The sequence below is a fragment of the Gymnoscopelus microlampas genome (assembly GCF_963454915.1).
Source record: "Gymnoscopelus microlampas genome assembly, chromosome: 8".
Taxonomy (NCBI): Eukaryota; Metazoa; Chordata; class Actinopteri; order Myctophiformes; family Myctophidae; genus Gymnoscopelus; species Gymnoscopelus microlampas.
Window position 1 is genome coordinate 31,110,553 of NC_139945.1, and position 275,972 is coordinate 31,386,524.

The 275,972-nt window shown below is 41.4% G+C and overlaps 5 protein-coding genes across 13 annotated transcripts in view; 1 reads left to right on the plus strand and 4 right to left on the minus strand.

The window, feature by feature from the left end:
- Positions 1 to 38,288: 38,288 nt before the first annotated feature.
- slc36a4 (solute carrier family 36 member 4) lies at positions 38,289 to 221,731 on the minus strand. 5 transcript variants are annotated; one of them, XM_084064902.1, is made up of 11 exons: positions 220,942 to 221,731; positions 217,104 to 217,230; positions 216,111 to 216,201; positions 211,711 to 211,799; positions 203,028 to 203,123; positions 200,529 to 200,613; positions 187,956 to 188,237; positions 181,193 to 181,291; positions 169,230 to 169,399; positions 159,756 to 159,925; positions 38,289 to 38,339 (listed from the first exon to the last, which is right to left on the minus strand). In XM_084064902.1, coding segments are annotated over exons 1-11 (1,233 nt in total). In that variant the 5' UTR covers positions 220,964 to 221,731; the 3' UTR covers positions 38,289 to 38,337. The 5 variants fall into 5 exon arrangements, with proteins under 5 accessions (XP_083921028.1, XP_083921024.1, XP_083921025.1 ...); XM_084064898.1 differs by lacking the exon at positions 38,289 to 38,339 and adding an exon at positions 43,830 to 47,185; XM_084064900.1 differs by lacking the exon at positions 38,289 to 38,339 and adding an exon at positions 78,738 to 78,852.
- LOC311050043 (nuclear factor 7, ovary-like) lies at positions 81,977 to 83,041 on the plus strand (the record flags this gene model as incomplete). Its single annotated transcript, XM_084064009.1, has 1 exon — positions 81,977 to 83,041. The coding sequence occupies one exon, from the start codon at positions 81,977 to 81,979 to the stop codon at positions 83,039 to 83,041; it is 1,065 nt and encodes a 354-aa protein (XP_083920135.1).
- A 13,563-nt stretch (positions 221,732 to 235,294) lies between the features above and the next one.
- Positions 235,295 to 243,567, minus strand: smco4 (single-pass membrane protein with coiled-coil domains 4). Its single transcript, XM_084064959.1, has 2 exons — positions 243,494 to 243,567; positions 235,295 to 236,518 (listed from the first exon to the last, which is right to left on the minus strand). Exon 2 carries the CDS (start codon positions 236,415 to 236,417, stop codon positions 236,238 to 236,240), a length of 180 nt encoding a protein of 59 aa, XP_083921085.1. The 5' UTR covers positions 236,418 to 236,518; positions 243,494 to 243,567; the 3' UTR covers positions 235,295 to 236,237.
- A 1,280-nt stretch (positions 243,568 to 244,847) lies between these two features.
- Positions 244,848 to 261,061, minus strand: LOC311050149 (von Willebrand factor A domain-containing protein 5A-like). 3 transcript variants are annotated; one of them, XM_084064121.1, is made up of 20 exons: positions 261,004 to 261,061; positions 258,937 to 259,017; positions 256,775 to 256,977; positions 254,798 to 255,020; positions 253,802 to 253,983; positions 253,112 to 253,226; positions 252,644 to 252,819; positions 252,128 to 252,216; positions 251,593 to 251,737; positions 251,243 to 251,322; positions 250,814 to 250,928; positions 250,219 to 250,377; positions 249,887 to 249,990; positions 249,569 to 249,789; positions 248,384 to 248,470; positions 247,873 to 247,914; positions 247,442 to 247,489; positions 246,350 to 246,519; positions 246,068 to 246,191; positions 244,848 to 245,377 (listed from the first exon to the last, which is right to left on the minus strand). In XM_084064121.1, exons 2-20 carry the CDS (start codon positions 258,992 to 258,994, stop codon positions 245,298 to 245,300), a joined length of 2,421 nt encoding a protein of 806 aa, XP_083920247.1. In that variant the 5' UTR covers positions 258,995 to 259,017; positions 261,004 to 261,061; the 3' UTR covers positions 244,848 to 245,297. The 3 variants fall into 3 exon arrangements, with proteins under 3 accessions (XP_083920247.1, XP_083920248.1, XP_083920246.1); XM_084064122.1 differs by lacking the exon at positions 261,004 to 261,061 and adding an exon at positions 260,812 to 260,955 and having other exon boundaries at positions 246,350 to 246,507; XM_084064120.1 differs by lacking the exon at positions 261,004 to 261,061 and adding an exon at positions 260,812 to 260,955.
- Positions 261,062 to 265,753: 4,692 nt separating this feature from the next.
- Positions 265,754 to 275,972, minus strand: part of LOC311050148 (von Willebrand factor A domain-containing protein 5A-like) — an 18,962-nt gene continuing 8,743 nt past the window's right edge. For 2 of the 3 annotated variants that reach the window (XM_084064118.1, XM_084064117.1), the window contains exons 13-21: positions 275,580 to 275,683; positions 274,414 to 274,634; positions 273,461 to 273,520; positions 273,218 to 273,280; positions 272,065 to 272,100; positions 270,200 to 270,277; positions 269,367 to 269,557; positions 267,571 to 267,694; positions 265,754 to 266,822 (exon numbers count right to left, since the gene is read on the minus strand). In XM_084064118.1, the coding sequence (XP_083920244.1) occupies positions 266,743 to 266,822; positions 267,571 to 267,694; positions 269,367 to 269,557; positions 270,200 to 270,277; positions 272,065 to 272,100; positions 273,218 to 273,280; positions 273,461 to 273,520; positions 274,414 to 274,634; positions 275,580 to 275,683 (957 nt within the window). In that variant the 3' untranslated portion in view covers positions 265,754 to 266,742. The remainder of the gene's footprint in view (positions 266,823 to 267,570; positions 267,695 to 269,366; positions 269,558 to 270,199; positions 270,278 to 272,064; positions 272,101 to 273,217; positions 273,281 to 273,460; positions 273,521 to 274,413; positions 274,635 to 275,579; positions 275,684 to 275,972) is intronic. The other variant, XM_084064119.1, reaches the window with a different exon arrangement.

Genomic DNA, 275,972 nt, shown 5'->3' on the forward strand with positions numbered 1-275,972 from the left:
CTATTTCTGCGCTCTCTTTTCTGGCAGAGAATGGTGAAGTAATTCTAGTGATCTGGACGTCTCATTTATAGAAACTAGACCGGTGCCTGGGTTAACGCTACCTGGAAATGATGCAAGTTGGGAACGATGCAAATTGAAAAAGGATGCCGTACAGACGTACAGAGATTTCCAGCATTTATTGTTGTATGTGTGACTTCACATCTTGATTTCAACAAACAATCTATTCATACTGTATATCGCTTCAATAATTAACCATCTTTGGAAAAGGGATTTGATGTAGAGTGAAAAAAAAGCGTACCAAGTACTGTTGCAACTATGGTCCGTTTTACTAAGAATAGAGGGTTTAAGTGGTTAAGGGACAGGGCACTGAGAGGACGAAGTCAGTCATACAGTCACACCACGCAGGTTCTTAGCCACTTAAAACCTATACTTCATTGACCAGAGCCCCCCAGGGGTCTATACCAGGCCCCCTTCTTTTTTTCCCCTAGTCAACACCAAATCTCTTCATCTTCAAGCTCACAAGGTGACGCAATGTGGCTCGTAGATCTGCTATTTCCACCACCACCACATTTCTTCCTCCACAGTAAATCATCTTTAAAAGTGTGAAGACTGGAATCAAAGCCAAAAGTGTAGTGATTGCAACAAGTCATAAATTACTTGGGACAGGTACTGAGCCTAAACCCCTACTGTGTAAATGTTTTTTTGTCCACTCCCCACCACCAGGGACTAAATTCGGTGGGTGCTGTCACATTGCATCCAGTTGATGCTTGAAAAGCCACCCTTTGATATGCAACAATGGGGTTGTGAAGCAGAAACCTAACAACAAATCTAACAACAGCTGCTAAGTAATGACCTATTAATAACCTATTGTAGGGTAGAGTGGGAAAAGCCTAGGCAGCTGGACTGCATTTAGCTCTAACACAGCTTATAGGGCCAGAGGACAGATCTTTTATTAAGAGGGGGGGAGTACTAAAATATGGGAAGTACATGTAGGAAGTATGAAAATTGCATGCATTTGTGATTTGGTGATTGGTTACATGTACAGCACATCTGAGAACAGTATATTATATTTTTTTTATTTAATACTATACAAACAAATTCAAGGCCTGCAATGTCACCATTTTACGGGCTAGGCCACTTGGTCTTTGATGTTATCTGTTTTTTGAGGGCACAAATGCCAGGGCAGCAAGGCCATCAGACAGAATTTAAAAAAAGGGTTGAAGGTGATTTAATTTTGAATACATAAATAGTAGAACTATTAGTAAAAAAAGAGAATGCGGTAAGACTTTATATTAAGGCCGGTCTATAATGTGTTATAACCACGTCTGGTGACGCGAGGTTACTATAGTATAGGTACAGTACTTCAGTAAATGTACTTTAGTTACTTTACACCAGGGGTCTTCAACGTTTTCAGGCCAAGGACCCCCTAGCTGAGAGAGAGCTGAAGCAGGGACCCCCACTATATTGTATAAAATTGTGTTTCAGATTCAACTTTTTTTGTTCACGGGGTCTGCTCTTTTTTCCCTCTACACCTATAACTCTTTGCCAAAAATAGCCGATCTACAAGCTCTATATAATGCTTTATAATGCACTTATAATGCATTTTTGGTGGGGAGCGGTTTGCAGTGCTTGTATAAGTGTTGTAACTCTTCCTCTCCAAACTCCTCCAAGAGTTTCTACAGGGAATCAAACATCTCAGTGGCTTAACACATTGGCTGCCAGAGTTTTCTCTTTTTTTTCTACAGTAGACTGGCAGACTTTTTCAATGAAAAAAAGAAAGTACTCAGGAGCCGAGATACAGAATTTTTAAGTTTTAAGTTAACAAGGAAGTGGATGGGAGTCTAAATCTTCGAAAAATCATATCTCCTTGGTCTTTGGGTCAAATTATTTTTATTTTTATTTTTTTCTTCAAAATAAAACGCAGATCTGCGTCTTTGGCAGCCTGCGTTCTAAGGGGCTCAATAGAAAGCAGATCTGCGTTTTTGGCAGCCTGCGTTCTAAGGGGCTCAATAGAACGCAGATCTGCGTCTTTGGCAGCCTGCGTTCTAAGGGGCTCAATAGAACGCAGATCTGCGTTTTTGGCAGCCAATGTAACACCGGGCTCCAGTACAGGATGGTCAAGGCGGGCACCCCATAGCCCATCCCAATCAACTAGAACACTTTATCCGGTCACATTACATATTCAAGAAGTATGTCTGTATGTAAGTTTGTATTTTGAAGCATGCACCTTTTAAATGACCAGCAATATTTATAGGAAAGGAGAGAAAATAGCAACATACATACATTCACAATTAACAAGTCAAATTAAGATATGGGCTACTTGACAGCGCACCACAACAGCAGATTAAAAACATTGTAGGTAATGCCACACCACACAACACAACACAACACAACACAACACAACACAACACATCACATGAAAAACCTTATAGGTGACAGGGCATCACACAACAGATGAAAAAACATTACAGGTGACAGGGCACCACACAACAGATGAAAAACATTATAGATGATTGTGCAGAATGTGCACCAAACAAAAAACATTATTGGTACACTCACCGGCCACTTTACGTCACTTACACCATCATAGGTGCACTTTCTGGGCTTTTGGCTGTGCAAAATCTTCAATCTGATCCTTAAGCTCCAGCTGGCGCGCAAAAGCACTCTTGATCGATAGTATGGCAAGTCCAGAGAGATGGCTCATAGCCCATTGAGCTCTTCAGATAACTTTTAATCAGCTTCATCAATTTAGAAAAGGAACGTTTGGCAGACGTCAACGTTACTGGGATTGTTAAGAAAAGCGTTTTAACTGTGCAGACTGAAACTTGCAATAGTTCTCAGCAATCAGCATCTTTGATAGCTCTTGGACTGTAGATTATGTCATCTTTGTAGATATCCACCTGTCGATTTGTTGCAGTACGTTTATTGTCTGTTGCAGTACAAACAGAATGAAGGTAACTTTAAAGGACCCGATTATAATGTTAAAGGAGAATTTTGGACTACATTTTTCTTGCAGTAGAAAAATTACATAAATCCATCCTGAGTCCACAGCAGCTAAAAACCAGAGCTGAAGGTCCATGCTCTAGATCGCGTATTTTTATCGCGATGTTACATACTTTTTTTTGTTCATATCTGACTTTCCTAATGACAGAAAACTGTCCAGTGTTTTTGTCCCAAATGGGCCACGGTAGTGTTCGATCAGTTATCGAGGGCAAAATCTCGGCTTGCGAGACTTCCGGAGGGGCTCATCTCACACATCTTGCCTGACAGAAACAATTTTTTGCCTGACAGTCACAAGCGCGCTCCCGTGTAGATCATCTACGCCCCATTTAACACCATAAAAGGCAACCGGGAACTAACGTCAGACCATAACGTCATCACGCTTCAAAATGGACAGATATACAAGCTCACAACGCGCCAGTACGCACCCACTTGACAACTTGTAGATTAGCGCAAGCGAGTCCCTCACGCTGAGCGCTAATGAAGTAAATACTAAATAGCCTACTCTCCTGTGTAATGACGAGAATAAGAAGTTAGTTTACAAAGTTTAACCTCACGACCAAAGGCTAATAAAACTTGGCAAGGATATTATGTTAGCCCTTTCTACTGAACAATTGCTAACTCACCTTTGCCGAGGTAAAAAGATGATTATGGAATCTGCAGATATCCGCAAATTTGTATCAGAGCTTTATAGATTACTGCAGGGGAATCTGTCCTTTGGACGAACCCTCCACTGTATTGGAAATGGAGTAGGCTAATGGACACGACAAGATTTCCCCCATACTGTATCCTCATCAAGGTAAGACTGCATGCGTTCATGTGATCACTGATGTGGTCAATATTATAAATTAATAGTGCGATGGAGTTGGCATTAAACTTAAAGCCCAATAGCGAAACTGTGGCCACAGTTGCAGAAACGGCAAACACGCAGAGGGAACTAATAATTCAGCTCTAAATGCGTCAACTGAAAAGAAATAAAAAGCGGTTGAATTTGCATCATGTCATGTCTGTAATAGGCCTAGTATGCATAGAAGCACCAGATCGTTGACATATTTTTTATGTGTTGACAAATGCTGGGCACATACATATTTTATTTGAGGTTTGGCACTATTGTAATTGATTTTGCATGAAGAATAAAGCATTCTAAAGACATACGCAAGCTTTCATCCCACTCCCTCAATAGCCCTGCAGTTCCCTGGCCATCTACTCATCTGTTCTCACTTCCCTAACATGACAATTTGACAGAGATTGAATGGAAGAGTCCAGTCGTTACTCCTTCCATTCAATCTCTGTCAGATTGTCAAGTTATGTCAGAGTGTTCAACTTCTGTATTGCTGTTTCATATAGTGTTTAATAACCAACCACCTCAGATTCTGTTCAGCCTGCTCCTGTGTGTTTCACCTTGTACAGTACCTGTCTTGTACCTGTCACCTGGGATCTGGGGAAAGCCCGCTCCCTTGCTCTACAGTAAACGCATTGTACTTGAGCCTGCTCTGCCCCGGGCTGTTCCGCACTTGGATCCTATTCTCCTGACGCAACATAATTAGTTCATTTTGTGGGAGAACTATAGCCCTCCACCACCACTATACAGTTGCTTGCAAATTAAATTATTGCAGAAGGCCACAAGAGAAAAATCTGAGACAAAAACACTTGCGATATCTTAGCTGGAATTTCAGAAGAGGCATGTTTGAATATTTAAAGTAAATTGGCTGTACAACAGACTTGGTCACTCCTCAAGTCACAATGTCAACTAATGTTTATTTTGCATTTTATCATGATTTTCATGAATTGAGGCATTTTGTTCAAAACGGACTTATCCTGCAAACTTTGGAAGCCAATCTTTGCCAATCAGGATGGAATATCAAAAATCGGACAGATCCGTCTTGATCACATGACTATAGAGATACTGTGTACCGATGTACGTGATGTTTGGACAAAATCTGTAGGAGTAATATCAAATTAGTTTAGCAAAATCAGCCTCCTGGTGGCGCTATAACAGGCCAATCTGAAAATTTGGCATCCAGAGAGTGTGTGTGCATAGTTTCGCTGCGTGCCGGAGATTAACTGCTCGCAGACAGACGGACACACGGACAGACAGACAGGGTGCAAAACATAGTTTCGCCCATGCCTTCAGCCTGGTGGAGACAATAAGTAGCCTTGGATAAGTAAATCCATGCACCCTGCTTGCCAGCAGAGGAAAACATTAAATGTGTTGCCGCAAAACAACAAAAAAAAACATTTAAACAGTTTTGCAGAAACAGCAATGTGAGCACGCTTCCAATGCTATCAATGCACTAAATGGGACATTATCACATTTTAATGGTCTAAGTAGGCGAGATAGTCCAGTAGGTGCCAGTGTTTTGAGCGGGGATGCATCCATGAGGTCCTGTTGCGCTTGGGAAGACCAAAGACTGAGTTGGTGATCAATAGCTCATGTGCCGCACAGGTCTCCAGCAGCAGGGTGCCATTGCTGTTACAGCTGCCCATGCCGTTTTTGCCGAGGACTCCTTCCCATGACTTGTGATCAGTGCCAACCCTGGCATTGAAATCACCAAGGATGATGAGCTTGTCTGCCCTGGGCACTGCCGTGATGGTAGCGGTCAGGTCCTCATAGAACCTCTCCTTCACATCGTCTGGGTTCGTCATCGTAGGGGCATAGGCACTGATGAGTGTGGCAAAGTGTTTGCCTGGAAGAGGCAGGCGCAGCGTCATCAGGCGGTCATTGACACCTTTTGGAGGTGCAGCCAGCTTTCTGACCAAGTTGAATTTAATGGCAAAGCCGACTCCTGCCTCACGTCGCTCTATCTCAGTGCGGCTTATCCAGAAGAATGTATAGCCAGCACCAACCTCTGACAGCTGTCCCTCTCCTGCTAGACGGGTCTCGCTAAGGGCAGCAATCTGAATGCCGTACCTGTCCAGCTCTCTAGCGATCAGGGCAGTTCTCCTCTCAGGTCTTGATAGGTCGCCAGCCCTATCAAGAAGTGTGCGCACATTCCATGCGCCAAGGGTGATCGGTGTCACCTTTATCCTTTTTCCTTGTTTCTTACCGCTGGTAGTGGGACTCCTGCCAGCCGCGGCTAGCTGGCCAGGAAGGGGGTGAGGCAGGCAATTTTTGGGGCACCTTTTCTAGCCCGTTCCTCATGCCACGGAGGTAGGCAGTGCATTCCTAAAGAGGGCTGCCTAGTCACTCGGGGGGCTGCCGAAGTCCAGTACTGCCTCAGTCACTGGACAGCGACCCTATGGCCCGAGCCGCCTACGTGCAGGTTTGTGACTACGGCTTCCAGTGAAATCCACACCTGCCACTTCGCCACTCGCCCGACGCCGCAGGACTTGGAAGGAGGGGGGTTGTGGGGGTTGTGTGTGTGTGTGTGTGTGTGAAGTCATGACTTGCGCAATGGTTTGGATTTAAGTGAGGGTGGGTTGCGCAGCGCCGACCTCACTCTCTCGCCCGAGTCCACCTGTATCCAGTGGCAAGACAGAGTCGAGACGGCTGGAGATGGAGCCGGGTGCAGTGGATGACCTGGATACATTAAATCTTAACACATCCAGCCCGTAGCGCTCCACAAAGCTTGCTGGTATCGCCGTTCTGCCCGTTGAACCGCTGAGGGTTTCCTCCGCGCAGTCTACCGAAAACCAGTCTTCTATCCCAGTGTGTTGGCTAGGCTTGGCACCACGGGAAGTACCATACAGGCATGTAGGAGGACCAGGTCTATCAGTAGGGATATTTTCCTTAGCCAGAGGACCCTTGCTGAGGTAAGGTACTACCTCTCTGCAGCCTGCGGATGCAGTTTAACGTCTTGCCCAGGACACAAGCAGTTCAGCACATTAAAGCACACAAAGTCCAGCCCAGTGGGAGAATAGCATAGGGTATGGGGGTAGTTAGATGACTCTACTAGGCTATACAGGGCTGGGTCCGGCTGGAATAGGCTAAACTAGGGTGTTCTAGACCTTACTAGACTCTAATAGGCTCTATTAGGCTGTAATAGGCTCTTGACAGCCCTGTAGCCCCTTTGCACTTGAGATTAACCACTGTGTCCACGGGCAATAGTTTTACATGAGTTTGTGTCCAACGGCAATAGTTTTACATTAACATTTCTAGGCTATAGTGCAATACTGCCCTGTAAAACCATGAGCCCAGCACAGAGCCCAGCACAGCCAACCAGAGCCCAATACAGCCCACCAGAGCCCAGCAGTTCAGCACATTCCAGCACACCCAAGTCCAGCCCAGTGGGAGAATAGCATAGGGTATGTGGGTAGTTAGTTGGCTGTACTAGGCTATACAGGGCTGGGTCCGGCTGGAATAGGCTAGACTAGAATGCACTAGGCCTTACTAGACTCTAATAGGCTCTATTAGGCTGTACTAGGCTCTTGTCAGCCCTGTAGCCCCTTTGCACTTGAGATTAACCACTGTGTCCACGGGCAATAGTTTTACATGGGTTTGTGTCCACCGGCAATAGTTTTACATGAATATTTCTAGGCTATAGTATAGTACTGCCCCGTACAACCTAACAGAGCCCAGCACAGCCCACCAAAGCCCATTATAGCCCATTATAGCCCACCAGAGCCCAGCAGTCCGGCATATTCCAGCACACAAAGTCCAGCCCACTGGGAGAATAGCCTAGGGTATGGAGGTAGTTAAATGACTGTAATAGGCTATACAGGGCTGGGTCCAGCTGGAATAGGCTAGACTAGAATATTCTAGGCCTTACTAGGCTCTAATAGGCTCTATTAGGCTGTACTAGGCTCTTGTCAGCCCTTTAGCCCCTTTGCACTTGAGATTAACCACTGTGTCCACGGGCAATAGTTTTACATGAGTTTGTGTCCACCGGCAATAGTTTTACATTAACATTTCTAGGCTATAGTGCAATACTGCCCTGTAAAACCAGGAGCCCAGCACAGAGCCCAGCACAGCCAACCAGAGCCCAATACAGCCCACCAGAGCCCAGCAGTTCAGCACATTCCAGCACACCCAAGTCCAGCCCAGTGGGAGAATATCATAGGGTATGTGGGTAGTTAGTTGGCTGTACTAGGCTATACAGGGCTGGGTCCGGCTGGAATAGGCTAGACTAGAATGTATTAGGCCTTACTAGACTCTAATAGGCTCTATTAGGCTGTACTAGGCTCTTGTCAGCCCTGTAGCCCCTTTGCACTTGAGATTAACCACTGTGTCCACGGGCAATAGTTTTACATGGGTTTGTGTCCACCGGCAATAGTTTTACATGAACATTTCTAGGCTATAGTATAGTACTAACCCGTACAACCTAACTGTTAGGCTGTACGGGGCAGTACTTCAGGCCCTAACAGAGCCCAGCACACTGCAGCACAGCCCACCAGAGCCCAGCAGCCCAGCACACCCAAGTCCAGCCCAGTGGGAGAATAGCCTATAGGGTATGTGGGTAGTTAGTTGGCTTTACTAGGCTATATGGGGCTGGGTCCGGTTGGAATAGGCTAGACTAAGGTGTTCTATGCTGTACTAGACTCTAATAGGCTCTATTAGGCTGTACTAGGCTCTTTTCAGCCCTGTAGCCCCTTTGCACTTGAGATTTACCACTGTGTACACGGGCAATAGTTTTACATGAGTTTGTGTCCACAGCCAATAGTTTTACATTAACATTTCTACGCTATAGTGCAGTACTGCCCCGTACAGCCCAACAGAGCCTTACACCTATTACACTATTATACTTATGGCGAACCAGCCATGGACCCCCTAGAAGTCCCGGTGGTCCCCAAACCACACTTTCGGAGCCAACCATGGACCCCCTTGGAAACCCCTCAGGGACCCCCAGAGGTCCCCAAACTACATTTTGGGAACCAGCCATGGCTGCTCTAGGTTGTTGCGAACTAGCCATGGATCCCCTGGAAACCCCGGGGGTCCCCAAACCACACTTTGGGAACCAGCCATGGACCCCTTGGAAACCCCTCAGGGACCCCCAGAGGTCCCTGAACCACACTTTAGGAACCAACCATGGTAGTACAAGGCTGTTTGAAGCTCAACCAGGCTGTAGTAGGCGAGACCATGGCTCTCTGCTGCCCCCCATTGAGAAAATGTAGTCGGCACAGAGACTAGGCTTCGTGGACACTAAGAGTGTCCACGCTCCATAGCCACTATGGGAAATGAACCGTGCCGAGTCCACCGGCAGTATATTGTCCACGGGCCATAGGATTTTCTATTGGGACTCCCTGAAATGGACACCACTTTTATTGTTGTTATTATTATTACTAGACCATACCCGGTGAAGGGCGCCCTTCACCATACCCGGTGAAGGGCGCGCGTCCCCTCGTATATATATAAATATTTGCTATATAAAAGAGCAAAATAGGCTTGCTATTTTCTGTTGCCCTGCAGCAGGCTTGAGTATATTTTTGATGGCATTTTACACCACTAACAACATTAATCAGAGAATCACACGTCTTTGTCACAACTCGTGTTTTGTCTTTTTTAACCAACACAGTACAAAGTACTGGACACACAGATGACACACAGGTCATAGATGACTCAGGTCATAAACCTGGAAATACAGGAAAATAAACGTTGTATTACCATATATTCATAGCATATATGATTCAACAGCAGGTAATGTAGCACAGTCTATCACAGTAGAACCGAAATAGCAGAAAATGACTACAATACCTGTAGTGGCTATTTGTCAACAACAATAAAAACTCCAAAAGGCCACTGAGGCACCAGGTAAAAGTGGATCTTACGCAGATCAGGCGTTTGTAAATGAGTCCATTGTCCAGACAAGGCAGCGACGTTTTTGTGGCATTTATTATCTTCACCAAGTTCACCATGACAAGGACAATACAGCAAGATGGTCAAAAGTTTGCTAGACTCTGGCCCTGATACTGGTAAAAAACCATAGACCTTCCCGGTGCCCACTGACTGCTGCTGTGCCCTGATTGACTTAAGTAAACCCAGCTGTGTGCCCAAATTGACCCATAACCTTCAAAATAAAAGCATTTTAGCTGGAACACAAATTAACTTAAATATTATGTCTGTAAATGAATTAATTCTACAAAACAAATCAAGTAAATAAATACATTCAATAAATGTGAAAAATACTGAATAGCTTCCACATTCCGGCCCCTAATTGTGAGAATCACAATTACTCTTATGTAAAACATATAAGGGAGCTATTCTCTCTATCCATGAGCCATAGTGTCTTCTTTGTCTCCTTCTCTGTAGACACTGCAAGATAAACAGATGGTAAGAAGACAGGATAGAAAGAGAAAATAGATAGAAGAATTGTCCGTGGTCTTATTCTGTGGCCTCCACCAGCAGGCAGATCTTCGTCACAGGTCTCTCCAAGACGCTGGTTTTGGTTTGAATGCACACAGAGCGGACCAATCCTTTGGAGTCAGACTTGATACTCACAACTCGACCCATCTTCCAGGATCCTCTTGGAGCTGTAGCATCGGCAATGATGACAATATCTCCTGGGGAGAAGTTTCTTCTTGGGGCTGCCCATCTCTGTCTTTCTTGCATCACAAGTAAGTATTCAGATGTCCATCTTTTCCAAAACAGCTCTGCGATATACTGTACTTGCTTCCATTTCCTTCTGATGTACAGGTCACTCTTTTCAAAGAGTCCAGGGGGAAAGATGGGTTTTCCCTTCAGCAGAAGAACATGGTTTGGGGTGAGGGCCTCGAGGTCATTAGGGTCATCAGACACTTTTGTGAGGGGTCTGTCATTTAATATCGCCTCTACTTCACAAAGCAGTGTCTGCAGGCCTTCATCATCCAAAACCTGTTGTCCAAGAACAGAGGTCAGTATACTCCTTACTGATCGAATGAGACGCTCCCAAACGCCACCTTGGTGTGAGGCTGTTGGCGTATTAAAGCTCCACTTAATTCCATCCTGAATTAGAGCATCCTGGATCTTTGCATTATTCAAAGCGGCAAGACTTTGCTTCAACTCCTTGTTTGCTCCAATAAAATTTGTGCCGTTGTCAGATCTTAAACTTGACACAGGGCCTCTTCTGCAAATGAATCTCCTCAAGGCATTAATGCAAGAGTCTGTATCAAGGGAATGTGCCACCTCCAGGTGTACTGCACGGCTGGTCAGACAAGTGAAAATCACTCCATACCTTTTTAGAAGGCTTCTTCCTCTTTTCACTTCTATGGGGCCAAAATAATCAACTCCCACTTTAGTAAAAGGAGCCTTGTCTGGCACAACTCTCTCTTCAGGCAGGTCTGCCATCTTCTGTTCCCCAAGTTTTCCTCTGTGCCGTCTACACACCATGCATTCTGTAATAGTCTTTCTTGCAGCTGAATTGGCATTAATTATCCAATACCTCTGTCTTAGTCTGTACAACATATGGTTCCTCCCAGCGTGTCCTAGTTGTTGATGGATATGACGTAAAATGAGCTGGGAGACATGCAGGTCTTTGGAAAGAATAACAGGATGCTTTGTTTCTGATGGTAATGCAGACTTGTTCAAACGACCACCAACTCTGAGAATGTCATCCTCCAGTATGGGGTCTAGCTTGTACAGTGGACTGTCCTTGGAGACGATATTTGAGCCTTGTTTGAGGGAGGCAATTTCACTTTTGAACCTGTGTTTCTGAACAAAATGAATGATTGCCTTCTCTGCTTCATCACAATCTTCTGGTGTCAAATGTTTTCCACCGAGTGTGGTTTTGAAGCTCTTAAGTTTCTGTTCAACTGTACTTTTAACTCCTGCATCCTTGTCACTTTCAGTAGCTTTAAGTTCCTTTTTCTTTTGACTCAGAAGCAACAGAAGTCTTTTAAGTTCAAGGAACCAGGCAACAGACGTTTTAAGCTTCTTCCAAGATGAGAAGTAGTTGATGAGATGGTCTGTTGGATTTTCTGAATCCTTAACAATGGCATTCACTGCTGCTTCTTTTTTGACCTCCGGGTCATCCATGGGAATCACTGAATCCATTTCCAGTGTAGGCCACTCACTCTCAGGCAAATACAGGAATTCTGGGCCTTTAATCCATTTTCCATGTGTGAGAAATTCTTCGGCTCTCAATCCACGTGATGCTTCGTCAGCAGGATTGGCCTTGGTGCCCACATACTTCCACTGGTCAACATCTGTAGCTTCTCTGATCACAGTGACTCTGTTGGCAACAAATGTATGAAAACGTCTGGTTTCATTGGAGATGTATTTGATGACAGTCGTGCTATCGGTCCAAAACACTGACTTCTCCAGTTGCCATTGTAGTTCCCTTTGAAGCATTACATCCATTCTGACAGCGAGGACTGCTGCTGTGAGCTCCAAACGAGGAATAGTGATGTGCTTCAGAGGTGCAACTCTGGCCTTTCCAGCAAGAAATGAAACATGCACCTTATCGCCATCTTCCAGTCTCAGGTACGACACTGTACCATAACCAGCTTCACTGGCATCAGAAAAATTATGAATTTGTGCTTTCAAACATGTTTCAAAGTTCAGGGTTTTGATACAGCGTTCCACCTTGAATACACTCATCTTTTGGAGGTCGCTCAGCCAATCAGACCACTGTTTGGAGAAGGAGGGGGAAATTTGTTCATCCCACTTCAGGTTTTGCCGGCAAAGCTCCTGCAACAGTAACTTGGCTGGCATTGTAAAAGGAGCCAAAAATCCTATAGGGTCATACAGAGAGCTGACCACCGACAAGATACCTCTCCTGGTCTGTGGGCGTGGCTGTAATGAAGTCCTAAAGCTGAACTGGTCGGACTCCACGCACCATTGCAGTCCAAGTGCTCTTTCCATAGGCAGGCGATCTGTGTCCAAATCCAGCTCTTTCATCTCTGTTGCTCTGATGTCACCTGGGATTGATGTCAAGACACAACGGCTGGTTGTCACCCATTTTTGGAGGTTGAATCCTCCCTGACTACAGAGCAGAGTCAAATCCTTTACAAGCTTAATGGCATCTCCTTCCGAGGCTGTAGACTTCAGGCAGTCGTCTACATAAAAGTTGTGATTGACTGTTTTGATCACTTCAGGAGGGAAGTGAGCTGCATTGTCCTCTGCAGTTCGCCTCAAGGCGTAATTGGCGCAGCTGGGGGACGAAACAGCTCCAAACAAGTGTACCCTCATTCGATATTCTGCTGGTTCCTGGCCAGTGTTGCCCTGAGGCCACCATAGAAAGCGAAGAAAGTTCACATGTTTATCAGGCACCCGCACCTGATGAAACATGGCCTGGATGTCAGCCATGACTGCGACAGGCTCTTTTCTGAAGCGAATGAGGACCCCCATAAGAGTGTTGGTGAGATCGGGGCCCTGTAAGAGCTGACAATTCAGAGATGTTCCTTTGTATGAGGCTCCACAGTCATATACAACCCTCAGCTTTCCTTTGGTGGGGTGATGTACTCCATGGTGGGGAATGTACCACACTTTTCCCTCATCTTGTTCCAGCTGTTCAATGGGTACAACCTCAGCATAACCTTGAACCAGCATATCATTGATGAATGAGGTGTACTCCTCTTTAAACTTGATGTTCTTTTCAAATTTCCTCTTCAGGCCTTGAAGTCGCTGCTCTGCAACACAGCGGTTATTTGGCAAGACCGGTTCCTCTTCTCTGAAAGGTAAGTCAATGTAATAATGTCCATTTTTCAGTTCTGTAGTACTTCTCATTATATTCATGAATTTAATGTCCTCTCTTGACATTGCCAATTGCCCCTCTGTTGTTTTTTCATTAAAATCATGGTTGTATTGCTTAATGAGCATCTCTTCCAGATGTTCCACAGATATGCGGTTTGTTGTGACAACAGAGCAGCCAGTCTTAACTCTGCCGTTACTTCCACTCCTAAGTGGTCCATTAATGACCCAGCCGACTCTTGTTCTGACTGCGTATGGGCCTTCATCTTGGCTGTTGATCAGCTCCCATGGTTCCATCACTTTTGCTGCATCGGTTCCGATGAGCAAATCCACATCTGCATTCAAGTCGTGCAGCTTTATGTTACTCAAGTAAGGCCATTTTTCCACATCATCCTGTCGTGGAATGTTCACACGTGACACTGGCATAACTCTTTGGGTTAAGACATTGGGCAATTCAATAAAATCATCTGTATCCATGCAAGACACTTCCAAGTGAGACAATACATTGGTACTCACAATTTTCTTTTGCCCCATTGTTTGCAATAGAATACTGGCTGGCTTGCCACTTAGCCCCAATCTCTTTGCAAGGCTATAAGTGCAAAAGGTACCGGAACTCCCCGGGTCCAAAAATGCATAGGTCTGCACAACTCTGTCACTCATTTGGCTTTTCACTTGAACTGCAACAATCGAAAACACAGCATTGCACTCATCTCCGGCCCCTATATGGCCACATGTCTGAGACTGACCAGATGTTACACTCAGAGGGCTCACAGGTTCTTGTGCTTCATTACAAGGTGTACTCATACCCTTCTGCTCAATGTGAAGGACTGATGGATGCTTTTGCTGACACACACTGCAATCCAATCGACTCCTGCAGTCTTTGCTCATGTGTCCCCGTTTCAAGCAACCAAAACAAATTCCATGCTCCTTTATGAAATGTATCTTGTCCTTTTGTGTCTTTAACTTAAACTGTGAGCATTTTTCAAGTGAGTGGCTGTTTTGTTGGCAGAATAAGCAGCATTTGTTGTAACTTTGGGCAGAAAAGGACTTGATCTTATTATCCATGTAGCCTTTGTTTCCATCTTTCATTGCAGTGACACCGGTGGCAAAGGTGCCCTGTTTCCTATGCCTTGGTTCACTGACAGTGGGGGGTTTGTTGCAGCTGGTAAATTTTGAGTCCTGAATATTTCCAAACAGTGGGTCAGAGGCAATTCTAACTTGTTTTTCAACAAAGTTCACAAGGTCAATGAATAGTGCTCTGCAACCGCGTCTCTCCTGCAAATCACATGCATGGCTCCTCCACTTCTCCCTCACCTTATAAGGAAGCTTCATCATGATGTTTCTGAGGTTTGATGGCATGTCCAACTCATTCATGTGCATGATTCGTTGTGTTAAATTTGAGCATTCCCGTAAGAACAGAGAAAAGGATTTCAGTGATTTGACATCTTCTGCTTTAACCAGAGGCCAGCTGTCAATTTTGTCCATATAAGCAGAAGCAATTTTATATTCATTTCCAAAATGTTCAGCAAGCAGGGATTTGGCTCTTTGGTATCCTTGAACAGAGGGGAGGTGCTGACAACTTTTCACCAGGTCTCTTGGTTGCCCCCTGGTGAACTGCTCCAAGAAATGTAAACAATCACTTGCATTATCAGTTTTAACCTCAACACAATTTTCAAAGGATCTGATGAAAGAATGATACTGAAGAGGATCACCATCAAATGGGGGTATATTTCTCACTGGTAGGGAGGATGCTAAATTTTGCTGGACTAACATTGTAGTGATGTCAGTTTGGCGTTGCATGATATTCACAATGTCATTTTGGGTTTCATTATTGCATGTCATATTCAAAGAGGATGCTTGTCCTGTCTGTTGAGCATCATGAATCACTTGTGCTGGTGCTTGAGTGTATAGTGGTCTGAGGTCCGTCTGTAACACTGCCATTTGTTTAGACCTGACAGTTTGTGATGTGTCTTTAAACCTGATGGTTTCCTTTGGTCTTACAGTGACAGCCTGGGCATTAGGGTAAAAGTCATTTTGCATGTTATTTTTGTCATTTCTCTGTGGGACAAATTGATTAGCCTGAGGATTGAGTTGTCTTGTACTCTGAGCCTTGTTCCTTTCCAGATAAGAGTTCATTCCATCCCTTTTGGAGCTGCATTTTGAGTTAGTTTCCAGAACATTGATTTTTGCATTAGTTGCAGCTAGCTCAGTCTCCAGAGCAAACTGTTCCTTTTCTTTTCTTAGCTCCTCCTCCTTTGCTTCCAACTGATGTTTCCTTTGTAAAGCCTTCATGCGCTCCACAAGTGCTGCTTTGTCAGCCTCTGCTTTTAACATGGCAGATGCGGTGGATGATGCTTTAGACACATTTGAGTATGTTTTGTGTTGCCTTTCCTTTGGACCTGAAATGTTAGAGGCACTGTCCTCTGGATTGATATCATCAATAACAGCATTTTGTTTAGTCTCAACATCATTTTCATCAACATCAACATTGCCAACATCATTGTCATTATTTTCCCCTTCATTGTCAACATTGTCATTATTTTCAACTTCATTATTTTCAACTTCATTTGATTCCACATAAGGGTGCCCAGCAGCAGACAACCAATCCTTTACAGACTCAGTGAAATTACAAAATTTCATCATTGTTGCATTGAAATATGTATTTTGCCTTTTGACCTCCTCCTCGGGCAAATCCATATTTATGAACGATTCATGCATGTCCTTAGCGTCCTCATAACACTTGATGAAGTTGCACAAATGAGCTCGCACAGACTTCACATTGTCAGTAGATTTCATCCAGACACGTATTGGTTCAATGTATTTCTTGGCCTGTTTGATTTTTGCGGATCTCTTTTCTTGGCACGTTTGTATGTAAAACGCCAAACCTTTTGGGGTAAACTTGAAGCCCCGTTTAACAGAGGGATCGGGCAGAGCAACATTCTCCTCCACACTTGAAACATTTGAATCAACCAGCTGCTCCATATTGTCTGATTTAGTTCACACAGGCAATTATATTGACACTTCCACGTCGGAGATTTATGAATAAATGTATTTTCAAGTCGAACAACTCCCAATATTCATCAACATGTAGCGAAAGGGTAATTCAGTCACTCCAAATAAGTTTGCCTTTTTCCAATAAAGCTGACAGATTATCCTTCACATACCAGTGTTATGCTGTTGTGGAGTAGGTTTATGCGGCGTCCATTTAAGCCGTGGGTGGTCCTCCGTTCTCCGATCGTGTCTTTAACAGCTTGATCCAAGTCAATTCAAAGTTTCACAAAAAGTCATTGAGCATTGTCTTTGATCTCCAGATCAAACGCTGGTGCGCCGACGTGTTCCTTTGTCCTCTGATTAGGGTGATCATCTGTTTGAGCGTGGTGGCTTCCAGTCCAAACGTCCATGCAGTGCAAAAAATCCAAAACAACAATAAAAGTGTCCGCTTCAATAAGGAAGGTTTTTTACTTTATGTAGTGGCTATTTGTCAACAACAATAAAAACTCCAAAAGGCCACTGAGGCACCAGGTAAAAGTGGATCTTACGCAGATCAGGCGTTTGTAAATGAGTCCATTGTCCAGACAAGGCAGCGACGTTTTTGTGGCATTTATTATCTTCACCAAGTTCACCATGACAAGGACAATACAGCAAGATGGTCAAAAGTTTGCTAGACTCTGGCCCTGATACTGGTAAAAAACCATAGACCTTCCCGGTGCCCACTGACTGCTGCTGTGCCCTGATTGACTTAAGTAAACCCAGCTGTGTGCCCAAATTGACCCATAACCTTCAAAATAAAAGCATTTTAGCTGGAACACAAATTAACTTAAATATTATGTCTGTAAATGAATTAATTCTACAAAACAAATCAAGTAAATAAATACATTCAATAAATGTGAAAAATACTGAATAGCTTCCACAATACCCATGAGGCATTCTGAACCATGAGCCAACAACGCGTCGCCCCAGCTACCATTAAGTTACAGTGTCCAAGTTACAATACACAAAATACACCAAAATAATACTTTTCAATGGACTACTTGGGTAGCACTGATAATATTAACCACAGTAAGGTTCATAAAGTGTGTTGATGAAACGTTTACATTGTTGATTAAGTCACGATGACGACGTTAGCATTAGCGTTAGCCGCATGCTAGCGCCAAACGTCCGTTAGCTTAGCATCACGCTAACGGCTCATAGTAACTTGGTTTGGCTAATAAACATTAATCCCAACTAACGCCAACACAGTAATGGATGTAAACATACACAGACATGCTTTGGACATTATTATCAGGTTGCATGTTGGTGGTATGGGGTTCGTTTGGTTTGGCCTCGTTTTCATAGACCTCGTTGCTTGTTTCTCTCGCGAAACCTGTGGCCATGTTTCCCATTGAACCCGGAAAAAAAACCTACGTCCGCTGCCACTACTGCTCCCGGTTTGGCTACAATGGGAAACATGGCCACAGGCTGACTAAATAAGCGATTTAAACGGGTAGTTTCGCTGGCGACCTAAAATATTATGCAGCCGACCAAACCTTAAACATCCGTGCGGTTTAGAATCTACCATTAGTTTTGGGATACGATGTATACAAAAGGGTAAACAGCGGAGCCTTGGCGGACGTTCGCCCGATCCTGGAAGAGAACGACATAGAACCGTTCTTTATGGAGCTAATGTGCATCGTGTGTGGGGAAACAAATCTGGAGTGTTTACTTTCCACAGCAGAGAGTGGGCGGGGTCTATGGTGTAGCGTCGGCGTCGGTGTTGCCATGTCCGCCGATTGTAATCGCTTTAGGGCCAATGTTGGTGTTATAGGGTTCGTTTGGTTTGGCCTCGTTTTCATAGACCTCGCTGCTTGTTTCTCTCGCGAAACCTGGCACACAACGACGCATGCGCAGTTTGATCAAGAGTCCACCCTACCACCAACCACCACCCACCAACCACCACCGTGAGCTTACTAGAATTATAATAGGATTATTATTATTACTTCAGACAAAACATGGCTGTTCCTCTTCTACATCATCACCATCACCACATCATCACAGTTTGAAGCCCAATTTACCTCCCTATCATGAGCTCCTCGGCCCTGCTTGGGCTAGTTCCATCTGTCTAGTGCAAGGAAGGTGTTATAGCAGACGTCTCTTCTTCATTGAAGTGTGACCCTGTGAACGTTCACAGGCTCTTCAATTAACCTGAGCTCTTACTGTGACTGAGACAGACTATGACAGGCAGGAGACACTCCTAGGATGACTTTACACAGGACAAAATAAAATGGCTATCCTTTTGTTGATCTGATAGCATTTCTATGCTGATGTTTTTATGGGCATTCCTATAGACTTTGTGCATAGTTCTAAGCAGGTCAGTGCATTTATTAGGTGGTTTCAGAGTTACTAGTTTGTGTAAGTGTATAGTGAAAACAATACAGCAATGAGTTGATATTAAATCTAAATGTATTTTTGAATGGTTGTCTATTTACAAAAGCAAGTATCAGTATTTGAACTCAAGTGAAGAAAAAACTAAACAAACTTTAACTCAAGTAATGGGGTTGCGTACTTTGTCAGAAAAGAGAGAGTGAAAGAGGGATTGATTAGGACAGTGATTCTCAACCTGTGGGCCGTGGCTGGAGATATTAGCTGGAGGGATAATCGCAGTGCTTGGCTGCCAGTACAGCCCCAGGCGGTTGCTGAAATGAGTGTGCATGGAAGCGTATAGGCATGACATCGCAATTTACTGTATCATGATTATGGGATTATGCACGTACAGCTAAGTGTATGAGAGTAAATTAAATTACCACTCAGGATTCTACTGTGTGTGTACCCTTATCTAGAAAGAGAACGTGACGTCACCCCATTGAAAGTAATAGCGAAAGCCTCTCAGGATGGCGCCACCTGTCCATTGAACTCCATTGAACGGTTCCTCAAGTATATAGCGTACATAGCTTTTATCTTTTTTTTCCTTTCTTTTTACCAGCTTGCAAGCTGGTCTAGGAAGAGACTGACCTACTAGTCATCCATTTGTTCGACATATTCTCGACATGTTTTCAATCATTGGCTGTCCTTTAAGCTAATGGGGATACTTTCCCATACTCTGAACGGGCGGTCTCGTCCTCCCAAGCTATGGTACTAGACACGCCTCTCGCCTCTGCCTACAGTATGCCTACTATACACGCCTGCCTTCGGTTCAAATCTCCGTGACACAGAGTAATATATAGGACAAGATTTAAGTACTGTACAGTACTTGAGTAAATGTACTTAGTTACTTTACACCCCTGCATACGAGCAACGTAGCGTCTGTTCTGGCCTAGCAGTGTTGCCAGATTCTGCGAGAGAAATAAGCTACAGGTCTAGGAAAACAAGCTGCGCTACACGGCACATACACGGCAAACACACACACACACACACAGAGAGAAAAAAGAAAGCAAGCTGGTATACATGACTGAGTCATGTCTTGTTTTTCTGCAGATCTTCTTGTGTATGAACTCTCATACCTGAATACACATTTGGATGTCTGTACTGTACACGTGAGTGTTTAGCTGAATTCAGGTGTATGCATGCTTGTATACGTGTACTTAATAGTACTATGTTGACACTATACAGTGGGCTACATTCCTTTTATGCACTGACTTCCATGCCTAAATTATTTGTGTGTGTGTGTGTGTGTGTGTGTGTGTGTGTGTGTGTGTGTGTGTGTGCGTGCGTGCGTGCGTGCGTGCGTGCGTGCGTGCGTGCGTGCGTGCGTGCGTGCGCGTGCATGTGGGTATGCAAACATATTAAAAAGATACAAATAAACCGGGACTGAGAAATGACAGGCCAGCCACCAAAGTCAAAGCAACCATCTGTTCTCTCCAGTGGCCCAAGTCCACACAGACTAACAGTTACAGGTCTCCCAATGCCAGTCCACTCACTATCCGTCTTCAGTTCCAGCGGGCAGGGGACGGATCAGCAAGGAGGCCTGCCAGAGTTCCCTGATTACAAAGGAGTATGCACGAGCATATACAAATGCTCCTCAGCACTGCTGGTCTCCCTCAGCTGCCTCTGAGCTCATTTGAAAGTGGGATGCTTTGATGTTAGAGGGTGAAAGAGAAAATATGTATGTGTGTGTGTGGGGGGTGTGTGGGTGGGGGGGGGGGGGTGCACGTGTTGTTGCATGTTGTGTACAGCAGTTCTGGAACATGAATGAAAAGCTGTGGCTGCTGAATGGAATGTTTCTGTGTCATGTCTGTCATTCATAAAAAGATAGGGAGAGGAGGCATGCTTTGTTTTCCTTTGCTTCTCTTCATGATTAAACCTTCCTTTATTAATGGTCTGGAAATATATAGTTGATTTACTCACAATTTGAATTGTATTATTATCATTTTATTAATGTTATATCTGTCAAATAAAATCTGTGCTGGAATTTTCTTTTTTCTCTCATGTAATGGAACTAAAAGAAATCTTCAATACTTTAGGTGGGTAACGGTGGGTATGAATATGACTTCATCTGACAGAGATAATCAAGCAGTAGCCACCTTTAGCATAACTAAGTATTATATAACAACGTGCGTGCGTGCGTGCGTGCGTGGGGATGAGGTTTGTGACATTGCTCAGAATTATGGCCAAAACTGCTGACTTAACCTCAGGGGAAGTGAGCCTTTTAAGGACACTGTTAAGGAGAACAAAAGGCCATCATCATTGATTCCTCCCACCTACTGTAGTGTCAGCACCCGTTCAGCTCAATCCAAATCAGAACATGGAGGAGGAGGAAGAGCAAGCCTTTGTTACTGTTAAATACGATACCCCCCTCTCTCTCTCTCTGTTGATGGCACATTGTTGTACGGGAGACAGATCTGTCCATAGGATGCAACCGGAGGAGCCACCTTCAGAAACTAACAAGACACAAGACTCTTCATTATTTAGTTTATCTCAGTGAGCGTCCAGTTTGCTTTCACAGGTATACAGGCGTATGCAAGTTGCTGAAATGAACTGTCATACAAGTCTCACATTAACATTTACAATTTCAAGAAAGACAGAAAGAATAGAGAGAGAATGAAGAAACAAGGAAAACAGGTCATACTAAGTCATACAGATATCCTAATATAATAGCAATATAGTACGGAAGTCCTGATGTGACCCCCTGGGAAGATATTTTCCCATTCAAAATCCCATAGATGTTTTTTTATATATATAATATAAGAAATAATAGAAGATCATATTTGATGAAACAACTGAGAACTCATCTCCCCTACATCCTACTATCAATGTGTGAAATCTCTGTCCGTTATTTGCTGTTGTTGGTGCATGATTGTAGCCTATACTTGTAGATTTTTTCAAAGCACTTTCACTTTGTTGTTGTTTATTGTAGGTGAGCATTTGCTTTCTATATATTTATAGGGATGTAGAAAAATAAAGTGCTCGCTTTGAAAAAATGAAGGCCCCCCTGCTGATTATTGCCTAGAGCCGTTACTGCAAATATCACTGATGGTTACAGAAACATTCTACACCAGATTAGGTAAGGCAAGGCATCATATTTGGCATAATATTTGTATAGCACATTTCAACAGCAAGGCAATTCAATGTGCTTTATACAGAACATCAAGCAAAGGAAACACAATGGCCTGACTTGGCGAAGATATAACCTGTTTTTCTGTGCTTTGCAGCCTGTGACTTAAATAAAAAAGGCTCAAATCGTCCGAGTTTCTCCAGCTCCTCCTTTATTCAGTTATACCTGTCCGCTCCTGAGACTCACTGGTTCAGCCTGATTTCGGCTCGGTGGAATATACCCTTCAATCTATACTCTCATGTACTTGTATATAGAAGATGTAACATTAAAAAAATCTTTAATCTTGGAATTTGTGTTGATCAGGGGTGAAAGTGGCTGACATTTGTTGCCGGAACTGACACATGCACACGCGCGATGTGTCGTGCGTGTGCGCGAAGTTTCGGTTTCGGTTATTTGGCGGATATTGGTACTTTATTTTCATTTTTTTGTTACTTTATTTCGGGGTTAGGGTTAGGTTATTTAATTCTTATTTTTGCCTGATTTTACCGACTTATTATCAAAAAAAATTAAACAAATTAAAATATTGTATTTTTGCAAAATCGATTGGGTGCACCAGGCCCACCCATGGCTGCACCCCTGATACACTTGATGAAAACAGAGCTATATTGTCCAACTTGACCATCTTATAATACAATCCGCAGATCTTGCCCATGCGCGGACATGATTTGTTTGTAAAGTTTGTCAAAAAAACTGCGCACTGCGCATGCGTGGACGTAGCAAAACCGACACTTAGCTGCTTTTGTAATCTCCCCAAAACAATAACACACGCGACGCGACCACTTCGCTTCAACCCCCGCCGTTGCTTTCACTTTGCTCATGTCTCTCTATCACACCACACTCACGCTAATATGTCATGTACATCCCACACAAAACATTAAAACACGCCAGTGCCTCAACGCAGCCGCTAACAACAACACCGAGTCGGCATCTGGGTTGCCACGTTGGGGGGGCAGACAAGCAGACAAGTCAGTGTTGCCAGATGTGCGCCAGAAACAAGCAACCACCTTCATGAAGAAAAAAAAAACAGCCGAAGGGGTCCGCAATGTTTCACGGGGGTCTGCGATGTTTTGCGGGGGTCCCAAGACTCCCAGGGGGTCCCCCATGTATTTTTTTTAAATTTGTTTTATTTGAAAAAAATGTAAACTTTTTTGGGGGATTTTTTTATCCCACGATTTTGGAACCCCAAAATAAGCGAGCCCTCGCTAGAGCCCCGTGCGCGGCTAGTACAGTGCAATACCAAGTACTCTAAAACCAGTTCACCCGTGATGCAAGCTTGTACATCTGCTATTTTTGTGCAGTGTTTGAACATTGTTTTTATACTTTTTTAAGACAAATGTTCTCTTCTGGGGGTCCCTGGCACAAAACATTTTCAGATGGGGGTCCATGGCTAAAATCAAATGTATTAAAATATTTTGAAAATAGCAGATCTACAAGCTCACAACGCGTCATCGCTTGTGAGCTTGTCGATCGGCTATTTTCAAAAAGCCAAAGTTTAAATGGGGCTGAAGCGGTTTATGTATTGTTATAATAATTAAAATCTACAAAGTAACTAGCAGTAACTAAAGTTTTCAAATAATTGTAGTGGAGTAAAAGTATAATATTTGCCTCTGAGATGTATTGGAATAGAAGTAAAAATATTGCAAATTGGAAATACTCCAGTCAACACACTTTTGTTCCATAGGCCCACATTGTCTTGGTTTCAGAGAGCATGGTGGTAAATATGAACTTTTGCCCCAAAGTCTTTATTTTCCATAATGTCCCACGACCCACGTCCGTGTTATTTACTTTTTAGCCGCATGCTGAAAGCAGCGCAGCTCTATAAACAGCACTAGTCCTAGTCGACACCCGAGTGACATTTAGTGACACCAAAGTGTCATTGGCTGTCCTGGCTGTCCTTCACACTTCCCCCCTTTTAAGGCCCCCTTTTAAGCCAATGGGGAGACGAAAATGTAATGGACACGTTAGTCAACGAATTAGACGAGACGATAATGTTAGGGCGGGACGAATGGAGAAGAGATCCAATCAGAATTACTCTTTTTGTGGGACTAGTTGGGAAGGGATCCAATCAGAACGATCCTCATTGTTAGTTAGGTTGATCCACCCGGAAGCAGACCATATTAGGGGCCAACACAAATCACAACAAGCCAACTCACGGAGTTACACGTCAGGCCGGAGGGTTAGCCTAAATGCTAACGTGCTTCATTAGACCTAGTTTGGATATTAAGTTATTATTATTTGGCCATGTTCACACTGACTTCTATCTTAGCTATTGTTGGGAAGACCCGTGTGGTGCCACAAAATGTTGCCACCACTTATATAAAAAACATTAGAGCGTTAATCTGCGACGCTAAATGTTGCCAGGTTTGGCGAGAGAAACAAGCAATCCAAAAAACAAGTAATCAGGTCTATGAAAAGATTGGGGCACAAAAGCCTGCCGCATGCGGCTTTATTATGACTTTGGTCATTCTTGTTTACTCAAGCTAAGCATGGAATTTGAGAACGTATCGGCTTGACGACGCACGTTAGTCAAGTGGCCCCCAGAAATCTGGTTTCCTTTCAAAACGATGTGCATTTCAAAATAAGAGGTTTTTTAATCTATCCTTGTAATGTTACAATTCAACACACGTTTTATTTTGAAATCATACTACTGGAAGTAGAAGTACCCAGGTAGCCTAGTTGAAACTACTTCACGCTATTGGAATAAAAGCAGCAGCTTATATGGAACGGGGGGAGAAAAAAATAAAGTCAGACAAACAGTGGGGGGAAATCACGGATCTGTGAGAGTGAGGGTGTCCCGTCGTACGCACAATGAATGGTCGTGATGCCCTGTATGTTAATCTGACGTTAGTAGATTATGTTTTATTCTTGAACATGGCCATGGGTCTGTGGCAGGTTATTTAATATGGGATTTTCACAGCTGCCTTTGACTTTTTCTTAACGGAACGGTGTTCCGGCACCAAATCTTTTATCGGACAGTGCCGGCCCACTTTCACCACTGGTGTTGATCAATCAGACAACTGCACATGCACCAGGGTGGTTTGGCCACGAATACTGTGGATAGGTGTTGGGAGTGTGCCATGATGTAGTCCCTTGCAGAGCTGCCAACAGAGCTGTTAAATTAAAACTTTTTTTTAATGCAGGAGTGAAAACTCCTCTGGCAATCAACCGGGCTTTGAAATCTATAACAAAAAAATGTGAAGTGGTAAAGGCAGCATGACTTGGAGGGATGCATACTTTTCGCACCATCTCCCACACCACAGTGATGAAGAAGATCCAGTATAATGAGATGTTTCCAATGCTGGCAAAATAACCTCCCCAGATGCCACTCTCAACCTCTGTTTACAGCATCTCACCCGGTTGCAAAACTATATAGGGCATAGCAGTGGCGGCCATTTTCTGGTTCCACTTCAAAATAGTCAATGCATTTTTCCCATTGACATTTCCAAAAATATTTATATCAATTCATTTAAGCCTAGAATCAAGCCATCCAGGGTCCTGGTGAATCATGACCATAAATAACCAAAATATATATATATATTTTTTTTATATTTAATTATATGATATACTATATTTAATAAATACCCGTTGTTTTGCCGTTTTCAAAAACGTTTTTTCACAGAATCAAATGTTTTATGGTCATGATGCCCTATAGAGACACACGGGCGGAAACGGAAGGCCTACAAATTCACGCCCACTTTTGAGACAGCGCTGCTACTCGGGGTCCGTTAGAAAGATGAACTGCAGCTCTCAATGCAATCTTTATGAGAGGCATTGTAAAATACCGTAATTTCATTGGTTAACTACTGAGGCTGTAGCTACTTTTTTTGGTGTTCTAATAAAGTGTCCCATTTGTTTGATTTGTCCTTTTTAATGTCCCATATCTGTCATCTCGATATACTACCCACAATATACTATAATATACTCCATCAGTATGTCAAAACCGCTAGCATCGGAGATCTAGACTTTAAGTGGTCGCATGGTACAGTATATACGTCACGGACGCATCCCTTGAGGTTTTCAATACCCAGAAAACTGGTGAAAGTGGACGTTTTCAATATGTTTTGGTCATTATCTCTGGAACAGAAGGTCCAATCTGCTCAGTTCAAAGCTTGTTGGGTGCGTGACTTTGAGGACATTAAGCACGCAATGACACATTTTCGGGTTATTTGTTTTTTTTTAGGGGAGGCGAGATCTTAGTTGGGCAGGCGACCGCCTGTCCTGCCTCTACAGTGTGGGTACACCACTGGTCGGCGCTCGGAGCTCGTAAAGACAGTGATGTCACTGAAATGCGACAACTTGTCTGTCTGCCGTCTACCCTCTGCTGTGTTAACATTATGGGTAACTCGTCAAAGTGGCAAATTAAATGTGAAACAAATCAACTATTAAGAAAACAAGAAGATATGTTTACAAAGACACTCCATACATTTGGAAACATGTTTTTATTTAAATCAATATCGTCTCCAGTTAATGCAGGATAATTTTAAAAGTAGGCTAATTCTCATATCCTCTCATAGGGAATGCATTGAGAGCTGCAGTTCGTCGTTCTAACGGACCTCGAGTAGCGGCGCTATCTCAAAAGTGGGCGTGAATTTGTAGGCCTTCCGTTTCCGCCCGTGTGTCTCTATAACAGAGAGAAAACAGAGCTCTGTCTACAACATGTAGTTAGTTCCACCACAGGTGAGGTCAAGACACCCACTCGCATACTGACATTGGGCTGTCTAGAGCCATAATGCTGTGGGACATTTCAATAAAAAAAAGGCAAGTGGAATTAAAAGTCTGCTTTGCTCGGGACCATCCTCAACCGTGGAACGATGAATGGAGCGGGGGTCAGGTGGCAAACCTCAAGTACAGTCTGTTCTTTTTACACTTTTCTAAAGGCTAGTGGACAGAACTGGAAGAAGTAGAGAGAAAAAGGCCTTTAAAGTCTCACTGCCTGCACATTGTTACTGCCTGGTGTATTGGGTGCATATACTGTTACGTGAACATAATTGTAAGTCAATAAAATACAAATAATGACCAGCTTCTTCAGAAGCCGTATGTACTCCCCAGTGGAGAGAAACAGTAGATGATTAAAATAAATGAGACATCATCAGACATCAGTCGCGTACTGCTTAAATTTCTTAATTGAGCTTTACAAACAAATGGTATTTAGCATTTGACTTGTTTGTGCATCATATGCTGATACATTTGTTTCCTTTTTAATAAATTATAGAATGTTTTTATTCAAACAGGAAATATTTGGATGGCTTGTGAAATGAAGCATGCCGTGAAAACCCAGGCATTTCTCATCTCTTCGCGATTCACTTGATTGCCTTGCTATTGTGAAGGTTGTTTCTGTGCCGTATGTGATTTTGCGCTGTACAGTATGTGTAATGTGCCTTTTAGCATGCTTTTATGGAAGCAAATAAGCAATCCACTATAGCAGGGGTTCTCAACCTTTTCAGGCCGCGACCCCCAAAATAATGATATTGTTTCGGTGCGGTCCCGTTCGCGCGTGCGAGCGGTCCTGTTCGCGCACGGGAAGGTTATTTAATTATAATAGGTTATTTGATAATTGTTTATTATCAAAACATTTTTGCAAAAAGTGGGTAAATTGAGTAAATTAACTGATAAAACATGAATTAATGATAACATAAAAAAATATTTTGTAAAAAAAAAAAAAAACCAAAAAATCTGGCGACCCCCCCAAATTATTTGGCGACCCCCCTGGGGGTCGCGACCCCCAGGTTGAGAACCACTGCACTATAGGGCTTGGAAGATTCATCTTAATGTTCCTGGTAGTAGGAGGAAATGCAGCATGCTACAAGAATATGTTTGGATGACTTAATTTGCAAGACTATTAAAAGGACAGAATGACACTTCAACCAAATCAGGGTGGATTCTAGGTCCCGGGTGCGCACCCGGGACCATAGTGGCAGTGGCCACTTGGCAGATGTTGATACCAGATGATGGCAGATGAAAGATACCAAGGATTAGTCCGTGACGTCACTGCTAAAATACTAAGGATGCGTCAGTGACGCCACTGTCATATGATAATTACAGACAACGTTACATTTCGAGATTTCAAAGACCAGCGCACACACTGCTCTGGTTGTGTATTGTTGTTCTGTTATTATTATAACTCAAGACAACGTCAGGAACACCAAACAAAATCATTCACCACCCCCACATGGAAAAAAAATAGCTACAACATCAACGGTGTAATTACATGTTCTGCTGCTAATATCATATAGCCTACTTAAATGCCCATGTGGACTGGTATACATTCCTAAGACCACAAGACTTGCAAAAACATGAATCGCTGAACACCACAGTTGTCTCAGAAACAATGTAGGCTAACATCTAGTTCTGTTGTTGTACCATTTACCAAGGTGAAACAGAACACGTCCACTCTCACTCTGCTTAAGCAGTTAAAACATGCTCTGCCTTATTGTCTCTGCAAGCCGACGTCGTGGCCGAGACTATGTTTTGCCCCCTGTCCATCCGTCCGTCCGTCCGTCCGTCCGTCTGAGCAGAAGCTCTGCCCCAAAATGTCCAAATGTCCATGTTGGCCTATTATAGCACCACCAGGAGACCGTTCTTTGCAACACAAATGTTTTGATATTACTCCTACACATTTTGTCCAAACATCACACAAATCGGTACACAGTATCTCTATAGTCATGTGATCAAGATGGATTTGTCAGATTTTTCAAAGTCCATCTTGATTGGCTAAGATTGGCTTCCAAAGTTTGCAGGAGTGGTCCGTTTGGAACAAACCGATCGGCGTGAAACTGTGCACACACACTCCCTAGAGGCCAAGGAAATACCTCTGCCCTGCATTTTTCATATCTGCCTTTTATAGCGCCACCAGGAGGCCAATTTTTGCTAAACACATTTTTTTACATTACTCCTACAGATGTTGTCCAAACTTCAAGCAAATCGGTACACACTATCTCTATAGTCATGTGCTCAACACGAAATGAAATGGACTGTAGGCTACTATTGATTGCAGCCATGGAACTGGTTGCTTGGCTTAATTCTGGGACCTATTGCTTTACAAAATGAGTGTATAATATTTAAAAAAAGAATATGTTCGATTTTTCATATTCCATCCCAATTGGCGAATTCCAAACATTGCTGGCCCACAATAACCTACCTGACTTGGCGGAGACCTATACTGACACTATTCATCTTCAGATCAATTCTAATATAAATGAATAGGATTGGGCCCTGGATATGTTTCATACCACTCACACTTCAGTAGAGACAGTTCTGTCAGTCTTGTCTGGGCACACGCCTCGGAGACCAGACATTGGAAATGAACCCTATGTCTTTGTTCTTAAGTGTTACAGCTTACAATAAGGAGTCAGCGAAGTGAATATAAAATGCAATGAGTTCTATTGCTGCTTCTTTTTGAGCCATCCTCACAGGTTTTGATGGACCATACTCGTCAACAGCCTGCTTTTCCCTGTCAAGAGGTGAAATCCTGTCTCATAAATCCAAGGTGTCAGAGGTTTCAAAGGAACACCCAATTGCCTGATGGCAGTGTTCAGCTTGAAAAGGCCCAGGACTTTTAAATGATAAAACATGACCTCAATGGGAAGGTGGGGGCATGCTTTGTACCAGTGTTTAACCAAGCCTGGGTCCTGGGTATCCATTACTGTTTAGAGGGAGACAGCAGGCCTTGGCAGCAATCTGTCATATTGTGAAAGATGAATGTGACAACACTGACTAATAAAAAGTTATCTACCGTCTGACTTTCTGTGAAGTACCTATAGGGACAGTGGATGCCATTCTGCTTTTCTGCGATAAATGTAATGACTCAGGCCCCGTTTACACAACAACAGTCTCTACAGAAAACGACAAAATAAAGTATCAGATGTGCCGTCCGTTTAGACGGCAAGGGTGTTATCAGGGGTTGAAAACGCAATAAATTGAATCTTGCATCTCCATGTAAACGGGCAAGACGGTGTTAACCAGTGTAGCCAGATTGTGCGAGAGAAATAAGCAACCAGGTCTATGAAAACTCAAAAGAAGCGACTAGGCTACGCTATTTGAAAATAGCCGATCTACAAGCTCACAACGCGTCGCGACGCGATGCGCCGCGTTGTGAGCTTGTAGATCTGCTATTTCCAAAAAATAAAAAGTAATCTTGAGAAAAGAAAAAGAGTAATTTTGGAACATTTTTGAAACATTTTAACAACACTAATCTTGTATGGTCTCTGGCACAAAATATTTGTGTTTGTATATATAGATAGGGGTGGCTTCAGCGGGACACAGGAAGTGCTGACTTTTCTCAATTGCATAGATGCATTAAAATCTTAAATGGCCGAGCTTGTAGATCGGCTATCTTTAAATGGCCGAAATATATCTAGGGCTGAAGTGGTTTTGTACTAATAATCAAAATCTACAAACTAACAAGTAACTAAAGTTTTCAAATAATTGCAGTGGAGTAAAAGTACAACATTTGCCTCTGAGATGTAGTGGAGTAGAAGTAAAATTATTGGAAATGGGAAACACTCAAGTAAAGTACAAATACCCCAAAATTGTACTTAAGTACAGTACTTAAGTAAATGTAAATGTACTTAGTTACTTTCCACCACCACCAACTTCTGGAGGAACTCTACCCGACTCATCTAGCCAGTCTGAGTATAGTTTTCTTGTATTACCACGTAGCTTTAGTAGCTGTACTTTGCTTGCTTAAAGTATTAGTGCTATATTGTTACTTTGCTTAAAAGCAGTTTGTTAGTTTTCTTAAAAGTATTAGTGCTGTAGTGTTAGTTGTCAGCTGAACAAGTAGACTGACGTTTCGGTCTTTCGACCTTCCTCAGAGTCATGACTCTGAGGAAGGTCGAAAGACCGAAACGTCAGTCTACTTGTTACCTGCACCGTATTAAATAAAAGGCCTAAACTGTCCGCGTTGCTCCAGCGTTCTTCTCTTCTGCCATTATTATCCCTACACTTGTGACGCACCGGACTGGCCGTTTAAGGCTGAGGCGCAACGGTAGAATCCCTTTGTTCTGATGTAGTATTCCTTTTCTCCTCAGGTAGTTTTAACATCAATGAGTGCATCACGTCGACACAAAGTAGCACACTGTGAAATTGATTCTACAGCTTCTTTGTGGATGATAATGATAATCGCTATGTTTGCTTGAAAATTGCATTTCCAGTTATGAGCCATTGCTTCTGTTAATCAGCAAATAAAAATGCTGCATTAATGTTGCAGACCACCCAGATCACCCTATTCTCTCATAGGGTTGGAGACAAAGATTGTCACAGAAAGTTGTACACAGGAAATCCTTTCCACCAAACCATAAAATATATATCTGTGGCAAAACATATACACATAGTATGAACCTCTTTCTCTGGAAAAAAAAAAGTTCAAGTTTATCTGGTGTCTAGATTTTATCTTGTGGGACTGTGTATAATAATTGTAACATTCAAAATATGGACATATGGATTCTCAAGATAATCAAAGATTTCACAGTAAAGTGTGCATTCATAGCCCATTTCTGCAGCTCAATTCTATTCCCAGGACATGTATTTCTCTTAAAGATAACAATTTTCCTCCAAAGCTTACTGTGTGCTATAGGCTAAACATAATATTATCAGTAAAATGTTTTGTAGGAGTGACCTATTTGGCAGCCCTGTGGTGTTTTTTAAGGCTCAGAGGCACTAGCTTTGACAATAAACAAGTTACTGCAGTGGAGGGATAATTACCAATGAGGGAAACAATCTTGCTCCGTTATCAACAGTTGCATGCCATTTCAGAAAACAGCTGCGGCCAAACTGTAGACAGTGAAGTTCTTGTACTTAAAGCAGTACAAATACAACGTCCAGTCGTCAGTCACGCTCATGTCACCATGACTCGACCATAACCATAAAAGGAGTTTCGAATGCAGCTACGCTAAAATATGGAGTGTGGTGTCTAACCACAATGTGTCGTCATGGCATCAGGCGCAAACAAATCAGTCAGCTCCATATCTGGGCACAAAAGGGGGCATGCCCATATGTGGGCATATAGTGAAGACATCAGCGATCTCCATATATAAGCATAAAAGGGACATGGACTGACAGATACAGAGATCTCCATATATGGGCATATTGCTCGGCTCGCCGGTGCAACGTAGGTGTGAGGACCACGTAGCCCTCACACCTACCATTCATTAATGAATGAGAGTAAAATAAGTATCTATCTACAGTACTGTATTGTACACACAATTTTCAGCTTTGTCCCAGAGCTTGGCTGGAGCCAGCAGCCTGTCTCAAGTTTTTTCTTCTTTTTTTTTTAAGCTGCTCTGGTCTAAATTTAGCAGTCACAAATCTATTTATAGCCTCACGTTGCAGACAGACCCTCCCTGCTCTCCTCCCTCTCTCCCTCTCTCTCTCTCTCTCTCTCTCTCTCTCCCCCATTTTCTCTCTCATATCTCTATTCCCCTTTTCACTTAGAAGCTTAGCCCCCCCCCCCCTCTCTGAGTTTCCCTATTCTTCCTCTGTCTTTCATCCCCACCCTTCTCGTTCTCTCACTCTTGCTCACGTGCCAGTTGTTGGCTGTGCCACAGAGTGGACTGGGCATGATAAGCATGCAAACAAGTCTACAGAAATTACGCAATGTCTAACTACATATGAAAGATAATACATGAGAGTCAATGCCAGCATGCTAAGAATGTTTATTGCCCTGCTTGTGTTGACAACTGCAATGCTTCTCCACTCCTCCCCTGCACTCACACACATGCACGTACGATTGCACGTGAGACACACATGCACACATACCCACAGACAGAACTGATATCTATGAATACTAAGTGATAAAGAGAACTCGTGCTCACAATACTGTAGGTTTGCAGGTGCATTATTTTTTGGACTGATGACTATCTTTGCACTTTTGCAAAATATGCTCATAGATTTTCCGACTACAAAGGTTATAACTACTCACCATTCAGGTGATTATGTCACAACCCTCCAACATGATCATTTCCATAGATTAATTATCCCTGGTGTGACCATCGCTCCTCCTGGCGACTGGCATCACATCAAAAGTGTCCTTGAGCAGCACACTTAACCCCCAATTGCCCCCGATGAGTAGGTTGGCTTTGCATGGCAGCTGGACTCCTCCATGTAAACGCATTTTTTTAAACCGCAAAAATGCATTTAACCGCATTTTTTGCGGTTAAAATGCGGTTATTAAGGGAAATTAATAGGGTTTTTTTTTCGGTTAAAAACGTCTCTGCACGGCGGCAGATAGGCTAATATAAGGCATGTTTTACCTATAACTTAAATATTTTTTAAAAATCGGTTAAATTGCAGTTATTAAGGGAAATTATTAGGGTTTTTTCGGTTAAAAACGTCTCTGCACGATGACAGATAGGCTAATATAATGCATGTTTTAACTATAACTCAAACAACAATAAAACCAGCAATCTGGGGACAACAGTATCAACACACTCTTCCAGCCTGTCAACTGACTGTCACAGTATTTCCACTACACAGGATCTACAGGCTATTAAAGCCAACAGCACACATTTAACCAAATTCACCCACAAATACGTTTAAGCCACTTCTATTAACAACATAATAAAAGGCAGTGCACAGTTTTAAAAAAAAGCCATGTCTTACCTTGTGCCAAGCGTTGCCTTATATTCCTTTGTGTTGCTAATGACACTAGATGTACTCTAATCTAGCCGTTTTTAATTAACAGTTTAATTTGGTTATTTAGAAGCCTGTATCAGTTATCCTGTTTTTCAAGCCACCGCGGTGTTTTCAATAACTTCCTTGGTTTACGCGTCACAAAGTCGCTTTGATTGGTTGAGATGCGCAGAGAGGGTTTCAGAGCAGGAAGCCATGCCCATATATGTCATGGCCATGCTTGTGGTTCTCAACCTGTGGGTCAGGACCCGGACCCGACATGATTTTGGGGAGTTCCCCAGATCACAGTGAAGCGACAATTTAAGGACTTTTAAGACCTTATTAATACCTAAATAAAAGGGGGAAAAGACCATTACTGAATCACACAAGTATCTAACCAACTAAAAAACGATCAAACATTGGCCAAATCATCAAATACCATAAGAAGCAAAAATTGTGAACTTAGCAGATCTACAAGCTTACAATGCCTTGCAACGTGAGGCGTGGTGAGCTTGTAGATCTGCTATTTTCACAACATTTATGTGTGGAACCGAGTCAAACAAAATGTAATGCCTCAACTCCTACATTCCAAGTGCTTGTCAGGTGGGTGGGGGGTCCCCAGTTCAAAATTATGATTATTTTGGGGGGTCAAAAGGTTGAAAACCACTGCTTCAAAGCGTCAACTATATATATATATATATATATATATATATATATATATATATATATATGTGTGTGTGTGTGTACATAAGGGCTTTGCAGGGGCCCCTGCAAAGTTAATAACAGTGATGGTCATGCGGATTGATTGATTGAATATTTCATTATATGTATGTATGTATATATATGTATATGTATATGTATGTATATATATATATATATATATATATATATATATATATATATATATATATATATATATATATGTGTGTACATATATATATATATGTGTACATAAGGGCTTTGCAGGGGCCCCTGCAAAGTTAATAACAGTGATGGTCATGCGGATTGATTGATTGAATATCTTATTAGGCAGAAATGTAAAAAACAGCACAAGTACAGTTGTTTCCATTGAGGTCCTTGGTATTCAATTCATAAAAATGTAGTAGCACCAAACAGTTCGATATCTTTTTTTTATTTATTTTTTTACATAAAAAAATAAAAAATAAAAAGTTTTAATAATAAAAAATAATAATAAAAAGCTCAAGCTGTGCCTGGGCCCAGTCGGCCCGTTGGGTAATCCTCCCCTGCGTAGCGAGACCTGACAGAATGGGTTTGACGCTTGCGCAGTGTGGCGCTTGCAACCAGTGTGACATCGTATGTTAAGGGGTCTATAAGTCAGGGGTAGGCAACCTGCTGCTCTAGAGCCGCATGTGGCTCTTAAGGCCCTCTCCCGTGGCTACCAGTTGCTTGGGCAAAAAGTATGTAAAGCAATAAGTTTTTCTTTTCTTTTTCTTTTTTTTTTACATTGTAATCATAATTTATTTTTGTAGTTATTCTTACATTCTCCTATTGTAAAGACGAAAGTGTCGCCCATACACCAGATCAAAATAAGAAACAAATTATTGAAGGAATATAAAGAATGTATTAAAGCTTGACCTTTGTTTGCTTTTACCACCTTTTACCACTGGCTTACTTACTGGTATACTTGATCTGCTTTGAGAAATTAGCAAACAATATAAAGTAATATTGAAAAAAAACAGAAAAAGCAAGGAGAATAAATAAATAAAGTAAACATATTTTGCGGCTCCAGACATATTTTGAATACATTTTTGGGCCCAAAATGACTCTTTTGATAACAAAGGTTGCCTACCACTGGTATTCGGTTCTTAAGTCTGACGTAATTTTGTAGTCCGACGTCACGTCCGGGTCCAAAAGGCACCAGCGCCGTCCACTCTTCATTGTAAACAACATGTTGGAACCCGTAAATCTTTTTACAATAACCTCCTTTTTCAGAAATGAACCATTGAGGGTTAATAAGGGTCTTAATGCTAATATCATAGAAGTACTAAGTATTTATTTATTATTATGATTTAACATTATTATTATTAACATTAAAACACTTGGACCCGGAAGTTATTCTAGCGGGGCGCAACGTCACGTCTTAACAATCGAATACTGTAAGTCAATAATTAGAGGGAAAATTGGGTGGGTTCTGGAAAGATGTACAAGCTCACAACGTGTCGCAGAAGCGTTGTGAGCTTGTAGATCGGCTATTTTCGGCAAAGACGCTTGGTTATACAGGGTAAAAAGAGCAGACCAAGTACCAAGCCAGAGGTCAAGTTTACAAGTATTGAGGGTTTAAGTGGTTAAATGATTGAAAACACACATTTAACATGAATCCGATATGTAGAGGCTGCTTCTCTCTCATCTCTCTCTCAGCTAAGGGGTCCTTGGCCTGAAAAACGTTGAAGACCCCTGCTAGTGCAAGTGCTATGCACATAAAATAGCTATTTATTTTGTTTTTAAAGCAGACACTTATTTTATCTTGGCCTCAGTGAACAAATGGCACAGGAGGCCTCAGTGTACAGTGCTTTGTGCAAGTTCACAAAACAGTCTTACTCAAAACTTGATATCACATACAGTACCCCTGCAGTACTGTATGTGCATGCAAAGGCATCCATGTGTCTCACATGCACATGTGCATGCTATTATCAGCGGTGGAAAGTAAGTACATTTACTCAAGTACTGTACTCAAGTACAATTTTGAGGTACTTTTACTTTACTGGAGTATTTCCGATTTTCAATACTTTTACTTCTGCTCCATTACATCTCAGAGGCAAATATGGTACTTTTTACTCCACTTCAATTATTTGAAAACTTTTGTTATTTTGTAGATTTGAGTTATTATTACAAAACATACATTAACCACTTCAGCCCTATTTAAACTTTGGCTATTTGAGAATAGCCGATATGATACCTTGTCAAACTGCATAATGAGTACTTTTACTTTTGGTACTTTAAGTATATTTTTAAAAATACGTAAGTAAAATTTGATTGCCGGACTTTTACTTGTAACTTGTTTCTACATTGCAGTGTTGATACTTTTACCTAAGTAAAGAAATTAAGTACTTTTCCCACCACTGGCTATTATCATGTTAAGAATTATATATAATAAAATAAAAGAGCCTTGTTTGTACTACCTGGTGCAAATTAATAACTAATAACTAACACCAACGGAGGAAACCATGCAAGACATGAACCTGCTGATCGGGAGCAGTTAAGGCTGCAGCATAATTCAACCAATTATGAACTTTGTTCGGCTAGGCTAGCCAATATGAACACAATCATGACATTAAGTACGTACTTCGGCACTTTCAGAACTTTATTCGGTTCTAACAGAACATTGTGTGTGATTGGTAAGAAATGATACGCTCGTGATTTATAGTGTTTTCTTTATGCGTGCGGTGTACTGTTTGATAATCCCTCTCTGTGCGACTACAAATGTAATGTAGGCCTTAAAAGTCACTCTTTATTGTAACGTTGCCTAAACCAGTGAATAAATTGTGTAATTTAGTCTTTGTTGTCTTCATGTGATAGACAACAATCTTGAACTCACTGTTACAATTACATTTGAAGTAATGTGACACTGCCAACACTGGCAAGTACTTAAATTCACCATTGCTCTGAGACCTGGGCTCATGAAAACACTGTTATTAATCTCTTCATGCAGTAACCCACTAGGGCACCATTTTGAGCCCAGATTATTGGTCTAACCTGATGTCTACTTAGCTAAAACTCTTGAACTCTCTTCCATTCTCATTTTCCAGCTCAGGACCCAGGCTTCTCTCAAATATGTTTATCTTACTCCTGGTGCGAAATGTACTATAGGAGGTAATTTTATGCTGGCTGGTGCCTCCAAATCTTACCACCAACCTCCCTAAATCACCTTCCTCTTTAAGAGTAAACCTCACACAACAAGCAGAAGAGCACGCACACTGATACATGCACACATGCACCTGGAGAAAATCCACACGGGCACACACACCTCGTTTGCTTCCCAGAGGAATCCTTATCCATCCAACTGTATACATTTTAATGGCTGGTCATTGGCCCACCTGCCTCGCATTACCCCCAACAGCGCAGGGGTCAATCGATAAAAGGGATATTGTGCTGTGCCCTGGCTAACATGACATGTTACAGCAGCAAGAGCACTGGCTCCTGGGACGCTAATATAGTCTCATGATATGGAAATGGAGCCCTGCTGTGCAGGCCGCCCGCTGCCAGTTTACAGTGTCAGCTCTGCTGCCGTGCATGGTTAATAAAAAAACATCCCTCCCCAGGTGTGTGGAGTGTGGCATGTCAATGCTTTGCTTGCCGCCAAGTCAAGCATATTGAAAGTGCAGAAAATAACATAGGTGACTTCGGACAAAACGGAGCGTTTATGCAATTCTCAGAATTCATTAAAGTGACTACGGTAGATTAATCTAAATTAATCAGTGAGGCTAGTCCAGTGACCATTTGCATTTAATTAAATTAACATTTCATTTGAATTAAAAAGCATGAGTCAATCGCACATTAGGGGCAGATACGATCAGCACAGGATATTAATATTTAAGTACAGCATATGAGGAACAATAGACGTCAACCCAAGGATATTGAGTAGGGAAGGCTGGCGGGAACAGGATTAAGATTCTGCCAAGCCCAGCAACAATATCAGCTTTCCTGAAAACCAAGGTTTTGAAACACAATTAATCAGAATAAAGTGTCCCCAGAATGAAAACTAATTGCACATAACATTTCCTCCATCGGTCAGAGGGTCCACCGTCAAAGCGGCTTCAGCCTGTAGAAAATGTCACTTGGTCTATTTGTGGTACAGTGAGGGTTCCATTGTAATGGGGAGAGCTGTGGAGTGGCAGTTATTGCCTGGTGTCCATCATCTTCGACTACCACACCTGGGGAAATGGTGTGACAAGCTTTAGTGGCCTCAAGGACATCCATGCTTCCGTGCACAGAGCCAATGAAATGCCAAAACCGCTGTCGGATTCCCGCGACAGAGGTCACAGTTGGTTTCTGCTTGAGGCTCAGACACCCCGTAGAGAAGAAAACAAACTAATCTTGGGAGACGAAGAAACCTTCACCTTATTAAGATGTTCTTCTGAGAAAGGGAATTTTATTTGTCTGAAAAAGAAAAATCAGTTCCATTTTATTTTACACTATAGGCTAATAATCAGGCTTGATGGGAGAGACAACCAGTTTAAAATAACAGTAACTCTGTGGTGAGATGAGGGGAGAGTCTATTATGGGCTTATACAGGACAACCGTACTTGAGCAGATTTTCTACTATAGGGGACTATAAAGCAGAAGTTCACTAATATCCACAGGGCTGTACTGGGGCACATGAATGGTATATTTGAATCCATAAAATCAGTGGTCGACCCCTTTAACCTCAGCATCCTATCAAACCCAGATGCCCACTGTCATTAGACTGTGGTCTGAACATTTTCAGTGGATCTTTATTGACCCAGAATGCATGTTAACCAGCTGGCTGGCTCTGATATACTGAACAGTCCATGGCTGGTCTCTATCGCCTAGGGGCCACAGTGGGACCAGCTTGTGACAGTACATTACGAGAAAAAGGTGGGGTGGGTTATGCTCCTACACTCCTGCCCTCCCCTGCTTATAATGGAGTATGTAATGGCTGACTTCCCTCCACTTACAGTTCTCTCCATGCAAGGCAGCAGCAGCTATCAAGAGGATTCGATTATCCTGGCACAGGTGAAAACTTTTAACCCTGCCCTTGGCCCCAGGGCACAGGGTCAGCCACAGAAGCACAGTCCCTTGGGCATAATAGACGCTAATAATCATATAACATTAGCTAGCGCTCTGCATCTCTGTGACCTTCTAAATGTCGCTATGTATTCCTCCTTCGTTATTTTATTAAAGGAATAGTCTTATACCGGTGTGGCTTTCATACCCATCCACTGTTTTGTTTCTTCTTCAAGTCTGTTTTTCTCATATCAGGCTGCAACTCCCATTTTCTGAATCAGGGGCTTCTGTGCTGCGAGGGCATGGGCATCCATATGAATGAGCTGACATAATGATGCCAGGGCAGGGTGAAAACAATGCTGATAATACAATATAACGGAAGGCATTTTTGCACATCTCAAACTCACTTTCACTTTATGTTTGGCTGGTCAAAGAAAAGGAAGGGTGGTTAACCATTTATGTGAGCTGAGGCGATCAAAGTTTCAGTACAATAAACACACCAAGGACATTTAAGATCAAGTGAAGAGGAACAGTCGATCCAGGCATTGACAAAGTAATTGTGGTCGCCAGTGAACCAGTACCATAATCAATGGTGTGATCAGTTCACATTAGCATAGTCGGGTCTATTGAGACCTGATGTCACTAATCATTCGAAGGGAAAGAAAGAGACTTCCTGATACAGATATGATTAATGCGTGTTGTCAGTCAATGACTCATGACCTTTCAGTGGAATCTGCCTGACACCCATGTATAGAGCTTAAAGTGCAACAATCAGTCACTGACAGTGTGAGTCAGGTGTTAGTGTATAGGCCAACAACAGGTGGAAATTAAGGTGAAGGTACACTATAACAGCTTGGGGGCTGCTTCCAGTGACACTACCTCATATCCTGACACGTACAGTACTTCAAAGCAGAAAAATCCACTGACTGATCTTTGGTAATCGCCCAAAGCTACGACAGGATATAGGTAGGATGGATTTAATAAGAGGATCAGTTTCATGACCGCCAGCTGCTGTCGCATAACAGAATGATTGGATGCATAGGATGAGTGACAAACTGGGATAGACTGTGGTGGGACACTGTATGGACATTAACTAAATAGATATTTAGTAACATTATGATAGGAGAGGGGAGTTGTAGGTTTGCAGTATATTCCCTCTGACCAGTGAAAAATCTATGGGAATAACGGCAACTGCTAACGTGTCTGTAGGGGAGAGTGGTGTTAAAATGAACCACTTTTCACTTAAGCTGTACTTGAACCTGCATCTGTGTCATTTTAGATTTCTTTGGCTTTTCAAAAATAGCAGATATACAAGCTCATATCGTGAACATTTGTGTTGTTGTTTTAAAGCGAACATTTGTAACTCAAATCTTTGCTTCTGGGGGGTCCCTGGGAAAAATATTTTGAGGTATTTTCTATTACATTTTTCTATATTTTTTTCAAAATGCTGTGACATTACGCCCCGTCAGAACAACTTCCGGGACCAAGTGTGTATTTTGCCAATATTTGCAGTGCTGTGTCCCTCGCTGTTTTAACAGATCTGAGACTAAAATAACAACTAAAGTGTCATTCTACCGCTTTCCTGGCAACGACAAAGAGAAGAGGAAATCGTTATTTTATATATATATAAATATCTATATGAATAAATATAAAAAATAAATATTATAATGTTAATAATAATAATAAATAAATATGTATATAAATATATATATAAGCCTACTTTTTACTGTCTGTGATATTAGCATTAAGACCCTTTTTAACCCTCAATGGTTCATTTCTGACAAAGGAGGGTATTGTAAAAAGATTTACGGGTTCCGACATGTTTACAATGAAGAGTGGACGGCGCTGGTGCCTTTTGGACCCGGAAGTGACGTTGGACTACAAAATGACGTCAGACTTAAAAACCGAATACCGCCGATCAGGTGAGTATCTCCCAAGGGCCCAGCTTCCTTTTTTGAAATTGACTCGAATAAGGAAGAGAGTTCAAGTGACAGTTCATATGAATGGCCTGTAGTTTCGCTGCTTTACCCCTGCTGGTGTCAGAAAGAATTTACAGTATCTCAACGTAAGCGGATAGGTTTTTGACGAACTTTAGACTTGATTTTCTTACCTTAATAAACATAAATAAATGAATACTTATATGCTTCCAGTCACTAGTTTAAAGTCTCCTTTCAATCATCATGATACGCGTTTTGGTAAATTATGGTCAAATTTATGATAATAATCGTCATAAAAGTTACGATAAAGTAGGCTATGCTCTGGAATTGCTGGATACAAGATATCTCATAATCTCACAGTCAGATTGCAGGATGCAACGTGCTGTTTTGGGTGAGACTTTCTTCTAGTGCCAACCTTTGGCTAAAATTGTAGCATTTCATTTATGTATTACTCTTACAGTGAAAATACAATACAAGCTCCACTAGTGAGATAGTGGAGCAACAGGATAAAAGCAAAAGGATTGCAACATCAGTTAGTTCAAACCACTTTGATCATGTTGGATGTAAGAAGCAGCCCAGCCTCTGGGGGCTCTTAAGTCTTGTTTTCCTGTTTAACGTCTTACAATTTGCACACTCAAACATCTGATGTGAGCACAGACTGGAATGGGTACGCATGGGAAAGAGTTTCAAAGAGATTCAAGCAAATGAGTTTGTTGAGCAAAGAGTTGAGTAGCAATTTAAAGGGGAAAATAATGCTGTGAACCTGGTACTGTTGGACAGGCTGGAGGTGAGAGGAGTGGATGCTGTGTTCTGACAGGGAGAGTGATTTCCCTTGTGGTCAGGCCTCTTGAATAATATTACAGCCGTCTTTTGTGGGAAGCCTCCAAGGTGTGTGCTTACACTGCAGCATGCTGGGAAAATAGACAGTAGCTGACCTGCCAAGATAAGTGGCTCTGAACAAGGCCTATATGCTTTTGACGGCGTAAGTGCTATTCCATACATGCCGACTACTCTGTGTCTCTCACACACACACACACACACACACACACACACACACACACACACACACACACACACACACACACACACACACACACACACACACACACACACACACACACACACACACACACACACACACACACACACACACACGACGCTTCAAAACTGGACATGCATTAAAGCTTAGAAATGCATAGCTCACTGCATACTGCCCCAGTGGACAGTACTCTGGGCAGGGGTGAAAGTAAGCCGGTCCGGTCTGATAATCCGTACTTCCGTTCCGGCACACAGCACTGGAAAGAGGGCTGCCAAAACCCACATACAACCGGTCGCAGTTCAAGAAAACTCATCAAAGTTATGTCAATATAACCAACAGTTTTCTTATAAATTGCTACAAAATTGTGTGTTTGTGCCCAGCACAAACCTGTGGGTCTTTATCAGTGCAATGCCGCTGCGGCACTGCCTTTCCAAAACGGTTTAGTTACTGGCAGTGGTGGAAAGTAACAAGTAAATTTGCTCAAGTACTGTAGTTAGTACAATTTTGAGGTACTTTGACTTTATACTTTTACTCAAAGGTTTGTGGCATTTTGTGCAAATCGGACCATTCCTACAAACTTGGAAGCCAATCGTCTTGATCACATGACTACAGAGATACAGTAATGTGTACCGATTTGAGTGAGGTTTAGACAAAATCTGTAGGAGTAGTAGTAGCAATATTGGTCTGTTAAAATAAATCGGGCGGTTACAGAGTAGCAGCACCAAGAGGCCGATTTGAAAAAAATGGCATGGAGATTCTTCCTTGGCCTACTCGGAGTGTGTGCGCAACATTTCATGCCATCGGTCCAGCGGTGCCCGAAGTTAGCTGCTCACAGACGGGTGGACGGACAGACGGAGGGAGAAACAGATTCACAGGACTCATTGTTTGATTTGATTCATTGTACCTGTATTTTATCATAGCCAGGTCTCTCTTGTAAACCCGATTTCTATTTTGTTTTTTAAAGCCATTTCACAATAAGGGGGCTGTTTGGGGTTCTTGGCATGGAAACATTAGGGAACCCCTGTACTAGCAAACAGCATATGAGGCATAAGCCTACATGTTCGGGACATCATTATGACAAAGTGATATTCAGTGCTGTTTAGCCACTTAGACCCTCTATACTTAGTCAAACTGTACTTAGTGCACTGTTGTTGTTTTTAAATCTACACCACATCTCTTTGCCGAAAATCTACAAGCTCACAATGGCTTGTAGACTTGCTATTTGTGGCGAATGTTCTCCACAGAATAGAGATGCTGGGGTTCAAGTGGTTAAAAACTGTTAAAAATGTATGCGTGCCAATGTTCCCTCAGCCTTATGGTCCCTCAAAACTATCACTAACCTTTACCCTAACCTCTAAACTAACCCTAAACTGAGGGAACACAGGCTGAGGGAACATAGCATGACTCCACCCAAACATTAGCTACTATGACAATAGGGAAATGAATCACATGGAAAAAAAATATGTTGTACTCTCAGTAATAGATATTTATTAATTTACTTATTTATATTAATCAACTTAAATTCCTCATGACAATTTGCTCCACAGAATGAATTCACATCAGCAGTAGGTCATGTGACTTTGTTTACATGACAGCGCAGTACTGGGTTTGAAATGAATCAGTACTTGCACCTGAAACTGAACTTGGAGCAAAACTTCTCAAGCTACTTTTTGAATGCCGTTTTCTATTCATCTGTTGGTTTTCTTGTCGATCAGTACTACTGTGATACTGTACATGCTGTCTTCCAAAACTTTCTCCAAAAGGAGAGATCTGTATACTGTAGCATCGCCCCGCTAATAGAACTACTTTGCTCAGACTATAAAGCTTCCTCTGTAAACATGTAAACATGGGAAAGTAGCTATCTTTAAGGCACGACAAAGCAAACTGTTTGAGGAGAAAAAACGGAATGAGGAAATTGTCCAACACGAAAAAATCCTAATTAAAGAAATAGGACTCTTTGTAGAGGTTTTGTTGTGTTGTGTAGTTAGGGTGTCATAATGTAACGAGTGCAATTGCCGAGATATATCACTGTTGTAAAATTAGAAATTATTAATCCAAAAATCGACTTCCATTGTACGACGAAACACCTCTCAAAGTTACTATTTTAGCACATATTGTAAACAAACGCAAACAAAGCCGATTCTGACATTATATAACATCCCAAAATGGCACTTGTTTTAAAGAAAATTGTAAACTTGATTTTACTATTCTGAAGATCCCTATCCGCAGATCCAGTCCAGGTCTTCTTCCTTCCTTCTTCTACAGAACATGTCTAAATCAAAATGAGTTTTTTTTTTTTTTATTAAAAGCAAATGCCTAATTACTGGGTTTTGTGATGTTATATAATGTGAGAAGAAGAGTTTTAGTGCTAAAAGAGTGACTTTGATTGCTGTTTCACCGTACAATGCAAGTCAATGAGGAGCGATTTTTGAATTATTCATTTCTAATCAACAGAGCAACAGAGCAATATGTATCTCACCAATTGGACTTGTTAAATCATGACAAGGTAACGACACAACCCAAGCCTCTACCAAAGTGTCCTATTGCTTTAAGTCATTGATGTGCAAAACAAATCATTAATACAAAATTGACATAGCGCCAATCTAAGTCCTGTTAAAAGCTTGGTTAGACATTACATTAACTTAAAATTAGCATTCGCTCATACTCATCGTCACCCATTAGGTAGCTAAGTTGAGCTTGTGCAAGTCAGTGATGACGCTGAAGCACTGACGCAACACAACGCTTGGGTATAGATTCAGCGCAAATAAACGAAGATGTTAACATTGAGCGCATTCGACTGCAGTGTCACACAAAGGTCAATGAACCCTGTGATGGCAATAATAGGATCTGAATGTGATTTATTGCTAGACTAATACACGCTTTATTGCACTATAAATTCACTAGTGTGCATATGCTGTAGCATGGCCTGCGTTTAGCCGTCAACGAAAACGATGGCACATTATTACCATTACCACTGATGGCCTTTGGGACAAATTGAACGCACTTAAAGTTATGGTATGATATCCATTATGTAGAAGGCTCTATAGAAGGGTGGTATAATGCATGGACCATGAAAATACCATTACTTTATCCCCTTTATGGCATACGTTGAAATGGTACATGTAAATACCCTTGAAGATGACACTGCTGATTGTTTCTTTGCTACTGACCCTAGATGAGCAATGAACAATGTTACAAACATAGAAAATACAGAGTGTACCGTGCTCATTCACTGAAGTGTATCTTGATCTGCCAACCAATTAGTTGAGGAGAAAGGTCCCAAATCAGTTCCATTAGTTGAACAAATCAAAGTTGTTCTTGTCAATGTTCAATACACACCGACTTTGCTGAAATGCTGACTCCTTAATGAACAATTTGTGGAGCTACAGCTTTGAGCCCTGGTGTTCTTGTTAGTCTTTTAGATTTGTGCATCGGTGTGAATCATTAGAAGGTTCGGCCTCAGGGCTCGGGAATGTCTTTGAGGATGGAATCTTGGTTTACTTCGGCTCAAAGAAGGAAAAGCAGCCTGTTTAACAGTCATCAGGTACATTTGGCTTGTTCATGGTCCGACTTTGACGGCACCTGTTCCCACACCTGTTTCTGGTCCCTCTTTATAAATATGCAAACAGTGGGAATCAGTAGTGCTGCTGTCAAAAACCCATTTTGTTTCTGTACCTGATGCCTATCTATGGTTTTATCCACATGCTTCTAAACACTATCATGTTGGTGTATGTGTCTAGCAGTGTATATTATGTGGTAGTGGCCCTAGTGGGAGTGGATCCCCAACACCACCACTCCCACCCCCTACATATGTAGGGGGTGGTCTGCCTTTTGTTGAGAACATATCTAGTGGAATAATGAACCTGAAAGGGAACGTGGTAAGTCCCAAAGGGCAATACTACAGTATGTAAGCAGTTATACAGGTGCAGAAAACAATAGCAGGAATAAAATGACGGGGGAAAAAAGCTTGAAATAATAGGTTTCCCCCATCATCTCATACATTCTTGGATTTGATTGGATAGCCCCTCTTATAGGGAGTTTTATAGTGTGTCTTATAGTTTTGGGAAAATGTCACACCAGGGCATACATGCATAATGCTGACCCAAATGTTCAGGCTCTAACAGTAGTTTGTCTTATAGTTATGTGTCTAATAATACTTTAATAATGTGCAGTATGTAGTGTTCCTATAGCTCTGTAGTTAATTCGATGTATTTGGTCCTATATACTTCTGTCTCAGCTATCCCCAGCTGTTTGTTCCCATGTCCCCACTCTGTCCATTGCGAGCCTTCTACTACCGGCTTCAAGTGAAACGGCAGCATGTGGCCCAGACGAGGAATGCCTGGTCATTTGTGCAGTAGGTTACCTGCAGGAATAACTTCCTGCCTTCCTACTGTATGTGTACTGCGCGCACGCGCGTGTGTGTGTGCGTGTGTGTGTGTACGTGTGTGCATGTGTGCGTGTGTTTGTGGTGGGGTGTGGGGCTGGCGGAGGTCAACCCGAAGACAGAGAAGGTGCCGTAGTCCAGTTTTCGGTGAAGGCCCCAGAGCCCACTACGGGGGTACCGCTGGGGGCCAGAGTGGTGGGTAATTCCTGCTCGGCAGGGTTAAAGACCTCGGCCAGCGTGACGTATGTGCCCGCCAGGAAGCCGATGAAGCCCACCACTGCGATGAGGAGATCCTTCACCAGCATGGCCGGTCTCAGCTGCCGATCAGAGTAGGTGATGAGCTCCACCAGAGGAGGGAAGATGAGGGCCAGGGCGCTGCTGCTCACCGCCCCCACCAGTGAGATGACCAGGTCCAGGCGAGGGATCAACACCGCCCCGGAAACTGTGAGCGAAGGAAGCGGACAGGAGGTTGAAAAAAGGTAAGAGAGAAGAGAAGAAAATGGAGGGTGAAGGATGAATTTGAACGGAAATGAAGGGTGATATATACGTGTGTGTGTGTGTGTGTGTGTGTGTGTGTGTGTGTGTGTGTGTGTGTGTGTGTGTGTGTGTGTGTGTGTGTGTGTGTATGTATGTATGTATGTATGTATGTATGTATGTATATATATATATATATATATATATATATATATATATATATATATATATATATACAAAAAGGAGATAAGAAAGGAGGGAAGGAGGCGTTAAGAGGGGAGAAGTAGTGCAGAGGATTTAATAGGGGGATGTGGAGACGAGTAGAAAGAGGGAAAGATGAAAAATAGCATGGACAGGGTGGGGGATGTTGGTGGGGGGTGGGGGGGTTGGGGGGGAGAGGAAAAAAAGGTAGAGAAAGAGCGTAGGTCATCAACCCAGGCATGGGAAACAGCTGTCTTATGAGACACATACCAATCCATCTTCCATACTCCAGGCTCACGCACACCATTTAGCATACAACACACCATTGTGTCGTTTGCTGAGGAAACCTTGCATCTCCACATTTCTACATTTAGTTTTTTCGCAAATTAATGCTCTACTTCATCACACGAGAATGTTGCGCGAAAGTATTGCAACACGTTGTGAGCTTGTAGCTCTGCTATTTTCACTATTTTAAATGTTTTTAAGATAATAACGAAAAAGGAACGGTTTTGGACATACAAGGTTTCCACCTGACAACTACGATGTGCAGCATGCAGTACATGAACACCCCCCCCCATCGAAAGTCCCCATCCCCCGTCCCGTCCCTATTTCCCACCCTCATTCTTTTTCATTCCTACATTTACATTGTGCTGTGCCTGGGAAAAAAACCCTGCTATCGCCTGCAGAAAACAATTGGATCACATGGAACATGAAAGGTGCAGCGGTTGAGGCCTCGGGTACCACAGGGCCACCCTGTAACAACAGATGAGTCACAGTTGGGTGGGAGTGCAGACTATAGAGGGAACTGCCAATAAGCACTGTAAGCTTCCAGTTTTAAGTTGGCCTTCTAATTACAGTTAGAAGAGAAGGGTGGAGGAAGTGTGGGGAGGGAGCTGCTGTACAGTTGTACAGCAGCTGACATTCTGACAGTAATGTTGCTTGAGTCACAGGTCCCCTACCATGGCTGCCTTAAAGGAGTAGTTCATCCAAAATAATTACTTGTTTTCTATTAATTACACACCCCATGAAGCATTGAATCCATGGAGATTTGTTTTCGTTTTTGTCGCATTCCTAGGCCAATCATTTGATTACCGGCGGAAAGACGCTAATGTATCAGGTAAGAGACTCAAAGGAGACTCTTTGAGTCTCCTACCGGAGAGACCGCCGGTCATCAAATTATTGGCCCGTGGACTTTGACTTCACAGTCCATTAATCCTGCCCCCTCTCCTCCCCTCTCCTTCTCCCCCCTGGGGGTGTGGGAGCTCAACTCTGGGAGCTGTGGGATCTGGGAACCAAGACTTCATGTCCCAAGTTTAAATTAGTCCCTGATAAAACAGAACAAACTAACGAAAATCGGCAGTCCTCAGAAAGAATATTGACTATGTGGGATCAAATAATCCAACATGATGTGAGAGATGCATTCAATCCATTGTAATAAACCTGTTTCGAAAATTCCTGCATTCTGCTGGTGATCAAAGACCAGAACAGACTAGCAGTTCAACAATCTCCCAGAGATCCTTTTTTCTTTTTTTTACACTATACATTAAAAATGCATGGAATAATAAAGATTGGCAGAAAAAAGAATAGCAATATCGAGCCCATTCAACGAAGGAGCTGCCAATAAATCAGGAATGAGAGCAGATAAGAGCAGATAAAAAAAAAAAAAACCTCAACTTTATCACTTAAGTTTATCACTGGACATAATGCGATCACCTAAATAAATTGAATAAAATGTATATGTGAAGCATAACATTATTTGTACAGTGTTTGTTAAATGTATGCCTATCACTGTGCTATTACCATACCACATATTCAGTCCGAAGTAGGGACATGCTAATTTAGCAAATACTAGACACACATGATTCACACATACTGTTCCTGTGATTATTTGTAATAAATCAGTTCACATTTTAATAAATGTCTGTATATTATGTGTCTATGCACAAGGTCAGATATTTAGTTTTAACCATGTTTATTTTCATGTAATTTGTGAATCATATTAAACTATATCTGCAGTATATATATCTGTTGTACATTGTTTGTATTGCGTGCGTGCATGGCAGTGTGTGCGTGTGTAAGGAGGTTCATGAGCGTAAATGTGCATGGTATTTGTTATATGAGACAATGGGATTCCCCGTTTAACAGTGCAAGGTGAGTCTGTAGAGAATAATGATCTTCACTATCTATGATAGTAGCATAGATACTGTAATGCTGAACAAACACTCCTTACTGCTGGGCCCCGACGTGGTTGTATCTCTGCTTTGTTTTACCACCGGCCCTCCCCTCAGAAGAGACATTGCTATTGATCACATCAAACCAAGACTCTGCAGGCATCCACTAGCCGTATGAGTGTGTGGTGGGCTGTCGAACACCTTGGGTAATGTTACATGTAGGAGAACGCTGGTGGCTAGGAGAACGGGTTCTCCTGTCCAACCCGTAGCCCAAACACACAAACTCCCCAAAGACCATGGAGCTCCAGTGTGTCTCAGCTCCATTGACTAACTGTCTGCATTGCCATTCCTCCTCCTGTACATCGGTACCTCAGGCCAGTGTGTGCAGATTAGTATGAAAATAATTGCCAGCACTGCGAAGTACTTCTGGTACTTTTTAAATTAAGGCACGGGCATACACGGACGTGTTTTGGCGTCAAGCCTTCCGCATGTGTGTGCATTGCCATTGTGTAGGGTTCAATAAAAAAAATAGCATATTTTCCATCTATACATCCAGGACTCTAGCTGTGTGTCTTTGTCCACTTTTTGCCCATACCTGTATATGGAGATCCTCCGAACTCTCCCATGTTGGAGTCATTAACAGACTTCCATCCAAAGTACCCTGGTAACCGGTAATGCACTACTGCTCTAAGCACTCTGAAAATATATATGTATATAAATTAATATAATATGATATAATAATTATATACGTTGCTATTGAAAATATAGTGATGTGTAATTGTTAATTATGCAATTATTTAAAGTATATAGAAATATTATCAATGATTTATGCAATTAATGTTCTGTTTTATATAGCATAGAAATATATATATATATATATATATATATATATATATATATATATATATATATATATATATATATATATATATTTATATAGCATATATTTTTCAATGATTGAGTATTATACAATTGATTTTCTGTTTTGAATAGCTTATTTAATGCAAGAAGGGTAGGCACTATAAGCTAAAAGCTTCAGCCTACGCCTTTTCGGTCAAGCAGTTTTGTGCTGCTTTGTTTTAGTTTTTAATTGTTTTGTCTTTTATTGTACAAAATGCCATATGTCTGTATGGGTTGACCGAAATAAACTTTAACTAACTAACTAACTAAAACTGCACAAAGTATGACAAAAGTAAATACAACAAACGAAAAAGTTGTCACACGCTGCAGCAGTATGTGTGTGTGTGTGTGTGTGTGTGTGTGTGTGTGTGTGTGTGTGTGTGTGTGTGTGGGGGGGGGGGGGGGGGGCGGGGGGGGGAAGCAGAAAACATTCTGGTTATTTGAAGTAGAACTGAGGTTAGAATTGCAATTTGTATGCGCTGTGCTAGATGTCTGATATTGACACATTGACCCATGAGCAGCTGGGCTCCCGGTCCAATTACAGGACAAGATCTTCTCGAGCTCCGACAACACCAGGAGGGAAGATGTTTTTGAACTCTCTATCTTTTCTTTTCATAAACTACTTCCTCTCCTCTCCTCCTTCATGCTGCTAACAAGGACATCAAAACAAATCCTCCTAGGAGACAACCTTGGGAGAGAGCTCTGTCTGAGTTTATCATTTGTTTCTCCATCAACTTTGCCGATCATGCCGCAGCATGCCACGTCTTCAATCAGACAACATTTACACATTTCCCCCCTTTCCGTTCGCTCCACAACACTGATATTGACCTACAAGGCATGACACCCACATAGTATACCATAACTAATTAACTGCCAGAAAAAAACATTGTCTATGCTGCCCTTGCCATTTCCGAGTGTTTTCACTAAACTTCATAGAATATTATTCTTCCACCTGCCGATCGCTTTAAAAGACGTAGAGTGGTCTCGTAGACTCATAGAAAACAGTATCTCGTAGAAAAAAACGTAGAAAACAATCTATAGATATGGCCAGTTGAATGTGGGGTGGTTTTGGCCCCAAAACAATAGAAAGCAGAGAAAAAGCCCTTTTCTTTTCTTTTTTTACAAGGAAGTGAACGGGCAGTTTTTTTGCGATCCTGTTATGTGCTGCTGCTTTGCTTCCCTAGGAGTCAAATGGTGACTCCCAGGTTAGCGAAGAGCGCCGTCTAGTGGAAAAACACTGAAAACACCAAAACACGACAAACCGATCAATGGCAGAGAATGAGTTAAAGCCCTGATCCAACCCCTCCAACTCACTTAGATCAGCTAACACAGGAATGCTAATCGAGCCCTGGACACCCTGGACAACACTACACACGTCCTAAACTCTTCTCCCTCCTGGCTCCCAAACTGTGGAATAAACTCCCCATTGCAGTCAGAACTGCAGATACCACTCCCAATCTTCCACCGCAATCTGAAGACTCACCTCTTCAAACTCCACCTCACCCCCTAGCACTTCACTCTCCCTGTACCACTCCTTTACCACCTTCTCTTTGGATTGATGCTAGTGGCTGACCTCGTTCTCATGTCTTTTGTTTCTTTATTTGTTTTTCTCAAGCAAAAAATGTTAAGAATGTGATTTAGATAGCATCTTAAGAATGCAATTGATATAGCATGTTATTCAGTCAAATGCTAGGTTCACTGTTTTAGCCGGTATCTTCAATCAATCGTTGTACTACAGTATGTATTTATTATGTATTTAGATACAGTAGCTTGTTGCTTACACAAACAGATGCTAGGTTCATTGTTTACCTGGTGTCGTAGTTTCTTGAGGGACTACAGTACACGGTTCTCTCTGCATTCCATTTATGTGATTAATTACCTTGTTTATTGTAAGTCACCCTGGATAAGAGTCTGCTAAATGCCTAAATTGTAAATTGTATGTCAGATCTTATTCTAACCCGAAGAAGATCCGAGAGGATCAAAAGGTTTTGTTTTGTTTTGTGAGCGAAAAAGTGAGTTGCGAGCCTTCCTTTTCAATTGTTTCACTGTTTTGATATTTGTCTCAGCACCAACGTGGGATGATGTGCGTGCATTTGGTCACAAATGAGAGGTCAAAGAAGTAAAAGAGGTTTGGGAGCTCCAGTGCCATACAACCCTGCCCCCTTCGCTGTGACTGACTGAGATGCGTACAGCTCCTGTTTCTCTATGAATACGTCACAATACAGCAGTGTTGATTTCGTCGACTAAAACAATGACGAAAAATGTTCGTCGACTACTTTTTTCAATAACGAAAACTAAATAAAAACGAAATAAAAACTAAGCTATGACTAAAACTAAGACTGAATAAATTGACAATTTCATCAAAAAATAAAAACTAGACTAAAATGTTAGGGAGGGACTAGTAGAACCAGTAGAACTAAGACAAGTAATTTTGTGTTTGGTTGCGCGCGGGTGTTGTGCTCTGAAAATAGCAGAACTACAAGCTCACAACGCGCTGCGCTGCGACACGTTGTGAGCTTGTAGATCAGCTATTTTAAGCATGGAACCAAATGTAAAATCCACTATTACAACGCCATCAAGGCCTGTCAAAATACATTTTAGTCGACTATATGATTAAATAATAAATGAAGAAACCTTACTTAACCACTTTCAACTAGCATCCAACCATGTCATTATAGGCGATTCTTTTTAAAACAGCATATTTACAAGCTGATACAGCATGTTGAGAGTAGATTGGCTATTTTCACTATCCACACGATGAATTATATAGCCGTTATGGTTGTTAACGTACACTGCAAAAAAAATCACATTACTCTTCTCCACTATACACTATCACTGCATTACCACACTTTGGCCTCTCTTCTCAAGCCTTCAATCTCAATCTCCAAGTGCTCTGTTTCTCCTCTCCTGTCAAGTCTGTTCCTTTTATTTATTTATCTCTCCTACTCCCCATTTTCAACTGAATTTCCCAAATCGTTACCACCTATCATTTCTCATCTACATCATGGAACACTGCAAGATTCTTGAATGCCTTTCTTCCCCTCAATTTGCTGTCCATGAACCCCTTGCAACCCCACCCCATCATTGCCAGTGGTCTTCTCTAGCCACCATGTAATTTATTGTCCCCTCAAAGGCTCCCCATCATTCCCTCGTTCTTTCCATCTCTGATGCATTCCCTGACTTCCATCTCCCAGTTCAATTCTCTAGTTCTCAGTCCATCTTTTTTTCCTCATTTAAGTCCCCCCCCACCCCCCACCCCGCCGATCCCCTTCTGCCTTGCGTTCACGCTTAAATCGCTCTCTCTAAAATGAAATACTCTAAAGAGATGACAGCATGACATTTCTTCCTTGGCCTAGTGGGAATGTGTGTGCAAAGTTTCACAGTAATCGCACACTGCGTTCATGATTTGAGGCATTTTGTTCAAAACTGACCACTTTGGAAGCCAATCTTAGCCAGGACGGAATATGAAAAATCGGTCAGATCAGTCTTCATCACATGACTATAGAGACACTGTGTACCGATTTGCGTGATGTTTGGACAAAATTGGTAGGTGCCTCAGTGAGACAGATAGATACAGTTCCTCAATGCAATCCCTGTAGCCAGCACACCTGCTCGGCTCCACACTGCTGCTGTGCACAGCATTATATTACAATCAAAATATTATTGATTAATGATAGTTCAGCACTAAAGGAACAGAGAAGAGAGACGACTGTGATCCAATAAATAAAACAATAACAAAGCCACTATATTTGTCACTCAATTTCATTTGATTATAATAGCTGTGAGAGCCCCCCAAAAAAAAGAACCGCGCGCGGTTCCTTTTTTTTTTGGCGAGTTTATTTATTTTCGGTTTTTGGTTACTTTTAGGGTTAGGGCTATGTTATTTAATTGTTATTTTTGCCTGATTTTACTGATTTATTATCAAAAAAATAATCATTTTAACATTTATTTTTATTATTCTAAATTACTTAGGGGGGTCCAATCTGAAGCTTGGGGGGGACGAAACCCCCCCACCCCCCCGGTATTTGCGCGCCTGCTCATAGTGATGCACTAGTGCTTCCTGTAAAGGTCATAGTAAATTCAGATTATTCACTTCCAGTTTCCAGAGTTTCAGAATGAATTTGTAATTATTCATGAAACATGCTGTGTGATCCATTCTACCACAAATCTACTGCTAATACTACACGCCTTTGTTGTTCACATTAACATTATGACATTTTTAGAAGGCTTTACTCATGCTACAAAAATTAAAATGTCAGATCAACCATGCAGGGTTTCTGGCACATCCTTGTGAAGGAGATGGCAAATGGGACCATGTTTTATTAATGAGACTGTGGAATGTCACCAGGCATGAGTATTTGACAACATGAATTTTTGGACCCCACAACCGCCTCTTCTGGGGTTGCTCCAACACAACTCTTAAATTTTAATCACACATCCTGTTCACTTGATCTGATGTGACAGCCCTGGGGTTCAGGGGTCCACTGATTGCATCCAAGATAAGGATCTCAGTACAAACAGCAGGAGTTCAAGTTCAGCCGTAAACACAAGAGTTCTCGCTTAGGACAGCAATCTCAAGAAAGAAAAATGTCAAGAAATACAGCCACAACGCAAAAAAAAGGTACATTGTGTACTTGCATAATTGTATTGTCTCCGCCAGGCTGTAGGCATGAGGAGACTATGTTTTGCACCCTGTCCGTCCGTGTGTCCATGTGTGTGTCCGTCTGTGTACAGCTAATCTCCGGCACCGTTGGCTAGATCGAAGCGAAACTGTGCACACACACACTCCCTGGATACCAGAGCAGAACCTCTGCCCCAAATTTTTCACATGGGCCTGTCATAGCGCCACCAGGAGGCTGTCTTTTGTAAAACACATTTTTTGACAGTACTCTGTCAGATTTTGTCCAAACATCACGCAAATTGGTACACAGTATCTCTATAGGCATTAAACGAAACGTGTCTTTCAGATTTTTCATATTCCATCCTGATAGGCTAAGATTGGCTTCCAAAGTTTGCACGAGTGCTCCGTTTTGAACAAAATGCCTCAAATCATGAACACAGCATGCGTCTGCCCTGCATTTTTCACATCTGCCTTTTATAGCCCCACCAGGAGGCCGACTTATGTAAAGCACATTTTTTCATATTACTCCTTTAGATTTTATCAAATGATACACATGATCTCTATAGTCATGTGATCAAGATGGCTCTGTTAGATTTTTCATATTAGATCCTGATTGGCTAAGATTGACATCTAAAGTTTGCAGGAGGCCCGTTTGGAACTAAATGCCGCAAATCATGAATGCAGCATCCGATTGCGGTGAAACTTTGCACGCAGATTCGCACTACATTGAGGAACAAATGCCACACGTAACATTGCCCTATTATAGCGCCACCAGGAGGCCACTTTTTGCACTATTGTTTTTATATTGCTCTTATACAAATTGTGTTCAAACATCACGCAAATCGGTACACATTATCTAGTCAAGTGATCAAGACGGATGCGTCCGATTTTTCATATTCCATCCTTATTGGCGAATTCCGAACATTGCTGGCCCACAATAACCCACACTTTTTCTGGTTAAACATTTTATTTAAGCTTTAGTGAATTTCGGAATCAATTTGATCACCGTTTGTAATGCATTCAGGCTATATTTAACACAAACAGAAAAGAATGCACTGAACATGGTAGAATAAATAACAGCGCAACTCACTTCAAGGACAAGGCACACTCAACAAAGGACAGATTCTTGATAATAGATAAAGGAAATCCTGTATTTACCAAATAACAAACTTTTCAAATGCGAGCAGACAAAGTTTATGTTATTTGGTAATTACAGGGTAAACACACGGGTGCAGATAGAAATGGATGGGGCTACTATTGAACGGGTGCACCGAAACAAATTCCTAGGGAGGACAAAGCTGGAAACCACATATTACACACGTAAAGTACAAAGTAGCTAGAAGTATAGCAGTCATAAATAAAGCAAAGCAGGTTGTGGATCATACGTCACTCCACACTCTCTGCTCTTTAGTCTTGCCATATTTACATTATTGTGCTGAGGTTTGGGGTAATAACTATAAAAAATAATTGCAGTCGCTAATAATTCTTCAAAAGAGAGCAATAAGGACCATTCACAAGGTCGGCCACCTGGAACATACTAATCCACCATTTTTACAGTCAGAATTATTAAAATGTACAGAGTGTCATATCAAACATCAATAATAATGAACAAGGCTAATAGCATCATCTACCAGTAAATATTCAGAGTGTGTTTTTTGGAATCGAGAATTTAACTTTAAAACATTAAGCAGACACACCACCTTGAAGGTTTTTTTGTGTATCTGGTGTGAAACTATGGAACAGTTTGAGTGATGAACAAAAGCAATGTCCAACCATCAATCATTTTAAACTAAGTAATGTACAAAAGTATGACGTTCACAAGGTACAGGGAGGAGGGGAATGGATAATACATGGGTGTTCCACTGAGTCTACATGGGGTAGCAGTGTTATTCACCGTAATTATATGATATAATATTATGGTGCGATGCCAAATGAACAGACGGCCTTTCCTCAGTGTTACTGACGTCTTTTCGTTTGGTTGACTGTTGCTGCGGATCATCAACATTATTAAAACAGACTCCTAAGACTTCTACAGGGAGTGCGGATTGTTTCTTCCTTTTAAGAATGCATAACAGTACATGCAAATGTGTCAAGCCATGAAAGTGAGGACAGCAGTATATTATTCTCATTACATCACTGATTGCTTTCGTGAAGGGAGAATTTCATATGGGAATAAAATGCAATGTGTTGAAGGGCGTTTGGGCCTGTTAACAGGAGTGGCTAGGGAAAGAAAGAGCATTCTCTGGTGGTTGCATCATCCTCACTTGAGCATGTCCTCTACCTCAGGATGGCCAGACACCATGATTTCCATCTCACTCAGACCTGAAAGTAGAGTGAACTAACGCATTTGATTAACCCATTCAATCCGGGGAACGCATCTCGTGTAATTTTAGATTTCTTTGGCCATTCAAAAAATAGCACATCTACAAGCTACAGAGTGCCCCGCTATGAGCTTGTAGATCTGCTATTTTTTTCTGCTAAAATCTGAAAATGTGTGCAAATCTTTAAATATATATTTTTTAAAGGAACATTTGTAAAATATGTTGTTCCAGGGACCCCCAGAAGCAAAGATTTGAGTTTATGTTCGCTTTAAAAATATATATATTCAAAGATTTTCACACATTTTCACGATTTTTGAATAGCCCAAAGAAATCTAAAAATGGCAGAGATGCGTCCCCGGACCGAATGGGTTAATCCACACCCCACTGCCTCAGAAAGGTGGGCGGTTCCTCTGAGGCCACTGACTGCCACTTTTTTGCTCATTTAATGTTGAACTATGTTGCGTCACTATGAGTCACGATCTCCCAAAAGACTTCACTTTTCCAATTTGATGACGACAAAGAGTGTAACAGTTCCATTCATGCAAGTAAATGAAAAAATGAAAAAAAAACAGAAAAAAAAAAAGTATTCATGCAACTTGAAATCTCTCAATTCCATTGTTGGTACTGGACACTTCTGTATATTGATTGTTTCTGCACGGCCATCAAGGCCCAGCAAGTATTGTTCACTTGCTTTTGTTCAACTAATAACCCACTGTTCACAAAATATCTGCAACATCCACATTCAACCACAACTAAATCAATCAAAGGGATCTCAAGCATCTCACTCCACTGGAGAAGCCTTTAACAATTCTATACTTTGGGACAACTGCCAATTCAATTCTGCCATTGAGACCCTTAGAAGCCTAATTAAAATAATAACACAGGAAGGGACATAACTGCATATTTGCAACTCAAGTCACTGACCATTAATGCTGAGTGCACTATAGAGAAGGATGAAAGGATGTGAACATTTTTAATTTAGGTGCCAGTTGATACTCAATTATCCACCGTTCTGTTCTGATTACTGATGGACTGTTCATCAACTACCATGAACGTTTGAGGCTAAGCAGTTCCTTCTTACCCCCAGAGGCATACTTCCCAATCCCATCAAGGGCTTCTTATGCAGGCATGATGTATACTGGGTACTAGTACCAGGTTGAAATCATTTCTTGAAATCATTGGCTGGGCATACAGTACTTCAAACAGAATCATTGTTTTTTTTTTGTCCTCCTTGCAAGTCTTTACAGAGTCGCTATTGATAAGAGCATCTGCTAAAAGCCTAAACTGTAAATTGAGGGAATAAAAAGCTTTGATTGATTTGCTTCATTGGTCGAAGTTTAGGTCACGTCCAGGCCTCATCATCCCAGTCAATATTTAGACTAGCAATATGGGAATCTAAAAGAGGCATCCATTCCTGACACCATAATAAAATGATCATGGGGGTCAGAGATAATATTCTTTGGGGTGAATTTAAATTTGCTTTTGTGGATTAGAATGGTAAAACTCCATGCCTTCAAATGAAAGCCAGAATGAAAAATGTGTCCCGCCAAAGATTTCTCTCAGGAAAGCAATCTCAGTTTTAAGAATCAAGAGGTTTTATTAGTCACTACTCAAGTCGCAGTGAAATGCTAGTGTGACAAGTTCCGCAATACTTTTCTAACAGTAACACACCACAACAATAGAAAGTAAAAAAAGAAAAATAAGATTAGATATTTTGTTTTATACGGATACATTTGTATATATGCTCAGCATACCTACCCTGGGTAAAAAATATATAAATAAATGTATATTGTGCAGCATGACTTTCCTAAACTGTCTGAGGTGGCAGACACTGGTAGGTACCATCAATGGCTTCTTGTCCAGGAATGATGTACCTAGCTGGCTTCACTCATGGGAGACACAAGATCAGTATTTGAAATGCCTGTCTTGAAATGATTGGCTTGGCCTACTTTTAACAGAACAGTGTTTTTGCCCTCCCTGTAAGTCTTTACAGAGGATGAGCAATGGCCTTTAGATGCAGTTAAAAAATAGCCCTTGGAAATCATTCACATAAAGAATTTGGGTAAAGTATCTCACGTGTTGAGAAGGTGCGCGTGCCTTAGTACTCCTTTAAGAACCGTTTGTGTCTCAGTAATTTCCCTTTTAATCTCTGTCTTCCTCGATTAGCCTCCAGCTAACCCAGACCACAGCCCCATGAGGCAGGAGGAAGAAAGAGATTTCCACAAATGAGACACACTTTTGCCCTATTTCAGACTCTATTAATACTGTCATTGGAAAAGGCTTCAGAGGAGGGCACCACACGTGTGCCCTTTCAATTTGTGGGTAATTAGCAACCATCCCGCTAATTGGCAGCAGTTTAACGAAGCACACTAACCTGGCGGGATTCTTATCGACAGGCTGTGAGATTACAGTACCTTCACCAGTCCCTTCAGTGAAATAGAGAGAACAAGCACCCCATAGCTCACAATCCAATTAAAATGGTTTCAAGTCACGAGATGGCATTGTACAGATACTGTAGATGTGAGCTTTCTTCAGATTGGGCATTCCGTATTAACACAAGGTCTAATAACGGTGTGGCTTCCTTATAGAACTAGGATTTCATGTGCCCAGTGTATGATGTCAGTCATCTACATGTAGGACGTCAGTTCTATTACGTCAGTCATCTCCATATTTTGCCTGAAAATTTAGGCCCAGCCCTAACTGGGCCCTACTGGGCCGGACCATACTTTTAGGGCCGAAAACCAGACCAACCCGAAAAGGTGTCATGTTATGCTTAACAAGACACGCATCCAACAAGCTTTGAACTGAGCAGATTGGACCTTCCGTTCCAGAGATAATGGCCAAAACATCTTGAAAAGAGCGACTTTCGCCGATGTTCGATCGCCGATTTTCGATTGAGTTTTGGCCATTGTTGCACGTTTTTCTTTAATAACACGGGCTGGGAAGGCAACAAACTGGATACCTGAGTAAAGTTCACTTTGAGCTGCATCCAACACATCTACTGCCATTTCCATCGCTAGGGGCAGTTGAAATTTCTTTTTTTGGGGTAATAGACTGGCCGGCTCGACTAATTAGCATAGATAGAAAAACCTCGGGTCGGGTAGGGTCGGGTTCAGGCAGAATTTGTGTGTGTGTGTGTGTGTGTGTGTGTGTGTGTGTGTGTGTGTGTGTGTGTGTGTGTGTGTGTGTGTGTGTGTGTGTGTGTGTGTGTGTGTGCGTGTGCGTGTGCAGGGGGGATTGTGTTTTTTTTTGTTTTTTTCGGTCTGATTCTGTGTACAGTTTGATGGACTTTTTTGTTTTGTTTTCTGTTCAACTTTATTTTTCTTTTAATTGGATTTGGTTTCTTTTACTTTAACCACTTGTCAATTCAACCCTGGTTCAGTTCAGGCCACAGTATGATTAATTCAACAATTGGTGGTGTGGGTGGGCAGGGAAGGCAAAAGGTGTATTTGCAGAAATACTAACGGAATGAACGGGCATCTTAAAACTGTGATTACTTTCCTGAAAGAAACGCATCTGGTATTGCAAGATAAAGAAATCTTGGGTGTGCCACATTTTTCATTTTGGCTTTAATTCGAAGCCATTTTAATCCACACACAATTTCTATTAATCCCAAGGGATATAATCTCTGAGCCCCACCGTCATTGTATTATAGTGACAGGATACCTCCTTAAGATTCCCTCATTACTAATACATATTGACGCTCATTAGCTTTTCTTCCCTCTATTTACGATTTAGGCATTTAGCAGATGCTCTTGTCCAGAGCGACTTATGAGTGTTAGATCAGAGTAAATTGACAATTTTAAGTGCTGCTGTACAAAGTACAGTTATCTTAAGAGAAAATATATGATAAAGTGTGACCGGGAGGACAAAATGTAGGGGGTCAAATTGTTTAGGCTGAATGATTCACCATAAACCTTTCATCCTTTTGGTTCAAGCTGTGATTAATTAAACAAAATGGTGGTGTGTCAGTGGGCAGGGAAGGCCTCGGGTTTACTTGTTGAAATACTAAGAGAATGAACGGGCCAGTCAAAAGGGGGTGTATGTACTGTATATTCTGAACCGAAGCATCTTAAATGCGGCCAAGATGGTGCGGCCAAGGCTGGACACCATCGCAAGGTATATGTAAAGAAGGTAGGGTCATCTACGTCATTTTCGCTATCATGCAATTCCAGCCGGCAGATTCGTCGCACCATGGGAGCCAGACTGCAGCCGTGAGTTCAGTGGAATGCATTGGATTAATGAGAGCCCGGTGGATCAGCTCATGAACAAAATATATTTCTGAATGACTGAGACCTTTGTAAAGTAATTGCTTCTGGAAAATAAAAGAAGACATATCACACATTGTTTTCTGCTTTTCGATGTGTCCACTGTATAAGTTTATTGAACTATCTAAAGAGCACAAAGTACGCGATACTGCCGAGCCAGAAACCAGTGTTGCCATGTCCACTTATTATAAGCGACTTTGGGCTTATTTTTCAGTGAAGTTGCTTGTAAATATTGGTAGTTGCGGGTTGCGTTTTTTTGGGCTTTTTTCTAAAGTGTAGTTGATTATTTGGATTTTAAAGTTATTTTAACCAGTGGTTCTCAATTATGTTTATGTCATGGACCCTCAAATTAATGTGTTTGTCCCTAACCCCCATCTGAAAATGTTTTGTGCCAGGGAGCCCCGTACCAGATTTGTGGTGTTTGTTAGTGTTTCAAAAATCCTCAATATTTCACATTTTACTTCAAGATTTTTTTTAAAATAGCAGATCTACAAGCTCACAACGCACTGTGAGCTTGTAGATCGGCTATTTTCAATGTATACAGTAAAGGTTTAAAGTGCTCATTATGGCCTAGTGCAAGTCTTCAACAGGAGTCCGCGACCCCTAGGGGTTCCGCGAGGTACTGCAGGGGGTCCGTGAAATTGAATATACCGGTATATATATATATATATATATATATATATATATATATACAAATATTTTTTATATATCTTTTATTTTTTCAAAAATGTCCATTTGTTTTCATATATTTTTTAAACATTTTCCACATTTATGTATTAAATAAATGATGATATCTATACATGATTGTCCATTTTGAATAGCTTGTATACATGATTATTGTGCAATTGACAGATTTTGTTCTCAGTTAATAAGGTATGTTTATAAATGGCAGTGCGGCCACCCTACTCACTGTACCCTGTACATGTATGTTTAAAATAAAAGCATGAATATATTTATCTGTCTAGTATTTTTAATAGCTTAGTATTGATGCACAATAACATGTATGTTTATGAAACACAATTGTATACATACAATATATGTTGCCCCCCCCCCCCCCACCCCACCCTACGAGGTAGGGGGTCGAGGTAGGGTAGGGGGTCCCTGCTCCATCTCCCCATTAGTTTGGGAAAATGTTGAAGACCCCTGGCCCCCGGTGCTTTTCCTTGCACCATCGTGGGTGGTACCGTGCTTCTATTTAATTATTGTATTGCATAAACTGGATTTCTTTAGCCTTACAGCATTGGCAGCAATTACGTATGACAGCAGTGTACTTCTGGACATTGGATTTCATCAATCTTAAAGAAGTAAGTAAGTAATACAAAAGAACAGATGATCTGGGCACTCAAAAGTTTAAAGGAGAAAACTAGCTTTATCGTTAAAACATGTTGACATTTTAACAATAAAGCTTGTTTTAAACATTTGAGTGCCTGGATCATCCGTTTTGTTTTTCGTATGATTGCATCCTGCTTGATTTAGGAGCACTGCTGATACTTTTAATACCACTTTTTTCTCAGTGAGCACCTGGTTATTCTGTTTTCTTTGTCTTCAAGTAAGTAAGCTGAGATTCTCAGGAAGAACAATGCCAATAGAAATGATCATGGCATTGGGAGCAGCAACAAAAGAAACATGACTGTAGCGCCTCTCCCAAGAGAAAACACCTAGGCAAAAGATAGGGCAGGCGATAACGGCTTAACGGCTTAAATCCAAGCCACGTCATCACCCCTAAGTATTATGTTTGCAAATGTTCAATAAATCCAAAATAGGCTAATTTGGATGTCGCTGCTACATAATAAAATATTTTATATAAGATTACAAAATAAGCACCCAAATGCCTTTTGGGGATTCTGATCAAGCCACTCTATTACTTACTCCGGTGCACAAACAAATGCTTAGATAAGCAATAACGTGGGAAGTCAGATGCCTCTAACCCAGGTGGTGTCAACTGATTTTGACACAGGGACCACTATCCTGGGGACCACCACTATTGTGCGTGGTGGGTCCATCATAGACCCACCCCACACAATAGTGGTGGGGGGTTCATGCACCACAGGGAGCTGGAGAAAATAGCTATAATATCAATATAATATCTAATAAAATACAGTGATTTTGTTTGAATATGATGGATATGATTAAGAATGACTGTGATTATGGTAAGCTCACATTTCATATCACACATAGAATACAGTAAGAACTCCTGTAACTTATTAACACATCGGGTGCCAGCATTTTTTCATAACAACTTACGTTGGGTGCCAGCATTCTCCCCATTGACTGCGCTTTGCTGTTTAAAGCTCTAGACTCCACGACAAGCAAATCCACGTCAAAAAAATAATCCATTCATGTTGAGCGAGGACCCTGGCTACCGCCTGGAACCATAACATTTTCCTCACGAGTTACAACGGGGGGGGGATCGGGCATCGCGCATGACCGGTTTTCACCACAGGAAACGGATTCGGAGATATAGGCGTTTTAAAGAAAGAAATAAACAGGAAGTGGACGGAAGCCATGTTTTTGTTTCCGGTGATCTATCTGGCCCTTCCTTCTCAAGATCACAATGGGTACTCCCAGAGCTACTCTAGCCCCGCCCGCACGGAGAAGTGAGCTTCCATCACTGTGATGACCACTGTTGTTTTTAAATAGCACCGCTCACTTCACACTGGGTGTGATTTTTTAATTTCATCATGCGTCTCGCTAGCCAATCACAGCGCGTCTGCGAAGTTTGAAGTTAATTTCATCATGTGTGTCGCTAGCCAATCACCACACGTCCTGCAAAGCTTAGCCTATGGGTGTGTTTTCCACAGCATGGCGTCACAGCAAAAGACAAAAATCACATTTTTTGACAGTACTCCTACCTATTTTGTCCAAGCGTCACGCAAATCGGTACACAGTATCTCTATAGTCAAGCCAACGGTGCCGGAGATTAGGTGTTGACAGTACTCCTACAGATTTTGTCAAATCGTCATGCAAATCGGTACACAGTATCTCTATGGTCAAGCCAATGGTGCCGGAGATTAGGTGTTCACAGACGGATGGACACACACACGGACACACGGACGGACGGACGGACGGAGGGTAAAACATACTCTCCGCCAGGCCGAAAATGATTTATTTAATTTAATTCTTAATGAATAAACTACATTTAAAAAATTAAAAAAAACAGACAAAAAGCTAAGCCTATCAACCAGGCAATCGTCATTGCCCTCAGGCAACAGCAAATGCCCAGCTAATATTCCATGTACACCTTAGTATCAGCATATTTTCAAACGTGACTAGGGTTTTGAATTATCATGATATTGTGATGGAAGTATGAGTAACAGCGGGTGAGAAAAAGCTTATGGTATGCCATTATCATCACTAAGCGCTAAAATATTTCCAAATTTTCTGATGACATTCAACATGGAATACACAGAATACTCAGGAAAAACCTGAATAAATGAGCAGGGAAACATGCAGTGCATATGCTTCCTACTGTACTGTGTGTGACACATGATCTGTGGCATGTGTCGAAAGGCTGAGCAGGCCCAGTAAACCTTGATGTTGGATCACGATAGCAAGAGGAAAAGATCTACGACTATGAAACACTGAAACAGGGTTCAGAATCATTACTGGGCCAGCAAGGAGCTTCAGTCACAAAGACTGCCAGTGTTTCAATGAGAATATCTCCATCTCCATCTATGGGACACAAACATCAGCAAACATATTAATCCTATTTTAACGTCCCTACACTGGTTGTCTGTTTTAGGGTTGCTTTTATGATTTTACTGATTAGCCTACTTTTAAGGCAGGTTGTGCACAGGCTCGTTAGGGGTTAATAACAAAAATGTAATTTACGGGATGGCCTGGCCCATGATTACCCTTTGCGCCCAGCCATTACAAGGCTGGGCGCAACGTAAGCCCCTCGGGCGGGAACCTGCTGGTTGTTCCTGAGTTGAGGCTGAAGACAAAGGGTGACCGTGCCTTTGCTGTCAGAGCTCTTCAACTCTCGAACAACCTGCCCGAGGAACTCAGGCTAAATCAGTGACTTCTTTTAAATCGCTTTCTTGAAACATACTTTTAATCGACAGGCCTTTCCATAATTTGAAAGTTTGATTCGCTTTATGTTTTATTTCTCAATGCACATTTAAACATGTTTTAATGCCAAAAGTTTTATATAGTACAGTCACTTTACCAGCATGGACACGAACAGTTTTGTTCTTTTGTTTGTTTTGCATTTAAAATGTTCCCACTCTGTATTTATTGCACACCTGTCCACCATTGAAGGGGGTCCAAGAATCAAGAGGGTTTATTTGTCACTCCTCATACAGGTACAAGCAGCGAAATAAAAGTGTGTTAAGGTCCACAATACAGTGCAAACAGCAACATAACAACAGGGTCCCCTCCCCTCCAGGATCCGTCCCAATGTTCCTCCCTTTTTTCCCCCCAATCAAGGGTACTTTGTTCTTGGGTTTATTTTTTTTCTTTGTTAATATCTTCTTATAACTTAATTTTATCAAAAGGCCTTTCTATAATGGACGACAATGCCCCATCCACAGGGCACGAGGGGTCACTGCTATGGCCTTTGCAGTTTCCAGATCTCAACCTTTTGAAGACCTAAGATTTTGGGCCGATTTTATGTTATGTTATGTTTCTTGTATTTGACATGGACAAACCAGTTGCATTGTTTAAGTGTTATAGCACGAGTGCTAATTTTCAACACCTGTCTACAGGTGCTTTTCTAAATAGAAAAAACTAATCTAAAACACAATCAAGTACAATGTTTTTACATCATGTGTTGGACAGCACCAGATAACACCATTATCAAAATACCAAAGGGAATCTCTTTTGTTAGAACTAGAGTTCCAGAGATTTGTAGCATCTATGCCAAAGTGCAAGATTGTTCTGGTGGCTCGTGGTGGCCCAGCAGCTTACTAAGACACTTTATGTTGGTTAGTTACTTATCAAACCTACCGTCAGTGCCTGGACCTCGTTTTTTTTATTCTGTTTGTCATAATATATTATTCCCTTCCATGAGCACCAATGGTTTGAGGTAGCGTGCCTGTAACGTCTTTCTATAGAATAGATATACATTTTTTTAAATGAATGATATTTCATTCCCACGCGGGAACGATGCAAATAGGGAATGCATGCCCCACCTTGTTATGCAATACTCGTTATAACGTCAGAGTCAGAGGACCCGTTGTAACCTTTTGTGCCCATATGGAAAAGTCCTTGTGCAGTGGTAAACGTCTGTGGAGAATGTGTGGAAAATGTCTGAAGAGTGCAAACTGAATGTGAAAAGTGGACTGACTAATCAAATGGCAGGTGTGGGGAATTTGAGAGTGTGGGGAATTTGCCAAATCAAGCTTAGGCTGGGGTTGCCATGGCAATGAATTGGCTCATTTGGGCCACTGCCTGAGCCTTTTGTACAATGGGCGTATCAGTCGGATCAGCAGTACTGGACAACCACCTATCCTTCCGACTCGACGGTGTGCACCGCAGTCCCTCAGGGCGACACTTGTGCCAAATTTGAAGTTGGTCGGTCGAACGGTTCTCAAGATACGTGAACTACAGACGTACAGAGATTCCGTTGATTTAATCTACGATATTCGATAGAATCCTCAATGTGCATCCTTGACTATTAAAGTTTTTATCAGTCATAATGATTTTACATCTCCATGTCTCTGTTAACAAGGCCAGACTCACATGGGAGCCTAATCTATCACGTTTAAAAAAAGGCAAATTATTAATAAGCCAGTATTTAGGAACCTCGGTCTTTGAACAAGAATCAATAGCCTGATTTGAAAAATATTGAGTTTAGAGAACATTTAGCTTGGTTAGTAGAAAAATAAACTGAAAGCACAAGGGGGAACATATTAGAACGATCCATAACACTTCAAATAAACTGTCAAACTGCCCTAAAAGGTGTTTAGAACTTTTTCTAACAACAGCAATATTGATGCAACCACCCTGAAACAAAGTTTCACTGGCACACATTTGCTATAAAAAAATGTATTGAGTCTATCACTCCCTGGCAAAAACACTGAAAAACTCACAAAGGAATAATTACCAGAGACCAAGCCAGATCATACCTAGACAGATTATTCATACAATCTACAATCAATCTACTAATTACTTTACAAAACAGGAGTAAGGTAACTGAATCGGGGAGAGGGATTGTTAACGTATACAAGAGGTTACATTTACAGTACACATTTACAGTACAAAGGTTTTCTCTAACAGCCTGTCACCATTAAAGTTTGTAAAAAAAAGAACACTGTATTGTAACACAGAGACATTCTATAGGGCTACAACCATCAATTCATTTGTTAGTGATTATTCTATTGATTACTTTTTTGATTAGGCAAATAACCTTGAACCATGTTTTTTTAAGCGGTGGCCACTTCTACAAGTGACTTTGTCTGTTTGTATGTGTGTATGTGTGTGTGTGTGTGTGTGTGTGTGTGTGTGTGTGTGTGTGTGTGTGTGTGTGTCAGTGTGTGTCTGGCCGAGTACAGCATTAACAGCTGCAGCTGACTGCAACAAAAACCTTCAACTAATTATACAAATTAAACACAGACAGACAGGAGGCATAAAGTCATTCACACATGCGCCACTGTAATGTTGTGTTGTGTGCATAAGTGTGCATACACTTATGCCCACACAAAAAAACACAGGGGCCCCACACAGGGGCTTATGGGATGATATTACGGGATGTTTTAAGATTGATATTATGGGATGTTTTTACATTGAGATTACTCAATGTAATACCAGCACACACTCAAATAGAGTAGTACCGTACCGCCTGAATACCGGCACACATTCCAGCACACACTCAAGTAGAGTGGCACTGTCTGAATACCAGCACACGCTCAAATAGAGTAGTGCAGTTACTCATCAATGCACCGCTTACTTCACAATGGGTGTGATTTATTTTCTATATCAACGAATCGACAAAACAATTCTAATAGATTTTTTATAATTTACTAATTCAATTATTCTGATTAACCACTTAAGCCCCATTTCATACTTCGTCGTACAACAGTATATTGCGAAAACTACAAGATACTATTGTTTCCCCCAAAATTGATTACTTGAATAAAATTGGTAATTTTTTATAATGGAACTCATTATGGCCCTTATGTCTAAAGACAAACCTACAAGCTCGCGACGCGATCTAAGCTCCAGGAGAAGCCACTGAAGGAGGAAACAGAGTCCGAATTCCCTCACCAGGACAAGCCATAAATCAAGGGCTGTACAGTACGAGTTGATCCTCCGCTCACCTTTATTGAGACTGATGGGCATGTCAGTGTGGGAGGAAGTCAACCACTCCAGATCATCACAAGGAGAGGTGGCAAAGGGTAGCTGGTGTCAAGGGCTGCTTGCCGGTGACTTCATGGATTTAACAATAATAATTTAGCTGTATTTTAAATGTATAAAACAACAGATGGGGTTTCTGGCACAACTTCACCTACTTCCAAGTAAAAGGTAAAAACTCCAGCAACACTTACAGTATTATCATAGAGAACAACTTGATAGGTAACCTGATGAAGGTCATTGTCAGGTCAAAACATGTTGATTTAACAATAAAACGGTTCCATGTACTGTAAGTATTGCTTGAACCTCTTTAAATATATAAAACTTGACAGAATGCAGGCAGATCGAGGGTTTATGGATTTATGATTTATCCAGTGAAGTAGGTTCTACAGTATAGAGCCTATATCACCTGGCTGATGCTGAACCATTTTAATATTAACATTGACGTGAGGTTTCAGCTATTTCCATAACACATGCCAACACTGTTCAGAAAGCTTGTATACTCTGGACTGTGAACACATCAAATGATCAAAGCAATATTGGAGACAAGCTATAGACAGAGCAAGTGAAAATGAAACTTGGCACTTGGCGAATAACATCAAAATTGCATTCCTGAGAGAAAACAATAAAGCTATTTAACGGCAGAATTTTTATGGCCCTTGAAATCAATACAGCACCACAGAACAACTATAGCCACTCGTCTTGCAGCCAAACAACTTTCAGAGTTGTGTCATGATTGAGTGCACATTTGATGCAGTGTCATACAGTAGTTAAGTTACTGAAATGGATTTAAGTGGGCTGTGTTTCTAGCCTATCGTCGCTGTTGGGGGGAAACCTTGTATGTCCAAAGAACCTGTGTTCCAATGGATCCAATGTAGCTATTATTTATACATTATGTATTGTTAATACATTTCATTGGTTCAATTATTAAACCCACAGAAACGTAACCACTTTCACTCGTTCTTTTTTTTAAATAGAGAAAATAGTAGATCTGCAAGCCCACAATGCATCGTGAATGCATTGAAATGTGAGCTTGTAGATCGACTATTTTCGTAAAGTTTGTGCGACACAGAATAAAGTATGGCATTCGTTTACAGAAAAACAGAAAACGTTGAAATATGGTATATGGAGATACAAGGTTTCTGCCCGACAGCAACGTTAAATAGCCTATGAGGAAAGGTTAATACTGTATGACTAGTTAATACTGTATAACACTTGTAATGACACAATGTGTTGATGTGCTAATCACAAGTAAAGCTGAATACATCAATGATCAAATTGAAGATTGACAAAGAAGAATTATATCAAATCAGATTTCTACAGTGAATTATATTTCTCACAATGTTCCTCAACACAACCGATGGGTTCGCAACAGCGGAATCGGTACAGCTGCCACTAAAGGACAAAAAAAGATGGGCCTAATCATAGTTGAAATTGATCTCCAAATAAAGGGGTAGAGGGATGTAATATTTGTTTGCTGGATATGGCTGTGATAGGTGGAAAACATAAGTATTTATTGTGCCAGTTTACCGCCCTCAAGCTAGAGGCCAAAGTTTGTTAACCACATGTATACTGGCATCCCTGTACCAATCGCGTCTCCGGGATACTTGTATCCCGGAGACGTAATTGTAGGCAAAAATTCTCAAAAAGACTAGGCTTATTTGTTTCATTGATAGTCCGTGCAAGAAAAAAATCTGTTTTTATTAACATTCGAAATAAACATGACTAAACTAAACTAAATTATTGACAATGACTCAGTAGATTGAACCCTAACACTAACATACTGAAATTGAGTATGTGAAATGAGTGTGTGAATTCTGTGACTTTTATGTACAATCTCAGAACAGCCAGTAAACATGATATCCACTGGTTAAATGCATGTACCCATAGTTTACCATGTATCCCTCTTTTCATCCAGTATCTGACTTTACAGTCATAAGTTGCTGTAGGCTGTACACACATTAATGCTGACCATGGAATATTCACCTCTTTGCCACAAGAATTGTGCAACGACTTTTTGCTAACAAAAAAATGCAGCTGGTATCGTACAGTATGTAGGCTGCACCAGCCCTCCTGTTTTCGTACCTAGAGGGGCGGGTTTAACATCTCCGGCGAGAGAATGCGTGTGATCCCATTGGTTCACCGATCTGTCCGTCAGCCCCCGCCCCGTCAACACAACATTACGAGCGACGCCCACTGCACTCTGGTTGGTTGGGGAAATGAAACACTTCCTATATCGGGTACACCGGGTCCAGGCTTTTATTTTTGAGCAAAACTAAACAATGAAAGCCTGGAGATCGAGGCTATACAGTATGTAGCCTCGGGAACCCATGCATTTTTTGTTTGTTTCATACAGTATGTAACAACTGTTTACAAATGATGTTCAAGAGTTAAATATTTACAATTGTCTGTATATAATTTCCCAGTTTCTTCTTTATCTCTGCAGAAAGACAGTCGTGTGTGTGTGTGTGTGTGTGTGTGTGTGTGTGTGTGTGTGTGTGTGTGTGTGTGTGTGTGTGTGTGTGTGTGTGTGTGTGTGTGTGTGTGTGTGTGTGTGCGCGCGCGTGTGCGTGTGTGTGTATGTGTAGCTATGCCAGAGAGGATCTCTATTTCCTACAGCCCTCTAATTAGCCAATTCATCAGGCTAATTACTTCTCTTAATTGGACCCCACAACCTCATGTCTCATAAGCCTGGAAATGATTAAATGACTTCCCTCTAGAGAAGGAATGTAAGGTGTAGAAATGTGGACTGTGGACAAAATAACAAAAACTTGAACTGTATTTTGTGTTATTACAGGGCCAGGATTCAAGCCAGGCTCCGTTTTGATATTGGCATTATTCTGTTTCTTCCGTTTTTGACAGTTCTGGCTTAACCGTGCATACGCTGTTTACGAAACTCGGCCATATAGTAGATGGTCATGAAAAACGATCAAGAAATAATTCTCACACTCATTCGTCAAAGGGTGGCGCTGTAGCACTCAATTGAAAATGCCAACTTAGAACAGGTACAACTCATGCCCTGTTTGACCTACAGCCATGAAACTTGGATACACATATGAGTCTCCTCACGCTGAACAACTTTCACACTCTTTGACTTTTGACCTCTGACCTTTAGATCTCCCACCATTTTGAATTATATGAAAAACAGTCATTGGCTCTTAAAAGCTTCATTCTTTCACTTATGGAAAATCCGCGACTAAAGTTTTGTCGGCAGAGGTCCAAAGTTCATGTGTAAAAGGTTTCGTGCAGATTACTCACAGGAGGATATAGATTTTAACTATTGCAGTTTTATGGAAATTATTCATCTGCCACTAACACATACATGCAGACTGACATTTATTTTGAAACTTTGCAGAAATATAGAGGGTCATTCCAAATATCACTGAAACCAATCTTACTCCATTTGGCCAAAGGGGGGCGCTATAGCAATTTTTGGAAAAGGCAAACTTTAAACAGGCATAAGTCATGCCTCGTTTGGCCGAAAGTCGTGAAACTTGCTTACACTTGTGCCTTGACTCACGAGGAACACATGTATCACTTTGACCAGTAAGCTCCGCCCTTAGATTTTCCGCAATTTTGAGCAGTTTGAAAAACACTTAAACCCAGGATTTTTTAGCTATTTGCGTGAAACGGAATCATCTGTGTGAGCTCCTTTTTCACTAGATTAGGTCTGTTGGTCAAATGGCTTCTCACCAAAGTGTCTGCCTTACAACCTCAAGGTCTACAGTTCAAGCCCCACTTCATGCAGACTTCATTTGAGTTGCATGGCACACTACATAATTGTGTCAATTAATACATGTGCAATTGTTAAAGATAACCTGAAATGCTTATTTGAGAGTATGTTTTTTCAATGTATGACATACTTCATTCTGAAAATAGCCGATATACAATCTCACAACTTTTCAGATAGTAACATGTTTCTGAGCTTGTAGATCGGCTACTTTCACTAGTTTCGGTTCCGAGGATGGTTTGTGAACGAGTGATCTTAGTGTTAGTGAAACAGGGGCTTGGTTCATGACAAAAGGCAAAAGTTGATCATCTTCAACAGACAACTTCAGCCTGGACGAAGCTATAGCACTACAGGTAGTGTCTCAGCCTGTGAATCCGAAGGTCGAGAGTTCGATTCCTGTCAATGGCAATAGGTTGACGTGTCCATGAGTGAGGTTCTTAACCCGGGATTGCCCCCCTGCGTCCTATGTATGACCACCTCAGCTGAGTTAAGCTGAAAAGTAGTTTCACCTGTTGGAATCATTTGCTTTGTCTCAATTTCAATCTATTCCGTTTCTATGTCTTATTGTGCTATTATTGCACTTTGCTTTTTGCGCTTAGTTCTTGGCCCTGCTTGTCGCCGTCTGTCTGTCTCTATCACTCTGTCTGTCTGTCTGTCTCTCTCTATCACTCTGTCTGTCTGTCTGTCTATCACTCTGTCTGTCTGTCTCTCTCTATCACTCTGTCTGTCTGTCTGTCTCTCTCTATCACTCTGTCTGTCTGTCTGTCTGTCTGTCTATCACTCTGTCTGTCTGTCTGTCTGTCTGTCTGTCTGTCTGTCTCTATCACTCTGTCTGTCTGTCTCTCTCTATCACTTTGTCTGTCTGTCTCTATCTATCACTCTGTCTGTCTGTCTGTCTGTCTGTCTGTCTGTCTGTCTGTCTCTATCACTCTGTCTGTCTGTCTGTCTGTCTGTCTGTCTGTCTCTCTCTATCACTCTATCTGTCTCTCTATCACTATGTCTGTCTGTCTATCTCTCTATCACTCTGTCTGTCTGTCTCTCTGTCTCTCTGTCACTCTGTCTGTCTGTCTGTCTTGTAGATCGACTACTTTCACTAGTTTCTGTTCCGAGGAGACATACAAATCGATAGATGGTTAGGGAACCAGTGATCGAGAGTAGTTAGCAAAACAGAGGCTTGGTTCATCAGGGACGGAAAGACATATATATCAACAGACACTGCCAAGGCTACCATATCTCTAGCTCAATGAGAAGAAAGGCAGCCTATGAGTCCGGAGGTCACTGGTTCGATCCCTGTCCCCGACGATGTGTTGAGGTGATCATGATTTGGCATTCTTAGGCTTACGCATAGTATTTCTTGAGGTTAGGGGTTGGCATAGTTTTACTGAGGTTAGGGTTAGTGAGGGTTTAAAATGCTCATGTTAATTGCATGGTTTTCTTCCTCTCAAGTTCAGTCTTCTATGTTTCTATGCCTTATTGTGCATATTACTTATCATTGCTTCTTTCTTTTTTCTTTCTGCATTCACTGGCTCAGTATTATTGCTGCTTGCAGCTATATTTTTTGATTGTTTTACAAAAAATAACAAAAATCAAGTCCTTAGTTTTAGTCTGTGTCAGTATTTCATACCACTAGAGGTTCGGGCCACACATCTAGAGTTCAGGCCGCTACGCGGCTGTCCTCCGTTATCCGGATCCGACCGATATGTCTGAGTCATAGTGTCGGGGGCTTTGTCAGAGTACCCGAAGAACCCGTTTGTCTGTGTTCTTTTTGTGTCCATATATGGAGATCTCTGTATCTGTCTGTCAACCTGTGTCCTTTTTATGCTGGACAACCACATACCCGAACAACACGTCGGTGGGCATCACACTCCCTTGAGTCCTGTCAGATGTGCGCACCAAGTTTGAAGTCGGTCGGTTCAATATATGCACATGACCATATATGTGCATAGCGTTCGGATCTGTGGCTCTGGACAACCGGATCTCCATATATGCTTATATATGGGCATATCTGGTTTGTTTATGGTAATGTCTGAGTCATATAGTGACATGCCTATTGTATATGGCGTACCGGGTTTGTTAATGGCTATGTCTGAGTCAGAGTGACGTCAGAGGTCCGCCGGCCATAAGCCAATTTTAATATAGGACAGGATGAGCCAAATATTTTGGGTGGATATAAAATCTTGTCTTCCAATATTTTTTGCTATGGCAGTTTTTAGCCCTGTTGTCAAAAATCTTCAAAAATAGTGAAAATACCTATCTACAAGCTCACAACACGTCGCAATGCGACACTAAAACTAACTAGAAAAAGTGCTCCTCGGAGCACAACTCTCCGCTGTTGGGAATGTTGGGAATGTTCTATCTGTATAAGTGTCCTATCCGTCCTGTCTGTATAAGTGTCCTATCCCTCCTGTCTGTATAAGTGTCCTATCCGTCCTGTCTATGTAAGTGTCCTATCCGTCCTGTCTGTGTAAGTGTCCTATCCGTCCTGTCTGTGTAAGTGTCCTATCCAATTGTTACAGTATCCGCCATTTCTCAACCATTTCGTGATTGTTCCTGTCTTACCTCACTCTTACCAGACTTGTGTTGGGAATGTTGGGAATGTTCTAATTCTTATGTTCTAACTGTCCTATCCATCCTGTCTGTATAAGTGTCCGATCCGTCCTGTCTGTATAAGTGTCCTATCCGTCTGTATAAGTGTCCCATCCGTCTTGTCTGTATAAGTGTCCTATCCGTCCTGTCTATGTAAGTGTCCTATCCCTCCTGTCTGTGTAAGTGTCCTATCCCTCCTGTCTGTATAAGTGTCCTATCCGTCCTGTCTGTATACTGTAAGTGTCCTATCCGTCCTGTCTGTATACTGTAAGTGTCCTATCCGTCCTGTCTGTGTAAGTGTCATATCCCTCCTGTCTATGTAAGTGTCCTATCCGTCCTGTCTGTGTAAGTGTTCTATCCGTCCTGTCTGTATAAGTGTCCTATCCGTCCTATCCGTCCTGTCTGTATAAGTGTCCTATCCGTCCTGTCTGTGTACTGTAAGTGTCCTATCCGTCTGTGTAAGTGTCATATCCCTCCTGTCTATATAAGTGTCCTATCTGTCCTATCTGCCAATTATGTATCAGCCATGCAGCCATTTCGTGATGGTTCCTGTCTTACCTCACTTTGACAGTGGCAAAGACACTGTCAAAGTGACGCCATGTATTTATACAGTATTTCACCGTATTGTCACGTGTCACGTGAGGCTTGACCAAACGGTGTGTCATATTTAGAAAGTGAAAACAATACTCTCCTGCGGAGAGTAATAAAAATACTAAAGAGAAATGACCTTGGACTGAAGCGGTGGGTGGGGTGATCAAATAGAGTCGTTGTATAAGTGAATTTCCAAGATTCATTACGCTTGTGCCATTACACCTGTCCACACATAATATTGAAAACAATGTCTTCTTGGAAAGGTTGTTTAAAGTTAGCAGCATACAGCATAAAGCAGAACTCTGGAGGCTGTACAAAAGCTAGCTACTGTGATACCTTGAAGATTGAGATAATATATTGTTGAAAACTAATAAAAAAATACAACCCTGAGGCTGACCTCAAAGCTGACTCTCACTAAAGCCTACATCTATTTACATCTCCTGGCTTTGATATATTGTACTTTTACATAATATTCAGTATGATAGAGCCTTTTCAATCTATCTTCAAGTCTAGTGCTACTTTCCACTCTCTAAGAGGGATTTGGCAGGAGTGTGAAGGTATTGTGTGAAGCTCTACTTTACAAACTGACTGCACGGCCCCGTTAAAACATCTCAATATCAATATACAGATAAAGAAAGAAAAAGAGAGCGCAAGACCTGTGGTAATGTACCTGTGGTAATGTTTTAGTTTTTTTGCCCATCACAACTCCGGACTACCTGGTGATAACTCCCTGGTGGTTCAACGTTGCACAGCTCCATGGCCTTTTGTTGGGGACTGAAATGCGATCATGTTTGACACAAGGCCAGAAGGAGTGCACACACTGAGAGGAGAGGTCGCCATCAGCTGGGGTTTGAACTGAGCAGATGAGGCAGAGGAAACTGCATGTCTGCTAAAATCTCTGGCATACATAGACGGGAGAGGAGGGGGGGATAGGTGAGCTAAAATAGCCTTCGCTGCTGCTGGCTCTGACTCTGTTGTTACTGAGTCCTTTTAACTTTTTATGTATTTTTTCCCCCTGTAAACGAATGCCTTAATTGAGCGTATTCAATTGTCCCCAAAAATAGCCCATCTAAAAGCCCAAAACACTTGGGTTGTAGATCTTTTTTCAAGTTTTGGACATACAGTAAGTATGCGGTTTCCACCCGACAGCAATGATATACAGTACGTGGCTTACAGAGGGGCGCTTGAGAGGTTAGGTATGCCAAATCAAAGATGTGCACGTAAAATAACTTGAAGTATGCAGAGGGTGAGCTTGTCTCTTAGGGCCAACGGAGCGAGAGTATTCATGCGAGCTCATCAGCATGGAGATTACGTTTGCTTTAGGCTGGGCAAGCTTAGCAACAGTGGAGAGAATGCAGAAATGAGATATCAGGAACATACATTCTAGTGGTTATACAGCCCTAACAAAACTATATCTAGATAGAGCATAGAGTGACTGAAGTCACTCAAATGTACTAATTATTATAGTAATTCCCTAACAAAGTCAACCTCTCATCACTTCCATCCCTTAACTCTTTGGAATATTCTCTGTGACCTCCATCCTCACAGACATCGCCTCATTACACGCACAGGATTGTCGTAGTAGAGGGGGGGAAAAAATCTGCACAGGGTAATCCATTGCACAGCAGCGGCAGTTTGAAAGCAGCTTGTTTTTGCCTTAAAGCAAGAGGAACAGAGATTTCCCCATAGGAAATAAACAGGAAGTAAATTAGCTTTTATTTTTTTTAAATGACTTCAATTCCGGGTCTGTCGTCATCAGGCAGTGAAAGCATCATTCATACGGTTGATAACACATCTGGTGGAAAACCACTGAAAACACAAAATCTTGTCTTTCTCGTCGACGGTGGGCAGAATCCGACGAGATGTCGGTGGCAGGCAAAGAGTTAAGATATTCGATGCCAGATAAAAATGCCAGATTTCGCTACTATTTCCCATGCAAACTGCTAGCCTAGCTACTTAGCTACTCTGCCAAGACTCCTCTGATCAGCACAGCCCCTCTACCTGTGCTCGTTTGAGCACAGGTAGAGGGGCTGTGCTGAGGCTGTGCTTGAGTTACAAATGTCCGCCAAAGAAAAGAAAACAATTAAAATATTTGCACAACTTTTCATGATTTTTCAAAAATAGCAGATCTACAAGCTCATAGCGCGGCACTCGGTGCCGCGCTATGAGCTTGTATATCTGAAATCTAAAAATGACACACAGATGTGTTCCCGGTCTTAAAGAGTTAATGTTATATTATCAATAACGTCTTGGTATACGACCAATTATTTGAGGGTCCTCTTGCAATATCCCACCAGTGGGTCTAGGCCCACAGGTTGGGAATCGCTGCACTAAACTGAACAGTATGATATTTAAATATTGTTAAATTAAAAGTCAGATGCTCAATCCCGCCGCTCCACCAAATCACTGATACATATTTGGATGTCGACATGATATCACATTGATGATGTCATTGTTGTTGCCATGCAGATGCCAGCGCAACTGAATTTACATCACTGCAACATCCTCGCCTCCATATTAACACAGAAAGCAAAACAGTTACAACTTAAATGCAACGAGACGGGAGGTGGAAGTAAACTCCAATGAGCATTCTTAAGGAGTTAAATAAACTTTTTTGTTACCACCACGCTCTGACTTCACTTGCGATATCCATCGTGGTAACACTGACTCGTGTTACCACGACTGACTTTCCTGTCTTGAGTGGCTTGCTTGTAGCTTCATTCAGAGACCAAATGGTTCATTATTTGTATTTTACCGAAGAGGATTTCTCCTGTCCTGTGTGTCATGACATATTTAAAGAACCTGTTCTCCTGTCATGTTGCCACAGCTTCTGTAAAGCTTGTCTGCAGGAATGGCTGGAAAGGAAGGAAATAAAGCGGTGTCCAGTTTGTAGTAAAACAGCTTCAATGGATGATCCTCCCTGTGTTCTGGTCCTGAAGAACCTGTGTGAGACCTTTTTAGAGGAGAAACACAGGAAAATAGATCACGAGGAGGAAGTCCCTGAATCACTGAAGCTCTTACAGGGGAAACTGAAGATCTTTAACAGAGTTAAAACAAACTGTGACCAAGCAACACAACACATTAAGATCCAGGCCCAGAACACAGAGAGGCAGATGAAGGAACAGTTTAAGAAGCTTCACCAGTTTCTACAACAGGAAGAGGAGGCTAAGATCACTGCACTGAGGGAAGAAGAGCAGCAGAAGAGTCAGTTGATGAAGGAGAAGATTGAGGGTCTGAACAGAGATATATCAACTCTTTCAAACACAATCAGAGCCATAGAGGAGGAGCTGGGAGCTGAACACATCTTATCTCTGCAGAACTACAAGGCCAAAGTGGAAAGAGTTCAGCTCACACTGCAGGACCCACAGATGGACTCAGCAGCACTGATAGATGAAGTCAAACACCTGGGCAACCTGACCTTCAGAGTCTGGGACAAGATGAGGGACATTGTCTCTTACACTCCTGTGATTCTGGACCCCAACACTGCTCATCCCGGACTGTTCCTGTCTGATGATCTGACCAGTGTGAGATGCGGAGAGGAACAGAAGCTTCCGAACAACCCAGAGAGGTTTGACTACTGGTTATCTGTCTTTGGTTCTGAGGGCTTTAACTCAGGGACTCACAGCTGGGATGTTGAGGTTGGAGAAAATAGACGCTGGTGTGTAGGTGTGGCGGCAGGTTCTATTCAGAGGAAGGGAGACAGTAGGGGAAACAGTACGGGTCAATACTGGGCACTAAACTCACATGATGGTGAATACTCAGCAGTCTCCAGAACAGAGAATAATATCCTTGTTCTCTCAGGGAAGCAGAAACCCTGGAGTATCAGAGTCCAACTGGACTGGGACAGAGGAAAGCTGTCCTTCTCTGATCCTGATACTAACACACACCTACACACCTTCACACACACTTTCACTGACACACTCATTCCATTTGTTTATAATGTTGATGATAGTGTCCCTCTGAATATGTTACCAAGGAAGATCAGTGTTAACTAGAAAAAGTGCTCGTCAGAGCACAGGGCTCCGCCAGGTCAGTTAGGTTATTGTGTCCTCCTGGCGGCGCTATAATAGGCCAATGTGAAAAGGGTGGCATTTCGTCTTAGGCCTTTAACAGTGTGAGGGCCGAGCCTCTAGAAAAAAAACTTTTAAGCAATATTATACGGCTCGGCCTCGTTCCTGACTGTCGTGCCAATAATTACGTTAACGCACACCCTCTTATGTAATATTGTGATTATATAACAGTTACCATCACAATAAAACATACAAATGTTTTCATATTGTGGGGTGTTTCGCTATAACAACCTTTATCCAAGTGTTATCTCTGTTATCCTAGAAATACATGGGGGCTGACAGAGACAGAGTCCCTGTTTACTCAGCCAGTCCAGTCAGTGCTCGAAAACTTTCCCCAAACTGAACGCATAGAGAAACAAAACTTAACTGTTAGCTCAATCTCATTGTAATTAACATTTTCGACAGGGAATAAAATGCCAAATTTAGCTACTATGTCTGCAAACTTCCCATGCAAACTGCTAGCCGGCTCTGCTCTGCCAAGACTCCGTCTGATCAGCACAGCCGATTTTTATATTTTGATTAGTTTAATTTGAGAGCGGCTAGGTGTGCTGTCATGCTCGTTTGAGCACAGGTAGAGAGCCTATTTCAACCAATCAGATTCCTTTGTCAGAACTACCTGTTGTATAAGTGTCATTTCACCACGTATAAGATTGTATTTATTAATATCACGTTGATGTTTTAATATTAATGTTATATTATCAACATCTTAGTATATGACCAATTATTTGGTCCCACAGGTTGGGAATCGCCAGCCTGGTAAACCCTCCCTCCGGAAATCTCATTTGTAATTTATTTCAGGAGTGAAATTTTGGCTGTGGGCTGGAGTTGGGCGGGAGTAATACCGTTGACTGACAAGCCCTTCAGCCAATCAGCAGTGTTCCCCTTCAGCCAGTGCATTTTTACCACCTCCAGACTAATGTGACGCAACAGGACTTTTGAGGCGGCCATGCCCAAAATAGGTTGCCTTATTCGGATACATGCCCGCCCCTGCCGGTTCTCTGAATTTGTATTTTTAAATAGGCTCTGTCATGATTAATTGACCACATATATGAAGTTAAAGAACTAAATTCTATCCAAACGATATCTTAAAAGTAAATTCCGTGCCTCAAAATAGAAGTTTGAGAGCGTTTTGAAGTTTAAAAGAGAGTAGAAAACACTGTGGTCAAAAAAGATGGCTGGCGTTCGTTTTTGGTCGGCTGCATTCAGGCTGCACTCGGTTCCATTCGGGCTCACTCGAACTCGCCATCTGATTGGCCAACTTTCGCTGTCAATCACAGAACTATGAGCGACGACACCGATAGGCTCGTCCTTTTGGAGAACGGGCTAGAAACGCCCAGACAAGCCTTCAGGCCAGACTCCTTCCTGAAATCAAATGGAAATTAGATTTTCCGGAGGGGGGGGTCTTTACCAGGCTAGGGAATCGCTGCACTAAACTGAAAAGTATGATTTTCATTTTTTTTGTATTGATAAAGTGAGATGCTCAATCCCGCCGCTTCGCCAAATCACTGATACATATTTGGATGTCAATATGATATCATATTGATGATGTCAGAATTGCCATGCAGATGCCAGCGCAACTGAATTTACATCACTGCAACATCATCGCCTCCATATTAACAGAGCACAAAACAGTTACAACTTAAATGCAACGAGACCCAGGCAGATGTAAGCTCCAGGGAGGATTCTTGAGGAGGCAGTGTTAAATAAACTTTTTTGTTCCCACCACGCTCTGACTTCACTTGCGATATCCAGGACGAGTCAGTGTACCACGCCTGACTTTCCTGTCTTGAGTGGCTTGTAGCTTCATTCAGAGACTAAATGGCTTTATATTTGTATTTTACCGAAGAGGATTTCTCCTGTCCTGTGTGTCATGACATATTTAAAGAACCTGTTCTCCTGTCATGTAGCCACAGCTTCTGTAAAGCCTGTCTACAGGAATGGCTGGAAAGGAAGGAGCAGGAATGGCTGGAAAGGAAGGAAATAAAGAAGTGTCCAGTTTGTAGTAAAATGGCTTCAATGGATGATCCACCCTGTGTTCTGGTGCTGAAGAACCTGTGTGAGACCTTTTTAGAGGAGAAACACAGGAAAATAGATCACAAGGAGAAAGTCTCTGAATCAGTGAATGTCTTACAGGGGAAACTGAAGATCTTTAATAGAGTTAAAATAAACTGTGACCAAGCAGCACAACACATTAAGATCCAGGCCCAGAACACAGAGAGGCAGATGAAGGAACAGTTTAAGAAGCTTCATCAGTTTCTACAACAGGAAGAGGAGGCTAGGATTACTGCACTGAGGGAAGAAGAGCAGCAGAAGAGTCAGTTGATGAAAGAGAAGATTGAAGGTCTGAACAGAGATATAACAACTCTGGAGCTGATCTCATTCTCATCTCTGCAGAACTACAAGGCCAAAGTGGAAAGAGTTAAGCTGACACTGCAGGACCCACAGATGGACTTGGCAGCACTGATAGATGAAGTCAAACACCTGGGCAACCTGACCTTCAGAGTCTGGGACAAGATGAAGGACATTGTCTCTTACACTCCTGTGATTCTGGACCCCAACACTGCTCGTCCTGGACTGATCCTGTCTGATGATCTGACAAGTGTGAGATGCGGAGAGGAACAGAAGCTTCCGAACAACCCAGAGAGGTTCGACTACTACTACACTGTCCTGGGTTCTGAGGGTTTTAACTCAGGGACTCACAGCTGGGATGTTGAGGTTGGAGAAAGTAGACGCTGGTGTGTAGGTGGGGCGGCAGGTTCTATTCAGAGGAAGGGAGACAGTAGGGGAAACTGTACGGGTCAATACTGGGCACTAAACTCACATGATGGTGAATACTCAGCAGTCTCCAGAACAGAGAATAATATCCTTGTTCTCTCAGGGAAGCAGAAACCCTGGAGGATCAGAGTCCAACTGGACTGGGACAGAGGAAAGCTGTCCTTCTCTGATCCTGATACTAACACACACCTACACACCTTCACACACACTTTCACTGACACACTCTTTCCATGTGTTTATAATGTTGATGATAATGTCCCTCTGAAGATGTTACCAAGGAAGATCAGTGTTAACTAGAAAAAGTGCTCCTCAGAGCACAGGTCTCCGCCAGGTCAGGTAGGTTACTGTGGCCTCCTGGCGGCGCTATAATAGGCCAATGTGAAAACGGTGCCATTTCTTCTTAGGCCTTTAACGATGTGAGGGCCACGTAGCAGCCCAAACTCTAGATGTGAGGGCCACGTAACGGCCCGAACCTCTATAAAAACACATTTAAAATGCCGGTTGAGCTCTCAGACCTTCACAGGGGTTGACACGAAATGCCTGCCCGTTCGGGTTCCCCGGGCAGGTGCGCATTTTGAGTGGGGATCCAACGAGATATCTGTCTTTAGACATTTGAACGTGGCCAGAGCGCTCCGTCTCCCTCTCTCCAAAGTCCCTCGCACATTTTAACCATTTATTTGTGCCCACATAAAGGAGAATACATAAAACCATTTATTTGTCCACATAAAGGAGAATACATAACACACACACACACACACACACTGAACCTGTGAAGTGAGCTCCGACGGAAACACCTAATCTACAAGCTCACAACGGCTGCATGCATCCCACAGCAATATGACACATGTGCTGCGGTTCCCTACTTGTCCCTAACCGACGTGTGGAAATACAAGAATGCAGCAAGCAGCTTGTAAAGCCTTCCTTATGTCAGTATCAGATCAAAACAGTAGTGCCAGCCCAGTACTTCCGTTTGTTTATTGAACGGTCAAAGCTTAGTTTAGCTTAGTAATATACTAGAAGTTTGGGCCGCTGTGCGGCCCGAACGTCTAGTGTGACGCGTCGTCCACTTCGCATCGCAGATCCACCTTACAGCCACCTCACAGTGTGAGAGAGAGTAGTGTGTGAAAGTAGGGCAAAGTCGCTTATGATTTTCAGACATGGCAACGCTGTGGTGAAAAGTAAGGAAAATGTGCGTATAATCAGAGGACATGGCAACGCTGAGTGTCCTGTGCTCCCCTCTGTCCGCGGACCCCCTTGGAGTCTTGGGACACCCGGGAAACATCGTGGAGCCCCTCGGACCCCAGCAAAACATAGCGGACCCCTTGGGGGTCCCGCGAGACCCTTGGGGGTCCCTGGAGACCTACAGACACGGCTAAGGAAAACGGAAAACTGTAAAGCCACAGCCACGCATGCAAGAGGTTGCACATGAACTCTGCAGCCGCACTGAGGCGCTCCAACACAAACACTCTGACCCTCCCCTAAATCCACTCCAGGGTTTGAAAATACCCACTTCACAAACGGGTGACGTGCATCACCGTTCCAATGACCAAAACTCCACTTCGGGACTTTGCAAAGACCCACAAAAGCGTCGTGGGATACAAATTTCCGAAAACAACGTTTTTTTATTTATTTTAATTTTTTTAAATACATGGGTGACCCCCTGGGAGTGTTGGGACCCCCGTGGAACATCACGGACCCTTTTGGACCCCCGCGAAACATTGCACCCATGCATGCAAGTGGTTGCACATGAACTCTGCAGCCGCGCTGAGGCACTCCAACACAAACACTCTGACGCTCCCCTAAATCCACTCCAGGGTTTGGAAATACCCACTTCACAAACGGGTGACGTGCATCACCGTGTTAGTGATATGGTGTTGTTGTGTTTAGTGCGAAACAATGACACGGGAAAATGATGACGTGACTTATCTCTAATGTAATATAGAGCACCATTGGCCTATAATGTGCTGTTTTCACTGTTGCTACACTTAAAATAAAAAGCGTGAACTGTGAACCCATAGTCATATTCATAGCTATTTACTAGATATTTGGCATAAATATTGAGGTATGACATTTTTTATCGTGCAGCCCCAGAATTCGTAAGTAGAAAGTAAAAAATAAAATCACACCCAGTGTGAAGTGGGCGGTGTGGTCACAGTGGTAACTAACTTAGTAACTAACGTAACTAACTTTAAAAAAAACATGAATGTGTTTTTTAAGTGCATAGTCCTATTTATAGGGCTATGCACATGTGTCATGTGTTTCACTAGCCAATCACAGTCCTGAATAAAGTCAGCCAATCATATTACAACTAGTGGTCATCACAGTGATGGAAGCTCACTTAAAGAAAAGTATAGATTTGCATTGAATGTGTAGGGGTTAGGGGTGTACAATGGTGGCCAATCACGGTGCAGGGTTAGGGGGGTACAATGGTGGCCAATCACAGTGCAGCGAATGTCGATGTCCAAACCTCACATATAGGGCGGTTACACCGCCCAAAAATAAGTGTTAAATTGAACGGTTATACAAATTCTGCTTAGCATTTTATAATGGATGATTTACTTTTCGGGAGAGTGGACAAGACCTGTGGGCAAGTAGAACATGACCTGTACTTGCCCGACGGGCATGTGCCTCTGAGACCTTAGTGTCAACCCCTGCTTCATATCTATTTATGTGTTCTATCAATATGAGCTCTATTGAAACATTGTAATTCAATTTGTTCATTCAAAGTCATCAAATTGAAATGATCATTGTGCCAATTTATATTACATTTAGTGTCACTGCATGCAAGAATGATTCTAGAAGTTAGTACTGCACCAAATAAAGTTGCCTTATTATTTGGAGGAGAGTTGTGTACATCTGCACCAAATAATGTTCATCAACATTTCAAAGATAATTTTTTCCTCTCCGACCATTTGTTCTGCTGGAGTGCCTCAATAATTATAGAGTAAGAGGGACACGTTTTAAATTAAACATGAGGGGGCTGTTTCTGTGGTGTGATTATCTGTGATTAACAACTTGTTTCCAAAAGACAAGAATGTCAAAACCTTTTTTGCAATGAGAACAGCGGGTGGACGGGCTCCAGGGCAGACTGGACATCTTAAGTGTTTTGATGGCCTTCTTGCTTTTAGGTTAAAGACTTCAACATCAAGATTGAATAGATGACCAGGACAAAATTACATGGCTCAAGATGGTAATTACCGACATGCCATGTAAATGCAGTTTGTCTCTTTGCTCTGGTCTTAACCCCACCCCTCACCCTGTCCCCACACCCTAAATTGGAACATGTAGCTGTGGCTTCTTCAGTGGTGATAAGCAACACACCATTAACCAATGAGAATCATTTTCACCCACTATGTTCCCTTTCAAAGCTCACAAATGCAGGGTATTCCATTTACTTAAGTCTTTCCCTAATGTGGAATGAATTGTGAATTGCTGTGTGAAGATCTAGCCACACACGTACACAAACCTCCTCACATTTGAGTATCACAGGACGTTGTGCAACTACTGCAAGAATGGAGGACGGGACCAATTCTCACATACTGTAGCACAATAAACTGAGATTCTACATTCTCCACTTTTTATGGTTGCTCTTTCTTTATCCTCCTGTCCCTGCTCCCCACTGTGACTGTGTATATTTTGGTCTTTTTTTAATGGAGAATGATGGAAATGGAAGGGATGTGGAATATAGGTACTCCCTATAGGGGGATGGGGGGTTCCAAGTGGTGCGGTTAGCCATCTCAGGCAGAGAGATATTGATGAATCCCCGGACAAGGGCACTTTAGATTTCTCCACCAGTAAGCCTGCCTGTGCAGCGATGCGCTGACCTGTCATTGGTTTGCAGCAAGCCTGTCATCGTGTGGCCTATCATGGTGGGACACGCTTCTCTTCCCAGACCTCGGCTAGACTATAGGTGGGCTCCACCGGAGTTTCTGCTGTCAGGGCAAAGGCTCGGGGGAAAGCTAAATCAATATGTCAGATAGCATAATCTGCTGTGCACCTGAGGGTGGCGTGTGGGAAGAAATGAAATAAAACTATACAGTAAGTGTGAAAAATTCTGCAAAATTCCACCACTAGAATATTAGAACAAGGGAGAGAAGTGCTGGAGGTACAGAATTTTACCTCTTACTCTCCCCCCTATTTGGTGCAAATAGGGGGGAGCCAGTGCCAGAAAATCAACAGGTCATAGTCCTTCCAAATATCCATTTCAGTCAGGAAAGTCAGTAAAAATAATTCCAGTATTGATAGTATTCATATTTAGCACCAAGATTTACACAAAAGGCATTTGTTTTTTTCTATGCAAAATGCTGTCCTCTTCCACCACTGTTAAGATCCTTACACACGCGTGCATTGCCCGGAAATATATTTTCCGGGCAAACTACTGTTTGTGTCATGAGTACATTCACATAGAATAAGTTGTCGATAAAGCAACATTTTTATTCAGAACGATTTTTTTTTACCACAAATAAAAGGCTGTATGAATGAGGCATCATCTACTGTATATGAATCGTTTTCAGATAATTTATTCATCACACACGAGTGTAAAGACCTTCACAGACAAAAAGATAATTTAAAGGGCCCTGCTTACTATTCTGATGGCTTCTTGGATGAATAATTTACTTGAATACCTCTTAATCTGTCAAAAGAAATAAAATGGTAATGACCCTCGAAGACAAGCATGGATGGGTTGTTATAAACTGCTACTGTCAGAAACCATGACGAGCTACACTCGATAGGCTTTGGGGCACTGTGGGTATCTTGTCAAATCTTTAAAAGCATGAATGTTCAAATCTTATTCCACTTTTAGAGTACATTAGGTTATGTGATTCTGGGAGCCAGCTGAGGCAATGATCCTTTAATCTCTGCATTCTGGCTAGTCACTCGCTAAGTGCAAGGTGAGCTAGCCTTTGAATGACTGACTTGACAGCCTGTCACTGATTGACTTTAGGAAACCGAGTGCTCTGCAGCTAAATGAACAAACAGGAATGCTAACTGGTGATCTCACCGTCTCTGGTTCTCTGACACAGGAAGACTCATTTCAGTTATTGTGACAAGCTCAGCTTCTCTCTCCTTGCCTCAGAAGCTGACCTGGATCTGTCTGGATGCACAGACGCAGACAAATAGCGAAAATGGAAAACATAGAAGCTGTTTCTTTGCCTCTCTTCTTCCTGTCTCTTCCTCATTTTCTGTTTGAAGAGCTTTTTGTTTTTTTACATTTTATTATTTATTTCCAGAATGCTGGTGTAAAATATTTTCCAACACTCTGCTCATTCAAAGGACGCAAGGGGACGGAGATGGAAATACGAATAACTAGAAAAGTGCGCTTGTTGGAGCGCAGATCCCGGCCCGGCCGCGATGCCTACCCAGGGCTGTGTCAGTCGTGGGGTGCAGCTGTCAGGACACGAGGACGCTTGTTACATCAGGGCAGGGTACCTACTGTACACAACGCCAACCACTGCCAAAGTGTCATTTTGCTTCAACCTATTAAGTCCTGCGGCCGATTCTACAAATACCTTATAAATCAGTAGTTTAATCGTTTACAGATTAAAGCAAACAAGTACCTCCTCCAATAGAATAGTTTATTGTAGAAAAAGCACTCTCATTTAGATTTAGTACTTACTTTTTTACAATTGAGACTTGACTTTTGTCAATGACTGGGTCAGGGTTAAGCATACCAGTAATTTAGAAGGGTCACTAAAAGTTGCTGAGAAGATTGAAATAAAATGTCTTGATTAGCTTGAATTAGCTATTTACACAAGACAATACATGGGGACAATACGACAATATGTTAGTGAACTTAGGACATGGAGAATAACCCTTGAAAACATACTCATTGAAAAGAAAAATCCAGCTCTCATCACACAAGGAAAGCACACGAGGCAAGGAGGTTGTTGGTCATAAAGACTGTATTAATGAACTAGATAACTAACATAATTTTCTCATAGCCTCTAAATGGCATTCTGGTCTTTCACTTGCTTCTGAAACTGTCTTTATGATCTAACATGTGCTATTGATGCTGAGTGAACCAATGCAGCCTGGTAGCTTTTACCACCTTTTAAATGACCACCATGTTAATATGGTGTTTTATCTGCTGCATGGACTTTTTGAACTATAGCAGTGTCAGCCCACTTCAGCCCTTTCTAATTGATGAAACCATTCCGTTTCAGAGTTGCTGAGTGGGTTTCTTGAAGTCAGTAGAGTCGACCCAACATCTTATTGACAATGAGAATAAAAAGGCTTTGAGAATAGCTAGTCTGATGTACTGGTACTGTAATGTTTAAACACTGTAATGTTATACTAAGTCACAGGGGGTGTCACAGGCTTCCATTAGCGAAGCACCATTGATGGTCGATGTACACCGGATGACCCTAAACACAGACAACAACTCAAAGTTTTTACGCAAACATCTAAAGCTCATCAAATATCAAGTAAGCACTCCTAAATTATACCTCACATAATTCTCCAAAGTAGCCCAAGAAGAAAAATGTGTTTTCCTTTTTCAAGCAATTTTCCCCCAACCCCAACAGTTTGTCTGTGTATTCATGACCCACCCACACAGTCTGGCTTTAGACTATAACACTTCTCTCTTCACTGAGTGTTTTCTCTCAGCCACAAGCCTACAACTCTGAATGCTCGTCTTCAGTTCTAGCAGATTTGTGCAAAATAAGACTTGGGGTTTCCTACAGCGATGTGAATTGCCAGAAAGCTAATTTGAATACTCCCTAAAGGGTAAGAAAACAAACGAACCAAAGTAAAGAATGAAGGAGAAAGCAAAACCGAGTGAAGGAGATGCTGACTTTACGGCTAAGCTTGGGAGAAAAAAAAAACATGCCTCATAGGCTTTAATAGATCTCAATCATTACTTCGTAATGAGCCCATGTCAGACCATGCTCAGCAGGACATATTCCCATCAGATGAGAGAGTCATGCAGAGTTTAGGCTTTCATTTATGATGAAGATGTACTGGTATACAGTGCCATTGTGTGGAACACATAGCTTGATTCCAGTTCCAGGTCCACACTTGTCCTCTAATTTTATAATGGTGAAAGTTGGATTTCACAGTCATTATTTGTATTACTATTGCTTTATATTTGAGAGAGAGAGAACAAAAAATGAACTTTTTGTGACAATTTCAACACTTCACTGGCTACACCTACTGTGTGTTTTTTGTGGGAAGGAAACTTAACTATCCAATCTTTTATCCTTCCCCAAGGCCTCTCAAATAGTTCCAGTAACATTTCTTTCCCTTGCATACAGCTCGACAGAGTTTCAATACAGATAGCCTTTCACCCGATGGATGTTGTTTACCGTTAGGTGATAAGCATTAGTTAAGCCTATGGAGCGGAAATAAATTACCAAAACTGCACACTGGTAGTCAGGCCATGGGCTCATCTTTGATATACTATACATAATGTGCCTCATGGGCATTATATGTCCACCTTTCACTGTGCAATACGGGGCGGGGATTCCCCAAAATAATACCATGTCCCAAGATATCCCTGATTCAGACATGCAACTTGAAGTGGGATATCTGCAGTTTAGTGTTTTGAAGAAAAACATTCCACGTAAAACAATCGCTAGGATCCAAGTTCGAATCGGACTCCTGTCATGTCTCACATTTCCCTCCTTTCTCTGCCCTTGGTTTCCTGTCTCTCCCATCTTAATTGACCCATTAAAACCGGCAAAGCATGTGTCATTTTATATTTTAGCGTTGGATATTGAAAAATAGCAGATCTACAAGCTCACAGCGTGTCACTTCATGCCGCGCTGCGAGCTTGTACATCTGCTATTTCTTTTACATTTTGGAAAAATCTTGAAAGTGTTTTTAAAATGTTGGATACTTTTGAATTTTTTTAACTCAAATCTTCTCTTCTGGGGGTCCCTGACACAAAACATTTTCAAATGGGGGTCCGCGGGCAAATACATATCAATTTGGGGTCCTTTGAAGGGGGTCCGTTGAAGACCTGCCCTAGTGTGACTATTCTCATAGCAGACCTCGGAACAGTGTTTGGCCATTTAAATACATAGGAGCTCGTAATTTTACATTTTCTTTTTGACTTTTCGCCTTTAATGACATGCCAATGACAATGACAATCACTTGGAGGGCATTGGAAGACTACTTTAACACACCTCAGATCGCCTTTCTCTGTTCTTAATCAATAACATGGTTATATTGTTGTTATTAACCAACATTGTTATTATTAATTGATTGATTGATTGATTGATTGATCGATTGGATTGATTGGTCTGATTCAGGATAATAAACAGTAGCAAAATGATGACGATTGAACGGTCTGTGAATATTGTTGCATTGGTAGTTGCAACTACAAAACAGGCAAAACGACTTGTGATTTCCTTACTACTTTTAAAATGCCCAAAGGTTGCTGTGCACAGTGTAGTACCACAAACAAATGGAAAGTGTTGGGGAAGCTACTTTGAAAGCAGTAGTAGTAAAGTAGTTCACCATGGCAGTAGCATGATTAAGCTACATTTCTACCCCTGGAGGAATGTAGCTTGTAAAGCTACAGCTACATAGAAAAAGTAGCTTAGCTACCCAGCGTTAAATTGAGAATGTATATGAAACAAAATATAATATCGTACAAAAAAGTCACTTGCCAGCAGAAATATGCCTCTCAACTGAGTTTTATTTAAAAAAAGGTTGACATTTTCTTTAGCAAACATCTGTGTTCCTAAAGCAGGGGTCATTAAGACCTGGGCTTGTGATGGACATTTTCCTCAAACTATATTTTTGCTAGCTAAGGACATACAAAAAGTGGTCAATAATACTACCATAAATAAAATACTAATGCATACTAGTCTAGTAGACATGATGGAGAACACATGCTGTGTTTTTAAAGAGGGAGAGTTGTTAGTCCTCATCCCTTTGAACTTTATTTTATTTTAATAATATAGTAAGTAGGAAAGCTGAGAGGGAAGGTGTAGATGGAGCAATTTATAACTCATTTTCCAAAATTGCTTTAAAAGTCAAGTGCATTATTGTTATTATTTCCATCCACTCTTGTCTACTTTCTACTTCACTTTCTCCACTTACTTTGAACTTTTCAAAGCATTTAAGACAATCAGAGACGGTGAGAAGAATTGTCATGTTGACATCATCCACCGGTCATTACTCATAGGCTTAAAAAACTTGTATCCGGCACTGTTTGGTACCTGGTTTAACTAGGTTTGAATACCTGTCTGTCTTTATTAGAGTGTTAACTCTTTGACTGCCATCGACGCGTTTTCGAGTCAATTTGTTCAATTTCAGTATTCGTTCGATTCGGTTTCATTTGTTCGTTTTGACAGGTTGCATGGGTTTGGTTCGGTGTGGTTTGGTTCGGTGTGGTTCGGTTCGGTCTGGTGAGTAGGCTTTGTTCCATTTTGTTTTTTTGGATGGCAGGTTAAGTAGAGTATTTGGTTCGTTGTCATGTCTTTTGAGGATACAGATGAGGTTGTATTTTCCTTCCCGAATTCTCCCACTGTTGAGAAATTAGAGAAATGCAATAAAACTGAGTTAAATCTGATCGCTGAGGTCTTAGAAATTTCTGTCCCATCAGGTGCCAACCAGGCTGAATTAAGGTTGTATATAGAGGAGAAACTTACTGAGAAAGGGCTCATGGCAGAGAGTACAACTGCGAGCGGGTGAGAATGTGGAGGCGACTGCTGCCACAGGCTCCCCGGCGCTCAGCGAGCATGGGGACGGAGAGGCCGCCGCCTCGCCTCATGGATCATGTACAGAGCCGTTAATAGCTTGTATCATTGCTGGGGGGGACTCACAGAGTCTAGAGCTGGCCCTCCGCCTCCGAGAGGTGGAACTCAAAACAAAAACCAAGGAGGTTGAGCTGATGCAACTCTGCATCAGGGCCGCAAAGCTTGACAGGTCGCCTACCTCTCAGCCCAGAACAGGTGGTTCTGGACGTTCTCCGGAAACATTCGATATCAGTAAGCACATTTTGTTGGTACCACATTTCAAAAAGACAGAAATTGATTCGTATTTTGATGCTTGTTTCGTGTGGTGACTTTGACTTAGATTTTGTCTTAGTCCTTTTGTTCAGTATTTTTGCTCGCTTCTGTCATCTGTGCTTGGGAGGGCACACATGACAGAAGAAACCTTGTGCCCCTTACCCACACGACAGAAGAAACTTTGTGCCCCTTACCCACTCGTTTTCTCTTTGTATCCCTTGATTACCCACTCAGTGATCGTGTATTCGATTTTTCCCACTCGAGAACTTCATTTGTACCCCCTTTCCTCCCCTTTGTGTGTTTTTGGATTGTGTCTTCGTTCGTTTGTAAATATGCAAAAAACAATATTGTGAATTTGGAAAAACCCTGCCATTGGTTTTCGTTTTGTCTGGTGCACTTGCACTTTGTTCCCCAAAAAAAAGCAATGGCTTAAATTTGTGTTGTTGTTTTTTTAAAGAAAAAAAAGACAGCCTTCTTTGGGGGAACATGCACAACATGCACAACACATTTCGTAGCAACTTCTGTGTTCGGTCATTTTGTTAAAAGGTTATTGGCAGACCCCTTTTAACACTCTCATACATTTGTAGTCCTGTTTTTATTATTTCCGATGGTGTTTTATGCGTTTGTGCCACTCGGGCTTTGTAATACACCCTCCACGTTACAGAAAATGGCGAGGTGTACCTCATGTGTTTTGCAGTAAATTCCAATCAAGCCTTTCGAGGTTGAGGGACCTCATTTTGAAACTTAGGATGGTGAGTTCGGCTGTGCATTATGTGTCTCTCGTTTAGCCCCTTCTGGAGATGGGGGGAAGTTTTCTTTAGGGAGGGGGGTGTTACGACCAGCCGTTTTTGTATTTATTATTATATATTTGTCCAGCCCTATGGTCCAGCATCTGGCCCTGTCCCCTGCTCTCATTCGTCGCTCCTGTCCACACCCTAGCCGTGATTGGCTGTGGCTTTGGCTCCAACTATTCAAAAATACGAGCATTTTCGCCGGATATGGTGGCTGCAACTGCAACTGCAACTGCAAAACTACTTCACACAGCCATACGATGGATTATAATGGATATAAAACTTCTGTGACCGGTTGAAAAGGTTATAAAACACGAAAATCGCTGGCACTGGGTGAGTATATTATGAAAATACTCTGGCAGTCAAAGAGTTAATGTCAAAGGGCATTTGGGAAACCCAGCTCTTATTCTGTTAAGTCAAAATCAGGTCATTCATTAATTGGCATGGCAAGAAAATAAGTAATTGTTTGGGTGAACTACTCCTTTAAGCACCCATGCAGCCTAATGTTAGGGCTGCAGCTATCAATATGGTTTATTACCTTTTCAAATAACTGAATAATCAAGAAGCACATCTTTTAAAATAATATCGTTTAAAATATTTCCTTTTGGGCGGTGTAACCGTCCCTATATGTGAGGTTTGGACATCGACATTCGCTGCACCGTGATTGGCCACCATTGTACCCCCCTAACCCTGCACCGTGATTGGCCACCATTGTACACCCCTAACCCCTACACATTCAATGCAAATCTATACTTTTCTTTAAGTGAGCTTCCATCACTGTGATGACCACTAGCTGCAATGTGATTGGCTGACTCTATTAAGGACTGTGATTGGCTAGCAAAACACATGACACATGTGCATAGCCCTGTAAATAGGACTATGCACTTAAAAAAAACACATTTATAAATGTGTTTTTTTTAAAAACACATTTATCTGGCCCTTTGAGATCAAAGGATATGTCAGAAAAGCTTAAAGACAGAATTGTGACAAAGCACAGATCTGGCCAAGGTTACAAAAGAATTTCAGCTGAACTTAAGATTTCTAAGAACACAGTGGCCAACATAATCCGTAAATGGAAGACGTTTGAGACAAGCAGGAGTCTTCCTAAAAGTGGCCCCTTATGCCAAACCTTGGTGGTGATGACCACTGTGATGACCACACACCGCCCACTTCACACTGGGTGTGATTTTTGGGGCGGTGTAACCGCCCCCTATAAGTGAGGTTTGGACACTGACCAATCCTGCACCGTGATTGGCCAATAGTCTACAACGCAGTCTACAACGCTAACCCTTCCACAGTCAATGCAAATCTATACTTTTGCAAAGTCAGCCAATCACATTACAGCTAGTGTCATCACCACTAGCTGTAATGTGATTGGCTGACTTTGCAAATCCAGGACTGTGATTGGCTAGCGAAACACATGACACATGTGCAGCCCTATGAATAGCAGTATGGACTTTAAAAAAAACACTTTTATGAATCACTTCCATTACTGTGATGACCACTGTGACCACACCGCCCACTTCACACTGGGTGTGATTTTTTTATATATATCAACTAAATTGATTAACCTTTCTTTTCACTATTCTTTTTTTATCTTTGAAAAACAAATGACTAAAAAGTCAGGAGATTGTACAGTCAGATGTGTGCACAAACACAAGAAAAGTCATCCGGATAGAACATGAAACTAACATTGAATACATATACCTACTGTATGGACGCACGCACGCACGCACGCACGCACGCACGCACGCACGCACGCACGCACGCACGCACGCACGCACGCACGCACACACAGGTTTGTGTAAGTACATTTGTGAGGACGTCGACATTTTATGAATGTCATTTATAACAAAATATGCCATTTCTAATAATAAGACAGAAGCCAAAAGCATTCTACAAGCCCACTACATCAGCAATTTTCCAGTGCACGACACCAGCGCTCAACTACGTGAACATCAGGCAAAACTCTAACTCTAATCCCTAAACATAACCTGAAACTTGTCCTAATTGTAAACCCCCTAAAAAAAATTGTAACCATAAAACAACCGCATTTCTTGTGAGGACCAGTAAAAAGGACTACTATAGTAGGGACATTTGGCCCTCACAAGTTTAGTAATACACGCACGCACGCACGCACTCACGCACGCACGCACACACCCACACACACACGCACACACCCACACACACACACACACACACACGTGCACACACACACGCACGCACGCACACACGTGGTATGTATCGTTCTGTTTGGTATGGCATGTTTGGCATCCATCCAAGATAAATGAAGGTGAAAGAGAGAAGTCAGACCTAAGGAAGCCTGCTGCAGGAAGCAAAGCTTTGTTTTTCTTTTGGTGTGGGAAAATATTAATGAAGCTTGGGGGTTTGCAATACATCGCTAGCATATTCTTTTTGTTGCTCTAGACTTCCTACATCAAATACAAACGAGAAGGCATACGCACATCCAATCCAACCAAGCTCAGTGGCAGAACTAAAACAGATAATTCCAAAAGATAATAAAGTTTGCACGCCAAGAAACTTTCGACAGTAACGGGATTGTTTATTTCACCTTATGTGACGGAGTATATCTCATCTTCAGACATAAACATTCCAGGCCATATTTTAATCTCAATGAGTACCTTCTCACCAATATTGAACCCATTATAGACAAAGTACATCAGGGTACTCACACCTCCCACTCGGCACAACACTCCCTGGGGTCCTTGGCGATACGTAGGTTGAGTGTGAAGTCGATTGGTCGGGCGGTTCTTGACATACGATAGTGACACACACTCAATCAGAGATTTTGTGCATGTATAGAAGGATTTTGGTAAAAATAATATAAAGTCACGTGACAAATAATTCACTTTTGACGGAAATCTAATTGTAAAACGGATATCTGTCGCCCATGTTCGAAATCATCTGACAGAGTATCTACAGGCAGATAAAACACATACTGTAGTACAAATCTGTGTATAAGACATGACAAATAATAAGCAAACACAATGATCACAAGTACTCTATATATGGACCGTAAATGGAGAAAGTGCAAACACCAGGCTGATGTTGATCCACGACTGTAACAGGACTTTTCATGTACCGCAGGGTAAGACTGCAGTAGCAGTTAATAAATAGACGAACAAAGGAATAAATATACTTTAACGTGCAGAATCCAAAGCAGGCAGCGCTGTGATTCTGAATTTTGTTACGATTACAGTGATTAGTAGCCTATTATTGACACCATCTGGTCGTGTAACTTTCCTGACGTTAAGCTGTGTTTGTGTTCAACAACACAGCCATTCAGCCTTGCAGTTCAGGTGCAGATTTCAGCTTGGGAAAAGCAGCCTCCAACGGGCTTGGGTACGTGGTTCATAGTCACCAATGCCATTGCGTTATCGTGGTATTCCTATTCTTGCTATGTTGCAAATGATTGTGTGTGTGCGGGTGAAATAACATTGACAGCTATGGCAGGTGACGAAAGCTTGCCAGACCTATGCCAGGCTAACAACGGTTGCTAAGCTGGCATTGGACAATCGCTTTTGAGGTGGGGTTTAGCAAAGGGTCCATTACACACCCCATGGAGACTATTTTTTGTCGCATTCCTAAGCCGATCATTTGATGACCAGTAGGAGAAGACTCAACCATTTCACTTTGTCTGTGACCCACACTACTCCTTCTACCAAACCTTTCCTGTTGCCACTTGTTACAATAGATTAAGTCTTAAGTCTTTACCGTAAGAGTATACAGACAGAAACAATTACATGGACAAAAAGGAGTCTCCCCATCTCCCAGTTCAATCATATACAGCAGATCTGTAGCTCTGACGAGGACTTAATACAACAAGATGTGATCATGGAGAAATGTTCACAACAAATGAAGTACAAAACAATGGATCACACAAACATCACATCAAAAACCCTCAATAGAACTAAACCAAGGACACAAGACTGTGTCCCTGTCAGTAAAACCCATGCGACAAAGTACAGCTGGGACACACATGTATATAGATATTGATTTTGTGATACGACATTAGATATCGTCTTGGATTTTGGATCGTAATATAGTGTAAGATTTAGTCTAATTTACAGTCCATATTACAGTAAAATGATGCTGAACCTATTGTTGGTTCTAGCCAAGTGGAATGAAAAATGAATGCCTTTGGAAGTTTGGATGCTTGTGGTCATCATAACCATATTAATTACCACTGTTTCCTAAAGGAATTTGAGGACATTTCTGTGCCCCTTCGTGTCCAATTGTGGCATATGTAGTTCAATATTTGAACTGACTTGTAACAGTATACATGTATATTTCTTAGTTTGTGTGGTACTATGCATGTTAGACTTTCTGTATACAGTGTATGAGACAGATGTGTTTTACCAATAGGGATATGAACCGAAGGTCTTTCAACCTGATGCTTTGTTTCATGTCCACCCAGGTCACTTCTTTGTACAATATATTTTATCTATATATTATACTTTGGCTTCATATTTGTCATGCCTTATGCATAGATTTGTATTACAGTAAGTGTGTTTATGGTGTTGTAGACACACTGTCAGATGACCTAGAACGGGTTCACTATTGGTGAGAAAGTAACCAATCAGATAACATACAGTATAGTTTAACTGAGATACAAATAGGGATGGGACTGTAGGTTTGCTCAAAGTCTGAAAGTCGAAACATCACGTAAGGTGAAGTAAATACTAACCGAGTTTGTCAGTGAAATGTTGTTTTCTTTTTTTTGGGGCTTTTGCAGTGCAGTAGACTGACAGGAAATGAGGAGAGAGAGATGGTGAGTGACACGCAGCAAAGGTCGTCGGGAACGGGACTCGAACAATAGCAGCCTAGGTGCCCGGACCGCTACGCCAGCTGTCCGGGCCGAAGTGTATCTTTTTTAACACATCAGGTGCCAGCGTTTTTTCATAACAACTTACCGTGGGTGCCAGCATTCTCCCATTGACTGCGCTTTGCTGTTTGTTGTTTCCGCGTGCGTTACAAGCAAATCCACGCAAAAAAAAGCATCGATTCATGTTCTGCCATGAGCCTGGCTACAGGCTGGAACCATAACATCCCCTCGCGGGTTACAACGGGGGGGGGGAATCGCACATCGCGCATGACCGTTTTTCCCCACAGGAAACAGATTCGGAGATATAGGCGTTTCAAAGTAGGAAATAGACAGGAACCGGATGGGGGAAAAAAAAGTTTCCGGTGAGCGATCTGGCACTTCCTTCGCAGGATTACAATGGGTGCTCCCAGAGCTGCTCTAGCCCCGCCCGCGCGGAGAAAAACGAAAAAAACAAAAAGACTGAAATCACGGTTCAGACCGTGTTCGGCACCGAAGCTTCGGAACCGCCACTAAGTAAACACACGGTTCAGACCGTGTTTGGCACCCGATGTGTTAATAGACTTCCTAAAGAAAAAAAAATTCTAGATTTGCATTCAGTCACCAATTAGACTACACAATAAAATCCTCAGTGTTAATTTACACCCATTTTGTAACTGTGTGAGTGTAACTGTGTGAGTGTTCAAATACTTTTCTACACTCCCAGACTGAGTTAAGATTAACACTGAGGATTTTACTACGAAGGATAGGGCTGGCCAATTCACCAAAAATCTAAACCGAAATTTAGAACCTATTAATCAATTTTTTTATATTATTGTTTTACATTTGTTATATCAAGGAATGGACACAAAAAAAAATATTTTTTATGATTAGTCTGATTAACCACTTAAACCTATATTGTAACACCTCGCATAGTGGTATACAAAGAGAAAATAGTTTTTTTCTCTTTTCTTTTTTTCATTTATCGTAATCGCGGTAAAAGTCTGAAATAATCGTTGTCATATCGCCCAGCCCTAACGTAGGCTAACTTCATATTTAAGAAAAGGGAACAGACTTACCTGTGGAGGTATGCATCACACCGTGGAGGCCCAGGTCCAATGCCATCAACCAGAAGGAGAAGCGGTAGATGAAGGGATGAGATCAAGGACAGGAGATCAAGGAAAGGAAGAACAAAGATAAGAGAGGAGAAAGAGGTAATGAAAGAGGGAGGGGGGAGAAGAAATAGGAGACGCTGGTTAGAAACATCAAAGCAGACTACAGATTACAGACTCTATACACATTATTACACTTGTGTGGCTGAATCCGATTACATTTGTACTGCTTCAAAGAGGCCCAGCGGGTTGCTGAGTTTATCTTGCATATTGAAAAGCATATACACCCGCAATCAACTATCACTGGGAGTTGGATGTGATGTGGTGTAATTGTCAGAAAAACTACTCCAATTCTGGAAAGTTTCAGGTTTCACGCCTCTCCATGATCAGTGGAAAACCACGTGCGTCATGTGCCGCCATGTGTAGATCAACCTACAGTAGTTGATCAACATAGTTGATCTCCATGCGACGGTGCAACTGTTTGACTCCTCCCTCAGCATGCGTTGGCCATGCCATCACTCACCCCTGGCTATCTTTCTTTTTTTATACAGATAGAAGATCTCGTTTGCGAGGGGGCCCTCTTCAGCGTAGCAGCAGTACAAAACGTTACAACATTTACATAAAAAAAGATACTGAACATTAAAGGAGCATTTCACCGCTGGAAGAAACTGCAATCACTCAATGGTAATAGTATTTGTAGTAGATAACAGTAGCACAATTTAAAATTTGCACCCTATGGCCATAAAAATAATGAAATCTGTGTGTTTGACTAGGTTTTGACTGGACTGCTTATTACTACAATGACCATAATGCTTTTGGTTTACTGCCCCTCCTTGTGGCAGGGGAGATTCTGTGTGGGTGTGATCTCCAACAACGACGTTGAAACAGCATGGTAGTGTTGCCATGTCTGCTTATTATAAGCGGCTTCTTTCTAAAATGTAGTTGATATTTGGGCTTGTTTCCAAATGTTTTGATTGTTGTTTAAACCAGTGGTTCTCAAACATGTTCATGTATTTTTCCACAGTCCCCCATCTGAAATTATAATTTGTGCCAGGGAGCCCCTAACAGATATTTGTCAAAAATATTCCACATTTTGCACTTTTTCCCCCTCAAGATGTTTTTGTAAATAGCAGATCTACAAGCTCACAATGGGCAGCGAAGCGTTGTGAGCTTGTAGATCGGCAATTTTCAAATATATAATATCCCATGTACATGTCTAGGTAAAGTTGGCCTAGTTATCCTCTTTTGGGTTTGTTTTCTTAGACCTGGTTGCTTATTTCTCTCACAATATCTGGCAACACTGACTGAAGAACGTCAACCTAGCACATGTTCATCTAGTTACATATATGTCCAAGGATTCGTTAGTGATGTCATATCACTGTCAAATCCTTGCTATCTTCATGCAGTTCTACTTCCGTGTCGCATAGTAGTGACATCACTGTCGAATCCTTGGTATTTTTATCCTAGCCTTTCGCGACGGTTTGTTTACCAGCTGCCTCTCCACGCTGTCTTTTTTTTTTCACGCTTGAGTTTATGAAACACTACACAGGATTATTATTTCATGTCAACATTCAAGTACAACTATCAGAAGATAACTCAGGTAAAGTAAAGTCTCACTCTGCAACGGGGGGCGCAGCTAATGGGAGTGACTGTGTGGGGACACCCCATTGGGGCGGTCTTTGGAGCTGGTCTGTGTGAGACGCGTCGAGACAACATGTAGTGCGGAAAAGGAATGACATAACATTTCGTGACGTAAATAACGTCACGAGAAGGTAGAAGATTACTAGATATCTCAAAACACAGATCATACACAAAAATAATAATAATTGAGTCCTAAACTTCATTACCATTGGGTCATTTTCTTCCAGGGGTGAAATGTCCCTTTAAAGTAGAGTGCAAGAGTATCATAAGGCAAAATATAGTAGCACCTATAGAAGCATACAGTAATAAAACCATTAGCTAGGGAAGCATTTGCACTGTCCAATGGAGTCTGCCATCAAATCAGACAGTAAACTTTTACAAGGCCTAAGCGAGATCAGTTGCTTAAGCTACAGATCTGTCTTCAAGTTATTCCAAGCCGCAGGCTTGTTTGCCAAGTTCAGTTCGCACTTTAGGGAGAGTGAAACCATGGAAGGATTTATAACTAACTAAGTACCAGTAAGTGAGGCCACTGGTGTCTTGTCTAGCCTGTGACTGTACTCTTATGAGAGATATCTATTCCAATGCTAAAAGCACTGTAAAGGAACTGGTGCCAAAGCTTTACTCAGGAGACATCACTGGTAAAGTACATCAATCAGCCATTTATTACACACACAAACATACAGTACACACAAACACTCACACGCAAGCACACCATCCTTGATTAAAGTCTGTGTGTCCTAATAAAGTGGAAAGGGTAAAAGCTTATTTCTAAACAAAGATGGCCATATTGTGGCAATTAGCTAATGTGTCAAAGATGATGAATGGCATGTAATTGTTTTGTGCTATGTTGGGTACCCTTCATCCAACAAAGGACAATTATCCATGGGTAATTGCTGTACTGTACTTTGCATATCGTTTGATCCACTGGTGGGGTCAGAAAAATAACTAGGGTGCTGCTAAATGGTCAAATGGCATGCATTAGTTGGATTAATTATCCCCACCAAGTTTTGACTGAATGCCCTTACATGCTAATGTAGATAATCACTCAACCATATTACTAATGTTGCACCCACTTGTACTATATTCTATGTGCAACTTGCTAATGATCACATCGACAGAGCGACTGAATGCCAACACAGAAGAATATTTTTAGTGTACATGGTACCAAATACCCTGCCTCTCTCACAGACAGACAGACAGACAGACAGACAGACAGACAGCTATAATTATTTTTGTATTTATAATTGTCATTGTCATGGTTTAGAAGTTACTTTACAGTAGGACGTTTCTTGGCCATGTGCTGTGAACTCATGTTACAGTTTAGAGTCATTGCAAACACAATGCCATACAGAACATTATGCACATATACAAGAGCAGCCTCATTACAATAGTTTGATTTGCGGCTCAACTAATAACGTAATAATCATCATAATCATCAAGTGCAATGCACTATTTTGTCACGCAGCCTATTAACACAACCAGTCTTGGTGACTTCCATTTCATATGCACACTCAGCACCATGGTCAGGATAAGGATCAGAGATCTCTGGAGTAGTGGTTCCCATGGTCTGCAGAGGCACACTGGTGTGCTGTGAAACAAATCTAGTTGTGCCTGAAATTGAATTAATTATTTGGTATGATCAAAACGGGCATGTGTTTTGAATATGTCCAGTAAGCATGTAGGTAAGCATTACATTGACAAAACACCATTTTAACAAGTGGAGTAGAGAGTGCACTAGTTTGGTCACTTAAGCTGTAGATGGGATTTCCTGGTTAAAGAAAAGTAAAGGGTTCAGGAAAGCACAATAATGGTAGTTTGAAAGATAACCGGAACGCTCGACCCAAAACACTCGTCCCGCATCCTACTTATAATAAAGGCAAAGGCAAATATATTGAAAGAAACAGATATCAGAGAGAGAGGAATATATGGCTGACATGTTCAATTCCTTATGCACACAAGCTTTCGGATGAAACAAGAATGACATTTCTCATTCCCACAATCCTCTCTGTATCCAATCTCCAACAGTTATCAACCACTTTAAGCTCTGGCCTATCTACTGTATGTAGGAAAAGCTCTCATCACAGTGTTCCTTTATTAAACAGAGCCAGTCTGACAGATAAACACAGTACACAGTCACACCAGAGTGGCTGAGACGTCACTAAAGCAAATTATTGGTAGTGGATACGCTGACAAGTCTGCACTTCGCTCCTGTCTCCACCACTTCTGATTCCGAGAAACTAAACTGAAATGACAAGTTGAGCTGAGGTCGGTAGTCTTGAATGTTCTCACTTCAGCTCAACACACTCTCCGTCCAAAGTTCAGACCCTGCCAAAAAGAAAAAAATCAACACACAGCAAGACATTTACACTCTTTCCAAACTGTTCAGCCAAGCTGCTCAGTTTGTTACTTAAGGGCAAGGATTTACTGTATTGTAGGTGGAACAAATTAAGCCCAAGTGAGTTCTGGCTCAAATGTTTTATTCTGAGGTGAGGGGTGAAGTGAGGAGAAGATGTCAACAAACTGCAAACTGGAGGGAACTTCATACCCTGCTGTCCTGTGGTCAGGTTTCTCTGCCATGCTTCTCCAGAACATGATGCCTTTGGCCTCTTTTTACATTTTCTGTTAAAAAGTGTTAAAAAATGGAATCTGAATCCAATGCTGCCTGCGGTGACTGAATAAGTTGAGAAATACATGTATATGCTATACATGTTTTTTTTTTTAAATAAGAGCAGGACCTGGCCTGAACAGACCCAAATGTCTGAAAATCAGGCGAAAATGTTTTAACCGGACCCGCTAGCACTGGGCCTTCAAGGCTTTAGCCCAAATGCTTTCTGACTACTGTAGTTCTAATCTATTTTGACAGACAAAACACCCTCAGCACTTGCTAATGCAATGTGCCCCCCTGTGTGGAGAGGAGTGTGCTTGCACTTGATCAGCTTAAATAAACATACTGTAACCTCAAAGTCAAAACCAACATTTCCTATGGAGGGAGTGTGCGTGACTGCGTAGCACATGCATAAAGTCAGCTTAATTGGTTTGAACTTTGACCATTTTTGTTGTGCATCCACAGTTTATAGAGCTGCAAAAAATAAATCTTAAGATTTGTTTCGTGGAGCCAGATAAGTAGGGATAGTTTGTTTACTACTCCTCACAAGGCTCTAATGTTGGAATAAGTGTCCTCAGTGTTTTATACAACTTTTTTTAATTACTTGAGAGGGCTTTTAAATTACATGATGCAATAATTTGGAAAACATTGTAATCTTCCAAATAGTTTCAAAAACAAAGATGCACATTCTCAAACTATTCCTGAAATGACTATATACAGCACAATATTAAACATTTAAATACATTGCTTGTAGTGTTAGGGGAACAATATAATTGTGTGATGTACTGTACGCATAGATAACATAATTTAAAGGATGTAGGATAGGCCTACTTGGGGAGTTGGTAACCGTTTGTAGAAGTGAGATGCACATATTTGGATAAGAAATTAGAATGTTGGCCAGTTGACTGTGAAAAAGAGACAGAGATAAATCTGTAAAACAAATGTGATTTAGTCATGTATGTTGATGATTGCTAATACACATTTAATAACATTCAAGTTAACTAGCTAACTATGATCCTGCTTTTGGGAAAATTTAAATTCAATGTAATGTTTCTAGTAGTTGTATACGGTTGAAAATGTAAGACATCTATCTATCTATCTACATCTATCTGTGTGTATGAGAAAGATGAGGAAAATTAAGGAAGGTGAGGGAAATACTTCCTCACTTTTAATGGATATGTTAGGTTTAGCGTAGTGGTTCTCAAAATCACACAAAACAAAAATACTAAGTTTTTCAATGTGTTATCATTAAACATGAATATACCGTATCTTTCCATAATCCACTCTCTCATGTATAGCACCCCCTATAGTAGCCATTCCATAATTTTAGCCTGTTTACTGTACGTTAACCTGCTACCAGCTAGATAGCAAAGTACATAAAAAATGCAAAGTTAATCCTCATTCTTCCACAGGAATACTGATCTGAGTAAGATATGTGTGTGAAATTCATACGCGCACATGTCAATACACATGCACACCCATACATACATACATACATACATGCGCACAAAAATGATGAATGCTCCACTTCCTGTCCACTGAAGCACACCAAGGCGACCTTTTTTTTCTCCAGCACATTTTCCCTGTGAGATATTTGCAAATTTCATTAACTTCCACGCTATGTGTATATACGGACACATTACATCTACTTGACTAGCACTGACTGGGGAGATGCATCTCCTGCAGCTAAGCCGCATTACCATGATACTGTAATTCAGCTACGTTTGGTCTCTGCTTCCATATTTTCTCTTCTGCCCTTGGTCTTATTGTGGGATTGCATTATTTTCACCACACTTCACACATTCATCTCTGATGGGTTTCATGCTTTAAAGCCTGGTTCAGAAAAGAGTCACATACAGTACATACATAAGAGTCTACAAGCCATTTCTGTCAAATAAGATGGCCTTTTAGTCAAATGAACTGTGACCCATGTATAAAAGGACAGACACTTCTTACTTCTTTATCCAACTAGCCTGGTGGTGAGGGGTAAAAAACACGTACTGTACAAATTACTCACTCTTCATGTTTCTTCCCTTCACTATTACTGTACCTATTACTATTACCTTGTAACCTTGACGGGCCTCTATTTACTCTCTCTGCCAGTACACACCGTGCACTCTTGTGTGTGCGTGCGTGCGTGGGTGCGTGCGTGCGTGCGTGCTACGATAGCTCTCATTACTAAATGATGTCTGTATGTTTTTTGTGAGTTTTTGTAGTTCGCTATTACTTTAAATAAATAAAAACATCACTAAAACAGTTGATGTGACCCCCTTGTAGTCAGATAACAACATGTTTGACATACCGCCACTCTTATAAAGTCCTGCTCTGAAGATGGTTTCCTCTGGTTAAAAAAGGCAATGCAGTCTTTTATCAGATACTGTCAGAGACCTGATAAGACAAAAGTGTATCAATGTGATTTATGATATGAAGGGATGTGAGGGAGAGAGAGAGAGAGAGAGAGAGAGAGAGAGAGAGAGAGAGAGAGAGAGAGAGAGAGAGAGAGAGAGAGAGAGAGAGAGAGAGCAGTAGGCTTCGGGAAGTCATCCACATGCTCTTCTCCTCCTCAGTGACTGCTATCGCTGCCATCTCTATTTCGGCAGCCTCGGGACTGAGCCAAGCCTGGACCATTAGTGATGCAGTATCACAGACTGCCCAGCACTACATTCTAATCTAGGTACTAAATGCTAATGCATGCTGGTTTAATTAGTACACTAGGTTAATCCATTAAGACCGGGAACGCATCTGTGTCATTTTAAGAATTCATTGGCTATTAAATAAAGAGCAGATATAATGACTTCTAAATCCTAACCGTTTAAAAAAAAGCGGCACAGCACGGCACTCTGAGCTTGTATATCTGCTTTTTTTTAATAGCCAAGGAAATCCAAAATGACACAGATGCGTTACCGGATTGAATGGGTTAATTACTAAAAGCTGGGCAAGGTAGTTAGGCAAGTAGTTAGGCAATGTATAAACAGACAGGTTAGATAGATAGATAGATAGACTGACTTAGCAAGATACTGTATAGGCATGGGCGCAGTCAATGAGCATATAGCAACATAATAGTCTCAGCCCCATTCAATTAAATGTAATGGGGCAGAATGTGAAACTGTCACATCACATAAAAAGCAACAGAACAGTGCTACATTGCAAGTTCACTGATAAATGAAAGGGCCCATTGCACTTAACAACTGTTTATGTGACAGCATAATTAGTTAGGCTTAAATACTTTGTAATGTCCCAGGGGACATAAATCCGTGTGTTATTTAAGCCATGAGCAAGAGCCAACAAAAGTTATAAGTTATCTGGGACTAGCGTCAACAGCATTGTTAAGCCTGAGGTGCTGCGGACTGGCAAGGCTAAAGGGAGATACTGTTCAACAAGCCACACATTGATACGGTTACTGTTTCACAACACTATTTACAATCCCTGATGCTTTAATTTTACATAAACAAAGCAGAAACTCCGCTGTCACTGCCACCCGTCTGGCAGCGCACCAGACCCCACCGGTTTCCGAACGTGGGTGGTGGGCCTAGGTGGGAGATGATATATGCCCGCGTCACCTCTTCAGGCTAAGGCACTCGCTGTCGAGCCCTTCCTCCAGGCCTGGCTCCAGAGGAGGGCCCCGGGCTTCCACCGGGCCGGGTCGCATCTTTTCTTCTTCGAAAGTCCATTGGGTGTTGATGATGAACCATTCTTTGTCTGTGAGCGGAGGACTGAGTGGGAGATCAGCTGAGCCAGAAGGCAAAGCGTTCGATATATCTAAAGATCCTAATTATCTGGCAACCAGTTTTTTTGTGTGCCGGGTTTTACTAAGACTGCAAAATCAAGCAAAAAAAAAAAAACTATTGGACTTTTACATGCACTTTATTTCATTTTCCCACATACTTTGTGGTTCTTGCGAAAAGTCCCAGGGGAAAAGGATACAGGACTTATGCCCTTTCTTGCACTGAGAAAAATGCAACTACAGGCCTTCTAAAGCCATGACTACAACGTTAGCTTTATAAGACAACAAATCCGAATTCCATTTGTACAAGACAATGTGCCACCATTTATTGCGATTAGAAATGTATAACATCTGACGATGCTTTTTATACAAACTAAGGGGGTCAACGACAACAAGGTGCAGAATGGCCTCATTACCTGATATGGCGCAAAGCCACACACGCACACAAATAGATTCCAATTAGGCTGTTGGCCCGTGGAGCAGGGAGAGCTCGGAGGTCAGAGGTCCCAATGTAAAAAGTCGACCCTTTTTAATTAAACAATCCCACTGCGGCTCCCATTTAGTAGAGCCTCACACGCTCTCTCTCATACAGTCTTTCTCTGTGACAAAACACACACACACACACACACACACACACTAAAGCATTATTTCTCTGTATCACCCTTTTCTCTTTCACATTTTAGTTTTTTGCTCAGTCTCTCTTACAGTCTCTGCTTCTACTCGGGTAACATTATCATCTTTCACTCTCTACACTGTCTCTCTCTCATTCCTGTCTCTCTTTGTCAGTCTTTGCCAGGGCCGTGCTCTCCCTGTCACACAGTAGAATTCCTCATAGAGTGGACCCGTTGGTTCAGAGTAAGACACTTTTCAACCTGATGTCCCTATTTTGGGCATGTCTTTTAGGTGTACAACAAAGTATATAGTATAGGTTAATCTAACGGGGCATTTTATCTCTCTCTCTCTCTCTCTCTCTCTCTCTCTCTCTCTCTCTCTCTCTCTCTCTCTCTCTCTCTCTCTCTCTCTCTCTCTCTCTCTCTCTCTCTCTCTCTCTCTCTCTCTCTCTCTCTCTCTCTCTCTCTCTCTCTCTCTCTCTCTCTCTCTCTCTCTCTCTCTCTCTCTCTCTCTGATGGGAGGTGATGGCAGGGAATGTCAGCACCACACTGACCTGTGAAAACAAGACCAGCGGAAAAAGTGAGAGTCACAGGCTAAGGATGATAATCTACTGCAGGCTGACAGACAAGCGGCAACACAGTGAATGAGGAAAACAAATCAATTCCGACGCATCAGAACATAGGGGTGACATTGGGATACTGCAGGGTGACTGAAGTGGTTCGACTGGTCAGGGAGCTATTGTTTACTTAACATCAGCAGACTGGTGTGTGTGTGTGTGTGTGTGGGGGGGGGGGGCTGAATTTGTTTTTACTGCTATCGAAGTTGTGTGGCTCCTCAAGTATTTTTCTCCTCTGATCTCCCCCAGCTCAGACGTTCAGAAAACCTCTCTTGATGCTCCCACTGTATATCTGGGATAGGTACTTAAAGCTATTAAGGGGTTACCATCTGGGAAGGCACCGGAACCAGATGGGCTCAGTAGTGAGTTCTATAAGGAGTTCTGTTAATATGTTTAAATATTCCTTTGATGTCTCTGAGAGAAGCAAACAACCTGAGGACTTTGACTCATAGAGGCTCGACTCCTTGTTAAAACATTTCACTAAAAGACTTGCAACATGATTGGAAGGCTTGTTCCCTCAAAGCTAAGGAGGCCCCAACTCGTTTTATTGAAGGCTGGGATGCAATTCATGTAACAACATTGCACAGTCTACTGAGTCTACAATCCAGTATTTCCAACAGCAGTCAAGGGAGGGTTTAGTTCTTTCTCGGGATGCTGAGAAGGCATCTTAACATACAGTACTGAATGGCCTTATCGGTTCCATACACTGCATGAATTTGGTTTAGCTGAAAAATATATTAGATGGATTAAGTTACTCTATAATAACCACGTCTCTGCATTATACTTACATTAATAATGGGTTGTGTTCTCCCAATTTCTATAAACTGTAGCATGGAGAGAAACAACTTAGACAGGGATGCCCACTTTCAAGTTCATTGTTCGCGCTAACCATTGTCATCCAATTCAACAGGTAACATCCATGACTTAAAGTTAAGCACTTTATATTTACTTTATATTTAATTTGTACATATTTGGAGAACTAGGAGTGTCCAGTGGATATTGGAGGTGGTCACAAAACACAAATGTCAGTCTCGTCCGAGACTAGAAATACATATATGTACACATTTTCTACTCTATTTGAATGCATTGGCCTGGGATTTACATAGATGGAAAACCCTTCAAATGTATTGCTTCGCGTCACAATTTTAAAAATGAACATTCTACAGAGGCTGGTATACCCAATTCAAATTATTCCAGTTATTTCCCGACATAAGTAAAACAATCTGATATGGCTTTAGTGCTAGAGACAAAGCACGTCTTGAAAGAGCTACATTATGTCTCTCATCCTCAGAAACTGTCAACTTTAGTTTATTAGTGCTCACCTACACGGTATAGCTGACTGGGTGCATAATAAGCCTACTGTATATCCACATTGCTTGCTACAGAAAGCTTCATGTCAAAATTCCCCTGAACAGTTATTATTTATTAAAAACTTGAATCTCATGAAATCTTCCTGAAACAATCCGATTACAGTCTGCACTAGTAAAGCATGGCAGACTATTAGAACAAGATTATTAGAGTCTTCACTGCAATATGTGAACCACGAATAATGGACAATGGTTTTCAGGTTTGGACAACTAAAGGGCTCCCTAATCTGTATGACCTATTAGAAGGACACACTCTATTGTCTTACACACACACACACACACACACACACACACACACACACACACACACACACACACACACACACACACACACACACACACACACACACACACACACACACACACACACACACACACACACACACACACACACACACACACACACACAGAAGGAGCCAGACCAAACAAAACAAAACAAAACAAAAGGAGCGCTTGGTCCCTGTGATCAGCCCACACTGGCTATGTGAGTAAATGGTGGATGAATTGAGAAAAACAAAGACTGCGTGGGTGTTTTCAAGTGTGGGTGTTTTCAAGTGTGTGTGTGTGTGTGTGTGTGTGTGTGTGTGTGTGTGTGTGTGTGTGTGTGTGTGTGTGTGTGTGTGTGTGTGTGTTTGCCTGTGCATGTACGTGCGAGACCACACGGAGAATCATCAAGGATATTAGCATGCGCACAACTCACTGTTCTTCCATCTCCCCCATGCACCGCAACTGATGAAGGACACAAAGAGACACAAACGGACACCCATACTGATTGGTTTGCTGTAGGTGTCTCACTACACTTGAATGCAGGTGGCATTTGAAGGAGTGTGAGACGCACGTCGGAGGAGAGGCTGGCTCGATGCCGGTAAAAGCAAAAAGGTCACCAAACCTGTGGCGGGAATGGGATGACTCACCCTCTCACTCCTGTCGGCACAGTAAAATCCTCAGCATTTAACACTTTAACCCTGGTATGCCTATTTTGACATGTCGGTGTTGGGAAAAAAAATTAGATTATTTTCCCCCCCTTTTTTTCCCAAATAAATGATATAGGGCTTAAAGGAGAAGTTCACCCGAAAAATAACTCATTTCCTATCAATTACACACCCCATAAAGCCTTGAATTCATGGAGATATTTGGGGGTTTTGTTGCATTCATGAGCCAATAATTTGATGACCGGCGGAGTCTCCGATCCTACCGAGTCTCCTACTGACTGATGACCTGATCATCAAATAATTGGCTCAGGAATGCGACAAAAACAAAAAAATATCCATGAATTCAAGGCTTCATGGGGTGTGTAATTGATAGGGGAAAAAATGGGTGAACTACTTTTTTAACCCATTATAACCGGGAACACATCTGTGTAACCACTTAGACCATTATTTCATACTTTGGCTATTCAGATGATTACATAGCGCGGCACCGAGTGCCACGCTATGAGCTTGTAGATCTGCTATTTTTGCAAAATCTTGAACATGTTTGCAAAATCTTGAACATTTTTGCAAATCTTTGAATATACAAGTGGTTAACACTGAGAGTGTAAATATTTGGGTCAATGTTTCGACTGGCAGAGTAGAATGAACACAATGGTTTTACAGTGTACTTGTGTGGTTGTGGTCACTCCGGGAGTGAGCGATAATGTGCGGGAAATTAATGTGTGTGTGTTCACTGAAAGCCACAACCGCCAAGAAACAAAGAATGTGCTTTGGATAGCACACACTAGCTGAGGATGATCTCTCAAGCGAACATGGTTGTGCCGCGATATAACTTGACGAAAGAAGCTCAAGATTTCATTCAAAATCCCTGGAAAGAAAATAAATAAATAAATGCAGTACACGTACTGTACACGTACGTCATTTGGGGTCCCAGGGGATGGCAATTGCCACCCCCTCACATTCAATTCTTTTATGTATATTTTCTCCACCCTCATTAGCCACTTCGAAGAGAGTGGTTAAAGTGGTAATTGTTTTGCCACCCCAGTTCTTTTTCTGAAATAACGCCTCTGCACGCACACACACACGAAAGGGGTGAGCTGAGGTAGCGTTATATCAAATCAGCTCTTCCCACTGTCTCCCCACAGCTATAGAGCTGTTGTGCATCTTTGTAAGCCCATAGGGCGATGACGTAATAACTCGTCTCTCTCACATACACATACACACATGTTTGTCTGCACACATGCACGTGTGGGGGGCTGCGGAAAAGCTGTGCTAATGAAAAGGATGTTACAAAGATGCAAAAGATGTTTAATGGCTTTGTATGTTTGTCTATATATGCTTTGATGTGTGTGTCGCAAAAAAAAAAAGACTCACAGATATATTAGAGAATAACCAGATTCTTAAAAAATGTAATTGTTAAATAATTTCACATTACATTTTAACAGGCAATTGCATGTTTGATGACTAGCTTAACTGAAATGAGTCAAAATTGGCAAATTGAATTTCGACCTAATTTCAATAATGTCAGTGTACAATAATTGTATCCAAATGTTGACTGAAATGTGATCAACTGATTTTAATTGTCACTTTTAGGAAGGAAGGAATTTGTCACTCACGTTTGAATGACTTCGGACAAAATGTTAACAAACATAAAACAACCATGACCTCTAAAAATGAAGGAAGCATCTAATGTGAAAATGGTTTATTCTCTCTCTCTCTCTCTCTCTCTCTCTCTCTCTCTCTCTCTCTCTCTCTCTCTCTCTCTCTCTCTCTCTCTCTCTCTCTCTCTCTCTCTCTCTCTCTCTCTCTCTCTCTCTCTCTCTCTCTCTCTCTCTCTCTCTCTCTCTCTCTCTCTCTCTCTCTCTCTCTCTCTCTCTCTCTCTCTCTCTCTCTCTCTCTCTCTCTCTCTCTCTCTCTCTGCTACATCTTCTCAGCACCAGGCATATTAGTTTATTTGGATATGTTTCAATTTTGTAGAGACAAGGCAATTTAGTGCTCTAGTACAGTCAAATTGACCTGAATGAAAACCAATCAATAGAGATAACCAGTATCATTGGTCAAGTAAAGACAGTGTGCTTGTTGTATGTCTAGATGTGTGTGTGTGTGTGTGTGTGTGTGTGTGTGTGTGTGTGTGTGTGTGTGTGTGTGTGTGTGTGTGTGTGTGTGTGTGTGTGTGTGTGTGTGTGTGTGTGTGTGTGCGCGTGCGCGTGTACGTGTACGTGCGTGCGATATTACATTGTAGATGTGTGTGATGAGGGAGTGTGTGTGTGTGTTTGTGTAATCTTAACTTGCAAGTACATATTGACGTGGGGGTAAAGCTTGGGTAAATATGGCCTTTGGGACCCCCCAGCTCTGTGAGTCAGCTAAAGATTTTACAGCTGTCAATCAAAGTGCTAGCACCCATGCTGAGGTGCCAGTTAACACCATCTGATCTCCAATCTGGTAGGTCATGCTCTCTACATAGGCATGCTAACGGACACACACACACACACACACACACACACACACACACACACACACACACACACACACACACAGTAACCCAAGATGAAAACCATTGCCAGGGTTATGAAATTATTAACTATATTATCAAGGCCTTTGCATCTCTTATCCTCTGTGCTTATATGCACACAGAAAGGATGTGCAACATAATGAGTGCAAAGAGGGCTTTCATTTCAAGCCCTGCAATTTTCCCCTCAAAGAAACACAAGTGGTTGATTGGTTTCTGTGCCCATTGCCAAGCAGCTGGTTAATGGCAGACAGTGACACGATTAGTTTGTTTGCTAATGTATGGCATTACTTGATAATATTATGATAATGCCTCAATACTGTCAGACAATGTGTGGCTGCCTCTAAGACAAAACGTCACATGATTAATTGTTATTAGTGATGACTGATTAAAGTGATGAATCCCATTTAGGCACTGGTGTAAAGTAACTAAGTACATCTAGTTACTTTGTAGATTAGGATTATTATTACAAAACATACATTAACCACTTCAGCCCTGTATGCAGCTCTAAGCGCAAATTCAATAAAGAAGATCTAACGCTCCACGTTCGTAGCGCCTCCCATAATCTACGTCACTCCCGTTCCCACGCTGTCAAAGACCTTTCCATTCACAATTCTAACCTGCATCTAGACTCCATGGGGGCTTTCTCTCCTATTCCTAATCCTGCTCGATTAAATGCAAATGGAGTCTAATCGCAAAAACTTGTACTCTTTATATAATAAATGTTGCATTGTATCAAAGTAGCGTGATCTCTCTTTTATTGAAATACATTTCAGCTATTTTCAAATTATTTTTATACATATTGAAAACTGAAATGGGACTTTCTGCATAATGAGTACATTTTGACACCAATACTTTTGTACTTTTTGAATTCCAGACTTTTACTTGTAACAGAGTATTTCTACATTGCAGTATTGATACTTTTACTTAAGTAAAAAAATGTGAATACTTTTTTCACCACTGCATTTAGGTATTATGATCATAAACTGGTAACACTTGTACACATTCATAAACGGGTAATACTCGTAACATAATCTGTGAATAGGAGTGCAGTGCAGGTTTGTCAGTATGGCTCCTATGCATACTTATGTGTCTTGCTGTGATGTTCGTGCCACCTCACTGTTTAGATTTATTTGAGGTGGATACGCATTTGCTCTGACCAGCTGTTTAACAGGATGCTGTTTGGATCTGATGAAGGCATGGCTTCCCATGTTTCATACTGATTTAACAGGAGGAGTTCTGGTAGCCCCCCTGTACAGCTGTGATGAGGCCCTGCTCCAGTAATCATTCACATCTTACACCCAAGGGAGAGAGAGAGAGAGAGAGATAGTGTGTGTGTGTGTGTGTGTGTGTGTGTGTGTGTGTGTGTGTGTGTGTGTGTGTGTGTGTGTGTGTGTGTGTGTGTGTGTGTGTGTGTGTGTGTGTGTGTGTGTGTGTGTGTGTGTGTGTGTGTGTGTGCGCGCGCTTTCAAATTCAGTTCCGCCTTGATGGGAGCTAGTTTAACATCAGACGCCTACAGGCCAAGACTAAGACCCTGGTCAGCAACATCCACGAGCTACAATATGCAGATGATTGTGCTCTCCTGGCTCTGGCAACTCCGATTGCGATGGGTCGGCCACGTCATCCGGATGTCTGGCTGCCGTTTGCCCCGGCAGGTGCTTTATGGACAGATCTCGTCAGCCAGTAGGAAGCCCGGTGGTCCAAAGCTACGGTATAAAGACCAGCTGAAACAGACTCTAAAGAGGTGCAACATCAAGCCCAACGCGTTCTTTATGCCACGAAGGGGAGACACCTTGAGGAGAAACGCACCCAGCAAAGGATGGTGCAGCACCAGCAAAGACACCACCATGCTGACCCAATCTCAGCCTCCTGATCCAGGCCTTGCATGTCCTATCTGTGGCAGGATATGTGGTTCCAGAATCGGGCGTCATAGTCATCTACAGTGGCATCTCCGCCAGCAGAGATAACCACTGACAAACCCATCACAGCACAAGGAAGCTACGTCATCTTCGACTACGATGGACTGCCAAGGAGGTGTGTGTGTGTGTGTGTGTGTGTGTGTGTGTGTGTGTGTGTGTGTGTGTGTGTGTGTGTGTGTGTGTGTGTGTGTGTGTGTGTGTGTGTGTGTGTGTGTGTGTGTGTGTGTGAGAGTGTGTATGTGTGACAATGGTCTGTCTTAAAGGCACTTTGTAGCTGGCTGTGTTCCTATTGTTTGACTGCACTGGCAATGTTTATGTCCTTTGGGCATTCTTGTACTTCTGTTTATGTGAACATAAATAAAGATTTCAAATGTGTGTGCGTGTACACCTACATGCAAGCATATGTACAATATTGTGTACATGACAGAAGTAGAGAAACACACACACACACACACACACACACACACACACACACACACACACACACACACACACACACACACACACACACACACACACACACAGAATAATATAGGGAAATAGATTATAGGTACATACATACTTGTACTAACAAATAACACAACAGGCTCTCTCTCTCTCTCTCTCTCTCTCACACACACACACGTACAGTAGGTGACGGAATAAAATAAATAGTTACTTTTGCACACTTAAACAGCATCATCCATATGCATAGTGACAACATCCACAATCTGCACTCCCTTCAAGGTGTATGCAACAAATGATGGCCTACAAAACATAGAGGGAAATCACATACACTTGCAGGCCGTACTGTATGTTCCATCATATATCATTGTGTAATTATCATCATTACACACAGTCACAACAATGGCAGGGGGGAGGGAGAGAGAGAGAGAGAGAGAGAGAGAGAGAGAGAGAGAGAGAGAGAGAGAAAGAGAGAGAGAGAGAGAGAGTGTGTGTGTGTAATGCTAGCCTCAGGTGATCTGAGGTAATGGCTGTCTGGAAGAACCAGCGTCATGCACCAAGCATACAGTGCTATTGCTCTACCTAGACAAAGATTCCCATCCGACATGACTGACATGCATAAACAAAGACTACTGAACACTGTAAGCCTGGTTACAGTCAATCTAAACATACATTTTCATTCATTTGTATGCACACACAGTACAAGTAGGTGTAGTGATTCAAACCCCTATTTGACACCCTTCTCCTCCTTATGAATCACTGCTTGCCACCTTTTCTTAATAAAAAAGGAAAGAAATAATCTGCTTGGGGAGAGCGGAAACATTCTGTGATTCCATTGAAACTTGCTGCGGCCTTCGAGACAAGCCGTCTCAGGCTTGCTTTTGGCGGCAAGCCTGATGTTGGGTGAGAAGAAAAATAACTGTCCCTCTCTCCTTCAGCTATTCTCCTGGCACTCCTCTGTCCCCACTTTTCAACTACAAAGGAGAGACAAAGTACCAAATATATTGGACTGGAGGATTCTCCCATGGGAGCCGGGACGAGGCTTACAGTTTCACCAATGCGTTCAGAAGCTGGGAGGAGGCTGCTGCTGCCATTGAGATGAGAGAATAAAAGAATGTAGCTGCCACTGCCCTCAAACACCATTCTGAGAATAAAGAATGTAGCTGTCACTGCCCTCAAACATTATTCTTGCTCACATACTGATAAATGCACAAGCAAACATACAGTACATCCCAAAACTGTTTGCAACAGGAAAGAACCACTACTAATACTAATACTGTAGACACAGATAATAAACATTTCAATTGACAGGGATTTTTAGGCACAATTCCATGTACCAAAAGTCAAGACAGTGCATAGTGACACATGCACACACAGGAGCCCTGACTTATTCCTACATACTGCACCTGGCTGTAAAAAGTTAGAAAACAAAACATGCTGTTGGGCAGAAACATAGTTGCATCCATATTTCATCATTTCTTTGTTCAAATAAATTTATGTCATATTGTATACTCTATTGTATGACCGTGTCATGCAAAAGTAGTGAAAAAGGCCAATCATGGGTTCCCACAAATTTCCATAACTTTTCCACAATAGTTCACCCCAATTTCCACGACTTTCTGAGAACACATTTTTCATGTTTTCTACAATGTGCTCTAGGAACTCCTAGCCTACATATCACAGTTTTTACACCCCCATCCCAAATCTGTACGTGCAGGTCCATCTGTATGAGTTGGAGAGCTTTGTTAGGCTTTCGTCGAACATCATTGTGTAACCAGCCTGCCTGGACACCTCTCTGACAACAAGCGATTTTACGTAAGGTGCTATTCCAAATGTGGAGTTATTCACATTTTGTTTACCCACAGCACATTTGGCCACTATTCTGCTGTTGGGAAACATAACTCTGAACAGCTGTCCTGTGTTAGCACAGGACTTGCACACATAATGTGGGTCATTGATCTCAGTGCCCACATCACTTCAGCTGATTTGTGTAAAAATTAGGCCACACTCATGCAGCCCGTAATGCAGCACTACATTTCATTAGTAATACAAGTTACATATTTTGTGTAATGTTAGATACTTTTTTTAAATTAATATAATCAATAGTCAAAAACAATGTACAGTATTCAAACTTTTCAAAAACATACTCTTAATTTCAAACCCTTTCCAGGCTTAGAAAACAGTTTTTCTAATTTCAAAATGTTTCAAGGAATTTCATTAACATGGGAACCTTTTTGAAACTTTCCAAAAATGTTTGCCTAAATTGACGTGCCCAAAACAGGGATGCCATGTTGAAAGTGGTTAAATTTGCCAGTAGGTTTTCTAAATATTTAACCAATGAAAATTATTAACAAGAGCTTCTGACTAAATACTGTAATAACTACATTGGATCCATTGATCCATTTTTCTTTGTGTGTGTGTATGTGTGTGTGCGTGCCATGGGTGTGTCTTGAGTGTCCTACATGCGTGCGTGAGTGCGTGCGTGCGTGCTTGCGGTTAGCGTTCAGAGTGCTGGTGGCTCAGGTGCGAGTTGATTCTGCTATGTCTGCACTTTGATGGGATTAAAAGAGACGGACAGCTCCGCAGATCCATGTTGATGGCTGTCGCTGTGTGCCTGAGAGCTTCTGCTCCCTCTACTTGTTACACTCCACTTTAAAAGACTGCACGGAACTCCAGAAGTGCAAGCCTTGTGCTTCCTGACAGCTCCACTCTTATTAGACCTGAGCCTGAGAAGCTGCCTGCTCCCTCCCATGTCCATTGGATCTGAAGTTGGTTCTGAAGTCCACTAAATCGTCTGATCCTTTAAAGTTACTGGAATGTCCAATTACATGGACTTCATGTTTGCATCTTTGACATGGTATAATCACCTTGACATATAAATTAAGTAAATCAGTCAAGAGGGATGTCTATCATATGCCTCCAATAATATTATCAATTTTAAACAGCAACCACTTGGGTGATGCAATAATGATGAAAGTGCCAGGGACAACAATGCATAAAACATATTGTTCTTTTTAACATGTCTAGGCAGCCCTGCAATCATTAAAATATGAGCTACAGTATTTTACTTCAAAAGGTTGTGTGGGCATTCAATTAGTTTTTCCCTGGATTCCTTGGATCATGACACTCTCTATATAAGCCACGTCTATTTCTGCCATTTTGCATTTTCTTTCTAAACACAGTTTTTGCTAAAAAAAACAAAAACAAATCGCTAAACATTATCTGACAGTATTTCCCAATAATATTCGGATGTATTTGTTGTTGTTGCATTTGCTTTCCTAAAAAGGCTCAGTGCTGACTTTGGAAAGGAGTCCCTGCAGGGTATGGATGTATATGGCCAGCCTGTGCCTGTGAAGTCAATCATCTGACGTCGATGACGTATGACTTCAAAATTGGGCACGGTTTCAGCCTGATCTGAGACAAATCTTCTTCTATTATGGAATTAACTTAAACTAGGACAGTACTAGATTTGGTCAATTATAGTATAGGTATTTAAACAATGTGGGAAAAGTGTGTCCAATAGATTTGGCACTGACCACCGACCCTCTTAGACATAAACACCTGGCCTCGCTCCTGCAAAGCCATGCTGTAAAAATGGTGCGGTAGCGCACAAAGAACTTTAAGAACTAGTTACGATACACATATTGATACCAGGGGCCGGATAAAACACAGTGGTGGAAGAAGTACTGAAATGTTTTACTTAAGTAAAAGTATCAATAGAGGCTACCCCGAAGTTATGCAGGAACGTCTACTGAGTGGCAAAAAACTACTTTCTGGCCTTGACAGCCCATACATCCAAACAGAAAAGTCCTATCTGATTGTATGAAACAACTTTAAACTCACCAACATGGCATTTGCAGAATGTCCCATTCCACAAGTTTCCAATGTATAAAAATGCTTTGAAAATAGCAGATCTACAAGCTTTTGTGAGCTTGTAGATCTGCTATTTTCAAATAGCCGAAATATATATAGAGCTTAAGTGGTTAACGTATGTTTAGTAATAAAGATCAAATCTAAAAAGTAACTAATTGTAGTGGAGTAAAAGTACAATATTTTCCTCAGAGATGTATAGTGGAGTAGAAGTAAAAGTATTGAAAATTGGAAATACTCCACTAAAGTAAAAATAGAGTACAAAATTGTACTCAAGTACAGTACTTGAGTAAATGTACTTACTTACTTTACACCACTGATAATACAGTATTCTTGTTCCTTCTCCGTATATAATTGACACAAAAATATTTGAAATATTATCAATTCATGTGGAAGACATGAATAAATAGAGAGTAATTCAGACCATGTCTGGCAAATAGGAAATCAAAAACACTCATTTACACTGCGAAATGCAATTTGCTAAACTGATTTCACAGCAGAATGTTTATCACAAAGAACGAATGAGGACCTGTCTTTATATTGACTTCAAAAGATGTCGATTCACGGTTGGTGCTGAATAATGGCTACTAATCGTGGGCCACAGGGTCAAAGAAATCCCTAAAAAAAGCTGGACATGCACATCCCAAGGTGAGCGAACATCAGTACAAGATAGAAGAAAAAAGAAATCAGACTGAATGAGTCTGATGAAGAGCGTTTAGCTCGAAACGTCACAGTAGCAGTTAATGCAATAAAGCTGTTACATTGGAGCCCTACAGTGTGCAAGTGTTTATTTTCCTTTTATCAAAACAATCCCTACTCACTACTCCATTTTGCTCCTACCCCAAGCTAAACTTAAGCACAAGTTCAATTAAGGTAACCTGTTTTCACAGTGATTCAGGAGTTGGGAAACAAGGTGAGCTATAGAATAAATGTTGGCATCAAGATGCAGGGTCACATGAGCCGTGCTAATAACTCAGGCTTCATACTGTAGGTTCTTCAATGCTTAAAGAGAGGGAGTGGTGCTTGGGCACAAAAAAGGTCTAATTCAAAATGAGGTCAAATAAAAAGGGCTTTGAAGTGAACATTGCCATAATGTCATGGCATGACACACTGCCTTTTCATCCAAGCCTGAGCTCCAACTCAGCTGTTCACATAGCCCGAAAAAAAAAAAAACTTCTGGAGCGCCACCCAGTATTTGTTCTCTTAAAAAACATGAACCCTTAGAGTACATCCCTATTCTGGGCATGTCAAACCAGGCTAACATGCGGTGAAAGTGGCTGATCGACAATCTCACAATTTTACATAAATGTACACTAAAGTATATACTAACTAGATAAAGTGCTCCTCGGAGCACAGGTCTCCGCCAGGTCAGATACGTTATTGTGGCCTCCTGGTGGCGCTATAATAGGCCAATGTGAAAAGGGTGCCATTTATTCTTAGGTCGTTCACGGCAATCGGACACTGCATTCATGATTTGAAGCATTTTGTTCCAAAAATGTGTTTTGCTAAATTAGACCTGCTGGTGGCGCTATAACAGGCCAATGTGAAAAGGGTGGCATTTCTTCCTCGGCCTAGTGGGAATGTGCGTGTGAAATTTCACGGAAATCGCACGCTGCGGTTTGAGGCAGTTTGTTCAAAACGGACCAATCCTGCAAACTTTGGATGGCAACCTTAAAGGGGCTACACCATGAATTTATTTTTATTTTTTTGTTTTTTTGTATTTTTTGGGCTCCCCAGTGTCTCTTGTACCCCAAAAAATATATTTTTTTAACATTCAGTCATTCATGCTCATTTCATGGATTTCCTGAATGGGCGTGTCTGAACAGGCCATTTCAGAATGGCTGTGCAAGTGATGTCACTTGCACTGATTTTGCATTGACGATGGCCAGACAGAATTGCTCAGTAGCTCCCCCTTGCCCAATAGGACGTTTTGGTATTGCAGCTGAAAAAGCTTGGAATGACAGACAGTCAGATTGTGAGAAAAATATCTGGATGTTTTTTAGGCTTACAACCTGTTTAAAACGTATTAGGGGGCAATATTTATATATAATATATTTTTTTTTAATTCATGGTGTAGCCCCTTTAACCAATAAGGATGGAATATGGGAAATCGGACAGATCAGGGTTGATCACATGACTATAGAGATACTGTGTACCGATTTGCATGACGTTTGGTTAAAAACTGTAGGAATAATGTGAAAAAAATGGGTTTTGCACAAATCGGCCTCCTGGTGGCGCTATAACAGGCCCATGTGAAAAATTTGAGGCAGAGGTTCTGAATTGGCATCCAGGGAGTGTGTGTGCACAGTTTCGCAGCGACCGGGCCAACGGTGCCGGAGATTTGGTGGTAACACACGGACACACGGACACACGGACACACGGACGGACACACGGACGGACACACGGACGGGGGATTTGGTGGTAACACACGGACACACGGACGGACACACGGACGGACACACGGACGGAGGGTAAAACATACTCTCTCGCCATGCCTTACGGCCTGGCGGAGACAATAATAGGGTTTAAATGGTTAAAGGGGAATGACGCACTGCGATGCAGCCTGCCATATTTTGTGCTTGGCGGCAATTAGTTGTCCTTTTGAAATCAATACAAATGTGGCCATAGTCTACAAACGAACAGGTATGGTTTTAACTGCCTTCTTCAGCTTTGTTGTTGGTGGTTGAAGTTTACACCGTTTAAAAACTGTGACAGTTATTGTTCTGTCGGGACGAGCGGTTAGGAATATAATTTGAATGCTTGTTTAGTGCCATGTTAATTAACCCCAACAGATCAGTTGACCTGGGGGGGGGGGGGGGGGGGGGTAATACAGCTGGCCTTGACTCTGAAACATTGCTTGTGTGTTGTGCCCAAGGGCAGTTCCACATTATTACCTCATCTACCCTAGTTGATGTGGCCAGGCTGACCTTTAATCCCATAAAATGGCAGTGACGTATAACTCCAGGCGTTGTGATGTGGGTGTAATGTTTGATTACCTCTTCTGTGATCAAAGGATCGCCTCCTGGATAGACCCAGGGATGAGTCATTGTGAGGAATTTGCATGCCAGCAGAGGGTGGGTAGATGATTATGAAATGGAAACAACACCCACAACCACTAGCCTACTTCATGAAGCACTTAATTGCATCCTGTTCGTTCCGCAATTACTATGCCTGTTTCCAAGCAAGACAATGGATGCTTCTCTAAAAGTACTGTAGCAACAACAACAACAACAATAATAATAATATGCAGGCATTTATTATGCAAGATTCTCTGTATTAGTTTTTAGAGGGGACTAAAACTGACTTAAAGGGGAAACACAGATTTGCATCATGTAAGAAAGTGTAATGTGTGTAATTGTGTCTACAAAATATCTTCATTCTCACTCTGATATTTTCCGTGGTGTGGGGGGGGCAACTTGACAATTTGGGGAGAGATATAAAGCTTTGTGTTCATTTGTGAACGAGTGCTTGCAGGCTGTAGTATTGGCTGGGATTAGCTATGTCGTCAGTTCACTGGGAGGGGAGGATTACTGACCGTGACTGAGATGAGGGGTGTGTGAAGAGTGCGGGAGCTGCTGTAGCCGCACCCCCATATGCCATTCCAAACTCCAAAGATCAAGGAGGATTGATTGAAAAAAGGAATACTTGTGACACAAATACAGGGGACCAAACCTCACTTTTGTATAGTGTTGTGCGTTCTAGTTTAAAGTCATTTGGGAAATCGTGCAATGAAAGGGGAAGACAAATCAGAGCTTCAACTGCTGCCAATTTGGCTGAGAAAGTTCCACGAGCCCTTTTCCAGAGGGTGCATGGCACAGCTGGCTGGTGGGTTCACCGACAAATTCACCACCTCCCATTCCCTGTGTGTAGTGCCCTCCTGCATCATCATCACAAGTCATCCACCGTTGTTCGGGTGCTGAAAGAAAGCATGGTAACATGCTAAATGACTGGTATCCTGTTGCTCTCACTCCCATAGTGAGCGATGTTATGAGAAGCATGTTAAGAGCCTCATCGTTGCATCATGTGGCCTGCATGTTAGCACACCGTGTTACTGAGCCCGCTCCTCTACTCCCGCGACTACATGGACACACGGTTTGCCAACGACACGACAGTGATAAGCATAGTCAGTCCCTACTTCCTGATGCTCAGCGTTCCTCTTGCTAAGACAGAGCCTGGCAAGGCAGCATTCTCTGTCAGTGCTCCATCTGTTTGGAATGAGCTTCAGAAGTCTATAAAACTCAATTCACTTCCTTCTTTGGATCAGTTCAGGGCAATGAACACTTTTGTTCAAGATTGTAATTGCTTTATTTAGTTTTTTGGTTCAGCTGTTTTAGATTTGTTTGAGTATTTTCTGTCTTCTGATTCATGTGTATTTTAATTATTGTTGTATGTGAATGTCTCTATCTGTTGATTCTGTATTGTTACCTCTACATTGAAAATGAGGGCCTGTCCCTCAACTGTACTCCGAGTTTAAATAAAGGTGAAGATGATGATGATGATGAAGCCTAATCACTGACAATGATGAGACGACCTGACACAGTGGTGCGAAGAGAACAACCTGGCTCTCTCAATGTCGACAAGACCAAGGAGCTGAATGTGGACTACAGGAAGAGAGAGAAGCCGGACCCCATCGCTATCAACCTGTCTGCTGTAGAGAAAGTCAGCAACTTGGAAGTTTCTTGGCGTTCATATAACTCCAGGGGGTTAAAAAGATTGGCAATTTGGCATGGGCCCAAGATCCTACTGGCCTTCTACAGAGGCACAACCAAGGACACCCTAACTGTATGCGTCATCGCCTGGCATGGGAATTGCGCTGCCCTCAACCGGAGAGCGATGGCTTATGAACAATGGATACTAATGACCTGTTGGACCATCTGCCTGTTACACACAGACACAGATGTAGCTGTGTATACAGAAACACACACAACTACATACACATATGCACATTTATTAAGGCAGGACCTGCACACACACACCTTACATACACTACACATTATTTTTATTTAAACAAATCCCACAGACACGGACCTCAGATAAATCGTAAATATATCTACACATAAACACATACAGATCTACATACTTATACAGTGTGTGTGTGTGTGTGTGTGTGTGTGTGTGTGTGTGTGTGTGTGTGTGTGTGTGTGTGTGTGTGTGTGAGCGCGCACGTGCGTGTTTATGGATGTGCGCGTGGCACATAAACATTGTGCAATATGGTTGTACAATATTTTCTGTCCTATTTTAACTAACATTTCTATTATTTCATTGATGTTTTTCTTCATTTTTGTCATGAACTCTGCTCTCTTACACTAGGATTTAAGAATATTGAATCTGTTGAAATTCCTTCTTTTGGTTATAAATGACCTGCCATATAACACTAAGACAATTCCTTCATCATCCAGATGGCAGCGCACAGACAGCTCCTGAAACAGAGTGCCATTTGGGACCTTTCTTTCTAGAGTGGTCATTTTTCAAATCCCGCAAAAAAGGCCTGAAGTAATATATACATGAATTTAGTCTCCGGTCTCGGGGGAGAATTTCATTCCAAACAAATATATGAAATGGAATTGATATTTCTGAAGCATTAAAGCTCTCACTGGGTACGTGTACTGTACATACTGAAGGAGAGAGAGGGTGTGTTTTTGTCTACAGTATGTGCGTGTCTGACAAACATCTGGTGCAAACCATATGGAACTGCCTCATACTGGCACCGGGCCCACTGATGAGCCTCTGTGAGCTGGAGTCCAGCACAAAAGAGTCTGTCTCGCTGTATGAAGCTGCTCTGTATTATATAAAACATGAATACAGACACTATTCAAATAGTATTTTAGCTGAGCATTTCATCCCCCTATGAAATAGAAACAACTTATCCTACTCAATCAGCTGTTGCCCAGCTGTTGTTACACAACCAACGAGCAATAGTCCCTCCAGGTTATGGGATATGAAATGCCGATGGGACCTTCCCGACATATTTGTATATGTTACCAAAAGTATTATTCTATCTAGGGTATGGTTGAGATCCTTTAGAATTTTAACGATTCAGGTCGAATCCCTAACGCTCTGATTCCTTAAATGTTCCCTTTAACGGTTCCTAAAGTTCCAAATGAAACCTTACGGGACTGTAACTCTGAGAGAGTGCAAATGGAACCACACAGGTCCATTTGGTTCCATGTGTACACTCTCAGAGTTATAGTGGTCCTTAAAATAAGTTTGAGAACAACTGGTATAGTAATTGTATAGCAGACGTGAAGTTCACATACTACCAGCTCTGACAGTGTGATAAAAACGTGTGGAAAAAATGTGATGGAACTGATTCCGGTTCCTCAATGTTGGATCCGGTTCCCCCGGTTCCAGATCTCAACCCTATTCTCGGGTATTGTCCATGTTGCTGATCATGGGTGCCATGATCATCAAGCCCCCAGAACCACAGTAGATCAGTGAAGCTGCCTTCGCCTGGTGGTCAAATCTGGGATAGCAACACTTCCACATTTAAAATGCTACTGCACGTGCGTCTACCGTTAAAACCTACTAATGTCCCTTCAGAGGCTCCGTAGAAACCCTAGTGCGCCTGCTCAGGACCCAATATCGACCCAATATATGGTACTTTCGGGTGCTTCTAACGGCACTGAGCAACTTTCATAGGAATGCATAGCTGGGGGCTATGCATCCGCCCTCTAGATATATTATAACTCTATGTTGCCTGTGAAAAGGCTCAAGGCTCAACGGCCAAGGCTCCAAAGACAGTCAGAGACGCATTTTAGTTTTTTTTTTATTTCGCCCAACTCCTCCATCGAACTCCAGTGCAAGAATATATACATTTAGCAACAATAATACTGGCCTAAAAGTCAAAAATAGAGCAATGAGAACAATAAATAAGCACTTAAGGCAAACACGTATACACAAGACCCAACAGGATAAGAGCTCTCTTCAGGCTAACCCTTGATCACACAAGGCCCTGTAGCTCTTCCTCAGGGATGTTAACTGTGTTTCTGCCCATATCTAACTAACTCCATATCTCCATATCTGTCCCTGCAGCCTCCCTTAAATAGGGAGTGGATCCTACCACAGGACACAGAACCAATTAGCAACAATTCCAAATACTTCCATAAATACTCCCAGAGCTTCCCCCGTGCCACAGTATGAAAGTAACCTAAACATTCCTAATGATGCGTTACAATTAAACAATATAACTTGGGGTAAAGACTCAATGATAGTTTAAATAAACACAATACTCCTAAAGCATATGAAACACCCCTCCTCCACAGCACTTGGCACCTTCCCAAGTAAGGGGATTGCCACCAGCAGTGTAGGAGAGACAACCAGCAAACAATCAGTCAACATTTCATTATCAATACACAAATTTAAAACCATTAGTCCTTGCATAACTTTCAATGCAGTCAGATGTGTGTATGTGTATATAGGGAACGGGTTGCCCCGTGACAGTGCCAATCACTCAGAGAACATATTGAAGCTCTGACATTTGCCATTTGGGAACTCAGTGCCTTCTGGCTTTTGAAAGGCAACCCTGTGGGTTACAGGGATTAAAGGGATATTTCACTTTCAAAAAAACCTTTGGTCATTTTATCATCTACTCAGGCTTTTGTGATCCCCCAGACAGTTTTTAAGTTGCTTGATTCAGTATTTAAATATTTGATATTCATTTTTTGAGACACGCCCCCTTCCCATACAAACCCATTATAACTTCAAACTCAATTTCTAACATGTTAGATCCGTGAAAAACACCCGTCCTTCGTTCTGGTGACTCATCCTGCCCTCCTAATACGTGAGGGGCCGTGGTTTTTCGATAACTTTTTAAATGTATTTAAAATATGTTGTGTGTGTGTGTCACACACAACATAAATGCAGAGAAACCTTGTTCTAGACGGTGTGGTCCATGACCATAAACGTATTCGATGGGGAGGAAAAAAAACACCATATTACATAAAATACATAATTACTAAGACTAAAGGCTGAACAAAATGGAACTCTGGAATGAACTAATTTGGTCCGATTTGTTTTCCCAACAGTGCCAGTAAATGTTTAAATAGCCCCCCTTTCCTACTCTATTCCCTCCATAAACCATTATTATTTCACCAATATACTTAGGGCATAAGCATGATTCTCAAGCGAGTGATTTCGTGATATTTTACAGTGAACAGCTATCTTTACTACTGTACGTTACATTAATGCTTAAAATATGAATACAGAAAATGCATACATTTTTTAATTCACATTTAAAGGAGAATTTTGGACTAAGTTTTTCTTACCTTGTCTATGATGTTATGATATCTTAGGATGAATGGTACAGTAGAAAATGTTCATAACTCCATCCTGGGTCCACCACAGCTTAAAATGTGCGCGGATAGGCCTTGCGTTAGATCACATATTTGAATAGCTTTTTTTTTTTTTTTTTTTTGAGATCTGACATTCATAGTAACAGAACACTATGCTAAACCTAAGTCTCACCAGACGTAATTGAAATCTCGAGATTTCAATCTCGTCTAGCGAGACTTTTTTTTTTTTTTTTTACAGTGTTCTGTCACTGAATGTCAGATCTCACAAAAAAAAAAAAAAAAAAAAGCTATTAAAATATGTGATCTAACGCAAGGCCTATCCGCGCACCTTTTAAGCTGTGGTGAACCCAGGATGAAGTTACAGTATGAAAATGAAAATGTTGAAAATGTTCTACTGTACCATTCATCCTAAGATATCATAACATCATAGAAAGGTAAGAAAAACTTGGTCCAAAATTCTCCTTTAAGCCCTGCTGCCATCTCCACCTCCAGTAAAGAGGCGGTAAAAGAAAACTATGATGTAGCAATTAAACACATGTGTGTGTGCACAATACCCCAACCCAGTGGTTCTCAAACTTTTTCATGTCAAGGACACCCAAACTGATATGTATTTGGTTGCGGACCCCCCACACCTGAAAAATATTTTGTGCCAGGGATTTTTCAAAAATAGCAGATCTACAAGCTCCTAGCACAGCATGAAGTGATGCGCTATGAGCTTTAATATCTGCTATTTTTGAATTGCCAAAGTATAAAATATGGTTAAAGTGGTTAAAATGATTGTGACGCTATATTAACTAATTTTGCTGGGGACCCCCTGTTACCCCCTCAAGGACCCCTGGGGGTCCCCAGACCCCACTTTGAGAACCAATGCCCCAACCCATGCAACTTGCAATACGTCTCAATTGGTTGTGTAATAGTTCCTGTTGTTCTACAGCAGGCTTGCCAAGTTTGACCTTCTAACATTACTGTTCCACCCACTTGGATTCCTGTTTATATTTTATTGCCCTCCCTCACACATGCACTAATTAGGCAAAACCACCCCATGATTTTATCATTAACTGTATAAATTGTCTCTCAACACATCTAACAAGTCACGTCAACAACATGTTTGCAGTTCATTAACTTTTTGCCACTGTGTAGGCTGTATGGTGTGAAACATATGGTGTGAGCAATCACACCATATGTTTCCTAAATTAATTGGAAAACTATTTGGTAAATATATTCTCTGACAGTATATGAGCACTCATTATGAGCAAATGGGATCGACTGATTTCCCAGTGAATGCTCCAAGAAGAGTACTGGTGTCAGCTGCCTTCTATAGAAATAGATTATATTCTGAAACCTGGGGGAGTACATCTCACAAATCAAAATTGATATTTAAAAGAACAACTTACTGTAACTGCTGCAGTAATCTAAGGGCTAGGTCTAGACACCATGAATACAGTTTAGTTAGATGCATATCCTATAGTAAAATTGCCTAATGGGTGGACGGTGGACGTCACAAACGTAACATGCGGACTGTTTGCTCCGTCGCTCCGATCCGCACCAACACTGGTCAACATTCTGCCATCAGAATAGCCACACCAGGAGCCATGAGTGGCCCCCCAGGGGTCTGCCATGACAATAGTCACACCAGGGGGCCATGTTAGGGCCCCCCAGGGGCCAGAGGCACACTGTTGCACCAATCCACACCAAAGTTGCCACAAACACTGTTCAGGGGTCTGCCATGACAATAGTCACACCAAAAAAAAACTAAATTGCACACATATGGGGCACTACAGCAGTGTTACAGCAGTGTTTAATACCTCAAATGGCCATAACTCTGTGACCATTGGTCTGATCAGTGCAAGATACACAGGGGTGCACATAACTGGTGCGCAGGTGCGCATGCGTCGTCAAAATGCATGCTGCGCGGCACATCAGACCACCGGCTTCGAATGCTATCAATGCATTGAATGGGAGATTATCACGTTTTATCAGACCATTGAATGGGCGAAGTAGGCGAGCTACCGTCTACCCCGCGATTTGTCAGACCATTCATTGGGCGTAATCAGGAGCTACTGACCTACCGACGGAGGCGGAGCAGTCCCCACAACAATATTTACGATTCTGTCCATATCGGTACATAACTCGAACGGCGCTGAGTAGGCACAGGCGAGGGTCGCACCGCTCCGGACGGCAACTCAGTCGCCTTAGCTCCTTCGGTGGCCCGTCGCGGGGCTCCACCTCGCCTGAGACTGCGCGCCTCCGTCATGGTCCGAAACCGAAACAACCAAAACCAAAACCGAAACTAAAGTATTTAAGTCATCTCCGTCGGTAGGTCAGTAGCTCCTGATTACGCCCACTGAATGGTCTGATAAATCGCGGGGTAGACGGTAGGTCGCCTACTTCGCCCATTCAATGGTCTGATAGAACGTGATAATCTCCCATTCTATGCATTGATAGCATCCGAATCAGGTGATCAGACGAAGGGAAGCACATTTGCGTACCAACAGCTGGGGCCGCTGGGACAGGAATGTACTTCCTGAAGCCACACTCACACAATCACGTTAAAGCAAGCGTCGGCCCCATACACAGCCATTAGGCGGAGGGGGAGGGGACGCATGCGGCACGTGATTGTGGGCCTCGAACACAGACAGAACACAGATCTGGCGGATAAATGCAGAGCAGCACAGGGCACCAACCTTGGGGGGGGCACCAAAAGGCGTGAAGGGAAAAAAAAACGGCAAATTTCCTTTTTTCTCGTGCAGCACACCCCCCCCCGCCCCCTTTGACAAAACGGTCACGGGGGGGCACAGAACCCCGACCCCCCCCCCCACCGTTGACAAAACGGCGCCGGACCTTTTATTTACCATCTATTTGGTGAGCACCAAGTAACAAAGTAACATCTCCAGGTGCTCTTCTGAGTACTACACCAAAAAAGTTATAAGCACCCCTGAATATACAGTAGGACTCGACTGGCCTGAAAGTCTAGTAATTTAAAAGTGCATAATTTAACGCAAGTGAGACACTCATTGAGAAACAAGGAGTGTGTTGATATGAATACCACTCCTCCAAGTGACAAGCTGAAACGTTTTCCTTGCTCAAAGAGATTTGGGTCATAATTCTCTGGGCCACATAATCTATTATTGATACAAAACCACTGCACAATTAATCAATGCCTTCCATGCTGAGATGCGGAGAACCTCACATCCTCACGAGCACTCTCATAGACTACCTTAAGTCATAGACTACCTACCTCTCCTTTTCTATCAACCGCAAACAGAAAGTAATACTATTACTATTTTGCTGTTACAGTTATGTACTGTAACCTTATAGAACACAGCAAATGTTATAATCATATCTTAATATACTTGTATGTCCTAAAGCTGCCTATCTCTGATTAGATACGTACAGTATGTTCCATTTAGGAAAACACATTCAACAGCAGACCTGGCCAGGCTACAGTAGCTGTATGCCTAAAGTGTCAATGTGCTTTGGCATAGCAACTGCTACACACTGACTCTGGACTTTTGGAAAAACTTTGTATTCTTTGACACAGATCCCAAATTTGTTTTACGAAGAGACAGCGCGTCAGTTAATGCCTCACATTACTGTTGCCAACCTTAAGACTGTAATAAGACTCATATTATTTTTGACCTCCATCTAGTTAGGGTCTCTTTCAGCCAGCTAGGGTTTCTTAATCTAGCCCGAAGGGAGCGGGGAATACCCAGCTTTATATTGTTTTAAATCAAATGAGGGAATGAGATAATTTGATTTAGCATAATAAAGCTGGATCCAGGAGCCAGACAGCAGTATGTTCAGCACTGCAGACAAAACTTGAGCTGTTTGGAGAGGGGAGGCCAAGGGATATGAGGAACCCTATAACTTACCTGTAATGGAAATGTACTCTCTTGAACTCCTGAATCATCCACATTTTGCTACATTTGCTCTTTCCTAAAGGTACATTTTCAGTCACACACCTTTCCCATGTCATTCATTCTCATTCAGCTGACCTGTCAGATCCCAGGACACGTGACTGATGGCAAGGTCTATAGGTGGTCTGGAGACAGGTGGGAACGTGCCACAACAGCCACACTGACAGCCGACTCATCTGACAGGCACAAGAGATGCCTTGACTGTAACTCAGGATTCATACTTAGTTGCTAGCTAGTGTCACTCAATGAAAATAGCAGATCTACAATCTCGAAACCGCATTGTCAGGTTGTAGTATATCAAACCCTTAACTGACATTTGACCAAACTGGCAACAATGATGGTCTGCTGTGACTCCCCCACCCCATCAATCCAGAGGTTGTAAGAGAGGGCCATGCAGGGTTCGAGGTTCAAGGTTGTTTCTTCATTGTTACATCTTGTGTACAGGTACATAAGAGCAAAACTTATTTTTTGTTTGGCTTGACAAGGATTCGGGGCTAAATCCTTGAAGGAACTGGAATTAATAAGATGTATACTGTAACTGGGTCTCTGTCTGCCCAACTGTCACTTTTTGTGCCCATCTTCACCTCAATCTTTTTTCTTATTTTATTACACATTTTCCCTCAGCCAGCTTGCCTCAGTTTGCTAGTCTTCACATTTTTCTGATTGCATGTCTCCCTCTCACCTTCCAATGCTCCGTGCAATCCTCTCTGCCTCTTACGGGACTCTCCTCCTCGTAAACAAAAGCTTTCGGGGGAGCCTTTTAAAATACTGGATTGGGATGCGACCGTGTGATCATAACCCCTCAGTCTAAGGAAGGCCAAATATGATCCCAAGGGGAATGCCCAGCACAATTTATCCATGCTCAGAATTTCTCTCTCACCGTTACCCATTTGAAGTGCTTGTTTTCATGGAGGGGATTTCAAAATGTATATGCCTTGTTTGCTATATTGACTTCAAGCATCCAGAAGGTGCAAAAGTGTCAAACTGCAGAAAAGTTTTAAGGGGCTGCGTCCACAGAAAGTATTTTTTGAGCAGCAGAGAGCTTTGGCTATCACGTCAGAGCGCTTCTGACAAAGTGAAAAGAGCACAGAGAGCGTTTATTGACATTGATGATAAAACATTCGAATGTACTGTAGCAACCATTGTTTTGCTCAAACATTGTGTCATCTGCTTTACCAGCTCTGTGCATACAGTAACTGCAGTCCCGTTTCTTGTTCCGGTTCATTTTCCCATAGCTTCATTTCATTGGCTATTTTGATTGGCCCGTTTGATTGCTTCTGAATCAATCAAACAAAGCTATGTGAAAATGAACTGGGACTGGAAATGGCACAGAGCCTATTAGCACGATTTAGCCTAGGCAAAGGTAAACCTGGACTTGTTGTGGTAATGCTTCAAAGTCAGGTCGTAAATGACCAGGTGGTCAGTCACCTCCAGGATCAAGATCTCATGTTTGTTGATCTTCTGCATAGAAGGAGGACAGTTTTAAACTCCCCCCCTTGATACACAGAGCGCACACACAGAGCGCTCTGCCAGAAAAACACTAGGCGCAGAGAGTGCTGAATAGCAAGGAGTGGTGCTGGGAAATGCATGGCAGACAGGCGCTGGCACTGGCAGCTCAAAATCGCCTTCTGTGGTCATGGTTCCTGAAGTGTGTCTATGACTCAAATAAATCAGATGTTTGTACAAGTAACTGGTCGATAGGAACACAATATATAATCACACACACTGCACAGAATCATCATTCATCACTGACTTAATGAGAAGCCTTTAATAAGGCCTTATCACATCTTATCCCCAATGATACTTTGTTTCAAGGTTATAAATGTCAAAGAACAAGGAACATTTCAAGATTGTAGCCTCATTAGCAATGTCAAAGGGCATTGCCAAAGGGCATTGCACAAAATTAAGTAATGGGGAAAAGTAACTTCTGGACAGGAAAAAAAATGGCGGAGAAAAAGACTAGCAAAAGAAAATCCTGGGTAAGAAGTTGGGCCATACTGTGGTTGTCGGATCCAGGCTGGCAGGCAATAACTCACAGGCTTTGTGAGGCGACTGAGGCGTCCTCAGATCTTAAATGGATTACTAGGCGACTGAAGCCATTGTTCCCCTCCTCCTGAGCCTTGTCTAATTCATCATGCTGCTGACCCCTCAGTGACTGCACAGCCCCGAGTTCAGAGGGTCCAGAATACTGGGTTGAAAGCCCCACAAGAGGAACAGCGGAGAAAAGAAGGGGGCTTAAGAGAGGAAACTACAGAGAAACACGGAAAATATAGGTGAGGGTTTAAGAATAGAAGACGTGAACAGGAACAGGTTGACAGTGAAATAAAACAAAGAAGCAATAGCGGAGATGATGGACAGCAGCTGTGAGGAAGTGGGGCCCACTAGGCCTGAGCTCAAGAGAGAAAATGCCAAGGGAGAGGATGAAAAAGAAAGTCTCGTACAACAAGATAATAGTTGACAGTAGCATCCTCTTCTATTTGGTTAGTGTGTTAAAAACCACAACAGTGGGAAAGATATTGTGGAAATATGGGAACAGTGTGAGAGAGATAGGGGTGTGTGAGAACGATAAGCCATCCTGCCTATAGTGCCTAACAACACGGAGGAAGCAAGGAAAGAGAAGTCATACTAAAACACACACAAAAAAGTAATAAGAAGAAAAAATTGGGAACGTGTGAAGAGACAATGCTTATCAGGGCACTGAAAGGGCTAACATAATGTGCCTACTGAGGTGAACAGAAAGAACACAATGCAGTAAAAAGGACAGCTAAACCTTCAGGCCAATACAAATTATCATTGGATTTTGCATATCCTGTTGCTTTTTAACCACTGCACAAACAAAGGTCCGAAAACAAAATAAAGTAGTTTGAAGATAGAGAATGTGACCTTTTTGGTCCAGTAAAAAGACATAAAAGCACACCAACTCTTAAAGGAGAAATCCGGTCATTTTAAGTGTTATGTTTGATGTGTGTCAAATCACTTACCAACGTATAAATGAAAATCGCGTAAATCCACAGAGCCCCCTATCGACCCCCACCGTTGTCATTGTAGGAGGATATAGAATAGCCCAAATTCGCCTATTTTAACCAATGCAAAGTCTGTTTTTTTGCTTCTAGTACTCATTGTTGAGTCCCATGATAATGTAACAGGCGCTAAAACTCCCGACAAGCTAACGGCTAATAACAGAACGAGCTAATGCTGGTTGCTGGTTTCTCTCCCGACCTGGCAACCTGGGGCTGCCATTCAGAGAGATAAGCAGCCCCAGCGTTAGCTCGTTTGTTATTAGCCGTTAGCTTGTCGGGAGTTTTAGCGCCTGTTACATTATCATGGGACTCAACAATGAGTACTAGAAGCAAAAAAACAGACTTTGCATTGGTTAAAATAGGCGAATTTGGGCTATTCTATATCCTCCTACAATGACAACGGTGGGGGTCGATAGGGGGCTCTGTGGATTTACGCGATTTTCATTTATACGTTGGTAAGTGATTTGACACACATCAAACATAACACTTAAAATGACCGGATTTCTCCTTTAATGCATAATGCATGTTGGATGCGTGGAAAAAAAATTAACCACTGCTGTACAAATGAAAAACAATGCAAAAGTGCTGCTTTTTGAACAGGGGAGCTGTCTTTTGTTCATGGATGATTAGAGTTCAGCTGTCAATCAATAAACTAGATTAGCAGAGTTAAACAGGAGTTCAAGTACATTAGAGTCAATTAGTCAGTTGAGCATATTCTCTGTTTAACAAAACATGGCATGGCACAATATCCAAGAGAAACAAAGCATTCAAATGCATCTGGAAAATGTTCTTAATACATACATGTCTATTAACAGCCAACATTAATACATGCATGCCATGAAGACTTGACATCTGCTGCATGTAAACGTATGGTGCAGCTTGTGAATGCCAAAACATAATCAGCATGCACGTGGCCTTCACTTTTTCACTGCCAACAGCCGTTTGACTTCTACTCTACCACTAAACGTATCCATGCATGGTGCCATTTTACATTTAAACCCTTACCCATCGATAGCTTCATGCTTATACTAAATTCTATCAAAGAGCAGCACCATTGGTATTATCAGCTGCATATTTTATATTTATTTGCCGATGCTCTTGCAGGCCTGCATTAGTGTCAGCCACTATCAGGAGGTCACTGTTCCACCTCAGACTCCAGCTTGGAGATAATGGGCATACAGTATTCATTAGTCAGCTGGTAATTATCCCCACAACCACACTTTACTATATGTGAATGTGTTAATATGCACATATACACATGCATGCAAACAGACACACACACGCACGCATGCACGCTCACACAGGGAAAAAAACACAGCAATTGGTATGCATTCCAATGGGAAGTATCCATTTGGCGGCAAATGGCTCCCCTGGGGCTAGGACACCAGACGATAAACACACCTTTCTGGCAGAGAGAGGAGAAACTCCCACACAATGGAAATGCACACTCCATTTTTAAATGCCATGCTAAATAATGCACGGGAATTAAAGAAAATCAAAATGGGTGCGTAGACAATATCAGGCCCAGTCTACTGGTCTCTCACTATCTCTCCCTTTTCTAGCTTTGAAGTCACTTCTTCTTGGTGTTTCGCTTTGGTCGTATCTGTGAACGGATGCCATTGCAGTTACAGTATGCCTGTAATTTGCTTCATTGGTTCCCACACTGGCTCAGGTGTTGGCGGGCCCCGGAAGGGTTTTTCAATCTGTCTCTGTGCTGTCGACAAAAAGCCTTCACAACATCCAAGAGCAGGCCAGGTTGTCACCCTGTCAGCACGGTGGGAATGCAATCCAATTTCAAAGCAACCTCAGGCTTTACTCTCAATTCTAAAATGTTATGCAAACACAGCCCACTCAAGCCTGTGGACTGTACAGTGCTTCAGGCCTCCTTTGTAAAAATCACTAGATTCACCTGTATGTAAACAGAATTAGCACAATAAAAGCCTACAGGTATATGGCGTGACTAATGATTATGATGATTATTACAGCATGATGCCACTCATTGGTCTATCTAATTAAAATCATCCCTATGTGTTCTGGTCTATCTGTATTCCATTGGTTTGAAATGGCACCTCTTCCTCATATCAGCACATGTAAAAAAAGGCAGTCACAAGGACTGAGCTGTTTTCCTGTAGCCAAGCATATTTTGCTCATAATATTAAACTACCTCAGACAGATGCACAGTATAAACCCTTTAACGGTAGAGAGATTGAACGGGAAACCAAAGTATGTGGGACCAATTATATTTATCACAGAAACGGCTGACTTACGATTAATATCTTTTGTTCAGGGTAGGCAGTAGTCCTGCTGACAGACCATATTTGCAGATGGGACCAGGTTGTCGGTGCAAACGCCCATATCTATCTGCATATCAGGCCCTGATCTCAGTCCTTCTATCAATGTTTTTTTCTCAGGCTAAATAATGCCAGGTGCATGGGATTGGGGCACACACACGACTATTTGATACAGCTGACTGGCTTGAACTCTTCAGCCCAACCTGTAATGAAAGCACATGGTTGAAGATACTGCTGCGCGCGTGTGTGTGTGTGTGTGTGTGTGTGTGTGTGTGTGTGTGTGTGTGTGTGTGTGTGTGTGTGTGTGTGTGTGTGTGTGTGTGTGTGTGTGTGTGTGTGTGTGTGTGTGTGTGTGTCAGTGTCAAGGAGAGAGCCTGGGGCAGCTGTGAGAAACTGCTGAACAGCTGTGAGTGAGCTGCTGGTGATGACCCACAAAGTGCACTCTGATCAATGGGCTAGTAGCAAATATCATTCATCTGCAGTCTCATCTCTCATGAGGATTCTATCTATGCTTGACCTTTCCGTGGCACGTTGATGTTCAGCTCTTTCCCATATACGCGAGCTCACGTTTTTTTGGTCTCACCTGCTTTGCGGGCTTGCCTCCACTTCGTTACCTCTAATGTTATACGTTATATTGTGCTGTTGAAGAGATTCGCTGGCCGTGTCTATAAACAAACAGGACAATCTATACTGTGTGTTGTAGATCAGAAAGCATTCAGCGATCACTTTCCCTAATGAACAAGATTAAGAAAGGCTGATGAAGCACAACCGCCAGAGTAATGATGTTAGCACAGACAGGTCCTAAGGGAATCTGCTTTGCATACCTGGTGCATAAAAAGAGCGCATAAGTGTGCACGCATACTGCACGCACACACACACACACACACACACACACACACACACACACACACACACACACACACACACACACACACACACACACACACACACACACACACACACACACACACACACACACACACACACACACACACACACACCCCTGGGAGTCCCCCATATAAACAAACAAATGTGTGTATGAACGCTGTGAAGGAATTCCTCGGACAATAGTGCGCCTTATCAACCTCATTTATCAGCGTCTATTAGAGAGGTATTCCAGTAACCTACAGCTTTACTGAGCTGCCAGATTACCGTTTCATTGTGTGGTCTCCAATAAGCAAAAACAAACCTCTCCCATAAATAGGAGAAAGATTGTCAAAGACTTTGGGGTTTGTAGAGGAGATATTGCCTAAAGGTTATTGTAGGGTCTTAAAAACACAATCTGGAATGCTCTGCTTGCTGAGTCAATGGCTTTTCTTTTCCTTATATTTTTTGTCATTAGATCTCGTATTTTGCTGTCGCCCTGATTTGACTGAGCTATTGACCAACCCTACAAGCAGTATGCAAAACCTTGAAGAGCCACTATGTAACTTTTTTTATGAATACAATGAATGTAATTGTGTCCAATCGGTAAGGTATCTGTATGTAAATCTTTGCTTCTGTAATTTTTAAACACATCATCACAATGTATTACCACTGCAAGTAAGTGAAAAGTTACAACTTGTACAACTTGAAAAGTTACAACCAATCAATGGTTGGTGTGGTCTACAGCATTGGTTCTCAAAGTGGGGTCCGGCGACCCGCAGGGGTCCTTGAGGGGGTTCCTGGGGGTCCCCAGCAAAAATAGTTAATGCAGCATCACAATCATTTTAACCACTTTATCCATTTATATGTTGGCTATATTAAAAAATAGCAGGTCTACAGGCTCACAGAACGTCACTTCGTGCCACGCTGTGAGCTGGTACATCTGCTATTTTTTTAAATGTTTCTGGGGGTACCTGACACAAAACATTTTCAGATGGGGGTCCACAAAAAACGTTTGAGAACTATTGGTCGCAGTGTAGGAAAAACACTTTAGTTCCATATGAATGAGGTCATTTCTGCTGCCAAAATGTGTCTCTCATAACCTTTTCTCGGTGGCAGTCCAGGCAAAAAGACGGCCTCCATCTGAAAGCCCCAGCATGGCAATAGCAAGATCGGTCTAGATTAGAAGCCACGCTGACATTTTCCATTTCAATGCTTCAATATTTCTAGACGGCGTTCCTTTCCTGCTACACCGTTATCTTGGAGGTAATCAACACAAATGAAAGTATTGTGTGGAAAATAAAGAGAGCCGTAGATAAAACATATGTTTACATGGGCACTGTGTGGAAGCCACATGATTTAGGAATGGAATCCTTAAGATTCTATTTAGACCAAGGGAAGAACTGACACCTCCAACAAACTTTTTGGTGGAAATGACATCCATGATTGATTTTACAGAAAAACTATTTCCCGTTTGAAAACGTTTTTTTACCTACAACTGCAGGGGGTACCAATGGACAGTATTTAGTCCAGATTATGCAGACATTGCCATGGGCATTCTAGAAAACAGTTCAGTGTGGCACAATAATCCATTTACCCACAACATGTTGTTATTCAAGAGATATATTGATGATATTTTTTACATCTGGAAGGGAACTGAGAAAGAGCTACATAGATTTGTGTCCTACCTAAATAAGCTGATCCCTACTATCAAATTCAACATGGAGTTTAACAAAAGTGAAATCCCGTTTCTAGACACCCATGTACTTTTTCCAGGAAGGCAAATTGTCCACCACACAAGACAAGCCTGTTACATGCCACCAGTGCACACCCCCCTGCTTTGAAGAAAGGCCTACCATATTCTCAATTCCTTAGACTAAAACAAATTTGTAGCAGTCAATCAGATTTTGAGAAAGAGAGAGATATCATGTTGAGAGGTTACCCTAGAAAGTGGCTTGACTCTGCTTTAACTAAATTGAACAAACAGAATTCCAATCAGGTTTTGCAGACCAAAAAGAAACGTGCCTGCATCACTACCATAGTGAAACATTGGCATGTTTTGTCAGCTGATCCTGAAGGTGCAAAACTGTTCACTGACCCTCCTCTTTTCTCCCATTATAGATCTCGAAGCATCAGAGACTATATGGTGAAAGCAGACTGCTACATACCCCCCCCCCCAGCAACTCACTTGATGGAGTCACCGGCTTCAACCCCTCTACACTGTGTAGCTTGTAAAAACTCCAAGAAAATGAACACATTTAAAAGTGCAGTCACCAACAAACAATACACCATCAGACAATTTGTCAATTGTAGTTCTTCCAATGTAGTCTACATGATTTTGTGTAAATGTAAATAATCTCCTGTAGGCAAAACACCCAGACCAGTCCGTACAAGTATTATAGAACACATGAGTGCCATCAGACACAAGGACATTAAATCTCCTATTGCCAGACACTTTATGGAAGCCGGTCACTCCATAGCAGATCTGTCATTTATAGTTATAGAACAATTTAAGAAATCCAGAAGAGGTGGTGATTTAGACACCAAACTCCTTCAAACTGAATCCAGATGGATTTTCCATTTACAGTCTGTTAACCCGGGTAGTATGAGACCTCTCCCTCCAGTGCTTCCTATAGGAACCCTTTATTGAATAGCCTATGTTCTGTGATGTAATGTTTTTTTTAATGTAGGTATTAAAGAAATGCTAACATGTATATGTGAAATGGTCTGTACAATGTACATTATGATTTCATGTGTAATGCTGTGTAACCTTAGGTCCTTTTTGTTCTGTAATGTCCACGCCCCACCATTGCCATGGTGATGTCCTTGAGTAGTGATCCTCAGCACCTGAGCTGATCTAGAGCCCTATAATAGCAACTTGTCTGTCTGCGTTCCACTCATATAGCACTGACGAAGGTCCTAGGACCGAAACGCTTGCAACTTTTTTGCACCCATCACTTTGAGCACAGAGCACTTTATGAGCATGTTAAAATAAAATACTATTTCTTAGTCTCTGTCTAAGGAGTCTTCCTTCATAGTTTATGCAGAGAGCGAGTCTTTTTCTGCCAGTTTTCCTTTACTTTTTTGAGACCACCGCACCTGCAGTCAACCCTGAACAAAGGACAAGAACAGTTTACCCTGTACTTTAATGATTTCTCTTGGGCCATTACTTGAAGTGATGGACTTGTGGCGGTGCCATCCAGAAACCAATGTTGAAACCCTATAAGCCGAGAATGACAATGAGAAATAAATTAGATATGCCTTTCAAATGGGGAGAAACACACTGGGGTTCAATGCATTATGTTCCGGGAGTGAGGAATAGATTGAGTTGGGATAGTAGAGCATCACACTAAGTCATTTGAAAACAGAGCAGTACCGGAGAGAGAGAGGAAAAATAAGGGGTGTGAGAAGGCAGGTGAGGGACAGAGAGAGAGACGGAGAGATAGAGAGAATCATTTCGGTATGAGCATATTATCGCTAATACAGATGTGCCACTTCAAAACTTCACATGTCCTGCCATCGCCAAGACAGTAAATTTTCAGGGGATTCCCAGGGCAATAAGAGGGACAAAAAAGGGCATTTAAAATGCTGAATTATTTTGGTGATCACTGCTTTTATGATGCTAATTAATTTGAGCAACTGGTCAAATCACCTTTCGCCTCATAATGAGTCTGACACCTTCTTCAACACATTCTTTTGTTCTCATGTATATGGATGTCTGTTGAAGGGAAAAACGGGGGTGTGTAGTGACAACTTCTTTTCAGGGGCAAAACAGTGCATTTTAAGGGCAGAAAAGGGAGGAAAAACATGCCTTTTCAGGGCACTTTCAGGGAAAGAACAGTAATGTGTGAAGTTTTGAAGTGGCACATCTGTAGGTGGAAATCTTGAATGTCCAAAACGGTTACTTTTCAGGAATGGAAAAATTAACCAATGGATCCAGTTTATTTAGCCACAAGCTCTTATTGATATTTTTATTTTTTAAATATCTATAAAACCCACAGACGTAACCACTTTCAACCTGGCATTCCTATTTTGCATGTCCTTATCGTCATTATATTATTTGAAAATTGTTGCACCTATTTTCAGTACTTTTGTGTGATGCTGTGTGTAACATAGTGTAACATAGGGAATTTATTTATGAAATAACACAACAAGGATGAACTATGGAGATGGTTTCTGCCCAACATCAATGTCAATAACAATGTATAGGCTGTGGTGGTGTAAACAATGCACATGCCTCACCTTTCACTTTCAATCCCCTGTAATCAAAGCTGCATGTTTTATTTAGTGCATCAGCCTCCCCTTTTATGAGGCAGTAGACCTCTGTGTGAATAAAATCTAACAGGAAAGAAAATGCTGATGCAAAACATAGTTTCATTCTCTGACCTAGGAAGAAGCCGGAGCGGGACTGACAAAAGAGCATTGACTGTCACCGTGCATCTGGTGTAACAACCCTTTAAAAAGTGCTCACATACATCTTTTATGACACTATTATGTTAAGCAGCCCTGTTGTCTTCTAAGCGCTGTCATCACTTTTGTTATGAGCAGTCCTTTTGAGTCCAACAAATGCTGGCCGCAAGGGTTTAAACCTGCATGTGCTTGACGCTCCACTAGCCATTGAAAGGTGATTAAACATTGTGTCTGTGTGCCGAGAGAGCTAAGCTCTCCATTTTACACCATACTCGATGCTGACCTGATGGGGTCCTGATTGCAGACATTATCATCGCACACTCCTGTGTTCCATAGCGGAATGCAAATTTTGTTCATCCTCAGTCCCCCACTCATCTCGAGATGTTCCCTTTTATCGCTGGTCCTCCCTCACAACCTCCCCTATTTTCTAACATCATCTATGTGCCTGCGGTGTCCCTAAACAGGTCGCCAGCTCCCTCGTCTAGCCTTGCATCTTTATCTCTTCCCCAATAACCAGCCATCCCTAACATGCACAGTACCATCCACTCTCCTTTTCCGGCCCCACTACAGCACAGGCCTGTAATAGCCTGCAGCACCATGGACAGCTCTGACTGTTCAGTGGAACACTCCAGTCACTCTGCCCGTTCTTTCAGAACCATGGACAGCTCTGACTGTTCAGTGGAACACTCCAGTCACTCTGCCCGTTCTTTCAGAACCATGGACAGCTCTGACTGTTCAGTGGAACACTCCAGTCACTCTGCCCGTTCTTTCAGAACCATGGCCAGCTCTGACTGTTCAGTGGAACACTCCAGTCACTCTGCCCGTTCTTTCAGAACCATGGCCAGCTCTGACTGTTCAGTGGGGCGTGATTTGGGAACTTACGGGACCGGTTGGCAAATCCCGCCCCCGGCTGAATCACGCCTGCTTGAAAGGTACATAGGTGGCTTGCTGTGTGTTAGTTAGTGACAGGACACTGTTAATAAAAAAACGCAATATAAAAGACAGCTTTTGTGCATTTGTGCAGTAGGAGAGGCGTTCTCACATGCCCTAACTTCCTGTACAGTTTGCAGTAGGTACCGTTCAAATTTTTGCTACTCACGTGAGATATATGTGACCAAATTTGACTGGGAGACAGTCATCTAGCATTTTTTCATTTTCATTTTTTCATGTCATATGAAAGCAGGAGATCATAGCAAAATAATGATATATTGGTTAATAAGATTGAGTGAATAGTTTTGTAAAACTACAGCTTATAGAACTGAAGTCAAGTTAAATCAAGTTAAAACTCTTAAGTAGAGAAAACACCACTTCAATGGCTCTCATTCAGAGTAGCACTGCTGGGCTTTCAATCCCATCATGCATAGCGGGGGATGCAATTATTTTGTTTCCAAGGGTCTCTTTGTTCTGTATGCTCTCTGAGACAGGATTTGCCACTGCCCCCTGCTGGAACCGCTGGAACCAGTGGCCCAGGAGGACAAACAGAGATACATTTTCACAACAGTTTTAACAAAATATGATTGTTAATACATCTTTATTTGAAATTTACATTAGACACAAGCCAACAGACTAGTGATACCTTTCAAAACAATCGAGTAGAAATAGCGGATTTTACCGTGATTTCGCGATGTTTGGATGGAAACTGAGGATTTGTTTAGCAATGCTAGCAAATGCTAACTCTAACCTTATATTTTACTACATGTTTATGCATTTATTTCATATTTACATGTCGATTTAAGCTCTGAAATTTCTGTCAGACATACTCTAGTACGTGAAGAGTCTAACTGGGCTATAAACTCATTTTGGATAAAACAAAAAAAATGTGCAAAAAAAAAAGTTTTTCTGCTTTCCTGAAGAATGGGCACCAACAGCGAAATGACTGTCCTCCAGTCAAAAAGGGTCACATATGACAGTACAGACTACTGGGACTAGGCATTTGGTGATGAGAATTATTAATATTAGCATCCATGATCCATTCATCTGCAGGGTGGCTGACGGCTGTTACTTAATCCATTGAAATAAAGAACAAGAACGGATGGTTTTCTGCTGAGGAAACAGCAATGAAAGCAACCAATTCCAGAATAATCATTACCTCAATATATTCTATTCTATATATCACCTATATTCTATATCATTATCACAGGGATGTGGGGGTTAACAGAGCTGCTGCAGTCTAAAATCTCCGTATTCCACTGGGGGGGGGGGGGGTTCCCGTATGTCCCGTACGTTCCCAAATCACGCTTCAGTGGGACACTCCAGTCACTCTGCCAGTTCATTCCATGGAGAGAGCTCTCCAGAACCATGGAGAGAGCTCTCCAGAACCATGGAGAGCTCCGACTGCACAGTGGGACACTCTGCAGTCACTCTGCTATTTATTTCAGCACCACAGACAGCTTTAACTGTCAAATCAAAAATGCGTAATTCAGGAAGATACGCCATCTCACGCTTTGCCACTAAGTGCGCAGTGGTACACAATTGGTCTCCTAATTGGTGCCATCTGATGTCAGATCTGGCGAACGTGCTATGATTCCTGTTGCTATATCTCACGAAAGTGTGTTGCAGGGACAGGGAAAGGTACATGATAACAAAGTTTATTTTCTCCTGATTTATCTCCCTGAGAAAGGGCCATTTTAGTGTCAGAATGCTCTGAAGATGTGTGGCTTGTGAAGAATGGGTCCAATGTTTAGTTTAGTGACCATGAGGCTGCAGAATCGGTCAGAAGCTGTGTTCACGTTCACTTCTCCAATTGCAATTAATAAACTCACATCCTATTTCTGGTCTCCTAAACAGCCAGCCAGCTACGTCACACAGATACGGGAAGTAAAGCGGAGTTGGCGTATCCTGCTTTTTTTATTGTTTGTTCGGGTGGAATTCTCCAGTCACTCCTTAGTGATAACCACTTAAGCCCTATTTAAAATATAGTGAAAATAGCCGATCTATGTGAGATGTGTATGTGTGTGGAGGGGAACACTGGAGAACTGCGAACTGAGAACTGCGTGTGTGTGTGTGTGTGTGTGTGTGTGTGTGTGTGTGTGTGTGTGTGTGTGTGTGTGTGTGTGTGTGTGTGTGTGTGTGTGTGTGTGTGTGTGTGTGTGTGTGTGTGTGTGCACGCGTGCGTGCGTGCGTGTGTGTGTTATAAATAATAATAATAATAATGGATTTTATTTATAATGCACTTTACATTCATAAAAATCTCAAAGTGCTACAAGCATTTGCATTAAAAAAAGAATCATCACACCACTATAAAAGATCTAAGAAACTAAAACAAAACATTTAAAACATGAGGGCATAAAGCCTAGAGGTAAAACCAGTGTGGCAAAAAAAAAGCTTTGTTAAAAAGGTAGGTCTTTAGTACTCTCTTAACTCATTCACTGCCAAGGACGACTTTGACAATTATTTTTTTTTGGGCGTTTCCACTAGATGCCATTTCATCCCTAGATGCACACAGAACCAGGAGATCACGTGACCCCAATATTTACTGCTCCATTCACTTCCTGGTTAACGTATTTGGGATATTGCCTGTATCTCGCCTCCTGTGTTTTACTATGTATTTTGGCGAGACATGCTATTTTCAACGGCCTATGACAAGCGAACGGGGGGGTCACGATGACATCGGTTGTCTTTTTTTTTTGCGGTAGCACAGTGAAACCCCCCATGATTAGCAACAATGATCAGGGGACGGCACAGTTCGGGGGCGGCCGATACCCACCTTCTTCTTCCTTTACGGAAGAATCCTTATTCTTTCTTCTATATTTAAAGAAAGAAGGAGACCGTGCTGGAGAACTGGTGATTTAATAACAAAAATGTATTCAATAAATCCACATGAACAGCCAGGCTTCTAACTTCTGTGTCACGCGTAGTAACAACAAATATTCCACACTTCCACTGTTTTAAACAAATATTTCACACTTCCACTGTTTTAGCGCGACCGCTTTCCCTCTACACCAGAACAGAAAGTAAACAAGAGTGTGTGTGTGTGTGTGTGTGTGTGTGTGTGTGTGTGTGTGTGTGTGTGTGTGTGTGTGTGTGTGTGTGTGTGTGTGTGTGTGTGTGTGTGTGTGTGTGTGTGTGTGTGTGTGCGCGTGCCCATGAAAGTGGTTTATTGCCGTAATCTGTGCTTGGGGCCTTTAACAATACAGTTGGAGATCAGAGCAGACACAATCGATACAAGGAGGCGTTGATTGAAGTTCTTGCCAGGTATGGAACTTGTTCCATCGTTAACAGGCATTCAGAATTTAACAGCTTACAAAAGTCATTACACTGGTCAAGGGGGATGATGTTTGTAAGCTGTTACATTCTGAATTCGATTTAGATGATGATTAAAAAGGCAGCTGTGCACACACAAATGTACACAGACACTCAAACAGACAGTTACATAAAAACCCACATGAATAAATTGCTCAGTCCAAATCTCAAAAGCCATGATACTGGAGAGCAAGAAGCAACACGTTGCAGCCTGCAGCCATGATCAATCTCAGGAGAGTTAGAATAATATCAATATATACTATGCATGTTGCGGTTTCCCTGGAGAGGTGGGCCTTCTACCACACCTTCTCCGACTCATCTGGCAGCCTCCCTCCCTAGCTCCTCACAATGGGGTGGATGGAGAGGGAGAGAGTGTATTGGCATACATACAGTATTGTTCTTCTTAGTCAAACAGGCGTGTACAGTAAAGTGTTGGCTGGTGGCCATTTGCTGTGTGAGTAATGTGTAAGTGAACAGAAAGGGGCTTTGTAGAAAGCATAAAAGAAAAGGTACATGGAGAAAAACTAATCTGGGAGTATGCACATGAACATAGATACAAGCACCCGCATACACACAGATCTTCCTCCTTAAGGTTTGTACAGAATGTGGCAAGAAAAGGAGACATTCATTGTCAATGTTTGCCAGAGGAGCAAAGTCTTGAAAGGAAAGTTAAACGCTTCGTTTTAAGCGTTCCCTGGTCAGGAAACTGTCATACTGTGTGTTCGTTGATGAAAGCAAAGTTGGCAGAATCTGAAATCAATGTATATCTGTCATTGTCCCGTTTTCCCATTTTTCTTCAAGATCGTCTTCAGCCATTCGCCAGTATCCCTTTCACAGCTCACAAGGTGCTTAATGTGCACATTTCAAGTAAGTCTCCATGTCTGCAGTTCAAAAAACTATTCTTCCTCACCACTTCCCTTGCCCGATTTTGTGTGTGTGTGTGTGTGTGTGTGTGTGTGTGTGTGTGTGTGTGTGTGTGTGTGTGTGTGTGTGTGTGTGTGTGTGTGTGTGTGTGTGTGTGTGTGTGTGTGTGTGTGTGTGTGTGGGGGGGGGGGGGTCAGGTGTGCAGGACACCGAGATTAAAACGCATGCAGCCGTGCCACAGGAGAAAGAGAAGCAACATCCCCTGAATACATGAGCCAGCAGATGAGTCGGCGCTGAGCACTGCTGGGACTGTGAGCTGGGAAGCAGAAAACAATGAGCATTGAATGCAGGAGGGGGCGGGCCGCGTCTGTCTTCCAAAAAAAGACGAGACGCAGCTTGATTACCAACGCCTCTGTGGCTCATTAACAAACAATGCTACAAAATGACGACCCAATTGGTATTGTTGCACTGCCGCTGAGGTGCCCACTCACTGTGTGTGGTTGGTGGGAAAGTGCAAAATGTGTGTATGGGTGCATAAGGTGGTGGGGGAGGGTGGTGGTCGGTTGGGAGTTGTTGACGTAGGTACCGTAGGAGTGAATTTAGCAAGGAAATCAAGGAAGACGGTTAAGTGAACAAGTTTCAATACTTAGTTGATGACTGAGGCCCAAGTGTGCATGTTAATGTCTGTGCAATGTCTGTGCACGGTCGGGTGGTCTGCAGCTTCAATCCTTTTTCTTTTTTTTAGCTCTGTTTTTCAAACCCAACCACTCCAAAAATGATCTCTTCAGCTAAATGTCTCCTTGCGTACACATCAGTAATGAACATCTAAACAACACAGAACATTGAGAAGGCCATCTCATTGACAATTATTCAAAACTTCACATAACAAAATGGATGGCTTTAAAGTGTGTTCTTTTGTCTTTGTTGTTTATTTCTGCAATTAACGGGTGTGGTCCAACATGAATTCCATGCTTTCCTGTAACTACCCAAACTCTTTTTAATAAAATCACTTTATGTAATACTGCTAATCTTTTTTTCCCCCCCTGTTTTCTTCCTGTGCAAACATGTGAGAGAGAGAATGAAAAGGGAGTTGAAGGGTATGCAAACATTCTCAGCATGAAGGAGGAATGGACTGAAATGCATGTTGAGTGTAACAACACAGCACCAGTTCCGTTCACACGGCTCCAGCAAATATCACGATACTGTAAATGAATGTACAGCAAATGAATCATTAAAATGTTTCCCCATTTTTGTCCTAATTTAGTCGTAATGAAAATGTTCTATAGTCCATGTCACTGCTGACCCCTACAAAGAGTAGGGGTCGGCTGTGACATGGACTATGGGAAATTTTCATTAAGGCTAAATTAGGACAGAAATTATGACTGACTAATAAAAATGCTCTCTCTCACGCCCAGCAGCAGATGCAGGAAAAGACCAGCACCATTGCAGCTAACTCAGCTAGCCTTGGTCCTAACATCCACAGAGGAAGAACAAAGTCTTGAGAGTCAACTCTGCCAGCACTTCATCCATCATTCATGCTGGAAGGCGAAGCACTGGAGGAGGTTGATGAGTTCTTACCTCCGTAGCTTACCTCCAACTAAAAAACATCTGGAGTGCGGATCTTTAACACCAATGTGAAGTCAGTTCTAATCTATGGTGCTGAGACATGGAGGACCACTGTAAACACCACAAACAAAATCCAGTCATCAATACCTGTCTGCGACGATTCCTCCAGATCCGCTGGCCTAACCCCATCAGCAACAAAGAACTGTGGCAACGCAGCAACCAAAAAACAGCAGAGGAAGAGATCCTCAAACAACGTTGGAGATGGATAGGCCATACTTTCCGTAAACCAGCCTCAAACACCACAAGACAGCCCGTCAAGTGGAACCCCCAAGGGAAAAGAAAGAGAGGTTGGCCACAAAACACCTGGCGCAGAGACTTGGCAAGAAAATGGGCCACACTTGTGGACAGCTGGAGGTGTTGGCTCAGGCCCGAGATGCTTGGAGAACTCTGGTAGACGGCCTAAGCCCCAGAAGGAGTAATAGGCCTAAGTAAGTAACATACATGCATATGCGTCAAAAGGACAGAACACAAAAAAGCTAGAGGGAGTATTTCCATTGTGGTGCTTTACTGTTTTGTCTTGGAGAGGGTGTGGACAGCTGCATGTCTCAGCTGCATGATACACTAGACATCGTCAACCGTTAAATAGTAAGGCGTTTCACCAGAAAGGCATAACACATGCAGAGGTACACGCTATACAGTACTTCCCAGTTCCCCTGCCTGCTGAACAGGCGCCCTGACCAATCTGCTTCAGTCGCTAGTGCTACTGCCGTCCTAACAGGCTTTCCACTCTCGAACACAGCCAACACAGTGTTTCTGGGAGCGCCCGGCTAAGCCAGACAAACTAAGGAGGAACCCCATGATGAGCAGGAGGGCCCATGGTTGGCATTGACTTCACATCTGCACCACCCGGATGCCAAAAGTGGAGTGGTTTAACAACAAACCACTGACCCTATACTGATCTGAATTTGGCCTGATATGAGATTAAAAACAAACATAAAAATAACGGCCAAAATGTTAAGAATTCATCAAAACGGCTCATTTGCAATATTTTCTCCAGGGACAATTTCCTTCAAAATAAATTAAAACACATTGTTAACAAACTTTGCAGTACAATTATATTTAGTGTGTTTGATTACCTATCTCAAGCAAGTCTCTGCAATTTGGTTTTCATACCATATAGTGAAATGAACACAATCCAATGTCTTTCACGAAAAACTAAACAGACCATGGTAGCCTATGCTTTGAAAAATGGTCAGCATTGAAGTCAAGCATACAGTGAAGGTAAAAATGAGAAAATGACGTAATTCAGAACTCCGGGATGGCCTGACCCTCCCGAAGTTCGGCTGTTCTGTGCCTCCGAGATGTTCTGGCTAGCCGAAGTAGTTTGGCTGCAGTGACTGGTCAGAAGTTAGTCAGACTGTCAAGGTGGGCATGAAATATTTAGTTTTGTTTCCGCAATCAGCCAGCAGTGAAAGCAGCGATAGTTTTGAAGAGACGACCTCTGAAATCCCTCTCTAGTGACCACACATGGATTGATTGATTACTTTATTAATATGTTTGATAACAGTATGGCGGTACAGTCAAAAAAGCTCTGCTTAAAGGTTGACACGAAAAGCCTTGAGGGGCTTGTTTCCATCGTGGTCTATATCCGCACAAACTTGAAATTAATCTGCATGAAATTCAATTGAATCCACTGGTTCCAGCCCTGGCCAATATCAACCAATACTAATTCTCCAACACCAAAAGGCTGAGAAAACATACACAGACATCATGTGCTCTACAGATATGTCACTGTGAATGACTGTGTGTATGACTGTACTGCTTCATGAGAGAGATTATGCACATCACCTGTTTATCTGTCTCACACAAACACAGAAAAAAAATAAAAAATGGGCATAAAAGCATACACACGCACCAAAACAAATTGGGTCTTCTCAGTTCTCACACAGTGTGACGTGGTGAGGTGTGCCTTTGGATTTGTTGACAACCACAAGCAATATATACACGCAATATATATACTATACTATACAAAAACGTATGAATAATAACTAATGTTAATAATATTTTGGTCATGTCAATATTGGTGGCAATTTTTAAAGTATGTATTTATATATGTACAATGTTTAAAATATAGCAGATTATTTTCTTTCCTTAATAGTTTTTTTGTATTTGAAAAATGTATAACATCTCTTGCAATGTGATACAAATTGCCTGTCAATGAATATGAATGGCAATAAAAAAAAAGCAGAATTTAGATTGGCTATTTTCGCTATGAATACAATTGTACCCTGATATATTCAAGCTTGGCAGGGTTGGGTTTATTAAGGAGAGGGGACAAAAGCATATCCTCTCTAGAGGTTTGCCTCACAGTAGTACACGACAAAGGAGGTAGCAAATGCATGCAACTCAATGAATTCCTATTTCACCAGCCTGACTTGGGCGCAGAGGCGTATTTGACGTAGAGGCAAGGGTGGCCGCCGCCACCCTAAGTGCGATCTTGCCTCCCTTAGAAAAACACTTGCACTTGCTACAAGTGACAAAGTCACAAGTTGACACGGAAACAGTAGATTATTAACACAGTATTATGGTGCTAGTAAAGGCTGGGAGAGCGTGTTGTTACTGTTGTTTTATGGTTGTTTGAATTATAGATTATATTTGGGAATCAACGGGGCCGCCGTGACATTGCGACACCTGTCAATCTCAAAGCCACCTGACTTACTATTTTGAGGAAATTGAAGGAAAAAATAAGAATTCATGAATTTATTTATTTTTTTTAAATTGTGCGCGCAGTGTGGCCCACTCAGCATCGGCCAAGCCCAGTCAGGCCCAGTTTCGCCTCCCTAAAATGTAATTCCTGGATACGCCACTGCATGGGCGGCGTACCTAGGAGTGTGTTAATGCGATTACAGCCGTAGATTGAGTGAGCGTTAGAGTTCTCAACGGGCCTGAAAATTAAGGCCCGGCCCTAACTGGGCCGGCCTGAACAAGGCCCGGCCCAAACAATAACCATAATGTTAGGCCCAAAAACCTGAAAAAACAGAATTTAAAAAATATAAATATACTAGTCCATACCCGGTGATGTGTGCAGTCACGCATTTGCAGACTTGGGGCGCCCGCTGGCCTAGCGGTCAGGCGCATACCACATACGCTGGTGATCCAGCTTTACAGCGCGTCGCGGGTTCGACTCCACACCTTTGCTGTGTGTCACCCCCCATCTCTCTACCCGTTTCCTGTCAGCCTACTGTCCTGTCAAATAAAGTCATAAAATAAAAGCCCCCCAAAAAAAACTTGGGAGACCAAGTTTGTTGCAGTCTTGCATGTTAAAAGGGTCCCTGGCCGCGCATATACGGCCGCGGACCCGAGCGAACAGACAGACACACACACGTCTGCAGATGATTGTCGTGTTGCCATGTCCACTTATTATAAGCGACTTGGGCTCTCTTAGTTTGGGCTTGTTTTCATAGATCTGGTTGCTTGTTTCTCTCCCGAAACCTGGCAACCCTGTAAACATTCATTCATCCCATAGGTTAGGGGCTGTAACCATGACGACAGTCCCATCGCCAAACTCAGAATGTCCGTTGTTTACAGCAAAACGCAAATAAACACGTTAAATTCTGGCGAAGAGAAAAAGGGGCTCCCTCACGGTGTGCATATGCTAATGATCAATGGCCATGTGCAAGTACAGGGCAATTCCTTAAGCCACTGAAGAGAACCAAGCAAGACTGACTGCTGACTGAATGACATTCCTAAAAGGATATGTAGGATATATATACAGTATATATATACTTTTTTTTCATGGAACCCTATGGCTCGGCCCAGCCCAACTAATTAGCATACATTACTAATACATACAGCGTGTGTGAGATGGCGAGGAACCCTACAATGTGCACTGAAGGTCTGAGTGAATAAAGACATGCAGGCACAGACAGGTGTAGATCACCATACATAGATGCACTAACAAGTCTCAGTGACATAGAGACACACCCCTACAGAGTAATAAGAGCTAACTTAAAGCCCTTCTCCACAGCATGTTTTATGAGTCTCACGTCTCATGTCTCATTTATGGCTCCTTGACTGGGAGTAACCTCTGGGTGTTGTTGGTGTGGTACACATTTGTACAATCCCTGAGTTACAAATTAAATGGATGCATCAACACTGACAACACTGAATACACAGGACCCCAATGGAAACAAGCCATAGTGCTTTCTTGGGTTTCATTCTTTTAGCATTAGAACTGTACATTCTGTGCTTTTTTTGCAAAATGTTAATACAGTAATCAATCAATCAATCAAAAGACAGTTTCACATAATAGTATACTGTACATACAGTGAAATCCTAAAACAAACTATTTTAGCTGGAATCTGTGACAAAATCAACATATTGGTACTTTAACATCATGTGTGGTACAAGCCCCACCAATGTGAGACTGTGTTGTATAAAGGGTGTCTAACCGTCTATAATATACTGTAAAGATACTACATAAAATATTGCAGGCAGTAGATTTACAAATACATGCCAAAAAAAAGGGTTCAGCATAATATTGCTGCTCTTGCAGGCTTAGATAACCCTTTAAAAATCACATTTGATGGGGTGTCCGATAAATCTAAATAGATCAATAGTATGCCTATGAGATGGTAAACCGAAAGAAGTACCTTGCTGCCCTCAAACTGTTTTTGAACATGGTCAAATAATGTAATGATATTTTGGCAAGATAAGACATATTGAAATGCATGTGGAATGCTCACTGTCATTGATGGCAGTTGTAAATAGGCACTTGACTTTATTTTGCCAAGAGCATAATTCATAGGGTTAAAACCTTGAATTTGGATTATGTTTACAACAAACAACAGTAATGAAAAATGGGCAATATTCCAACTGAAATATCCATGCTTCGACATGGGGTCATGGTGTTACATTTAATGTGAAACTTAACTTTGGCTATTTTTCTGACCTCATGAAACAAACTTTTAAAGTTCACCCTGCCTTCCATCATGATGCCCAGATATAAATGTATTATGATAGGATATACACACTCAATACTATGACACCTAATGGACCCAATGTTTCCTAGAGCGTGAAATGCTTTTTACTGTACAAAGGTAACATTATTAAAACAACGCAGAAATAAGTGCATGTGAGAAAGGAAACCCATATACTGTACTGTAGGGCTTATACAAGGTTCTCACCTAAAATAATAAACAAGTAGTAAACATAGTAATCAAACATAAGACACAACAAACAACAAGTACCTTGAGTGCAGTTGAATGTGGTGGGTGTGTGTGAGTGTGCACGTGTCTGCACATGTATGTCTGTGTGTGTGTGTGTGTGTGTGTGTGTGTGTGTGTGTGTGTGTGTGTGTGTGTGTGTGTGTGTGTGTGTGTGTGTGTGTGTGTGTGTGTGTGTGTGTGTGTGTGTGTGTGTGTGTGTGTGTGTGCAGAAGTAGTGATACATTATGGTAGAAGCAAGTGGAGAGACTTGATTCATCAGGCTGGCCCTCAGTCAGTTTTGATTTAGGATTGCTTGTCCTCTTTGACTTGAGGGTTGAGATGTGCTACCTTTTTTCATATATTTAGCTATTTTTTTCTTTTCTTTCTGAATATTGAAAATTAGTTCATTAGTCATGAGAACAAAATTCTGATACTGTACACCTTGCACCTTATCAAATGTTATCTCAATGTTTGGTGAACATTCCCCATATACAGGCTAATCTGATAAAGACAAGTTAAGGCCCATACTGGGCCCTATTTTGACGGGCGTCACTTGCGCCATGGCGCATGGCCTTACTAACTTGTGCCGTGGGGGTGTGTCCAGCGCTATGGTCCCATCTACAGGATGCTAAAATGCCTGTAGCACTGGGCTCTATCCGTTGCGCTCGGTGCTACGGGCACTGAATTATTCATGGTTCTGGGCGTTACATAAATAAAACCAATCAGAGTGTCGACTGTCGAGTGCCATCACCTTTAAGAACTAGGTGTTGCCCTGCATGAGGCGCAGTCCTAAGTGGCGGAGAGAATGCTTTTCTACAGTAACGACGAAACCAAGTGAAAACACATGAGCTTAAGCAGCATCAATCTGGGAACGCATTTTAGATTTATTTGGCTATTCAAAAATAGCAGATATACAAGCTCATAGCACGGCACCGAGTGCCGCGCTATGAGCTTGTAGATCTACTATTTTTGAGGAAAACAATTGTGGAAAATGTGTGCAAATCTTTGAAAAAAAATATATATATATTTATATACACACACACACACAGACAGACACACACACACACACACACACACACACACACACACACACACACACACACACACACACACACACACACACACACACACACACACACACACACACACACACACACACACACACACACACACACACACACACACAGACAGACAGACAGACAGACAGACAGACAGACAGACAGACAGACACACACACACACACACACACACACACACACACACACACACTCTTCTGGGGGTCCCTGGAACAAAATAGTTTGAGATGGGGGTCCGTGGCTAACACGTGGTTGCACGCTACTACGATGTGATCTACAAGCTCACAGCGCATCGAGCACGACACGCTGTGAACTTGTAGATCAGATATTTTCGGTGCTTGCAGATCAGATATTTTCAGTGTGCAAGGAATGCAAATACTGTAAAAGAGGCGCTCCATTTCTTTCCATAACCCAAGTGGCTACTCCACCTTCTGAAAAAGAAGAAGGAAGTCCGCACACTGTTCTCAAGCTCCAAGAAACTCACTTTTTATTTTTGCAACGTTTCGACCTTCTAGGTCTTCATCAGGCAAATATAATATTGGGCAATATTTGCCTGATGAAGACCTAGAAGGTCGAAACGTTGCAAAAATAAAAAGTGAGTTTCTTAGAGCTTGAGAACAGTGTGCGGACTTCCTTCTTCTTTTTCTTGATTCTTTCTTGATGTCCAGCACCTGGCCTAAATACAGGCGTGGGATGTGCACACAACCTTCTCTTTGTACTCTACCTTCCGAACCACTGCCTCCCGTTAAATATTATTCAGGTAAAAAGCATAAACAGACTAACCCTGGATCCCTCCACCTCAGAAGATCAACGTCTTCTAATGGAAAAAATACATTAGTGTCTCAGCAAATATTTTGTAGATTAGGCACACAGGTATAGTAGACATTGCATGTATTAACTGAGGACGACACCATAGTACTTGCAAAATGAGCAGTAAGCAACATATCTTAGAGTGAACATCATACATACAGTAGCAGTAGCTGATAATAGCAGAGACAGTTAAACTTAAATCTAAAAGCAGAGACATATTTCTGGCAAAGCTATTACACAGCTTTGGATGGAGCATGAGGATTCAGTGTTGGAATCACCATCGAAAGATCTGAGAAATACATTCACCGGCACAAATTCCATTATGGGAAACTAAGGATTTTTTTTTTATCGCAACCTTAAGAGTCATTTTGCAATGCAATTTGGCTCATAGCAGACAGATTTGCTATGCCACCACGCAGAATATTTCTACTCCTTACCGAAGATCTGATAGGCAGAATGGCAGAAGGATTGATGGGAAGATACATAAATAAATGGACAGGCAGTTGAGCAGCGCAATGACTAGATGTAGAGTGCTCAGTCATCACGCCCACCTCCATGAATCTCATAAATAACGATGCACATGAGCAACACGGGTAAACTAATATTTATTTTCATATATATCAGTTTCTGGGTGGCTCCATGGTTCAGTGACTGATTCAATTTATCCAAAAGATTGGAATTTAAACAGACCAAAAAAAAAAAGTAATCACACAAGACCCTGCTTTTCTACAAGCATTTGTCAACACAAATCTATCCATCACCTCTCTAAGCCATGCATTCTTTCCTACATCTTAACCCATTCAAAACCGGGAGAGCATCTGTGTCATTTTAGATTTTAGCTATATATTGATGTACATATGAAGCAATCATGAACAAACATTCATGAACAAAGATCCTGCACTATGCTCTTGCTCAGCAGCATCAGTTGTATTCAAATTGACATGACGTTTCAGTACCTATATTATATATATAGCAATATATGTTTTTCAAAAACAATTAGAACAGTGTTTTTTTTTTACATTTTTGAAAGATCTTGAAAGTGTTTGAAAAAATAGAATAATTTAGTTTATTTGAACACAAATCTTCTGGGGGGGTGGGGTCCCTGGCACAAAACCTTTTGAGATGGGGGGGTCTGCGGCCAAATACGTATATACATAAATACGTATTCTTGGCACAAAAAAAGTTTGAGAACTACTGATTTAGAAAGCATTTGTAGGATCGGCCTCAGGTCTTAATGGGTTAAATGCAAGCTTATGTGGTTACATTCGCAGTTGATTCTGCATTATGTTGAGCTCCAGCAACAGGGATGTTCAGAAGGTAAGTTATTATTTTGTAGTGGTGGCACAGGTTTTAACAGATTAGCTTTAAAAGTTGCTTTAAAAAGATGTTGGGACTGCGGTGGAAAAGCAACTGCAAAAACCTGCATTCAGAATGTCAGACAAAGGCTTAAATGAAAGCCCAAGGAGTCTTTAAAAGCAGAGTGAGGTGGGTGGTGTTAAGACAAAAGAGTTGAGTCGAGCGAAGAGGACAGGGGTGGAAGAAGTACTTTTTTAAAGTAAATATGGAAATACTCAAGTATAGTATAACAAAACAATACACTTAAGTAAAGTACATGTAATTAGTTACTTTCCACCAAAGGAAGAGGAGTTTGCTGAATTACACTGGGAAGGCTAAAACACACACCTCGCTATTCCCTGAAGCTGTCATTCTGCTGTTTCCTGGCACACAGTGTACGGGCTCTCTCCAAATTCCTTCAAAAACGTTTGCAAATTATGTATGGGGGGGGATAAAAATATGGTACGAGGAATTTTGCAAATCACGGAGGTTGCCAGCAGATTTAATGGATGTACGACTCGCATATGTTCACAGAGATATGTGGAAACGAGGCGTAAAGGTCATTACACACCGGCGATTATGCGAATATACGCAATATTCAGACTTGTTCCGAATAATTAAAAGATGCTTTTTCGCTTCGCTTTTTCGCTTTTTCACTCCGCGGAAACTTGCATTGACTTTATAAGGTTTAAAAAAAAAACGCATTATTCGCATGAAAAAAATCGCCCCCAGTGTGTAAGGAGCTTAACGCTGGGTGTTGGGGGGGGTCATAATGCTCTTGCTGGGTCCCCAAATAATTGCGATCAGGTGCTATAATCATCATTGTGACAGCCCTACCGCTAGCCCGGTCATTTTCTGTGACGTCTGCTCTCCCACATACCCCCCTAAGGAGCTCCTTCAACACACTCGACTGCAGCGCCCAGAGAAAGCCCCGCAATGCTCTAATGTGCTTTTCCCTTTGTATGCAGTCATGCTATACATTAACTCTCCTTCCATTAGCCAACACTAACTTCATCCAATTAAACATTTCCATCACTGCAGTATGACGAGGGGGATAGAACAAATGAAAGAATATGCAAAGAGGAGGTAGTGATGTCCATGTTTACAGACGAATGAAGACTAAAAAAACATTGGTGTCTTAGCAAATATTTTGTAGATTAGGCACATGGGTATGTATAGTAGACATTGCATGTATTGGCACACATTTGTATGGTAGGCTTGCTTTCAAACACCCTGATCAATCAACTGATTCTTCCATTAGCCAACACTAAGAAGAGAAGGTAGTGATGTCCATGTTTACAGATGAATGAAGACTAGGCTTTAAAGTGCTGTCTGGCGGTGTGCTTTACAAAAAATACTCCATCTCACCAAGTGCCTTTGAAAGATATGAGTTTTACACAGTGAGATGATTAAGGGAACAGCGACAGACACCACTCCACAGTTTGTTCCTTCAGGCAACGAGCGCCGAGTCTACATCAAAAAACGTACACAGAGAATTTGTCGACTCACTTCACATGACTGAAGGGACAGATAGCTGGGTGCAAAACAGAAACTCACAGCCAATGAACTTGTTCACCAGCCAGACTAGCTGTGTAATCCTCATTGGCTTTGATATCACGGTTCATCATGGTCATCACTCTCACTCACAGTAGTGAGTAATTGATGCAGTGACGCAAAAACATTTTCTACATTCTAGAGTGCTGCCCACCCCTACATCTGAATGACCCATGAACAAACTGTTAAAAGTGGAAGATTGATGAAATAGACAGCTGACTGCCTCTTCATGAGAATGAAGAATGAGAGTGCGGGAGGGAGAGAGAGAGAGAGAGACGGACAAAAAAATACTTGGATAATTAGACAGACACAAAGTCAGAGAGAAATCCAGACAGACAGTACAGCCCGGGCAGTTGTATCGGTCTGGCTGTTTTGAATAATGGTGTTTAAATAAAATGAATTCTGGTTAAATGTTCTCAAATAGAAACTTTGAATATAAGTTTGTCAAATTGATTCGAAAATTTTGCACTTTTTGACAAAATATTGGTTAAAATCGGTAATCAGTGGTCTAGAACCAGAATCAGGATAAAAATTGTGGCATTGGTTGGGGTGTAATAGACACACATTGAGATGGAGGACCAGGAAGTACTGGTCGGGCTCTAATAGACACACATTGATATGGCGAACCAGGAAGTACTCACAAGTCACGCAGACCAGCAGGCCTCGGAGCAGCAACTCACAGGGTCCCTTCCAGTGCTCACGGAGTCGGGCCCTGATGGGCGGCAGGATGATCTCCGCTGGGACGAAAAACTGGATAGCAAAGCTGACAAAGATTCCGAAGGAGTACAGGATTTTCACGAGCTGATTGGTCCTGCAGAGAAAGGAAGAGAGAGGGACAGAAATGTGAGTGGGGAGAGAGGGAGAGAGAGAGAAACACACACACAGACAGAGGACATATTGCTTGCCAACTGTACTGAAGGTCATCTCTGTCATTCTGGAAATTAAGAACTTCGATCCAAGAGATAGTGTTAACCCATTGAGACCGGGAACACATTGATTTCTTTGGCTATTAAAAAACAGCAGATATACAAGCTCATAGCGCGGCCTTTTTTGAAAAATCGTGAACATTTTTGCAAATCTTGGAATATGTATTTTTTAAAGCGAACATTTGTAAAATATTTAGTTCAAGGGACCTTCAGAAGCAAAGATTTGAGTCACAAATGTCCGCTTAAAAAAGAAAATCTAATATTTGCAAAAATAGCAGATCTACAAGCTCATAGCACGGCACTCGGTGCCGCGCTATGAGCTTGTATATCTGCTATGTTTTAATAGCCAAAGAAATCCAGCGTGACACAGATGCGTTCCCGGATTGAATGGGTTAAGGCCTTACTATTTCTGGAGTGAGTAAGTTAGTACATTGTATTTATAGAGCACCTTTCACAGACAAGACAGTCACAAAATACTTTACACAGGTTTAAAAACATAAAAGTAGTATATCAATAAAACAGTCAATAAAACAAATACAAATAAAATTACAATCGAACAACCGATACATATCAATCACAAAGAAACATGAGTAACATGTACGTCTAGGCCTTTGGTGTAGTACATTTTTTAAGGGCCCTGTATAGAGTCTACATAAGAATGCTACGAATGGCACTAGGTGTCACATGGACGGACCACAGGTCACAGACAAAGTCAGAGAGAGATGGATGAGGCTGGCAGGGCACTGCGTGAGGCACCCAGAACTACTGGCAAGCAAACTGACACTTTGGGAGCCAACCCAGGGCGAAGCCAGGAAAGGCAAGAAGCGCACCACCTATACGCAGATGCTAGACCGCACTCTCGCATCACATTGCATCGAGGGCACAAAGGCCAAATGCCAGGGCAGCAAGGCCATCAAATAAAACTATTATTTTATGAATACATAGTATAACTGTCAGCTAAATAAATACATAAATACAGCTTTTCATTCATTCAGAATTCTGAATCTCAAAAATACAGAAAAGCAGCAAAGGAGAAAACGGTGTGTGTGCAATGTTTTGAAGGTCATAAGGCCAAACCGAGGGCAACGGCAGCCATGGCTTTCTTGGCCTCCTTGCAATCTGGCCTCAGATAGAATCATGCCAGGGCCCTCTCTCCTGTGCCTTCCCTACCTATGAACTAACCCTCTGTGTGTCTGTACTGTTTGTATTACTAAAGAATGAAAAAGGAGTTGCACATTGCCCAACTTTTTCTCGATTTTAACGGAAATAGACCAGTCATGACATTGCTTTTCTGTCTATCTAAATATAGTGCGAATTTAGGGAAAACGAAGGTCCTTGCTGTCCTTGTGCAAAAGAAAGATGATTTCTTTTGCACAATCGTAATTTCTAAAAACAACAGCATGTATCAACAAAATATACCCACAGGTCAAAAATGAGACACAGCCAGGGGACAAATGAAGGGCCCAGACTCATTGTTCTGCGTAAGATTTAAGATTTTAATTATGAGTGCATGACTGGTATGCACTGAACAACTAAAAGGGGAATGCAGAGACATGACAAAGGGGCAGACATGTACTGTATGACCCTATCGTGGTGATTAAACCATGGCACGGTCAGTCTACTCAGTGGCTTCCTGAAAAAAAGAAAAAGAAGTTTATGGCCGCCCTGGGCAATTGCATTTTCGTTGACACCCCTTAAATCTCCCTGGTTATTGTGGTCATAAAAGGCCTGGACGCCATCCAATTCAAGCACTCACAGGAGCACCTGGCAGCCCGATGCCCTGACAAAGAGCACCTGTGCTCTATTGTGTGTGACGAGAACCTGTGTCGTGTGTTGAGACCACCTGTGTGTGTTGTGGCCACTGGCATCAGCATGACGGCATATCAAGAGGTCTATTTGTCACTACTCATAAAAAAGGTACAAGCAGCGACATGCTAGTGTGGCTGTGGCAAGGTCCACAATACTGTGCTAACAGCAACACAACAATAACAACAATAATAGTCAATATACTGTATGATATGAAAAACAAAGTGAGAGAAAATAAATAAAATAAAATAATATAATGCAATTGCAAGGGGGTGCTTAGTGTCCGGATGTATTTATAGGATTGGCAATAAGGCATAACCATGTACTGTATAATACAGTTACAGTACATACTGTACATTTTGCATGGGTTTGAGCAATCTGACTGATTTCCCCCCGCGGGATCAATAAAGGTATCTATCTATCTATCTACACAGATTTAATTACAGCTTCAAATGCAATTGTTTTATTTCGTTTTTCCTCTTTTTCCCTATTCCATTTATTCTCCAATGTCCATGTCCTTGTTCAAGGTTCTGACAGCTGCCGGAAAAAAACTCTTCTTGAGCCCCAGGCTTTGAGACAGCACAACGCACTTGTCAGTCCTCATCGTCACAAACAGTCTGTTTCTGTTGTGTTGCCTGTCTTTTACAGTATAATCCTTTTTGCTCTACTCAAGCATTTACTGTCGTAAATGTCCAACAGGGACCGGAGGGAGTTCTCTGTGATACGCTCAGACGAACGCAACACCTTCTGTAGAACTCGCAGATCCCAGCATATGGTATTTTTGAACTTGGATGTTAGGATTGAATTGATGGCCACACTGTGGTAACAAAGACCACATTATCTAAAGACAGGCTATTAAAAAACAAAGAAAAGCAGTTTCTGCTTAAAGTGGTCATTCGTGAGCAGCTCTTTGAAACCATTTCATCTCCTCTACCCAGTATAGTGCTTGCCAACGTCTCGTCACCACGGGGGGGGGGGGGGGGGGGGGCGTGGCATAGTAGCTGCAGACAAACTGGTGGGGGTCAATGTTAAGTCAACCTGTTTATACCCCACCAAGATGTCTGCGCTACCAAATGACACTTGTTGACCCCCCCTCCCCTTTGGTAAGCACTATAGTGTCAAACTAAGAATAAAACAAATTACTAAGGTTGTTAGGTGCAGAACTGGACTGCTCGGTTTGTATCCGTTTGTAGGTTCTACCTAGAAAAAGATGAATGAGGCCTACATGCACGTGCACACATAGACATCAAAGGGGGCTTGAGCCCCTGCCCTTTTGTCTGTCGGTAAAAAGTGCCCTTGTCTCCTCTGACTGTAAACTGTAGAAACCCCTGCGCCCGTTGGCCTCGCACCTGCAGTAAAGCTTACTTAATTGAGCCCCGTGCCATGCAGTGCTCGCGCAGAATTATAGTTGATTTACAAGCTCACAACGCGTCGCAACGCCAGGCATTGTGAGCTTGTAGATCGGCTATTTTTTGGGTGCGCGATACCGCCCGGCAAACGAAGTCTATTATACACAATCGAAACCTAAATGAGTGCACAACTGAACGCAGTGAATGCACGCAGAACACGGACCAATTGTTTTAGACAGATTAGGTATGTATGGACAAAAAATATATATATACTGTATAGCTGTTCATTTGAAATTACTTGTCAAGCAGGAGCCCATATATATCTCTCTCTACCTCTCTCTCTCTGTGTCAGCACAGCAGCAGTGGTGGGAAAAGTACTCAATTTCTTTACTTAAGTAAAAGTACTCATTATACAGAAGAATAAGTGGCGTCGTTAGGCGGGGGCTTCGGTGGCTATAGCCACCAATGTTTTATCCAAAGCCACCAAAAAACATTATTAAAAAACGTTTTTTTTTTTTTTAAATTATATATCTATAACCCTAACCTAACCCTACCCCTAACCCTAAAACCGAAATAAAGTAACAAAAAACGGGTAAAAAAGTACCCGAATCCGACGAATATCCGCAAAATTTCGCGCGCGCTTCGCGCGCGCAGGGGGACACTCTGACATGACTCTGGCTTATATGACATTATTTTAACTGTCTTATTTAATTGTAATTCCACGTAAAATGTCCTTGATTTTTACTGCAACTCAAATTACGTTTCATGATGCATGCACTTCACATTACGTTTTGAAAGCATAGCACAGTGCAATTCATAGACTCAAAACTCGAATGAGGATTAACAGTCACGACTCACAAGCAATGTTTTATAGGGCCCATTTAATCTCCTCTCTTACAAGTAGAGGCTTAAGGAATGAGGTCCAGTGTTTGACTGTATTTGTGCTATGGTGTGCCAAGGTGACAGTGGCACCGCAGGCCCCAGGGAAAGAATTAGCTGCAGTGTGCCAACCAAGGAGTGCCATGGACTCTATTGGGAGATGATTAATAGAGGTTATCACACTGTAATGGGGGGGGGGGGGGGGGTAGGGCTGAATACAAAAGGGCATTTTCCTCCATGTTAACAGTGGCAAGTCAACAGGCAGACTCTTGACAGTGAATGGAAACAGGAACAGGTCCCCATTAGGCCAATAGGGACAGTGATGAGGCCAACTAATCTCTGAAGAGAACACAATGGGCCAGAGGGATCCTTGTTGCTGATAAAATGGGTAATATACAAATACAGGGGGGGAAAAAAGCTTGAATAGAGAGAGTTTGTTATGGTAATGGAGTCGATATGAGATGTGCAGGATACAGTGAGTAGAATTCCTGAGTGAAGGAAGGGAAGGAGTGGGCAGGGCGGAAGGGTAATCACTCCAAGAGGCAACAGCAATCTAAAGGGGCCAGTGCAGTGGATGACGTGCCTATATGCATTGTTTAACCCATTCAATCCGGGATTGAACGCATTTGTGTCATTTTTAGATTGATTTGGCTATTCAAAAATAGCAGATATACAAGCTCATAGTGCGGATCTGCTAGTTTTGAAAAATCTGGAAATGTTTTGCAAATCTTTCAATGTATATATATATATATATATATACATTTCTAACTCAAATCTTTGCTTCTGGGAACAAAATATATTGAGATGGGGGGGTCCCCTTTTGGTTCCATGCATGCATGCACGAGGCAGAGGTAGGTCGAGTTACATACTGTAGGCCCTATTAATAATAGAGGTAGTTATCGAGTTACATACAGTAGGCCCTAATAATAATGGTGGTAGTTATCGAGTTACATACAGTAGGCCCTAATAATAATGGTGGTAGTTATCGAGTTACATACAGTAGGCCCTAATAATAATAGAGGTAGTTATCGAGTTACATACAGTAGGCCCTAATAATAATGGTGGTAGTTATCGAGTTACATACAGTAGGCCCTAATAATAATGGTGGTAGTTATCGAGTTACATACAGTAGGCCCTAATAATAATAGAGGTAGTTATCGAGTTACATACAGTAGGCCCTAATAATAATGGTGGTAGTTATCGAGTTACATACTGTAGTGTAGGCCCTAATAATAATAATAGAGGTAGTTATCTAGTTACATACTGTAGGCCCTAATAGAGCACCGAAGTCTGACGTAATTTACACATCCTACCTGGGTCGCGTTTTTTTCCCCCATTCTGAATTCCCATAGACTTGTTTAATATCGCGTCAAATAAGAACTGTGTTCCAAAAATAAACAAATGATCCCAGCGGTTTGACTCTTATGGATACGAAGCATCAACTGACGGTGAGAAAACCCTAATGTTACTTCCGCCGAATTATAAAAAAAATCGCCAGAAACAGACTGTATCAAATATGAGTGACTGACTATCATAAACGATACAGAGCCACCCGCCTGACAATATCGCTGAGACAGTTATTTTTGGACCACAATTCTTATATGAGACGATTCTAAGATGACCCAATGTTATTCTCCATAGAGAAATTACTTCTACGACCCAGGGGATGAACGAGTGACGTCAGCACTTCTGTGCTCTATGACTATGTGATCCATGCATAACATTTCTACATGCTATCAGGTCAAAGCAAATGGCCCCTCCCCCTATGCTGCAATATACAGCTGATTTATGGTGCTCTGTGGATTAAAGTGGGGCAGAGAAGAGACCAGGGGTGAATCAGGTCTACAGGGTCCAAAACCGTCTTCCAACCTAAAAAACAAACTTATCCTCTATAGCCTGGCACAAAGTCACGGGCCGATTGGTCTCTTCCCTACTCCCACATGAAAGACATTCCTATCTGCACATCCTTGAAAAACAAAATGTACTCTCATCGTTTTTATGCAGTCACCTCGATCGAGCTACAGTATAAATATTCACATAAGTTGGATGACTTGAGTTTGGAGGTTTAAAGACAAACGTGTGTGACTTATCACTGGTTAAAATCCCTCCTCACCCTCGTGGCTGTGGGTGGAGTATACTTGTGCATTGCTTGAGTTTGTAGTGCTAAATTGGAGCACTGGATTGCTAAAGTGTGTGTGTGTGTGTGTGTGTGTGTGTGTGTGTGTGTGTGTGTGTGTGTGTGTGTGTGTGTGTGTGTGTGTGTGTGTGTGTGTGTGTGTATGTGTGTGTGGTGTGAGTGCGCGTACCGTGTGCATGCGCACGTGCGTGCATGCCGATGAAAATTAAGGGTGCATTTAGCTGGTGCTGTGTACAAAAGTCATTTTACTAAGACTATTTTAGTTAGGCTATTTTCAGACTTAAAATAACCAGATATACAGTATCTATTCACAACACAAGTAAACGTAACAAAGGAGGTCCAACCACATGCAACTTCATGACTCCGCTCTCCCTGCCCCCAGTTTCCTGTCTCTCTACACTCTCTCCTATCCATTAAAGCATAAACTGCCAAAAAGCTATCTAAAATAAATACATGCAAATAACTCAAAACATTAATAATGCTTAACAGTGACAAACAAAAAATGGATATGCAAATCTATGTTAGCTCACGCCAATTTAATAGTTTGGATGCAGCTGCTCCATTGCTCAGTTGCCAGTGCCGGTGTGCACATTATGCAAGTGTGCACTGATATGTTATTTTGATTGAGTGTGGAATCATGTGTGCATGCATGCAATGTCATTGGACTCGCAACAAATTGCATTTATCAAACATAGTGAAATGAAATCTGCAAAGACATCCATCACCTGGTAAAAGTCCTTCCCTTAAGACTAATGACATTTGCACCAGTTGATTAATTGAATTGGGCCCAAATGACTTTGGCAATTAAAGTGTCGTTCTCCAACTGCTCACCCCAATGCTACTTACTATGACTCGGTTAACAGTTAAAACTGAGAAAGCATCTGTGTCAGACCCATTTTAGCTATATATATATATAGAAAAAATAGAAGATATACAAGCTCATAGCGCGTCACTTTGTGCCGCGCTATGAGCTTGTAGATCTGCTATTTTGGGAAAATCGTGAACATTTTAGGAACGTTTTTAACTCATTTTTTTGCTTCTGGGGGTCCCTGGAACTAAATATTTTGAAATGGGGGTCGGCGGCCAAATACATATAATATTGGGGGTCCTTGACATGAAAAAGTTTGAGAACCACCGACATAGCAACACAGTATTTTTTTTCAGAAAAACGTTTTAGAAAAACGATTTAGAAGACATTTGTAGAATCGCCTTCAGGTCTTAATGGGTTAATGTATTGGGCCTCAGGAGTGCACATAAAATAATCATGCGTACAACAACAGTGAACGCTAAAGACATGGGCTCAAACTGTGAAAATAACACATGCTGTATCAACCCAGATTTAAACGATGAGGCCAATCACAGCAACACATATGCATGCACACCAACACACACACACATGTCACACGCACCCACACAAACTGATACACAGGCAGTTTTGTCCCAGGTGCCATGACTGCATTGGCCGAAATGGTGGTGTCGACCTCTTGGTATTGTGCTGTGTTCAAAGAAGGCCACTGTGCATGGTGGCCTACATGTGAAGAAAGGCCAATTTGTACTTGCTGCACCTCTTAAAGCTCATTTCTTTAACCCCACCATCCACTGACAGCCACCACGTCCGCTAGCATTACGGAAATGGATTGGCCTTTCCTCATACACGACCCATTTAGAGCTCCACACACAAGTCTATCCATCAGACTGCGCTGTTTTGTTTTTTTGCAGACGCCGCTACCCCACCAACAAACACACAGAGAGAGAGAGAGAGAGAGAGAGAGAGAGAGAGAGAGAGAGAGAGAGAGTTGTACAGTAATCAGCATTTGGAAAATGCTAAGCTTTTACTTGTGTGTGTAATTGTGCAGAAAGTAAGTGACCAATTAAATCTCATGACCTTCCCTTGACATCAACCACCTCTCTTAAGTAGAAAGTTCAGAGTAAAGTTTCAATCGTCTGTATCTCGCCTCCTGTGTTTTACTATGTATTTTGGACAACTTTTTTTTTTCTTTCACAGAATCACAGTGAAACACCCCGTGATTACCAACTTTCAGGGCATTGATCATACTGGAGATAAATATTCTGTGACGGTAAGAAAATCGAAAAATTGCTGGTGCACGCAGCCAGAAATATGTCTGGCAGTGAAATAGTTAAGGTACATATCAGCTGTCTACCAACAATTGTAAAATAAAATAAAATGTGTACTGCAAATTCCCTATGTATCCAAGTATTTCCCATCACCTAGTTCATATAATTCACATCCCCTAATAGTCTGTGTATTGGCTAAATCATCTTGTTTAATTGAGATATTGCCATGGGAATAAATTGTCGTTGTTTTTTTGCTCAGTTGGTTTTGATTTTGGGGTATCTATCTACACCTCTGACCAGAAGGGAGTGGCTGGAACTCCACTGGAAGTGGATGAAACATGATCCCTGCAGACCATGTCTGCCTTCTCAGTCAGTCTCACTGACTGTTACAGGTCAGCCTGCTGCGACCCCATTATTTTGAGAGATGAGAGATCCTATAAACGAGTGCAACAGCATTCTTTCGATTTCTGTGGATATCTTCAGCTTGACCGGCAACTCAATAATAAAGTACTGTGTTTAGCCAGTGACAAAGCCATGTGATCATTTTGCGTACGTGAATGAAAACATTTATGCATTTTAAGCATTCACATCTTTTTTCCCCTCCTTTTTTTCAAAGTGTTAACATGAGCGATCAACCAGTAAAGATGCCTGCGGACTGTACAATATTGGTCATCTACAGCCATTCCTAATTCTCTTAAATTTATAATCGGATGACAAGATCTCAGATGGACAGAAGGACGGATTGAGTGCAAACCTATACTCTGGTGGAGGACTAATAAAAAATAACATAGTAATAAGAACATTTTAAAGGTTTAAAATGATGAGACCTGTACAACTATAACCTAAATACCTCTTACCTGACTAACGATATTAAACAGAAACATTTTAGAGAATCAAATGTTTCTTTCCCCAGCTCCTTCATCTTTCCTCACCATGTCTTACCATGCATTGTGAGGAAGGTTTAGCGTGATGCTTGCTTTGATGTCACCACCGAAGTGGAGGTAGCCCAACGTAGCCAAAGTAACGTAGAGGACAGTCACGATGCCCATCCCGATGTTCAGAGCCATGGGAAAGCGCTTGGGATCTCTCATCTGGTTCTCCAGAGGAAGAACCTAAAAGAAAAAACACAAAATTACAAACATAATTTCCATCTGCCTCATAAACAGTGCCAGAATTAGGATATGCAGAAAATTAACACTTGAGCATAATTTAAGTATCTCCCCAACCAGCTGATGTCTGTTCTGTCACATCACTGTGCATAATGTAACTATCAATTTAAACTATTATGGGATTTTTTTTTCTTTTTGACAAAAATATCAGATTCTCAGACTGGCTGGCAGGCAGGGGATGGGAATGAGTATAGCTCAGTTCAAACCAACTCCTATTGAAGTGTCTTTAGCAGGTAATTACCCCTCCGAGCAGTCAGGGAGAAGAAGTAGCTGCACAAGAAGTAGAAGAATGTGGCACTGGGCAAATCCCAAGCCAAGTGTTGTTAAATACAAGAATGAAAAAATTAAAGAGACCAAAAAAATGAAGCAATTTAACATGAGCAACTGTCCAAGGAATAGTCAGCACACAGCCACTCGTCCATGGATTCTTATTAAACTCTGCTTGTGCGAAGGTCCACTAAAAACTTAAGCCTGCTGCTCAAATGCTGGCACATGCTGAGGGTATTTAAAGTGATAATGTTCCTTCTCATGCCTTTAAGCAAGGGTAAGATTAACTCCCTGTGCACATTTGACTGCTAGTTAATTCAAATTATTTCTTTTTTTCCCCTTCTCCTTTTTTTCCCATTTCTGCCAATGGCAGAAATGGGGGAAAAAGCTAAATTAAACCATAATACAACAACAAACAACAATGATCATTCAATGCATCCAAGCAACCAGTTAGTTGGTCCAGACAGTGTTTAAGTTTCTTGATTCAATATTTAGATATTTGATATTAACTAATTTCCCACCATGGACGCATAAAGTCGTTTATAAAAAAAAATAAAAGTCGTTCATAAAAAAAACTAGGCACGCTGTTTTAGGCACCGTAACACAGCTCTGGGATGATCCATCGTCACTCAGAGTATGTGGATGTAACATCATTCCAAAAAACGTCACTTCCATCCGGCCTGCCTAAGGGATTTTCAGAAAAACAGCTGTAACTCAGTTGCTGTTTTTTGCATTGAAAACCACCGTTTTCAACGCCACAGCCCCAAAATGGCGGTTGGAATGTTGTGGTTCCTCTGAATACACAGATCCCTCCGCTTACCCCTTGGGACTATTGTTTTTGTTTTTTTGGAACACAATGTTGCTTCCACGGCGTTTCAAATATCATCGGATTAAGGAAATTACGCTGGCAAGGGGATAACAAACTATGTTTAATACCTTGGCGGGTGATGTGTTAATTTGATCAGACACACCCCCATCCTGTATAAACCCATTTTAACTTTGAACTCCATGTTAGACTCATTGAAAACAACCGTCGCTGGTTCTGGGGACTGATATTGTCTTTCTAATGCGTGGGGGAGCTGTTTTTTCAATTACTTTTTTCATTAGTTATGATTTATTTATTCATTTAAATGTTTTTCATTTTAAAAAATAAACAATTTAAAAAAGTGGAAAAACACAGCCTCTACACGCAGACGTTTTTAGGTTTTAGGTGTATTAATCGTTTAGACGTTTCGTCCACACGGAGCCGGCGTTTTGGGTCCGCGAATACACTCATTTTTGAAACCGGGTCCCAGAGTGAATAACTCTGAAGACGCCACCCTTGCGTCTCCGTGTGTACACCTAAAGACGCATCTTTCCTGAACCGATGACGCCATAGCTCCACCTCTCGCTTAACCCGCATGCACCGACAGCCCCCTCCCACCCAACAACAACAAACATGGCGGCCCCGTCAGCGTTGCGTTCGTGCAGCAGAAGCTACTTAACGCGATAGGGCTTTTACAGTAAAATGTACTGCTCCTATACTACCACCGTCAGCAACAAGTGGACATGGAGAACAGCATATACAACCTGTTGTTTGTGTTTACATCGCACTCTTCTTCTCTCTTTTTGGTGCTTTGTAGCATGCCGGTATATACTACAGCGTTTTCGGTGGATTTGTGGTGTTTTCAGTGGTTTCGTGTGGACACACACATTTCTTGAGACGATTCTGTGTGTACGGTAAACTTTTTGAAAACGACTCTGTGACATTTTTTAAAACGTCTCTGTGTGGACGTGGCCTTAGTCTTCACGCATTAGAACACTAGAACCAGGGACATGTGTTTTAAATTAGTCTAACATGGTTAAAATGGAGTTTGAAGTTACCATGGGTTTATATAGGATCAAATTGTGTCTGATAAAATGAATGTCAAATATCTAAATATTGAATCAAGAAACTTAAAAACTGTGTCATAAAAGTGTTTTAAAGTGAAATACCCCTTTAATGTGTGACAACTATCTCTCAATCTCTTAACTAGTAACATTTTAATTTGCAAATAGCTACTTTCCTTGGATAAGAGTTGACAACAGTGCGAGCAGCAAAGAACGATAGCAAACAGAATCACAAAACTGTCGGGAAGGTCCTATTATGGAGAAACAAACACTATGTGTGAATCTTAAGAAGGCATCACGTGTCATGAACTCAACACTGTATTCTACATGTGATCAAGACACATTTCTCCAGAAGCTTTTAGCCCTGGGTGACACCACAGAATTCTCTGCAATTATGTGTGGCTAAAGGACATTTTGGTCATTTCATCCTCCCTGTCAAAGGACACCGTTCATATCTAAGAAAAAACACCAGATGCACTTTGTTCTCCGTCGCTTCTCCGTCGCCTCTCTGTCACCACTCGCCCCATCTGACTGATGTTTTTCTGAAAATATCTTGTTACTCCAGACAGCGCATCTCCTAGCCTCACTTCAGTTTGTTTGCACGATCTGTGGCACCATCTGTGAGTCTCATCTCATACTTAAATAAATCAAACTCCCATACGTGGAACAAAAGGGATAGGCAGACTGGATTCTTGGTGCCTCGTCAAGTCTTGTCATGTGAATCTTAAGAAGGCTTAGTAAGAAATAATAAAAAAGTACAGAATAAGATCAATAGAAGTTCATGAAGTTGTTACTTACTTAAGAGTCAGCGTTTCAAATAAGCACACAGCCAGTAGCAGCTCAGTGGACTGATCCCTCTACAGCTTTTGCACAGCCACCTTCCAACTCGCACAATGTCGCCACAGCCTGCCTAGTTGCACATTTTATTTTACTGTGCGTGTTACAACTTTATCCTATCTTGCAACCTCACTTCGTTCTGCACCTGCGTGAAGCTTGCCAATACTTCCATCGTGCCTGCTGGCTTAAACAAACCAGACAGAACACCCCTGTTTTTTTAGGTCATGCCAGGAGCTTGTCACGCTTCACGGATGCACCAAGCTTAACATGTGAGATGGAAGATGAGGTGAGGAGACGGCTGATAATCACAGGTCTGCTCTAGACTCCCCGAGCACTCAACAGGTGGTACAGTTAACAAGCGAACAGAATCGGCCGCTATAAGTCTCTGCCACAGCCAGCCTTCAAAGAGGGAGCGATACACACAGAGAGACAGAGAGATGCAGAAATAAGACAAGCCCATGAGGACAGGAGAAGGGAGAAGTGCAGAGAGATGGTGGAGAGAGTCATACAAAACAGAAAAGATAATGAGAAAGATAGAATGCTGCAGAGGAACAAAGCGTGGGAAAGGAGTGACTGGAGGGGTAGAGGCTGAGAAACACAAGAGCAAAAAGAAATACATCAGTCAAAGAGGTTTATTGGCCCAATATTTTGAGGGTGGTAACATTAAACAGTGCAACATTCAGCCACTGTCGTACTTACAACACCTCTGTTGCATAAGGTACGTTATTACCCTGATTTGATCAGGCAGCAAACAAGTACATTGCATCAATGGATTGCGATGGCTGCCTCCAAGAACCTTTTAGGGGGAAAACTACCGTACCCAAAGAAAACAGAAGCAGAAATGGACAATGGCAGCTGTCAGCTTACAGAGGTAAACAAAACAATAATTATTTTTTTTTTTCCGGTCAGCAAAATGATTACAATGATTATTTAACATCAGATTTTTGGGAAGAAACAATACTTTTACTTTTATCTGCGGATGTATTTTTTGTTTAGTTTTTCTCCCATAAAAATGTTATACCTATAAACCCTTGTTCCCTCTTGTAAACCCTAATGTTTAGCAGTGCGATTAATGGGTTTGTAAGTTTGACACACAGCAGCAGAGAAGGTACAGCTGGTGTTAATGGACTGAAAAGGCACCCACGACAAGAACTAAAAAGTAGTTCTCAATTGCAAATAGGTAGTGTAACGGTGTAATTGGGCTTGATGCAGGCACCTCTGACAAGATTGACTGAGGCGACAGTGAGAATCAAATCCTGTTTAAGCCCCCCCCCCAACCAATCTCCACTCAAACCAGATCAGCATAGCCGATCAAAGCCAGGCAGTTGTGAGAGAAGCTAACAAAGCAGAAATCTACATTACAACAAACCTACAGTACACTGCCCATAAATTTCCATAAGCTTTATTTTCAAATCAAAATCTCGAATTTACATTGCACATTTTTTCCAAGGTGTTAGGGATAAGAATGTCTGTTGATCTCGCTTACAATATGAATACTGGGAAGATCAAGGAAAAATATCTAGTAACATATACAAAACTGATTCAATCAAAAAAGAGATTGTGAACCAAAATTGTACACACATTCTACATTAGATATACAGTACGCCAGTGCCACGGTATCAACTCAACATGTTGACAGTTTATGAAACAATTATGGATGATAGAATTGAGAATTGAGTCAAACTCCTTTTAGGTCACGGGCTACGTTGGTCAGCCAGCCTAAATGCCCCTTTAAACGCAATCTTAAGTACGTGTACGTACCGAGTTGTGTCCGTTCTGTGTTCATTTCATCCGTTTTTCTACATGTTTTCTAAAAGCTTATCGATACGCATGAAACAGAGTAGTACTACTGGAAATCGCAGGTCTACACTAACCTGACACCGTCAAATGGAAGAAGCGTGCAACACAACTTTGTTTCACAGGCTACTTCCATCTGAGACTCCGTAAGCAGAATCGATGACAGACGTTTTTTCTTTTTTTCAAGCTACTAGGCAGGTGATTGGATGATCCCGCCCCTAGCAGCCGCTGATTGGTTCGAATTACGCAGCAACCGGACAGCGTAACTCCCTGAGAGAGTCCAGATCAGGGTGTGTATTGAATTCATGACTCAATACCGCCCTCATCTGGCTAGTCAGGTTAGGTCTACACTGCCCGCTTGAACAATAGCTACTTCAAGCGAGACACAACAAAGACTTTAAATGGCGGCACTTTTGGAGAAGAGCTGGTGCAAGTTGGTGAGAACTTATAAACGTATATGGTGCGACTTCGTCACAGGGACAATTGATTTTTTTTTTTACAGAATATCGTGACCTCCTCGACCGTCACCATGCTGTTGCTGTTACACAACTATTGACTCTGAACTGTCCTCTGATGGATGTAATGCTTAAGGAACACTTCACCCAGGTCATTTTCAACCTTATTTTCAATCAGTCCTCACTATTCAGTGACATTAATGTCTACTCGCTCTGCATATCAGAGCTGGGCTGTGGACAGTACAGAAACCTGCCTACCAATGGTGTGGATGACAAGATATTGGAAACTACCATGCAGTATTATTGACCATTGCAAAAAAGAAAATTGCAGCCAGGTGCAATCTTATTCTCAGAGGGAAAGATAGCTTAAAGGTCTTAAGGGGTCTTTGGGGTTAAGAATGCTGACCACACAATCACAACATATGTTATGTTATGATTACAGACCAGGGACCTGTGTTGCATGCCAGCCCCTCCTCTGTGCTTTTACTTAACCACTTAAGCACCAGCATAAGTATTCTGGGAAAAACATTCGCAGGAAAATAGCAGATCTACAAGCTTACAACACGAGAGCAAAAACTGAAAAGCCACTAGTATAAAGCCATGAGGGACTCCACTCAAAAACGTATGGGTTTCAAGTGGTTAACTGGCTCTCCACTGTGTTCTCAATTAGCCAATAAAATACCCATACATATTTGGGTTTAACAAATAGTATAATAGTAATAATCAAGTAATAATCATTTTTTTATAATCACATTTGTTTATTATTAAATGTATTTTGCCACATATATCAGAGGTGTTATTTTTTTTTCCAAGTGTGCAGAAAACCCCATAAAACCATTTTACTGGTTCAATATGGTTGTCTCACAAACATGTGGTGCAGCTGCTGGTAGGAGGTATTGTTAAACCCATTAAGACCTGAAGCCGATTCTAAAAATCTTTTATGAAAAACCTATGTTTCTATGTCAGTGGTTCTCAATATTTTTCATGTCAAGAACCCCAAAAATTATATGTATTTGGCCACAGACCAACCATATCAAAATATGTTGTTCGAGGGACCCCAGAAGTTCAAAATGTTCGCTTTAAAAAAAAAATCTGTTCAAAGATTTGCAAAAAAAATCAAAAATAGCAGATCTTCAAGCATGGCACAGCACTCGGTGCCGCGCTATGAGCTTGTGTATCTGATCTGCTATTTTTAATTAGCCAAAGTATGAAATAATAGTTAAAGTGGTTACACAGATGAGTTCCCAGTGAATGGGTTAATGTATTGTTTCCGTAGATAAGATCATGGGTGTCAAACTCCTTTTAGGCCACGGGCTACGTTGGTCAACATGTGGCATCATGTGGGACAGAGTACTTTTCTGCCTTTGTGTGCGTGTGTGTGTGTGAACACGCTGAAAGCTCGGTACACTGAAATGCACCAATGCTGTCACTTTATGCAAAACATCATGGATAGTATTCTTACAATACGTTTTAACAGCGGGCGACTCTCGGGCGATCGCCGGGCGACATCGTCCAAAAGATAAAGAAAATCCATCTTTCATCGCCCCCCCGCCCACTTCACCCTATCGCCAGTAGTTGCCGGCTCTCATAGACATATAATGCACTTCCGGAAAATACTATACTAATCGCCCGCTGTTAAAACGCACCGTAAGGCTACTCATTTCAGGTCTAGTACTAACTGGATAATGAGAATGTTTATAGAACATATAGTTGCTGTCCGAAAGAAACCAGCTAACTCCATTTTGACTCTTTAGCATTTATTTTCCATAAATCAGTGCAATTGAACACCCTTTACGTCTGTGTGTTGGTTAAAAAAAATATTGAACCAATGAAAAGTATTAAAAAGCGCTTCTGACAAAACCAGCTAACTCCATTGGATCCTCAAACTTTCTGCTAAACCAGCTAAGTCCACCAAAGGGGGGTGGAGTTAGCTGGTTTAGCTGCTCCACCCCTTTTTGACCTCCAACCTCATTGTGAGCTTGGAGGTCTATTCCGCTGTTCTTATCAATGATGAACAAAACCTCCTAACTTTTTTTTTTTTTTTCTGAAAAATGAACATTTTGGAGTTAGCTGGTTTCTGCCGGGCAGCAGAGATATTTTATTGCATTTCATACGTTGTCAGGTATGTTTGATCTTCCACCCCATGTTAGAGCATTTCAAACATTGCCCGTGTTTATAACGTTTTGAAAACTCACTTTTGTACTCCTTGGCTTTCGATGATTCAGACTGAGAGTTGCTGTTTCCGTTAGGCAATGTGTCTATGTGTTGCAAACTCTGTGTGTTTTCCCCCTGTTTATTGTTTTACTCATTTTATATTTGCTTACTGAGTGTAGAGCACTTTGGTTCAACGCTGTTGTTTTAAATTTGCTCTATAAATAAAGTGGATTGGATGTACAGGAGCTTTCCACCTGCAGTGTCCAAGCATCAGACAGTCTTTCAGCCTGCATATAGTGTCCGCATAGTGCTGTTAACCCACTTAGACCTGAGGCTGATTCTAAAAACACCTTCTAAATCCTGACCTAAGTTTTCTGAAAAACTTCAAATATTTATTCAAAAATTACAAAAAAATGATGTTGCTATATACTGTACATAGCAACAGGAACCCCAAAAGGGGTTCCCGTCAGAAATGGGTTAATGGTTATAATCAGAAGACTAATGGTCTGTTACGTAAAGTACAGTACTAAAACACTGTGTTGTTAATGTGAGGTTTGGCACTTAGTACCACTATTGATTTAGCAGAATAGCACAATTCCAAATAGAAGCCAAGTCAGCATAACACCTTGCCACATGTTTCCAAACATACATACTGTATATTTTTGTCATACCAAAGAACAAATTCAATTCCAAAGAAAAAAGCTGAATGCAAACCAATGCTTCTACTGATACTTATTGTAGCAGTTAATCACTGTATCCAACAGTGAAACTCAAATGACAGTTAGGTACAAATGAAATCCATAATTTCTTCTCATGAAGAATGTTGTCTTTAGTTCCCCCTGACCTGACCTATTTGCTCTGGCTCTTCCCAGAGCCAGAGAAAGATACTCACACAAATGTACCAGGAGAATGTTTAACGTACGGCTTCAAGGAGCCTGACATGCACCAGATGGAGAGAGAAAGGTAGAAGAAGAGAATCCAGAGTTAGTTTAAATTTGAGAACCCAGCGTACTGAAAGATTCACTCAGCCTTGTGAGAGATGAGAGAAACAGATATGTGGACAAATAAAGATTAAAGAGGTTTATCTGGGTCTCAAATGCTTTTGCCTTCAGCATTCAACTGTAAAGTGGGTGTATATTCAACAAAGTCTCAGTCTACCCATTTCAATGGTGATGTAGCTCTCTCACTGTTAAGGGATCAAGGTGAATTTGAGGATTTATAAAGCACTGCTTGCCAGAAAAAAGGTTAGCAGAATTGGTTACAGTCGATGTGTTGTGAGGGCGCTGGCATGCAGTGAAATTGAAAATAAACTCTACATGCATTCCGAAGTATATACTGTCTAAAGTTAAACGATAATGATAAATGAATTCAATTTAGTACTGGTGAGCCCTCATCTTGTTTTCCATTACAGAGAAGTACTGTATACTTAAGTGTGTACTCACACTTAAAATTGTAATAATGTCACCCCAATGCCAGCGAAAACTAGTGTTTTTACCTACCTTTGAAAAATCATGGAATATTTTCTGTGAATGCTATCCGCACGGTGATCCCCTCATTACACACACAGGGGTCTCGTAGAATGTGGGGGAATCTTTTTTTTATCCGATAGCGGTAATCTGTTCCATAGTTGTGGCAAGTTGAAAATAGCATGTTTTGCCAAAAATACATAGTAAAAAAATAAAGCATTTTTAAGTAATAAGTTAACCAGGGAGTGAATGGAGCAGTACATCTTTGGATCGCGATTTTATTTTTATTTAAAAAAAAATAAAAAACTCGTCCAAACTCGTTGGCAGGCTGAGCCATAGCAGAATTTGACAAATTAATTTGTCCACGTCAGTTAATGAGTTAAAGAAAATAATACGTCAAATTATGTAATTTCCCATAATGCAGCTTTATTTTTCAAATAAGGATTTTTGATTTTATCCTCTGATGCAGCTAGAAATGTGAATTTATTCCCAACCCTTTGGAATCAGTTCTTCTTGGCAGGCCAAATGAAACGTGCCTTAATGCATTCCCTGCCCCTGTGCCTATCGAATGAGACTGGCGTGGTGATTGTACAGCCCTTGTGGATAATTATCCTGTCACTGTGACTGAGGAAACCTCAAAAGGCTGTGCATCATTCCACCAATGAGCAGAAAAGGGATGGAGAGGGAGGGGCAGAGGTAATATAGGCAGATACAAGAACTTTAGAAGTGAGGTATGTGATGGGGAATTATACAACAGGTAGTTCCGACCAAGCAATCTGATTGGTTGAAATAGCTTTCTAGCCGCGCTTCAAACCAGCATCATAGCACGGGCCTAATCACATTAATAAATCACTCCGCAGTGCAGTCCAGTCCGCACCTGATTAGACCATTATATGGCACAGCTGTGCTGTGAAGTCACTCTGTCCCACGGTAGGAAAACAAACAGACAGTAGCCTGACCCACCGCCGCCACCGGAGAACAAACAGCTATGCAAAATGGACTATGTTGTTAATTTGGTGGATTTACGGTTGATCAATGGTTAGAAGGTTATAAATATCCTCCTGTGTAAAGTAAAATGACTCCCATTTCGTTAACAGTCCAGTAGGCTATATGCTCCGTCGTACGACCGTGTCACGCGGCCAAAATAGCCGATCTACAAGTTCACAACGCGTCGCCATCGCGACGCGTTGTCAGCTTGTAGATCAGTTATTTTGGCCGCGTGACACGGTCGTACGACGGAGCATATAGCCTACTGGAATTCATTCCACTGCGCAAGCATTGATAGCTCAGCTGTGTTGATGAGACGGTGCCTCAAACTCAAAGCACTGCTACAGGGACTATTTAATGTCTCTCAGTCAAAAACTCTTCTCTTTACAGGGAAACGGACAATAGCGAAACATTTTTATTATTAATTGCCCCACAATATGAATACATTTGGATGTGTTTTGTTGGTAACTGTTGTATAATCGCAATATTACACTCGAGGGTGTGCTTTACCTTACATTATTGGCACTTCAGTGATGCTGGCGGAACTCGGCTGGCGCCTCGTTCCTGACCGCATCACTGTCGTGCCAATAATGACGGTAAAGCACACCCTCTCGTGTAATATTGCTTAAGTCTGACAGCTTTGACTGTTTCTCTTTCTCACAGTTTCTTGTCACTTTGAACAGGGTTCCCTTCCCACACATTTTTAACAATGAATTTTCAAAACTTTTCCATAACTTTTCCGAAGTATTTTACCCCATTTCCAGGACTATAGAAATCATACAGTGCAATAATGAGACTCTTAAACCAGTGTGCCATCAATGGCCCAAGACGGACTCGAGCGAAGGTGTCACGTGACAAAAAGAACAGATCTACAAGCTAACAACGTATCAAGTAGCACTGCATTTTACCACATTTTACCTGTCTTTCACGTAATGTTTGACAAAAACAATGTATTTCGTTGCTGTTGGGGAGAAACCTCTCATCTACAGTGTCACACAAAAGCATCAAAAGTAGCAGATCTACAAGCTCGAAACACGGCGCGAAGCGACGCATTTCGAGCTTGTAGATCTGCTATTTTTGCCATTTTAGAATTTGAATCCTGAAAACTAACAGTTTTGAACATTTTCCAAAACATTTGATTAATTCCAAACCTTTTCCAGGGCCTGGAAAACTGTTTTTCTAATTTCAAAATATTTCCAGGAATTTCATGACCGTGGGAACCCTGTTTGAAGCCATCGATCGTTCGGAGGGATTTTATCCCCCCACCTCATGCCCCCTATGAGTACTAAGACAGAGAAAAGTAGGAGGTGCGTCGCTAGGCGCGCGTGTGTGTGTGTGTGTGTGTGTGTGTGTGTGTGTGTGTGTGTGTGTGTGTGTGTGTGTGTGTGTGTGTGTGTGTGTGTGTGTGTGTGTGTGTGTGTGTGTGTGTGTGTGTGTGTGTGTGTGTGTGTGTGTGTGGTGTAGTGTAGTGCGAGAGAGCATTTTGGGTCATTGCCGTGACGGCCACCCCTCTCTGCTCATTCTGATTAACGGGCAAGCAGCAGAAAGTGAGCGCTCTTGTTCCCCTCAGTCAATATGCCCTCATACTGGCTAATACATCATTCTGCCCACGGTGGACACACAAACATCCAGATCCACACGCACACAATGTCTTTATCTACAGCACCATGTCCAACAGATTGACCCAGACCCAAGGACCTCAATGTTGGCATCGCTTCATAATTTAGCCATTTTCATTTGACTGTTTACCTGGTTGCTACTTCACTCAGACAACTCACAAAGACTGAAGTCTCAGCGGAACAGTGAGTGCCAGTAAATAATGCTGCTATAATAGCCGCTAATAGCTGTTACATTAGATCCTACACTCACAACTCAGTAAGGGCAATTTTAGGGAGGAGACTTACCACGCCAATACCTTCGAAGGCAAAGATGGCAGTGCCGAAGAAGAAGGGGAACTTTCCCACAGGGGACGTAAGAGGGATTCGGTGGGCATCGCCAATGTCCTATAAATGACAGAAAATGTGAGGGAGGGAGGGAGGGAAATAAAAAGAGAGAAAGTAAGACAAACAGTTATTTAGAACAACTGAAATGGGGTGAGATTCAGAGACCATGGAACCAAAGTTCCGTGCCCCTAGAAGGATCTGAGCATAAACTTTCTCATCACTGGCAAAGACACAGGAGGCCAGGCACCAATGCATGGCAGCATACAGTATATAGGAGAAGAAAGCAATAAAGAGTGGTATTGACGGAGAGAAAATTAGGGAACTGAACAATAGAGTAAAGGGAAGAGTTTACTCTATTGTTCCCCATGTTTCCCATGTATGGTATAGATAGTATGCAGTGGAAAAACTACATTACACAGCCCTGGGGTAGATCTCCATTCTATTTGATAGAGCTTCTTTTAAGTTTTGCTAATATTTAAGATGATCACCCATGCCTTTGATCTATGTATTATACCGGGAATTATGAGAAACAGCGTTTCATTATTTATAGCCTCCACTCAATTATCTCTCAGGGTGTGAGCGATAGGATATACTATTGCCATTCGGCATCGTCATCCTTTATTTAATTTTGTCTTACCAACTCCGGCTTGCAGTTTCAAAAGATAATCATAAGAAAAGGAAAATTACTATGCTTTTATCCGTTTTCATCATTTGATCTTTTACTGAACTGTCGGCCATGGTGGATCTGTGTTCAACATGTAAATGTAGGCCTTTAGCTGCATCACATTGCCCAGGCTGCCGGCCATTTGTCTGCTTTGCGTCAGGCCAGCTGTGCACGTGTGTGGATACGAGCAGTGGTGGAAAGTAACTTAGTATATTTACTCAAGTACTGTACTTAACACATTGTGTGCCAAAAACGGTCTGGACCGTTTTTGAGAAGCTGTGCGTTATGTGCCATAAACTGTCCGGACCGTTTTTGGCCCATTTTTTTAAAAATATATTTTTCGCACGTGGGGCGCTCTAACGCAACTTTGGGATCATCCAAGGAGTCTCTAAGAAGGAGAGGCCGGATGTGGATCCATGTCAAAAATGCTTCCGTTCGTCCGCTCCAATGTTAACTCCTTGACTAAAAGCTTAATATCAACTATTTCTTTTTAACGTGGTGGAAGTGAGGCGTTTTCGATCGGCGATCACTCTGCAATGGAGGATTGTGTTAGAAATATTATTGTTCCAGGCGTTAGCCGGGACCCTCCGCCGTCTCGGATGCAACGCATTGTAATAATAATAATAATAATAATGAATTGCATTTTTATGGCGCTTTTCTAAGTACTCAAACTTACTCAAAGCGCTTTACAATGCATTGGAGGCAATGCAGGGTTCAGTGTCTTGCCCAAGGACACTTCGACATGTGGACAGGAGGAGCCGGGATTCGAACTGCATTGTGAGCTTGTAGATCTGCTATTTTCAAAAGATTTTTATACATCCTAATATACAATAGAGAGTCGCGCGCATGCGTGGCTGTCTGTCTGCGTCTCCAAGCTGTTTGTGTGTCTGGGTCTCCAACAAGTTAGGTTTCGCGAGCTACAGGCATGCCTGTGCCTGAGCCTGTGTGGGTGGAGCAAAAGGGTTTCCAGGGGGAGCCGGTTTCGCTTTCGCTATGCTGTCTCTGTCTCCGCTGTGCTGGCCAGGCTAATACATGGAAGCCCCACGCAACACGTAACAGAGTGTTTTCTACATTGCAGTATTGATACTTTTACGATATGGATACGAGACATGTGAGAATACAATCCACTCTTATCCTCAGTCAACCGGCTTTCTTTTCGGGTCTCTTCAAGTTTTTACTTTCCACAAATGACAGGTGTTGAATTTAGCCGTTAAGTTTTTTTGCTTGACTTTCTCCTGCTGGACTACTGTAAACACACCAACTGGCTACTCAGCAACTGAGCTCAATCTACTCCAATCTGTTAACCACTACGTCTCCCATACTTTATGGGCTTTATCAGAGCTAAAAGACAGTTTTACTACTCTTGACATTAACGATGGCATACAATACGTGAAAATGAAATACTGCTGGTGTGTTGTCATGTTATTACAGCAGTGTATTGCACAGCAGTGAGTGGGGCCACGGGAGCAGAATATTTTGTCAAATAAAGCAGGGGGAAAAAAGACCACAAAGGGCTTTCTCTCAACATGAATCCATCCCTCAAACAGCAATCAGTGGATAGGATAGGATGACAGGGACAATTATGAAGACTGTCATTCTGGATCTACATGATAATTGTGTCTTCTTTTAAAACGACCTTGGGAGCTGTCCATGTGTACAGGCCATTAAAAGTTGGGTCTGCCATCCCCACTCATAAAAACTGTTCATCTAAGTCAGGTCACAACAATAACATCAAACCGTATTGGCCATAGTGAGGACATAATCTTTCACTCAGGGCCCAAGGAGAAGAGAGACATAATATCTTTATGTAGAAGATACACAGGGAGCCCATACAGGCTGCGCTTTGGTGAAATGTATCACTGCAGCACATCAGCTGCTTATAAAAATGCATATAGAGCATAGCAGTGGTTCCACAGACAGAAAGCCCATACATTTTTCCCATAGAGAAAATAATATGAATTATTTTAAGCCTGCCAAAATAGGGACACCAGGTTGAAGGTGGTTAAGTTTATCTGTGGGCATTATACATATTTAACCAATGAAAATTATTAAAGGGATTGTAGGCAAGTCAGAGATAAACAAAGAAAAAAACTCCAGCAGTTCGTTTCCCCGACCACCAGGGGGTGACGCAGGGAGGACTTCCATAGAGTTAAGGGGACTTCAAAACGGGCCATGCCGAATATAGGTTGCTTTATTCGGATACAATTCGCCGAACTGCCCGCCCCTGACGGTTCTCTGAATTTTTATTTTTAAATAGGCTCTTTCATGATAAATTGACCACATATATGAAGTTAAACAACTAAATTCAATCCAAACGATTTCTTAAAAGTAAATTCTGTGCCTCAAAAAAGAATATATATATATATTATTGTTTTAACCCATGAAGACCAGGAATATATATATATATATATATATATAAATATTTTTCAATTTTAGGCTTAATGTTGCCTACAATCCCTTTAACAAGAGCTTTGGGACTAAATAACGACATTGGAACACACCTTTTCCTGAAAAAGTAACAGTTTTGGACAAGGTTCCTGCAGCACCCGACAACCCTAACCCTCATGCTTTCACCAATGTTTACAATGACAACAACAACTCTCAACAACAACTCTCTATGTCAGTGATTCTCAAACGTTTTCATGTCAAGGACCCCCACAATGATATGTATTTAATTTGTTCCAGGACCACTAGAAGCAAAGATTTGAATTGAAAAATACAAATGTTTGCTTTAAAAGATTTATATTCAAAGTGGTTAAAATTATTGTGATGCTATATTAACAGATTTTGCTGGGGACCCCCAACAAATGGATTTATGTATAGCTACTTCGTTGTACCACCATATGTCGCTCGTCAAAAACATCTCATTTAAATTTCAACTGAAAAACATGATGCATGATGTCAGCCAACACGCTTCTACAGTATCTGATATGTTCAGACGACAATATGCTCACAGGCATGTTCACGTGTGCTGACGGGACAACAGGTCTTCAGGTCAAGTGCTGGTCTGCATGCTGATTAACCCATTAAAACCGGAAACGCATCTGTGTAACCCCTTCAACCATTATTTTATACTTTGGCTATTCAAAAATACCAGATCTACAAGCTCATAGCGTGGCACCGAGTGCCGTGCTATGAGCTTGTAGATCTGTTATTATTTTATTTTTTTGCAAATCTTTGAATATATCTATTTTTTAAAGCAAACATTTTTATCTCAAATCTTTGCTTCTTGGGGGGGGGCCTGGAACAACATTGAGATGGGGGTCCGTGGCCAAATACATTACATTTTGTAAAAAAAAATTACATTAGTAGAATTCCCAGAAGCAAAGATTTGAGTAAAAGTTTCATGATTTAAAGAAAATAGCAGATCTACAAGCTCATAGCCCTTGTATATCTGCTATTTTTGAATAGCCAAAGTATAAGATAATGGTTAAAGTGGTTAAAATCTAAAATGACTTTCCCGGTCTTCATGGGTTAAAACAATAAATAGCCTTTTCCCAAAACTTGAGCCATCCTGTCATTTGGTTAACACTTTCCAGCACAAAGAGACACGATGTCAGCTTGATGTCTGATGTAAAAGGTCATGACAGCGGAGCCCCCTCCCCCCCCAACCCAACACCCCCGTGACACATTCCACATGAATGCTTACCATGACATCGGTTAGTGTCATGCTAATAACACACATAAATCTGATGAGGCCAGCACCATAGGGTTAGCCTAAAACCAAATTAATAAAAAAACGAATAAAAAAAAAGGATGAATCCGCAATTTATCTGGAAAGATTGCAATTCTGAAGGGTGAGGGGAAACTAATGATTCTTCATTTGCCAATATCGTTGGTGCGATTCAATTGTGAAAGGATATTTCATTGAGTGAATGGCGTGTGGTTTAAAAAAAAAAGGTTAATAATATATTTCCCATGAAATATATGCAATAGTGTTGGGATTGCAACATAATCAACCTAAAATGTTAGGGATGCACTATATTGAAATGTTGGCCAATATCCAATTACCGATAATTTGCATGTGTTACAGTAACAGTGATTCTGGGTGCAGATGCAGAATTAAGCAGTGCATTCTTATTACCTGATTTATTAAATCCTTTTGAAAGCTTCTCCAGAAGAAAAACTGCTTTTTAAAGTGCAGCGCTTCATCATCACAAAAGGCTTTTTCAGCTTCACGTTAAAACCGCTGGCCCGGTCGCTCCAAAACTGTGCACACACACTCTCTGGATGCCAATTCAGAACCTCTGCCCCAAATTTTCACATGGGCCTGTTATAGCGCCACCAGGAGGCCGATTTGTGCAAAACCCATTTACTCCTACAGATTGTATCCAAACGTCATGCAAATCGGTACATAGTATCTCTATAGTCATGTGATCAACACGGATTTGTCTGATTTTCCATATTCTATCCTCATTGGCTAAGGTTGGCTTCCAACGTTTGCAGGATTGGTCCGCTTTCAACAAAATGCCTCACATCATGAACGCAGCTTGCGATTTCCGTGAAATTTCACACGCACATTCCCACTAGGCCGAGGAAGAAATGGCACCCTTTTCACATTGGCCTGTTATAGCGCCACCAGGAGGCCAAAATAACGTACCTGACCTGGCGGAGACCTGTGCTCCGAGGAGCACTTTTTCTAGTTTTCTTCTTTATGTTTTTTTCATAAAAGTTCCAGAGCCATGACATGTACAAATGCTCTTAACAAATCCTCACAGGTGAAGGCACAGGCTGAGGGACCACTTCTTCTAATTAAGTCTGCATGGAAGTATAAATCAGCTTGACATCACACATTAACCACATGAACCCTAGCGTCCCTATTCTGGGCATGTGATAATAGGCGAACGTTCAGCGAAAACGGGCTGACAGGAGAAATTAGCCGATCCACAAGCTCACAACGCACCGCTCACGCCTTGTGAGCCTGTGGATCGACTATTTTAGGCGTAGAGATTTGGTGTAGAGGGGAAAAGGAGGGGACCGAGTATAGATCCCTGGGGGACGCCGGTCAAGGAAGTGCTGTATTATTTTTTAACAGTACAGGGTTTAACCCATTAAGACCTGAGGGCGATTCTACAAATGTCTTCTAAATCCCAACAGCTTTCTAATAAACCTATGTTGCTATATCACTTGTTCTCAATCTTTTTCATGTCAAGGACCCCAAAAATGACATGTATTTGGCCACGGACTCCCATCTCAAAATATTTTGTTCCAGGGACCCCCAGAAGCAAAGATTTAGCTCAAATCTAAACATGACACAGATGCGTTTCTGGTCTTAATGGGTTAAGTGGTTAAGAAGCATGACAGCACTATGGGACAGAAGTGAATGTTTATCACTACATATTGAACAGCAGTGTGGCTGAGAGAAAAAAAACACCTCTTCTGCATTTGTGTCTCCACTGCCAGCATCAACTGTGCAATCGGAATGCACTTTATGCAACGTTTATATTGGGATTGTCTTCACAAAACTAACACAATGCAGTCATTTTTATCATGCTAACATCAGATTATTTTAGGAATATTTGTATTTACACCAGCTGGCAAGCAGCATGGATAGAGTCGGCACTTTGGATGATGTCAACCCCCCGCACAGGGGACCGTGATAGGTCTATATTTCATTTAGACTACCACCCTCATTTACAAACACAGTAAAAAACATGAATTAGCTGGACACCAGACTGACATTGCGGCAGCAATAAATCAGGATGGACCTCTGCAGTCTAGAAAAAGTTAAATACAACAACAATACAGAAACCATTAGAGAACTAGCAATCTCCTTCAGACACATTAACGATAATTAAGTTTTCAAAACATTTCAACCCAGGAATGCAATGATGTCATGCTTCTGCACGCTAGTTATTGATGTTACTGACTTTATTGGAGTTTATGTGAGTGTGTCTAATTCCAAGGCAATCTGATGGGTAATTTTAATGTGTTGTGCTGCCTGTGTGCTGCACAGTATTTTCAGCAGAAATGTTTTGACACATCACACAACACTTTTGTTGTTGTTGAATATACATAGATTCCAGTGGAGCGACGGTATAAGTATAAATCAAGCCTTACACTCAAGATGTACTGGAAGATGATGACCACGCTAACGGCCATGCACACGTTGGCCAGGAACGCCAGCACCGCCATGTTCTTCAGGTCCTTCATGAACACCAGTATGATGAGGAACGGCAGGAAGAAGAGCATGTAGAGACGCAGGTCCAAGTCCCACGGCTCTGTGACGGGAGACACGCTGGACGGTGGAATCGGCACCAAGGTGACATTGGTTGACACGTTGGCCAAGGACATGAGGGAGTCAGCATCCAGTGTCACGTTCCTTTGGTCTCCCTCCACCACCTGGGGGTGACACAATCACACAAAATGAAAAACCCACGTGCACGCCCGACATGATTAATGGTCCTCTTTTAATGAGTGAAACGTCACCGCTCCAAGTTCACCCCATTGACCTTCAACTAGGCACGTGGCCATATCCTCTTAGAACAGACATGGATTACCTGCTCCTCTCTCGGAGACGTCTCTTTAACCCTTTTGATACCGGAACGCATACTGTGTCATTTTAGATTTTTATTTTGCTATAACCATTATTTTATACTTTGGGCTATTCCAAAACAGCATTTTTTTAAACTTATGTTGCTATAATATCAGTGGTTCTCAAAAGATTGTCATGTCAAGGACCACCCAAAATGACCACCCCCCCCCCCCCCCCCCACTCAAAATATTTTGTTCCAGGGACCCCCCCCCCCCCAGAAGCAAAGATTTGAGTTAAAAATGTATACATTTATTCAAAGATTTGCACACATTTTCACGATTTATTTTCTCTGCAATTTTTTTTAAAGCCAAAGAAATCTGAAATGACACAGATGTGTTCCCGGATTGAATGGATTAACCCTCTAGATATGAGGAACAGGGTGGTGGGCCAGTGAAAAGTGGAGGGGTAGCACTGAGAGGCGTGTCAGGGAGAGTGAACAGTGGAGGGGTAGCACTGATAGGGGTGTCAGGGAGAGTGATTGTCCCCGTTGGGCACGCTAAGGGATGGGGTGACATAGAACATGGGGAGAAGATGTGACTCTAGAATTGAATTGAGGAGGGGGCTTAGGGGGGGGGGGCACAGGCAGTGAGCTAAAGCTATAGCAGTGAGGTTGAGAATAGGTCAAGTAGGATGTGTCCTTGTCCCAAGGTCAATTGAAATTACACTATGAGATGCGTTAGTCTAGTGCCATTGTTATTACTTTGGTTGGAGGTACGCATGTGGGAGTACTCTGAGCAAGGTCTTGTCTTTGACAGACATGCAGTATAAGCACAAACTAATCAGAATCTGCTGGAGTTGGTAAATCAACAATAAGCCACACAATACCTTAGACAGCGTAGAATCAGTAGACTGAATCATCCACATTAGGATGGGTAATATATGTTGCTAATAATTATTTATGTAATTGATAATACAACATTATTGATTCTAAAATGTGGGGAAAAAATCCCAAATGAAGAACTTTATTTTGCCTGACAGACCTCTTTAATGAGATTGGTTGGTTGTGGTATTTTGTTCTTGATCAATATATTTCTCCCAATTAACTTTAATAACCTTTGTTTTTGGGTAAGAGAGGGTAGAGAACTCATTCAGATGAATGCCTTGTTTACCAGAATGAGGTATGACAAAACAAAATGTAGTAAAGAAAAAATAAAATACATACTGGTTTAAATAACAACCAGAGACATGCAAAAGAAAATGGCTACATAATGCATACAAACAGTAGAGCCATAGCAGAAATACTAACTGAATGCCATTAAAAAAGGATGGCTGGGACGATAAACAATTTAGAAAAATCAATAAAGTTATCCGTACATATTTTGAGCTTTTGAGTTTTTATCTTTTTAACTGAAACAGTATGCAATAAACAATTAAATATTCAAATACATCTAGGTTCCCATCCTGTAGTTCTCCTTTTTGCCAGAGGGGAGAGACAAAATAATTGTCACAACTAAACACAAATTATCCTTAAAAACAATTAATGTAAATTTCAGTTACAAAATGACTGAATGTTAAATGTTCCAAAAACTACAGCCATCTAAAACTACAATTTGAACAAACATGGATATAACTCGTTGCTGACATGAGGCAAAACCAAACAGCTTGGTTTTTGCTGGAGGTTTCATAGCAAGAAAAGATACTTTGCAGAATGTATATTACAGAATGTAAGTTATTCAACGCACATTTTAATTAATCTTCACCTGCTATATTAAGCCTGATCAAATTCCAATCCAATCGAACAAAATGCTTCACTTCAAAGTAGTTTTAGCAGTTTCAATAACTGACATACTTGAATACACAGGACCCCAATAAAAAAAAGCAATAGTGCATTCTTGGGTTCAATTCTTTTAGCATTGCATTTGTATTAAACAATACCTTCTATGCTTTTTTTATGCAAACTGTTAATAAAGTATTCAATCAATCAATCAACACATGTAGCATTGCAGATAAAGAATACCAGATTTGAAAGTAACAGGTTTTGGGATGAATTAATGACAGTGGAACAGTGAAAGCAGTCCAACAACAACAGTGTAATGTTGTCTGCATCGCAAGAAGCGTCAAGCATATTTTACCTAATTTGGATTGTTTTTTTACTTAACCCATTTCTCCCTTGAAAGCCTATAATGTAAGTTGTCATACCTTTCAATCCGGGAAAGCATCTGTGTCATTTTAGATATCGCTGCCGTCGGGCAGAAACCGCCTATCACCATTTTTGTGTTTTTTCGTAAATTAATGCCCCACTTGATCATACTACACTACAGCATAGAGATGGGTCAGAATAATTGAATATTCGAATAGGTTAGGATTTACAAGGTGTTTTTAACTCTGAGTGCCAAGAACGAGTTATCACAAGTTTAAAAAAATATAACTATATAACTATATATATATATATAACTATATATATATAACTATATATATAACTATATATATATATATATATATATATATATATATATATATATATATATATATATATATATATATATATATATATATATATATATATATATATATATATAATTATTTTTAGGGGGGGGGGAATGTTCAGAACCCAAGATATTGTGATCCGAAGATTTGCTGCTCCATTCACTTCTTGTTTAACTTATTTCTGAAAAAGGCTGTATCTCGGCTCCTGAGCACTTTTTTTTTACTATGTATTTTTGGCCCAGACATGCTATTTTCAAAGGCAGACAATAGATAGATTATAGATAGATAGATAGATAGATAGATATATACTTTATTAATCCCGATGGAATGCTCAACGGCTCCAGTGCAATACATTCATACAGATGTCAATAAAAAGAACATTTAAAAAAACATTACACCAATGGGAATGAATGCAAAAAAAAAAAAAAACTATCAGTTATAAGCAGTTAAAAAAGAACACAGCTAAAACAACTAAATATAGATCAGCTGGTCAACCCCCTCCCCCTCCCTCCTCTCTCCCCTAGTGGATAAAAGAGTTCCTGAATCTGTCCGTGCTACACTGCAGTGATCGGAGCCTATTACTAAAATTGCTCTTCTGTGCATAAAGTGCTGTGTGCAGTGAGTGGCTGGCATCATCCAGAATGGACAATGCCTTGGCCAGGGTCCTCCTCTCTGCCATAGCCACCACTGACTCAAGCTCAGTCCCAGTCCCTATGACCTTGCCGGCCCGCCTAATCAGTTTGTCCAGTCTGACTGTATCTCTCTGTCTGGCATTACCTCCCCAACACACCACAGCGTAGAAGACGACGCTGGAAACCACTGACTGGTAGAACATCTGCAGGAGCTTCCTGCAGATGTTAAAATACAGCCTGCTCTGACCCTTCTTGTAGAGACTGTTCGTGTTTGCTGACCAGTCCAGTTTATGATCAAGCTGCACTCCCAGGAACTTATAGGACTCGACCACCTCAGCCTTCACCCCCCCCCCCCCCCCGATGGAAACTGGCTGTGGGGTGGGGCGGGTTCTCCTAAAGTCAATCACGATCTCCTTGGTCTTGGAGACGTTTAGCTGTAGCTTGTTCAGCTGGCTCCAGCCCACAAAGTCCTCTATCACTTTCCTGTACTCCCCCTCCTCTCCCCCCTTGATACACCCGACAATGGCTGTGTCGTCGGAGAACTTCTGCAGGTGGCACATCTCCGAGCAGTGTCTGAACTCTGCTGTGTACAGGGTAAAGAGATGGGGGGCCAGCACAGTCCCCTGTGGGACTCCTGTGCTGCAGATCATAGTGTCGGATGTACAGTCTCTCAACCTGACATATTGTGGTCTGTCGGTGAGGTAGTCCATGATCCAGGACACAAGTTGTGGGTCAACATGCATGCTGGTCAGTTTGTCACGTAGTAGGGGGGGCTGTATGGTGTTAAAGGCGTTTGAGAAATCGAAAAATAGTATCCTCACCGCACCACTTTCCCTGTCCAGGTATGTGGAGGCCCGATGGAGTAGGTAGAGAATGCCGTCCTCCACCCCCACCCTCTCCCGATATGAAAAATTGCATCCTGGGCATGTTGCACCTGGGGTCTGATAAAGTGGAGAATCAGCCTCTCCGGAGTCTTCATCAGGTGAGAGGTCAGCGCTACAGGTCTGAAGTCATTCAGTTCACCATGGCGCCCCTTCTTAGGCACCGGAACGATGCATGATGTTTTCCACAGTGTGGGAACCTTCCCCAGCCTCAGGCTCATGTTGAAGATGTGCTGAAGAGGGTCTCCAAGCTCAGTGGCGCAGGCCTTCAGTAGCATTGGACACACCTTGTCGGGGCCAGCCGCTTTCCTGGGACGGATTCTCGGCAGCTCTCCTCTGACCTGGTCTGCTGTGATGAGACGGGGTGAACAGTCCATGTTCAGTTTCGGGGGAGAGGGGGGGAGGAGGGGGTGTGGAATTGGGGACTTGATGGGGGGCGGGAGGGACAGGACGGGGGGACAACCCCGGAGTCAAACCGGTTAAAGAAGGTGTTAAATTAATTTGCCCTCTCTCTGCTCCCCTCCACTGCACCCCCATTCCCCTGTTTGAGGTCTGTGATGGTCTTCATGCCTTTCCACACTTCCCTCATGTTGTTCTCCCTCAGCTTCCTCTCCACCTTCCTCCTGTAGATGTCCTTGGCCTTCTTGATACAGTGCCTAAGCTCCTGCTGTGCGCACTTCATCTCCTCCTGGTCTTTGTTCTTAAAACCCCTCTTTTTCCTGTTCAGAACAGCCTTCACCTCACTGGTTACCCAGGGCTTGTTGTTGGCGAAGCAGCGCACTGTCCTGACCGGAACCACCACATCCAGGCAAAGGTTCATGTAGCCCGTCAGATAGTGTGTTAAGCCCTCAATGTCCTCACTACAGTATGTGGACCCTGCAGTACACTCCATTCAGTGGACTCAAAGCAGTCTCTGAGGGACTCCTCCGCTTCTGGGGTCCACTTCCTGAAGGACCGTGTTTTGACGGGCTGCCTTTGAACTAGTGGAATGTACTGAGGCTGTAGATAGACCATGTTGTGGTCGGACTTACCCAGTTGGGCGAGGGGGGTGGCCGTGTATGCCTCTTTGACATTAGCATACAGCAGATCAATAGTCAGTTTTTTCCTGGTTGGACAATCCACAAAATGATGGAAGGCACTGAGTGTTGAGTCCAGGGTCACGTGATTAAAGTCTCCCGATATGACGATAAAGGAATCTGGGTGCTGTGTCTGTAGCCTAGTAACGGTTGAGTGTAGCGTCTCACACGCTGACCCTGCGTCAGCCCTCGGGTGGATGTAAACACAGACGGCAATAACGTGTGATATTTCCCTAGGAATATAGTAGGGTCTTACGGTGCGTTTTAACAGCGGGCAACTCTGGGCGATGCCGGGCGATATCGCCCAAAAAGATAAAGAAAATCCATCTTTCATCGCCCCCCCGCCCACTTCGCCCGATCGCCGGCTCTCATAGACTTTCATTATATTTTGGGCAATGTTTCCCGAGAGTTGCCCGCTGTTAAAACGCAGGGTTAGGCTAACAGCTAACAGCTCTATATCGCTGGAGCAGATGATCTCCTTCACAGTCACATGGCCCGGGTTACACCATCTGTTATTAACGTACAGTATAAGACCCCCACCTCTTCTGACACACTTTGGTGTCTCTGTCCGCCCTCACGAGACTGAATCCCTGTAGCTCCGCAGCGGTGTCTGGTTTGCGGCTAGTTAGCCATGTTTCCGTCAGTATGATCAGGCTGCTTTCACGGTATATCCTCTGCGTCTTGACCAGCCCTCGTAATTCGTCCATTTTCATACTAGTCAGCACATTCACATTTCCCATTAACACCGAGGGAATGGATGGCTTATACTGCCGCCGCTTGTTGTTTGTTAGCCCGGTATTCACCTTGGCACCGGCTCTACACCCCCGGTAATTTCCTCCTCAATTCCCCGGGGATTGGGTGGCGGGTGCCGGCGTGTCCCGTTTTCCTGAACGCGAGCAGATCACCTCTCGAATAAACGAGGTTACTGCCGCTACGATATACAATGTTCTTATCCATAGGATATATAAAGAGCCAAGGAAACAAAAAGTACCCTTATAGGAAAAGAAAAGGCTCACAAAAGACACTCAAACAAGAAAACACTCAGAGCAGATGAAACGGCAGCCTGCTCACAGGCGCTCACTAGGCAGTCACACTAGGCAGGATGGAGAGGAGGATGTCAACGAGGTCGCGATGACCCAATCTGGGAACCCATCGCCAAATGAAAAGGAAAAACAGCACCTTCTGCTGTTTTTTACTATCTCGCTTGGCTCTGGGAGGAAGTCGACGTAGCACACGTACGCAAGGAAACCGGGGTTTTGGTCTGCCTTCAGCCTTTCACTTCCGGTGGTGCGACTATGTTTTCATTCCCACTAACAATATTTCTACACGGAACACTAACACCACTTCTCCCAGAGAACATGGATCGTTTTGGTTATAAGCCCACTTGTTTCTATGATGAAAGAGCAAGTTAAAATGTGAATATCTTTCCGTGGTTTTGTCTGCTCCGAGGACACTATTGTTAAATTAGTTTCGGTTTGTTTCTAGTGGGGAAGGATCAGTACACACGTAAATCCCGCCCTCTACATTTGATTGGGTAAAGCGCGGCCTGCTTCCTGATCTGAAGGCACGCCTACTTGTAGGCCAGTGCGTATGCGATATGACGAACCCCCCCGACAGATTCAAGCGGAGAGCAGAATCTGTTCTTGAGAGATTAGCGATGACCTGAATCACAGTTAATGATAATTAGCAATACATGTAAACGTGTTCCCAGCCTTATCCATTCGTCGTTTTTTCGTCGGCAAGGAGTGCAGAAATATTTGAACACAGGTGTAGGTGAACGAGGTGGCATTTTCTTGATCTTAAGTCTTTGGTTTACATTGACTGCTCCATTAAACAGGTTAGTGAGTCACCAAACTGTCTTCCACGGTGCTTTTCAGATTCCTAATCTGAAAGCAGCAACTGGGGGCAGCTGCTGACTCTCTCTCTCTCTTGCCCCGCATCAGGGAAGAAAATTTTCAGGAGTGAGCATATTAACTGATGTGCATTGGCCCCTTATTGGAAGATAAGCCAACTCCTCCACTAAAGAGGAGGAGAAAAAACACCTTTCTTTTGCCAGAGAAATAACAATTACAAAACGTTTCATAATGAATATTAATCACTGTTCCAGAAGGGAAAAGACTCAAAATGATCATCTACCAAATGATCCAATAACATAGCTCATTAATAAGATTTGACTTCTGGGACTCAGAGTCCGTGCATGGGTCGACTGTTTGGGCGACTTACTGCATCTTAGACCTCTTTATTGATTGACAGCTGCGCACATTAGCACACTGCTCGGCTATTTCTGAAAAGACCCCATGCCTTCATTTGCATGTAAAAGTGATTCAATGACCGCCCCAACCCCAGACTCCACATTTGCCGAGCAAATATAATCTGCTGTCCTTGCACGTAGTAAAGTGAATACCAGCTGTGTTTACACATGTTAAGCTTGTTTTCTTGTTTAAATGACAGGAGATAAATAATGCAAAAAATCTCATGGCATGGGGGTGGTGATTGGAATTGTCACATGGTGGAAGTAAGTACAGAGCTTTCTGCTGTGTGCCAGCTCCCTGAGCAGCCATGTCGCTATACGTCAGGGGGATCAAAACATCCCTGTGATCCGTTAAGGCACCTCCAGACAAGTTCTATTAACCCGTTAAGACCGGGAACGCATCCGTGTCATTTTTAGATTTCTTTGGCTATTCAAAAATAGCAGATATACAGTACAAGCTCATAGTGCAGCGCGGAGTGCCGCGCTATGAGCTTGTAGATCTGCTATTAGATCTGCTATTAGAACATTTGTGCAAATCTTTGAATATATATATATATATATATGTTTTAAAGGCAACATTTTTGAGAACCACTGATATTATAGCAACATCAAGTTTTTTCAAAAAGCTGTTAGGATTTAGAAGTCATTTGTAGAATCTCCAGAAGCAAAGGTTTGAGTTGAAATGTTCGCTTTGAAAAAAATATATTCAAAGATTTGCACACATTTTCAAGATTTTTCAAAGAAATAGCAGATCTACAAGCTCATAGCGCGGCACTCGGTGCCACGCTATGAGCTTGTATATCTGCTATTCTTAGAACATTTGTGCAAATCTTTGAATATATATATATACAGTATATGTTTTAAAGGCAACATTTGTTATTCCGATCTGAGCTTCTGGGGGTTCCTGGAACAACATATTTTGAGATGGGGGTCCGCGGCCAAACACATATCATTTTGGGGGTCCTTGACATGAAAAAAGTTGGAGAACCACTGATATTATAATATCAAGTTTTTTTAAAAAGCTGTTAGGATTTAGAAGTCATTTGTAGAATCTCCAGAAGCAAAGATTTGAGTTGAAATGTTCGCTTTGAAAAATATATATTCAAAGATTTGCACACATTTTCAAGATAAAAAAAAAAAAAAAGCAGATCTACAAGCTCATAGCGCGGCACTCGGTGTCGCGCTATGAGCTTGTAGATCTGCTATTTTTTTTGTAATAGCCAAAGAAAATCTTAACATGACATGGATGCATTCCCGGTCTTAATGGGTTAAATAATGCACACTGATATATATATAATCCCATAAGGAGGATTACGCCACCATGTCTCTCGTAAGAGCGCCCACGGACATGATGGGCATAAGCAGCTACAACATGTCATATTGCACGGCTGTACCAGCAAGACATGGTATTTGTCTACCTCCAATAAGACACCATCAAGGTCACACCTGTGCTATTATCATGGGTAAGAGACACTGGCAGAGGGCACTGCACTGACCAAGACTCTGACTCCCTCTGACGGTGTGAGTAGGGAAATACATGTAATCCATTGAACTCAAAGCGCTGGTGTCCACCAGTGGTGGAAGAAGTACTCACATTTTGTACTTAAGTAAAAGTAGCAATACCAGAATGTAGAAATACTTTGTTGCAAGTGAAAGTACCGGTATTCGAAATTTACGTGAGTAAAAGTACAAAAGTATTGCCGTCAAAATATACTTAAGTACTAAAAGTAAAAGCACTCATTATGCACAACGTCCCATTTCACAGGTTATCATTATGTATAAAATCCTTTGAAAATAGCAGATCTACAAGCTCAAAATTGTACTTAAGTACAGTACTTGAGTACATGCACTTAGTTACCGTACTTTCAACCACTGGTGTCAACAGCACAGATACACAAAGCTGCATGGGTAATCAAACCACCGTGTACACTATGGCAGAAAATGTAATCTGGCACAAACAGGGCCTATAAATTGCGTCATGATCATTCTAAGGAATCCAGGGGGAACAGGTGTGGATTGTACGACCTACGGTTCAAGTTATTGGCCAAAACGTGAAGTGGGCTGTTGTACCGCCACCGGAGGAGATTTGAGAAAACAAAAAACTTTAGAAGCCAATCATAGCCAATTGGAATGGAATATGAGAAATGTGACAGATACGTCTTGATCACATGACTACAGAGATAATATATACCGATTTGCATGAGGTTTGGACAAAATCTGTAGGAGTAGTAACAAAAATGTATTTTGCAAAAATCTGTCTCATGGTGGCGCTATAACTGGCCAATAATGAGGTCCTTTCCAACATGGAATCCATAACATTGCGGGAAAAGAACTAGCCGGCTAAAGTTTTTTGGCTAAAGTTCTCCTCAGAATAGGGATGCTGCTAGGGTTCAAGTAGTTAATGTAACCCCCCCCCCCCTGTAGTAACTCTGAGGACCCCCTAGGGGTCCCGGACCCCTCGTGGAAGACCCCTGGTAAAAAGCATGTGAGACAAGGCATTTGGGGACAAAATAAATATGTATTTGGGACACGCAGAAATCATCCCCAGGATGAAGAGGATTTATTGTATTTTTCACTTAGAAAATGTCGCCTGTCAGTGCCTGAAAAAAGTCCCTGGCTAATGGTGCGTGTCTTGTCTATGTAAAACCAGGAAATGCCAAGTCGTGAAAGGTCGGCCCTGGAGCAACCATGGGGCCCCCGAGCAAGCATGAAATGAAAAATAATAGTAATAGTAATTAAAATCAAACATTTAAATGTAATTTATTTAAATAAAATAATCTATAATTGAAATTTTCGCACAAAATGTTCGTGTGTGTGTGTGTGTGTGTGTGTGTGTGTGTGTGTGTGTGTGTGTGTGTTGGGGGAGGGTCAAATTCTGTTTAGGGCCTCAAGCTGGCCTTGAAGCTCAGTATCATTGTTTGTTTTAAAACCTGACATTGATAAGAACATTTGCTCAGCTTTTGACAAATAAACGCTTCAGTGCGTGCCATGACTGCAAATAATTAGAATGTAAACCAACAAAGCCTAAATCTACACACCCCTGGCTAGGCTTTTGCTCATGTATGGCCATGGTACCTGTTATGAATTATGATTATGATAATGGGACTGACCTTTATCTGATTGATCCATGTGTTGAATGATCACTCTCATCTGCGTAAGCACATACTGATACACTTGTCGCCATGACAATCAACTACCTTATCAGGTAGACTGAAGTCTGTGGTCAATGATACGTGATGCATGTTCAATGCATATTCTATGACACCAGGCTTAGTTAGAAGGAGACTCTTAAAGCAGTGGTTCTCAACCAGTGGTTCGGGGACCACCAGTGGTCCTTGAGGGGGTTCCAGAGGGTCCCCAGCAAAAGGTGTTAATGCATTTTCACCCCTTTATCCATATGGTATATGCTGGCTATTCAAAAATAGCAGATATACAAGCTCGCACAATCTTGAAAGTGTTTCAATAATTTTCTTCTCTTCTGGTGGTCTCTGACACAAAACATTTTCAGATGGGGGTCCGTGGCCAAATGTATATCAATTTAGGGGTCCTTGGCATGAAAAAGGTTGAAAACTACTGTCTTAAATGGTTGGTAGCATTTTCAAACCAGAAGTCAGACTTCCTTGGGACTGTCTGCTACGTGAATACCATTGCAGATGCATGAATATGAATTGCTGCTGTGAACTGAACATGGCACTCTCCTTTACATGTCTATCTACAGTACACTCCAATATAAGAGAATAAAGAACTAATACAATGCTGAAAAGGGTGGGATGAGGGACTGCGAGCCTTCCTTTTCATGTCTTAAAGACCGAGAGCCCAACAAAAGTGTCAGCATTACTTCAATCTACAAATCTTTTGATTAGCTTCTCTGTGAAAAGTCATGCCTATTAAGTGCAGTCACATTTGCGATTGATTTAACATTTCAGTCACTGTCTTTATCTATCCATGTCCAAGGAGCGGCTCACTATCTGATAGAGATAGCGAGAGAGAGAGAGAGAGAGAGAGAGAGAGAGAGAGAGAGAGAGAGAGAGAGAGAGAGAGAGAGAGAGAGAGAGAGAGAGAGAGAGAGAGAGAGAGAGAGAGAGAGAGAGAGAGAGAGAGAGAGAGAGAGAGAGAGAGAGAGAGAGAGAGAGAATTTACAAGATGTAGGAGGGGAAAAAAAGGTTCCTTACTCTGAGGGGAATGTGTAACAGTGAGGGTGCCTCTGTGTTGTGTTACTAGTGAAGTTGCCAATATAAAGCACTTCAACATCTTCAAGAGATAGTGGTGCAACATTGCAGCCAAGCTTGTTTTGTGTGACAGATGACTTAAAATGAAATGGATTTTATTGTTCACTTTCCTCTGTCAGTTTTCTATAAACCTCACTTACAGCCAATTAGGACTCCAGTTTTGTGAATCTGCCTGTCACTGACAACACTTCACAGTGGACTCAGGGCTGAGTGAAGTGAGAAGACGCCATCTATCAGACTCTGGGTGAAACATTGTTCTTTTGCTTTTAAATGATGAAAGGACCACAAGACAGTGGCTCTAGAAATGTTTCTGAGCATCAAGGAATGCCAATGCTCCTTATGTTACAGTACCACTAGAGGAAGGTGCCATAGCAGAGACAAATAAGTATTTTGTTTTGCCTGCTAAGAGTTAGCTGATTCTGATTGGATTAACCACAATGTAAAAAAAGACAACACATCGCGATGTATTGCGAGCTTGCAGATTGGCTACATAAAAAAAAAAAAAGGTGAAAGTTGTTAACAATAGGGCACGTGTCCTGGGTGCGTGAGCACATACCAATAAGCCATTTGTGGTAAAGTGATTGTTCAGAGACACAATGTACCTGTTTGATGTTCTCTGCCAGGAATACAAAGTATGCACTGCAGAAGCCCAGCTGTGTCAACACTAGGAAGAAGTTGACAAGGTGCCTGCAGGGGACAGAGACAACATGTTACTCTATGTTCGCTCTATAAATAAACCATATTGCCATGTATTATTATTATGTCCAATTTAAATACTGTATGTACTCCGATTATGGTCAGAAAGACAAAGGCCTCAATAACAGGCCAGCAAGGGTCCATATGGCTCCAGATACTGCGCCCCCCAATGGGAATTGTTAAGACTTTATCACCACCTTCTGATTGATGACCAGTTTCTTTATCAAGTCACTTAGGTAACAGGCTTATTAGTGTTAAGTTACTTTCATTTCTTAATCTCTCAAGTACATCACATTATACAGTAACCCGCAAACAGCATTATATAGTAACCCACAAACAACATGTAGTACATGTGCATTTACATGTACACTATACTACATATCTTTAAGAAAGCACTTCATATATCGGAGGGGAAAAAAGGCTGTGTTAAATGCAGTAAGCATTAAGCCTTTGGATGTTCTGTGTTCAAATCGTAACAGTACTTAGTTCAATGTACCACTATGCAGCAGAGGTGACTTATTGTATTGTATTGAGATTTCCCAATACCGTATCATTGAGTATCTGTGATGTCATGAGTCGGACTGTGCCATGAACCCTTAACCCATTCAAACCGGGAAAGCATCTGTGTCATTTTAGATTCTATGGCTTTTAAAAAAATAGCAGATCAACAAGCTCATAGCGCGGCATCGAGTGCCACGCTACGAGCTTGTAGATCTGCTATCTTTGGAAAATCGTGAAAATGTGTGCGTGAAAATGTGTGAATATGCATTTTTTTCAAGCAAACATTTTAACTCAAATCTTTGCTTCTGGGGGGTCTATAAATGTCTTCTAAATCAAAACAGTTTTTTGGAGAAGAAAAAAAAAGTTGCTATATCAGTGGTTCTTTATTATCTGCTATTATTGAGTAGCCAAAGAAATCTTAAAATGACACATATGCGTTCCCGGTCTTAGGGGCTTAAAAGGTATGACCAGTTTCTGCACAGACATGATGCAGTGAGACATGGAAGCAGCGGGACAGACACTGTGACATGCAGTACAGGAACGCAGCAGAGTCATACACCTGTGGCGTGACAGCGAGTGGATGAGCCAAAGCTGCAGCTTGGTCCTGGTTTGGTTCTGTTTCTTGTGTCTCTTTTTGTTCTTGTCTTTGTGCTGTTGTTTATTGTGTTGTCTTGTATGTGAGAGGAAGCACCAAGACAATTTCCTATCAAACTTGTTTTGAAATGGCAAATAAATACTTGAACTTGAACTTGATTATCTAGGAATACTTGCTGGACACACATAGACAATGTTAAGGACCCTTTACCCCCTAACCACATCAGTTTAGGTTAGTTTAGTGCAGTGATTGGCCTCGAGGCAATTGCAAGTGGGCCCCAAAATAATTGGTAAAACAAGATTTCAATGACAATAAGATTGTGTTTTCATTGTGATACCGATAAATAGGAACTTAAAGTATACTAAGTTAATAATAATAATGTATTATATATTTATAGAGCCCTTTACATTGACAACTAATTTGTTTGCAACAAACAACACATCTTAAAAGGAGTTCACCCAAAAAAATACTTATTTTCTATCAATTACACACCCCATGAAGCCTTGATTTCATGGATTTATTTTTGTTTTTGTGGCATTCCTAAGACAATAATTTGATGACCGTGTGTATTTCCGTGTGTGGGTAGGAGACACACATAATCTACTTTGTGTCTCCTACATTAGCCGGTAGGAGACGGGAATCAAATTACTAGTTTAGAAATGCGACGAAAACAAAAAAGAATCCATGGATTCAAGGCTTCATAGGGTGTGCAATTGATAGAAAATTAGTCATTTTTTGGGTGAACTCCTCCTTTAAAAAAAAGGTCTAAGGATAAAAAAAGGAGAGAAAAAAAACACCTGTGGCGTGCCAGTGAGTAGATTTTCTAGGAATACTCGCTGGGCACACACGGTCAATGTTAAGGACCCTTTCCCTCCTAGCCATATCAGTTTAGGTTAGTTTAGTCTTCATCAATCTGCACGCACGAACCAGAGCAAACAAAGACCGGAGCTGTTTGAGAGTGGAAGGAGAGGATGCCAAAAGCAGAATGACATCCTGGCAGCAGAACAGTGAAGCAGCAAAGCCATGCCAAGCTGATAAAGTACTCAAATGCTTTATCTGTGTCTGGAAATGCCAAGCTGCTATATCAGTGTACCACCGTAATGCTAGAGTAGGGCTGATACGACGTAGCATAAGTTTCATGTCAATTCATAAATGCCACAATCAAACGAGAGCCATAAATAAAACAGAATTAAACCTGGGTTATGGAATGGCATGTAACACTGGATTTCAGATATGTGATCAAAGTGACATGTATACAGTGCACAGAGTATCCTAATAAGTAATTAGTCATGTATTGTATTTGCCATACCTGCCAAAGTTGGCGGTTTTTCTGAGGAACTGATAGGAGCTGTGCTCCATGCCGAAGGCAACGGTGTCACTGTAGCTCATGGCAGGCCGCTTCAACCTAGGAAAAGATCAGAGAGGACGCAGGAAATGGTACAATTAAGAATTACACCAGCAAATCATCAACTATGGAAATTATGAAAGAGAGAGATATGAAAAGGTTGATATTTGGTAAATGGACTGCATTTAAATGGCACCTCTCTCCAAAGCGATTTACAATGTATTTCACTTTCACCCATTCACACCTACTGTTCACACACCGATGGCCGGAGGAGCAGTTAGAGTTCAGAGTCTTGCTCTAGGACGGTGGTTTTCAACCCTGTTCATATCAAGGTCCAATATGTATTCACCATTTGAGCCACGGACCACCATTTGATGAGATTTAGCCTCATCTAATCTCTCAAGAACAGATTCTGCTCTCCGCTTGAATCTGCCGGGGGGGTTCGTCATAACGTGTACGCACTGGCCTACAAGTGGGCGTGCCTTCAGATCAGGAAGCAGGCCACTTCCCACTGAAAACAAACCGAAACTCATTTAACAATAGCGTCCTCGGAGCAGACAAAACCACGGAAAGATATTCACATTTTAACTTGCTCTTTCATCATAGAAACAAGTGGGCTTATAACCAAACCAAACGATCCATGTTCTCTGGGAGAAGTGGTGTTACTGTTCCGTGTAGAAATATTGTTAAAAATACTGTCAAAAATAAAAATTCTTCTACATTCTCTAATTGTGTAGACTTCTTGTAAATTAAGTAATGCAGGTGTTTAACAATAATTTTACTCTTGAAAGTGTAAAATGAAACCAAAATGGACCCGTAAGGGTCCATTTGGTTTCATTTTACACTCTCAAGAGTTAAAGATCTATAATGGTCCACTTGGTTACCAACTCTCCATCATTTAGCTGGGGACCACCTGGAACCCCGTCAAGGACCACTGGTGGTCCCCGGACCACTGGTTGAGAACCACTGCGTCTAGGACACTTCAACACGTAGCCAGGAGGAGCTGAGGATCGAACTGGGAACCAACAATACAATGCAAACAAGCAATGTTTCGTTATGTTGTGAGATAGAACCCATTTTATCAATATGTTAGATAAATGTCTTAACTCCTTTAGGTGAAAAGACTCCCCGGATGGACTCCTGCTGACTGCTTTTCATCGAGCTACTATTCACCACAGTTTGCAATATCATTTAGATCAGTCTGCTGTCTTTGTTTGCACCAAAACAGCCCACAGTAAACACAGTCATTATTAGGCCTACATATAGACCTGAATCCGTCCATGTTATTAACCTCCTCTGCATCTCATAAACATTCTAGACCTTGATCAGATTCTACAGTATGACTCAGCGATCACACAATCAGCTGATAACAGGTATTATTGAAAGGTAATTGCTGGGCATTGTGTCATGTACGCAAACCCGACAACCACTGGAGTCACAGTACTCGACGGAGCTATCCTGACTCTGGTAGATTTTTCAAAGTAGCGCAAATGCTTGATTGTATGACAAAAATGTAAAAGCACAACACATTCATTCTCTTCTGGTTCTCTAGTAGGCTACAATGCAGCATTTTGAGATTTACTTTAAAATAAATGAAAAGTGCACAACAAATAAAAGTGTATTATTATTACAACATGGGGTCTCTCAAATGGTTTCATGGCAACACATCAAAAAGATTTTGAAATAGAAATATCATGTATGTGAATTAGACATTTTGGCCTACGGGTGGCACTAGAAGAAAGATCATGGGGTCACACAAATCAGTAGGGTTCATTCTCCAGGATGACAGTGGACATCAAATTCCACGGCAATCCAATCAGTAGGTTTTGAGATATGTCGTCTGGGACCAGAATGTTGGACAGATAAACTGACAAACCCATCCTTAAGAACCTCGTCGCTAGCGTGACAAAAAAACAGCATTGCATACAGCATGCCATCTAAGAACATTGGGATGAATTTATCATATGTTAATGGCAGGGCATGTATGCAAAACAAACTAAATGAAAAAAAGCAAAGGATGCAGCTGCCTCAATGAGAGTCAAGCCATGAAATATTCATCGCATAGTGTTTAGGTGAGATTAGAAATCATTGGGATGTGAAAATGTAAACGAAAGGACTAAACTGATTGTTCCTCCTGCCCAATTCGCTCAGACATTCTCACAAATACATGCAGCACACATGCACATTCAGCAACTCAACGAATATAAGCATGTGCGCGCACACACACGCGTTTTCTCACAGTTGCTTGTGTGGCCCATCTGAACAGGCAGGGTATTAAATCACAATTAGGATGCAAATGTGATACAGACAAACGTGGTGTGTTATCTGCTCTTGGCACTAGCACGCTAAACAGGCTCAGGATGGATTTGGACACAATAAACAAATAGTAAAGAGGGGGGAAACGGGAAAGAATGAAAATGCATTCAGCCTCGCTCTCTCAATAGCGCTTTCAGTCTTTCTCTGACTATATATTTGAAGACTGGTAGGGGAATTTGTGTGGGTTTGATTACACGCTGCCGGGAGAATGTGCACAAAAGACGTGCATGAAGAGATGAGTGGTTTCGGAGGAAGTGATGCCGAGGCACTTGTCAGATGAGTTATGGATTGGGCCGACTTCCTGCTGTGTTTGTTTACACTGCAGTGACGTGCAGTACATACAGTGTAGAGCACCGAAGTCTGACGTTTTTACACATCCTAGGTTTGTCTACCTGGTTCGCGGTTTTCCACCCCCATTCTGAATCCCCATAGACATATTTAATATCGCGTCAAATAAGAACTGTGTTCCAAAAATAAACAAATTACCCTGGCGGTTTTACCGGTACTCTTATGGATATGAAGCATCAACTGACGGTGAGAAAACGCTAATATTACTTCCGCCGAATTAGTTACATTTTCGCCAGAAACAGACTGTATCAAATATAACTGACTGACTCTCATAAACGATACAGAACCTCCTCCCTGACAATATCGCCGAGACAGTTTGTTTATTTTTCGACCACAATTATATTAGACGATTATATGAGACGATTCTATGATGACCCAATGTTATTCTCCATAGAGAAATTACTTTACGAACCAGGGGATGAACGAGTGACGTCAGGACTTCTGTACTCTATAGTACGTGGCCCTTAACCCATTCAATCCGCATCTGTGTCATTTTAGATTTCTTTGGCTAAAAATCTTGAACATTTTTGCAAATCTTTGAATATATATATTTTTTAAAGCGAACATTTGTAACTCAAATATTTGCTTCTGGGGGGGGGGGGGGGGGGGGCCCATCTCAAAAAACATTTTGAGATGGGGTTCCGGGGCCAAATACATATCTATTACATTTATTTAATAGATATGTATACATTTATTTTCTAAATCCTAACAGTGTGTTGCTATATCAGTGGTGCTCCAACTTTTCCATGTCAAGGACCCCCTAAATAAAATGCATTTGGCCACGGACCCCCATCTCAAAATATGTTCCAGGGACCCCCAGAAGCACAGATCGGAGTAAAAACAATTTGCTTTAAAACAACAACACACAGATGCGTTCCTGGTCTGGATGAATTAACAACAGTGTTTTTCTTTTACATCTCAAGTCACAGGAATCCATCATTATTCAGCCGCGCTATGAGCTTGTAGATCTGCTATTTTTGAAAAATCTTTAAAAATTGAGCAAATCTTTGAAACATTTTTTAACTCAAATCTTTGCTTCTGAGGGTCCCTGGAACAAAATATTTTGAGATGAGGGCCGGCGGCCACATACACATCATTCTGGGGGTGAAAAGTTTGAGCACCACCGATATAAACTGCTCAAAAAAAGTTTGGAAACTTAACTTCGGTCAATTATATCTCCCCTTTAATAATACCAATTGGTATTGTGTTTTATATAATTTTTATCATTGATTAGTCACCTTTACAACGAGGTACAGCTTGTAAGGATCGTGCATTTGTGGAATGAGCAACACAGCTAAACGTGTGGGTAGCGCCTCCAAAAAATGTGCCAAAATCACCCAATATGCTTCTGTTGGTAATCACTCTTGTTTTGAGCAACCTGTCAGCACACACCTGCTGAGAGGTGTGTGCCAGTAGTCACAGGTGTGTGACTGCCTCACAGGTGAGTGACTGGCACCTGAACATGGGTTCTGCAACTTTGTTGAGTTTGTACTCCAAGCAGCAACACTGCCCCCATGGAAAGATGCCACGTTTGTCCCTTCAGGATAAGGCCCGTGCAATAGGGCAAGTGAAGCTGGTGTTCCGTTATGCAGAGTGACAGCATTATTTGGTGTTAGCCCTGGTACCATTTCCAAACTTAGGACCAAGTTCTGTGAGACAGGTGAAGTCAACAAGGAAGACAACATCCCAAGACCCCTTGCTTCACTGAGGAACCATAGATTTACAGGCAAGATTTGCACAACGGTACCAAAGACAGATGTCAAAGTTGCAGGGTCCATGCTCAGGTGCCAGTCACACACCTGTGACGGGCACACACCTGCCTGCAAATGGTACCAGGGCTGACAACAGGGCTGACATCAAATAATGCGTAATCTGCGTAACGGAACACCAGCTTCACTTGCCCTATTGCACGGGCCTTATCCTGAAGGGATAAACGTGGCAGTCCATGGGGGCAGTGTTACTGCTTGGAGCATACATAAACTCAACAAAGTTGCAGAACCCATGTTCAGGTGCCAGTCACTCACCTGTGACTACTGGCACACACCTGTGACTACTGGCACACACCTCTCAGCAGGTGTGTGCTGGCAGGTTGCTCAAAACATGAGCGATTACCAACAGAAGCATATTGGGTGATTTTGGCATTTTTTTTGGAGGCGCTACCCACACGTTTAGCTGTGTTGCTCATTCCAAGAATGCACGATCCTTACAAGCTGTACCTCGTTGTAAAGGTGACTAATCAACGATAAAAATGATATAAAACACAATACCAATTGGTATTATTAAAGGGGAGATATAATTGACTGAAGTTAAGTTTCCGAACTTTTTTTGAGCAGTTTTAGAAACATAGAGTTTTTTCAAGAAACTGTTAGGATTTAGAAGACATTTGCAGAATCGGCCACAGGTCTTAATGGGTTAATCAGTGGGAAATTAAAACTATTATCAACTTTTATATTATTATCAACTCTCCAAGGAACCATCACCTTATCGTGGTGGAAAGGTTTGTGTGACCCAATGAACCCGGGAGCTATGTTGTCTGGAGCCTAGTGCTCCTGGTCGGGTCTCCCATGGCAAAGTGGTCACGGGGGAGGGGCCGGACAAAGAATGGTTCATAAGGATGATACTCGAAGCAGAAAATGTGTGACCCGGCCCGGGGGAAGCCCGGGGCCCTCCTCTGGAGCCAGGCCTGGACGTAGGGCTAGGGCTAACCACAGGGAGATTGAACAGGAATCGCTGAGGCTGCGGCTGTGAGCTGTGGTCAGAAGGTCTTAGGTGCCTCAAGGGGTGGTAAACCCCAGTCTGCTCTGGCGTGATTGTTCCTTCACTCCCAATCTCTCAAGACACATTCCCACAATCACATGTGTCACACATGTACATCGTCAGCGACTCACGAATATGTGCATGAAGTAGGGATGCAACAATAGATCATTTTCTTAGCGATTATTCTATCGATAATCTTTTCAATTAATCGAATAATCAATGTCAGTCAAAGTGAAAACAAATCTAAATATTATTTAAAAAATATATATGATCGACTAAATCGATTAGTTTTGCAGGAAGCCACATAGGATGGAAGACAGTCAATGATGTTAAATAAACCATGATTGTGGTTACACGATAAGCTGGCATTTCACATCACACACACCATAATAATGCACATGTAACGATTGAATCAAATAGTTTAACTGTTGTAGCCCTACCATGAACCTGCACACACTTAAGTTGTTTTTTCACTGTATCTTGTGGGCCATCTGAACAGACCGGGTATTAAGCCAGCATTAGGATGCAAATGTGATACAGACGGACGTGGTGTGTTATCTGCTCTTGGCACTAGCATGGTAAACAGGCTGAGGATGGATTTGTACACAACACAATAATAAAGAGGGGAGGACAGGAAAGAGTAGAAATACATTCTCCCTCGCTCTCTCACAACTTCTCCCCCTGTTGCTGTCCTGATAGGGCAATTACACGTTGCCAGGAGAATGAGATGGGTGGTTTCGTAGGGAGTGCTGCTGAAGCACTTGTAAGTTAACTGTGGGCCAACCTAGCTGTGTTCCGTTTGTTTACACTGCTGCAACATACTGTAGGTGTCCCTTAAAAGACGACTTCACCCATTTTCAACCTATCTTCATATTTGGTCCTCATGATAAAATGGTGCCATATTATGATGAGCAATAGTGAGTACCAATTATATGAAGGTAGGTTGAAAATGGGTGAAATCGTCTTTTAACTGTCTTTTTCCATACCAAGTCACAGAAATCCATCCATTTGACATACCAAAGGACATTAGTGCACAGGAATTAACCGTTAAATTCGTACTCTACACAGCAAAAAGACATGTGCATGCAGAGTTCTTGCTAGCTAAGTGCTTGAGTATAATAATTATGTTATAAGTGAGAAGGACAACGATTAATGCAGTTAAGTTATTTTTGGCGTACCTGGATAATACAGTAGGGAACACAATATGCTGCAGCAGCAAGTTCTGTACATGCTTGTTCATCCGTCATTCTATTAGCGAGGGATATTTCCAGATGCGAGCATTACTGCAGGCTATATTGCTTAATCATTCAAAATACGTACAAAGTTTTATGCTTTACCACAATTGCCAAGATGCATTAAAATGCGGACTGACTTCTGTGACCTCTAATGTTCCCTTAGTTATGAGCGTCTGAGGCCTATTTTATTTTTATTTTTTTAATTGTATATTTCAGAGTCATCGGAATCAATCAGCATTTTAAACAGATGTGGTCGCGGCTTTACATGATAGATATAATAAAACGTTGCTGTTCGGAAGAAACCAGCTGACTCCATTTTGACGCTTTTGCATTTTTTTCCATAAATCAGGGCCATTGAACACCCTTTACGTCTGTGTGTTGGTAAAAAAAAATATTGAACCAATGAAAAGCATTAAAAAGCGCTTCTGACAAAACCAGCTAACTTCATTGGATCCTCAAACTTTCTGCAAAACTGACTCCAGGCTACACCCCCTTTTGACCTCCAACCTCATTGTGAGCTTGGAGGTCCATTCAGCTGTTCTTATCAATGATGAACAAAACCTCCTAACTCATAACTTTTTTCCCACATTTTGGAGTTAGCTGGTTTCTGCCAGACAGCAGAGATATAGTAAATAATAATAATAATAATAATAGTCATAATCATAATCAGAAATGTCAGGGGAGAAACAAAAAGAAAAGAAAAAACAACAAAAAAGAATTATAATAGTAATGTCCTAATTGTCATATTCACAGCAATATATAAAAAGAGAGATGAAACACATTGCTCAATCACAGGGCAAATAATAATTATAGTTCATATATTAATCAGTAGACCTATCATGGTCTATGAGTTTCTTGCTTGGCAACCATAGAGACCTGTATATGCCCCAAATTTAAGCTGCGTGCTTGCTCCCATAGTAACCAAGCGGATGTTATAACACAAGAAGGTTATTCAAGGATTGAAAGGGGGAAAACATAAAGAGAACTAAAGGAAATGCTTAGCCCTCGCCACCAGCACATAGGATGGATAATAAACATAGATAGTAAATCAGGAACCCTTTCATTCTATTGAAAGGGGGGGGAATATTTATATATTTTATAAGTAGTTCAAGAAGGGGTTCCAGGAAACATAAAATAGATCTCTTTGACCTCTTAGGGCGAACTTGATTATTTTCCAGCTTAAGGAAGTACCTTATATCTTTGATCCATCTTAGGTGTGATGGCGGGGTGGCTTTTTTCCATTCTAAGAGTATTATGCGTCTTGCAAGCAGGGTTGTGAACACCATGACATCTAGCGTTATTTTGTTTAGGTGATTATTAGTAGGTACAAGTCCAAAGAGTGTGTCAGTGGGCACGGTTCTATATGTGTTTCAAACATTTCCAAGAAGGCTTTAAATATATTGGACCAGAAACATGACAGGCTGGAGCATTGCCAGAATATATGTATGAGTGCTGCTGGAGCAGCCCTACAACGTTCGTAGGTTGCATCTGTGTCGTTGTACATTTTACTCAGTCTTGATTTTGTCCAGTATGTGCGATGTAGTAGTTTAAATTGAAAAAGTACATGTTTGGCACAAATGGAAGATGAATGTACTCTTTCTAGGATTTGTTTCCATTCAACCTCAGAAAATCTATGATCCAGATCTGTTTGCCATTGGGTTTTTATTTTTGAGATAGATGGGCAGTGGACGGTGAAGATGGATGCATATATGGTTGATATCTTGGCACTGTTGTCTAATCCCTGTTCTATTATTGTGTCTATAAGAGATGCTGTTGGTGGGGCTGAGAAAGTATTGAAATGTTTTGCGCAAATACAAGGTCTTATGACTTAACTTAAGACCTGGAGGCGTGGCCAATGCTGTTGGCCATTCAAAATAGCGAAACAGCATTTACCAGCCTTCCAGTTCTTAAGCTAAGTCATAAGACCTGGTATGTACAGTAAGACGTGCAAAATAGGGCCCTGTGTTCATGCGTGTATGAATGCATATTACCTTTCACTAAGGTGATGGCTGCAGTGAACCAGGATGTGCATGCAGTGCACACACACAACGCCCATCAACACAAGGCATATGGGTCCAATCTGCAACACACACATTCAACACATGTTCATTTGTGCCAGTCTGGCCGATATATCGTAGCCTGGAAGAATCCAGACTGATGATACATTGGTGATACATGGTGATAATAGGTGAACATTTTCAAAAGTTTTAGAAAATTATCAAAAAGTAGCATACAAGCTCACAATGCTCTCCGAAAATCTGGTTCAGATAAAAACAAATCCGCCATCGGTAAGGCTCTAATGCTCATAAGCACCCAGCACAATTTGAAGAAAAGAAATACATGGCTACAAATCCCCCAGAGAGTGCAGCACACTGCACCACCACTTGACAAAAAGGGTTACTCTACAATCATATTTGAGGTCGCCCCCCCCTCCCCCCCTTTCAATAAAAGCTGTGTTGTAGTGCGATACAGAGCTCCACATTTCTCCTCTGACAAGTAATTGCACACCAACACAGCTGACGCAAGAAGAGAGGCAATAAAACACACAATTGCTCACGTAAACACTTTCGCAAACCTAAAAATTGGTACCTTTTCCTCAAACAATGATTTATGGCAGGGCTCTCAAAGGTATTCTCTGTATGTTGGTTTCCTCTTGGCTGCACAAAGAAATACACTGCTGAAACATATCTATACAAATCTATAGATTCACTCTGGGAATGCGTGTGCATGATGCTACAAATGTCAATCTGTGTGCGTGCACACGTTATGCCAATTCAGCCAGGAACAAAAATGATAAAACATATTTGCAGTGATGCTAAAATTCATAAGCCATTCGTCCACTGAGAGAACAGATATGGACATAGCCACGCTAGCTTAATTCATGGAGCTATAGTTCTGCAACAATACAATGTTGGAACTATTTATTGAATACTGCGCTAACACTTAAAGGTTTATTGCTTGATTTATGCGAGGGCATTTTTCTTCCATCCTTTGAGAATATTAATTTATGGCATATGCTAATTGAGACCAGCGCACAGTGTTCTCATGAATATACCAAAGAATTGTTTGGAACATTTCCACAACATAATTCATCTGACTGCCTCTGATAATGCCCAATAATCAGAAACAATATGTATGAATAGTTATGCATGTTTACATATTAATACTATTGTTACAGACATTGCAAGTAAAGTCATTTATAATCTAACTGCACTGTAAACACAGTTGTAAAATATTTAATTAACACCTGCCATGACATTACATTGTTTTCATTACCTGCATAAGTGTTGGGAGTGCTACAGTACCGCACATAGTTTGTTTTATGCACAATTGGTAGGTCATTAAAATAGAATATTACTTTCAGAGAATTAGCGTAAGCAATTTGTTTTTTATTTAACCATCTGTCACTGAAATAATTGAAAATCTCTTTTGCAAGAGACCTGGTCAAAAAGGTAGCAGCACAGACAGACAAAATGACTAATGACTATGATTATACAGTAATAATGAATAAATCAAATAAAGAAAACTAATTAGGCTATAAATTGAAGGCAGGCTAGATGTTTTGTCATTCTGTTGCAAATTATGGTTCAGAACATTTAAATTGCATTTAATTTTCCTCAACATCAGAGGCAGTACCACAATTTTGCTATGTTTTTCTTGGAGTCTACTGTACATTACTCCTCTGGACCACCCGATGTGATTGAAATGTGCGAGGATGCCTTCCCTGTGTATTCTCGGTTTTGTATTGTAAGCTGCAAGCCTCAGCTGTCATACGGGCGAGTGGAAACAGACATGATTAATCAACACTATGTTACTCCCATCACATCCATCTATTCAATTCACAGAATCTCTGTATGTCTGTCTCTACTGTATGTGTCCCAGGCATAATTTGGGTACCGTCCCAACTGAACGGCCCCAAACTCAGCGTGTGTCCCCCACATAACACGGGGGTGTGCCGAGATGCAATTTGATCCGCGAAAAAACACAAATTATCTGTACTGTATCTGTCGTTGTACCTCAACATAAACACAGCATAAACACAGCAGCATGCAGAGTATTGGATGTTTGGCTGAATTCACTCTGGTGATTGGTGTTGATTGGTGAATCAACATCTGATTTCAAATTGTAAGCCAAGGGTGGTGTAAACTGCGTTGCACGCTGGTTTATACTTTCAGTAGCAGATCTACAAGCAGATCCACATGCTCAGAATGCATCGCAGCGCCACACACTGGCTGCGGTTACATGGACAATATTTATTAATTCACAATGAACTCATTCCGAACAGAGATTCATTCGGAATTTAACTTTTGACATGCGCAAAGTGGTTCCTACCTACGACTGGGCAAGGACCAGGGGCCGCCGGGCTCCACTACCCGGGGCGGAGCTTCCCCTGGTGGTCATGGGGAGGAGGCAATAGCCCCTTTGTGCCTCCGCAGTGGAATTTTGACGGCCGTAGGCAGGCCGGGAAGCAACGCACCGACTCCTGCCAGGCAGCATTGTATGCCCGCGTTCCTTAGTAGCAGATCTACAAGTTCAGACCAGTTTCTTTTTTGTATTGGTTACTTAGGCTAGCCTACTACTTGTCACATTTCTCATGTAGGCTACCATCATTTTATTTAAACCAAAAAAACGTTTCATCTGACTGAATAGATTCTTTTGATTATAAGTTCCCGTTTCATGTCAAGGCCAGGAAACGATTGTTCCTCCATCACAGGCTCAGATCCTCGGAGCGTCCGTTCTCCTGGACAAGTCTGGGCTTAAGCATTACAGTATATAAGCTTATTAAATGACGCTATAGAACAGGGGTGGGCAACTTTGGTGATGGAGAGGGCCACTATAATTCCACACTCACTCCAGGGGGCCACATTGCATATTGTTGTTGTCGGGCAGAAATCCAGTATATCTCCATATTTTTTACTTTTTTTGTAAATGAATAGTTCGTCATTCTAGTATGTAGCAAAAATAGCTGATCTACAAGCTCAAAACGTGTCGCGATGCGACACGTTTTGAGCTTGTAGATCTGCTATTTTTGCTATTTTGGAATTGGAATCCGGAATTCTTTTTTGACGTTTTTGAATTGGAATCCTGAAAAGTAGCATTTTTATTTAATTTCAAATAATATAGACTGAAGTAATTAAAGCGGGTCATGTTTGCATGTTTGGAATTGGAACAGCTGAAATCAATATATCAGTATTCCGATTTTAACCTGCGGGCCGCATTAAGTGAATGTGAGGGCCGCATGTGGCCCCCGGGCCGCCAGTTGTCCATGTACAGTATGCTATAGAATATGAATCATTCATCTCATCACGCAGATGAAAAAGAATGCATGTATTCCAAACAGAGAGGAGCGTTCGGAATACAGTGTTTATATGGTAAATTCCGATTGGTATATACCGATTCAAACGGTATATACCACCCCTCCAAACCCGATTAAAAATTCATTCAGATCAGACCGGAATGGAATATTCTATTCCAATTGAGGTGTTTACATGAGCATTTTAATTCTGAATGAGCAGTCATTCCGAATAATAAGTGGAATATTCCTGTCCATGTAACCGCAGCTACTGTGAGCTTGTAGATCTGCTTAATGAAAAATGTTAGACTAGTCAACTAAAGTAGACTTTAAAGTAGTTTAACAGTGAGTGTGTGCATGTGTGTTGTGTTTGCAGGGGTATGCTCAATTTAGACTTTGGCATAATTGCAGGATAAACTGTAAGTTAACCCCAAAATTAATAACTCGACTCAAACCACTGTAAACAAAACAAAAAAAGAATAAAGACGAGGGCTCCGTTTCACAAAACCTAGAGAGTGGATTAAGCTGGGATTTTCCAGTTATCCTGGTTACATTTAGCCGTGACTCGGTTTTGTGAAAGCAGTGGCACCTAAGTTACCATGGAGTTTTATTCTAATGGGATATTATATTCATTATAATTATGTAGATAAGTATGATAATTCGGCTGCGCTTGAGTTTCAGAAATGCTTGGTAAAGTGTATTTAGTTTGTGTGGACACTATCACAGTACTTTATTAATAAAATAACTTTTCTAATTAACAACTACTTGATGCAGACAACAGCACGACACTACCACCATGATACTGAGAAATGTAGTTAAACTATTAACAGTGCTGCATAGCGGCCCTACTGCCCAACACTGCCTACTGGATGTTACCAAAGCTTCAACCTATACGTTTGCAATGTGAACAAACTAGGCCTAATATATCTTTCTTCCGTTTAAAACTCTGTCCTCCTATGCTTACTTACTCAGCTCATTAGCCTTCTGCTTAGTTTCATCCAGAGCTATTGAGAGAGTGTTACAACACAAGAATATTCGGTCTGCAGGCAGTGCAGCTGTTATGGCAAAGTGTTGGAGGGAGTTGTGAAGGGTACTTACTATTATCCCTGCATTGTGCACTGCCAGAGGTAGACCCAGTAGTCCTGTACCTATGTTCCCCTTCAACAGATGAATGAGAGCTTGACTAAACCTGTAGAGCACAGAAGAAAAGGCACACATTCCTACATCAACACTCACAGAGTGTAGTAGAGGCCTTCTGGGTTTCTTGCCCAGAAGGCCTCTACTGGTTTTAATTGTGCTAGATAAATCAATCAAATTCCCTGGTGACTGATGGTAAGACATGACAGTAGTGGAATTTGTTTTAGAAATAAAACTGTGACACAAAAAAAGTGACATTGAAAGAAAATAAGTAACAGAAGAATTGGGAGAATTCCCTCAACAGGTTAGACCCACCTAAAGGTCACATAATCGTGACCTGAACTTGAATTCAGCTCAGGATGTCTTCCCACATGTCATTCAAACTCTTTACCTTCCCCCTTCCTTCCTTCCTTTCTTTCTCTCTTCACTGCATTATTAACCCATTTAAACCTGAGACCGATTCTACAAGTGTCTTCTAAATCCCAACAGTTTTCAAAGAACATATGTTGCTACCTGTATATCCGTGGTTCTCAAACTTTTTTCATAATTGTCAAGGACCCCCAAAATTATATGTATTTGGCCACGGACATCTCAAAATATTTGGTTCCAGGGACCCCCCAGAAGCAAAGATTGGAGTTAAAAATGTTCACTTTAAAACGTATATTAAAAGATTTGCTTAGATTGTCAAGATTTTTCAAAAATAGCAGATCTACAAGCTTGTATATCTGCTATTTTTGAATAGCCAAAGTGTAAAATAATGCTTTTTTAGCTAAAATCTAAAAATGACCCAGGAATCCGGGAATGCGTTCCCCGGATTGAATGGGTTAAATCAAGCTGAAAGCTAAATAGTGTCTAACGACATACTAAGCAGGGGGAAAAAAACTAAATCCAATCAAACTTGCCAATGGGATGTATAAAGATGTATGGTAGAAAAGTGGCATGTGCAAGTCTTACGTGATGCCTTGGTGTTTGTTCAGCTCGTACTGCTGGACAGGAAGCAGTTCTGGGTCATGGTCCTCGTCGGACATCTCCTCTGAAGCCACGCTATGGTTCTCAATGAGTGGGGTCATCACCTCCATGTCTAGCGTGGATCAGCACAAGGTCATTATTATTCCTTGTAGTGCAGTGGTGGAAAAATTACTGAAAATGTTTTACTTAAGTAAAAGTATCAATACTATTGCAATGTAGAAGTACTCTGTTACAAGTTAAAGTCCGGAATTCAAGTAAAAGTACAAAAGTATTGGTATCAAAAAAGTACTTAAAGTACCAAAAGTAAAAGTCCTAAAAATATTTGAAAAGTACAGTACTTGAGTAAATGTACTTAGTTACTTTACACCAGTGCTTTTCAACTGGCTTTACACTGGGGCCTAGATATTGTGTTAAATATGAAGTCATGCCCCAACATTACAAATATTCTTAATACATTATAATGTTTACATGAATATTCCTGGGACACTAGAATTCTTACAGTTGTATTATCTGGGCAAGGTTGCATGTTCTCTTGCAATATTGTCTATATTAATAATATAATATATTTGTTATATTTTACATTTCATATTTAATAAAATATCAGCTTAATCTACAGCTACACAAACAGTAGGTTGTTCAGCATAAGATGCATGTAAATGCACAGCAAACTGACACTCTCCTCCTGAGCAGTCATTGTTATTGATCAAATAACAAAAGAATGTGAAAGGTATGGGGTTCTGTGAGCAACAGGTCTCTTAAGAAAAAAACAGATGTAGCCCCTGGAGCTAAACATAAAGGTCTCTAATTTATTTCAACTGACTTAAAACACTTTTCAAAGGTTTACTGCATAACTTGACCTTTAAGAAGATAAAAAAAACACTCTTTCCTGTAGGGTCTAGGCCCTCTGTTCCCTCTCTGTTGTTCAGCCTTGATCAATATTATTGCATTTTGGAGACTTCTTACGACAACCCTCTTGTTTTGTCCCAACTGCTATTGTACTGGGTAAACTGGTTAAGTCTCAGTCGCTACTCGGGTTACAAAAACATCACTGCCTCAGGATATGTGCACTTGTGCGGTTACAGAAACAAGAAGTTCTGGAAATTCACAAACACCTGGAGGCTGTTTTTGGAATCAACATCCCCTTCCAGTTTGATGCCCTATATCTGAATAACCTCCCATATGATTCTCTGGACAGTAATGATAAGAAACTGATTCTGATCCTTCTGGTGGCATAAGAGATGAACGCTGGAGCAACACAGACAATGGTCTATATGGACTGAATACGTGAAACCAACCCGTTCAGATTTCAGCTGAATGACTAAACAAAATTGAAGGTGTTTTTTATTTTTTTATTTTCTTTGTGTCTTGTAGGTGTTGACCCTGCACTTGTTCTTAAATGTGTGTGATTACGTGAAGGCTCCCCCTCCCTTTTTTCAAAGCTGCCCGCTGCTAGATATATCTTTGCTTTCCTTTTTTTTTTATGTCAATTCTTTTTTAAATGATGGTCATCAATGAAAAATTAACATTTGAAAAATGTATGGTTATATATATATATATATATATATATATATATATATATATATATATATATATATATATATATAAAACTGTCTGTACACACGATCACAATAAAAACTAAATTACAAAAAAAAAAAAAGGTTCTGACCTTAATACTTTGAAACCTTTTTTTGTGGAACAAAAGGTGCATTGGACAGTAGGGATGGGACGATAATCTTAATTATTGTTTATCGTTATAAAAACACTCACAATAATCGTATCGCAGAGATTTTAATTTATCGTGAAATTGTCCTCCGTCATACACTGGGATCAATTCACCTTTGCCGAGCTGCATATCCGGTGCGACTTAAACCCTCTAGGATTGATTGGAAAACTTAAAGAACGTACTTAATCAGTTTTTCTGATTCGACGCGTTGTGAGCTTGTAGATCTCCTATTTTTGTCAAATGTTCCACCCCAGACCATGGATGCCAGGGGTCAACTTCAAGTGGTTAACAAAAGTGCCGTTTTAAGCATATTTTGATTATCGCGATATCGTAAATCGCAATTATTTTGGTCACAATAATCATGACATGAAATTTTCATATCGTCCCAACCCTATTGGACAGATGAGAAGGTTCTCTAATTATTTTGCGATGCATCCTTCGAATGCAGGTGTTATCAATATATCACAGATGCTTGGCAGATCCTGGCCAGTGATTCTTACGCTGTTTTTACTACCATATTTAGCTCCCATCTGTCATCAGTGAGCAGTTTCCAATACCACACTGTGATGGAGAATGTGACAACACTCTCTCTCACAGCTGTGTAAAAGTCACAAATCACTGCCTTTGACACCTTCAACTTCTTAGAAAGTTGTCACAGAAAGGACAATCATTGATGGATTGTTGATAAGTGTTTCTTGAGCATCCCCCCAAAAGCATTTAAATGCAAAAAAAAAACTATTATTATCATCATCATCATGATCTTCATTGTGGAAATCTGCCTTCCTATGCATGTACTGTATATGAACAAAACTTTGCACCTAATGTCCAGTCCTATGCCAATAGTCCTGACAGCAAGTGTCTTTGAAAACTAAAAAGTGCTACCACTTCTCAACTTTACACGTGAGTTTAATTTGCTCCCCTTTGGGCAGAGGTTTGCCACCCTAGAGGTAACACCAACAGAATGAGTTACATGCAGTCTTTTAAACTAAATGTGACCGTGATTATCCATAAATGTGACACAATGCCATAAATGTTTCTTGCTTTCTTGCTGCTTCTTAAATGGTAAATGGTGCATTTATATAGCACTTTTATCCAAAGTGCTTTAAATACATTGTGCATCACATTCACACACAGATGGCAGAGGAAACCATGCAAGGCACCAACCTGCTCATCGGGAGCAATTAGGGGTTCAGTGTCTTGCTCAAGAACACTTCGACACTAACTCTGGGGGAGCCCGGGATCGAACTGGGAATCTCACGGTTCCCATTCGGCCACTCTACCCCTGAGCCACTGCCATTCTTCTGATGGTTCTGGTGACAATGACAACAGTGACATGGGCTAGCTCAGCGGTTCTCAAACTTTTTCGTGCCAAGGACCCCCAAATTGATAAATATGTTGTGCCAGTAGAGGCAAAGACTTGTGTTAAAAATGTTTAGCCTTTTTAAAAAAAGATTTAAAGATTTGCACACATTTCTTTTCAAGATTAAAAAAACAATAGCAGATATACAAGCTCGTAGCCACGCTATGAGCTTGTAGATCTGTTATTTTTTAATAGCCAAAGTATAGAATATGGATAAAGGGGTTAAAATGACACTTTATTAACAAATTTAGCTGGGGACCCCCTGGTATCCTCGCCAGGGGTCCTTGGGGGATACCAGGGGGTCCCCAGTTAAATTTGCCCAATTTACCCAAGGACCCCTTTGAGAACCAATGTATTATGTGTATGTCTTGTATGTTTATGTTGTTCCATTTTTTTTACACTTATAATTTTAAACTGAAAAAGGACCATTCTGCCCAATGAGACTTTGACTTTTGGTACTTTAAGTACATTTTGATGCCAATACTTCAGTACTTTTACTTTGATAAAAAATGTAATACGGGACTTCTACTTGTAGCAGGGTATACATATATATATATATATATCTACATTGCAGTATTGATACTTTTACTTAAGTAAAACATGTGAGTACTTCTTCCATTCCATCACTGTGGAATATTCAGGATGGCTGCGAGTATAACGGTAATTCGATCTAATACTAAAACCTCAACATCAGTCACCACCTTCACCTTCATCAACTTGGGGGGGGGTGGGGGGGTTACCTAGTTGTTGCGACGTCCCCATCCTGCGCCGAAACACCTGCGGAGCCACTGACTGACAGAGGCTGACCTCTGACACCTCCACGTGTGTTTATATTATAGGCCACAGTCGCTGGAATAGCTCGGATAGAGGAGGCAGCAGCAGCCCTTGGCCTTGTTGTTGTAATTGTTATTAAGGAAACAATGGGAAACCAACAACAACATGGATGATCGTGAAGGAAGATGATGATGACGACGTGCCTCCGGGCAACAACAGCAAGCACCAAACATTATCAACTTTAAAAGACTGGAGTCTTTCCTCCTGGAGGGAATGTTAGGGATGTTGTGTTAATGTGAGCCCTGGCTACAGTGGCTAATAATAATAAACAATCTGCCAGCACACAGTGGAGCATTATCTAGCCAGCCAGGGTCTTATATAAAAAATAAAGTCTTATATTCCTGTTCCTCGACACATTAAAATGTAAACGTCTCGCTGCATGCTGTCAGAGGAAGCCAGATAAGACTATAGATTGAGACAACGTTGTGTCTCAATATAACGGACAAGTGTCCCTTAAATCACAGCTTATCATTGGCTTGGATCACAGAGCTCTAGCAGTGTGTCTGCTCCAGTGTTATGATCGTCCTGGTGGGGTTTCTCTTCTTGAGAAACTCTTCAAGTGGCTGGAGCGATCCCGTCGATGTTTCAATCAATGATTCACGGCCGTCCTCTCTTGTATATGAATGAATTACAAGGTTAATATTCCACGGATTAAACCAGAGAGACAGACAGACAGGCAAGGCAGCATCTCTTCTTCTTCCTGGTGAGCCCGACTGAACACTGTGTGCGAGTGGGAGACGTCATCTATACGTCACCCGCGAAGAGGGAGACTCTTAAAGGGACCGTGTTCCAAATGTTTATAATTCCTCTGGCAGGTGTGACTGTGTGTGAGGGTCAGTGCTGCTGGACATTGTGTGTGAACGCAGTGGTATAAAGTGACTATTAAGTACATTTACTCAAGTACTGTACTTAAGTCCAATTTTGAGCTATTTATTTTACTTTACTGGAGTGTTTCCAAATTTCTGTACTTTTACTTCTACTCTTACTACTAGCTTTGGTCCATAGGAGAACTCCTTCTATAAGGCTATGGACCGGAGCTACTTCTACTCCACTGCATCTCAGAGGCAAATGTTGTACTTTTGTTCCCACTACAATTATTTGAAAACTTTAGTTACTTTGTTACTTTGTAGATTTGGATTATTATTGCAAAACACAATAACCACTTCAGCCCTATATACATTTCGGCCATTTCAAAATAGCAGCTCTACAAGCTCACAATGCATCAACGATGTGAGCATTGTGAGCTTGTAGGTCGACTATTTTCAAAAGATTGTTTATACATTTTTGTAATACATTGTTTATACACAATATATTGTAATATACATATTATATTACAATTACTCTGGCAGGTGCACGTTAGACTTGGAAGGCCTTCTGAGGGCAGCATTTCATTTTATTGGTTCTCATAAGTCACATCTCCCTGTCAGGTGTGAGGATTGTGCTGTACATTGTGTGAACTCATTAGAATCTGGTTGACCTCCCCTGGCTGGAAGCCCATTTCCACGGAGCCGGGAGCCCCAATGTCATGATAATGAGAAACTGTCTCGAAATAACTATTTATTATCTAAAAAATATTAGGCCAACTAGTAAATAATACTTGTCAGGGAGACCTGTACAGCTGCACTTGATTCAGAACGCTCCTGCTCAAGCTCAAGTCTATAACACCAAGGAGACTTGTATAACACCAGGAAAGTGGATCATATCACTCCGGATCTTTATTTACGCTGGCTCCCTGTCAGTCAAATAATTGATTTCAAAATACTACTGTTGTTTTATAAAGCATTTCCTGGTTTCAATGGGCAAAATACATTTTTGTGATACAATAGGTCGCCTATTAACCACATGAACTCTTGCATCCCTATTCTGGGACATTTGGTGAAAATTGCAGAACACTTCAGCTATTTTCAGCAAAGAAATTTGGTGAAGAGATAAAAAGTAGCGTACCCAAGTATAGACCCCTGGAGGACCCCAGTCAACTAAATATGTAGGGTTTAGTTTTAAGTGCTTAATATGCAAAGTGTGATGTGTGTGTGTTTAACTGATCAAATTGACAACGGTTCCTACTCCGGACTGACCACACACCCCTGACTTGGCTCCTTAGCTGTCTGAAGGACAGCTGGCCTGGTGGATCGAGACGGTCCGGAGATATACAGTCTATTCAAGGTGTACCACAGAGCAGGCCTCCGCTGTGAAAACACAGACGGCCTGTCCTGATGACCCTGTGGGGAGGTTGAGTTTCAGTTTCAGTTACTTTCAGCGCCTGGCAGAATGAAGCACGGTGGCATCATGACAACAATTCTACAGGATGGCGACACTGTAGCAGAGGACGGGAACAGTGACATTCCCACAGCTCCCGAACCCATTGAACCACACAGGCTGGACCGAGAAAAGGACAGCAATGTGGTCCTCAACCGGGTCCATGGTCAAAGCGGTCCAACGCCACGAATGGTCCACAGTACTGGCATCGGATAAAATAAGAAAGGCCTATTATTGTCAGTAGGCCAGACTCACTGTCATTGTCGGATTACAAGTGAGCACCCAAAGAGGGAGGCAAAATACATCAGCTCCTGGTGCCCTGCTGCCTTTAAGATAAAGTATTCCAACTGGTCTATGGTTCATTCTGCTGGCCCAACTGCTGACAAGATCTGGAACTGTGTGTCCACAAGTGTGACCAGTGGTGTAGCGCAAAATCGTGGGGCCCCAACGCAAGGACGGGGGGGGGGCTTTCGCAAACGGCAATAGAGCACCGAAGTCTGACGTAATTTACACATCCTACCTGGTTCACGGTTTTCCACCCCCATTCTGAATCCCCATAGACGTCTTTAATATCGATGAGAAAACGATAATGTTACTTCTGTCAAATTAGTTACATTTTCGCCAGAAACAGAATGTATCAAATATAAGTGACTGACTATCATAAACGATACAGAACCTCCTCCCTGACAATATCGCTGAGACAGTTTGTTTATTTTTGGACCACAATTCTTATATGAGACGATTCTAAGATGACCCAATGTTATTCTCCATAGAGAAATGACTTTACGAACCAGGGGATGAACGAGTGACGTCAGGACTTCTGTACTCTATGGAGATGGTGCTGGGTACGGTGCGGTAAATGGGCCCGGGACATTGCACATTTTAGGACCTTGGGAGAGACCTTGGTTTTGGGCCTGCGCCTAACCCAGATGGTCTATTTCGTGCAACTGCGGGAGACTACAAAGAGACGTGAAACTGACCCGGAAAGCGCTCACCAAGGCTGGGGTCTGCCAGAAACTGACCTATGATTCCCCATGCGCATGAGAGGCCTTTGCTTCAGGGGCTTGGGTGTGGGTGTTCATTTTGCTGCTATGTTGTTTTATGTCATGTCATTCATTTAAACATTTATTTTATGTGTGAGGATGTATGTGTCAAGAGCTGAGCTTGTCAACCCACCAGTCATTATAATATCATGATACACAGTTCACAGTGTATGTCACAGTGTACAGGTGCAGCCTACCTTTCTTCCAACATGAAGTCCGGACTGAATTGGATTAATAGAATTTTTCGGCAAATGTATCACAAAACAACATGTTACAGTCTGCTTGTATACCGGCAGTTATTCTTCATGTACTTCAGTTCCTGCATGCATTTAACCTTCTGTTGCAGGTGGCTTGGTATTCACAGGCCTGCAATAAAGGCTTCTCTGCAGCTTTTCAGTCAGCCTATGAGAATATTTGTAACAATGTATCTGGTTGTTTTAGGACTGAATGTGTGGTTTCTTTGTTTATTTGTTTGTTTTCTTGTTTATTGATTTAACTAAGTATATTTTGACCATGAAATAAGCACGAAGAGCAAAGAATAATCTACATGATCACTTTTGGTCTTCACTTGACATACTGTGTGTGTGTGTGTGTGTGTGTGTGTGTGTGTGTGTGTGTGTGTGTGTGTGTGTGTGTGTGTGTGTGTGTGTGTGTGTGTGTGTGTGTGTGTGTGTGTGTGTGTGTGTGTGTGTGTGTGTGTGTGTGTGTGTGTTCTCTAACCATTTCAACCATCCCTATCTATTTTCCTTTTGCACGCATTTTCAAAAACAAGAGGTTCGGGAAACTATGCGGCCCTCACGCCTACGTTGCCCTGCCGGTCCGAACAATATGGCTGAGTCATAGTGTTGGGGGGTTTGTAAGATTTGTACCCCGTTGTACCCGTCTGTCTGTGTCCCTTTTGTTTCTGTCTGTCTACCTAGGTTGCCTTTATGCCCATACCTTGGGCACGTTATCTCATCACAAGGTGTGTCTCTGTATCTGTCATTCCTTGTCCCTTTTATACCCATATATGGAGATCGCTGATGTCATCAGTATTGTGTCCATATATGGAGATGACTGATTTGTTTGCTGACACCATGGCACATTGAGGTTAGACAACACACTCCGTATTTGGGTGTAGCTGCATTGGGAACTCCTTATATGGTTATGGCTGAGTCATTGTGACATGAGCGTGACGACGTGGTCCGCCGGCCGGTCCTCCTGTAAGCCAATTTTAAGATTGTTAAAATAGCCAATCTACACGCACACAACACATCACATCACAGCGCATTTTGAGCTTGTAGATATGCGATTTTTGCTATGAATACAGGTGTGCCTTGAGATTTTGACCTGCCCATTGGTGTGCCTTGAGGACAAAATGTTTGAAAAGACCAGGGCTATATATGCCATCAAAGCCAGCAGGGAAATCTGGATGCCAGCTGCACATGAATAACACACAATAGAAATTATTATATTATTATAGGCCTACAGTAAGCTCATTAAGATTCATCCTTCTCACTAATTTGGCAATTCTGTGTTTTTTTGGGGCGGTGTAGCCGCCCCCTATAAGTGAGTTTTGGACACCGACCAAAAAATTTGTGTACCCCCTAACCCTTCCATTGTTAATGCAAATCGATACTTTTTTCATAGCCAATCACATTACAGCTAGTGTCATCACCACTAACTGTATTGTGATTGGCTGACTTTGCAAATTCAGGACTGTGATTGGCTAGCGAAACACATGACACATGTGCAGCCCTATGAATAGCAGTATGGACTTTTTAAAAAGTCATTTATCCTTTTTTTAAAGTGAGTCATGTTGTGATGACCACACACCGCCCACTTCACACTGGGTGTGATTTTTTTAATCCATTTGCTTGCAAAAAATGTTAATTGAAATCTGAATTGTACCAAAATAATTGCAGAGTGTGTGTGTGTGTGTGTGTGTGTGTGTGTGTGTGTGTGTGTGTGTGTGTGTGTGTGTGTGTGTGTGTGTGTGTGTGTGTGTGTGTGTGTGTGTGTGTGTGTGTGTGTGTGTGTGTGGGCGTGTGTGCGCTTGTGTGTGTGTGTGGGCGTGTGCGCTTGTGTGTGTGCGTGTGCGCGCGGGTGTGTGCGCGCGCGCGCGGGTGTGTGTGCGCGCTTGTGTGTGCACGTGTGTGTGCGTGCGCGAGCGCGTGTGTGTGTGTGTGAGTGTGTGTGTGTGTGCGCGCGCGCGTGTGTGTGTGTGTGTGTGTGTGTGTGTGTGTGTGTGTGTGAGTGTGTGTGTGTGTGTGTGCGTGTGTGTGTAGTGTGTACGTATATTCACTATACATTTATGTTCGGGATGAAATTGCACCTTCTGCTACCTGTACACACATCATATCACATCATATCAAAATAGAACACTTGAAGATCCCTAATGTAGGACTTACATCATGCATGCATTATCACACCTATATACTACTAAACTCTGGTCTGCATGCTAGGGGCTTACAGCTTTCATGTGTTGTGTGAGAGGTGCCTTGGCATGAGTACATACTGTGATTTAGTGTCTTGGTGAGAAGGAGTTGCACATTCACAGTTCAGAGAGTTAACGAATTAACATGACTGAACCCTGAATGGGTTCACTTTTGGCTCTTTTTGACTATGAAGGGTATCCCAGAACCTTTTATAACCTGGAACTTTCCAGAACCTGTGCACTTTTATGATGTTCTTTTGTTTACATACGTTTCCATTATAACCAGAACCACCCCCGAAGAGAGTGGTATGTGATGAAAAAAGAATATAATAAAAATACGAAAATAGACGATCTACAAGTTCACAACACGTCACATCGCAATGTGTTGTTGTGAGCTTGTAGACTGGCTATTTTATTTTTGAAAAATCTATAAACCAGAACTCAGGCTTCTGAGCCTGAGCCCATATTGGGTTCTGAGAACCTTATCTGAAACCGAGCCGCAGCATATGGAAACAAATCCAGAACCTGTGTAATAAGGTTTGATTAGGTCTTGGAGTTGAAAAGAGCCTTAGTTTTGGAAAATAAGCACACATTTGAAGTTATCCCTTCAACAAGTTTAAAATGGGGTTTATTGTCTTTGACAATAAATGTTATGAATAAGACACAATCAGCATGATATATTATCTATCTACCTACACACTTTCTATTACTGTAGGCTACTGTTGTATGGCTATTGCTGTATGCTACTATTTGTGTAGTTATGTTGTTTCTTCAGATTCATGCTGGAACTTATGAACAAAACTCATGAGACATCAGGGCAAAATGAAGGGATTTTCATGCATTAAGTGTATACAGTATATGGCAGGGGGGGGACAGATTATGTAGGGGACAGATAGAATATGAGTAATTGCCTCAGTGATCCCTCACACAAACACTGCTAGATGTTGTTGAGGTCTACATGCAATATAATTTATTAGTTTATAGGCGACAGCATCCTAACACAAAGAGAGATTTGGGCATATACTGTATATGACTGACGACATCTGTATAGCCCATCGGCAGTTCTGGACAACTGCCTATCCAACTGACTCAACTGACTTCCTTGGGCCCTCTGCGAGGGCGCGCTGAGTTTAATCAATCGACTAATCGGACAGTTCTCGAGATACAAGATTCAACACATTTACAGCAGAATGTTGGTTTCAATTAGTTTATAGTTGGATATTAATTCTGTGTAAGTATGGGCTAGTTGGGCAGCTAAATTACTTTCAAAGAAGTGATTGCCAACTGGAAAAGATAACACTATCAGGCTATTATGAAATGTAGCCTAATCAAGGCAAGGTCCTAATCATTATACACAAAAGCGTTGTTTAACCAAAATCAAACTCAGCATACTTCAACAGTGACATTAATTACTATATTGAAAATAAACTTAGCACACAAAACATTTTTCAATATGAATCATTCATGAAATGCACAAGAGAATTTGTATCTGTCAGCAAGGAATATATATTTTTTGTGCTGATGAGAATATTAAGTATTTCTGGAGAGCATAGCATCACCAATCACCATATCATTAAAGCATTGTTTCATAACTACTGTAAGTGCATCCCTTGAGTCTTTGAAAATAAATTGTATTTATTCTCCTCACAACTCATTCACAGTCACACCAATCATATCAAAACTAGCTTTGTACACAGAGTATTGCTTTGGTATATCAGAGAGTTTTTTTTTTCTTTTCTGCTTTGGAGACAAACAGCTTGTGTTTGCTTACCTAATGTCTTTGGCCACAATTAGATATAGCTGATACTGTACATAGAATCTGTTTTTTTTCCTGAGAGACTAGAGAGACTCAGTCCTCTCTGATTGACTTGGATGAAGCCCAAAATCAGCACAAGTTGAGCAGAACAAACTGTGCTTTACCCAGAGATACTGTATGTATTAGCTCCATTAGCTCGTCACCAGGTTTGTTACTTTACAGACTAGACTGCAATGAATATCAGACATAACTTTGTACAGAGGAACATTGAGAGTACGGGTATTGATGTTTGTAAATAATGAAGCCGAGAGAAGAAAATAGCCATCATAAGCTTCCACTGAGGTACCCTTTCATTTTGCCCAGCATGTCTCTCCGCACAAAATCTCAACTTCATAATTAACTTCTTTGAGTCAAGGCTGAGGCTGAGAAGATATTTCCATAATTTCATTCTTATGCCTTTCCAGAAGTCTGAGAGCGGGGGAAGAAAAAACAACAATTGAATTCCATCATCGCTGTCCTCCCTTAAACCACAATTTCTTCCATACCAAGAGCAAGACAAATTGAAAATAAATACAATTTTAAGGATCCAATTCCAAATTCAGTCACATTTGTAGTCGGAATACATTTCTGTGATATAATGAAAATTCAGTACTTCATCTATTGCAATTTTAATTAAAGCGAAATTCCAGTTAACTAAAAAACAAATTAAATTTGCCCAGGTGTTGCTTGCTGTGCAATGGCTGGATCTACCCATTGGTTGCCTCCTTCTATAAAGGAATACTGGAGTTTGATGATTCATTATTTTCTTTACTCTAGGTGGAGTGCTGCAAATATGTGCAATTTTCTGAAATGAGCAATCTGCTTTTGTCCCCAACTTATTCACCTTCCAGCAGCAGAAAGTGCTCTATATGATTATTATGATATATGAAATGAAATGTATCAAAACTGAACTAGGTTAGGCAAAAATGGGCCGAACAAAAATTATGAGCGAGTATGTTTTTAAAGTGTGTGGATTATTACAATTTGGAAGTTTTTTCCATTTGTACACTCAGAGTTAAATTAACACTCAAGATTTATTGTGCAGTTATTGTTAAAATGGCCATCATAAAACAGTGAGTAGGCTACTGATAATGGCGGCCCATGGTATTAATGTCCCCATCAGTATATGTTTTCATCAGTATATGTTCAGTATATATATGTATTTGTCTTCATTAGTATATGCCCAGTATCCAATCTCTTCATGGGATGAGGATTCCTGGCACCAGCAGCAGTGTGGTAGCTAGCTAGTGTTAATTACCTTTTTGGATGGTGTGAGGCCAAAAGGGTGACAGTTGAGATGATTTTGTATTCAACATGTCATCTTTGGGACAATCAAAACAAAAAGTTTAACAGTCCTTTCCAATAGGTCAGTCCACAAATTGAAGTGAGCTGACAAAGTTGAAGGAAATAAATGCATATTTAATAGCTCCATGCCGACTGTACAGGGAGTTTAGACAGGTTGCAAGAAAACACATCATTACCACAGTTGGGTGGTAGTTAGCAATAAAAAATGCATAGGCTGTGGAATCTAAAATATAGTGTCCTTACAACACCTTTTTTAAGCCACACTAAAAGCCCAAATCCTTTGAAGTCTCACTTGCTTTAAATCCACAGTAAAAGGTAATGCGGGAGTCTGAACTACACACAAGCACTGAAGAAAGAATAATTTGATGTGCTCTATCGGTTGGAGTTCAGCGGAAGCTGCCTCTACCAGTTAAATCAATGTAAATTATCAAAGTTGTGTCAGTAACGCTGAATAAAACTTGAGGGCAGTGAGCTTGATCTGCTCCAGGCAACTGTGCTGTTGGATAATTGCTCCGTCATTTACTCCATCCCATACCCTGCTGATTCTGAAGAATTACTCAGTTTTACACACATACACATTGCAGCCTAAAATACAGATATCCACACATACACAGTGGCCCCTGGGAGCAGTTAGTCACCTTGAAAGTGTAGTGAACAGGAAGTGAACTGGCACCTCTCCAGTTACCAGTCCACACTCCGCAGGCCTACTGGGGTCTGTGCTAGACTTGAACCAGGGACCGGTTCCCATTGCTAAGTCCCTTCGGCCTTAGCTATTGTCGCGTTTCAAATAAAGAATAAACACATATAACAATAGACTGAGGAACACTTGCTGTAGGCTACAGTACAGTAAATAACCTTAGTATACACTATAAGGTGCATAACTTTATACCTTTTATGAACATTCTAAAAGGACCACTTCACCCATTTTCAACCTGTCTTCAGATAATTGGTCCTCACAAATGCTCATTATAAGATGGAACCATTTCTGTCTATTCTGTCTCTCAGAGGAGGACTGTGGACAAAAATGTGCCTGCTACCAGTGACATCATCGGTAGGTTGGTATGGTCATTTCAAACAAGATTTCAAACATTTCTTCTTATTGTATTAATGTTAAGAACAATGGCTTCTATTTCAGCATGCTAACTCTCCAGGAAGAGAAAGGTGTAGTTTCTACAGTATTATCTTGGTATCCCCATGAATGATGTTATTGGTGAAGAGTGAGTGGACGGAGTGCTCCTTTAATCTTATAACTTTTATTCTTTATTTAACTATGTAACTTCAGTAGCAGGAAGCTTGTGCACAATCATTTTACCCACTCCTATGCTCGGTGTAAACTTGTGTGGCAATAAAGTTTAATTTGAGTTTTGACTTTGAGATGATAGCCTGCGGTGCTCTGTCATTCCAAACGTCTTTTGAAGCGGCTTGTTTTGATGTGCTTGCCAAGAAAACTAATGCCATTGCCTCCGGCTCTGAAAACTGTCTCTAAAGGTTTTGCTTGTTAGTAGTCACCAGCTTCAGAATGGTCACCTCATATCCCGTACTGTTTTACCCTGGGGGAAACCATAATTCTATACTTCATACAAGAACATGCACCCTGCCATGTCTGCTTGTTGTGTTAATTTGTTTGTATTTGTGTGGGCATGTGAAGTGTATTTTCTGTTCACAGATAATGCCACAATATTTAAAGCCTAATACTTCAATCGGTGGTGTCATGAGTCAAAAAGTAATCCTTCTTCAACACTAACAGGCACCGCTCAAAAGCTTTCTTTCAGACAAACAATAGAGGCCTTTTGACAAGCTCATTTCAAAACACCAAAGCCTGTAATGAACCAATTAGCCAGTGGACAATTTGAGCAGAACCTGTAATGATGTAATTGAGAGGCAGCGCTGTACCGACAGGTTGGAAGCATTGTGCAGGGGTTAAATTGCAGTTTGGCGTATATTTCACAGTCCCCTGACAGAACACAACACGCACATGTACACGCTCTATGTCCTCCACTTATATATAGATTCCACTTATTCCCATGACATTTTGACATATCCACATGTAATGTGTGAGTCACACCTTAAGCAAGCTGTTTGGGGAAAGTGCCTCGACTGTATCAGATGTGTTATAGCCTCCATAAGCATGTGTGTGTATGTGTATCAGGGTGACCGCTATTGGTGGAGTGAGAGAATGTGTGCTAACTGATGATAGTTCGACGGATTGACAAGATGTTGTGAAATGCAGTTAAGCAACTGCTCACCAACATACATTACTCATTCAGTTCTAAGCACTGGCTCAAATGTGTTGATGTTAATGACCCCAACATTACATTGCCTGCCCTGTTCATCTCACCCACTGCTGTTCTGGTAGGATGCAGGATGTGTGTGTAGGTAGCTACTGTTTGTTCTGTTCATCCTGCCAGCTTGATCCATTTGAACATTGTGAGAAAGCTATGTGCTATGGACAAAGTACAGCAACTTGCCATGGGCCTGGTGGTCTTCAAGATACTTAAGGCTTAAGGGACCAATGCCTATGTACAGTACCTGTCAAACTACAGGCATGCAAACAGCCCCGAGGTGAAAAAGGTGACAACATGTTGTTTTCTTTCGGGTCAGGTGTCACACAATTGCCCTATTTGGGTTCAAAAAGGTGACTGTAGCTGAAAAGTGACACTTTTGCATGTCTGAATAACGTGAGAGACACCCACAGGCACAACACCAGAGGGAGCTACACTGATCTCGTTCAACCCAGATTCGGCACAAACAGGGGATTCAATTTGTTCTATTGTTAAGCCACCAAAATATGGAATGCCCTACCAACAGCCATCAAAAAGTGTGCAAAAAAAAACAACGTCAAAACCGCCATTAAAGGTTACCTGTCTCTGTCTGCAATTTGCTCTTGTCTTCTAAGCTTGACACTAGAAGTGCCCCCCCCCACCCATGTTTTATGTACACTTATATTGCTCCTAGAGTTGATGATTTCTTGTATGTTATTGTATGTCTTTAAATGTCTTGATTAATTGAATACATAGGACCACAATGGAAACAACACCTCAGGGCTTTTTGTGTTATCCTTTTAGCATCATTGTATAATCGTACTGCTCTACTTTTTGCAAACTGTTGATAAAGTATTCAATCAATCAATCGAAATAGCTCACAAAAAAGAGGTTACCAGTATTCTTCACATTCTACTTTCCAAAATGAAAGGATAGAAAGAGTTGTAGATGATTAGTTATGTGATTTGTCTGAGGCATCATATAGTAGGCCTAGTTTAAATGGAGGTCATTGTTTCGTTGGACAGAACCCATGACTGCATTTAGCAAAAACTAACAAAATTAAACTCTAAATTAAAATGTAAAGGACAATACATGTTTCTTTCAATGAATTGCAGGAATGGTTTATTGAGCAGAGTATAAATATGCCTGATTGAATTTGAAAATCACCATGATAAGAGCATCGTGGTTGAATGATAACTGTAGTAGTGATATCATTATCAACTGAGATTCAAGATTCAAAATTTCATAACCTATTGATTGCCTGGCAACTACTGTAGTTAAGCTTTTCAAAGCCTCTGGCACCCCCTGCTGATCACATTTCTACCTGTTCATATTTTATCATACACACAAAAAGCAATTCAACTAAACCAAACTAAACCAAAAACGTATGCAATATCATTATATCCACTGTCTGTAATGGTGATATTGTACATGATAAGTATGCCTACATTTTTTTCTTGTTTTTGTATTTATAGTTCATACATTATGCCAACCTGGTCAGAGCAAATGGCCACACCAGACTTTGTCTTCTATTTTAATTTGACTTTTACTCGTTTTGATCTTACCCATTTATATGTTTTTGTTTGTTTCTTGAATCTATCTATCATACTCTTACCTGTATCTGTCCTGTATGTAATGCCTACTGCAGTATTGCTATGACACCTGACAATCAGTCCATCCGTCTGTCTGTCTGTCTGTCTGTCTGTCTGTCTGTCTGTCTGTCTGTCTGTCCGTCCACCCAAGTAGGCTACAGTCTGCAGGAGGTCAGTCGACTTAAGGCAGAGGTTAGAACAGAAGAGAACCCTTACCACATAGAATACGCATTTTTTTCAAATGAGAGAGGATGGGAAAAATTGCCACCACCACGTACTCAGATTGTAAGGAGAACATCATCATGTAAGGAATAAGAGTTTTGCATAGAAAAGGGGCAAACTATTGATAAAATAGAGGTGGCACTTATGGATGCTGAAGTTACACCTGGAGTGTACAGAAAGAATTACATTCGCCTTTGTATTTTTTGAGTGTTGTTGGCTTGTTGGCAAATGGCAAAATATGTCACAGAATTTGGAGATTAGGGGGATAATATTATAGGGTACAAGAATTTAGAAGAATCATGTTCACTACTGACTGGGACATTTTAACAGGTATATTTCATGTTAACATGCATAATGCATGTTAACATGAAATATATACATACTACACGTGCATGATAAAAGGTATTCTGGTCCAAACGGCTTTCCACATTAAGCCCTCTATCATGGATGTAGTAGTTCTCACTCAGTGACCGGAGAAAAACTATGTGCACTGAACACCAATCTCTCTAGATGGCAGTGTCCACAAAAACAGGCTCGAAAGCCAAACATGGACTTTAGTTACTTCAATAGTAAGGAGTGTGTGGTGTTTGAGTTCATAATATGGTATTTTACACAATGTATCCTTGTACTAAAACCGTATAGATGTAACCCAATTATTCTTTTTAAATCTAACATCTGCTAAATGTTCAGCATTCATGGGAAACTGCTTCTAGATCCCAAACAAATGTAGACCAACCCTGATTTGGAGCATCATCTTAACAGACAAGAATGGCAAAGGTCAAAATGGGGAAAAAACTGCACAATCCAAATGCAATTTAATAAGTTGTGGATTTATCCTCACAACAGATTGATAAATAAGCAGTGCTCTGCAAATGCTCATGCATAAAATCATAATCATTTTATTACTTTTGCAAACTTGTAAATAACAGGGCACCTCTATCTAATTTTGTTCACGACCCTGTCAAAACAATTCAGGCCTTGCTTTCGGATCCCAACCCACTGGTTTACATACAAGTGTGTAGAATATAGACTTCAAACGTGGCATGGTAAATACAATGAGCAACTAGCAGCGATGTACTAGATTGGAATATCTTGAGGGTTGAATGAAAACCAGCAGTATTCTGGGTTTGTAGGACTTGAGTTGAGAACCACTGGCCTCAAGGATAGTGGGATTATAATGTCTGTCACAACTGTTTAGGCTACAGGTTGCAACATGATTTGTGTTTCCATACAAATAAACCAAATGAGCAAAAAAAGCATTCGCTTTACTAAATACAAATGCAACTACTCGAACGGACTGTCTTGTATAACATTCAGTTAGATAAGTGTAAACCTTGTTTGCTTCAAATACAGGTCAAATAAAAAACAATAACATTTCACTTTTCTTTATTAATAGAAATAAAGCATTTTGAAATGATCTAAGGCACATTTTCACATCTTCTGCTGAGATGTCATGAGTGACTTAAAGTCAAGGTTGTCAATAAGCTAATGGAAAGAGCTGTATAGCTCTTGGATTGTAAAAGACCACCATGACCATGGATATATCATATCATATGATGCACTTGTCTTCCACAAACACATCCATGCACATTCTATCATCACATTCGGTCAGGATGTAGTCCTTAGTTGCATTCAGCTATTTGAATGAGGCAGGAAAAAAATGCTGGCATGTTTCAATACTTTTTTTTTCACTAACACATTTACATTTATACATTCCACAGATATAAGGATAAGTGCTGCCCAAATAAAGTGGTAAATGCTAGTGAAAGGCTCCATGTGTGTAAATAGTTAGAAATACATTGATCAACAATGCAGTCATACCAATGACACATTCTTTTAACCGTTCACCTGATTAAATACATCTCTGGGTCAAACTTGGCAAGCTGCGCACTTTAAGTCCTTTGGTAAACATGACATGGCAACTTTTGTAAAACAGCACCACAGCCAACATGAATCTTGCTGCCATTGTAAAGTGTGGGTGATAAAATGGCATCGGAGCGTTTCCTTTCTTCATCCACTGAAAGGCACCAAGAAGCAACTGCCTCTATGTTCATTTTTGATTGTTTTGAAGCTTGATTCCTTCTTGTGGCAAACCTGCACTTTGGAGGAGGCGTTATTTAAGGTAGATCAAACATACTGTACACATAGGAGTGAGTCAATGGGGATGAGAGGGGCCAGTACCTGGCCAGGGGAGGGGTGGTGATTAAGACGTTTAAAGGTAATCCTTTGGGTGGTGTAGCCATTCTCAGTTTGCACAGCTCCAGTCAATATTTGAGTAGGCCTACATGTCTCTCAAAGCGCCTTTGGAGGATCTACTCAATAGCACCAGGCCTAGTGGCCACGTAGACAAAGAGCACGATGAGCAGCACTACTACAGCCAGTGTGGGCAACACCACTGTGGCCACCTGCTGCCTTGCCTCCTGCATGGCCTGCTTGCGCTCCTTTTTGTCCTTTGATGTCTCTTTCTTGGGTTTGCCTTTCAGTTGCCTCATGGTGTCTCCCCTCTCTGGATGGACCCACAGCAGCACCAGTTGCCTCAGATGTTATGTTTGGTCTATGTATTCCGCTGCTGCTCTACTCACTGACACGACACCTGTGACATGGAGACACATCCATCAAAAGTCACGTTCGTTTTTGATTAAAAAAAATTAAATGTTACATGACAATATCATCATCAGTCTTCACTTTTGGCTTTATGGCCCAAGTGTTTATTGAGAAATACAACTAGAATTACCTGTAGCCAATCTACCTTGCCATTACCCGAGTGATTTATCTCAAGAGTCCCAAAACAACTAACTATGTTATTCCCTTATGCTTTAAAAAAAGAAAAAACATTTGTTTTATTTTACCTTACTTATATATTTTATTCTCCAACTGCAGTACAGCACTTTGTAACTCATGTTTTGAAAAGTGCTATATAAATAAAGTAATAATTTATTATTATTATGACACCTATAGAAATTAAGGAATTAATCATTATTTTAAAAGCTAAAAATAATCAATAATCTATTCTTTTTTGATACAGGCAGGGAAGGAAGCAGTAGATTTAACATTCTGCAACAATACTGAGGATTTTTGTTTTAGCAAAATTGTCTACAGGACAACTATGATATATGGGGAACAACTCTTATTGCAACAGTTATAATTAGCATGCCTCCTGGTGATGCTCCTCCTCTCCCCAAAGGAAGTTAGATCTTGTATAATTGCCAGGCAATGAGCTTTTCTTTAAATAGACCAAGGAGTGGAGCCTGTTGACAGGGTGGCTCATATAGGGGGCGAGCTGTCTAGTGGTTCTCAAACATTTTCATGTCAAGGAGCCCCAATCTAATTAGTTTTTACTTTTGTATGTGTGTGTACATACACCAATGCCAAACCAAAATAAGTTACCTAATAAATAAACACATTTTACCCTATCGAACTTGATAATCGTGCTTTGTGAAATAACTATCCACAAGGGCGCCGTTACTGTGGGTGCCTCAGGGCTAACGCACCCAGGAGAAATGACGAGCACCCATCACAAACTCATCACAAAAAAAGAAAGAAAAAAAACTCTGACATCTACACTTCATGGAGTACATACATTATTTGTACCAAATTAATCGAATTAAGCACATTAAAGTAACAAACAAAAAAATAAAGGTAACAAACCCGGAGAGGAAAACAAACGCTACTGCGCAGACATAAATCAGCACCCCTGCCTACCCACATCCCACCCAACCCCCAGGGTAAAGACGTTAATCTGTGTTTTTTCACCCTTTATTTTCAGTGTTTCCCCTATATGCATTAAGCAGTGGCGGGCCGCCACCCCTTAAATCCGACCGCTACAGTATGATTTGTTCTGTAAAATAAAAATATGTTTTTTACAGAAACAATTATATCAATGCTCAAATGCATTGATATAATGCTCAAATGCTCTCAGGCAGGATGCCATCTGTGCCACTAGTTGTTGATGTGTGACTGACTGATTTGTATACTTTTGTCTATACTTTTGTCTAATAAAAGTATATTTTCCTAAATCTGGAGACAATTCATATGTAAACTATACAGATTATTACTGTGCACTGTACTATATAAGACTTCGTGTTTGAGCATAAATATGCATTTTGAGAACCAAAATGTTTTCGCAACACAACTTTTTTTTCCACATTCCTACCCCACACCTTCAACATCTGGCTAGGGGAAACGCTGATTTTATTTATTTAATATTCCTAAATCCAGGAATAGGCGCAAAGAAATTCTAAATGTTTATAAATAGGGATGCACGATATCGAAATTGTGGCTATTCTTTTTGTGGAAATTGTAGCCATTATCTTGTGCACACAAGATTTACATCTTGTGTGCACAAGATAGTTTTACATCTTGTGTAATCAGGTGGCACCAGATAGTGTCTTAAATAAGTAAAGTACATAGCCTTGGGATTTGGGAACCAACGGTTCCGGAGCCATGTGGCCCATAAGTCAGGAGCCTATCTCCTGTTTCCTTAGTAGAGTAGAGTAGAGTATAGTGTAAGACAGCTTGATGTACACGTACAACCCCTGGACAAGATGCTAGTTTGTCACAGGGACATATACCCCCCCAATCCAACCCTCCTAAGTGTAACGTCTGGGATTCAAACCCGGGTCTCCCATATGGGCGCTAAAGCCAAACATCTTGTGTGTCATAAAATATTCCAAAATTAAAGTACCAAGCAACTAATTGCCTCAGTAATGAAATTGAGAAAAATACATTTTCACTCGACTGCAGTTCTCTTCTAGGTGAGCAGAGAAGCAGATATTGGGGGCGAACAGAGCCAAATGGTAACTTAGGGTGCATTACATGTGCTTGAATGCCTGACAGTGAGTCCCTGGTTCGATTAACCGGACGGGTCAAGACTAGCCGCAAGCAACTCTTAGATCCTATTTGTTATATCTGGAATCTAGAGTTGCAATACCAACCCTTGACAGCCCATACAACCAAACAGAAAAGTCCTATCTGATTATATTAAACAACGTTAAACTCACCGACATTGCAGCTGTACGGACACAACTTTTTTTTCCACATTCCTACCCCACACCTTCAACATCTGGCTAGGGGAAACGCTGATTTTATTTATTTAATATTCCTAAATCCAGGAATAGGCGCAAAGAAATTCTAAATGTTTATGAATAGGGATGCACGATATCGAAATTGTGGCTATTCTTTTTGTGGAAATTGTAGCCATTATCTTGTGCACACAAGATTTACATCTTGTGTGCACAAGATAGTTTTACATCTTGTGTAATCAGGTGGCACCAGATAGTGTTTTAAATAAGTAAAGTACATAGCCTTGGGATTTGGGAACCAACGGTTCCGGAGCCATGTGGCCCATAAGTCAGGAGCCTATCTCCTGTTTCCTTAGTAGAGTAGAGTAGAGTATAGTGTAAGACAGCTTGATGTACACGTACAACCCCTGGACAAGATGCTAGTTTGTCACAGGGACATATGCCCCCCCAATCCAACCCTCCTAAGTGTAACGTCTGGGATTCAAACCCGGGTCTCCCATATGGGCACTAAAGCCAAACATCTTGTGTGTCATAAAATATTCCAAAATTAAAGTACCAAGCAACTAATTGCCTCAGTAATGAAATTGAGAAAAATACATTTGCACTCGACTGCAGTTCTCTTCTAGGTGAGCAGAGAAGCAGATATTGGGGGCGAACAGAGCCAAATGGTAACTTAGGGTGCATTACATGTGCTTGAATGCCTGACAGCGAGTCCCTGGTTCGATTAACCGGACGGGTCAAGACTAGCCGCAAGCAACTCTTAGATCCTATTTGTTATATCTGGAATCTAGAGTTGCAATACCAACCCTTGACAGCCCATACAACCAAACAGAAAAGTCCTATCTGATTATATTAAACAACGTTAAACTCACCGACATTGCAGCTGTACGGAAACTTGAATTATCCTCTTTAGTTATAGTTTTTGTGCAATTTTGGACCGTTGAGTGGTATACAACATCACTGTATACATATTAGATGTATTAGATATTACATTGATATTAAAGCTATTTTATTTGATTAGATATGTGATGTTGTTACCTGACAATTAGTTGACTTTTGGTGAAAAGATATGGTATATATGTCGGTATCGGTTGATATCGGCAGAGGTGGACGAAGTACTCGACCCCAGTACTTGAGTAAGAGTACAGATACTCCTTGGTCAAATTCACTCCACTATAAGTAAAAGTAGCTCAGTCAAAATGTTACTCAAGTAAGAGTAAAAAAGTAATTGTTTTTAAATATACTTCAGAAACAAGCCAGAAACACAGCTAGTGTGAGAGCAGAAGTTAAGCCAATTGCATTTTAGGGAAGAAAAAAAACAGCCAACCTAAAGGCCAAACCGCACCAATGCAACTAGTCGCAACTCCTTGCAACAAAACTGTTTTAAGGTCAACCACACCAATGCAACTCCTTGCAACAAAACTATTTTAAGGTCAACCACACACCGATGCAACTCCTTGCAACAAAACTGTTTTAAGGTCAACCACACACCGATGCAACTCCTTGCAACAAAACTGTTTTAAGGTCAACCACACACCAATGCAACTCCTTGCAACAAAACAATTTTAAGGTCAACCACACACCGATGCAACTCCTTGCAACTGCCATTGGGGTTAATGGTTGCAAGTAGTTGCAAGTAGTTGCATGTTGCAACTCCTTGCAACATGCATGGCGAAACATTGTTGTGGATGTGGAGTGGGCTTAAAAGTACTCAGTAGTACTTTATAGCCTTCCTAGAAATATACTCGAGTAAAAGTAAAATATTTGTCTTGGAAATGTACTGTAAGTAAGAGTAATACGTATCAAAAAAATCTAATACTCAAGTAAAGTACAGATCCTCAGAATCTGTACTCAAGTACATTTACTCCGTTACTGTCCACCACTGGATATCGGAATCGGAGATTAAGAGTTGGACAATATCGGAATATCGGATATTGGCAAAAAAGTCAATATCGAATATCCCCAACAATAAGTTTATTATTTTTAAATTGAAGCACCTACTAAAAGTCACCTTTAGACTGGTCATTTTACATGTCTGTTTTTATTAGGACTAGAAGTGTTCATTTTCTGAAGTCTGAACCATTAAGATCAGTTACTTGAAAAGTGTTCTGTCAGGTTTTACACAAAAGCTATTCTAATAAAATTACTATTGGCACATGATTCATATAGTAGTAGTGGTTTATGTTTAACTGTTAACTTATGTTTATGACTATGAAATGGGTCTGAAAGATTTTGATTGAAACGTTGTTTAATACAAATAGTTCCAATGGCATCTAAATGTACACATGTGGTTGTAAGTATATGCTTATCGCTGCTGCGAGGATGAGGGGGTACCTGGAAAAGAATCTCCCCTCCAAGGGGTACCTGGGCCAAAAAAGTTTGAGAACCCCTGCTATAGAGCGACAAGTGAGCTGACCTTACAATTAAAACAACCCTCAAAACACACCAAACAAATCTTTTCCCAACGATTTGCTTTACCTTTGTGCGCAGATGCAGTACAATACACTAATTTGCTGAAACTGCACAGCCAAAATCAACCATTTCTTGCTTCTTGGCCGAAATGTATATAGGGCTGAAGTGGGTAATGTATTGTTGTAATAATGTAACGTATATTTTGTAATAATAATTAAAATCTACAAAGTAATGTGAGTAAAAAGTACAATATTTGCGTCTGAGATGTAGTGGCATAGAAGTAAAAGTACTGAAACTGGAAATACTCCAGTAAAGTAAAAAAAATATATACCTAAAAATTTTACCTGGGATCAATACCATTTTCGCGTTTCTGATCCGGTCGGAGCGGAAATAACTTTACGTCATCAGCTTGCCGGAACCAACAACCGGAACCACAGGCGCCGTGCATCTCCAAATTGATTCCCCTAGTTTAAAACGTGTTTAGTTTGATATAATCGTTTCGTTTCTTATGGCATAATAGTGGTTTGGTACGTCCATCTTCGATTCTAACTCGTAAGCACAACAAGCGAGACTAAACAAATTGATTCGCATTATGTGGGGATCAAAAACAATGCGACGCCGACCGGAACCACGATATGTGTGTTACCTTTTTTCTAAACCGGATCACACGGCTAGTTTTAGAACGAATACCAGGCTTTCCTCCGAGGTGGAAAGTCTGGTGACGCGAGGTTACTATAGGTACAGTACTTCAGTAAATGTACTTTAGTTACTTTACACCAGGGGTCTTCAACGTTTTCAGGCCAAGGGACCCCCTAGCTGAGAGAGAGCTGAAGCAGGGACCCCCTCTATATTGTATAAAATTGTGTTTCAGATAAACTTTTGCTGCTCTTTTTTCCCTCCACACCTATAACTCTTTGCCAAAAATAGCCGATCTACAAGCTCACAACCGAGGCTGAGCTTGTAGAGCTGCTATTTTTGGATAAAGTTCTCCTCAGAAAGGGGATGCTAGGGTTCAAGTGGTTAATGTAAAAAAAAAAAAAATCCTATCACACTAAGATTTGGAGGCCCCCCTGTAGTAACTCTGAGGACCCCCTGTTGAAGACCCCTGCTTTAGTTACTTTACACACCACTGCCTTTGTTGCTATAACGTTACTGTGCCGAGAGTCACTAGTTCCATTAAAGCTCCACTGCTCTGCTGGTTAATGCGAAGCTAACTTCAGCTGCTGCTGAAACTCACATGCTTATGGAGCCAAAGACATGATGTTAACGTCATGCTAATAGTTAGCTAAAGACATGCGAGTAATATGTCAAGCGGTTCTTAATTCAGTCATAATGTTAGCAGATTGTTAGCCTGCTGCTAGTTGTTGTTTTTTTTAGCGTTAGCCACGCTGATTGACTTGTAGTACAGGAGCTAACATGACTCATCTGCGTCTCTTGTTAACATGTTCACATTTTAATCTAATGATATTAAAGGTATTGAACTGACTCCACAGATACATGACTTTACTGCTATGTTAACATTAGCTGACTAGTCAATCCACTTGCCTTTGACAACGAGCAGTGTTGCCAGATTTTGCGAGAGAAACAAGCCCAGAATAGAAGCAACGGGAGCACTTTAAAGCTGCATCGGTTATTTGAAAATAGTAGATCTACAAGCTCACAACGCGTCACGTGAGCTTATAGATCAGCTACTTTTCAAACAAATCTTGAAAATAAGTCCAAATTGAGGAAGGGGGGGGGGGTTAATATTTTCAGATGGGGTGGTCTGCAGACAAATACATATTAATGTTGGGGGTCCTTGACAGTAATCAAGCCCAAGTAAGCAACTACACTTTAGAAACAAGCCAAAAAAAAAACGCAACCCGCAACAACTAATAATTTACAACTAAGCAACTTTACAGAAAAACAAGCCAAACATCGCTTATAATAAGCGGACAAGGCAACACTGACAACGACCAGCTGCAGTGCTGAGTCTGACGACCAACTTGTTGTAACTCTCTCAACTTTTTAACTGACGCACAACCTGTAGTATTTACTTTTAAATCAACCACTTTAACATTTCAGCCAGGTAAACCTGTACATTGTTCCCTGGTGTTTAAGTTTCATTGCTTGCTGTTTAAGAGGACGCTGCAAACCTTTTCGCTGCTGTTCCGTTCTTCTCTCCTGAGTTCGTCCACACTTCAGGAATCTGGTTCTTCTTGTACGTGGCAACGCAGAGTGCATGGAGAGGCTGGGCTGACTGTCAACTACCTCCAACAGCGACACCCCTAGGGCACATGCGTCATGACACTGTCGGACTGCACCATTATACACCAATGGTTCTCAACCTTTTCCAGGCCAAAATAATCATATTTGAGCTGGGGATCTCCCAAAATAATAATATTTGAACTGGGGACCTCCCAAAATAATCATATTTGAACTGGGGATCTCCCAAAAGAATAATATTTGAACTGGGGACCTCCCAAAATATTAATATTTGAACTGGGGACCCCCCAAAATAATCATATTTGAACTGGGGACCCCACAAAATAATCTTATTTGAACTGGGGACCCCACAAAATAATAATATTTGAACTGGCAAGCACCCTGACAAGCACTTATCGTAGGAGTTGAGGCATTACATTTAGTTTGATTTTGTTCCACTGATAAATATTGTGAAAATAGCTCACAATGCAAGATGTCAGCTATTTTCACAAATGTTCCCTCTTTCTGCCTATACTTTATATACTTTGATTACTTTTGATGCAGAAATGCTATTTTTTCATTTCTTTTATTAATAGTCATTAAATTGGCACTTCACTGTCATCTGGGGACCCCCCCCCCCAAATCACGTGGGGAACCCTGGGGATCCCGACCCACAGGTTGAGAACCACTGCCATACACTACCTGTTAAACCGGAACATATAACCCTGGGCTGCCCTGTTGGCTGCAGCCAAAAATCTATAAGTGACTTTGTTGAACCTGCTAAACTGAATCCGAACTGTATTGCTACCACTTACTAACAATGACTTAATATATTTAATAGAATTACTAAACTTGATCACCGACAGGGGAAGATTCCCATGTTAGCAATCTGGGGACCAACTCTTGTAAAAGAAAAAAGAGAATGAGTGGGATATGTCTTGAGGGATGACCATGTCAGTGATCAAGTTTGTCAGTATGTAATAGTATTATTCTTAATGCACGCTAAAATTATTAGAGCTTTCAAGGGATTTTTGTAAAGTGTCAGGTCTCCTGTACTACACCTAATAGTTTATCGGTAACCAACGTACATTTAGATTCAATGAGCGGTCTCATCATCACTGACCATTATGTCAAACAACCAGGGTGCAACCTGAGGTATAGTCTGGTGTACCAGTTGGTGTATCCCCAGCAGGCTTAGGACCTGTGTTGCATATCATTAATTTCACATTCCTGCTGTCCTGTCCTTCTCAACTATAAATAGGTGCCATAAAATACTCAAAAGAAAAACAAAGAGTAGAATTCATATTGATATTGCAATAAAAATATTTATTTCTTATCAGGTTGATCTTTTTTGTCATGCCTAAGGTTTCGCGCCAATGGTGTCAAGGTGGTCACATTCTCGTTCTGGATTGTAAACATTTAAATTGACCTGATGAAAATATATAGAACAGGATTAGTACACAGAAACCTTTCTCATGGGAATGCAGCTCAATGTGCAGATATAAGATTGATGTAAAACTGTAAATTTATATAACTGTAAAAAAAATAAGAAAGTGTAATGTTAATTTGGTAGAGAATCAGCCCCTAAACCCAGTAACCTAGTAGCCCCTAAACCTAGTAAAAGCTAGTGTCGTTATGTCGTTGAATTACATTAAGATAAGTGCACAGAGTTGAACAATTGAATGAAGGGTTATTCAGGGTATAGCTGGTAGCGGCAGGTGGATAGGCAAAGAGGAGCCAGGTAGGATGAACCTCTCAGAGCCCCAGGTCATCTTTCTGCACCTTGCAGCCCAACAAGGTATTTCCAGCCTCCACACACTCAGTCATGCAGCCCACTGAAAAACAGGCACACGTGAAGATAACAGAATGTTGTGATGTGATGTCCAGCTGTTTTGATCATTTGGCACAAACACACCTTCAACATGCACCTGATGTAATTCATTAAATCAACCTGTGTAGTGTTTGAATGGAATGAAAATGTACTCTTGGCCTTCCATGGTACATGACTGCACATCTTTGTATGTTCCAGGGGAATCATACAAACAGAATGCACAGATCAGCCAGAAGCCTTGTACTATCTATCTATCTATCTATCTATCTATATATATATAGTATGTTTACTATTATTATACAACTATTGGTGCTACTACAACGTCTGAGGAACCAGAACAAAATCCAAACACAAGATGCAATAATAAAGAAACCTTGAACATTGGATAAACAGCTGGACATTTGTTGTAACTGGACAAACATAACATTTCCTTTTAACTATTAAGAAAGACAAGAGATTGTTCTAATTCAAGTCAAGTAAAATCTAGTTTTAATTTAGAATGAAAGTATCTATTCTGTTGGAGTATCCATGTAACTTATCGCTCTATAAATGCATGCACAGAAATCTGTCTTCCACCCATCTCGAGAACAGACCAATCGACTTCAAACTTGGCACGTGTATCATAGAGGACCCGAATGGGTACTGCACTAAGTACTCTTATTGCATAACCGAGGGGCAAGTCTAGGGCCATTACCTTTCTGAGCATGAACCCAGGACACTGCCTTCATAGCCAAAAGCTGCCACTCATCCTGGGCTTCCATCTTGAAGCCATGGAGCCAGATTAGAGCCAAAATAGTGGCCCAAACTTCCTCTGTCACCTGGAATCGCATGACATGTCAATGGTGGCGGGGTATGCCAACAAATGTAAAGTGAGAACATAATAAGGGTGCAAATTAACAAAGAACACTGATCAAATTGAGCGAAATGTACTTGCACAAATCTTCCTATGTAACAGAAACATGTGGCTGGGACTTACTGGTAGAGGCTTTGACTTTTCAAACTCCTCATGAGTCTTCCCAAGCACAGTGGTCAGCTCTGGAACTAGGGTCCAGAAACCAGTAGCCTTCTGGAGGGTGATCACCTGGAGCAAGGGGTCTATGGGTGGCAGCCTGGGCTGAGGGGGTTCTTCAGGAGCTGAGGGCAAGTCTGTTGATGTTAGAGCTCAAATAGTGTTCAGTTCCCAATAGTAGAATAAGATATGGGTACCGAAACCTGAACACGCTGATTTTATGTAGATTGATTATACTGTAACTGTGGTGATGCCAGGCAAGCTCGTGAACACTTCTACCACAAGGGGTCACCAAAGCACAGTTTGGACAGGCAATTGCAGGCTTTATTACTGCAGCAAGACTTGTTTTATGGAAGAGAACAAGTAAGCCACAGAATGGATCCAACTTACGGTTGAATACTCAATAGCTATAATGAATAATGTTAAAAGGAAGTTTCTCCTGGACATTAAGGGCTTACTACATTAAGGTTATTGAGAAAAAATAAACGTTCTAATGGGACTACTATATGGGTGCTGTCTTGAATGGCTGACTTTGTTTTATTACCGTTGTTGGTTTGTTTTGATTGTATAGTGTGTATTGGATGATTGAAAATAAATAAATACACTGACAAAAACATCCTGGGTCAATGAACCAACCTCCCAGTTGATGCCATCAAGCATAAGCAATGCGCCACATTCACAAAATTATATGTGGAAAAAACTAAATCAAACAGACAAAAAAAGGTATCTATCTACTTCCTTTTCTATGAAAATCAAACAGCTATTTTTAACCATGGCACTTTTGTCTCAATTGACCATCAATAACTGGATCATCAAGAAAAAGCCTCACAAAGCCATAGTAAATCTACACCTAGATTTACACCTAGTTTTAAATTAGAACAGATGAAAGTTGTCCCTAGTTTTAGGGACATTCTCTCAATTAATTGAATACACGGGACCACAATGGAAACAAGCCCTTAGGGTTTTTTGTGTTATCCTCTTAGCACCATTTTATAATCGTCCCACTGTACTATTTGCAAACTGTTAATAAAGTATTCAATAAATTGAAAAATACAATACCTAATTCTGAATTAGGAGCGGCACAACCAACCAGGTCCTCTTCTTCATCTTGGAAGAAAAAAATATACAATGTGAATATTTAGATTCAAGCCCTACCATCCAATCATACATCTGGTATTCCCATGTTAATTTGTTAGGTCTCATGGTGTAATGATGATTATTCTACCCAAGGTTTCATTCTCAGAAGGGGATTTTATTTAATACACAAATGTTTAAATCTATGGTATAAGGTAAGTTTAGGCATTAGGTTAGAGACTGCTATGGTTAAGTTTATGGTTAAAAATGGTCGCATTTAGACATCAGGTTAGCAAATAATGTATAGATTAATTATTTAGACATTAGACATGGTTTTGATGTGGTTAAAGTCAAGGTAAGGTTCTGAGAGGGCATTAGTCAGTCTGAGATCGGACAACTGAATAATGTTACAGTACCTTCACCACAGTAGTCCGCTTCTAGGCTATCCGTACAAATGCCTATAAATTAAGAAAACAAACTCAACATGTATTGTGCAAATGACATGCAACACGTCAAAACCGTGTTTTCAGTGTTAACGCTAGACGGCGCTGTGAGTGATCCTATGACTTCTGGAGAAGAGTAAACCCAGAAATAATGTGATCACAACAAACCCAGCCCCGTCCAATCTAATGTTAAAGGATTTAAAAAAATAAATGTTCTGCGCTTTGTTTTTGGCAAGAACAAGCTATAAGCCAATAACTAAAGAACGGAGGGTCACGGTGACAAGCTTTCTTCTCCCAATGGAAGCAGAGACACTCGGCATGTCGATTGTCCTGGAGAGAAATATTCTGTGGCTCTTAAAAGGTTAGTAAAATGCTCAAAAAAGCTTAATTAATTAATTCTGGCACTCAATGAGTTAACAGTATTGCATGAAAATAATAATAAATGTGGAATGTAGCTTGAGTTACACAGACACGTTCTACTTACTGTCACACATAATCGTTGGAGCCCGCCTATAGCAAGCCATCATAGGCATCATCATAGGTGCGCTATTAGCACAGGCATATTGCATCACTGAAAAAGACAAAAGATTTTTAAATTTGAGGAGATTGATGAATATGATCTTGATGAAGTAGGGATTTGATATGCAATACAATTTTAGGAAGGGAAGAATATGATATGAACATTTTGCATTTAACAATAATTGCAGATCAAGCCATTATCGTGGACTGTATTGTCACACATACACTTAAAATCAAATACTTAATCATACTGGTTTCAGGGACATTTCTGTGTAACAGAGGTCCTAGTGCAGTGAAAGAGAGGAAAATATTGAGTTAACCTTAACCTCACCAAATGCCTGAACTTAAATGTATGAACGGTACTTTAACGCCAACCTTAAATACAATTAATTAAAACCAGGCCTAAACCTAACCATAGGAACAGTGCCTAATACTATTTAGCCTCGAGTTAATACAGATTAAATAGTAGCAATTCATTGCTGAGCTAAAGGTTCTGTACAAATTAAGCTTGAACAGAATATAGAGTGCTGTGCAAAAGTCTACATCAAAGCCATGATCATCATGTGAGCAGTAACTGTGTATTAAACACTATATAATGTTGAAGAAAGCGATAATGTTGATACTGCTGTCTTTCCTCCCCATTGGGCACAAAACTGCAGCAGGTCACTTTGGTAGGGCTCTGGTTCCACCTACAGACGTCACCCCCACACACAGTAGATCTTAATTTATTTGAGGTTTAGACTTGATTTTCTTGATTTTCTTACCTTAATACACATTGTCATAAATACTATATGCTTCCAGTCGCTAGTTCAAAGTCTCCTTTCAATAATCATGATATGCGTTTTGGTAAATTATGGTCCCGTTTATTTTAAAATTGACGATAAAGTAGGCTATGCTCTAGGAGGGGCGGGATTTGATTGACAAGCTACACAACCAATAGCATTCATTCCCCGCCCCCGCTCTTGATTGACAAGCTACCCAAAAAATACTGGTCTGGTTGCATTCTGCAGGATATGATACGATATTGAAAGATGGCGGATTTGTAATTCCTGAACAATCGGCTTCATTTATGGTCTGTAGAAACAAATGGCGTCGCTTTGTCCAGTCTTTTTTACGGTCTATGGTTTTTACAGACCCCTAAAGTACTTACTTGGTGTTGGAACATTTCTGCGTAACAGAGCTCCTTGTACAGCCTCCCCACTTCCTTTGTTGACAGCGATGAAGGCAGTGAAGGCACTGCTCACTCCTGATTGGATGCTAAGTTCCACCACCCTCTTCTTCACCGCTTCACCCTGCTGCCCTCGCTTGTCTCTCTGTTCCAGCTCCAGGGAGCGAATCAGGGTCCGAGCTCCCAACCTGTGGACTGTCAATCTGCACAGAGGAGAATAACGAGTTGTGCTCTCTTTTTTTTAGGACTAAATTGGTTATTTATTTTGTCTCAGTGCTCAATGAGCAAAGGATATTTTACCCAGTGTCCTTGGTAGGTTCGAGACTGAAGCCAAGCTTATTCTGAGAAGGTTGATCTGCCAGGCTGTACTTCACTGTCACACTGCCTTCACTAGCCCCTGAATTCTGGGGAGAGAAAGAGAGAGACATTGGATAAAAATGCAACTGTATCATGAATTGTTTCTGCCATGCAAATTGCAAGGTAAACTCAAGGGTCAACTTCCTTGAACCTGAGAAACAAATACAATGAAGTACTTAAATGTAGTGTGACTGGCAATTTGCACCAAACCAGTCATGAAATCCTTTTGCCTACATGGTCCATTACATTTGTCCAATGAAAGTTGCTGCCCTTACCTCTCCAGTGAGCTGGGCATAAATTAGCGACCTTTGGCCCTGGAAAATGGTTGTGATGGGCGGAGACAGAAGTGTTTCAGACACTCCCTTTGGCAGGTCCCATGAAACAGAAATATCCACCACAGCTGGCTGCAGGGCAAAGCGAAGTGACTGCATCACCTATTGAAAACAAATGAGAATGGCAGACCTCAAACAAGATGTTGAAAACGGTATACTGCCACAGTGAACAGCTGTTATTGCTTTGGACTATTTTGGGTCATTTTTCTTTTCTATGTCGGCGCGATATCGCTAGCCTGGCATGGCCAGACGAATATCACTGCGTAGATATTAGTCTGGAACTTCGGTGTGGTAGATTAATTTCCAAGGGGCAGTTGCAAACAGATTCAAACGTCACAGCAGAAAAAAAAATCCCACTTTGAATAGTGGGCTCTGATTGGTCACCGAAAACTCTGGGGTGAGCGAAATGTAATTCAAACCGAGGAGTGCCAGACCAATCTGCCCAGGGCAATTTTTTGTATCTGCGGCAGATTTCGTCTGGTTTCCAGGCTGGGATATCGCTGCCCTCTCATGGATTATGTGGCCAATTATATCTTACTTTGGGTTGCAACCTCTCTGTTCCTGTGATGAACTGGGCATGACCTCCTCCCTCCTTGGCCATCCCAGTGATGAGAGCAGAGCTGGCCCCCTCCCCAATACCGAAAGTAAAGCACCTGCAGTAGAAGAATAGGATATAATCAATAAACTGTACATAAGACTTTGAGATGTACCATCTCCATCTCACAAACACTTTCCCCATTGTATTTCCCATGCATCAGCCTCCTCTGTTGCTGGGGTGGAAAGATAGTCGTCTAGTCTTGTAAACATGTTTAAACAACCCAATGCTGTGCAATAACTTTACATTTTAGTAGAACCTAACAGCTCAAAATGCTCAATAGCAACCACACACAACCACAACAACTCAGACTAGTCAGTTGTTGTTTGTCCATACAGTATACTGTATGCATTACTGTAGATGTGGCCCTACCTGTGAGAACCTGCATTGCTTCTCACCAGATCTAGCACTTCCTTGGTATTCCACACCTCACCATCAGTAAAGACAAAGAGCTGGGATGACAAAACAGACAGCTATATAAATAACGCTCATTTCTCTTCACTTATGTGACATCAAATTTCTCATATAACCACCCACCCACACGCATGCTTGGTATACGAAGGTTGATGTTAGTTAGGTAGTACAGTACTACATTGTTGAGTTACACACACAATAATAGGTGCTACGGCTATGTGTGAATAGTATGTAATGTAGTATGTATTTAGTATGGTGTTGTGGGTAGTGTGTGCATGGTGCAATAATGGTGTGTGTTTGCATGCTACCTGTCTGGGCTGATTGGGAACGCAGGGCTGCTTGTAGATGTGCTTGAGAGGCCTTAGGATTTCTGTCCCGCCCAGATCAGCAGACATAGTCTTGACCTTCTCCAAAGCTTCATCCATGGTGGTCTGGTTGTACTCCACACTCGCACTGCCATAACAGAGTATGGAAACACTGTGACTATTCCACTGGCAAAGTATGTATGTATGCATGCATGCATGCATGCATGCGGTACACACACACACACACACACACACACACACACACACACACAGGAAGGGACGATGTAAGCTTTGGACAGAAATGTTTAGACTGAGCACTGTGATGACCATCAGGTCAACTCATTAGAATGTAGTCAAATAATCTTTAAAAATGTGTTAGGGATCAAGGTGGTTCAATAAGTTATTAACTCCTCTGTGAAAAGTCTGTTATTTTATAACTTTGCACCACTGCAGTGCTATCAAACAGTGTCTAGGCTAATAATATTAATAAACAACAATGATAATAATAAAAACAATAATTAGTGAGTGTGTAACTCACGGAAAGATGTGGTCATATTCATTTCCAAAGCCAAATATGTTGAAGTAGCAGCCCATTGGCAAGCTTTTCAGTAGCAGTAGCAGTGTGTCCTACACATTTTGATAGATGGATAGAGACATACAAACACAGCAACATTCTCAAGTGTTCATTTTGACTGTGACAGAGGGATGAAGTCGTCTTGTCTCATCCTGTGACCATGTCTTGTATCAAGCAGGTAAACAATGCAAATGAATGATTGTGTTGATTCTTATTACATGGGGTATATACACACCACTGCCGCTCACCCAGCTTGGCCATTTCGAATCCCAAACAGTTTGAATATAATTTATGAGTGCCAAAAAATGACATGAATTAATACATAATATAAATTCATGTCATTAATATTATTATACTTTTTATTAATTTACACACAAAAAATGTTATGTGTTGAAACCTGGGGCTCATAGTCATACCAAGCAACAAATCAGGTCAAGATTTTCAACTGTAAAATAGAAGGAACAAACAAGCAAGCAGTACCCTGGCACTGCCAATACGATCTGGCCCCCCACGCATGTTGTTCATGGCACAATCCATGCTACCAGAACGATCCACTAAAAACAGGAACTCCCCACATGAAGCCAGTGATGACATCACAGCTTTAGGGAACTCGGGGTACAGGCTCAACATGATCACTGGGTCGCCCATCAAAGAGCCTGGAAGACAGGATAGGGGATGGAGATAGACAGAACACTTTAAAATCAAACCAACAGGGAAGTCACTTTAAAATCAAACCAACAGGGAAGTCCAATTTTATCAGGGGAAGTCAGGGGATTTTACTAAATATGTTACATTTCTCCTTTATTTGTAATGTTCTTTATGTGTGATGTAATAAGCTCCCCAAAAATGTAAATTTAGAACAGCAACATACTCAAATTAAAATAAATAATAATAATAAATAAAATTAAAAAACTAAGAATAATAAAAAGAAAAACAAATAGAGATTACCAGGCTTGGCAGAATCCTTTCCTGCCTCTACTATAGCAGCGGGCTTGTGGGCATCTTTATAATAAACCAACAGTTCCATGTCTCTGTCAAACTTGTGCCCATTACCCAGACGGACCTGGGATCATAGAGGGGGAAAAAATTACAATGGCGGGAAGTAATGGACATGAACAAGGATCACATTTGGAACTACAGTATGCAGGTTGAGGTTAGGTGCTTAGATTAACCACTTATACCCTCCATTCTAAATAACTGCTTTTTTTCGTCTACACCAAATCTCTTTGCTATTTTTGCCGAATGTTCCCCCCAACAGGATGCTGGTGGTGGTTAACTTTGCGTTCTAGCAATGCACATGCATGCAGTGCACTCACACGCAAAACAATGTATTCATTTATTTTAGTGTGCGTTTGCCAGTTGCATCTGCACATACCTAGAATTCCTCCCCTGCATTTACCCATCCTACTAATACTATTAAGGCCCTTATACACGGATCGACTTTTACAACAACATCAACAGACAACACAAACATAAATACCACATCCAACTATGACGGAATGTTTTTTATGGAATTACTTTTCAACAGAAAGGTGAAATTTCAAAGTCAACATTGAAAGCTGACGTTGCTTGTTGATTCATTGTCTTATTCAGGACAATTTGACAATGGCACGGTAAACACTCAGGCACACACATTACCGAGGCCTGGGTCTGCTCTGTGTTGAGGTACTGAAGAGGCTCCAGGGAACAGTTGGACTCTACTTTAGAGACGGGTCGAGTAGAGGTCACTCGGGCAGAAAAGGACAGACTGTAGGGCACTAGAGAAGCTGGAACAGAGGTCACCTGAGGCTGACCACTCCCTCCACTGACACCTTCACTACCTAAGAAAGAGAGGACCCAAGTACCAAATGTAATAAGGGATAGTTCACCCCAAAATGACTTTTTTCCTATCGATTACTCACCCCATGCAGCCTTGAATTCGTGGAGATTCTTTCTGTTTTTGTCGCATTCCTAAGCCAATAATTTGATGACCGGCAGAGTGAGGAGTACTCAAAGAGTCTCCTACCGCAGACTTCGCCGGTCATCAAATTATTGGCTTAGGAATGTGACAAAAACAAATCCATGAATTCAAGGCTTCACAGGGTGTGTAATTGATAGAAAATTAGTCATTTGTTGGGTGACCTATCCCTTTAAAGTACTATTACACACTAAAATAACATTATCTGCCAATTGTCTCTTTTCTTCCACTGCCACCTTCACTACCCCTAAGAAAGAGATGACTGAAGTAGCATAAAATAAAAACAGAAACATTGTTATCAGGGCAACACGCTTGGAATTTCATTACAATATGTAAGATATTATCGAACATTATTTAATTAACAAAGCCATGGTCATTATGGACCAGGTGCACCTTGAAAATAGTAACTTGTGCTTTGGAAGTTGAGTAAGGTGCAAATGGAGAGCAAAAGATTCATACGTTTTTGTGGGGGATTTGTAAAAAAGTGTAATCAAAAGGGTGATACGATTCACTTTTTATAATTTAGCCATTTAGCAGACGTCCGTCATCTAGAGCAACTTACAACGTACAGGTCAGAGTAAGTGCCATGAACAGGTTAGTTAAGGACTTATAGTGCTAAGAGGACAAGTATCATATGCAAAAGGATATAGTAGAGGTTGTCTGTTGTTGTTTTCTACCTTGAGGTTGGTAGCGGGGGTTGAGCACAGCAGGCAGACAGAATCTCAGCCCACCGTCAGCCTCCACAGCCAGCTCAGTAACGTACTCCAGCCTGATGGAGGCGCTCTCCCCTGGAGGCAGACTGCCCACCCTCATCGAGAAAACATCAGGGCTCTGCTCGCTCTCCTCCAATAGGAAGGCCTGCTTGCCTGAGCTCAATGCATCATCATAGTCCTCTTGAGCCTGAGCAATAAATGCATTTAAAGACTTGAGATTCAGTGGGATAAATGAGAATACATGTTTGTTTATCTTAGTGTGTGATTGCCTAAACATGTGATCTGAAGGAAATAGTTCAGGTAAGAATAGCCAATGAGACATAAAAATGTGGTTAGTCGTTGCCAAAAATAAACCTGTTTTTCAGTCTTAAGAGTTGATTGATGGTTGCAAAATACCAAAGAATCCAAGTGTAAACCAGCCCTGAGCATTTCCATTGTTATTCTGACTCATAGTATGAGTCAGAATGGCTCTAGTTAACCATCTGATCATGTTGCAATTCATGGGAGTGGGAGAGATGTCGTCTAAGGAGGAGATATCAGGCTGTTTGAGCATCGAGCTCTATGATTAGACACTTGGCATAGATATAGAACACTATACAAGATCAGTAGTACTCATTGACCTTGATGCCATTATCCTACTGTATGTAAATGTTGTGGAGTCTCGCTCCTATACCCCCGATAAGGTGAGTGTCTCCACATGTTCAATGAACCAGCCTAACCACTACATAAGGCTGTGCAAGAAGTGTTCGTGGTTATAATATCACCCTCTTCCCTACACACCCTATAAATCCCCACTAACACACACACACAATCATTTGCAGACCTCAGAGATTGACATTCACAAATGTATCTGTATTAATAAAGTTCAGTTCAGGTTATAATGTCACAGTTCAGTTTCACACACAGTTCGAGTTAGGTAGGTCCAAGCCCACAACCGTTCCCACAGACTGACGGGTCCCCGTAAACCCGCACAGTACCAGATTGTAACAAAAACCCCTCTGCTCTGCCTCTGTCTTGTCTGCACGTTTGTTACTCACGGCCCGAACATTGTTGGTTAAATCCCCACTCCCCCGAGGGTTTACTCCCGACGATCGCAACGATCCTCAGAGCAAATGCGTCCCCTTAGTGTGATCCTCCAATGAACCTGTATCCTCCGATCTGAGCAACCCGATCCATGCGACAAAACATAACTTTGAGTGGCTACAAACAAACAAACAAAACAAACTGGGTAGCAAACAAAGGCAGCCAGTCCTCACGGAGCTCCGACGAGACGCCAACTCTATTTTGGGTATGCAATTCTCTAAGCCCTTCACCGTCAGCCATGTGAAAAGTTTGGGGAATTGCTGATTTAGAGGCAGGTAGAGTGACGTCATTCCATTCATGAAAGACAGTGCGGCTGGGCACCGTCATGACGTGAATGAACTGAATACACACATAATCATCAGTAGCCGGTAGTGGCGATGCTCCGCTAATCGCCACTGAGTGCTGACTGACCAGCTGGAGACAGCTGCGGTGAATTGATCAGAATTGGTGAATTCTGATCAAATGTTTGACTTTTAAGCTGCTTCACTGTGCCTCATTCATCACTGGCTCTCCGTGCTGGAATAGCGATTGCACTCCACTTGTTCTGTCGCACATTTACTGTGTTTAGTTACGACGATCCCCCCAAATACACTGTCATTTGAACTTTAAACTGCTTTCGTGTCCGTTGGTTTGGGTCAATCTTCACAATGTAAACTGACTCTTTGTAACAGTGTTTGGCCAGGAACAATCTAGATAGAGTATTGAAATATGGATCCAGGTTGTGATAAATTCAAGGAAACAGTCCAAAACCAAGTGGTGACGTGGTAAATGATCAATAACAATCGAGTCATGTGAAAGTAGGTGACCATGGGGCTGAATTCAGGCTGTTTAAAGTCAAGTATTTCCATGTTGGCTCACCTCCTGTTTCTCCTTCACTTCAGCCACAACCTCTGTCTGTCCAATCTTTGCACTGAAATGACAGACTGCAGCATCGCCTGGAAGAGGGAAGACAAAGACAGCCTCTATGGGGCTCGCCTCCTTGTTCTCATACCGCAGAGTGGAGGTCACTGTCGCCACATGGTCCCTCACCTCAACCTCCACCTCAATGCCTTTCAGAGGAACTGACAGTGGAAGAGAGAACAAAAGAGTCACAGAGAGCATAATGGAACGTGGGAGAGAGTAAAAAGAGGAAGGGAGAGATGTTGAAGCTTACATACTTATAGCGCATGGTCAACTCAAGGCAGATGCCCTCCCAAGTGCCTACCCCTGCTTGAGGTTTATTTCATTAACCCATTTAGACCTGAGGCCAATTCTAAAAACGCCTTCTAAATTCTAGTTAGCTGAAAAACGTCACATTTTATTCAAAGAATCTAAACAAATATATATGTGTGTGTGTGTGTGTGTGTGTGTGTGTGTGTGTGTGTGTGTGTGTGTGTGTGTCTTGTCTTCCAGGCACTAAAATAGAACAATAGAATAGGCACCATAATCTGCCTTCTGCATTTAGAGTTATTTAAGATCTCATATTATGATAATTATAATTATTTTTTTAATAAAATAAATTAGAAAAGAGGAACCTGTGTTTATATATAAAACATTTTTTTATGCAAACATATGGCTAGAATGCTATCCTATATTAACTTTTTCTTCCATAAAAATGTAATCTTTAAATCAAATGTGTTTATCAAGTGGCAGAGGCACCACTGAGATTAAATCCTATCATGATAACACATTTCTGTTCTTAATAGGTTAGAAGTCATGTGACGGCCCCTTGGCCTTAGAGCAGTGGCTTATGGCAGGTACACTACACACTGCAGGATATTTGGTCCGATTTTGCTGTCGCCGACCTTTTTTGGCGCTCGCCGACAAAACCTCCCGATCTGACGCAGATCGGCCTTTGATCGGCAAGCTAATGCTCGCTGTGTGTGAAAGGCTCCGCGAGAGGATCTGGCCGCAATTATCCGCTCTGCGACGGCTTTCCGACCGTTTTCAGATAACTACCCTGTTAGATATTCAGCTGTGTCCCAGAGAGGACAGCAATATCGTACAGTATGAAAGGAGCTGCGACCACCTTGCGAGGAGATGCGCAACATATTTTCAGAAGGGGGAGGTCTGCGCCTCTGCGGACAATTAATTATTATTATTAATTTGGGGGTCCTTGCCATGAAAATGTTTGAGAACAACTGGTTCAAAAAACATTAGGAAACGAGGCCAAAAAAGCAACTACACTTTCAAGCAACTTTACAAAAAAACAATCCCAAAGTCGCTTATAATAAGCGGACATGGCAACACTGTCTGTCACTGACCGCTTCAGCGCACTTGACGTGTGTGTGTGTGTGTGTGTGTGTGTGTGTGTGTGTGTGTGTGTGTGTGTGTGTGTGTGTGTGTGTGTGTGTGTGTGTGTGTGTGTGTGTGTGTGGGGTATATCACGGGATACGTCGATTAAAATGAATTGGAATAAACACAAATGCATGTTGTATTGGGTCTGACTCTGGAGATAGCATCCTAGTGAACTATCCTACAGTGTGTAATCCCTGGTCAGGGATCAATCTATAGTGTGAAAACCACAACGATATACAGTATGACAGCCGATTTCAAGAAATAAACTCCTGCAGTGTGTAATCCTTAACGATCAGACGACCCCCGACCACTTTAAAAGTCCTACAGTGTGTACCTGCCCTTACTGTGTCCATGGGTGTTCATGGGATCCTCTGGGGAGAGACTAGTTAGTGGGGAATCCTGTACACCTGGGTGGGGTGATTGCTCACCCTATATAATGGGGCCTGAGTCTACATTTTCTCTCTCAGTCTCTCCCCTTGGTTTGGTTGTTTTGGTTCTTGAGTTGGTTGTTTGCTTACATTGTTTTGAATTCTCATACATTACACTTGCACACATCACTGATATATTGATAACCTACTTTATTAAGTTGATTCCAATTACTTTATTTGCTATTTATTTTTCTAAATAAATGTGTGGTTTTGTCTACCTTTATTCTTGGTCATGACAGTCATTTAACAAACCATGTTTGTGTGTAAGAGTCTCGGTCTTGGAAAGTAGAAGAGTTTTAAGTTTGAAAGTTTTACCTGCTTCATTCTTGCGAGAGACCAGACCACATTCCATAGTGTTGTTTGCACTGTTCATATAGCTTCAACAGAACTTGAAATCTGAAAGCAAAATACATTTCTCTTGAGATAATGAATCTAGAATCTAAATTGTTAATAAACCAGTGAAAGTCATGCCTGTAGCATGTAGTACATTTTCTACACGCCCGGTTACTTATGTCAAAGCTAATTTATCCAGGTCTAAAAATACAGTGTATACATGTTGGCGATTTGCCAATGTATAATTAAAGCCATGCGAATCATTTAGCGAAAGATAAGCTGACCAGTTGTCTAAAATGGTGGCTGTGGAGAAAAGTCAACCAACTGCTGTGGGTTAAATTGAGCCAAAGTTGTCATTATCGTTCTGACACTTGCAAATATTAAAAAGGTTCAGAATATCAAACTTTACTTGGTTGGTTTTATATTGTTTAAAAGTTACCATTAAGAAAGAAGAAAAAAAGAGACAATTTGCAAAAGGCAAATGTGTTTAAACTATGCTCAGGTTTAAACTTGAAAAATGTAATTGTCATGGGTCAGCTACCCCTTGTCTTGGATCAACCTGACTCTTTACTTGGAGAAAATGAGCCACAGGACAACTTTTTTTCAAGTCATATTTGTATGGCCATGTGTCAGATGCATGTACACTAGCCTTGGATCAAGACTATAATAGATGCATTTTATCGATTTTGACATTTGCATATCTATAATAGTCTTAGGCTGCACCCCCCAGAGTGCCCTGGGTCCGCATTACTCAGAGCATCTTTGTGCACTGTATAGTCCATATTTTTCAATAGATGTCATGTGCGTTTTAATCCCGTCTGAACGCCATTCACCCCCTCGTTTACTTCCTGTTTACATTGAGTGTAATTCCGGCTTTCACCTGATGCGCCCCGTCACTACCGCCCATCGAGGAATATACAGGGAACTTCCGACAGAATCTGATACAGACAGGATTAAAACACATATCTATTGAAAAATATAGACTAATACATTGTACACGGGTTAGTGTCGAGTTAACATCCGGGGATCGGGCCTACAGCCTCAGCACTTTGCATGTTATTTTGTACATGTACGGAGAAGTACGTCAGACAAGATAAAATACATCAAAGTTAGTTGCCACAGGGAGGTAAAGATACATTTGCGATGATCATCCCGGAATATATTATTCGGATGTAGTCGTAGACATTCCAAAGAGCATAACAATCATTACTAGTTTTGTCATCATCACTACAGTACCGTGTTCCTACAAAACCCTATCCCTGAAACATTACTGTCATTTAACAGTCATGGATGAACTTCAACCGGGTGCGTTTTCTCCATTTACAGCCCGCACATCTACATAAACGTTCAGATTTCAAATATAAAGTGCTTACCACATGACCACGGATATTACAATTATGTTCGGGCCATCAGAAGTACCCGTATCTTCCGTAGTGTTCAATAAAAAGCATTTTAATCCAAACGGTGGCCATTTCTCCGCATTTCCTCCACGCGTTAAACTACGCAACCCTATCGGTTGAGGTGTACTGCACTCTGATACATTAAAACTATGAGAAAACGGCCATCGATCGGATTAAAATGTTTTTTTATTGAACAATACGGCAGATACGGGTACTTCCGAGGGCCCGTACATAATCGCAACGTCCGTGGCCATGGGGTAAGCACTTAATATTTGAAATCCGAACGTATATGTAGATGTACGTGAGGAAAGTGCAAACACCAGGTTGAAGTTCATCCATGACGGTCATGACAGACGACCGTCGTGTGATCCATGGCTGCATATGTGTAGCACTACTGTAACTAAACTATTTACATTATCATGTACGTCCAAAATAGGCGAAATCAAATTAGACCTACCGTGTACAAAGCGATAGGATTAGTTTGAAACGATGTTGGCAAGACTTCAGTTTTGACGAGCAGTCTGCACGAAGAGCCCCACTTAAATGGGTAGAATGTTTGTCAAATTATCCCCACGCCCAGTTTTAATGCCCACGCCCCACACAAAACGTCCTTGTTTATTGCAAGGAAGATATAACGAAGGAATCATACCAATTCTTTGAGACACACATCCGGGTTTTTGACAAGCGCACCTTTGTTTGGCCCGCATCTAGAATAAAAAAGAAGGATGGATTACAGGGGCGTGTCCCAGCGTAGTACCGGGGTATTGCACATGCGCAGTAAAATCCTGCCTGAACATACAAAAAGGCTCAGTAGATGGCAGCGTGTGACCCTTAAACGGTAGTGTTTGTTTTGTGTCACTTCAGTAGCCACGGAGACCTGTAGCGGAGCAGATAAGTGCTACGATCTTTCAATTTATGATAAAAGCGTGAAAATTGGCGTGAGCAGTCTCCATGGGTCACTTGACAAGAATATTGTCTGAGCCATTTGTAATTTCAAGATGGCGGCCATTTTTCAAGATGGCCGACACCTTAGTGGGCAGTTAAGTGATATGATGGTTTATTTGGTGATACAAGCATGAAAATTGGCATGAGCAGTCTCTGTGGGTCACTTGACAATAGGCCACCCACAGCTATTTGAAATTTCAAGATGGCGGCCATTTTTCAAGATGGCCAACACTTTAGTGGAGCAATTAAGTTATATAATGGTTTATTTGGTGATACAAGCATGAACATTGGCATGAGCAGTCTCTCTGGGTCACTTGACAATAGGCCACCCACAGCTACTTCAAATTTCAAGATGGCAGACATTTTTCAAGATGGCCAACACTTTAGGGGAGCAATTAAGTTATATAATGGTTTATTTGGTGATACAAGCATTACATTTGGCATGAGCAGTCTCTAAGGGTTGCTTGACAAGAAAACACTCCCAGCCACTTGAAATTTCTATTTTCAAGATGGTCGCCCCCTGGATCCTCAAAAGATACATTTTCTCATAGAAATCCACGTTTTTTTTTTTCATTAAGGACGATTATTATTATTATTATTACCCTTATGCTAAAACAGTTGTGTTGATTTGTTGATCATAGATAGATTAGATAAGAGTGAATATCTGCACTACCAGGGCACACTGGTGATATATCACTGCTGTTAAACCTCAGAGTGGGGTTCAATGTCAGCTAATTGAAAGTTAGTATCCCAAATGCTGTCTAATTTACCCCAAAACAGTTAGATAGCCGCACCTGAATTGACAGGTTGTGCCAGCGCGGGAGAGCCGAGCCAAGGTTAATGGGGTTTTAATTAACCGGATGGTGTACAGATCGCATGGGATTTAAATGGCATTGGATGAACGATCGGACTAAGTGTTGGGTTAAGGCACAAACTTAGTTGTATCCCATACATCAAAGTGCTTGGTAAATGGTGGTAAAAGGATAAACCCTCTGCCTCTGCCTATGCTGCAGACATGGCAGAAGCCATCATAACAGTTGTGAAAACTAACTGGGACAGATGTTTCATTTGTCAGCAGGTCACCAAGGAAAAACCCATTCAGCCAAGTTTATTCAACAGAGAGCACGATCGTACTGGTCATGATACCATTGCAAGAAATGTTCTTACTTAGTCCAACCCGACTAGATGAAGGTGATGGCATAGAAAGCACATTGACAAGAAACAGAGAAACATATCATTCAAGCTGTTCAACAACACAGAGCTGGAAAGGGGCCAAAAGAGAGCATCTACATCTGCTGAAGACACTGAAGATACCAAAGATATCCATGTCAAGAGACTAAGAAGATCTAATGTATGACCGGTCCAGTGATGTCACAACTGTGAACGAGGCCAGGCTTGATCTCTTTGCCAGAAAGCAAAGACGATATGACTTGATCCTGCCAACTCAAGCAGCACTCAAAGAGCATGCCAAACGTGCTTCTTATGAGGCTGGATACGTATGGGACAGGCATTGAAGCGACCTCCACAAATGCCGAGCCCATCTGACTGGGGATGGGTGGAACAGGACGAGAAGTGAAAAGTCTTCTGGACTCCACTTCCACCTATTGCGGAGAGTTGTTGGGAGTTGACCAAATGTGGGTGCACCAAGGCATGTACTGGAAGGTGTAAGTGCTTCAGATATGGACCCAGTTTCACGTAATTGCCCCTGCTAGAACCTATTTGCATGTTTATTTTGCCAGAGTTATTCCCTGTTGTCCTCTGTGTTTTCAAGTGTAGGCCTATGGCTCGGCTTCCCCTCGCCACATCGGCGCATCATGTTTTACTTTGTATCTAGTCTATTACTGTGTCATTTTCAGTTGTTACTTTGTAACATTGCTTCCACTACCTTCCACTGCCATATCTAACAGTGAAGCACATTTTCAGTTTAGTTCCTTAGTATAGTTTGTCATGGTTCCGTGGCTATTGCCATTCAGTGTTAGCCATTGCTCATAATTTTGGAGCACTGTCCGTTCAGCACCACAACTGTGCTTATCAGCACCACAACTGTGCTTATTAGCACCACAACTGTGTTAATTTATTCATCTTATTTTTTGTTTCCCCACCCCTTAGTATCTATTTGACACATGTAATGGCTGTTAGTTTAAAAAAAAAAAAAGATATATATTATCCTCCCTTGTGACTGTTACCTTGTCGTGGTAAGGGAGCTTGTGTAAGCCTACCTCAGTGAACCCTGAGAGCTATGCCGGTGGGAGGCAACTCCTGACAGGTTTTACCAAACTGGACAGCTTGTGGGCGAGGAGTCAGACAAAACACAGTCAAACAACCTCTCTTGACAGAGCTTTTTGAGGAACCCAATACATTTCTATGAGAAAAGGTATCATTTAAGGATCCACATGGCGGACGGCAGACATCTTGAAATTTCAAGTGGCTGTGGGCGGTTTCTTGTCAAATTACCTTTTGAGACGGCTCATGGCAATTTTCATGCTTGTATCACCAACTAAATGATTTCTTAAGCTTAACTGCTCCACTAAGGTGGTGGCCATCTTGAAAAATGGCCGCCATTTTGAAATTTCAAGTAGCTGTGGGTGACTTATTGTCAAATGACCCACAGAGACTGCTCATGCCAATTTTCATACTTGTATCACCAAATGAACCATTATATAACTTAAATGCTCCACTAAAGTGTCGGCCATCTTGAAAAATGGCCGCCATCTTGAAATTTCAAGTAGCTGTGGGTGGCTTATTGTCAAGTGACCCACAGAGACTGCTCATGCCAATTTTCATGCTTGTATCACCAAATAAACCATCATATCACTTAACTGCCCACTAAGGTATCGGCCATCTTGAAAAATGGCCGCCATCTTGAAATTACAAATGGCTCAGACAATATTCTTGTCAAGTGACCCATGGAGACTGCTCATGCCAATTTTCACGCTTTTATCATCAACTGAAAGATTCTGCCAGAAAAAAGCATTTAGCCGCTCCACTACTGCTGAAGATCTTTATTTGCTGAAATTAAATGTTAATATGGCCAAAACAAGTAGGCCTATTTAGTGCCATAATAGGCACAATTGTGTGGCATATCACTGAATGAATATTAGCCCAAAGTTATAGAAATCATTAAAATTCTCATCTACTGATGCTTTACTGTCAGGTATTTTGTGCAAATTGAAGTGCTCGAGATTCAGATGTGCTGTAGTGTGGTAATAAACAGCATCGTTTTTAATTACACAATAACCATGACCATACATATAAATAGAAATACTTTTAAATAGGAAAATGTTATTGCTCCGAAATTGCATTTGGAACTACATACAGAGTATGACAACTAGTGTAGGCTACTTTATTGGATTTGTAGCCCACATATTAAGACTATATTTGGAGTCGCTGCATAGAAGAGATTAGGTAAAAAAAAAATATATATATATATATATATATATATATATATATATATATATGTGGCCTATGCGTTTAGATATGCTCACAGTATAAAAACTTATATTCGTCTTCAAAATGTATTTTTATTTGTTGATTGTGAACACCACATTATATTAATAACTTGGATATGGGGGTTTATGTCACTTTGTTGTTGTTCTTTATAACTATGTAAGTCATTTAGTCCACTTGTGTATTAGAATTACAAACCTCCAGCTGTTTAGGTGCTGAGTGGAGAGAACAACAAACACACACCTCGACTGACTGAGAAGGGATCCCGGGGGTTTTTATGTAGCGCCTCTGCTGGAACACTCCGTCGTGCACTTCCTGATAACACTGCGCATGTGCAATACCCCGGTACTACGCTGGGACACGCCCCTGTAATCCATCCTTCTTTTTTATTCTAGGCCCGCATGCGGTACAGCTGACGGTTTTGCGGGCGGCGGGCCCATAGGCGCAGTAGGCACATACATGCGTAGGCGGTCCAAACAAAGGCATCACGTGACGTCCCTTTCACCTATTCGCTCATACTAGGACATGACGTATGTGTAGGCAGAAGAATACGGAAGGAACCATAGGAAGGAACAGCCATCTCCTCCTTACCCTATCCCTAACATACCATGTTAAATGTACTGTACTGATATGTACCCAGTGGTGGAAAAAGCATTTTTTTTACTTCAGTAAAAGTATCAATACTGCAATGTAGAAATACTCTGTTAAAAGTAAAAGTCAGGAATTAAAAATTCACTTGAGTAAACGTACAAAAGTATTGGTATCAAATTTCAAAATGTACTTAAAGTACCAAAAGTAGAAAGTACTCATTATGTATGCAGTATGTCCAATTTCACAAGTTTTCAAATGTGTAAATTGTATAAACATCTTTTGCCGATCTACAAGTTCACAATGCGTCGCACTGTGAGCTTGTAGATCTGCTATTTTAAACTGGCCGAAATGTATATAGGGCTGAAGTGGGTAATGTAAGTTTTGTAATAATAATCAAAATCTACAAAGATCAAACATTGGAATATGAAAACTAAAACTTTAATTGCCAAGAATAAGGTTCATACAAGGACTTTGCTTTGGCCTGTGGTATAATCATAACCCAACATTAAACAAAAACAAGCATCAAACATTATATAAATCACAATCAATGGTGCACTGAAGACGACACATATTTCCATACCTAAATTATTACCACAATACCATCAAGGAACCAAATGTAAACATTTCAACAACTATTAAGGTGCATACAAGGACTTTGCTTTGGCCTGTGGCACAATAACCCAAAATTAAACAAAAACAACCATCAAACATTTGAATAACTATTGTAAATTGGTGAATAAACAAGTCCAACGTGCACAAACATCTTTGGCATTAGCGTGACATTCTATATCCTTCAATTAGTGCAATACATTCATTGCATATTAAATACACACCGATATGCATATTCTCTTTTTAAGCTCGCTATTTAGAAATCTGAAACGTTTCAAGGATTAGTTACAAACTTTGTGCCCATTACCTGCCATTTAGAACTTTTCAAGGATTTTTTATTGATTTATGTTTGTGCCCATTAACTGTTTATGAATTTGGTCTTCTAATTTAGCAGCTATTTTTATGAAGTTCTACTTTCTGGAATAACATAATAGGCAAAACATACAATGGCAGGATACACAAGTGCAGCTTTATATTTTCTCCTTGGCCATTCTGAATCAATGCAGGCATGTGAATGGAGTGCAAATAAGGATGTGCCAACTCTTTTTTCGTATTGTGAAAAGTGCATTAGTCAATTATGTTGTCAGAAGTTTAACAGCAATCAAAAGTAATTATATTGTGAAACCATCACTGTACAATGCTAATGCAGTGGATTAAATGTTTGAAGGGAATGGTGTAAGGCTGGAAAAGGTTCACGTTGACAGAAACGTAAGAATAAGCCAGACATAATATTCTATTCCTTGTTCGAACCCCGCTGGTGGATAGGCAAGATGGAGAAACAGGCAGGATGTACCTCTCACAGCCCCAGGGCATCTTTCTGCACCTTGCTGCCCAACAGGGTATTTCCAGCCTCAATGCACTCCATCAGATTTGGGACTGAAATGTCAATAGAGAGTACATACTCAGTGGTGTAAAAAGTACTCAAATGTTTTACTTAAGTAAAAGTATCAATACTGCAATGCAGAAGTACTCTGTTACAAGTAAAAGTCCGGAATTAAACATTTACTTGAGTAAAAGTACAAAAGTATTGGTACCAAAAGTAAAAGCACTAAAATGTTTGAAAATAGCCAATCTACAAGCTGACGACGCGTTGTGAGCTTGTAGATCGGCTATTTTTTAAATAGCCTAATTATAAAATAAGGCTAACGTGGTTAATGTATGTTTTATAATGCAATCATTTATATCTGCAAAGTAACTAGTAACTATAGTTTTCAAATAGTTGTAGTGGAGTAAAAGTACAGTAATTGCCTCTGAGATGTAGTGGAGTAGAAGTAAAAGTATAGACAATTGGAAATACTCCAGTAAAGCAAAATAACCTCAAAATTGCACTTAAGTACAGTACTTGAGTAAATGTACTTGTATGTGTATGTACAGTTAAATAGATGCAGTTGTACAGGCTTAAACCGTTAAATAGATGCAGTTGTACAGGCTTAAACCATGTTCATTGTAATCAGTTTGATTTTGTTGCTCATTTATTTTCACCCCCGCTTTCTAAGTTTGGCTGTAAGGTGGCTTTCCAAAATTCATACAGTATTAAAGTTGTGCTTACAAACAAATACTAGAATGCACAAATGTCAGGCACAGGACGTTAATGAGCACAGAAAAACACCAGCGTTCATTTCACCTTTTTGAGCATGGACCCAGGATACCGCCTTCATAGCCAGAAGCTGCCACTCATCCTGGGCTTCCATCTTGAAACCATGGAGCCAGATCAAAGCCAACACAGTGGTCCACACTTCCTGGTTCACCTGATAAATCAAAATCATCCAAGAATTACGCAAAAGTAATTTCAATGCCATTACAGGAACGACAGAACTGCTTCATAAAAGTGTCTGTCTGTCTGTCTGTCTGTCTGTCTGTCTGTCTGTCTGTCTGTCTGTCTGTCTGTCTGTCTGTCTGTCTGTCTGTCTGTCTGTCTGTCTGTCTGTCTGTCTGTCTGTCTGTCTGTCTGTCTGTCTGTCTGTCTGTCTCTGTCTGTCTGTCTGTCTGTCTGTCTGTCTGTCTGTCTGTCTGTCTGTCTGTGTGTGTGTGTGTGTGTGTGTGTGTGTGTGTGTGTGTGTGCTTGTGTGTGTCCTCAAATGCCTAGTCTCACATGCTTTAAACACCTCTGGCATTAGCATTATGTACTGTACCCGTTCCATTAATCTAATGTGGGAACAGTCACCATACGGTACTTCTTCATAAAGGACCTCAATGGGGGAAGGACTGTTTATGTGACTTATTTTTATCCAACAATGTCCCCCCCCCCCCCCCCCCCCCCCCCCATTAATCACAATGAACACATACAAATCCCTCCAATGCATTCCCTTTTTCCAAATAACAGGATATACAAAAAAGATAACTGTGAAGTCTCTCCTCATCCAATAACAGCCTGGGACCACTTGAAACATTATCACTTTTCACGGCTTTATCACAGGTCCAATCATAACCCAGTTATTGGGCTTGGCACGAATGCCTCTTTCAACCATAGTTAGATAGTTCCAGATGATTATCGATAAATGTCGGCAAACATCTCATGAATACTGGCTGTAGTTGACCAGCATTTTCACTGAATAAATGAAAACAAAACAATGTGTTTGCATGAATAAGTTTCACCTAAATTGCTGCGTTAGCTTCACAATATCATGATGGCACGCATAATGTTAGTTAGAGCCATTAGATGAAAGCCAGATTTTAAAATGTGCATTTGATGGAGCCCGGAGCTTGCCAATCACAATGCGGGACAGGGTCTCAATTTTTCAGACGCATGAAAAGGAAATGCGGGAATATCTGGTCACCCTAGTGTTGATCGATATTCAATATAACCATACGTCATGCAGCCGCCTCCACACTCAAACCCCTGGACTCAGTCTACCACTCAGCTCTGAGGTTTATTACTGGTGACAGCTACAACACTCACCACTGTGCCCTGCATGATAAGGTGGGCTGGGCTTCTCTGACTGAGAGGCGCAATAATCATTGGCACCTCTTTATTTATAAAGCCCTTATTGGAAAATTACCACCTTATATCTCATCCATGCTACGTCAGAAACCTAGTCACATTCAAACTCGCTCTGGCGATTGGCTAGTCCTTTTGGTTCCTTTTGCCAGTTCGGAAGTTTCAGCTTTGGTGCACCTGATTCCTGGAGCCTCTTGCAACAAGAGCTGAAATTGAATACCATAGCTATGGTATATCTATTGGCCATTTTAAGAACTTATATAAGAACCGCACATTACCTGTATGCAACTGTTTTAACTGATTGCTGTCAACATGCAACTGTTTTAACTGTTTGTTAACATTATCGTTTTTCTTGTTGTTCTTATGTTATATATATGTGTGTGTAATCTTGGCATCATTGTAAATGAGGGTCTACCTCAATGATCTCTCCGAGAATCTTAAATAAAGGTTGAATGAATGAACTTGACTTGACAGTGACTGACCTGTGCAGGCATTGACTTTTCCACTTGGTCTTTGCTCTTCCCCAGTACATTTTCCAGGGTTGATGTCTGAGTCCAGGAGCCAGAGGCTTTCTGGAGGGAAATCAACTGCAGCAATGTGTCTCTGGGTGGCTGAAGAGGCCTAGGCTCAGGGTCTGCAGCTAAACAGTCAACGTAATCTAACATATTGGATGCTGTAGAGAAAATAGAAGAACATCAAAGACACAAGTTTCTATGTGTATTAGCAATCATTATAACTGCAGCGAGAATAGTTTCTCTATCTGTTGATGGTAATTAAGATAGATGCCTCTGGATTGAATATGGTTTATTTGCTGTAGTTTCTTGTCTTTACATTTGTATTCATGAAACCTTGCCATAAAAATTAAGTTTATGATTAGTATTGCGGGAAGAATGAAGCCGGTTGAAATCCTGTGAAAACTGACTCACACAACTCAATTCATTGCACTTTGCTGGCAAGTTAACGAGTTTCAATTAATATTAGGAAATAAACGGTTTGTCATTTCATTTCACACTGTCATATTACATCATTAACATAATTTGCCGAACGTGAAGTACAAAATGATTATAATACCACTGAAAACAAGTCAATGGTGTAGCAATGGACTTCATGTATTTTCGTGACTGGAACTGATGTAAAAAAAATTGATTGCCGTCAGAGAAGACTACCGGTATATGACTATATGAGGAATTGGCATAACAACTACATTGGGAGAAGACAAAAATCTGACTTTTCCTAAAAAGACAGTTTTTGGATCCCTGATATAAATGAACTCTATTAGCGTATTCGCTAAAAATAACATAAAATTACTACTTACTTCCTCCTCCTCCTCCTCCTCCACCTCCAGGACATCTTGCTCTAGAAAATGATAATCCTCCTCCTTTTCCACATCTTGCTTTAGATGAAAATGAGAATTAAAACGACAATTAAAATCTGTACCAAAAAACGCAGTAGCCAAACTGTTCTTTCCATTTATTTTGCAAAGTTCTCTTCGATTCATAAATTCCTATAAATAAAAATAAAAAGTGTGGAGCAGAGGAGGTCACAAAGAGGAATCCAAAGATAGAAGTAGTTTATTACTATCCTGCATGCATGTTACAAGGCCGTTCACACAGGAAGCCGACAGGTGGCAAGTGCTTTGCCACTTTTCAGAATTCTGGGGTGGCGGTGAGCGTAGCAGTGGTGGAAAAAGTACTCAAATGTTTTACTTAAGTAAAAGTATCAATACTGCAATGTAGAAGTACTCTGTTACAAGTAAAAGTCCGGAATTCAAAATTTACTTGAGTAAAAGTATTGGTATCAAAATGTACTTAAAGTAAAAACGCGATGCGACGCGTTGTGAGCTTGTAGATGGGCTATTTTCAAATAGCCTGTATAAAATAGGCCTGAAGTGGTTAATGTATGTTTTATAACGTAATCATTTATATCTGCAAAGTAACTAGTAACTAAAGTTTTCAAATAATTGTAGTGGAGTAAAAGTACAATATTTGCCTCTGAGATGTAGTAGAGTAGAAGTAAAAGTATAGACAATTGGAAATACTCCACTACATCTCAGAGGCAAATATTGTACATTTACTCCACTACAATTACATTTAAAAAAATATATTAACCACTTTAGCCCTTTTTTATACCTAGGCCATTTGAAAAACGCGTTGTGAGCTTGTAGCTCTGCTATTTTCAAACATTTTAGTACTTTTACTTTTGGTACTTTAAGTACATTTTGATACCAATACTTTTGTACTTTTACTCAAGTACATTTTGAATTCCGGACTGTTACTTCCGAGTACGTCTACATTGCAGTATTGATACTTTGATTTAAGTAAAACATTTGAGTACTTTTTCCACCAATGGTGAAACATCAGATTTCAACTGGAGCTACAGGGTTTGTAACAAATACACTCTACTATATTGATCTACCTTACCAGGCAGAGAGCTAGCTCGCTATGTTAAGGGTGTAGCATCCCGGGCATTTGGTTAAAATGAGGAATGACAGTATGCCCCCTGGGCTCAGGAAGTGAATTTATGATGTTGTTTACGTAATCATTTTGAATATGTAAATGTAGTGTTGTGTCATTGTGTTCATTTGGTGTTTTATGTTGATATATGTGTTTGGTGTACCACCAAGACTGTGATGTCTGCCTGTTCTGATCACCCCCTCAGGTCATTGCAATAATGTATTGGCAGCACAAAGATGGCTGCCAACATACAGTATATTATCTCTGCTTGTGCTGATGGTGACGGCAAGGCGCTGGGCAACATATCCGCATCCTATGCGAACTCCTTTAGCCTACATAAATAACAATAGCATGCTCAAACTATGACAATGCATACATCCCACATCGTTAATTGATAACCCAATGGAATAAAACTACTATATAAAGGCCAGGAAGTGAATACAAGTTAGGAAATAAAATGTACACTGGAAATGTCAACTCAATCCATTGCACTTTACTGGCAAATTAATTGATTTCAGTTAATATAAGGAAATACATGGTTTGTCATTTAATTTCACACTGTGATGCATCATTATCACAATTTGCTGCATATGAACGGTTTTAAAACTTGTGAACTCAGTCATAATTGTATTTCATTATTGACCATCTCAAACTAGAGTAGTAGTGTACATCTATTGAAGCCAAACACTTAATCAGTTATGGTGGGGATAAATACCAAACATAATACCTAGTCCTCCTCCTCCTCCTCCTTCTCCTCCTCCTCCTGTTAAAGAAATATAAAAAAAACAGGAGCATCAAGTGTATTATTGTAAGACCATTAAAAACAAACTAGGAAATAAAGAGCATTAAAAGAATGAGGTCCCCATTTTGCAAGTACAAGTAAGTCTAAAGTCTTTTCTCTCAAGTGCCGAGTCAAGTCCCAAGTCACGACTGACAATTCCCAAGCAAAGTCTAAGTCTAAGTCCTAAGCTTGTTGGAAGGTATCAAATGACTTGAAAATATTTGAAGTCTCAAGTCAAGAGAAGAAGTCATTGGCGTCATTCCAAGTCTCGAGTCCACACCTCTGGGTACTACTGATATGAAAATCACACACACCCGTGACCCTACTGTGCCCATCCTCCCATATCGGCAGACAGCAAGTACCCAAAACACCACACACATGCAGGTGAGAAAAAGCTTACACTCTGGAAAATATCAATTCAGAAATGAGTTGTGCCTCATGCCATTACACCTTCCCAAAAAAGGGTCATGTAATGACTGCCATGTCTCATAAGCCAAATTCTAATAGTACAATTTCTGCCTTCTCGCCTCATCCGTCCTTCATCCTCCAGCATGGTGGTGTTACGGTGAAATTGGTGGCCTGCTGAAATATGTGCCCTTCTTGTGGACTTCACATAATGTCGATGTCCGAACATAAATCACTGCTGTTTGTTAATCAACAGGGTTAAACCTAGAGATATTTAGGCCACATATTGCAAGACGTGGAGAAGATGTGAAGTCCACAAGATGTTCACACATCCATGCTGGATGACGTTTGACAGAGGAGGCGAGGGGTCCACAATGTTAGTATTGGAATATGGCTACAGTATTCTTAATTAACACTGACATGGAGGCCACTTTGCTCATGACCAGGCAAGACATGAACGAACACAGGTCACTCTATAACAAGGGATATCTCAAAATCAGATTTTCCAGAGATCACAAAATGCTCAATCTCAATCAAGGCAAATCGTTTGAAAACGATAAATATCACTGCCATCAAATAATAAACTCTGAGAACCCCTGAAATAGACATATTCATTTTCGTCTGCAACATGAATCCCCACATTTTCTTGATCACATTCTACCATGTATTCAAATATTTAAAAAATCCAACCAACCATCGCATTTAGGAGATATGCGAGCTTTGCTGCGACTCTTGGGGGCATGACAACGTAGGCCTACTGTGGAAATGACAAAGTTCCAGTTTACAGTTTAAAGTTCACAGGGGACTTGAATTACTTTAAGCTTGAACTACTTGAATTTCACCCATATTAAATTAGGTCTTAAAAAATACTCTTTCTATATCTTGCTCAATATATAAAAAATACAGCTGTAGGCCTATTGTTTTTTTTTTCTTTTACCTGATGTCACCATCCGAGCTCCTGGTCCACATTGCGGACTGGCCATGAAGCCATACATCACTATGACAGGGATAGCATAACATAGTTAGTGAATTCCAGTGGAAGTTACTTCAATACAGACAAAACAGCAGCTAATTACTGCATATTGCTGTGCTAAACCCTAAAGGGTTTATTTGTAAGAAATAAAATCAAATGAAATCTGGTTTGAAATGACCAAACCTGCCTACCGATGAATTCACTGCTAGTCAGGTTTCTGAACTGTTCTCCTTTACGGTAATTTATCTATTAACACATTGAGTGCCAAAACCGTGAATCTCCGGTTATGCAAATACACTCGTTGAGTGCCATAACCAGGAATCTTCGTGAGGAGATTTATTTATTTATTTATTTTTCCACACGGGGCGCTCTAACGCAACTTTGGGATGATGCACGGAGTCTCTAAAATGTACCTACCTCCCGTCCTCTTCGATTATAAATCCTTGAGAAAAAAGCTTCATATCTTCATATCTTTTTTACCGTGGTGGAAACAAGCCGTTTTCGATGGGTGATCACTCTGCAATGGTGGATCGCGTTAGAAATATTGTTCCAGGCGATAGTCAGGACCCTCGACCATCGTGCACGCACCCCTTGTTTACATCTGCGTCCTCGTTGTTGCGTCTACAGGCTACAGCCCTAAACAGCACAGCGTAAATGGTAACAATGCCAGCACTAGATGTACCCTATTTAAAAAAAAACTCTGGCACTAAATGTGTTAATGCACTAAAATGCGCGCGAGTGTGTGTGTGTGTGTGTGTGTGTGTGTGTGTGTGTGTGTGTGTGTGTGTGTGTGTGTTGTCCAAGCTGGTCGCAGTGCACCAGCTTGGACAACTCGTGCACAGTTAACTCCATACCAGCCCACAGAAACACCTTAAAACTAAATTTATGTTAACACATTTTTACAGATGTCCACTTACTTGGTACTGGAACATTTCTGCGTAACAGAGGTCCTTGTACAGCCTCCCCACTTCCTTTGTTGACAGCGATGAAGGCAGTGAAGGCACTGCTCACTCCTGATTGGATGCTGAGTTCCACCACCTTCTTCTTCACCGCTTCATCCTGCTGCCCTCGCTTGTCTCTCTGTTCCAGCTCCAGGGAGCGAATCAGGGTCCGAGCTCCCAACCTGTGGACTGTCAGTCTGCACACAGGAGAGCAGAGGTGTAATGTTTTTAATGTCTTTAATAAGAAAGACTTTAGAAAAGCTGAGAGGGAGACATCATAGGGTAAAGGAGAGAAGGCTCTGGATGGACTCATTTAACACATTTTAAAAAATATATATATGAAAAACTAGTCAGATCAGTAGTCGAAATGGCAAATGTCGTCCATTAAAGTATTTTTAACTGAAGTAGCATTTGTATTTGAAACTTTGAATTTGATTTAAAAAACATCACATGAGGTGCGTTAGTAATCTGTAAATTCCACAAAACTGTATGTGTGCGCATGTATGTGTAAGTGCGTGTGTGTGTGTGTGTGTTTGTTTGTGTCTCTCTGTCTGTCCTTTACATGTCTCGAGAGCCAACCAACCAATTGCCTTCACATTTGGCGAGTGTATTGTTGACGACCCAAGGAAGTACTATGTAAAAATAAATAAATACATGAAATAAATAGCCATGATGCGAAATGACAGCAGCACAAAATCAACACGTCATACTGTATATGACTGACATCATAGTCTGGGTTTCAAGTACTCAACAGGTGCTACACTAGTAGCTCCTCAAGATGCAATTCAAACCATATTGGGATGTTTTCAATCATTAGCATAACTGTTATCCACCTCCACGTTTGACATCTTCATTTCTTGTGCGTGTATGCAATATTTAATGGAAGTATATTTTGCACATCCAGCTGGAATGTAGGGTCCAGGCAGTATTTAGAGAAGTTGTGCTAGTGAAAAATGAATAACATTTTCTAAATTGAAAATCCCACAGAGTACAACTGGGATTCTCTGCTGGAACTGTTACCTCCACGTCACGACCCGACTTCAGATAAGTGATAGAAGATGGATGGCTGGATAAAATAGATGCAAATCTATCTATTAAACAAATGAAGAATTTCTCTACTGAAAGAGAAGAGCTTGCTTTACCCAGTGCCCTCTGTTGGTTTGAGACTGAAGTGGAGCTGGTACTTAAAAGGTTGGTCTGCCAGCCTGTACTTCACTTTCACACTACCTTCACTGGCACTTGAACTCTGACAGAAAAAGAGGCAATGGGATAAAGTGTTAAAAAACCATGCAGGGACATAATGTATATACTTACTACCGGCCCACTCAACATACTTATTCTCAGGTAACAAGACCTTTTGTTGCTTCATTTTAATAATGAAATTTGATTAAAACAAATGTATGGATTTGTTTTACAATGCTGTATTTTACATAAACACATGTCTATAAAACACCAATCAAGGCATCAAACATATTTTTCTACAATGATCTGAAACAAAGGAATGCGGGCTAGAATTGTATTTCTCTGATGGAAGT

Bases quoted from the DNA above. Each gene is read 5' to 3' on its own strand.
- slc36a4 (XM_084064898.1), bottom strand. From the start codon at position 220,963: ATGGGGACGTCGCAACAACTAG. The intron at 217,231-220,941 runs GTAACCCCCCCA...GATCCACGCTAG, and splicing joins GGGGACGTCGCAACAACTAG to ACATGGAGGTGATGACCCCA. The intron at 181,292-187,955 runs GTAAGGCTTGAT...TGTCATTTATAG, and splicing joins TCTTCCAGTACATCTTGAGT to GACATTGGCGATGCCCACCG.
- smco4 (XM_084064959.1), bottom strand. From the start codon at position 236,417: ATGAGGCAACTGAAAGGCAAACCCAAGAAAGAGACATCAAAGGACAAA.
- LOC311050149 (XM_084064121.1), bottom strand. From the start codon at position 258,994: ATGAACAGTGCAAACAACACTATGGAATGTGGTCTGGTCTCTCGCAAG. The intron at 253,227-253,801 runs GTAATGTGTGTG...CTATGATCCCAG, and splicing joins CAGAGCAGACCCAGGCCTCG to GTCCGTCTGGGTAATGGGCA. The intron at 252,217-252,643 runs GTACTGCTTGCT...CAAAATGTGTAG, and splicing joins ATCGTATTGGCAGTGCCAGG to GACACACTGCTACTGCTACT.